Source organism: Megalops cyprinoides, chromosome 18 (genome assembly GCF_013368585.1).
Source record: "Megalops cyprinoides isolate fMegCyp1 chromosome 18, fMegCyp1.pri, whole genome shotgun sequence".
Classification (NCBI taxonomy): domain Eukaryota; kingdom Metazoa; phylum Chordata; class Actinopteri; order Elopiformes; family Megalopidae; genus Megalops; species Megalops cyprinoides.
Window position 1 is genome coordinate 10,970,893 of NC_050600.1, and position 288,358 is coordinate 11,259,250.

The following is a 288,358-nucleotide window of genomic DNA, read 5'->3' on the forward strand; positions in this document are numbered from 1 at the left end:
TCACTGAAGAAGTGCCTATCCTCCACTTGGCATCTACTACAATGTGGTGCACCGTGACTTGTAGTGTGAAAAATAGCCATTGGCTGTGTGAAGGCACATTGGAGGATTGCAGCCCTTTCTGGAATTACCAACTACAGTAATTGGTGATTCTAAAAAGGATTCAATAAATGACAAAAAAAAAAAATCAACAAATCTGTTTCTTGCTCAGTGGCATGTGCCGTGACATTAAACGCAGCATTATCTAATGATTGGGAAATTTTCTCAAGAGAAAATACATTTCACAGATTTTTTTATTGGTATGCAATTTGGCTTTTTGGTTAAACCTTTTTAAAGTTTGAAAAGGGCGGATTACCATGGCAGAACATGCACATATGCTACTGTGGGTTTATAGGAAAGACTTTATCATTTTGAACTTTTTTAAAACACTGAGTGTTTTCATAATCATAAGTGTGTTATTTTTTGTCAAATAATTTAGGTGGCCTACTAGCCAAGTTCCCTTAAAATAAAGAGGAGAAAGCAAAACTCAGCAAGGAAGTGCACACATTGGATTTATGTCATTATTGTTAAATAACATTCCTGATCTTTTGCATTACAGCCTCATTCAGACAGCCATGCTGGCTTCTGTCAACACTTGGAAGGTAGATGCATCTCCTCTGACTTCAACAGAGCAACTTGTAGGTGCCTGATGAGCTGCAGGGTGCCTCAGAGTGATGAAACAAGGAGGCCCTGCTAACGTACCTTCCTCTACCCTGGTGGAGTGAAATTGTCCCACCCCTGTGAGCTCCCAGACGTCATCGGCTAATGACATAGCAGACATTGAAGCTGTAAATCAATCCTGTACTCTGAAACATTACATTAAATTACGTTACATGCATTTAGCATGCACCCTTATCCAGAGCTACTTTCAGCACAACAGCATACAAGTTTATCCATTCAAGTTCAATGAGCAGCAGTGTTGGACCAGGCTAACAGCACTCAATGGAAACTAAAATTAAATGTGAACGTAGCATAACATTTGATACCAGTAACATAGCATATTGAGTACTCTAGACTTTTATATATTGGCCTTTATGTAGGGAAATAGAATTATGAACATGTAATTGCTATACAGCATATTTAGTATTAATGAACTAGAGAACGAACTGTGTGTTCACATTCTATATTTTCATTTCAAATTTTACACTCTCTCTTCACAGCGTGTTCATACATTTTAGAAGTAATGCTGCTCAGCAGTTCATATGTAGCAAAGATTTATTCATTTAATTAAATTGGTTAGCACTAGTGTGCTCAACATGCAATGGCTGGCATTTGTCCTCAGACATAAACAAACAGAATGACCCAATCAATTAAACACATTGCTTTCAATCTATCAGCAATCAAATTAAACCAATTAAAAGTGTGTGCAGTTCACTGCCCTCCAGATTGATCCTGACCCACACATAACAAGCTGGACCAGGAGATGTTTAGTCAAGGCAGCAGAGGTACAAGAAAATTAATGAAAATTTTCACATTCAGTGAAAATGAAAAGATTCACTGAAATGCAATATCTTTTTAATTTTTATTTGTCATGTTTACTTATTGTTTTATATATTATGAATATGCAATACTGCTCTCAAAAAAATACTTCAAATGTGCAAGAATAGCATAATTAACACAATAAATAGACAAAGGGGAGATACATCAACCAGTGGAATACAGTCTGTCAGTGAATGCTATTTACAATATCAAAAAGAAAAGGCAATTAAACTTAAGGTATCAAAATAAAGGCAAGTTACACTAAACAATTTCATCCACATTACCCAACACAAACTGAACAAAAAAAACCACTATTTCAAAACAATGCCACTCAATGTGTGTCTTTACATTGCTGCAGTTGAAAAACCCATTCTTTCTTCAGCGTTGTATTTTTCCTGTCAGAAAAAGGTATGTAAGGATGTTTTACATTTGGTAGTGCTGTTGCAATGAATGGACCACTCGCATCCATAGTTGCTTTTAGGTGTGGCAAAGCATGCCATTCACTGGTTTGTTGAAAAGACTATCAGCTTGAATTCATTTTAAGATGTGTCTCATTGTGGTAAGTTATTCTAGGATACGCTGTGAAATATTGACAGGAAATTCAAATAAGTGAGTGCTAATTTATGCAGCTGTTTTACAATTCCACACATTCCTCATTAGAGTGTCTAGAATTTGAAATCCTTGCATCCAAAGAATATGTAGTCAACTGTTTGAGGGAAAGTCTGAATCGTTAGCAACCCACTCACCTGCATAGTGTTAAATACCTGTTGTCTGAAGTGAATCCGCATTTAGTACTTTACCGGTTATCAAAGAAGTGCGGCCTTGAAAGACTCAGCTCAGAAGACTTGGTACAAGTCAGGTAAGACCATTGTGGTACTTTAATTTGAATTTCCTGATTTTTGGTCTGAAACACCTCTTGCTTCCACAATCAAATGTACATTGATTTTAGTCTATTTACATTGTTTATGAATGTGTAATAACATGCTCCATCACTAAATTATCTAAATTAAATCATTTTGGTATTTGGAACAGATTGGGCAAAATTAAATGGGAAAATGATTCATTCTCATTCAAAGTTGTTATTTGCTGTGCACATTCATTCTCATCTTTTAATTACTTTTTCAATGGGATGACAAAATATAATTTTTTCCCAGGATGATAAGTGTAAAGTGTAAAACTCTACAATAAAATGACCATGAAACATGGAGGTTTTGTCAGCAAGGCTAAGTATATGTTAAGTCTGAGGTTTTACATTATTTCTCAGTTTCTTGCTATGTCATGAACTTTTTGGCATAATCTGTTGATTAACTGAAGTTCCCAACAAACCAAAGAATTTTCAAACAATCCCTACACAAGTAACAAACCTGTCCCATCCACAAGTATAAAAATCCACCGCCCACCACTTCTTTTTCATGTCATCTGTTCACAGCAACAACCATAGTCCATAGCAAGGAGCGATCCCTTCATCAGACACCAAGCTAAAGACCAGTGCCCCTATACCCACATCGACAACAATGCTTGTGCTACTCATTGTGCTAAAAATCATATCTACTGAATGAATGATAGAGCCTCAATATGAAAATCACAAATTTTCAAATGTTTAATTTTAACTGTGTAATCTGGTATCTGTCTAAGGAGTGCCTACTCACACTACGTACGTTAATACCTGCCTCTTACATTTTTACAAATTCACTTTGCATTCAGCTATCAGCTTTGAGACTTATTAAACTTATTAATTAAAGATAATTAAAGTAACTCTATGGATAATTTAAAAAGCCCCAGTCAAATATGTCTATTAACAAACATACACACACACACGACATATCTCAGTTCTAGAACCGTTTTAATTTCTATGAAGTGTCTACTCATATTAGTCTTACAGCTGGAATGGACAGAAAGCAGGGTGTTTTTTTTTTTTTTCCGAGGGAGAAATACATTTATTCTTACCACACACAACTTGGCCCCTTCCACGGCCTCTTCCCCTCTAGCTTAAATACTCTTTAACATCTTGCAGAAATAAAGCTCTTTGCCCTCCTGCACTTCTCAGCCAATGTCCCCAGCAAGGCTGCTAAAAGGCACCATCAGAGAAATCCCCACCTGTCTGTGCGTGAGGTATCATGAGCCCGGCCTTATTCTGCCACATCCTTCTCCTGCTTATTGGAAACTTCTTAATTGATGGATGAGGACTTTATCAGGCATGGCAGAAGTCGTTATGTCCGTGATTTTCCTTGAAATGTATCTGTCATGCAGCTCAAAATTGAATAGCCATTTTCAGATCTGGGCAAAAAAACACAACACCGACTTTAGGCACTCAGAAGGGGGAATGAATGATTAATGTAGTTTATAGACAGGATGGCGCTCCCCCATCTCGTTTTCCTGTTGTTTGCAATCTCCAGTGGTTGGACTTGGGATGGATCTAATGAAAAAGGACTGCACGTTTTCCGTTCTTTTTTTCAGGGTTCTCTCCGGACAATTTCTCTATTGACAAAATGTGCTAATGAAATGTCACCTTGGACAGCTTGCTTAAAGGATTGATGTGTTGGAACTTTTGCACTGGTGTTTTTTTTTTTTTTTTCGTTCCTCTGATTTTTACTTTTGAATGAACTCCTCAGAATGTGAAATATGAAAGAAAATGTTGACCATTGTAAGGCACCTCAATACTGTGGCTCCCCAATACCCTACATTATCTCCAAGAAAGGATCCTTAAGCAAAGGGCAGACCCTCACACAATACCAATGAATCAAACAACTTCTCCATTTCACACATCACCTGTGTCCCCCAAGAAGGAAATTAAATTATGTTACACCACTAGTGTTGATTTGCCTGTGAAAATGTTCCAAGCAGCCAACAGTCAACATCAGTCTAAAAATTCCTGTATTATAAAGGAAAGACAAAATATGTGTAACATCACTGTATGAAAAGACATCTAAAGATTGAATTTTTATCTTGCTCTGTATATATACTTTCTTGAGAATTGTTACCATGGATCTATTGCTTCAAAGTTAAATTCTCATTCACAACATTTCACAACCTTTTTATTTAGATTGTCTGATCTCAGTATCATAAACACTTGCTCTGTAACAAATTAAAATGGAAATAGGATTTATTAATTATTCATCATCCATTATGCATTTTTATGATCATTTCAACGTAGAATGATTTTAGTATTCTTCCACAATCTTTTTGATTATGCATCTAAAAATAACTGAACAAAAAGTGGACAAAACCTGTGCAATATTCATTCCTGACCAAAAAAATACAAAACATTATTATATATACTTTCATTTTTGACATTACACATTATATATATATATATATATATATATATATATATATATATATATATATATATATATATATATATATATATATATACACACACACACACACACACACACACACACACACATATATAACTATATATATACATTATATATATATCTATATCTTGAGGTTCATGAAAATCAGTAGAGCTTTCATTTCATGAGTCCACAGCAACATGAATCCACTACAATCTGCTACAATTCCAACAATGGTAGAATGCAGACATGCTGAAATTGCAGGAAGGCTTAATGCATAGCTAGAGAAATGCAAACCAGTTTTATTTTCCTTACAGAGATACATTAAGTGGCGCAAACACTGTTGTGCATTTATGGGAGACCATTTTATTAGTTTAGTAACTGCTCCCTTGCTTTAATTTCAGTCATTTACATTCATCTGAAAAAGTCGCTGTATAATAATTTGACGTTTTTATTATTGGCAAGTTTGACTGCCTTCTCAAAGTAGAGTTCACACGCATATCCTCAGGACATTGATATAATTCACAGGAGCAACATAATTCAGGCACTGACACATTCAAAAGGGAAAAAAAGATTTGTTTTAAGACAACACATACAAAATCACTTTGAAGGACTGACACTAGCTGACAATCTCTCCTCTTATCTACATTTCTATCTGACGCAGTGCTGCAACCAGCTAACAACAAGTTATTCCACCACTCACTTAGTTGTCCTGAGATAAATGCTCTATGGCAAACTTCAGGATGAAGTTCCCTCCTGTTGATCTTTTTGCACTCAATAGAAAAAATAAAAGCATATGTTCTAACCAAATTCAAGATTTTACACTTAGCTGAGTTGCAGCTATATTGCAGAATGCTGTAGGTTTTTTTTTTTTTGAAACCACTCCTGGTGCCAGCTCACAAGTCCCGGAGGCTCACAATGCATACATTGTTCCTGGGTTTTTGCAGGATAACTGTCATCGTGGCACAGTTACTTCAAGACCTGTACTGGAATGCAGTTCTAGAAGCATGCTTTGTACAGAGGAAACACTTCCTGCTTTGCTGCAATGTTCCAGCTGTGTTTTTTCCCCATTTCCATTTATGTCTTTGGTAATCCCAGTGATGTCAAAAATGTCTTCAGTTGCATACTTCTCTTTCGTTAAGAATTGAGCCATCAGCTTCAGGACGACTGTGCTATTTGACCAGCTGAACAAATCTCATCCTTACTCAAGCAGAGAAAACCATTCAGCATGTATTGCAAGAATGTGTCACATACCAGTGAAAATGTAATCTCAATATTCCAGCGCTCAAAGATCAACAAACAAAAGATGGGAAATGACAGTCAAAGCACTGTCTTCGAGAATGTATGAATGTTCATTCCTTAGGGTTTGTGTTTTCAATTGAACGTTTTCAGGTAAAAATGAAAGCGAATGATCCTTCAATATGTTCAAAAGGTTGCCACTCTTTTGAAAGGTGAGTGGACTTTGAAATATTGCCGACACTTTCAGTAATCAGTTCCCCTCCATCTGCAGTGTCCTTTGGGAAGAAGAGGCATAAATGGGTCAGGGCTCAGTTTCGTTTTCATGATCATGTGTCATACAGTCACATATTACTGGAAGTCAATACAAAAGAGACTGCATATATAAGAAATGTACATATTATGTTACAGGCTCATTTTCATTGGAGTGTGTATTCAGATGATTCTTTCTCTTTCATTAAGTTATCTGTTCTGTCCATCTCTAAGAAAAGACATTGACTATTTAGGTTGTTGAGAATTTCATATGTTGATGTCTTAATAACTGGTCTCTGTGGACTTTATCTTTTCAAATGCTGAGTATTGAATTTCCTCTTTATGCTTGAATTTCAGCACATTTTTCTCCACTTGTTCACCTGTTTTCCTATACATGAATAAACCAGCTCTGATCTATGGTTCACATTCACTGCGTTTTATCTACAGCCATTCCTGGGTAAGACCAGAGAGGTTCAAAAGATGTGAATGTACATACAGTACAGAAGAAATAACTCTCTCTCTCTCTGTCTCTCTCTCTGTGTCTCTCTCTCACACTACACACACACACACACACACACACATAATTAGCAATGTAGAGAATTGACTGCCAGCATTGAATAACATTATGGTTATGGCTCACACATGTATCAGAAAAAGATTTCATTTTCTGCCATGGATACCCTTTACATACCCTCTTCCTACCCTAGCAGTAAATTCAATTTCAATTTGAGCCAGCATTTTATTATTTCCATTTTTACACATTACTATGTGTTCATCAGTCACAGAAAGTGACAAAAATAATGCGTCACTATCAGCTTTAGAACAAGAATGGACACCATTCATAAACTTTGATTGCCTTATTGTATCCTGTTACCAGTGTCCTTTCAGGTATTATGGGACCACTGGCTTAAAGCACATTTCAGTTGAGGAACACACAACACAAAATGATTCAACAATGTCTGAGAGGACATGCACACTTTACAACTTTAAAATAGACAGTCGCTTTTTTCATCAGCTACAAGTCATTGTTGTGCATATCAAGTTGTGCATTTGTTCTGCAAATATACATGTGTAATAAATGCCTTTATTATAAAAATAAATTCAATGTATCTGATGAACAGTGTATGATCAGATCACTCTGTAAATGTCTTTACAGACAGAAGCCAGTGTGTCCTTCAGGAACCTTCTGTGCAGACTCAGGAACACTAACTGTATAAAATGTGAAACATCTGATTAATAATTAATGGGTCATTTGTGAATCGATAGCAAAGCGTCAGGCCTTTGAATAGGATCTAGGATTTATTCTGATTAAAGAATGGCAATAAAAGGCTATTTACAACTGAAATGGGACTGGAAGTAATTAAGCGCTCTGCTTAAAACACATAGAGAGGAAGTTCAGTCAGAAAGTGACATTAAAAGAGGGGAAGACTGGATATACGTTAGTCTTTTGCCTTATTTTGAGAACTTGCATCAGAGAAGCAGGGAAAGAAAGGGTTCAGCGTAAGGTTTAGTATGTACTTCCATTCACATCCGAGGAAGAACAACATTACTATTTTTATTAAATTCTTGGGTGCCATACAGATACCAAATTTACATATCAGCCACATAACTGATAAACACCAAAAGTTTGTGATTACCAGGGAAAAGTTGCAAACACATCGGTGTCAGAGTCCTTGTTCTTAACGAACATTAATCTCATTAATTTCAATATAGACTACTCATTTGTATTTGCCTTAATGAGAACCAAATTACAGACAGATGTTGTGCAAAAGGTCCATTAATCAAGATTTGTTTTTGAGAGTTTACTATAGAAAAAATGAGGACAACAAATGCAACCAGGCAGACATCCTACATAATTGCTCATCTAAACACTTGTTACTGCTAATATATTTAGACAGCAGTTGAAATATTAAAATTAAGAACATTAAAACGGGTTACGCTATTAATGGTACTAATGTAGTTTTGTTTGTTTGTGTGTTTGCCTGTTTTTCGGGTGAAGGATAATGCTGTGAGAGGTGTTGAGATCCAAGTGGCACTGCTACTTCTGCTTACCGGAATCATCATTTACTAACATATATTCTCTAATCACGTTCCATTTTATTGTACAAGATTGCAAATGCATCAACACATCGACTAAATTAGTGTCACTCCAATTTTACACCAGTGACAACATGATGGATTAAGTGCTAGTGGCCTTAGTCAGGCACCCCTTTAATTGGTTTGTCTAAATGTTTTATGAAATCAAGATAAAATTCAATCAGTATTCCAAACTGCTGATTCATTCTAAAAAGCTGGGGACATTTTGATTTATAAGGGACGGCAGTGGAGCTGGGATGAGATGTGTCCACCCTGCTCTAGCTCAAGGTTAAGCTGCAAGAGCAGTGAACACTATTTTCCAGAGGCCAACACCCAAAAATGGTATAGCTTTATCCCTGGTTTCCACTGTTGGACTATACCATTGAACTTGCTTTGTGTATTGCATATGAATACAGCAGATTACTTGCACACATTTAAAGAAATTTTATTGCTAACTACAGAATGAGAAATTGTCAGTCAAAATTGTCAAAAAGGAAAGTTGGATTTCCAAAAAAAAATGCAAGAAGCACCAGCACACCTCCAACCAACAGGCACATTTTCAAGATAAGATAATAAAAATTAATGAGACCTAATAAATATAGCTAAAAATGTTTTAAGGGCATTATTTTATCTGAATTTGCAAGACAGAGAGAAACTGTAGATACTCTAAAGCTTCTCATGGCTGCACCTCTATGTAAAATACTAATTTGAAAAAAATACCAGGTTAAATATTGTCTGTGCACTCAAAATAAAGTAGGTTTGCACTTATTGTGCAATAACTATATTAATATCACGGGTTCAAAAGAAAAGGTTGAATTTCGTGACAGAAAGAATAAACAAGTTGGCCTAACTTTCAGATGCATTAAGATGCTCTCATTACATGTTACTGACACATGCTTAAACTGTGCACTTTCTTTACAAATGGATTTTGCAATAAGAAGTTCTCTAATTATGTTTAAATGGGTTTTTTAATTGCATATAAATTGCTTGTATTGAATATGCATTGATGTTTTTATTCTAATTATATTGAACTCTAATTAAAAGCTAATTGCACATAAATTAAGGCGGTACTGATATTGGAGACAAAAAAATATCTACCTAATTATATCTGAAAACAAACAATTTGCTTCTTACTGTTTGCTTGTATATGTTCTGTAAGATTCCTATAATAGTAAAAAGAACAAGCACTGCAATTTTTAAATATAATTATTGAATATTGTACCCAAAAACAGAATTATCTATAGCTTCAGATAGACATGATGACCATATAACCATATAAATTTATGAGGTTATGTTGTTAAACACATCCTTCAGTTCATTTGTAGTGGATAGTATATGTGACTGATGTTAAAATGTTTCATTCCACATTACTTGTCAGGCTTGCCATCTCTCCCATTATTTTAAACTATTTGCTGTGCCCAGCTATCGTGCTGTTTTTGCGGAGAAGCATGATCAATCTAGTCTTTTGACACCTTGTGAACAGTATCTAGTGATCTGTGATGGGGCTAATGTTTCCTGTCATGAATTGGTTTGCAGAAAACCATCCACTGAGGAGGTCAGCCTTTGAAAATATCACTCATCCAACCTTCAAGTTTTATTGAAAGTCAAAATGCCGGGCCAGAGTTTAGCATATTTTCTGATGTTTTTTTTTTCTTTTTTCTCCACGTATCAGTTACAAATGAGCAGTCAGACCTGCCACTCAAAGTGAGACCCACTTCTGTCTGACACACATACACAATACCAAATCAACATTTGACAAGCTATTAGCTCCAAAAGGTTTAATCATACTGATCCACTGAAATGTATAAAAAAGCAAAAAAAAAAAAAAAGTCAATTTGAATTCTAATGCAAACATTCATTCTGTGAAAGGGTTTAGTGTCCAACTGTGCAAAGATTTCATGAAAAGCAATAGCATCAAGTATAACTCTGTTCACAGCATTCCTGTCATTCTAACCTCCCTGCATTAAAATAATATCTCTGTGATATTTAATATGGGTATCCTTTATCATATTTGGCATAATATATACACACACACATACATGCATATGCCTACATATATCATTTGCAAAATCCATCTACAAACCCAGACCCCTTACCAGGTTGACAATCCTCTCAGAGTAAATGACAAGGTCCCTTGAAGGTCAAACTGCAGACAAGTCTGATAGTGCAGTGATTCTAGCTTGATTCAAGCCAATACTGAGGTCAGGGTGAGTGCAGGAGACACAGGTCAAATCATTGGGCAGAGAGGGTGAGGGAACCTGAGTGAGTCCTGGCGTGGGCACTGACCGTGGCTTACTTTTGGAAATGTGTTACCCTCTAAACTAGCAATGTATAGTAACATGACAACTGACACAAATATGAGGGCTGGATGTTCACTGGGTGTAAAATATGAGAGCAACCAGTTGGGTGTGCAAAAAGTCATACTTTTTAAAATATGTACCAATGATTGAGATTATATTTTAAGATCGATATTTCTCCAGTTTGTGAAACTCTGATGTGGTGACCTCTACCTCTTTCACAACCAGCTCCACATACCCTGTCTACCTCAGTTGACCACTACAACTTTATGATCATGAAACCAAAAAAATCCTGTAAAGTATTTATACAATACATAACAATAAATGAAGAGTGTAACTGTAAGGAGATAAGTAGGTGCTAAATCTATATGTTGCTGTCTTTACACCACGTTTAGCATGCTGGTTGTAACGGAGTAAGTCCTCCATTCCTTAACACGATAAATTGCAACAGCGCATACTTGGATTACTGTAGAAAATACGCGACAATCTGTGGTTGAAGAAAACGGTTTTGTTTATGACTTCGCTGTCATGGAAATGATGAACTTTTATTGGATTTCTCCTGTAATTCTGCCATGAGGGGAGCCAGACCACCAAAAGGCAGAGGCAGCACTGAAGTTTGCATGCACGTTCATAGCCGGAACGCCACGGTCTATGTCCCCAAGATTGCTAACTACGTACATTATTACAAATAACATGATTTGTGGAACTAAAACAGGTGACTGAAATATTGGCTAATTGTACATGAACATATTTTTGGGGCAACTGTGCACAGTTAAATGAATGTGTAAACATTATTTAAAGCATTGTTTGGAAGGTTTGGGGTAGCGTTGGCAGCGTCAGGTGACCGAGAAGATGGGACAGTCTCTTACGCAAAACTTTATTGATCTGTGGGAGCCTGACAAAAGTCGACCTAATGGAGGGGGAGGATAACGATGATATTATATTGACCTGTAAAATGTTACAGGGCAGAAATTGATTATATTCTTAGAACAATGTGAGTAATCCTGCTGTTAATGATAAAAATTTGTGTAAAGTAGTGTAAATGATGAAGACAGTTGATTTTCCCTTATTTGATATGTTCTGAGGGAGGAGCTTAAAAGTGCAACATACATAAAACTGAGCTGAAGAGATACAGTAGTGTTATGCTAATTGACAAGGAAAGTAGTTGTTTGTTTATGTGTTCCAAAGTGTTTTTGTCATTTGTGAATAGTCCGCCGGAATTATTTTTGCATTTCTTGGGGAAAATAAATCTCTCACTAGTGGTTTGCACTACAACTCTTGTATTGTGCTCATTACTGCTCGGTCATCCCGTCACACAGGTATTAACAGTAAAAATGTAGAAACCTATGAGAAAGTACAGAGGAGGAAACATATTTGGCCCCAAGTAAGAAACCTAAGAAACTATATATATTTATATATATTCATATATATAATCAATCAGCATTTGCCATTAACTTTTACTTCTCTTTATTGTTTTTCCATACATCAACGCATGCGATATGATAGCTTGCCAGAATTTGTAATGGAGTCAGAGACTATTGATTTCTACATGACCAAACCATTCCATTCCAACCATTCCAACCATTCCAACCTTCCATTAAGATTTTGGGCGGGAAACCATTTGCTGGGCACTTATTTGTGCCTCCTCTTCTAAATCTACAAACTAAAACAAAAGTTGAACTGACAAAGGTGCTGTTGTGGTAGACAGACATGGATTAATACAGTGCATTTCAGTATCACAGTGTTCATTGTGTGATGCTGGCTTGAGATTATTTTCAAGAGGCACCATTTTGCATTTTGCATTTTGCAGTCTACTGATTGTTCGTAAATTGCTGGCAAATAAAGATTATTTGTTCTGTTAGTTTTCACATATCTGGGCTGCACTGAAAGAGCCTGGAACAAGAATCGGGGAATATATTGGACTGTATGTCAATAAACATTGTGTTGGCTTTGCACTGAAGTACATTCTAATATGCGCAAGGTCTTAAGTGCTCAAAGATGAGGAAACCGCAGTAATGTATTCCAGATCATGTCTCTGCAATAGGATTTCACAGGATTTGCAAATATCAGGTTGATACATTAAAATGAAATGCTATCTCAAACATTAGAGGAAGACACACGGATACATGTTACAATGTGAATAACAAGGAAAGGAAATGATAGCCACAGTGAAGCAGCTTTTCCCATAACTGACTGGGGCGGAGGCGGAATGTGTTGTATTATTCAAAGCTCCTTATTCCAGGGGTCTGTGGGTGTTAGAATACTGTCACTACAGTGTCAAACCTTCTCTCAAGAAAACCCAGTTATGGGGGGTAATCAGAAGTGACATTTATTAAGTGTAGCTTTAAATGTATTTCGTGGATAGATATATGGCAATTAGTAATATTATTTAAAAAAAAAAAAACTGAAATCAAATTGGAAGTCCAAAGTAACTTGTTCTCAAATGCTTGAAATCAGCGTGTCGAAATTTGCCCCAAAGAATTCCTGCTGACTTGATGCAATAGTTGAATGCCTAGGTGACATTCATAAATTGTGCCTTTTGCAATCCTATTATGAGAGGTGAATCTGTATATCTAAGTACTAGGACTATGTTGCATACATTTAGCAGTTAGGTCCACCCCTTAGTCACATAGTTGGAAGCCAAATCCTGCCATCTAGGACCATATGGTTCAAGTGTGCCAACTGGCACTTCATGCAGCACAAGTCTCCTTCAGCCAGTTCCAGACAAAACATGGGCAGAAATCAAAATGAGAAACAGACTGCACTAGGCAGTCTATGGCTCGTCTTAGCCAGACTAGACAGACATGTTCAGTGTGATGGGTTCGGTACCTGTCTCCATTATAAACTGGGGTCCATCTGAAATGGGTGGGGTTGTCATTGCATTGCACCGAGAAGGTGGTTCTTCACTTCCATTTTCTGTTCATTTTTCATGTTTTCTAAGTTCCATTCTAACATAACCACATATACTGGTTGCTTTATTCTGCTTATACCACAGCACTCTACATATTTGCCACAGAAATAATTAAGGACTGTTGTAACTTTAAATAGTATTTTCAGCTGAAATTAATGAATGAGCTTGTGTATTAATATGGACGGCTCTTTAACCACTTGCCTCCTCTAACTGGGATAAATAGTTTAAGTAAGTGTGATGTAATCCATAATATATCACAATAACTTCAACTTGCATGACATTCAATGACCTGTACCCACTTTTAGTATGTCTTTAGTAACATGTAAAAGCTGTCCAGGTCAGTGATGTTACAGACAGGTTTCGACAGGTTTGAGTGATGGAGATGCTCACAATTTTTTAAGCTCTAATCTACAGTCATTCTATAACCTGTCCAGTGGAGAAGAAGCACGGGAACTGCCCAGGCATTGGATTAGGAAAGTCTCTATTAACATGTTATTGCCCTATATTTAAAAAAAATTAACATTGGAATGTAAAAATGCTAAAGATTGTACAATGGTGGATGGAAAATCACAAACAAAATCAACCATTAAGGATCTACTGAACTGTTTTTGCTTAAGTGAGCAATATACAAATTGAAAGCCAAAATGCCATACTCATTCAAGATATAAATCCCCCCTATAGTTGTTTTGCACTGTGTGTAGGAAAAATGAAGGCATATGCAGCCTTTTTAGGTATGTATGTATGGCTTTACTCAGCAGAAAAATACAAGAAGGTTGCAAAAGCAAATCTCCGCCACGTTCTTTTGCAAATGTTGACAGAATCTCTTGCCTTTGGAAAATGTGTCTGAATGGTGGACTAAATATGCAGCTGATAGGAAAAAATGATTTGACTGGAGATGTATTTATCTCAAAGCTGTCAGTCTACTGTCAGCATATATTCCATTAGCATTTCCTTTCAGTGTTGATACATTGGTCATTTTTATCAAGAAGGCAGGTTAGGACATTCACAAAAATGCAATATAAAGGCATTGTTGGAAATACATATTCTGCAATGCACTTCATATCTATTTTCCTTAAAAATATGCAGGCTTTAGTTATTGCCATGATAAAGTTGGTTAATAGTTGGAATGGAATTAGAATTATTCTATATGTAATGAAACCAATCACTGTGAAATTTTAATCACAAACAGCATGTAAAAAATGCTTCATTAAAAAAATCATCTGTTTTTGTAACTTCAACATATAACATTAAATGTATGAATTTGAATGCTCTGACTGTCTGTACAAAGTTAATCCTCTAGTTCAGCATGTGTAGCTACACTCATCAAGAAGAGTGTGTATGTTGGATGCATGCATGAATGCCATCATAGTTAGCACAGATGCAATGCCAATCATAGGGAAAGCAAGACAGATGGGTTTTTTTTACTGTAATAAGCAGCAAGATATAGCAATAACCATCTAAAAATGGCTATTTTACAGTTCTGACAGGTGATGAGGATGTGTGTGAGCTGGCAAATCTAAGGATGCATGAAAGTTAAATACTTCTTACCGTAATTAATCTCAGATCATTTACCTCTTTGTTTTTTTTTTTTGGTGTGTAACGGATGGTTGCTCCCCGTCTCTTTAAATAAATCTGACCCCTCTCAATACACAATAAGGGATAAAAACCTGATGCAGTGGTTCACCTCCACTAAGAACAAAAAAAAGAACAGTAAAGCGTCATGTAGTGGCTATTTCCAGCAGTGGTCTGCATAGCATTAGATTTACAATGCAATAGGAATACAATGCTTAGATTTTCTGTGGGTAGGATGAGAAGGGCTTTAATCAATACGGAACGAAATCATACTGCAGTACTTTCTTCAACTTCTTTCTCCTTCAGGACTTTCAATCTTCTTAACAGATGGAACAATGCCTTTGAGACAAGGAGAATGACTTGAATGTGTTGCCGACAAGTAAAACACGCAAAAATGCATTCCAGTCTGAAGGTAGTTATCAGTTTCTGCCAGTTAATGGAGGAGGCCTGGCCATCACACTTTCATCTTCAGCAAATCAGACCACTATCAACCTTAAAAAAGAAAACAGCAAATGTGTAACAGGCTGGGCAACATGAAACAAATGACTGAATATTGTTATCTTCCACTTTGCCCAACACTTGGGCTTTAGGTTATTATCTTATAATTTATTTAGTTGTCATTACATGACGAACAATGAGTCTCTATAAAGGCAAAAATTCTTGTTTTCTCTCTTTATTGGGTTTTTCAAAAAACATCATCTTAAGCAATTCATCAATTTACCTGTCTGCCATGGGGTCATATTTAGCACAGTTAATTGAGTAATTAAATGATTTTACAATGCTTCTAGAATGAGAGAAGACAGCCATATAAATACAGCAATAACAGGATAATGTTTCTCCCTTGAAGGTCAAGCATGTCTTGTGGGCATCAGGCTTCCTAAATATTTTATAAAATCAAAATGAAAAATAATACATCTAATTCAAACATCCCTGTGGGTGATTTATATAAGCTGCTGGATGCTTCAAAATAGTATTTTAATAAAGGATATTTTCTCTGTTATGAGAAAAGCACACAACTTTTTGTCTCAAGTGTGGCCTTTTAAAAATATCTCAGCCATGAGGAGAGTGTTTTAAACAAAGGTCTAACTTGTAAAATTTGCCTAAATTGCTGATCCTGTTAATATAGATTAGCTAATAGGAAATGCATTTAAGAAAAGGGAACAAGTTAAGGACTGTAATTTCTACTGTACTGTGCATCTGTGTGTGGCTCCGGTGGTTCACAAATGAACAAATGAGGATGTTATGTCCCTGTGTGGAAGGAATGGAGGGCACCTAATTTAATACTGTGTGACTTCAACATGATTATTACTTCAACAGCAAATTCTAAATACAGACAAACAGAATAGTATACAACAAATGCTATGTTATAAGTACCAAATATGCCAGAATAGATAACATTTTCAGATAACATTGTTTGTAAATGTATCCTTAATACTACACAATAAGCATATGTATATATTATGGATACCATGTTATATAACACAGAATTAAGAGCAAGGTATTATAACTAATGTTCCCTAGTTAACCAGCTAACTTGACACACATATGGATACCATAACAATCAGAGCTTTGCTTGCTAGCAATTGATGTTAGTTGCTGGCTAATGATGGCCCATTATTGATTGCTTAAGAAAGACAACAAAACACGACACAGAAACTTTTTTGAGCAGTGGTTTTCCTCTCAAATAATTCACAACAATGTCACAAGACACAAGACAGTAGGTGCTTCAGAATGAATGTCTGAAATACGTAAAGTGTTGGTGTAGATTTGTTTTGTCAGAATTTCAAGATTAAAGATGTGAATAAATGTTACGCTTATGTTTTATGATTTAAAAATTCACTGTTAGTGAACAATACAATTTTACTTTGTGCAATGTTAATTTTTTGTCTGTTCAGGGTTTGGATAATGTGTTTTGGATTGTCAAACCTAAGCATACAGCTTGCTATGCAAAAAATATTTTTATCATTTGTGGTGTGAATGAAAATAAAAGTGTTAATTTAGAGCTTATTTGCAAATAATAGTAATGGGATTTATAATGGTCATAATTGTTTCAAGTGGAAAACAAATACATTCAATATGATTAAAGTTGCTTTGAGAAAAGTTTTAAAAGAAAATGCGGCTTCCATTTTTGATTAAGTGCAATGATTCTACTGCAGTGTTCAATGAATAAATAAATAAAGGCAGGATAATGTCCACTATTAGCAAATAATGCCACCACAGCCTCTGCCCGCACGAAGACAGTGGGGTTAACCTATGCTAACATTGCCATTGATTTCTCTCTGGGTCCTGGAGCCACCCTTCCTTATATCTAAACTGCTTGTGAGACTCACCTCTGTGCAATTTCCTGAAACCTTCTTTTCCCAGAGGAAGGGCCCCCATGTTAAACATTAATTATTGGGAGCTGAAGCATTTGACTAATCAGCAGTACAAGACTTCAGGGCTCAACATCTGAATGGCAAATGCCAATATCCACTCCAGAGAGTATGGATCAACACGCCAATATGGAAGAACTGATCCATCATCTTGTCAGGCCTTTCTCTGGCTCTCTATAAACTTTGCCAATGAAGGAGATTGTGGACTAAGAGCCAGCGTGCATGCCATTGTGATTGCACACCCATGATAACAGCCACCCTCCGAGATCGTTAATTACAGTGGAACAAACAACAGTTTAAACAGGGCTAGACTAGGGCTGCATGAGCCCAACAGTACAACCTTGAGAATGACCTAGATGCTGTGTGCAGAACAGAGATTGAGCAAAGAAATCATAATTTCCACAACTGCAGCTCAACATTTGCAACAATGTTTTGCTCATTGGGCCGCACAGGAATCAGAGGTGTGGAGTTGTCTTTTTTATCGCACCGTATAATGGTTCTGTGATATTCTCTTACTACAGTTAAATTATAAGGAAAATGTGTTATGCACAGTAGTTTTCTTTGTTGGATGTTCAATCAGTGCAAACTCTTTATACAGCTTTGCATCACATTGCTTTTAGGTGTGCATTTCACTAGGACAATTTGAGATTCACAGACCAGTACTTTCCCAAAGACAATAAAGGAAGTAGTATGTAGATTTTTAATTTAGGCCCGCTACAAAATAGCATTCTGTTTGACCTTTTTGAAGTCTTGTCTTTATGTAAAAGCATCTTTTATCTTCTTTTCATGTGGTATCAAATGATTTTCATAATATCATGGTCAAGGCTTCATCATACCGGGAACAAATGATTCACTCATTCCCAAGTACAACTGATCTATCCAAGGTGATGTCACTTCATTAGACAGATTGCATTTGTACAGCATAAATGTAGGTGAAATGGACTACTTTGACTATCAAATGTTTTTTTCTTGCCAATTCTGTAAAATAGAGTATATCTGTGATAAAACGATGTGGTTGGGGGCACATCAAACAGACATCAGAAAGAGTTCTTTGGGCTTCATTCAAGTAAGCCTTTATGCTCCAGTACTAGCAGACACCTGGATATCCAGGTGACAAGCTGAGGGGTGGAGTGCCAGAGACAAGAGCAGAATAAATAGAAGGAAAAAGGAAGAGTATAACAATGTTTTCATTGTGATTTACTTTAGTTTGATTTTTTTCCCTTTCACAAATTTTCACTAAACTCCTGTCTGCAGGCATATGTTGTCTGATACACAGTCCCTTGTGATACATAGTTTGACAGTTAGTTAGAGTTAATAATTAGCTAGTTACTGAAGCTAGGTAGCTACCTGATTTAAGCCTGATTTAATGTCTGCATCTTGATTTCTGTTGTACCACCCTGTTTTATAGGGGACGAGTCAATCAGCAGAATATATGGCTATTCTATGTATTGATGATTCATTTTGATATCAGCCATACCTTATTTTATTAAAATAAAAAAGAAAAAAAATGGCTGAAAATCTTGACATTTAGAGGCAACAATAACAATATACTGAAGCATATAAACATTACCTTGAATAGCTCTATAAGATCTCATAAACAGCTATAGGAATTATTTCTTTTACATTATGTTCAGTTAATTGAGTGATATTACACCAGAATAGCTCTATAATATTAGTCCTTTGATGTCATGCATTTTAATGCTAATTTTAAATAAATCATTTCTAAAGTACATTTTAATCCAACCATGCAAGTGAAATGTTCCCTGAAACATTTTAAACACATCTAACTTTCTGATATCCAGCTCATAAGTTTTGAACGATATTCAAAAAGCACAATGCAGCATCCCATCTCTTTTAATGGAAGATAAGTTATAACCTCTTTCCTCGTAAATGCACTTCAGCTACCCACACTCTGGTATCAGAGCATTTATTGAGAGCTGTTAATGGATTGCATTTTTTTTTAAAGCCACCCCATTTCAAAAAAGCAATTTACAAGATAGAAGAATAATAACATAAAATGCATCTTTGTGTATCTGTGTGTCATGAGCTCAATTTTTGTGTCTGTTATTTCAATTGTCAGTGCTTGATTTGCTCCCCTCTTTCTTGACATAGCACAGATGTGCACTATAAATGGGATATCTGGTGATTCCTCTGTGTGCAATTAGTCTTGGTTGCAGACACCAAAAAAAAAAAATACTTGTAGCTGTTGTCTTGAAACATTCTGGGAGCACTGTAATTTTATCTCAGCTAGATCCATTCTCTCCTGTGCATCACAATGTCATAGAAAGTCAATGACAGGCTAGCGTGTGCTCTGTGTGTGTGTGTGTGTTTGAGGGAGGAGGGGGGGTATGGAAGAGATTGTTCCACAGACAGGGAACCTTCCCAGGGCAGCAAAATGTTGAAAACGAAGCTAATTAAAATGCAGAGCCAGTACAACCTTCAGAGTTCTTGTGTTTAAACATCACTACTTCTTCCAGAAGAAGTGGCAAATTAAATCAGGGATAAGCAATGACATGCTGCAAGAGACAAGTTCAATATAGATGATTTATCTACTTAGACAAATGAAATCAGTGTCAGCTTATTCTAGTGAAATGGCTCTCTTGTCTCTGGCAAAACAAAAAAAAACTTTGGAGGAAATTTAATTTGTATTGAACTGGATTTTTTCAAAACTTTTTTTTTCTTGACCTGGGGCATTTAGAAGGCACCAACAGGTAACAGGCATCAAAGGGCGCAACACAATTTTAGATTACACACAGTCCTCAGCCAGAAAATGCACTGAAAGGCCAGTTTACCTTCAGCGGGTTTTAAAATCCATTCATGGTTCAGGAACTGAAATTTTCCTGCTTTCATGAAAGCAACCCTGAACATCTGATTGTTCATACATACGTACATATTGTAAAATGAAGAAAGTGGCAGAAATGTAAATGCATGAATATTAATAAACTATTAATAAACTATTAATAAACTGAAAAAATATTAATAAACTGCAAAATCCCTTTATAAACTTTCATGGTGTGAGAGTATTTTGTGACATTTAAACTGATTTACTACTGTGGTCATGCAAAGGGTCTGACATGCCCACCACTTAGGGGCTTGAACCTGGATCCCATCTGTGTGAATGAAAGTTTTCATGCTGTCCTTGCTTCCTCTTTGATTTCCTATCTCAGTTAATTGGTGTCTGCAAATCTTTTTGTGTGCCTGAGTGTGAGTGCATACATGTATGCGCCCATGTCCATATGTGTGTGTTTGTGTGTGCATGTGCAAGTGTGTGGATGTGTGTGTGCCTCTGACTGCTTGTATGTGTGTGTGTGTACTCTCCAATATTTTGACATCATATCTGGGGGTGTAGTTAATTCTTGTTTCTCATGCCTGCCATGTTTGACCCTTTATAAGGACAATGCAGTTCCTGATAAGGGATAGATGTGCTGTCTGATGGAAACAAAACTCATTGTCAAGTCACTCTCTCCTTTTTTAAACAGTCAAGAAAGTAACGGCTCCAAATGTTTTTTCATTCACGCTTGCAGCCCTTTATGTGACAAAGAGCCTTAAGCGCCTCATAAACAAAGAAAGGTAATGAGCAGTACAGAAAGCACATGCTGCAATAATACACTCTTCAAGGGGGAAATCTTCCCATTGGACTGCTTCACTTGCTCCAATACTTATTTAGTTCACCCATCTATTCCAATTGCTTGCCTTAGATACCTTATTCCTTTAGAATGAGATGATCTACTGGCATACTAGCTCAACTTAGCTCTACGCATGGTTATAAATGCATAACCTTTGAAGTCTGTGCCATAAAGTAATGTCTCTGGACCAGAAAAGTGATCCAAGCAGATTTTCCCAAAGGGTTAATGTGCGTTCAGATTTTTTTCATAATGGTTGAGTGGAAAATAGCATGCAAACTTGCTTTGTGTAATTACATGCATAAATACATTGTTCCAAATGCAAGGGTCAAAATAAATTTCAAGGAGTCACATTACTGCAGCTCCTACTCTATAATTTGGATCTGACTCAATAATTTAATAATATTGTTATAATCAAATATGTAACTTCATACATACAGTGCTAAGTATTATAAAAATTAAAAATTACTCATAGTTTAAAGCATTCTACGGTGTGCAAAGGCCTTATCCCCCCCCCCCCCCCCCAAAAAAAAAAATAAATAAATAAATAAATAAATAAGATAAAATAAATAAATAAATGAACATAAATAATTACTGGGGAAGGAGTTGCCTTGTGTTCAAAGTGCACATCAGTGGCTAATTGGTAACTAGCTATGTCCCATGTTCCTTTAGTTCTTTGAGGACTGAAATTGCCCATTCCTCATTGACATTTGGCATTTGTACAAAGTATTGTTGAACCAACCTGAATACGGTTAGTGATATATTAACAGCAGTAAATTTGAATTTCAATCTGCAGAAACTTGAAATCACACCCTTTCATAACCAGGTATTCCAAAGTAAATACATATGACATATCTGCTTTTTTGATGTAGGAAAATATTACTGCAGGTGGTTTCAGAAATTTTTTTGGAAATTTGCACATGCACATGCACATGCAAATGGATGCAATATGGTCTTAAACTGTAAAATGGGAATTGCTCTGTCCTTTATGGGGCTATATAATACTTTTTTTCACATCATCACTTCACCTTCATTTCTTTTTTACACTTGGTTTATTCACTGACGATTGGTACGTTTTGGTTTTGGATTATGGAATACAGCAGTCATGCTGCTATGATGGCTGACAGCAGAGTTCATCCTGTTCCACTTTCTTATGAGTGATGTTCCCCTTTTTCCATCTAACCACAGTTCAAAACATCCCCCTTTCATTGCTGAGGGTTTCTGGCACTCTAATGTAGATGAAATAAAAGGATGTAATGTTCTGCCAAGCAGCAGTCTTATCACACTAGTGCTTTGACTGTCAAACCGGACCTTAAACCTTTGGAAACTATTTTATCCATTTCATAATCAGAGGAATCCCTTTCTTCTGTTTGTTTTGGTACTAGAACATTGTATTTTATGGTGGCAATTTTTTTGTAAAGGTAATTAAATGAAAGAAATACACTCCCCATGCATGGCATCATCTTTCTGTTGTTACATTATTAATATTAGTATATATTAGTATATATAATAGTTCACTGTACTTGTGCAAGCAGTTTTAGAACATGATGCATCCATCACAGAAATATGTAAGTAGATTTGATAAATGCCACTTTGCATACAAAAAAAAAAAATCAAAAACCTTAACACATCTTAACACATCATGTCCTAAATTCTACACACAACTGATAAATGTGTCTCCATTGATTATAGTCTTTCAGTATGTAAAAACAAATAATCAGTTATGAAGTTCTTTTCAAGGAAATAAACTGTCCACATGACCTCTCCAGTCTGACACCCATTTTATTTTATATAGAAGAAGACACTCTTAAGCATATGTGTCAATCCATATTAAGCCCTTTCCAGAAAAAGGAAGAGCTCCACCAGTTCAATTCAGCTCAGCCACCCCCCCCCTTAACACAAACACACAGATACAAATATACCTAAATCTTAAGTGATTTATGAACTAATCTTTCAAAGTTTCAAAGAGGATCCTCAGAGTGTATGATCGGGAAACCAAACTCATGCTTTCCTGAAACAAAAAATCGGAAAAATAAAACTAGCTTCACATCTGCAGTTGTGAAAGAAGGTCCACTGATCTCCCTCAGAATTCAGGTTTAGAGGTAAATGAACTGTATTGAAACAGACCTTTGTTTGCCAATTACTGTGTATAATGTGGCATAAAAACATGAGAAAACAAGTCAATAAAAAGTTTATATATGACATAAAACAGATGTAATTACACAGTAAACATTGATAAACGATAGCAGAAAAATTCCTCATGGATAATACATCATTTTTATGGTATTTCTCTGTTTGTTCCAAGGGTTTTTCTAACATTTGTTTTACTGACCAGAGATGAATCTACAGTGCTGGTGTTTTAATCAAGACTACAGTTAGTCAGTGTGTATGATACATCCAACAGGCACTTTTCAACAGGCATCGCAACACACAGTAAAATCAAAGAGAGTAGGACAAGGAGTGTCCTCCTCCTTCTCCTTCTCCTAAGCTTCATCAGTAATCTGTGAGAGGGAACACAAGATGATTGATACGACCTGGTAACCAAAACAGGCTCCCAAATGGCCCTATTCTTCTTTAAAAAAAGGTTTGTCATTAATTTCTAATCAAGAGCCTAAGCCATCTTTCCTCTAATTAGAATGGACCATTAGGTTAGTTACCCATAGGCAGTACACAGTCACACCACAGCATGCTCTGTCAGTCATTCAAATCCTCCCAGCTCTTAACGACAGCGTTGCAGCCTGATTGGACGATCAATAGTCACACCCTTCATCCAACCTTCCTCCCAGTTGTATCCCTTTACTCCATGCTCTTTTTATCACATTTTGGGTTAAATATTGTGCTCGTATTGTTTAGAATTGCATTTGTATATCATTCCGGCCTATACACACTCACTATACTACGTTACATTATTGCCATTTAGCAGACACTCTTATCCAGAGCAACTTACATAGGTTTCAATTTTTTTACATGTTACCGATTCATACAGCTGGATATTTACTGAGGCAATTCTGGGTTAAGTAACTTGCCCAAGGGTAGAACAGCAGTGCCCCAGCGGGGAATCAAACTGGCAAACATTTCGAAGTCCTCCTCCTTAACACTATGCTACACCGCTGCACTGGCTAGTTCAGGCATGATGTCCGCTTGTACACAGACACGAATATGTTTGACTAAATGAGATGGTGCCTGGCTTCTGTGTTTGGATCACGAAAATCAGGCCCCATGTGTCTGAAAACCTTTGTCTTAAGGAGTAAGAGATGAAAAGAGTCAGAGGGAGGAAGCCCTTTCTTTGCATGTATCTAGTGTGGATAATTCATAATTTCAGCAGAAGGATCTTCTGATAAGTGAGTAAGATTAGCTTTCTTTAAAACATTGTGAGGAAAAACAAACATCGGAGAAGTGAATGTTTTTGCTTTTTAGTTTTGCAGCAGTTCTACAAGTACAGTGGAGAAAACACATATTTATGATCATGTATGTGATACAGTCTAGCCAAATTCTTGGTGTGGCTGATGTTGTTTTATCGTTTTCACATTGATCATAATGAACTTTTTTTTCATAGTGAACTACAAAATTAACTTGTTCTTCTTCAACTTGTCATTAGCTGAATCTTTACCTTTGCTACACTCATATTCACATGTCAAAGAACGGCTGTGACATTCTATACTGGCTATTTTTATAATGAACTCTTTTGACATCATTGAGACTGATAATGACAATCCCAACATCCTCTTAGATAGTCCATCTTTGTCAATACCCTTACATTTCTTGGATAATTCATAATATTTCTATAATTATAATAACATAATTAAATTTATTCATTTTTAACTACTTTACTCAAGTTCCAGATGCAGAGATCTCAGCCTCTTATGAGGACATATTGTATGTTTCATCCTGTTCTTTAGCTGTTAATAACTGTTAAGGCTATCAATTGTATGCATTTGTTGCAGTTACCTTTCTTCTTAAGGTAGCTCAACTCTATCATCCACCAAAACAGGAAATGGAGGTTTGCTCTTAAAGTTTATCTTTGGTTGCCACAAGGCACCGAGGAAAAATTGTCCACTTTTTTCCCCTAGCTAACATTTGAAGAAATGACCTGAAGCATGTGGGCCAACACAATTTCTCCTCTTCTGGGTTCTTTTATTTCAAATATGTTCATGGACAATTTCAGGAATGATGGCAGGGCTAATAATAATGTTTTCAGAGACAAACAGGCACCTATGACTAATCTGTGGATTGTCTCCATGGGCAATTCATTTTGTAACTGAAACTTAATTTTACAAAGGAGAGAACAAAACTTGCCCCATGGGATGTCTATGAAGGGAAATGTAAGACTAATATTTAATTTTCATTATAGACTTGGCAGAAATATTATTCTTTGATAACTTAATTTAATTAGCTCTATTTAAAAAGGTACTTTAGATGTTCTGCTTGGATACAGTACAAACATTCTGGGATATTTCATTTATGTGACACATTTTTGTTCAGAGGACCACTGTTAGGATAAATCCACACCCCTAGTGGATATTTATTTTCTTCAGTAGACAACATATAAATTACCTGATATTCTATAATATCTATGCAACGAGAAAAACTGCTGATATTCTATATTTATGCAAACTCGGTTCTTGTTGACTTAATCAAAAAGAATGCTTTAAATTGACATACAGTGGATCTAGAAATTGTACACACCCTTTCAAAATACCTTATTTTAATGCCCTTGAGGCCTGAAAGGAAACCCATGATTTTTTTTTCCATTTTCATATAGACATTGTAACCCACAACAGCAAAATAAAAAGATATTTTGTGGATTATATGCATTATAGATAATCAAGATATTATATTATGAAATATCATTTATATCAATAGTTCACAAATTTATAAACATGGAAAAAAAATTGGCATGGAAATTATTTAATGATTCCTTGCTACTATTTCCTATATTATTTCCTTTAATCTTTATCTTCAGCTAAGCATCTGTGCTCAGTTACAAAATTTGGGCCCTGCCGTTCTATATTTAGTTTCATGTTTTTGATATAGATTTTTTTTAATCAAAAGTAAAATATTGATCATTCTAGCTTCACTCAAATGGCATCTTTTTGCACCATTTGGTCTACACAGTACGTTTTAAAAATAAATAAATAAATAAATAAAATAAAAAAATTGAGCCCCATGATCTTTCTAGATAAGAAAAAAAAAATGAGTGATGGAGGGACAAAGTAAAGTGACATCCCTGCTCTAAGAAGAGCCTGGTCCAGATCACATCTCCAAGGAGCAGCTGGGAGAGACGGAGCTCTGGGTGACAGATAAGAGAACGTCAGCCTAATCCTTCAAATGAAGCTCTGCTGGCCACAGTGCAGGAAGACGGGCCAGGCCTGGCCGCAGCTCCCTGTGATACGCTTTCTAAGAGATTGTCAATAAACGCCTGGAGAATAGCGCCTGTCAGAAAGGGCCAGCCCGAGGAAAGGGTTGTAATAGAAAATTTCCAAAATTGCAAAAAAAAAAAAACTTTAAACTGTATTAAAGCAAAGACTGGTAATGCTTCTCACGATGTGTCCGAGGTGCACAAAAGGTTGCAGCAATGCAATTTGAATGGCATTAATTAATATTTTGCAAGATAGCTTATTTTCATCTAATCAAAATCACTTGACTGTGATTAGATCCTATTAAACATCTAATAAGCAGATAATAGATCATTTCACCATAATGGCTTTGAGAATGCACTATTCAATACTCATTCAGTATTAATTGGTATTTACTTGAGATTTATAATTGCAATAACCTTCCTGTAATTGTGAATGCCAAATGTACTTTGAAATGCTGAGGGCATACTTCATTACAAGTTCATTACCAGTTGTTTGGAGTTTAGTCTACCAATAATTTTTAATAATTTAAATCACCTTAGTTTGTCTGACTGGCATAATCATTGCATCATACCTCTTTTACCTTTTTTATGAGATTTAAGTTTTAAAAAGCACTGGTGTTAGATCAGAGATCTAGGGGGAGATCATTTAAAATTAGACGGATGTCGTTGTCTTAAGGAATTTTGTTCACACAATAAAATATTCTCAAAGAAACTAAAGTAGAGCAGGGTCTTAGAATAAATTATGTCATATAAGAGCCTTAAAAGAGTACCTTGAGTGCTTTATGATATATATATACATTGTAAAGAGCATGACGATGTGTCTTGCATGTGGCCTAATGACAAGTATACTCTAGGTAATGCATGTTACATATGTGGAAGAGAGTAAAACGGTGGACAGCTTGTACTGTGTGGTGTTTAGCTATCTAGCTCCCATTAAACACCATCATCAAGCTGCCCCAAACTTTGTGTCATCTTTTTTTATGTGTATATGACTGGACCCACAGCTGGCACTTCCTCCCCACGCCACACTGATGATCGCCCTCAGTGGGGCAGAGCGGGGCGGGAGTGAGCCCCTCCTGTTCAAAAAGTTAGAGCGACACAACCCAATGCGGGATGTGACAATATAGTGCTGATTGCTCTGATGTTTCAGAGCCACTGACTCCACAAGATTCAAACAAAAAATTGTGAATTAATTTGTGATGTGTTGCCCCCTTCAAAAGGGGAAAATAAATGTTAGAACATTTTGATGCTATTTTAAAACATTTAATAAAGCTGTATGAGCTTGACCGTACATTGGATTTTATGATGGACAATCAGCAGATTTTCCCAGTATCATGTTAAGGTTGTGAAAACACAAACTTCTTGCAGGGAGACTGCAATCAAGTATCTATTCACTTCAAATTCAATGGCGTTCTAGACATTAACGCTTGAGGTACAACAGTTGAAGTATGACAAAAGGAGGGACCAAATACAAATGATGGCCGAGGGAGAGACTAGTCAGGAGGCAGAGTGAGGTAGCAAAAGAAAACTTCAGAGGAGCACCATATGGGATTACTCCACTTTGAAAAGACTAAGAGGAAGTGCTGTGTGCACAGCATGTAAACTTTATGTAAAACTGAGAGTGTCAGACAGGGAGCACAGCAAATTGCAGAAACCATTTGAAATCAGTTTCAATAATTGTCAATAACTCTCAAAATCTAAACTATTATGTAAAATTGGATCTAGTGGTTATGCGATAGTCACTCGGCACTTGTTGTTTTCATACACACACAAGCAAGCTGTGAGTATTGAGTAGACCAATCAGCATCTACCATGTAGTCAGAAATGTATACCAGATAAGTGGTGCAACCAATCAAGACCTCATGTCATTTATGTTATTTATACAGTTTTATGCATTTTTCTGTAGATTGGGAAAGAATTGTTGCAGTGATTCCAATGTCAATATTCTGGATTAAAATCCAATATTGAGAATCTCAAAATCAATATGTCTGCCGCATAAGAAGACATTAAAAATTGTTTGAAAGGAAGTGAAGTCATAAACCTTCCATTTCAGTTTCAGGTTTTTTTACCCTTCAGACACCAGATGATATTTTAATACCATTTGCTGCATTCATATGTCTAACATGAAGTTGCCCTTAATATAATATCCTTACAGTTCCCCATATTGAAGCATATTGGATACATTTATTGATGCTGTTGTGTTCTTTACTCATGTGTGAGTCATACTCAAACCAATCTATTTAATTTCATCTAAGGCTTTACAACTAGGCCTTACAACTATGCCCCATTGGTCCCCTTTGTCATGGAATTGGTTCTGCAAAAGAATTTTACATTACCTTGCTCTGATTAATGAAAAATAGGGGCATGAATTCCTACTATGGCAAAGGTGAGGAACAATATATATATTTATACAAATGCAGTTTAGTTACAGTTTAAAATACATCTTATTGTGGTTCAGTGTTTCAGGATAGATTACTAACCTCTTCACCTGTTGACATATGATGCTAGAGTTGTGGAATTTGCCAACTTGTCACCATGGATTTTTTCACTCGGGAACAGTCCTGGGCTCTCATGCAGCACAATCTCCCATATTACATCCACACCATACTATGTAAACAGCAGAATGCGTGCACTTGAGACAGATGTCTTAATACACGCTGACGGTGAAGTTGTAGGGGCGGACTGAGCAGCTGGCTGCGTATCGCCCAGCATGGGCCGGCTCTGTGGGGAGGGAACCCCTGTCTGCAATGGGCCGCACGAACCCCGCCCCTCTCTACAGCAGCACAATGAGCCGTTTCTGCTGTGAGCGAAAGCACTGCAGGACCATGTTCAAAACAAGCTAAATGCTTTTCACTCCAAATAAATAGGATGCCAGTTTCATTGTGCAGAGGCGCACTGTGTTGTTCTCCCTTTGGCTCACAGTGATGAAGTCGGGATGCTTCGGTCCATGGAATCGGGTCTCTTGAAAGTCGACATTTGCACTGACACAAGTGGCTCCTCTCTTGCACAGCACCGCTGTGCTGTACTGGCAGAGTGTCCATACAGAGCATGTCTCATCCTTGAAAAATTCTGCCATTGCTCCTTCTTGTTACAAACATTCCTCACTTTAAAACCGTCACTTTTAGGGGAAAAAAAAAGCTTAAAACTGAGCTTCTGAGTGGCTAAATTAGAAAAATCATTGGCTAGGATTGCAAACTGAGCTCTATGGCTGCCAGACATCAAAATTCAAATGTGGGCTTTCTCATCAGCCGAATACGACCAATAGTAGTGGGGTATAGCAGCAGTAGTGGGGTATAGCTGGCTTTGACCCAATGGGGTAAATTGGGCTTCCATTGGCCAGACATCCTGGGCTGCTGTTGTCATAATCAAATCTGCACAGGCTTTTGACCTTGCACACACCTACAAATTGCAAAATTATCACCAGTGACAGATGCACCAATCTTACAATTGCCACCAACCCCCTTAAAGTATACCATGTGGCTTGGTATGGTGTGTATAAGAGGACTGTGCAATCCTTGCCTCAGTGCTACCTGTTTTTGCAGAAAAATATGAGTGATTTGAGCAAGGCAAAAATGTAATATGTCAATATTGGTTTTGGCTGATTTGGTTGAATTGAATTGTAGAATTGTTTTGACTAAGAACATTTGAACTATTAATGATTCCCCTATTTATATCATTTTTCTAATGTTAATTTGATGAGTTTTAATGATGTTTATCATTATTATTATTATTATTATTATTATTATTATTATTTTAATCTGAAGAGGAAGTCAGACTACTAATGATAGGACCATGGCATGATGCTGAAACATGCAAAAGATGAGGCAAGTCTTCTATTAAATGTCAAGTGGTATTCCTGACTTACTGTCTGGGTGGGCCCTCTGCAACATTATTTGTTAACACATAATGCTGAAACAAAATCCCAGTGACTGGGTTCATTTAACTTTACAGATGTATAATGAATGGGAAATGAGTTAATAGTGGAGGGGATTGCACCGAGGCACCATTAGAGCATGCGGATGCATGTGGTGGTTTTAACAAGCACAACCAGGATTTATCTCTCCGGCTTAATGGAAAATTGACATCAGATTACAGAGCAAAATGCAAAATACAAACATAAAAAGGTCTGTGACTGGGTGACAATATAATTACCATTTAACTAGCTATGCAACCAAATGAGAGTAGGCTGTGGCACAACTATCAATGTTTCAGTGCAGTATGTATATCAATTTCACATTCCCTTTCAGGAGTAGAATATGGGTCTGCAGATAGAAATATGTTTCTCCCTTGTATTATACTGTAATTTACCAAAGTACATAGTTATTCATTTGTTACGCCATTGTTTTTCTGCACCACCAATTGAGTGCATGCATGAATATGTGGTATTCATTACTTTTCAGGTACTGAGATTGGTTACCTACCTAGCCAGCAAGTTTATAATGTTTACTACCTAACATTGAATAGCTGAATGTTAGTAGTTGTTAGTCAGTTAGTCTGTAATACAAGGTATGAAAAAGCTACAAGATGAGTGCTACATGTTGCACTCAAATACAATAAACCAGACTATAGCAGTCACAGCATAATTATTACTGTTTCCTTCTCTAGGTTCCCCTAAATGTATCTATGTATGATTCAGGTAGTTTTCCATTGGGACTCAGCTGTACTTATAATTACATGTGTGATAGGGCAATTAAAATAAGTTTCTGTTTAAGCGTTTTCTAAAATGGTCAGCATGATTTTACATTGACTTTACACTGGTCATGCAGTTGCTTTCATTACCAAGAATGTGCATGTGCACGCTAAAGTAATGCATACCTTGCAAGCATTGCAAGGAATGACTGTATACAGATGGGTCCCAGGCATTTTTAATGTTGTGTAGAAAGGATTCATAGCCTCCTCCCACCATGGTATTTCAAATTCTTTCTGTGCATTGTACTGCCTGCACCACTGCTTTGACGCTGCTGTCTGGTCAGTCAAGACACTGCAGGGCAGGAAGGTCCACTATTCTTGGACTAACACTGCCCTCTGATGGGAAGAATCAATCCACATATTTCAGAGAGAGGAATGAAATAGTTTCCCACCCCCATGCTCTGCAACACAGCACATGGAAGGTGGTGTTCATCTTTCATTGAACAGTCATTCGACACCCAGGAAAACGATCAACACTGTCATACTCAAACTAATGCACAGTTAAGTAGTAATGCATGAGTAATCATTAACTATATTTATGCAGAATTAAATGTCACTGTTATCCCCTCCAGTCCTCCTTGTACAGTTTGTCTCCCATAATCAGATATTTGCCACGTGGCTGGGTGATTCTGTTGTGAAGAGTCCAGGATTCAAGTTGACAATATTCTAAGCCCTGATTTCAATCACAAAACTATGGTGAAATATGGCAATTTTTTCCTTACAAAAGTTATAATACTTACATAAATTTACAATACTTTAATGGAAAAGACATATAAATGCTAAATACAGAGAGTAGGCTCTGAGAATGAAAATTGCTCTCAGGAACGGATGACTACATTACTAGTGAGAGGATCCAGCATTGGTAATTATGATATTCTTCAATGTGAAAAATTGTACCTGAATAAGCACAGCTCTACTTTTTCCAAAGCAAGGCAATGTGAATGTGGAATTGGTGAATATGTAGTAGTTACTCTGGGACCTTATGATTGTTTTATTTGTATACAGCTAGAAGAGGAGAAAGCATGACTACATATAATTCAATGAAGTTACTTTACTGCATATTATATTTTCAGATAAATATGTCAGTAATTTCAGGAGTAAATATCAGATGGAAAGCATTAGCATAGGTTTCCTGTTTGTAGCTGCAATGCAACTGTTCTCAGTGTAAAGTCTCCTTTTTGTCCTCATAAAAAGCAAGTGTGCCTATAATTTGTAGCTGAATTTGTAGTTAAATAAATAAATTACATTTTTCAAATGCAGAGTTTTTCCATGAATTAAACGTGAATGTTCACTTTACAGCATAACATGCTGCTTTAAAGTAGCATGGTGTATCAAAGCAACAACACAACTGGTTCTCCTGCAGGTCTCATATTTGCAGGTGAGCATATGTGTTTTGCTGTGGCTGCACGCTATTTATCAGTACTATTGACTTGTGGCAAGAGGTACGGTCTAGTATGTGGTAGGTACCTTGTGGTCAAGAGCATAAATTTGTTGCATAGTTAGAGCAAGTTTTATAAACAATTCATGCGAGGTATATTCACTGTGACTGGCTTATAATGTAGTTAAGTAGTTACTTATTTTTTGTATTTTAGGTTTTTCTGGAGTAAAAGAGGTTTGAAATTATCTGTGCACATGCATGCACAGCAAATAAATAAATAAAACCATCCTTTCACTTAACTTCAATGCAGAGTTGCCATGACAATACAGGAACCTACAGAAGTCAGTAGAGGGTGGAACAAGATAATTTGTTTGATTGTGGCATTGACTTCACCAGATCTGATGTGCATCAGGGTGCAATGTTAAATAGAATGTTTTGGCATTGTCAACCTGGTAGGCTGTGTTTTAGTTAGCTTGTTGCACATAACAGTAGCTTAGCTACCTAGCTACTTAACTCATATGCTGTCCTACTTATGTAGTCAAGTCTGGTCAACTAGTACTTTATGTTAGTTGACGTTAATGATGTTCTGGCTTGAAAGCTAGACATGGAGATGCATGGTGAAAGACAATACAATACAGAAAGATTCACAAAAGATAAGTAATAATAATGACCTTTTGCAATAGTACAGCGTAACACACTAACATTTGCCAGTTTATTGTTCAAAATGATTTCTGTCTGTTGAGGCTGAGAGCTAGAACATTGCTTTCCAACTTCACTGGCTGTTGCAAGGTGGGTTGGGCTCCTGGTAACTGTTAGCTAGTGACACGGTTGGGCTTGAGCCTGGGCTGTAGTATTCAGTCTACACTCAGAATGGGTGCTTTTACCAACTGAGCCACTTGACTATACACTTTTATAATAGACAGCGCATAGTGGAAGCACACAGGCATGTACTCACACTAAAGCATCATGTTAAAGAGGCTCGCTGCCATGATGCTTAGATAAAACATTTGCTGCATTTTTTCTGTTGCAATTGGTTTTACACTCTACACCTGGTTTAACACTCTATACCAGCATTTCCCAAACCTCTCCTGGAGGACCCCTTGTCCTACATATTTTAGATCTCTCCCTGCTTCAACACAGCTGATTCAAATGATCAACTCGTTATGAACTCCTGAAACTGCTTAATAACAAACTGATCATTTAAAGGTTTAGGAGGTTTGGGAAATGCTGCTCTGCACCTCTGACACAAAGTTAAAATGCTTGTGTGATCTCAGGTGTTACAAATGACCTACTCTGTCCCTAATCAGCCTAATTATCCAAATAGCCACTCCTTTGAACATAAAGGGTAGACTCATTACTTTATTTGATCGGAAGAAATACCTTTATTGAATTCAGGTGGGGTATAATGTTCAAAGCAGGTGTTCCCTTATGATGGGGCAGAGTACTTCAGCAAAGCCTCTAGTAAAACTGCAAACATTTCATGAAGTTTAGCTGAAGGGCTGGTGCATGCAAGATGGATTACCAATGCCTGGTGCTGTGTTTTCTGGTGTTCATGTTTGAATCAGGTAAGTTGAACTTTTGCTTTTGAAATGAGTAAAGTGGTAAGACCCTACTACTTGTGATATAAATTATGGCCATTATGAATGCAATAAAATTAATCTGCATAATGTGCATAACAAACTTCCGGTGCAGCTAAATTGTTTTGAGTTTAACCCTGTGGCTTTTTTGCAGTCTACCTCCATGCGGTTTCCATACAGAAGCTGGAGATGGGGCCGGGGACGAAGGTGAAGGAACAGGCGCATCCAGTCGATGCGGATGTAGAGAGAACCATGGCAGGGGTTATGGCGAAGCCAGAGGAGCCTACAGCAGTGGCCAAGGTGAAGCCAGAGAAGACACAGCCAGAGATGGCTAAGGAAACCCTGAAGGTGAAGCCCGAAGAGGTGGCCTCGGCCATGATGGCAGCTAAGGCGAAGCCGGCGGAGGGGGCCTTGGCCATGGCGGCGGTCAAGGCGAAGCCGGCGGAGGGGGCCTCGGCCATGGCGGCGGTCAAGGCGAAGCCGGCGGAGGGGGCCTCGGCCATGGCGGCGGTCAAGGCGAAGCCGGCGGAGGGGGCCTCGGCCATGGCGGCGGTCAAGGCGAAGCCCGAGGAGGGGGCCTCGGCCATGGCGGCGGTCAAGGCGAAGCCCGAGGAGGGGGCCTCGGCCATGGCGGCGGTCAAGGTGAAGCCCGAGGAGGGGGCCTCGGCCATGGCGGCGGTCAAGGCGAAGCCGGTGGAGGGGGCCTTGGCCATAGCGGCGGTCAAGGCGAAGCCCGAGGAGGGGGCCTCGGCCATGGCGGCGGCCAAGGCGAAGCCATAGATGGCAGCCAGGGCAGAAGTGGGACCTGAGGGTTAAGGTGGAAGGGGAGATGGGAGCTGATGCGGGGGGCGAAGCCAGAGCGCTGGCCAACAAATGTATCATGATGCAACTACAAGCAGTAAGGTCATTGCACTGTTGCTATCTGTTATAGCTGATGCTATGGTGACTGCTTTATTAGAGAATGGTCCAAGCAGTACTAGTTGTACAGCTGAGTAGTTGCACCACTCTGGGGAACCTGTGCAAATGCAAATCTCCTGATCAAACCTGTTACTAGTGCTTCTGAAATGTTTCTATACGTCTTTTATATTGATTACGATCCCATTCAATCCTCATGGCCTTAATGCTCTAAAATAAAATTTTAAAATGGAATCTGTGCTTCTCATCACTTTTGTAAAGGGAGGTCAAAAGCGTTTTACTTTGGCCAGTGTAGGCTGCAAGTAGTGCAAGTTTCATTTGAGTTGGCATTCTCCTGGCTATTGTAACTGAGTTGACATTTTGTCACATAGTGCTGTGAAGGGGTTGGATGAAGTGACTTTAATCCCAAATGTCCAGTGAGCAGAAAGTTGACTCGTGACCATATATCCCCTTGCTCTGGCACAAATTGCTGCCAAAACCCTAGCCAGTAATTTGCCAAAATGTATTTGCTCAAGTGTACTGGCCATTTGGTTGATGGGGTGAAAAGAAATTGGAATATATGAATATGAATGAATATAAATATATATAAAATTATATGAGGTATTCCAAGGTTTACATAATGACTTCAGAATCTTTGCTAAACTGCAATTTTGATTTAAATAATTTAGAACAGTTTGACAGTTGCAGTAGTTCCTGTTACAGTACATTGCTTCACCCACTGAGTATTTATCAATCTGATCATTAATCATATGCCCTTAAACTGTAACTTAGTGTATTGATGTCTTACATTCAGAGCAAAACCATATGATTAAACATACCCATAAATATAATTTAGATCCAGCATAATTTGCCTTGAATTCATCTATCCACAGATAAATTAATAAAATGCTGTGCTTCAGACAAATCCCACAAGATAAAAGCCATCAAAATGGATCTATAAGCACAGCTATTAACGAGAGCTTGTTGGCTAAATTTACACGGTAAATATCTTACTTTCCTGGATCCTTGGTAGGCAACTTTTAATTATTTTAGGACATTGTTAGTGGTAGGTAATGCTACAGCTATAGCTTGTTAGCTAGTAAGTATAGAGAACATGCCTAGCCTCAGACAGGCATCAGTTATGCATAGAATACAGCTATCCTCTTGAGAGGCATCAGTTATTTAGACAAACATATAAAAAATGTGTTGGATGAATTCATGAAGAATTAAGTGATAAAGGACACAAAACAACATAAAAAGGGGAAGATGAAATTAAGGAAAAACGTAAGGAGTTTTGACGTCATCTGACAAATATTACTTGGACACAGGTCTATCCATTCTGTTCTTTTAATATGAGCAAACTAAACTCAATATTTAAGTTACATCTTAAAAAAATGTAACTTCAGTACACAAGAGTAAGACATTATCAATATACTATACCTCATATGTTTAAACATATGTAATAATGATTATAAGGCTAGCTCTTGATGCCAGGGTGAAATAACATTGGTATACTTCACGAGTGACTGAGGAGGTCCAGTCCATTGTATTTGTAGTTTGCAGTTCATCAGCTGTGCTGGGCCACAGAACAGACTCACCAGAGGTGTCTGCTGGTTGCAGAAAGTGCGAGAGAGAGATGTGTGAGGGAGGTCAGTTGCTAGGGTCAGGGCGACAGCAAGATCTAGCAGGACTTGGAACACACAAGGTGAGGCAGACAGGAGGCAGGGTTTTCTCGGAAATATGCAAGACAGGTTCACCAGAGGTCAGGCCACAACGAGGCACATTAGAACCTTCTTCGAATATGTGAGATGAGTTTGCTGGGAGGCAGGGCAGCCAATGGTGGTGTCTCGGTGTCCAGACATGGAAGCTGGGGGGGTTTGGTGGAGGAACAGTGGTTCACAAAGCCATGGCTGAGAAGTCATTAGCTTCCGTTATCAGCTTTATCATGAGCTTCGCCTCTCAGAGCCAGCGGTGAGTTCAGAAGGCGGGGTGCATCTGTTATCGGAGAGGGTCCCCCCAATGTTCTATTGCTCCTGCTAAACCTACACAGCATAACATAAAAGGTGATCATCTTTATGTGTGTTTACGGTTACTGATCAAAAACTCAAGCCTCCCATTGCCACACATTCTGACTGGACAGTGGAAGCCTAGGTCAATGTGTGATGCAGGATGTGAGACTTCTGCAGCAACCTCTGGGTGGCCACTGCTGGAGCTTGAATTAGCGAGTGCAGCAGAGACGTGAAGTGTCACACACAGATGTCTGAGCATCAAGATGTACGTGCTTTTTTAAAGTTAAGTGAATTGTAGATAAAGGTCTGTTTCAGATGGAACAGTGTTATTTTATGGTCAGATAAGGGCAAGGGGTCATGCAGAGCACAATCCTTTCCCCTTAGCAGATGGCCTGGGTCCATATGTCCTACACTAGTTACCTAACGTTAGTCAAGCTATGGCTTTTTCCATGGCTACTACAAATATCTGATGTATTAAAACAAAGGGCATTCTCTACATAAAATATAAAATAGCTTGTGTTGTACTCTACTACTCACTTGTAAGTCAGTTTGGATAAAAGCATCCACCAAATGAACAAATGTAAATGTAAATTAGCTAATAATTAATTCCAAAACCATTGAGTAGACATTTGAGAACATATCAGTCTGCAGCTAAAAAGGGTTTATTTTGAAAGCATAACAGTGTGCAGCTTCACTTCCTAGTAACCACCATATCCACAGCAACCATATATCCTCTTCAGATTAAAAAACGTGAGGTTAAAAAGATCCCCTGTGGTGTTCAGTTTATGCAGCCATATACTGTGGGCAAAATGCAAGTATCAATGCCTGCTTTCTACAGATTTTCAGTCAAATATGAGGCTTTCCTATAATACTGCCTCAATTAAATTTAACAGAAGATTTAATGGACTCAATGGCCTCCCATTTTGGTGCATTCCAGTAAAACATGTGCATATTAAAAATTATACATATATCACTGGGCACAAATAAGAACCACTATAAATTTGAAAAGTATACCAATATCACTTCAATACCAAAGAAGGAGAAAAAACATTCATTTAAAGGCCTGTAAATAAATAATTGCAAGATACTTCCATGTACGCACTGGCTTCGAGATTGACAAATCTCCTGCTGAAATGTGTCTGCTTGGAAAGGCAAATGGAGCAATTGCATCTCAGTGCTGTGGATTCCGTCAGAATGAAATGAGTTTTATTTTGAAAACCATCTGCCAGAAGAATCACGTTAGACAACCAAGGAAAGCAAACAGACTGAGGTGTCTACTGCAATGTGTCATGCAATGAAATCTGCCTCATAGGGGCATATATTAGATAAAATATTTCAAGCATATTGCAGATATCACACACTTTTAAAAACCAATCTTTAGCAGTATTATATTGGATAAAAAATATTCTAGTAGTTATCCTTGTCTATTTAACACATCTAGACATACACAGGCACTTTAAACTTGCATACAGCAGAGCATCTTCATTTGTTTAAATGAAATGAAATGTATCAATATTTTAAATGAAATAATCTGTTTAACTGAAAACTGCATTATTTTCCAGTGTTTGAATAGTAGATACCTGGATGGTGTACTTTTTCTTGGCTTGTTTGTGTGCATGTGTTTTAAAAGGTTTGCAGCTGGCTTTTTTAATTAACCCGCTGACACACAGAGAATGATTGGTCCTTTGTTTAAAAACAACCTAGAGTATATGGAATTGGCTGTGTTTTAAATCCTCTTTATATGAAAAGAAGTGATTTTGCTCAGTTTTGCCAATGTGCTTGTGTGTCCAATGGGGTAATGTGGTAAGCAGTGCTTCTTCTTAAGAAATGTGTTTCATTCCCAGTTTTCACAACCCTTAAATGCACATTACAGACACATGGGATAATAAGCTTACAGAAGAAAAGTCAGCAATTGCAAAACAAAGTAATACTGAATAGCCGTTGTTTTAGAAAGCCTTTGAAAATGGGAAGGATTAAAACTAATCACACAAATACCTTAAAATGTTTTATCAAATTTGCCTGAAGACCAGTTCTTGGTGTCATTAAATAACATAAAAATGCTAGGAAAAACATGAAGCAACCATCCATTCTTGTTTTATTATACTGTTCAACCATGGTTTAATGGGATTAAAATAACACCAAGAATTAGCCTGAACGGCAAAAGGTTTAAAATGTATATTCTAATGCTTGGTTTAGGCAGGAATTCAAATTGATAAACAATATAGCCTCATGGCAATGAAATGAATGTGATTGTGCTCCTGCATGCCATATGCTCTCTCAATGCTTAAAGCTACTTAATTTGTGAGGTTGGAACCATTCAAATATTGTACAAAGCATATATCCTGTTCATTAACCCACATGCAAAACACATGTGGTGAAATAAACTGACATCAATGGCTTGCAGTGCTCACAGAAATAGATGGCTGTTTCTTTGACAGCAAAATGCTAATGGAAACCACACAGAAAAGAGTAATTCTCAATTTCTTCACACAGCACTGCAGACAGTGTAACCATGTAGTGGAACAGTGATGCAAACACTCTTCCTTCATCATCCTCATTTAATTCATTGTCCTCCTATTCTCAAGTCTAGACTGTTGTTGGTACATGGCATTGATTACTTCATGTTCACTTTGTTAGTAACAAGTCATCACTATGACTCAGTATTTTGGTAATGCCTGGCCACTGTATATGAGCAATAAAAAACACTTTTACATGACATAGGCATTTAGCAGAAACTCTTATGCAGAGCAACTTACATCGGTTACAGGTTTTTTTTGTTATCCATTTATTTAGCTGGATATTTACTAAGGCAATTGTGGGTTAAGTACCTTGCCCAAGGGTACAGCTCCAGTGTCTTAGTGGGGAATCAAACCGGCAACCTTTCAGTTACAAGTACTGCTCCTTAACCCCTATGCTACACTGCCGTACCTTTAAATGCATCATAATAAACACAGAGGAAAAGAGGTCAGATATATGAATGATGGGCAAAGATGCTTTGTTGCATTGCTGAATTAAGTACATATTTGCTTAGCACTTTTACTTAACAGGGATATTATCCCATTTTTTATTTAGATATGCCAAAATACTGGTGCAGTAAACCTGCAGTTTTGTCCTGCATTCTGGCTGCCAGCAATGGTGTCATTTTAGGAACAAAATTTATTTGAGAATGCATCTGTTACAGGATAAAAAAAATATTGCTCTGCAAGCAGTCAGTCTTTTAATCAGTGAATGCTCATTTGTGTACCTCAAGCCTACACAGATTTCCCAAAGGAAATAATGTCAACCCATTGCACTCTTTGAAGCCTTTTTGGTTATTCAGCCTAGGTCTAGTAGTGTATGATAAAAAGTCAAAAAGGCACAAACAAATACTGCAATTATCATAAACGTTTTACAAGTTGCCACATTTACAAGTGTACTGTAACATGATCCGGGGAGAAAATAAAAATAAATAAATAACTTGGGGTGAGTGACGTTCTTTTTAATGAACACAGCTGAGACGACTGCGTGTTCAGATATTAAACTCTATTTGTAAAAGAATCATGCCCTTCTGAGCAGGGGGCTCACTTATCAGTTGTGTGTGCACAAAACAGTGTACAGATTTATTCATTTGTTCATTCTCATGGAAAAATGTGATTGATAGGAAATATGGCATTGAGTGTTCACATTGATTGTCATGTGCATCTCTGACTATGTATGCACAGTATCTTGTGGTGGGCCCATAGGTACTGCATAAAAAGGATAATCTCTCACAAAGTTAATGATTCATCTTCATATGTGTCTTTGACTTTGCTAATGAAAATGATTTAAATACACACAAAACAACAAGTAGGACATTTCATGGATACAAATCATTATCAATAGTTTTACCAGTTCGGTACGTACATATTTTCCTTTAATTTTAATTTTGCTGTGGTGTTAAAAAGAAAACAAAAAAAAAACAATGTATCAGCAGTGGTGTCATTTCAGGAGCAAAATTTATTTGACAAAGCATCTGTTACAGGATAAAAAAATATTGCTGGATTTGCAAGCAAATTCTGCAGCAAGCACAGACTGGAGCCAGATGTTGTCTGCATTTCACGCAGTAGTGGGTGAGGTCATATTCGCAGCTCCAGAATAGACCCATGTAAGATGCAAAGGGGTGCGGAATGTACTGTATGAGTTGATTTCTTCTCTTCAAAGTGATTGACAAACACACGTGAGGTTCCACTGCTCCTCACTCAATCTGTTCATTTCCCAAAAACCAATGTGCTACTGTTCTTGAATCCATAAAACATTAGAGTAATAGGAAAAAATTGGTAGAAGAAATGGAAATTGCTAATTGTACGACGCAAACGTTGAGCAGAAAATGGACGGCTTTTAACCAACGCAAAACCAAACAATGGTCTCACGCTTCGTTCCATACTAAGGTGACACATAAGGTCAGTCAGGCGCTCACGGTGGCATTCCAAATTTGAAAGTTCCCCCACATCTCGTAAAGCCACATTCATAATTATGTCTTCAGGAGTGTATAATTAGGCATCACTGATGTCTCTTGTCTGCTACTGATTACTATTCCTTAGGAGTTACCCGTCAGAGTAAATTATCAATAACATGCATTTAGAAGAATAGTGCAGAAAATCCTAACATTTTGAGTTTGCATCTCCTCCTTTACTGTACCTTACAGTACAGGATCTTTCTGATTGTGCTGCATCATGTGTCTCAAATGGTATTATGCCGTTGCCATCAAAATGACAGGCGGATGGTGGCCTATCAACCTCAGAAGGCCAGGAAGTGTGTGTCTATGTGGCAGGAGTATGTGGGGGCTCATTGCCAGGCAAAGAAAACTTCCATCCACCACAGAGAAAGGATGACAGTTGCAAAGGATCCAACTCTTGATTTAAACACAAAATATTGTATTCTCTTTAACCATTGCATTCTGAGAATTTACTAAGCGTTCACAATGCTTAATACTTGATGAGAGTACATCTTACTGGGATTCCCTATCAGCATATCATCAGCTCTGGAACTGAATCAACTGTCTGTCTTATACAAATTCTTGACATAATGTTCTTATCTTTCAAAGGGAAGCCCAGCTTTCATGGGCCAACTGAATTGTCAGGAGGGAATTTTAAGATGTCTACTAGTTGGTGCTATTTCTCCAAGTAATTCAAATACTCAAACTGACAGTTATACCTGCAGAAAATGTTGCTTTATATTTATGCATTTTTAATCATGTGACAATAAAGAAGTTGGAATATTAAAACAAAATTTTTGACTTATTTTTAGTGGAGGCTTGGCTTCCTTTGTCTCCTCTGAGCAGCAACCACTAATAAAAATGTTCACTAGTTCATGATAAAATAGTTATTAGATCAGAAATACGAGCGGGAGATACTTTTGGTGAGGAATAACGTGATCAAACTTGTGACAGTCTTAATGCATAATTGGTGAGCTGATGCTGAATCATTTACGTTGTGTGGATTAGAAAGAGTCGTACAATCTGTTCTTCTAGTCATCTTTGTCAACGCATTTCATTTGCTGTTTCATCCCTCTTTAGAAAGGGTATTATCTCTGTGAATACAAAAATGCCTGCAAAGATCAAGACGCAGAGACAACGCACCCAAAACTCACGAGACAATGTGCCTAAATACCGAATATGACAGGAATGCTTAAAAAGCAAAGTGCTCAGCCAGCACCAGGATGAGCTCTCTGTAATGGGGTCATGTGTAATACTTGTCTGGTAATTCCTCTGTTCCATTTTCAGCAGAGTTGGAAAAGCCTTTAATGCTACAAGATACAGTAGCATTTTAAGGAGGTATAGTGAAGTATACAGCACACATCTTAATTGCCCGGAGAGGTCAAAGGAGAAGTTTTACATGTCAGAACATGTAAACAAGGCATGCAGCAAAAAGTGAAAACACTTTAATATATTTAATAATGTAATTGTAATGTTTTACAGTTAGATGGTTCAGGATTTTGTCCTTTAATCACAGGGGACACTCTACAATATTCAGGGAAAAATACCACCCGAAAAACAACACCTTCTGTCTCGGCAGTTTTATGCTATCCTGGAGACCTGTGAAGACTGACACTCAAAAATAAAACCAGAGGAGATGTCGCTGAAACATCCCTCAAACACTACTGTAGTCAGTCCTCCATATACAGCACAAAAGAGATGGCACTTCTAGAGCAATGACCCAGCTAGGCAATAGGTTTACATGTCTGGGAATTCACAAGCCTTAGGGACTGGTTACTTCATAAGCTTTAGGCACAGCGCTGAAACCAGTGCCAGTCAGTGACCCTCCTTTCTCAGCAAGAGATTCGGTGACTGAATTTCCTTTGTGTGCCACTTTTTTTTTCTCCTGAGAGCTCCTGTTCATCAACAATTAATGAAGAGCCAGTGCATTATATCAGAGCACGGCAGGGGTGTTCCTCTCTCGGCTCATTAAAACCCTTTTAACAGGTTCAGAGGAGAATTCCCTTCTATGACAGACTACACATTTGTAGTCAAGGAGAATGATTTTTTAAAAGGGACAAACAATAATCCTAAAATATTAATTTGTGCAATTGCCATTTTCTGCAAATGTGCATTTTACATGTCCAGCAACTGGGATTTGCAGCTGAATTCACAGGGAGTGTACATTGCAGTGTAATTTGTTTCATACACTGAATTATCACCTAGCTCCATTTAAATATTAAGGCAGTAGCGTTTTCTCTGTACGCCACATCTGGTTTGCGCATTTCAAAATGTGGATTCCATTTTAACATTTTTGAAGCCACTTCACTCCAACAGAAATGAGATGTCTGTACTGTACGTCAAAGTCACCTCATACAGCAGACAGTGCCTGATCTTAATCACTTTTTTCAACCTTTGAGCTCATGCACATGTACATTAACTAGACTGATGTGAATTCCATATTCTGCTGGCAATAGAGGTAAAAGCTTCCATTTTTGATTAACATGATTCAACAAAAAGCATATAGGGCCAATTCAGACTTAAGTGCAGTGAGCATTCTCTTTGTGCACTTTACTTAAGCCTTTTTGAGTTTTCTAAGTTATTCAGACATAACTTAGAGATACACACCCACATATGACCTGGTATTGAATAAAACCTATAGTATTCATGCTGAGAGGATGTTAGACAAAGATGAACATATAGAAAGAGCATGTGATTAACTATAAATATAAGAAAATGAACTTGCAGCGAGAAAATGTTATTAGCCTCCACCACTGATGATCATAACAGCACCATTGTTTAAATACAGCAGCAATTAGACAAAAAAAACACACCAGTGCCATGACAGAGTCGACTGTCTTAGCAAGCAAGCTAGCTAGCGGTCTGAACAACTAACTAACTAGATCAGACCACGGGCAACCTCCTATCCATCGGTGTCCACGTGTTTCAACCATTCTCTGTGCAGGATGCTGTGGCACACAGATGCTTTCATAAAATTCTTCCAAACTTGATTTTAAATCAACCATTTCATATAAATAATTCAACATTCCGTTTGTATGTTAAAATTATCATGGCTGGTTCATGTTTGCAGTATTATTGATTTAATGATACCTGATGATTAAAGTGAAAAAAAACAACTTTGAAATAAGCACACTGTGGTGTTTTCCCTTTTTAAAGTGAAAATATTTTATAATGACATTTTTAGCTTGTATCATTTCCCTTTAGGGCTAGAAAAGTAACAACAATTACTGGTACAAATCTTATTCATCATTTATTATTTTTTAATGTTAGAAAATCTGTTTTGCTGTTGTATGACAAGACAAGCAAGATTCCTTCAACTTAAAATACACTATATAGCCAAAAGTATGTAGACACCTGACCATCACACCTATATGAGGTTATTGGACATCCCATTCCAAAACCATGGGCATTAATATGGAGTTGCACCCCCCCATAGTCATGTTGGGCTTGTGTGCAGCTGCTAGACCATGGAAGCTCCGACGCATAGTTCTTGTGCTGATTTTGCAGCCAGAGACAGTTTGGAGCTCTGTAGTGAGTGATTCAGCAGAGTGGTTTTTACGTGCTATGCGCTTCAGCACTCGGCAGCCCCGCTCTGTAAGTTTGCATGGTCTACTGCTTCATGGCTGAGCTGTTGTTGCTCCTAAATGCTTCCACTTGACAATAATAGCACTTACAGTTGACCGGGGTAGATCTAGCAGGGCAGAAATTTTGCAAACTGACTTGTGGCAAAGATGACATCTTATGACAGTGCCACGTTTAAAGTCACTGAGCTCTCCAGTACGACCCATTCTACTTCCAAGGTTTGTCTATGGAGATTGCATGGCTATGTGCTTGATTTTATGCACCTGTTAACAATCGGAGTGGCTGAAACAACTGGACTCAATAATTAGGAGGGGTGTCCACATACTTTTGGCCATATAGTGTACATGTACTGACAGCAAAAATAGCACATCTTTACCGAAATGCGATACAAATATACATTGTGAATACGCACTCAATACTTTTTTAAATGAGTTCAAAACATAATCAGCAATCATATGTAACAGAATACTTATTTTAGCAGATTGTTCTGACCATACAATTGAGAAAGAAAAAAATCATTACAGTTCTTCCAGTTCTAAGTGATATGAAACCTACAAAAAAAAAGGACCCAATGGACACTAACATGCTGAAACAGTCTTTCAAGGATGTAGTTTACCATAAGAAAATGGGGGAAAGGGGCAGTGAAAAGAACAAAATATCCTTATGAGGATCTATTATTCAGGATTTGGAGCTGGATCCCTCTGGGAAAAGCACATTACAGCCTCCAACTGGTCATTGCTGGCCAGGGTTTTCTGACGCAGTTCTAGAGCCTCAGGGCAAGTGAGGGCTCATGTGGTGTGGCCGGTCTACCGCCTGTAATATGATAAAAATTTCATAACAGGTTCGGCTGAATTATTAACTCCACTGTCAGCGCCATAGACTTTGATTAACTCAGTGGCCGTGCTTAGAAGGTACCGACAAATGAATTAATACCAGTTTTTTAAACTCATGTGGAGCCCCCCCTGTGCTATGTGTCCCAGAGGGTCTGGAAACATTATAAATATGTTTTATGCCGACAGCAATTTAGCCTATACCATCTGGCTATATACAGCGGGCTGACCCTCAGCGGATTTCATTGTAAATTTCATTGCTACAACACCTAGGAGGATCGGACTCACGACGCATGTTCTGTCAGTGTTGCGGAAGACGGAGGACACTCCGTTAAGGTGAAAGGAACATGTGTGCAGCACCGCGTTTGCATTTTTCATAACCTGAAAAAAATGCATCAAAAGAAAAATAAAAAAGACATCCGCAGGGAGGAGTCTGGGACTTTATGCTGTTCTGATGATTAACACATGACAACAAACAAATAAAACTCAGTTTGCACTTTTAATGAAGCACTCTCCCCCCAGGGATGCTGTCACACTTGACAGTCGTGTTCGGAACAAACTGACAACCTTCGTCATTAATTTCTCCCATGCGTGTTTTTTTTTTTGCTACATTTGAAATAAGAAGGTCAAGTGCAGCAAAACAGCCATAATGACAGATTACATATTACTGGTGGTGATGAAAGTTTACCAATATGACATGTGTCAATGCAGGAAAAAATCAGCTAAAGGTGAATGCTACATGTCATTCCTGGGCCTCTGAGACCTCTTCAAAGATTATAACCATTTGCGAGACGCTGAAAAGAATGTTAGAATATGTTTTATTTCATACATGACTGTGAAACTCTTCCTTTTACTGCCACTTATGAATGAATTTCATCAGTTGTTTCATGGCATCCTCAAAGTGTGCTGAGGCTGACTATGGTCAGCCGGAATCTGATGAGGTTGCAGTTTTGTGCAGAATCCAGATCAATATGTCTTCACTTTCTCCACCTGAGGTCTAAATAATGGATTATTTTGTCATATATTTATTCATAATATTCATTAAAGTTTGTGGAAATAATGACATACCATAAATAGTGATTGGCTGCCCCTCACACTTGGCAGCCTTGCAAAGGACAAGAAATAGCAATGTAATCCTTCTGCCACTCATGATATCTTTCCTGTTCGTTTTGGCTCTGTGGCAATTTTGGAGAAATACAGTTTCAACAGTTTCATCATATCACCAAAGCTTTAGATGGGAACACACAATGCCAATGTGAATGTAATATTTATGAAATAACCATGAACAGTAAAATGAATGCAATGCCCTAAAGGCATGAATTATTGGTATGATGGGAGGAGAGCATAAGGTATGTATCTCTATTTTGAAATTATCAGTTGACACCAATTATTGAGTAACTAGAGATAAACACTAATTGTCACTAGTTAGCACACAGGTAAACAGTATCTTTTCAGTAACAATAACCAAAATGATGCTAAACATTAAACTATATTGCACGTTTCCTCAATGCACCTACAGGGCAAATATGCAATGTTTTCAGCCTTTTTTTTTCCATTTCCTTTCCCTATTTGCATGTTCTACATCTACACTCAATGTTGGCCTCACATTTATGCAAAAGAAAAAAGTATGCAGTATTACAAAATTAATACAGCCATGTCATTACATGGAGTTCTTATGTAAATTAAACAGGACATTATTTAAATGCAGAACATTTTACAGGAAGTAATAATTACAACATTAAGACCATTAAATCATATATGTTTTCCCAGTAAAGGGCAAATGACTTATTAAATATAAAATGCAGCCTGTTTGGTTGGTAGATTACACGTCAGTGTCAGTCAGAAAGAAAGATTGCTGTTGCGAGAATCAAAAGACGCAGGCAAATGAATCATTAATTAGGACGACAGTCATTATGTATTTCTACGGCTAATGAGTGCAGATGCTTAAAAAGAAGATAATGGTCCATTTTTTCTCCAAGGTATTAAAAAGCACACTTTGTGTCATTTAGCCATTGCAGCATCAAACTTCAATGTATGCTGTACCAGCTTTTTGTGGTGCTTTACTGAACTTTTCAAAGCGCTATTACAACTTACGGCAGTTACATGTTTAAAGATTCTCCTACCCCAGAGTAGGGTCTACTGTTTGACACCCATCACCTCAAAACCATGCCCTTACTCAATTCCATTAGTGTTAAAGTAACCTACAAATCATGCTAAACAAACTAATTTAAAACCAAATTATGTTTTAAGGATTTAGTGTAGAACAGAACCAGAGCAGGCACAAAGCAGGAGTAAGTATATACTAGCAGCAGACACTCAGTGTAGCAAGAGCAGATACAGTATATACTGTAGCAGAGTGGGAACATGTACAAAACAGGACCAGATATATACAGTACCAAGAAACTGAAAAGGTCTACAGCAGGAGCAGGAATGAATAGCAGGAACAGACAGCAGTAGCAGACATATACCAATAACAGATGCAGAGCAGCCACACAATGACAAACACAATCACATATACAGCAAAGCGAAATAATATTTCACAGCTACAGATATCGAATGCACTAAAACGTAATTATTAAAGTGAAAAAAAAATATATACATTATTCACCATCGCCAATATGGAAAAAGTGTAGGTATTCAATTCTTGTGCCTCCAAGCAAGTTTGGAAACCACCAAAAGCAATCATCAACATTTCTGGTCTGGAGAAACAAAGCAATTTCCATAGATGCTCTGAGTAAATTGTAGCCTGCATCAGAGGCAGTTTGAGACAAACGAATAGAGAGCATGAGGTGATGCCCCTGAGATAGTAGAAGCAGGAATGCCTTGAAGTGCAATTTATTTCGACATCCCCACTTCGAAGCATGGACCTTAAGATGGCTACTCTGCAGTGTCAAATGTTGAGGGGTTAGACTGCCACTTTGAGCGCTCTCCTTCTGCAAAACTGAGGCTTGTTGTAATAACATGATAGCAGATCAATATTCCACACAATAACTGATCTTGTCATGCAAAATTGCTAAAAGAAGAAGGAAAAAAAAACAAAACAGTGTTTTTAATTTCCATGGGAAATAAATAAATTAATAAAACATAAGCCCTTCCTGGGGTTTTTATACTGCATACTGCTGTTCTGAACTCAATTTCACCCTCCACTGGCTCCCAGACAATTTGGACAGGCTGACGCCGACAGCAGAAAGTGAGAAGACGCTACATTTTTTATTTGCTTTTTTTTTTTTTGGAGGGGGTGGGGAGGTGTTGGAAAATATTATGAGATTCTTGATAGAGAAACAGTAGCATCCCTAGGATCCTCCGAGGATTCATTCCAAACACCAAATGGTTTGGCTATCAAGTCAAACATAAATTAATTCATTTTCATATCTCACTAATGTCACGCAAAACATCTGCCTTATATTTTTATGTATTCGTCAAATGCTTGCTTAACATCACATAATGTGAAAACATGGATTAGTTTATGGATTGCTCTGTTATAATTTACAAGCTAGTGAGATAGCTAATTGGTACTTGCTGTCACTTGGCTTCCATACTAGGACTGTGTGTGCTTCACATCCACCCTCTTGCTTTCTCATCATCTGGACTGGGATTGTCCCAGAGAGTTATTGATCAGATTTGAATGTGTGAGATAAGTTACCGGTCACAGAAGAGCAATGCAGTCCATCTCTTCATAACTCCAGCACTGAACTGACCAATATGCTACGAAACTAAAGAGCAAGAACTGTTATTTATCTGTACAAAAATAGTGTGTACAAAATACACATACACATAATACTTTGAGATGAATTGAGAGTTGAGGTGATTTTGTGGAAAACCAAAAGACAGTGAATAGCTAAAAAGTTATTTGGACATGTGGGTGATTTTTCACATCAGACCATTGTATTACAAAATTAAATTACAAAACTCATTTTTTATCTCGGTATTGTCCCTGTTGTTGGCATGGATTGATATGGATTTGTATGTCTGTATGTAGTCATGTCTGTATACATAGACAAATTTATTATGTAATGTAACATTTAGTTTATAAGCTGATCAAACAGTTTTTGTCATTAGTTTAATTTGTACATTATAAAAATGCACTTGCTTAAGTAACATATCTAAAATATGACCCTTAGTTCAAGTAACTACAGATTAACCTTTAACTGGGGAGTAATGTATTTCCAACTTTTAAACTGAAGTGTCATGGATGATTACATCTGTTTGTGTGACACACACTTACTTTGCATATATTGTAAAATGTTGCCTGAAGAGGTTATGTTGAAATGTGAGACCAGTTACCATGATTAGATTAAATGAACTTTGAGGGTGTTCTGTGTCTTCTTTCAGGAGAAAAACAATGATTACTGGATAATAGAAAAAATGCACAGTACTTCTAATACATGAAGCTGACAAATTTGTTCAAGACCTATGTACTGATTTGGAGTCATATTTTTTCTTATCTATGTCTGTCTATCTATCTGTAGGTACAGACAAACGTGACCAGAATGCCAATGGAAAGTTTCTTTTATTCTTCCTTATCAGTGAGGCTGACTTTTCAAAGGCACAGCAAGGAGAAAACCTTTGTGTGAGGAGAAAATGAGTTTCTTATGTATACGGTTTCTGCATAGAGCCAAGTTAATTATTCAAAGCGTAGGCCTGAGAATTTTCTACAATTTAGACATTCCATTCAGACACAGTTCAGGCCCACTGAGCAGTTTCTTATCACCGAGACTTTGATAATTGGCTTAGACATATCAAATAAACTTTCTGGAGAATTCAGAAGTAAGCAGGTATGACATTCTAATAGGGGATTCATTAGGCCTTTCTCCACGCGGTAATGTATTTGAAATTACTGTGACATTTTCTACTCCAAAGGGTTTTGGCCTTACTGTTTTTTTTTTTTTTTTTACACTTGCTGTGAACAAAATTTATTCACAGTAGTGATCTAATCCGATACAGGGCTCTGTTTGCCCCGGTCGGCAGGCTGCTGAGATTTAATGGAAAGTGACACCATACATCATGGTGAAGAAAACACATCATTTTCGGCAACGTGCAAAAAAGAGCAGTGAGTCTTCCCTGGATATCTTGCACGCAGAAGTAGACGATTGTCATTAGCCTGAGGCTGGACTAACCTCAGGGCAAAACACCTGTCCAAAGACCAGAGGAAGGAGCCCTGGTAGCACACTGTTCACTTAACCTACCATCTTCAGAGTGTGTCAGGATGATGCAAGAGGATATTTGTATGCGTTACTGTATTCAGCTACCCATTATCTTTAATAATGTAATGATGTGCACTGCATCCATGTTGTTTCATAGCCTGTTTGACTGTATATGTGACAAAAATGAATATCATTTTACTTAAATCAGCAGTAGAAACAAAATCATTAAGTATATGTACATTGTTGTGTAACACTGAGTAGAGAAAACAGTTTAAAAGCGATGTTGTGCAACACTAAAATGACTTTTTGATGTTTATGAAAGAAAACATAGCATATCCTTGTGCCTACATTTAGTGTTACTAGCTGATCCTCTGGACATGATTCATAGAGAGGCATTTTTTACACTCTTTGTTGTACTCATTTCATTTTAATAAAACAAGGCTCTTTCAGACTGGACTGTCACACTCATGGGTGATGGGTAAGGACTCTACACAAAACAATTAGGCTAGGATATATTCTGAGAACAAAATGTCCATAGCACGTTGGATGTGTGTCTTCCCAGACAACTGAAATAAAAGGATTTCATTTGGTTTTCAAGAAAATGTTTAAAAAGGATGAACTACAATACATTCCCAATATGCGCCTTCTGTCTGATCTTATCCAACATACTTCGCCATCATCACAATTTCCTCTAAACAGTAACCACACGGATATTCCCTTTGCCCCTAGAGTGCAACTTTGAGCTATACTTGCGCTTTTGCCATGTTGCCATGGAAACCTTCCCATGGCACACACCGTTAAAGAAATAGACACTTGCACATCACTCAAGGAAGCTTTCAGGGGATCTTTAAGTCAGAAGGTGTGTGAAAGATGAAATCCTTTTTTCATCATTTTCCTCATCATAGCAGTTTAATGTACAGAGCAAAAGGGAAATCTGCTCAAATTATCTCACTTGAATTTATTCCATATTCTGTAAGTAGAATTCTTTTCACCACCTTATACTTCTTTCATTTATCTCACACCCACATTGCAAAAAAAAAAAAAAAAAACTGTAAGTATTGTCATAGTTGAGCTACTCAGACGGGGAACAGATTGGCAATATCTTTGCATTCTTGAATGAACACCTTGTGTGACTGAAGCTACAGCATCAGATTATTCCACACTGTTATGTACTATCATACATTTTATTACATTCTATTGTACTTTATTGAAACCAAGAGGATCAGCTTTTACTATATGACAGCATTATGTGAAGAAAATTGCCTGTCACTCCTTTTGAAACTCACAACCCAGCTGTTGGCCAGATTAAATTGCAGCGCTTTAATGGGAAAACAGCTAAAACACAGCTAGTGCTTCATTAATTCAAATAAAAATTGAGAGAGAGAGAGAAAAAAATAACTCATGTTTGCCTGTTTTCTCAGTGAGATGGTTAACAATCCCTCTTGCGTTTTGCTGGACCTTTAAAATATGTATCCAGGGAAAGTCATTATTCGGTAGCTCCTATGTGTTGATTAATTCCCGCTTTATTGCACTGATGTTCATCATGTGCTTTCATACAACAGCTCTGGTGCAGCTAAGATGAGGCGATGATAAAAGACCCATGGAAGCCATTATGAATGGTGCATCTGTGAAAGAATAACAAACACCTTACTGAATCAGGGGGCTAGCTACTAAGTGGCATTGTTCAACTGACAGAAACTGTTTTCTCCATCAGAATCATTCAATCCTTTATCAACAACAAGCCAGTCCTCACAGATCCAAAACGTGCTTCCCAAAAGCTGCATGCAAATATCTATACTGCATTGATTATAATGAAGAGTAAAGCAACTGATCCAAACATTATTATGGTCTTTTATTTCATTTATCTCACACCCACATTGCAAAAAAAAAAAAAAAAACTATAAGTATTGTCATAGTTGAGCTACTCAGACGGGGAACAGATTGGCAATATCTTTGCATTCTTGAATGAACACCTTGTGTGATTGAAGCTACAGCATCAGATTATTCCACACTGTTCTATCATACATTTTATTACATTCTATTGTACTTTATTGAAACCAAGAGGATCAGCTTTTACTATATGTGTTGTAAGACAAGAATCACAGGGTTTTACATTTTATATTTATTATCAAAACAACTGGGATGAAAATATTACTTTAACAGCTATCTTTAATTATGAAAAAATAAACTATAATACAAGTAGTATAATAAAGCCGGTACTTTCCCCATTATAGTGAAAGGGATATTGTCTAGTTATTGTACACTTGTGACCACATTCATTGTAGCATAGAAACAAGCTTTTGGTTCCATTCCAGTTCTCTTCAGTTTAGTGAATGTACACACGTGTATTCATGCACATGTACACAAGTGTATTCATAATACTCTTAAGATTCAAAAAATTTCACCGCAAACAAAATAAAACTTGGTTTCACTGATTCTCATCATTCTCATCTAATTTAATGCCATCTTACGTCCACAAGAAACTCCCACCTCAACGTGGACCCAGATACAACTGCAATCAGACATAATCATTAGCCAAAATCTTCAGATCATGGGATTTAACCGAAAACTGGGTTCTTATGGTATGCTACTTGCTGCATCCTTCACGCATCTACTGTGAAGTCACAAAGCATGATAGAAATTCTCTCACTGATCATCAGCCATATCAGGCACAACTGTATCAAGCACAATCACATTTAACATGGGTTAAAAAAGGCATGTTAAAAAGGTGTTCAGCATTTAGTTTGACCTAACCCAGGTCTCCTGCAGTGATGGGTGTAGGCAAAGCTGTCTTAAGGAGCACATGTTAATGCATTGTGTTTTAAGTTAATACAAAGCTGATGGAGCCTTTGTGAAACTGCCCTCCTGGAAATACCTTAGGGATCCAAGATTAGCCAAGATTAGCTTTTACACTTTCATATTAAATGTTTCTATCACACTACAGCTATCTAACAGTTCATTAACCTTTCATTATCAAACTGACCTAACTGATATCAGTTATCCTTACTAGTCAAGCCCAGTTGCCAAACATCTTAAAGCACTGTGCATGCATTCTGTTATCCTGAAAATTATGTTCTTGTATGAACTGTTGCTTTTAGTCACGTTCCTGAAAGCAAGAAACCAGTGTCCATGTTGTCTGGGCTGTTCTTAACCCAGTGTGGAGCTCCCTTCAATATAAATTATATTGTTAAGTTTTATATTATGAAGTTATTCTGCAACTGCGTAGCTTATTAATACATTTTGTTATGAAAGATAAGAAATCACAAAACTATTTTCTTTGCATGCTGTCCATTGGCTTCAATCTGCTGTGTGTATTTTCACAACATGAGATTACCTCAAGAAGACGCGGTAATGCTGCTAGATCAGGTCAGTGTATGCTGTCAGCTCTGTGGGTGGTAATTGCAATAGGATGTGAGTTTAATATTAGAGATTTCAGTCGGCTGCCAAGAAGATGAATGCCCAATGACATTTGTATGATTATACACAGATAACTTAGTTATACAGAGTATCTCTTTGCTATAATATTGCAAGCATTAAAAAAATCAAGTGTGCACATAAAGTATGAATTTTCTGTGACTGTATGTATTTTCTGTTCACCTGTTAAGATCAGTGTTCAGATAACTGCCTAGGGAACATTGCATGAAATGACACATTCAAAATGCCTTTAAAATGCAAATTCCAACATGTTGACTTATTGAGCATGGCAGTACTTTAAGTTATGTTGTGCACACGTGTCCAGACCTTGCAAATACATTGTCCATTATTTATTTCAAGTTGCATTTCCCTGTTACTTTATGATAATGCTTTCAGTTATGAGATCCACCACATAAAATGTGAAATTTACTCCATAAACACCTGAAATATACAGAAAATGCTTTAAGCATGCTTTAACATGATGTGAAATATCCTGGATTCAATTTATTGTCTTAGACAATTAGACAATTATTCCTGCCCCCCCCCCCCCTCCACCCCACACACACACATACACACACATACACACACACACCTTTGATTTTGCATTTGGGAATATACTGTGCTACATGGGGCGGAAAAAGGTAAAGTTCATTTATGATAACGACCTCTTGCTTCAAGAAGCCAGTTTCAGTGATTAATTTCAAACACAATGCATAACTTTAAAGTGTTAGATTATTGCGCTTTAATTACAAGTCTAGTTTGCATAGTTGCATAGTTGATAGGAATTTTAATCACTGTAGAAGCCTTTCACCACTGTGTTTGAAAAACAGAGAAAGTCAAATACCAAAAAATAAATAAAAATTTTAGCTAGCAAAATGATGAATGTTTATATAATTACACAATTACAAACAAATGAGTTTTGTCCTCATTTAAAATGTAATCTTAAACACAATTCAGACATGTTTACTCATGGTCTCTAATTTTACATTGAAAATGGAGGAAGTAAATTAATCAGATGCTCCACTAAAATTATGAAAAGTAAGATATTTCTTGATCAAAGATTCAAATCCATAATGGTGTGTTACCAAGGACATCAGAATTGTATTAATAGGTTCCTGGCTTTGTCATTTCTTTCCTGACTTCATCTAAAAAGTTAGCTCTTGATTCCATAGCGGATGAATCAAGGATTATCATTATCTCTACTTGTGGCTTTGAAAACAAGAGTCCTTCAGTTTGATTGTTTTCCTTTGTAATGACTTTGGAAGTCCCCAAGCCTGTAGAAAATCATAGGTGGGGGTGGCTTTTAATAAACATGAGGGGCTTAATGGAACAATCACTTAAGATGATATTGACTACTGACTACAGAAACCTTTTGTTCTGTTCAGTTGGACATTCTAAAAATCCTTTCATCACCATAAAAGAAGATGAAAGGACTTTATTCCTATTGAAATATGTAGTTTCAAGTATATAATAGCAGATAGTCCTGCAAACAAAAAAAAGCACTCATGCTGTAACTACCATGCAACAAGCTTTTGCCAAGATGTGCCTTGCAATGTTATAGCAAAACACAGTTTTTTAAATAAACCTATCAACATCAATGAAGCTTAATTGAACTTTTAATTTTGCCACTGAATTACAATTTATTTTCTAGAATTTCTTTCCATTCATGACAGACCTTGTGTTCTCTTTCAAATGACAGTGGAACTAACATAACTTTACCCTCCATACTCCACTATTGCCAACCGTTAAGTACAAAGAGTTGCCCGATTGTCCTCCTCCAAATGTTACTTTTTCTCAAGAGAAGTTACTAGGGGTTGGGAAGAAGTTATCCACAGGGAAAATTAACATGTTTTCTGCTAGTTTCCTTCATTGTGGACACGTATATTAAGCCAATAATTGTTGGATTACTGGGTAAAGAAAAACTAGCAACAGGCTAGGACACAAATCTGTTAACAAATTCTGCAACAGTGGCTCTTTCTACAATTTGTTATATTAGTTGTATTAAATGGCACAGGTAGGTCCAAACCGTGCTGTCAGTTATTTATTTCATAGCTCTAGTATTCAAAATTAAATTCAATTTTCTATCTGGGCATTGCCTTGTCAAGCAAACTCTTGGCACAGGGCCTGGCAAATATTCTATACAACAGTGTTTTTCACAGTAATGATGCTTTCTCTCAAATTGCAATGATTTTACAGATGGTCGTACTGTGTATGTGACAATTTTAAAAATTCAACTGGCCTGACACACAACTCTATGAGGTAAGGCACTGCCTGCTTAAGTTGTCACATGGTGAAAGTATACCTGCAAACAGGAAGGGGTATGCAATCTTGGCAGGGCATATTACTTTGGTAGATTTTCAGGTAATCTGTTGTCATTATGCCCTACTCAAAAAAAAAAAAAATCTTATTCATGCACAGATTAGAGTTGGTCTGTAGACGAATGAAAGCTCTTCGTAGCAGTATTGTGCTGTGATAGTGACTCACTCTCACAGATAACTTTTTTCAATCTTCATTGTATGAGAATAATCAGACAGAAGAATACTCCAACTGTCTGGCTTGTCTGTTAAGCAATCAAACTGTCAATAGGCTTTAAAAATACTTCACACTTGAGTGAAATCAGTTTGCCTAAACAGCCCCTCACTCTGAATGTCTGGATGAAGAGTGGGGTGCTTACATACATGCAAAATGTGGGTATGAGGAGAGGTAAAAGCTCTGCAAGCTGCAAGGCTGAAGTGAATATTTGGTTCACTACTGGATGCATGCTTTTATGGAATTTATACTGGAATACTGGAATTTATCAACACACCACAATGCTTTCATATCTGAATAACTATATCCTCACGAACATTGTCAAATGCCCATCAACACACTTGTATATTGATTAACTGTGTGCATTATTGCATAATTACCAAAGGTGTCATTCTTAATTTTAAAATATCAAAGTCCACACGTGGACCAAAATGGAGGAGCAAGGCATGGTATTTTTATATTAAAACACTTGACTTTTGTTTTTCTCGGAATGTCTCACATTGATTCTTCACTCAGCCTTCAGCAACACATATTGATGTCTGGGCCATGAGACCAGATTGTAGATTTCAGAGAGGATGTTCTTTTATGGATAAGATAATGGAAATCAGTAATGCACTTTTGGTGCCCTCCGATATCATACAAACACAATCAACATGCCTTTTTCAGAATGTTTATTTTTCAATGGAGAGGGGTAATTCAGCACTAGCACCAGGCATAAAGCAGTTCTTTTGATTTTTTAAAGAAATTGTCTTCAAAATGTTGGATAAGGATGTTAACAATGTTTAAAAAGAATCTGGTCAGTGGGTTACACTTGAGCTTGTTTAAAGAGTATGGCCATTTTTCAGAGAGATACATGCATAAAAATTCTCACAGAAAGAAAGGATTTGGGGATTTTTCAAAAAGTGAGAGGTAACTGGGAGGGAGAAGATGTCTGCTGTTTTTTGCTCTTTTAAAACCATTATAAGATCTCCAAGGTTATGACACAGTTTGCGTTGTATTTCTCAAATTGTGTGTTTACCAAAAACTAAACCTTTCTTGGGACTTGGTCAATTCCCAGGCCAACTCTGGTGGTATACTTATGGGTTTCAATTCTAAGGGATGAATAAAAACAGGCCATAATTCATGTTTGCTTTTTCATGTACAAATAATTTGATTTCCAACATGGGTAACCCTTAAGAGCATGCTCACTTAGAACCCATGTACTCACTGTCAAGAACAAATTCAAAAAGACAATAGAAGTAAAATTAATCATTTACAGAATGAAATGCCCAAGTTTCCTCTTTTTCTCTCTCTTTTTTGACAGTCACTTATATAATGTAATTTTCCTGCCAGCTGTCTGGTAGCCCGGTGACAGTTTTATCACAAGTTTGACAAAAGTAATTTACTCTCCTGGTCCTTTGTGGCTCATAGTAGCATATCTTGCAAAATCAAAGCCTATAGGTTGTTGACAGCACAATGTTTGCCAACCGTGATACATGGTGCATTTTGCTCACTGTCATTAAAGCAAAACAGTTCCCGAAGATTTTCTGCTATATATCATCCTTGCAAAGACCTTCTGTAATTCATTTTCTTCCAGAGGACAGCTGGAGGCTTGATTAAACAGATGTTTGAATTTAACATGCCAAACTGTTTAGCACATAAAAAGTAACTGGAAATAGAGTTTGTTTTACATGCTCTACTTTAGCTTTTTCAGATAATTAATTTTCTTCTTCAGTATTTTAAGCTATGCCCTTTTGTCTTTGCCCAGACAATACCAACATGCTCACCTTTTCATATGTATGGTTATAATATAATTGACCTTGCAATGTGTGTCTTCGCCTAATTAAGTTTTCTATTGTATCGGTTGTCATTGCTGGCTTTGTTCAAGAATGCATATTGCAGGTCTAATGCATATATTCATCTTATTATCACTCCAAATCTCCCTCAAGCTAAATTCATATCTACCTGATCTAGTCAAACAAACTTTTATTTTCCCATCACAAGTGCCACTTCATTTCAAGTTATAGACAACAGTCAGTTCAACAACAGTGCCTCCATCTCAAATTGAGGCGGGGGGGGGGGGGGGGGGGGGGGGGGGGGTAGGGGGGTTGGGGGGGTAGATGAAGCTTTACCATGTATACATAAGTATATCCTTACAGTTTTTCAAGCTGCTTTGGCATTTTCCATCAAGAATGGTAAGTACAGTGTTTTATCATTATTATCTAGGTATCAGTCCTGGTGTTACATCATTTTTTTTTGACAGTGTCATTTATGTGCTCTGTTCTCTTGGATACATTAATGGCCCATTAATGAAGTGATGGCAAATAATGCTTTTAATGGCAGATATCAGGCAATTTTAAGCATTCAGCTGAAAAATGTCCTCAAAAGGCACAAATCCACCCTTTAACCTGCCAATTTTGTCATCCTGCATGTGCACCAAACACACTTCTACACCACTGCATCCTCTACTGCCTGTTCATTTAATTGGTTGCATTCATGTGGAAGCAGAATTAACATCTATTCAGTGAAGGGGACTGCCTTTTTGCACATCACATGACTAACCTGCTTGATTACATATTGTAATGATGACTATTCTCAGAGGCATGAACGTATAATGCTTCACTGAAGGAAAAACATTTTTATAAACAAACATAACCTTTTATATGAGATATCAGCATACAGTCTTACTGAATACATGGGCAAAGAACTACTCCTAAGACACAAGCCCATAAATCCAACTATTTTCACAAATATTATATTAAATAGACATAAATCTTGTCACTTCAAGCAGGACTGGATTTCAAAATTATGTCTCAGAACATATATTATAGACTCATGTAAAAGCTACAGCATGTATTTAAACACCAGCCACTGCTCAGAAACATGAGTAATAATTTAGTAAAGGTTGGAAAGGGTGACCAAATCTTTGATGAAGGGATTCAAACAATGTGTTTACAGTTGTTTCAGGATGTGTAAATTGTCATAGAAAAGTGCCCATCATTTACAGAGCTCAGTGTTTTGATATTTCATCTGATTACACTGATTTGATATGTGCAAAGTCTTTAATCATGTATGGCTATCTCTTCACATACATTAAAGCATTCCGTTTTACTGCAGCAACAGAGAACGCACTGACCTGCTTGAATAGCGAATACAAATTTTTAACTGTTGCATGTGAAGGCTTTGCCACAAACTGTAAAAATCAAGAGAAATACATTGGAAAACTGCAAGGGGAGATAAATGGAAATAGAAAAGAGCGGACAGAGTAAATTCTCAAACCACAGGGCATATTGCTGAAAGTAATTTCTGTCAGTTTGATTATTTTAGTATTCACTTCACCAATACCCTTGCTGTGGAATATCGAAATGTACATTTTGTACATTCACAAAACATGGATATTTTCTGAAGCATTTCTGATTAAATACTTTGCTTCAGGGCACTAGAGCAGTGTCCCACCATGGGTTTTGAACCAATAACCATTTAATAACACTGCAGCCAATCAATCAATCTTTTCAACTGAATTCCAATACAATGAACATCATGTTTACCAATGCAACACTAAATGCACTGTATGCCATGCAATGATTTGGAAAGCAGAATTCAAGGAGTCAAAATCAGCAGTACTTCTTTTAGTTTAGCTGAAATTTATATCTCATATGGACCGAATTGTTGGCAAAATATGGGGGAAACAACATATGTTGTACTAGGGATTTCTGTTGTGCTCTGCAACAGTGCTATAGTACATTCTAGGTGAAGGTTACTGAATCAGTACGGACATTTCCTATATAACCATGAAATTCCGGCTTTCGCGTTTGTAATGGGAAAAGAGCACGTCCTTTTGCATCGCATTGGTTCGTGCAATCCGTTGTTAGTAATGTAAATCTGGACTTCACAATGACTTTTACTCTGCACATTTTGTGGGTGCAGATAAAATATGTTTAAATATTAACAGTGGAAGCAGGCAACTTACCTTCCAGTGAACAACAGTAGCATATATAGGGTGAGACAACCAATGCACCATACAGGGAGTTATTAACGCACTGATGATCACATCTCAGTCCATGTGTCTTCTGTGCACATTTAAATGAGATTGTTCTTTATGTGTTCGTACGGTATTGCCGTGATGTGGCGAGTTACATGGTTTTAAATGTGTGATGCACAGGAAGGAATTTACCTGTCTGCAAGTTGGTATGCTCCAGTCTGGGGTGAGGTGTGAGGCACAGCGTATTTAAGTTATATTCTTTGCAAGGCCTGGAGGAGTGAGTTGGAGCCTGAGACTGAAGTAAGTCTTGTCTGTGTTAGTGCATTGTGTATCATTTTGAATATATTTCCGTTTTTATATATAATTCTTTCGCATCCACTATGTATATGTGATTCACCTCTGCACCTGTACCCTAATATACCCCAACTATGCACTATATTTTGGAACTCCTATGTTTCTCTGCCACCTTCCTTGGCCGTGTATGTCCCACTGCCTTATCACAGCTACATATATTATCTTGAGACATGCTGGAATAGTTAACCTTCTACTGAACATGGACATGAAAAATGCTTTGAAAGACAATTACTTTGGACAGCATTTATAATGTTCATACTAATGTTCTGAAAAATGAAATTGGCACTGAAGGTATTCTTCAAGGACCATGGTTTACTGCTGAAATCCATCATACAATTATTGTACATACAACAGGCCCATCAAACAACTTCCATTATGCACTGCATATATTTCTAGTCATGGGCAACCACACAGGGTAAGACCACTGGAGACATTTGTACACTGTTTAATTTAGCATCCAAAATAACGTAACCCAGTTACGTTATTCTGCAGTCAGGTGCTAATCCACCCCTGCAGATCATCAGATCAGTTGAATCCTCTCATGTAGTCTGTTGTTTTTTCTTATACTTCTTTGCATAAATTTTCCCCACTGAACTTTGCCCAAAGGAACAGTCAAACTGTTGAAGCACATGACAATGGTAAATGATATGATTTGTTGTCCAACAGCGACTAAAATCTAATTCAATTAATGCTGTGTATATTTGAGAGGGGCGTTTTGCCTGTTATTAAGTACAGTATTTCTGCTTTGGTCTGATAAAAGATACGCTGTCTTAACCTGATGAAAATGAAATGTGCAGGATGAATCATTGCCGAGGCAAACCAATTTATTTAGTCACTCCAAGGTGCTAAGTTATTTATTACTTGTCAGTATGTGCTGTTAGTTCAATTTAATTTCAAGCACAAAAAAAGCATGGCTTGGCAGAGGTGTGCACAGGAAGAAAAATGACACCATGAGAATAGCACACAGGGAGCATTTAGATAACAGATTCTTATGCTGTAAATATGCAGTGTTTTCTGTAAGTGTATCTGAGAAGTATATGTAAAGTTCTGATAATATGTGCAAGACACTGATATTACCAAAGAAAGCACTTTCAACACAGAACCCCCAGAGCACTGATCTCAGAATACCTGTTATTATTATCATTAGTAGTAGTATATTTAAGAATATAAGACATTAATAGTTTATTGGTTTCATTTTTAATTCCCTGAAGGGAAAAACTATTCAAGAATGGTGAAAGGATGAGTTTGGTAATGTCATATTAAATCAGTGATGATAGTCACTAGTATTCTTAATAGTGATGTTTTTCTTTTGGGTTCTTAGTAATGATACCACTCCTTTTGGGATTCACATCTGATAGTGACATTCTTCTTTGGCAGACAAGAAGAGAAAAAAGACAATACTGAAGTGTAAAGACTACTTACAGACATACTTTTAGGGTCTTTGATCAAATGTGGTCTTGTACACACCTGTCATGATGAAGGAACCCATTTGTGCATGTCATTCTTGGTAGTCCTACAGGGCTTCCACATCATTTTTGTACATTTGAATGTGCATTTCACTGTAGTCAGTGACTTTTTCCTCATACGGCTGTATGACTTTCTATCTGCCTTGCGATGATCCAACTTGGTTTGATTTCTGTTTCATTGCTTGGTCATTTTTACTTATTAGGGAAATAAACCATGAATGATCATGAACTGTTTGTTCTCCAAAATATCCCCACATGGGATTATCCCTAAAATTGTACATACATTGCAAGTAAGGAGGTACTTTGTGGTACTAGATGATGCTGTTAGCATTCAGACTATGAAAGTGTCATACACTGAGGAGGAGGGTAAAGCCACAGCAGAATGGAAGGGAGCTGGGTCAGACTTATCTTTGATAACCAGGCACACCTGCCCTCTATTTGTGAGCGTAGCTGTGTCCTCTGCAGTGATTAGCAGGGCAGGGGCACAACTTAAATAGAGGAGTCCAAACGTTAGCATGAAAGAGATTAGTGAGTTTTCGGCTTGTGTCCAACAGCTAAGCAGTGAATTTTTTTTTTCTTTTTTTACCTTGAGGTTGGTGACTGGGTTCTATGTTTTGTCTGATGACAATGTTTGTTTTCTGGTTAGACTGTGTTGGCCAGTTGGGGCTGTGTTGGACAGCTGTTTGGTGGGTTTGGGAATTGCAGTGCGAGGAGAAGTCCTAACTGCATGCAATGGGCTTGCAGCACAGGGAAACCTCTATGTGAGTGTGGTACCTGGAACTGTTTTCTGAGTGTACTGCATGGTGAGCAGATTGTATGTTTATCATAAAGGAGCCATATTCTGGCTGGAAAGAAGGCAGAGCAGCCAGGTGAGGACTGTGGAAAGAAACAAAATTATTGCATAAAACCTATTTAAAGCGTATCTGGTCTGTTGGTGATTTGAGCCAAGGGAGAAGAGTTACTGGCAATACAAGGTGGTGAACTTTGACATGAGTGTATAAATTTTTGATAGAGAAAGTGACATCACCCCAGGACCAGAACAAAAGTGCCATTAGTCCCCTGTCCTAAGGACCTTTCAGAGTTGATCATATCTCATGGTGTATGATGGCAAGGATCATTGTAGTTAAAACCAACAGTGATACATTGCACCACGGATGCAGTGGCTCTGATAATGAGACTGATGGCTATCAGTTGGCTGAGGTTGTCACAGGGGGTCCACATACATTCATACTACAGCAGACATAACCCTCTAAGAATAAATGTCTGTAGTCTACTCTTAAAAAAAGTTTCTGAAGTACTGTTACGTATGGGATATACCATTTTACTTACAAATAAACGTGTGAAATTAAATTTGCAAACATAGAATTTGGGTTTTCAGAACACTTCTTGTTGCTTAAAAATGGGATTCAAATCATTAATAATACTGATACCCCCACGAAACTGATACCTATTGGTTATATTATTACCTTTTTAGTAAAGTACAGATTAGGTGAAAAAGCTATTCAGTTATATAAATAATTCGGGAAAATATGTTTGATTCAATTTCATTTTGAAAGGGATGAGCTGTCTTCCTATAAACAATGAAAATGTATGACTCATTTTGATTTTGGGCTGTGAATGCTACAGTGTCAAATATTGGTTGAAATTGTGTTTGTGCTAGAATAATTGAGTATAAAAAATTACTACTAAAAACTGCAGCTGCAGTACTGCACTGGTTTTTAAGTATTGTATGTAAGCAATATCAGGTTTAAATACTGTGTTCAGAGGGTAACAATGTTCTATTTATAAAAAGGATTTCAAATGGGAATTCATCCATCTGCCCTCTTAAATGTAAATAACTGTTTCGTATGCAAAAGTGGAATGTTTTTTAACAAAAGGAGGCATTTTTCAGGAGTTTAGTTTGGTCCCTGTAAAATAAATATGATGGCCATATATTGTTTTTTTGTACAATAATCCTGAGCGAACACTACGAGTTTGTACTATAAACTCCCCCCCCCCCAAAAAAAAAATAAATAAATAAATAAATAAATACTTTGCCTCATGAGTCCTTCAGCAGAGCTTTCTGGAGAGGAAAAAGGTATAGAGGTAATGTCACCTGCTTCGAAGCATGGCAGGAATCAATGCACGTCAACTCTAGCTTGCAAACTGCATTTGCTTTGACCAAAAACCTCTACCATTTATACTGTTTGACTGTTATTGCTGGCAGTTCACCGTACCAACTTCAAATGCTTCTCTCCCTACAGAAAAGATATTTAAAAATCCCAGATACCGCTTTCAGAGAAAGTGGGTCACAAACAACCAGAGAGGAACTCTTAAGCAACACTGAATAACTACACTGTGAGCCACCCACTTTCGGTTAGAATGTCTTTTTATGTGCCAAACGAATTGGCTCTAAAAATGGAAAGTATCTGATGTTTCATGATGAAGTTTCTGTAAGCACATGTAGAGAAAAATGAATGAGAATGCTAAGGAAGGCTGATTCCTTCACTCTGACAACAAAGACACAAGTGAAAAAAAGAGACCCTGGAAGACACACTGTAGCTAAAGCAGCAGTATCTAAACGTACTACACTGGGCCCATATTCAGTTATGCACAAGGTATTTTACAGATCTCTCTGTCTTACATACTCTTTCCTCCATTTCTCTTCTGATTAAACAACCATGCAGATAATTACCATTATCAAATTCATTATAGCTTTTGGATAAATGAAGTTGAATATCAAAGATTTTAACTTGGTATAATGTGTCAACTGGTTGGTTCTAATTAAATTAATTAGCAGCCTGCAAGTACCCCATTTCCGAGTTTGAGACTACAACAGATTTATTGCCAGTGATTTTAGTGTCTGTGCATCTTGTTGATTGGGCATTATGTACCAGCTTCACAGTGATAAAGAACACTCTGGTTATTTGGTCTGCCTTCCAATCTATTAACAACTCTTTAGCGTGGGCTCTTTCCAAAACTACTTTATGGGAAGTAGTATTTTTACCCCATTTAAAACAGCAATAAATTCAGAAAGACCCCTGCTGTTAAATGCTGGTGAGGAGAATAGTATAATTATTTCTGCATTTACTAAAAAATGCTTCTTTTAAATGCAAATACCCTGGAGGCACTTCTGTGCTTATTCTGCATTTCATTTACGCACAAGGGGGGCTGTTCCACTTTGAATCTGCATGTAATTGCATCCGTCTCATCTATACACTTTACAAGAACAAAGCCAGAAAAAAAAAAACAACAAATTGCACCCAAATACAAAATGCAAGGTGAGAGCATGCTATTCATTCTACTCTCTTGTGAAAAGAGAAAGTACATGAAATTAATGTAAAAGCAATATTAATGGAACAAATCGGTAGGCACTTAACTTGATTTATTGGTGTGGAGTCTTCAACACCTCCATTCCATTTCAGCTGTCTGTCACGTGGAATTCCATAGCTGCAAAGAGCTAACACCTTTATACTGAGAGCAAATTTCAGGAAATTGCAAGAAAAAAAAAAAATCAAACCAAGTAAAACCAAGTAAAATTTTTACGTCATGTATGGTGCCATAGTAACATAAAAAATAATTACTGAAGTTTCCACTGTCATGCCAGAGCAAAGAATGCACATACACAGAATTTTGGATGTCTATTTCATTTTAGATCTCAACCTGTCCATATATAACTACCCATAATAAGCAGAGCTGGAGGCTGCAATATTTTTTTAGTTACAAAACAAACACTGCCGCACAAAAACATGCTAAGAGCTCTAAAACTGACATCAAAGACACGACCCTTATGAAAAAGTAATACGTCACAAAGTAAGGGGGTGTTGAAATATTCATATTATTATTACAATGCACATTTGGCACAAGGTCACTGTTCACATTGTGGTGTATGTAGAATTATTTACACCACAAAAATCCACCTTAAAGAATTGTACGTGAACCTCTGCCGGAAGCTTGTCTGGCACAGGGACTGAGCTGCTCCAAAGCACAATGGCTGAAGGCCTCATATAAGCAGTCCCGCGCTGGGACCGTGGGCTGACGTTTCCTCCCGTTTTTCAGTTTGTCCTTCAGAGCCGGGCAGCTGCACCAGCCTCGCTCCTCCATCAACACATTTACTGCTACATTGACTCTCAGTCCACTCAAGTACCTGCTGTCTGAGCGGCCGCAGTTGGCTGATTGCACCATTAGAGGAACAGCCCATCTGGCTGCCAGGCCTTCATCTCAGCTGTGCCCGCAAACTGCAGGCCCCGCAGAGGGCTGGGAGTTGACAACATGGCAGTATCACTGAGAATAACGTTGAATAACATACCGTTGCTCTGAACACAAGACTTTTCACAGAGCACTGTACCACGTCAATCTGATGCTGAAGTGATATTAAACCTAACCTTTTAATTTGGGCTTTGGGGTGACTGGAATTCATACATCAGGAGTGGAACCGCTGTCTCTTAACATGACTAGACTATGAAGAAGAACAGAAAACCAGCCTGTCTTTATCATATATATTTTCAGAGCAAGGTTAAGCCATTATTTTGTACCCATTTCAAAGCCTGATGTCTGTGTCATGTCCTTTGCCAGTTGACATTAGCCACTACTAAGTACTGATGGAGAAATTAGTATTTCAAATCAGTGATTACATGATTGTAAAATACACAGGTTACATGTTCGGCAATGTCACATGTATATCGCATTGGCTTTTCACAGAGACCTTTTTGGAAAAAAACTACAGCTCTGAAAAAGTCATCCTTAAATTGAGCTGACATCTTTGACTTCTCCGTCAGTTAAAAAAAAATGAAGTTCTACTTCACAATCTCTGAAGATGAGGGGCATCAGACCACACACGTACAGCGTAACGCACTGAATACATGAATTTAATACATAAATTACTATATTGCGTACTGTACCTGTTTTAAAGTGTCAGACAAAATCCCCATCCTCTCTGTGAAACCACAAATCGGCTCTGGTCTGCATGGATTTCTGTGTAAAATTAGACCATGGTAATAAGATACACCCACCTAGGCTCGCTGCGCTGTAAAATGCAAACATGCTGCACCTAGCTGAACTCAATTTCAGCAAACATCTTCTGTTTGCAGAGCCGATGACTAAATGTTTACATGAGGAAAACACCACAGCTTCACCACCTGAGCACACCGAGGCATTGCACATCCTCTGGAGCCACCGGGTTTCCTCAGAGCTGATCACATTGACGGCTGCCTCACTGATAACCATCAATGGTAAGCTAGCTAAATGATAGAATGAAATGCCAGTTATTTGTTGATTCATATTGAATATTATACACTATGCCATGTGCTGCATGCTTCTATGACTGAAACCTGATGTCTGTGGTAAACATTGTGCAAAACATCAGCACCTGACCCTAATGTGTAAACCCTGGCCAATATTAAAACCGAAGGAATATACAGATGTCTCCATTTCTGTCACTCAATTTCTTCAACCAGGGAAGGAAAGTATAAACACCTCAAACACATCTCAGGGCTCAGGTTGCTACCTTGCTGCCGCCTGATCCCTGCATTGCTGATGAATTGCCATGTCAAAGGCCTGAGATATACAGTACTAGGCTGCCACCTGGAGTCCTGCATAGGAAAGACATGTCTGGCTACAGTGTATAGGACAGCATGCGTTTCAGTGGATGTTGTGGTAAACGGTTCTATGTTGATATTTTCAATTCTTTTTGTATCTGCCCTCACATCAGGATGTGTAGTAATTATGCCACTACAGGAAGCAAGAAAACCTAAATCACAGCATGTAGCATGTTGCCAAACCTGAAGCCAACTGCAAAATAATTGCGTTTGGCACTAAAGCACCGAGTTGAACTTAATTTCAGTTAGGGTTTCGCACATTCCCTTAGCCAAAAGCTGATAGTGGGATTGGGAGGTATGAGATCCCTCCTAAATTTTAGGCTAGCACAACATGTGCAAATTTGCAATTTGGAAAGTGCAGCATTTCAACCTTTTCTAAGATCTGCACAGACAAAAAGAGAGCAGTCAAACGTTAATACAGACATCATTCCCAACATTCTCTGCAAGGCAAAAAAAGGTTACATCACAAAAACAACTCATAATTTTTAAACACAACAAATCTTTATATACGCATCATCTGATTGTAACTTTTTTCTCTCCTAATATTTTATTTGTATTTACATGAACTCATGTGGCAACATCCATTCTCACTCAAGTGTTCACTTTAAGCTAAAACAACTTGTTTCATCATCTCAAACCTGAATATGTGTATGACTTTGACCATGGATAAAACAATGATTGCAATGACTGCACATTATAATTTTATACTACATTAATCTCACTATCATCAAATGATCTGTCTCTCTGTCTTTACTGCTCTATGCTAATGTGGCTGTTCCAACTGGCCGAAAGGCATATTCTTATGCCATTAATAGCTTGTTTTGACAGAAATGCATAACTCTAGCAAATTGCCTTTCATTTATATGCATATTATGACAACAGGTGAGAAATTTGTGAAAGGAAAGGGTAGCTGCTCACTCGTACCACACACAGAGAAAGAGAGAGAGAAAGAAATTCAATGACAACATTGAATATGACCACCATATTATCACTGCATCCTCTTACACAACAGAATGAACTAGTTCAGCTACTGAAATAAAGAAGATGATGGCAGTTTCATAGAGCTGTAAGGGCTTCTCCAATCAGCCCACAAGTAATCTGTTCAAGAGGTTAAACTTCAAGTTACGAAGCCACGTTGCTAGCTGCCAGGAGCTGACCTCGTTCATCCCTTAAACTGGACACTTGGTGTAGCCCCTGTATTATTGTTGAACCTGATTTATTGGTCAGGTTATTATTGGTCATCTGATTTTAGGTCTCATCATGCACAACCTGTGGCAACATCCTGGGCCAGCCTTAGGGGTGGTCTGCTGTCTGACATACAGTACCAGTCAAATGATTGGACACACCTGATTGAATGCATGTTTCTCATTATCTTATAGACATTTTGATATAAAGACTTATGTATAACTGCCTGAAATTTAAATGCTTGAATTTATGCTTGAAAAAATATTTTGGCTACTTTGACAAATCTAAAATATAAGATAGTTTTGATTTGTTTAACACTGTTTTGATAACACAAATGGAATTATGCAGTTATTTCATAGTTTTGATGTCTTTACTATTATTCTAAAATGTGGAAAAATAGTAAAAATAAAGAAAAACCCTTCTATGAGTAGGTGTCTAAACCTTTGACTGGTAATGTATGTGCCACTACCTGCCAGGTTTCCCCAGAGTCCTTCACGTTTTATACACCTCAGCCACTGCCGATGCAATGCCTCAAGATGGCTTGACTTCCTTGATGTCATCTGGAGGCTCTGGTGCTTCAAAGTAATCTCCTGAGCCTGCTTGTCCTTTGCACTGACCTCTGACATTGCTGTGCATAGGGAACCAAATTTGATAATATGGGATGATTATAGCAGCCCTTCAAGCAATAAAGAATGGAAATGATGGGGTCCTTTACCCCATTTATAACAGAACCATGGTTACATCCATGATTGTTACAATGAGGGGCTTGAGGAGTAAAAATACTATTGGTGAATACCATGATTTTAGTAGTAGAATGATGAACCAAATAAACTAAATCAGAAATAAAAAGTAAGGAATTCTATTCTACAACAGACCCAGCAAAATCATTTCAGCAGTGACACATCATTTTTAAAAAATCGTCTTTTTACCTGTACATCCAACCAAACTATCATTCTGAACTGTAACATTTAACATATTTTAATCACGTAAGACATTTCTTTGAAAACTTTTAGGTTCTATATGTCCGAAATTCATGGTCAAAGGGGAGGAAGAAAAAAAATGTCATTGTGGATAAGCCATGTTTGTCAAATTCACTGAATCTTTCTACAGTATGAATCTAAAGATGCATGTTAATGCAACGTTTGAGAGAGAGAGAAATATAAAGATAAAGTCTCAGGCAACAAAAATCAAACAAATAAAGCTTAAGTTTGTACCTCTTATTATTATACTGAATATCACTTATGATACGGTGCCAAATTCTGAGATAGTATGGGTGTACTACAGACTCCTCCGACATGCATGCCTTTGCTTGGAAACATGCTGCTGTCTTAGGATTTGCACTGAGAATAAAAACTGCATTTTTAATTGCATTATGTCAATATTTGCCAAAGATGCACTGAATCCCATATTAGTGAATCCTACCCTTAACTCATATTTGCAGAACTGCCCTCCTGGACTTTGTAAATATGTTATCAGTCATTTTACACAAAATATCAGAATCTATGAGAGGACATTACACACGAGATTCAGCTCAATGTTTGAGATCCTGTTTTAAATAATGCACACTGTTGTCTTCACTGAGAGGAGTGAAAAGCGATATATTATATGAAATATGCCAAGAAAACAAATGAGACCACGTTAGTGAATTATTAATGCACATGTGCGATTAAACTGGAGGATTGCATTTGTGTTGCCTCAATACTCCTATGTGAATGCTGTTGTCGAGCCTACTACTCTATAAAATTGGTGATTCCATAATATGGTTACATAAAAGGGAGAAAACGTTAAAGAAACACAAGGAAATAAAACCATATATAATTATATTTTAACAACTCTTGTAATAGTACAATACATACATTTCATCAATGTAAAGACTGCTAACCTGCAATGCCTCTTTTTCATCCTGTCAGTTCAAGCACTCTTAAAAAGAGGACTACAAATTCATACCCACTCAAAAGGATGAACTGAAGGCTGTGTTCATTTAAACGTAAGCAGTCATTTCCAATGCCAAGATAAATTAAAGAATATACAAATTGCATTTACAAGATAGAACACACTCCTCACATTTTCAAAAACTTTTACTGCCCTTCCTGAGTAATGCACACAAATGTCAATTCAATTTCACTGAAAACAACTCTATGAAAATCCAAGGATCAATGCGCATTCAGTCTGAATGCAGTTCCACAGGTGACGATGATGGTGTTACCTATAGGTTTGCTTCTTTACCTCATTGGCCTTCATCAAGGCTTTAATGGCTCTGGCCCTCATCTCCAGCTCCAGAAGCTCCAGCTGCTGGGCAGAAGGCTGGGCCACCACAGGTGCTGGGACTGGCAGAGGTGCTGCGGCTGTGGCCATCCCCACCGCGAGTGCTGGGGGGTCTGGGGCTGCCAGCACCTGAGGCACCGGCAGTTCTTTGGGTTCCTCTGAGCAGGGAGACGGCACTAGGGCCAGGATCTCACAGACACTCTGCTCTATGTCCATTTGCAGCTCTCGTTTGGGGTCCGGGGGTCGTTCCGCTTCACGCTCGGGCACAGCCGAGGCCGACACCGCCACGGGCGCCGACTCCGCCCTGCCGGCGGCCGCCTCCCCCTTCTCAGTCACCTCCTCTTTAGGCCCCTCGATGTCACTGTCATATGTGTCGGCGTTGATGCTCAGCACGTCGCTTTCTTCCCCCGAGGCTCCACCTTCCACACAATCAGAGGAAAGAAAAAAAAATTGTGTTCAATATTACAGAATGCAGGCACAGTGCTTTTAATAACTGCACACAAGTCATGCTGACAGTTTGAATATTATCACTTTTACCTTGCTTGAGATCCTCCACTTCAACATTCTCTTTGAGTGATGAAGTGGAATCAACATTGTTGTCCTGCCTGTAGTGTATATAACAAATGGAAACAGTCATCTTCAGCTGAAAAGTACTTTCAATTGTATTAAATCTGCAAATGCTGGTTTTATATGCTGACACATCCCACTTCATGCTTTCCAGAAAAGTGTATTTTACCTAACATTTAGAGAGGGGGGGAAAAAAAAAAAAAAACCATAGTTCAGTTCAGATTACGACGGGTTTCTGAAACATCTTTCGTTTAAATCAGAGGACATGAGGTTAATAAATGATGGCTTGGCCTATTTCATTGGAAGTGTGAGTAAGAAAGTTCATGTTACTGGCTATCTGTCTTCAGTTTCTTTCTGCTCTCCTCCTCTTCAGCATCTGAGAGCGCTGTCACCTCCTCCCCTTTTTGAAAAAGTCGAATAAAATCATCAAAAATACAAAAACAGAGAAAAAGAGGATACCGACTAACCCAAGTCTCACAGGAAAAAAAAAATACTGATACTGATTACAAGGTTATAAACAGAAATGTGGTATTTGAATGTTTACTGTGCTGTCCTTACCTTCCAGAATCTGAATGAGGTTACTTTGAGAGAGCTGCTCCAGTTGCTCCCAGCACAGACTCTTGATTTCATCGAAGGTACAATTCTGAAAACCAGCAATGCATCTCCCCTTTATTTACTATGTCGTGTATAACTTGACAATTTTAACAAACACTGTAGCTCATACACCTACTTGAATTGTTAATAACTATCAAAAAACTGCATCAACGCTCGGACACATGCCTACTATTAAGTTGACTGGAACATAAAACTCATTATATAGCTATCAGCCAAGCATTCTGTGTCTGCTACTTTATGACCTCACATACAAGTAAAGACGAAATAATTTTACAGAGTGCATACCTTCAGCTCATCGGGCAGCATTTTTTTTAGTTTGTTCTCTCCCAGCACCCGGAAGCATTGCTCCAGCATCTCACGCCTATCTGTGACATAAGCACTGATGGGCTTGAACTGCACAGTTAGGTCTAAACCCCCCTCCTCAATGTCACTTGGTTCATCGAGACCCTGATGGTCAACGTTTTCCTTTGAATCCTGCTGGATGAAGAAAAAAAAGCAAGTTAAGTGACATGAAATGCCGCTTGTTTCAGCTGTGCGTGTATTTCTGTTCGTCCTCAGAGAACAAGGGTTGATATAAGGCACAAGCAAGGTGGCTAATAACTGTATTCAGAGAGAATTCTGAAGAAAAAAAAGGACGGCAGCAAGCTCACGTTGGAATTCTGGAATTGGGAAGAGGCTATAACCTCTGAACACGCAAGCTCTATCTAGCTAGTTAACTACTCGCCCAGGTCATTGCAATCTACCTAGCCAGCGGTTAGGCAGTTTAGGATAGGCAACGGTCAGGCAGCTAAACGGCCCAGCGACCTAACTATTGTCACCTTGTTCATATTTCATGTATAACCATGTTGGTAGCCACAAATTTAATCACCAAGTTCATAGACCTGCTCTCTCGGCTAACTTGGGTTGTTAATAGCTAGCTAGCAAGCAACAATCGCTATAAATTATCTTCAAATAGCTGGCTACTACACAACCAGTCTCCACAACTGACTCCAAATCAATAACTAGCTTGCCACCAACACTGCTGCAACAATTCTAAGATCTAAATTCCTATCCAAGCGTATTTACCTCCACGCTGGACTCTGTGCTTCTCCGTTTTCTTTCCACATGACTTCCGTCCGAATGTTTCCTTTTCTTCTCCTTTGCCGATTTTTTCCCCGGCATGTTGTTGCTGCTATTTACCGAGCTAGCAAGATAGCTAGCTAACTATGTTGTTGTCTAACAATGCTGGCTAACCTACCTGACTCACTGCCGGGACTGTCGCATTTGGATAACGTCATCACATAGGCTGATGGGAAATGGCCCCTTTTATTCGTTCATTTTTTTTTTTTTGATACCACTGATGTAATCTGTTCGGTCAGTGGTTCACAGGCATCGGTTCAGACGAGTGAAACCCCACGGCATGTAGTTGGACTGACATCACCAATCGCGAAAAAATGGGTAAAAAATTGTGTCTGAGATGTGGTTTGTTGTAGAATTGGTTATCACAATGGCAGTAAAACAATTCATCTCATAATATGAGATGAATTGCAATCCCTGCCTATAATGAGCAATACTTTTCACATTTGAACTAAACAACGGATTTCAGCCTTCAGTGAGATTACTGCAGCCAGAACATTTTTGAGGTTAATTGAATATGCAACTTGTCAGCTACGCTACAGCGCTGCAGCGCAAATGTGTAATTCGGTAAGAGTTTCTGTAAACTAGATATCACAGTCACCTGACTTGAATTCCACTGAGACCCTATATGACCAAATTAAGTAGCAATTCCATCTTGTGAGAGCTCTGGATTGCATCAAGTATCTAAAGGGATACAGAATGAAAATCTTGTATGACCGCAAACCAAGGACATGTTTAACCAAGGACTTCACTATGGCTTAAGAGGATATACAGTACAAGACATTCTCCTTAAATGTCTGTATGCATTGTTCAAGTTAGATATATGTAGAGGAATTTACTAAATCAAAAGCAGACAAGATTATGAAGACACCTGAAGAAAAGCTTCATGAACAGGGCAAAGTACCTGTTAAAGATAAAGAAGCTTTTTCTGAGAGAAAGAGTCCTTACTGTGTAGGACAGAGTAGGCACTGCTGAGAAAGAAAGGGTTAGTGATGGACAGCACCTTCATGGATCTTGGACAGAGTGAGGAGAGCATGGTAGTATTTGAAGTATTATGCAAGCAGTTTTAAAATTAAAACGAGGTGTTAGAAATAAGATCATACTGCATATTGTCAGAGGGTAAATAGTTACTCTTTCTATGATTATTGTTTTTCCCCTGTACATTGTAAACAGTAAATTCTTTCTTCAGTGTCAGCAACTCCTAAAAAGATCAACATACCTTTGTCTCCAGTGGCAACTCATCAAGTGCCTTTGAGCAAGTCGCTCAAAAAAAGCTCCTTAACTAACTGAGCCACACAGGAGTCCCATTTTCCTGGTTACAGGTATGGTCATCAATTAACTCTTGGCAAACAAATTGATATTAGATTGCTTACAAACATGATAAACAGCAGTCATGCAATTTAACAACAGAATTTTACAAATACTGAGATGCCATATAAACACAAACATATAAAATCCGCTTTTAGCAATTTGTGAATTCCTTCCACTGCCACAAACTACCACATTTTCCAAAACTTGTCTGTGGATTGTATTGTGCAAGTCATGGCAACTCATTGACACCTGTTTAAGAATAACTTTTGCTCTGGGATACTGTAGTTGGCTTAAAAAAGAAAACTGATGCAAAGACCTTAAAGGCTCACAAAGCAATTTTATTTGAGCGTCTTGTTACGGACGAATTCAGAAGAGGATATTCAAGGGTGCATGCCTCTCCTATGTACCAACTTTGGTATTCACTATTTTTGAACTTCAATTACACACACACACCTTGAAAGCATGCAAGATGAGCAGAAACATTGCACTAAACTTTTTTTTTCCTGAACAAATCTCTTTACTGAAATCCTGGCTTTTACCCCATCCCAAATACATGACCGCAGTTATAGTGGCAAACTGCAGCAGCAAAATGATATGCCCAACCTGGGCAAAATACAGTGTTTAGAAGGAACATAGTGCAATAATTGTTAAATATGGCAAATGAATTCACCATTTCATGTATCAATTGGTTCATAACCATTTGTGGGTGTAATTAGTCAACAAGAGTAGAGCCCAACATACATAAAATACACCTGATAATGTAGCTAATGGTCCACTCTGGACTCAAGTGATGTTTACTGTAGTGCTCACGGCTGTGTATTCAAGGTTAATGGCTGAATTTTAATCTCCATTCTTTGACACAGCTAACACCACACTTGACTGTTGTTTTACTGTTTGAAATAATTCAGGATGTTCTGACCATGATGCCATTTATTAGTTCATTGCTATTGTTAAACAGTGCTGCTTCTTATTCCTTTGATTATTTTAAATACATAGGTACAACAAATATTAATAAAACCTGCAGTTTTAACAGAGAGAAACCTGAAACATGTTTAGTCAGGCACAGAACAAATATAAGTGAGCCGCGCCTTGGAGCGAATTGGATCTGCATGTTGAGGACTGCTGAACAGAAGTGGGAGAATGGTGCCAAGGGGGGGGGGGGGGGGGGGGGGTCAGAGTTCATGAGTGATTCTGGATTTGCTTTCGGAGTTCCAGTGACTTATCCTTCAGCTCTGGTCGGCTGTCTGACTCCATGGTGGTGAGGGAGTGGACGAGCTGGTCTCTGCTCTTCTCCGACAGGCTGTCCCATTTTCCATTCTCTGAAACGCAGGGACAGTGTTTCACAATCTGTCGTTGCAGTCTCTCAGTCATCTCACACTGGGTTTTCCAATGACTGGAATTCCTACCTAACCCATCCACCTAGCACACGTTTTGTAGCAATTTATTGCACATGTCCTTTTAGACACTATCATGGGAAACTGCTTTAGGTCACTGGCTGACACAACTTGAAGATATAGAGGATATGATACCCACCTTCTGCCTTTTTTAGAAGTAGTTCCACAATGGACAAAGCTTCTGTCCTCACAGAGGAATAACTCTTGTTTTCTGCAGAAGAAAAACCCAGGCAAATGCAGAATGATTTTTAGGAAAACTAATATAGAGACATATAAATATATCAGATGAATCCCCATTTTCCAATCAGTCATACCTAATGGATATGTGATTGCAGTGCAAGTTTCTGTCAAGATTTCCAGCAGTGCAGTGGAATCTTGATGGTCCTTCTCAAAAAGTAACAACCTACAAGACAGAAGTTCAGTTCAGTGTTGTGAAAGTCAAAGTGAATGAACATAGCAAATGGGTGTTATGAAAGTCCAATAAGCTGTATATACCCTAAAGAAGACATTATACACAGTGCACACATACACATTTTTGTAGCTAAGTCAACGAGATCACTCATAAACACTGGATGAAGCAACATAGCATGATGCCTTTAGTGGAAGCCCCTGCAGTGATTACCTTTGGTAATACGCCTTCATGGTCTTCAGGACCACCAGCTGTACCCTCCATGTGCTGAGTTTCAGCCTCTCACACATCAGCTGACACAGCTCCATCTGGTACCGTGCTGTGACAAAGAAAGCCAGAAAATGACAGCTACATCTGCAGAAAATGCAAAACTCGTGATAGAAAAGGTCTGTCTCCAGACATGAAATTTACTTTAGTATTCTTTAAAAAAGAAGACACTTATTAAATACTAGTGGTGCAGTATATGCTACTTTGATCATATTTTTCCACGATTGAGAAGGCACAGTCTAAACACTGTAAATGCTATATATCACAGGGTATGGGGTCTTACCCTGGGTTGAGGGGTTTTTGGGCCAGGCCTTCCCAAGGGTTTCAAAGGCACAGAGCAGGGCCTCTGTCTGCAGCTCTCTCTCCTTCTCTTCTGGGTCGTCCTCATCCTCATCCTGCTTGCTTTTTGGGGACAGGGCACTGGTGGGGGAATACTACAAACACACACAACAGCCAACATCTTACCCATGCAGGGAAGGTTTTGCACACATATCAGTAGCAAACAGTTACACACCAGATCTGTATTTTAACTGGTGGGAGATAGTATTTTTAAATTATATTATAAAATTATCATTATCATTTTATAATACAGAATAAGCATTATGAATACTTTTCCAGGGTGAGTTACATGGCTTGCATTCTTACATATTGTCCATTTATATGCCTGGATATTTACTAAGCAGTTCAGGTTACCTTCACTTAAAGGTGAAACACCAGTGCCCCACTGAAACAGCACTCTACCAACTTCAGATCCAGGGTGTCAAACATTATGCCACAATGCCATCCCCACAGTTCTAGAGGTTTAGTGATCATAATAGAAACACCTCCCCCATTACCTTTTTTATCAATGGAAACAGGATGTCAGCCATCTCCTGGAAGCGGTCCTCTTGGGTGGATTCCAGGACATCTGCTGCACATCGTAGGGCGGCCATTTTGTATCCCAGGTTCTCCTTGCGGCACTCCTTCAACACCAACTCAATTACCTCCTGGATGCTGGGCTGTCCTGGTGCAGACTTCTGTAATTCCCCACTGAATGCAAAGACACACTTTCAGCTGAAGCATATGCACATTAGTGACTACTGATGTCAATAAACAATCTTTCCTAACATTAAGTAAAGGGAGCCTCTCAAGCAGTTTATCTCAAGACTTTCATCTGGGTACACTTACCTGCACTTTGAGACAACTGACCCAATAGCCTTCAGCAATTCTTCCTGAATAAAAACAAAGGAGGACCATGGTCAACAGCTCTGGTTATCTGTTCTTACTAGACCGCACTCAGAACTGGATCCATGATATTCACTACAAAGACAACCGTACAGTACACCTAAAAGGAACTAGGCAAGTACATACAGACTTAACTAAACTAAATGCGAGAAATGCACCTGCTAAATTCTCCTTATTCAGGAGAACATCACAGACGTTTCTTTGTAAGTAACCTTCTCTCACACACCTTCCCTGCCCACGTCCTGCCAGCCAGCCCCTGCAGCAGAGCACTCAGCACCATGCCCAGATGTGGAGCCACCAGCGACCCGGTCTGCTCCTTCGCTATGGAGGCCATGGCTGCTGCCCCCTGCGCCTTCATCTTCCATGACTGGGACTGCAGGGCCTTCTGGGTAATGGCTATCAGCTCTGTCATGTACAACCTGATGCCACCAAAGCTTCCTAAGAGACATAACATTTCATCAATGGGTTTTATAAACAGGTCAGTGAACCAGTGAACGCTCAGTAACAGTGCCACTCCCGGTCTCTGCCGTGTCCGTTTCCTTGCCCGCCAGTGAAGAGAAAAGCACTGTCCGCCTCCTACCTGGTACATGCTCCTGCCAGACCTCCGTCCACAGGCTAGAGTCAGAGTTGTCGCCCTTCTCCTCGTCAGGGACCTCATGCATGCCCAGGAACGCCAGCGGCAGTGCCAGCCCTGCGTGGTTTTTCAGTACGTCTGGACTGTAGTGGCCGATGGCATGCACCGTCAGAGCACACGATGACTTGTAGACGGCCTCTGAACGAGAAAAACGAACAACATTACCATGGGCATGGCATGCAATGAGACTTTTGTTTAGGATTCGCACAGTAACCCATAAAGCTATGTCAACAACTTGTAACTCATATTGACAATTTTCACATTAAAATTCACATTCGCACATTCAGGGGGAGGGGGTAGAGAAAAAAAAAAAATCTCACCTTCTTTTTCCAGGTACCACATATTGAGCTTCTGCAGAAGTTTCTCCACACTGCTGTCCTTTGCAGTCTATCAGAGGAAAGTCCTTGTTTAATGATTTGTCCAAGAATCATGTACAGGTTCATGGACAGTCGACATTTTTACGTTCATCATGCCATGTTACTCTGATCCTACCCGAACGAGATGTCCGAGAGCGAAGGCGAACGACTTCTGCACCACGGCGCTGCGATCGTGTATTCCGTTCAGCAGAGCGCTCATCAGTTTACCTGTAACAAAACACACACTGCCCCATGCATTAACACATTAAACCAGGTCACGCACTAGACCACGTTCACTGCCTACAAATGTACATATGCATTCACATTCGCATCCAGTCTGACATATAATCAAACTGACGTCGTGGAGGGAAAGATGGTGACTAACCTGAATAAGGTGCCAAGTCCTGAGGACACTGAACGGTCAGTGACACGATCACACTGGCACAGCCTCCCTGGAACAGCAGCGATTTTCACAGTTGAAAAATCAGTTGGTATATGTAAAACGGTCGAGAACACAGATCATTCTGCGTTCTAGTGACGACTGCATAATCTAAATGTGCTTGACACACCTTGCTGTCTGTCACATTCAACAGCAGGCAAAGAATCTGGTATTTCTGGGACGCACCTTTGTTCCCAGACCCAGGCCACTCTTCAAAAGGTCACACAGTTTGGGGACAAGCTCTTCCAAGACAGATGTATCCATGTGCTGCAGGCACTACAATAAGAGAAAAAGAGTCAATGAAAATTAAACAAGAAGGGGCTTCCTTTCTAGTCTGTTATACAGCATTCAGGAGGTTTCATTGGTAACCCTTGCACCAACTGAAAATCATGTAAAAACTATGAAATGGCAAAGAGTGGTAAGTTGTCTTACCATGTTGATAGTTTCCATCATTGGAGAAGATTTGGCTGCACTGAGTCTTGCTGTATCCATTGCCGTCTGAAGCAAAGGATCAAAATGAAGACATCGTGAGGATCAAAGACATCTCACTCTCTCCCCTGCGACAGCCATTTACTGCACCGCTAACCCCCCGACGATAACAGCAAAGCTATCATAACACAATGCCCCAGGGCGCACTGACCTTCTCTTGCTCGGTAGCTCTCAGACTCAGGTAGTTGAGGACCTGCGGCTCCAGCACGCTGAGGGACTCCAGGAGGGCAGGGATGAGGCGGGGTGTGTGGGGCTTCAGCCTGCTACCTGCAGTCTTACTGATCTTCACCAGAGTCTGAATGCTGAGAGACATTACATTTATTACATTATTGGCATTTACCAAAAAGCAGTGTGTCACATACAGTACCAGTCAAATATTTGGACACACCTACTCATAGAAGGGTTCTTCTTTATTTTTTACTTTTAATTGTTTTCCACATTTTGGAAAAATAGTAAAGACATCAAAACTATGAAATCACACAAACGGAATTGTGCAGTGATAAAAACAGCATTAAACAAATCAAAGCTATCTTATATTTTAGATTCTTCAAAGCAGCCAAAAAATATTTTTTTAAAAGCAATATTTTTTTTGGAAAGAAATTCATACATGGGTGTCAACTTCACTATTTATTTCTGTCTAAGAAACACATTTCAAGCATTTAAACATACGTCTTTACATCAAAAAGTCTTTGAATGCTTATTTCCCCATTATCTTAATCAGGTGTGTCCACACTTTTGACTGGTACTGTAGGTGGCACTGCCCGTATCACACTGTAGCAATGTAACCAGCAGATACAGTATGACAAGGCAGTAACAGTAACCTGACAAGGCAAGCTGAAATGCTGTTGTTTTTTGTGCTCAAGGCGAGCTGGTGGTCCTTTCCTGTACGTGTGGAACAGAGCAGTCTTACCTGAGGGTGCGCACCTCCACCACGGTGCTCATGATGCCCTTATCCAACAGGGTGGGCAGCAGCACCCCCACGGTTTTCTGTGCAGCCGCGCCAGAGGACTCGCACATCCGAACGCACACCTGCCGTACGGTCACAACGGCAGAGCGTCACTTGACCAGCACTGGCCCGTCTACGCCAACACACCTTACACCTTACACATTCATTTGGCAGACGTTTTTATCCAAAGCGACTTACAAGTGAGGCAGAGTACAATACAAGCAAAAAGCCACATAAGGAGTCAACAATATTAGAATCACAGCATGACCCAAGTTTATGATACAAGAAATTGCTTTAGGTGGTAGTGTTTCAGGTGTTCAATTTGGCGCAAAAGAGCTGTGTCTTTAGATTTTCACAGGGGTGTGTCTGAATAGGCAACTCTCATCTCACCGAGTTGCTTTTATTGATGGTAGACACAGAAATGGCTGCTTCTAAATGCATTTGCTTCAAACTGACTGAAGGTCATTTTCAAAACCGAAAGCCCAGGGAGGCATGTGGCAAATACTGCAGAACCGGTTTTCCTTGCTGTGACCAGATAATATTCTAGAAAGTGCATGACTGCTAACTGAAACTGAGGAATACAGGGATTGCAGGCTAACATTGAAGACTGTTGTGGTAAAGAGAGGACTTGCCTTGCTAAGGGTCTTGAGGGCCATATCAGCTGCCTTCCGCACCGACTCCTGTGAAACAGGCAAAAACGATTTGGAGTTCAGTTGGAGTGCAGTCTTACCATTTCTGTACACGTTTCAATCTCAAGAAAAAAAACATTATTAATGTGGAAAGCAAACGAACTTCAAAGAATCATTTAACGTCTTCATAAAGCAATGGAAACAAACTGTAAGCACAGAAGACTAACAGATATTCCACCAGAACCATTATCTGGCTGACTTCTCATGCGTGATGTGCTTTTTGTAATTCACAATAAAATGGAGCATTACCTTTATGTCATCCCGTACTCTGAACAATGTCTCCCACATCTCTGAAATACGGTCGATGATGTCATCCAGTTGCCTTCCACGAATCAAATCATTGAGGGCCAAACAACTACAATACAGAAACAGTACAGTCATTGTGTGAAATATGTTGTGCAGGAGTTCTAACAAGTTGTTAGGTGGTCTACTACTTTTGAAAATTCTGTCTAAATGAAACAGATACCTATTACGCTGATTTATTAATTAGAAATCTTATGAAAATCCAATAAATGCAAATAGACATTTTAAAGAAAGCAGTTTAAACATAACCAGGCATACCTTGATTCCCGAACTCGCCACATACTGCTGGTGAGGTTGGAAATAACATCCTGAAGAATCTCCTTTAGATATTTGTCAACCTGGAAAGAGAAGAATAATCTTGTGAAAGCAACTCATCTAAGAATGATTTTCAGCAATGTGTACAGAATGATGTTCAGCTGAGACATTCACCATCATAACTCTATAAAGCATTAGCTCACCTAAGGAATCAATGAAGAACAGAAAGTCTCATGATTGTGGTAAAATCTTAGGTGTTATACACAGACCTCAAAAGCCTGAATACAAAAATCGTGCATGTGGTGCATCCTCATTAGAGAGGAAAAGAACTCATACCAAAGTTTTGTCTGTGACAAGGGCATCCCAGATGCTGGTCATGGCTTGCCGGATGCCAAGGTTGGGGTCAAACTGGTATCTGTAGAGACGGGGAACCAGCTGGGGTAGGAAGGGGGTCAGCTGTTCCCCGGCCTTTGCTGCTATCATATTAAATCCAAAGGCAGCTCCCTGTCAGAGGACAAAATGAGAGCTTTAAACAGCACTAAAGCTGTGCCACGTATTCAGATGCAGATAGAGGAAGATAACAGGCAAGAATTACAAATTAGTATTTCCTCTTTACAGTGTAAGTTACATGTAACATTTATAGTTTTGTCCCTTACATTGTAAATAATTACATAAGCACACAATATGTACATTACATCTGTAAGGATGCATGTTTCCTTTCTTTAATTTTGTGAGAAGTACCTTTCTGGAGTTCCACATGGCGTGGTGATTGGCAAGATTCATGAACTTGTAGACAAGGTCTGGCTGGTTCAAGTCACTGGCCAATGAACACAGCTCTTTGTAGGTGGACAGACCATGACTAATAAACATTAAAGAACAAGAGGTTAACATGTAGTTTCAGTGATCGGAGAACTTAAGAAAAAAAATGTAGGAGTACAACAATCATTATGAAAAGTGCAATATTCAAAGAATTGTTTTTTTGAAAGGATGAATAAAAATGAACAAATGAAGTAAATGTTGTGACTATTACAGAATGAATCCTCATGAATCACCACAGAAAAGAAAGTTAATGAAATTAATCTAACCCTGGAATCAATACCATTTCTCAATATAATATTCACATATTTGCTTATCTATGTATTCATTTATACCCTCCAACTTACTGCTGCCAACACATGGGGCAGGAAAGCCTTTTTTAAATGCTTATTACCGTAGCTGACAGAACACATACCCACAGGTTTCTGTTAGATTTACCATTTTCTAATGTACAATTGGTGATATTAGTACGGTTCTGTATACTTGCCCATCTGGGGCTTTTCCCAATGCTCCCCCCTGGAAGACCTCCGTCTCTTCTGAGACAGCATGCTTTGCCCTAAGACACGAAAAGAACATACATTTTAGACAAAGTTAAAATCATTCTCACATCAAACATTACGATCCAAAAGTCAGACCTCTTGTGCTCATGATCTGAAGCCACACCTCTTCCCTGTCATCAGCGTCTCCACCAGCGTAGACACCAGCTCCTGCTGATCCTCCTCGCTGCCCAGCTCATACACCAGGCCCAGTCCTTTAGAGGCCACGTCCTGACTCAGCTCTGACCACATGGGGATTAACACAGTCAAGCCACAACGCAGTCACCAGACACAGCAACTCAGTAAGAGCTTTATCATCAACTCCTAGACATACAAAATGGAGCACTGTACAGATGAGGGAGCAGAAAGTCGTAGCTGCTGTACACGGTGTCCTTCCCCCGCTGGCATAAAGGAGCAATGTAGAGGCAGGTTCTACAACACATCTGTAATGAATTTCAGCACATTCAAAAACCACAGCCCTTTTTTTGTAAGAATGCCGTTTTGAAATTCTGAATGCATTTGCTGAAATTATTTTAACAATATGCGCCTTTTTCAAGTTTTCAGCCTACAGGATCAAGTAAAAGACCAGTCCATTTCTGCTGAAACTGTAGGTGTATTAAACTGAAATACTCACCATCAGGATCAGAGAGGATGGAGATGAATGCAGTCTGGACCTCTTTCAGATGAGACTGAGGAGCAAAAACAGGTCAATCAATTCCACAATACCATCCAGACTGGCTTTTTATTATTGAGGAACTGAAGTAATCAAGTCCTTAGGCGCAATCATGTCCTTGACTATTGTGTCCACAAAGCTGCTTCAGTCTGCCATATTCAGCAGGTTTGTAATTACACTGAATCAATTAACAGAACTCAGCATCTCAGAAATGAAGCCCCCCCCTCCCCCTCAGCTTACTTTGATCTCCTTGTGCTGGCTGAACTTCTTCACCAGGGAGAGCAACCAGATGCAGGCTGCCTGGCGCACATGAGGATTCTGGCTGCTGATGTGCTTGGTCAGAATGGTGTTCAGGACCCAGGGCACCACGTCATTGTTGCTCACGTCTGAGGGCCAGAGAGAAGCACTTCAGATATATGTAGGAGAGTCCCAATGAGCTTTTCTGGACCACAGCATGCTAAGTAGGTGAGGGTGTATCATAAGGAGCAGGACTCGTAACCAAAAGGTTGCTGGTTTGATTCCCTGCTGAGGCACTGCTGCTGTCTCCTTGGGCAAGGTTCTTAACCTAGAATTGCCCCAGTAAATATCCAGCTCTGTAAATGGGTAACATGTAATAAACTATAACCTATGTAAGTTGCTCTGGATAAGAGCGTCTGCTAAACGGCAGTAATATAATGTAATGTAATGTCAGTGTTGAGGACAGCGTTGAGTGTTGAGACCCCACTGGTGTCTGAGGGGTACACTCACTGGCCGGGGGGGCGTATTCCTCTTCGGTGCAGGTCCACACATCCCGGGCCGCCCCCGAGCTAGTTCCTATGGCAGCACTGGTGATGGCCTCACCTACTGTAAACTGAAGCTCCACCTGCTTCGCCTAAGGGGAAAAGAGCACACACATGATCGACACAGACATCCCAGTCACCACCATTCTATGTCTTAACCACTCTCCGGCAAACCCAGATCTTTGGAATCACCCCATCTGGTACAGATTCAACAGTTTACACAGTCCTGTTTCTCCATCTGATTGACCATCCTGATATGCACAGATCTCTCTTACACTGAGGTGCAAAATCCAATATAAGATTGAATTTCAAACATAATTTTGACCTCACAGATAGTGATAATTACATTGTGACTGTTCATGCACTCATTGCTTGCAAAGTTCTGTTCTTTGCATAACTGGTTACATGTAAAGTAACATGGTTAACAGTGGCTCCTCCTGTTTGTACCCAGAGGGCTAGCAGCACCCTACCTCCACTGAGTCCATGAGCCCCTCCAGCAGCTTCTGCTGGTGTGGAAACTCAGCATCCCCCACAGGGAAGTAGCCCAGCGTCTGTATGGCACGCTCCTTCATCTGCACACACACACATCATTCCTGTCATGCTGGGGGGTCCTCATCACAGCCTTCTAGCACAACTGACCTTCGCTTCTGATCTCGCAGACCCATAATCCAGCATGTTTTACACGGGCCTTAAATAGAATACCTCTAATTGCTTCAGAAATATTCAGCGCCAAAGACCCCGGGAGAGGTGAAATCCACTTTTAAGTGTCTGCCCGGCGGCACCGGGGGGGTTGAGGAAGAATGGATGGAGATTACTGGTACCTTAGAGCTCTCCTTCCCGGAGGGAATTCGGGCCAGCAGGTTCTCGACCACGTGCAGCTTAGTGAAGCCCTCCCCCTCGCTGGGCACCAGCAGGGCCCCGTTCCGCGCAATCTCGCCCAGGGCCGTGCAGGCAGCCAGGGCCAGCAGGGGGGAGCTGCTATCCAGGAAGGAACCTGCGGGGCATCGAGATTATGATTCATGTGCTAAATTACACACTGACATTAAATATCTGCATCTTTAGCTGGATTTATGTTATCCAAAAAACAAACTTGACTGTGAAAATTATACACTGACCGACAAAATATGTAAAACTGATCAAAAGCGACTTAATGCCAAGCAAAAGTCAACAAAAAGTCAAACACAAACCCAGCTACGTGAACAGACACAATGCATATTTTACCACAGAAGTGTACACTGAGAGGGGTGCATATGGTTACTTTAGGTATCTGAGCATCCTATCGATATATATCTTAAGCTTCTGCCTGGAAAACCTACATGCAAGTGTAATCTGACATTTAGCATCACAAACCAATGGTGTTGGTGGCCAGACGGATGAGCTCTTCATCCTCTGTGGGAGTGGCGCTCATGTGCTGATCCTGGTTGTGCGAGTCACTCCAGGCTAAGGACTTCCTTTTGCTCAAGTACCTCCCGACCATGTAACCTAGAGCCAAAATGGCACCGTGCTGGGTTTCAGGGCTCTGGAGTGAAGGAAATAGAAAAACAAAAAGATGGCATGGTTTCACCAAAGATATTTTCATTATACCCTTGCAAATCTGCCCTTAAAGCAAAAAAAAAAAAAAAAACACTTAATGATTTTTATGTACATAAAGACAGACAGAGAGAGACTGAAGACTTACATGATTATCTTTTGTGATTTTAACAAGGTTCTGCACGGCAGCCCTTAGTTCATTGCCAGACATGGTGGACACTACCACAGCATAGAGCTGGGCTGCAAGCTCACGCATGTCCTCTTTATTGGTATTCATCAGACTCTGTAGGGAGAGGGAACAATGAAGAAAAAGAACTGATAAATACACATCCCACATTTACCTACAATATACAATAAGCCTTAAAAAATCCAAAGAACATATTTTAGGAAACCATTGGGACGACAAACAAAAAAAATCAGGAGAAATTTACCTTAATCCAGTCAATCTTGTCAATGAATTTAGGAGCAAGTTTTTGAGGATAGACTGACACCACTTCTACTAGGCAGTACATCACTGGGATTCCTGTAAAACATGAACAGTCAGTTAAAAAAATACAAACATTAGTTACATGACTAATCATATAACTACACATATAAAATATGCAATTTATTCATTTGCAGATCTGATGCAAAATCTTTAGACTAATAACCCTATTGTTACAATTGGAATAACTCTGGCTGGATACTACACTAGTCGAATGATGACTCAGTGTGGAAACAGACATGGTTTCAGTGGACAGGTCTAGTATGTATTAACGTAGAGTGTAAAGACCCTCAGTTCTACTCAGTAGGAAAATTTAGAGAAGATGCAATGAGTGCCTGTGCATACACATGCTCTTATGCACACAGACACAGCCAATATCAGTAACTTACAATGGATAGAGACCTCATTACAAGAGATGGTTTCAATGCATGAAGCACCGGTATTGTAACTCTAATATATGGTGCAAGGGTTTACTGGCCCATCTTAATCTTGCTCTCATCTGGCCAGGCTATTTTACTCCACAGCATCTCAACCTAGTCAAGACTGTCCCGTCTGTCAGAAGCGTGGTCCCGCTCGCACTCACCCCCGATGGCAGACAGCAGCTGCTGCAGCAGGTCCATGTACACTTGCACCGGGTTGGACTCGCCGCCCTTGGGGGCGGAGGAGGACGGGGGCGGCTCGGACGACAGCAGGCTCTGCACGTAGCGGCCGATGGCCGGGGCGTTGTCCTGCATGTCCGCCAGGCTCTGAGAGGTGGGCGTGGCCCCCGCACTGTGGGCAAGGCACATCCGCAGGTAGAGTATAATCTGGGGCAGGGAAACATCACAGCAGAATTGATGAGTTCCATCACCGTCCACTGCGCTAAGGCTTCTTCATTACTTTCTCTGAGATTTATCGCTGGGGATAATTCAGGATAAGTCGACCAGGGCCTTAATCTACCTGATTTATAGCTATAATTACGGTCTTAATTAACTTCACCTTGCAGCTCTTCTTTAAAGGTAGATAAGTGTTGTACGACCAACACATACATACCAAGTTTATGTGCTTAAACTCTCCTTTCTAATCCGTGGAAGATAAGCGACATTAATAATGAGAACTGGGTGACTGATCATGCATGCATTATCTTTATTAGCACAGCAAGAAGCAGCCCTTTTAAAATCACCTCTCCAAAAGCAGAGGGGTTGAAAGGGAGAGTGGCGGTTCCAACGATGTACTTCGCTGGAGTTTTCATTCTCTGGGCCGCCTGCGAGACACAGAAATAAAAGTCAGCGTGCTCCAAAGTGCAGCTCTCCAGCTGTCCATCTGAGCCTCGAAAACACAGCGGCTCCTCTAAATCTGGGATTTAACTCCAAGCGGGTGTGCCGTACCTTCTCCTGGATATAGCTGACCATCTCCGGGAAGGAGGGCATGGGCTTTGAGCCCTCCTTCTCAGTGCTCTGGGTTGGGAGGGCCCTGAGGACACGCTGGGCCTCACCGTGGACCTCCTCTCGCCTGCATCAACACAGCACAACGCGACGCCACGCGGTACCGTTACAGCACGCGTCACAGTGAAAGCAAAACCAAACGCCAATGCTGAAAGTGAATACGAACTCACGCAGATAACCACAACAGGTTCCAGTTGTCATCAGAGCTGCAACTGAGAGGTGGACACAGCTGGATAAAGTTCACACTTACGGGTCTCCGGCAGCCAGCAGCAGAAGGTATCTGGAAGGGACGTGATCGGGGGCAAACACTGTGCTGGCAAACTTCATGGCCACCTGACGAACTTGCACCTCCGGCTGTTCATGTGAGTAAGGCAAAAAAATAAATTAATTTAAAAAATACCACCGCACTCGACCTCTTTTCCTTCAAACACTGGTACACAAGCATGCCGTCTTGACTTCTCTATGCGAATTAACTGTAAGAACAACTTCAAGCCGAGAGGGCAAACCTGAGTCCGCATGTGCAGAGTGGTATCTGGCCTACCTTTCCTATGTAGGCAGCGACCAGTGCCTCCATGAGGTTAAGCAGTGCTCCCTGCAGCTGGGCGTAGGCACCCACCATCATAGACAGGGCCTCCTGGATGGCAAGCCTGACCTCTGGGTCCTCCTGAGATTGGAGCACAGAATCAATCACTACCCATAACCAACACTATAGATCACATAGATGCCTCAGCATACTGCAACAGTTATTCTAAATTCACATTCTAAAAAAAAAAAAAGACACAAGAGTAGCAGTAATCCTCTGTTTGATTCATATTTGGACAATACATTTGGGACAATTCGTTGTGAGTGACACACAACTAAATGTGTTAATATTGTCCAAATGATTTTTGTACACATCCACTGAAATGGCCGCAGGGTTTCAATCTAATGACCTAAAGAAAAAGTGTAACTGGGTGAAATTTGAGTAGTATTTTGGCTTAAGTGCTACCCAGTAAGCTGATAAGAACCTTGCTGTTGTCCGTAAGTGCTCAAGACCACAGTTTGTGGGACAATAGAAAGGCCTCTACTGTCATTTCCCTATTCAACTTACCTTACACATGGCTTCAAAAAACTGCTGAACGAGGGCTATATCTTTTGTGAAGAGCTGCGGCATGCGGCTAATAACAGACAAAAGAAAATCAGCATAAAATGTACAATGGAACTAAAGAGCATTCATCCTTAAATTATCTTAATAGGGCAAAAAGCAATTAGTCTAATTTGTCAAGTAGGAACTCAATATAAAAACAGTTAAAAGATAATTACAAATTAATCTAGACCAAAAAGGCTGCGTTATTACCTCGACAGCTTTCCCACAGCAGAGTAGGCAACACAGAGCAATTTTGGATCCTGAAAGAGAAGCCTGTATTCAGCACTCATACTGAACTACTTCTGCCATTACCCTACAGATCCACTAGCCATTACATGAATGAACATGACACTTTATAATTACAGTTGAGACACTTCTTTAATACATATAAAACAAGATGACAAAATTAAGTACGTGAGACATCTACACAGAGAAATCTTACCTCTTTATATTCATTGATAAGTTTTGTTAGACCATTGAGAAGCATCAGACCCAGGGGTTTGTTAGTCTCAGGACACCTGCCAAGAGACAATCAAATAAAAGAAACGGAATCTCAAACCTGTCAATTACTGGTCATCATTTATTGATAGCTCTCGCACTATAGTTTTAAAGGACTGGCAACCACTGTAAGCCATAAAAGTGAAACAACTGTACCTGCAAGCAAAATTATCATTTACATTACTTACAATTACATTTATATTATTATCATGCATATTATTATGCATTTTAGCTGCTTAAACTTTGAAATATGCTCCTCTGCTAGTTAGAACAGCCAGGCAGACAGATACACAGACAGACAGGTAGCCAGTGTCCGTCTCTTCAATAAGGTCATACTAAATGACACATCTGACTGGAAATAGCTTTACACATGTTACCAGGCACTCTGAAGGTGTGTTGAACACTCATTTGCCCAGTTGTGCGAGGAGACATTATTCTGTGTGAGATACAGCAACATGATGCTGTTCAGGTTTAAAAGACCTCTTGATATGAGTAATCTGTTTTTCTGTGTTTGATTTCTACACCTCTAAGCAGAGGAGAGGCAGAGCAGTACTCACACCACACAGATGTGATGAACGAACTGCAGGGACATGGACCGCAGCTTGTTGTTGGTGTTTGCGCCAAACAGCCCATCGTAAACAACCTGGAAGGGACAGAGACAGAGATGGCATCAACACCTCCATTGCATTTTTAACTCACTCCCTCAGGCAAAAGAGGTATGAACAGCACTGGTATGATGTTAGGGCCTGTGTGCAAACAAGCAATATACAACACATACACACAGATATGAAATACATACACACAACATGTCATGTGCACACGTACATACACACACACACACACACACACGTATAATATGCAGATTTTATACACATAAACTATCATACTTGTGTACATTTCCATTGCACATAAACTGGATATACTCTGAAAGAAAATATTGAGTTTCAGACAGGAACGTGTGGAAGACATTTTTCTACATGTTATGCATCTCAGCTGTTCGATTGCTAGACCTGAATCATTTTTAACAGCTACACCACACAAAACTTTTATCAAAACAACGAAAGAGGGAACGTGAAGGTCTGCCAAGAACAGTTAGCATGGTTTTATGAGCATGCTGATTAAAGCCTCAAACCCATTTTTGTTGATAAATACTCTTCCCTGCCTGTGCTCACGCCTGGCAGACAGCTGAGGATATGTCTCTTACTGCCAATCTGAAAAATGGTCAAAAGGTCACCTTGACCCAACAATGCATCGATTATGAGAGTTTTTAATTCACTCCTGTATACTTGTACACTGGTGCAGTGTGCAAGCCTGATGGGATGTGTGAAAGCAGTGAGTCAGAACTGGGAATGACGGGCACCTTTTCAAAACATGACCCTGATTCATGTAAGCCAATCAAGGGAATAGGACAGGAACGTGCATGCCATGAATTGAAACCCATGGCACTTGAAGCAGAAGCTTAGACAGAGGCACTGTATTGGGTCATGTTACAAACATTACCTCATAATAAACTGGGCTCGGTGTAAGGAATTATTGTGTGCCAACTTGTTAATGTTCAGCATTATCACATTTTCAGCAGAAGAACGTTAAGCTACGAACAAACAAAAATGAAAGTTTTTTTTCCCCCCTAAGCTTGCTATCCCATTCATCTAGGTTGCAAATTTAGTTTAAACATTCAAAGCAAGTTCAAATCCAAAATTTCATTACGTTTCTTGAACTCCTTATCAAAATGCAGGAAAATATATTTACAGACATTGATGACCAAGCAATTGGGTAGATGGTAGAATCACTGGCTTTTTCAAAAAAATGCAGAGAAGAGGTAAAGTAGGTAAAGTTTGATCAAGCAAAATGAATAGCTTCCCACATTCATTCCCCACGCCTGGCTTTTTCAAGCACGTCGTGCTGCACAGTAGCCATGATTCATCCAGATGAATTTTGCTCTGTTCAACACTGGGAGTCTCAAAAGAATCACATCTGATCAAAAGCAACAGTGGCAGCAGGTGTGCTCACCTGGATGTTGGCAGGGAATGTCTCGGCGGCTAGCCTGGACCTCAAGAGGTGGGGGAGGATCTTCAGCTTGACCCTTGTACTGACCGGCTCCCGCTTCAGTTCCGGCTTCAAAGCTGCCCCCTGGGAAATAAGGATGTGGTACGCTCCCAGTCAGTGGGGACACTGTAGAGACCAGCCTACTCTACAGGTCACATATCAATAGGCAAACTGAACTCTAAAACCTCCATACTGCTCTCAGAGCTTTGGTAAGAAATAAGAAACCATATCTGAGAAATCATTCACAATACTGTCCTTTACAGTAAAATAATTATCAAACTGAATTTGTATAGAATTAATGACTGGGGAGCACTGCCCTACAACAAAGATGGAAATCGTATTACAGTACAATAAGGTCTTTGCCAGTATTGGAACTACAGATCATCTCAGGACATTATCAATAATGCTTACCTCTTTCGTTTTGAGAGGGATGTCGCCCAGGTAAACCTTGTACATCTTGTTAATTATTAAGGGATTATTCCAATCAATGATGCTGGGGGGAAAAAAAAAAACATCGGTGCATAACGCTATGAAGAAAGTCAAACAAAGGGAAATTCATTATGCAAATAGCTCAACGATTTTTCCCAATTAAAAACAAATATGGCAAACACACCAAATGAATAATTCATCAAAATGAGCCGTGGTTAATTACCACAACACAGAAATTTGTTACATTTTTCAACCTCTGGCTGTCACTGGTGTTAAACTGTATTGTTTATTCCTGGATTTGCCATCAGATGAACAGCTGGCATAACTTGAAGCCGTCAGCAGGGTGTGCTCCCATTATACCTCTGTTTGCTCTTCAGCTCCAGGTCTGCTGCCGTGGCAACACTGTGGCGGGTGTCACTGGAAGCGATGACCAGGTGGACCACAGCCTCCACCTCCGGGACCTGCTCCGCCTCGATAAACTTCACTATCCCAAGCTTGCACTGGCGAAACATTGAAAGCAGCAAGGTCATTGCCAGTCGTCACTTCCTGTAACGTGTTCTCTATCACACTCTGTCTGAGGCACACAGCTGGTGGAGAAGAGTGTACCTGCTCTAGCTGCTCTGGGCTCCAGGGTGTTTCTCCAATGATGCGCTTGGCTGCGTAGAAGCTCATGCCGGGGGGTGGCTGGGGGAGGCCCTGTCCAGCACTGGCCCCTGCAGCGGACCCAGCTGGGCTCTGGGGCTCATTCAGAACAAACCTGATGTGGGGAATGGAAGATGGGTGTCACCATCACAAAGAGGGTTAACACAAGCAACCTAAAGTCAAACGTCTCTTCAAGCATGCAAGGGAACTGAAAATTGTGGGTGTGGTTCATTATGAAAAAGTATCTTCCACTTAATTTGAGGAAAATGATTTGATGGCAGCATTGCCACCGATAACTCTAAGCCACGTAGCCTACGTGATTTTTATGCGGCAGATGAGAGGACACACTCGTCTTCATCAAGCGATACTAAAGTCATACATTTATAAAAATGGGTAAACCAACTACTTTTTTTTTGACAAGAAAGACATACCCATAAGGCATTAGAAGAACATCTAACATGAAATCTAGTAGTAAGTGGACTGTCTTTGGCTTCTCAACAAGGATAAATGGTGAGGCAACTTTTGATGGCTCAGAAGGGTACTTCATGTGGAACAAGGTGGGAATCAGGAGATGCATTAGCCTGAAACAGAGGAAACATGTATATAACAGGTATATTCTACTAGTGGCCAAAATGTGACCAGCTGTGGACTAATTAGCCCTTTTATTATCATGGAACACTTTTTAATATGCACAAAACATTCTGAACATGACAAATAACAGACATACATATCATACATATTACCTATTTGGAAATTCAAAATGTTCAGCCTGTCTTCACCATTAAAAAAGCAGTTAAATTGCCTGATCTTGCATTAAAAAAATCCTGATATATTCTACAGTACATTTTAAGATAAATTGTATCCTGATTTATAATTTCATGAAGGTTTCTGTGGTACAAACACGTTCTGTGGTAAACTAAAAACTCACCATTTCAGACTTCCTTTTCATGACATAAAGATGGAAATATTGCAAACATTGACCTGGGACTAAACATTTGATACTGTTATTTGTGGCCCAAACTCTGGATGAAGGCATGCACTGAAATGACTGTGCTGCACACATCCACTCACCCATCTTGCTGCGGCTGAGGTTTTCCCTCCATCGCTGTCAGCAGAGTTGGGGCCAGCTCACACTGTTTCTGCACCTCCAGCCGAGGGTAACCCATTTTGATGTAAATTATAGTGAAATTCTGCACAAAAGCATACAGCAAAAGACTGCACTTATAATTCAATGGACACACTTTTTCCAAGAATGGAAAAATAATAACAGTAATCCATCCTGTTAGAACAGCCACTTGCACATTTTTCTGCCTCACGGTAATCACACTAAATTGGACGATCTAGTCTTGGAAAGCAAAAAACATTAATGGAGCTAAAGCTTGCACATACACAGACATTACACCATTTGTAACATCTGTAGCATTTACGCCATTTGGTGAACTCCAAACATTTAAAAAAATGTTTCCAGTACAAGTGACATGGACTAAAAAGGTGAACTCAACAGCAAATACAGTATGGAGAGCCACTACATGCTGAGAGCTCCATATTTAACAAGCTGTTAAGCAGTGGCCCACCTAACCAGTCAGGCTGGGTGGTACTTATGGGCAATGTGTTCCCTCTATCACTCTGCAGTCTAAAGTTATCACCCCACATCCGCCACTCTGACTGGACTGGTGGTGTTGAAAACCTGGGGGATGGCTTCAGTCTGATTTCAAAAAGAAACAAGACACCACCTGAGATTTCCCTGGGGCAGTCCTCTCCTTGAAACGTGTACTAAACAACTGCAAAAGCCACTACAGAAGACCCAGACAATTTATTATTAGATTTCTTTCTTTCTGAGTGCATGAGGCAGCTCCAGCTGTCACACTTGTTGGACAGACGAGCATTTTTTTCAACAATGGCATGCTCTTCCTTCAATGTTCCCCTGTTGAAAGCAGCTGTACTTAGCAGCAGGGGAGACTCTACAATGGATTTATTCTGAGGTTAATCTGTGCTATCCCATAAATAAAGCAGGGAACTGTCAGTCACCTGAAGAGAACATCATCCACATTCATAATTAACATTTATTGTACACATGGCGCTACGGCTTTAAGTAAATATCACGCAGACACAGACATGGTCATTCTGTTCAATGTCTTTGTAAAGGACTTTTACATTTATGAACAATTAGATTCATTCATTCAATTATCAGCTATGTCTGTCTTGTTGCGAGTTGAGAGGAAGTCTGTGCATACAGAACAAGCTTTGACTTTCAGGGAAATCATAAATGAGAAATACGAGAAGAAAAGACATCACACTTCTGATTTTGGAAGGAGCATCTAGCACTGCCCAAAAAAGGCACTTTCAGAAACAGCAAACAACCCGATGTCATAGTAAATGAGTAGACATGCTTATTTTAAATGAACTAGCACACCTGCAAATCCACCAACAGAGAGATAACTAGCTAGAAATCTTACAGTCACGAAGGATGCCGCTGCAGGATCCTGGTACTGCACTAACAGGGTTTCCACAGGCAGCTGTATTTTGGGTCGACTCTTGATACGTTTGTTCAAGTGAACTAGCAATTCCATCACCTGAGAGAAAGAGACATATTACTGTAAATGTGCTCCACTTTCACATTCACAAGACAATGCTTACAAATGGCTTAAGGTACACTATTGCATGTGGGCATACTTTTTTCCTCACTCCTTCTTGAGTGCTGGACAGCTTGAGCAGGACAGGGGGGAGAAATTTGGATATGATATCTTGCAATTGCTCATCTGTTTCCGCGTGGCCCAAGCGTAGAAAGACACGCTCCAGCTGATCTAGTAAAAGGAAATGAATGAAGGAAAAGATGTCTCCGTTGCATACAACCTTTTTGACAAGTACAACCTCCCATGTTTTTTCCTCCCCATCATATAAACACAACACTTCACTGTGACATACATTAAAACTTTTAGAATAATAAAAGATTCACAACAGAGACAACTTAATATTTATAAACAGAACATTGTAAAACAAGTATATGCACAGGTGTTTAAATGCTTAGTTAACTTTCCATTATAGAATGAGAAGTACTACATTTTAATTTGTACAATGTACATCAAATCGTAATCACAACATACAGCAGATCTTCAATTAAGTCTGGTGGGGTAGTGAAAGTAACAGTGACCACTTGTAGGGTATGCCTTTAATCGAAAGGGCCTAGTTAAGAAGGGATGGTGTCAAAATGTGCATTAGCTAATGAGTCACAAACCAGCTAAGCAGCTGGCTGGTGACAACACATATAGAGATGCAAAAATGATAATGACATTAAAAACTATGTTTATATGTACATAGAAATAATTAACATCAATGTCAAATTTTATAGCATCGCATTAAGGAATCACCAGGAAACTGTATTCCGCAGGATATAGCTCAATAGCTTGCTAGCTAGCTAGCTACCCTTCTGTCAAGCCAGCTACCTAACATGGATAGCTAGTTAGGTGCCTTGAATTTGCCTACTATTTAGCTACCGTAATTTATTATGCTTGGATGTCAATTTCTGAGCAACTGTGATAAATGACGACGTAAACTTTAGCTTTGCTATAGATAGTCTAGCTATATTTTATTCAGCTAAATATGCACACCAGAGCATTCAACATTGCTGGTTACATTCATAATCTTTTCTAACTATAAAAGATCGATAGGTAGCTAAGGTATAGAATAATTGGTCTAACAATCGAGGCACAAATTATTATGCTTAAAAGATAACGTCTGCGACCCAAACGTAATCATACCACCGCCCTACTAAGCTAGCTAGCTAAATGTCTGGCAAACATGGCTCTCCAGCTAGCTGGGGAGTATGTAGGCAAATAGCTCGGTAGTACATAATAAGTGTCATAATCGAACATGATAGCTACGCTGGAACAATTTATAGCCTAGTCGGCAAACTACAAATCATAGGCGCCTCTTTAAAACATTTTAACGAAAATACTTTCGCTTCTCATCATGACAGTGCAATATAAGTTAGGCCCATTTTTAGACGTAGCCAGGCAGCTTGCTAGCGTAATGTCTATTAGCTCAAGCTAGCTAAGTGTCCATGTACCATATGCGATGATATTTTCTTTTAAAAAACTGAATCAATAGTGATTATTTTGTCTGCCATCGCCTAACGATTTAACTCATTAGCACGAACTGTTGATCACTTTGCCATGACTGGTTTTCCTTTGCACTAGCTAGTTGCAACTTACTCAGCTCATCCTGAGCAGCCATGTTTGCAGCGAGTCAGAAGCACACGCACAGCCACTCCTGCAGCTGCTCGTTGAAGCTCCGTCTCACAACTGAATCTCTGAACTCTTCCTTTTTGTATATTTAGAATTAGCTGAGGCTACAGAAAGTACTCCACACAATGACACAACAGCACCACTCACAGTTGAAATGATGCTATGGCTAATCTATGCACAATTTACTATATGCAGTGTTTGTACAGACTAAAATGAAAGCGCAATACACATCAGGTAGTAAAGTGTCCAGTTGCAGTTACCTGATTAAGTTTAACATATGGATGATTTCTTCACTGTTTCAAAACACGTTAACAAACCCCATTTCTATCATGACACAAATATATTTTCTGTATCTCAGGTAAAGATTTATAAACCCACTAACAGGTATTAGGTAGATAGATAATCTGCATGACACTACCGCTCTCTAACTGCTTGAGATACGGAGATTTAAAAAATACGTCATATTTAAAACGGCCTGATTATTTCTGTGCATAAGCTGTAACATCTAAGGGTTAGGTAACATATTCTGTCAGTTGCATTACTAATGTGTACATACCAACAAACCTTCACGTATCACTCTCTGTCCCACTCATTTTCAGCTCAATGGCAAGGATGTGCTCGCCCTTCCTCTAAATCGCTCTCTGCAGACTTTTAAAGAGTCTGCTTAAAACTTGAATCTCTTATCAAATATGATTAATGTCAGACTACAACTGGAAACATAACTTGTGACCCACACATATGAACGCAGTATTACAAGAGATTAGTAAATTGTCAGGATAAGTAAGTGTCAATCTGTGACCAGGGGTATATCCTTGGATTTCTGCTTTTATACAAAAGACAATAATACCTTAAGACTTCTAGATAAAACTGAATAACTTGTTGCAAGGAATTTCTGAGTATTCTTTAGCAAGGTTATCCACTTGTAAAAAAGGCATGATATGTACAATACAAAATGGAAGCTATGGAGGATACTGCCATAAAGCTGTATGCTAAATAAATAATTTAGTATAAACAAATGCTAAAGGTTTTCTTTTTGTTGTTGTACTTCAAAATTAAGAAAATATGCACATTCATTCTCATACAAGGTGATCTTCTCATTGGTTTTCACTGCAGGGCTTTAGAACATTGTATCACATTATGCATGGCCATTATGGAGTAATGCTCTCCCCATTCTAGATTCTTGATCTAGTGCCTTGTCTGCTGACTTGGTAATTGACTATGCAGAGTGCACAGATTAGACCCACTTGCTATTCAAGCTTGTTGTTGACAGTAACCAGTGTGAACTTCAGTTAGTTGACCCTATGACTAGATCCATTGTGGTAGAATTAAATATTAAGATATTCCAAATATAAGAGAAGAAATAGCTTCTCATGGTCGACGAAATAGGGCAAGGCAAGAAAACTACAAATTTTCCTAGGCAATATGAGAATCCTTTTAAAATGACATTTTAATGAATGGACTTGTTTATAAAGCACGATGTTCCAAGAAACTGTCATGTAACAACAACACAAACATAATGTTAGCTCGAACACTTATGACACTTATGATACACAATACTTATGATAGCAAGACTGGTATTAGTATTTCTAAACTGAAGTCTCCTGTTCTTACAGCACAAACGAATCTTCATTAAAAAAAACAAAAAACAAAAGCGATGTGAAAACAGCTTGCCACACTAGACAAACTTTTCAAAATCAAGGTGTACTGGCTACCCAGGTGCCTCTAGGGGGAGTGTTAACGATACCGAAACCAGCGCGGACCCTCTGTTCTCGGTCGCAGTTGTTCATTGCGTAGTGGGCGGAGAGCAAAAGAACCAAGCAAGCTGTCAGAAACTGGAGGACTTTTAACAACCCCATAGAAAATAACAACAACTTCAAACAACGAGGGTATAAACAGGTAAGAGTAAATGTAGCTTGTCTTTTGCAGAGGTGTCTTCAATCGAGAATGACAACAGGTGATAGTAATCGTTTAACCCCGAGAGCTGAATATAACTTGCTAACAGAATAGCTAACGTTAGCTAGCTAGCGTCAGTGTCTTGTTTTATTGTTGTGATATGTTAAATATGGTAGTTACAAGCGACCTGACCAGCTAACTGTATAACGTGTTTTAGCCCAAATGGCTAAAGAATTTCAGGTTACTCGCACCTGATAATGTAGCTAACATTGTTTCTACGTGGTATTGGAGCATGCTACCAGCATTAGGTAGCTAGATAACGTTAGCCAGTCTGGCTAGCGAGCAGGACAGTGTTAAGCTTTGTGCCTGTGCTAAGGCTTTATTGTAGTGTGTATCATGTGTGTGTCAGCATTGCGTGGAGGTTTTGTCGTCCCAAGGGAGAGAGAAGTTTATATATTCTACCGACGATGGTGGAGGGACCCTGACCATCATCAGTCAAGATATTTAGCCAGGTTAACTAAAATTGGGCAGTCCATCTATTGTGTTTGGGCACAGCCAGTATGTGAACATTAGCATAGACATCTAGCCACTATATACGGGTTTTAGGGTGTTTCAAATTCATTAGCAGATTAATTTAGCTGTTGAGACTTTGTGCCCCAAGGCCATGAGACATTTTAATGACACTCGCTTTGTGCTTCTCTCGGAGCAGTGACTAGCACATTAGCTTAAATAGCAGAGGCTGCGAAATTGAGTAGCTAAGGTAGGCTAAGATTGAAATGAGTTTATGCATATGAACATTCGTAGCGATTCAATAGTTTTATATGGCCGTTGTTTTCTGATCGAAATATGTAGATTATTAAGGGACTGTATTGCTTGGCAAACATAAGCCATCCGCAGCACACCTTATTTGCAAACCTCACTCTGGACATTTTAATGACTTGAAACAAAGAAGTGAACAAAGACATGAACTTTAATATGTTGGGTCTGGGTGCAGACACAAGGTATGCGTTTAATATAGAGTGCTGGACATTATATTATAAATTTGGCAGCTTCTAGTAGATTTAATTCATGTCAATATTTACCTTACTGCTCTGGTATATAAATGTAGATGTAATTTCTTTACAGTAACTTTTCACAGTTACAAATAAATAAATAAATGTATAGTCTATATATTCTAACTCAATGCGATCGATACTGTAAATAGTTCGTGTGATAATATTTATTCTGCCGAACTTTATGTAGTCCTGTAATAAAAGGTGAAGGTTGAGAGAAAGATCCGTGCCCGACCTGCTGAAGTTCAGTGGGGTGAAAAACGTGGTGTTGACTGCGCGCTTTGCATTAAAATAACGCAGCTTCGGACACGGGCGTAGAAATGCACAACCACATAGGCATTGCAATTAGGGGTCGGGGCTTTGTTTCCTCTTGATGTGTGTGTGTGTGTGTGTGTGAGTTTTTTTTTTGCCTGTGTTAGTTTCGCGTGTGTGTTTTAACTGCTAGTCTAGTGGCCGCTTATTCCGTTCGGAAACTGAGCTGGGCATTTACTGGGTGTGTCTGCGCTGAAGCAGTAGCGAAAGCGTCCAGCCTTGTCTGAAGACTCGGTTTTACAAAGACAAGGGAGTCTGTCTACGGGAGCCCATCGACGGAGGCCGCTGGGGGATGCCCTGACACATCACTGTCCCATATTGTGATTGCTAACTATGTGCATATAATCTCAGCTACAATATGTGGAAGTTTTATTTCAGAGTATGTGTTGGTATTGTTTTGGAACAGTACAGTACTAAATGTTCTCACATCTTCTGGTGTTTTCACTGTTTATTGGCTAAATTAGAACAGAGTGTTGGCATGGTATATGAGGATGGGTAAAATGGGAGTTTATGTTATAAACAACATTTTCTTTCATCTAATTGAGGAATGTCCTTGGCTTACTTCAAACATGCAAATATTAGGCTCTGTTGAAGGTATTATGCTGTACTTCAGTTCTTGAATTTAAATAAAAACATAAAATAATGATTTGGCTCATGTTAAATTATTTTTAGTGTCTCCATGATAACTTCCGCTGTAGTGTCTCATCTGTTTGTCTTCATTTTCATGATGTGACACCTCCTGATTCCTCCATACAGGATGGATATATGAGTTCCTTATATGAATGTATACTTGTTGTGCATACAGGATGACCTTTTCATCTACGGTGGATTTTTGTCAGAACCTGGCAACATCCCTCAATTTCAGTTCTGTCTTTCTCTTAGAGAAAGAAGTTCAGAAGTAAATAATAATGTGGTCATTCCTGTTTTCACTTTTTGTGGAAGGAATCCCATTACAACCACTTTACATATACTCTGTAAACATCTTCTTTGTGGAGAAACAGAGGAGAAATGCTTCCTGTGTTGCCCCAGTGACTTTCTGCTAATGAGTTTCAGTTCAAAACGGAATCTGCAAGTACACATATCTGTGTGAATGACAAATGGCACAATATTAACAAAACTGATCAGCTAGTTCTTTAACAAGAGGTAATTTCACATATAACAATATGTTTTTATCCCAATTCAACCAGCTGTAGCTTTTTGGTTGATTTCAAAATATGTCAGCATATTTCTGAGAAGAAACCAAGATAAATGTAAATGTTCACTGATCAACCTTACAATTTTATGTTCTTGATTTGATGCAAATTAACATTAGGATTGCAATATTGTTTGGCATGCAGACATAAATATAATAACCTGAAAAAGGATGAACAGTCACAACAAACAAATCCCCTGAACAAAACAATGTATTCTGTTTCTTGGATTGGCTATTGAATCTGGAGTCATGAGATTCATATTAAAGAGCAACATTAGGACACTAGAATATGTATTAAATCTGCCAGCAAGATGGATTGCTGCTGTGGCTGATATTGGATCCAGCTGGAGCAGAAATAAGATGTGCACAGAATGAACAGCGCTGGAGGGGCCTTGGGGCACTGCTCCCACTGCCTCATGTGATCTCACTGTCACTGGTCCCGGTACTCCCTGTGCCATGATGCCCTGCTCTGCTCATAATCTCCCCTCCCTGGTGGGAAACAACAAGGGAAACCACACCTTTGCCAGGTCTTATAGTGTGTGTTTCTCGGGGTGTTGTTTCAGGGATGACATAAAAGAGGGTCCCCTTAACAGTGCTATTGATTAAGGATGCTTGGCTATTTTCATGATATCACATTTCGCTCTTATCAAACTGTATCAGTACTTCATCAACATGAAGTAATGTCCGTCTGTATTCTAGCTTGCTGTATTGGAGCTGACGGCCAGTTTTGGCTGTTCAGACTCCTGGCAAATCTGCATGTGATCTCAAGTAGCTAATTAATTGATGAATCGGTGTTGTAGCCTTGCAAGCTACTGTTAGGGAGCACACAATGTGAGTCATAGATCGAAAATGTATTTTAGAGGTGCATTTTAACCATGCTGAGATTGTGTTGCAACAGTTAAATATTTTGGTTAGGGTTTTCTTTATAGTTAGCTAGCTTTAATGGCTTTGATGTAGCATCTGTACACATGTAGCAGTGAATGACCTTGATATGTCTTCTCACTTATAGCCTTGTAATATACTCGAATCGAGGATTAATTTATTCACTTGGTGACTTAGGAAGAACTTATTGTCACTCAAGAAAAGGAAGTGTTCATTTTGATGAACTGTGAAGATGATTTTTTTTTCTCATTTTTATTTGTTTAGTTGTACAGACTTTGTTCACTGTATAGTGCACCATTTTCCCAACCAGGGTGGACTGTATTGGGTTAATTTGTGAGGCTGCTGAACATTTTAACCTGTGATTTATTATTGTTTTTATATGGACCTTAATTCATTGACTGCATTGTTCACTGAAAAGGAGAGGATTTGGTATGATGATGATGATGATGATCACCAAGACAAATCAGCTGTTTTACAATACAATATTTGATTGCATGAACCTTGAGTCTTATGACATCTTCAGTTAGTTTCAGATATTAAGTTTTAAGTGCGGAACAAGCTATTAGCTCCATTCACATGGACAACAAAAAGGCAAAATTTTCCAATTGTTCCCGTAGGTCTCGTGGTACTGTAGTATCAAAGTACTTTGCAAAACAGGCTGTGTGACCTTTGAAGGATTACAAGAGCTCACAGCCGAGAGCACATCTAGAGACCAGTCCTGAAACATCTGCCAAATGTGAGATGAACTATTGAATGCGGTCAAATGTTATTCAAGATCCAAGTTAAGCAGCCATCATATTGGGTGTGGCCTTGGATACAGAGGGAAGAAATGGCACTCATGTAGAGGCAAAGCCTGAACCAGCCTGCTTTCCTTTGCCTTTTCCCTTTGGCTTTGGATTCACCTCTTTTAGGCTAAACATTTTAAACTATTATCAGTATACCTGGAAAGCTTCATCTGCAGTATATTATCCAATGCATTCTTCATGTGTGAGTATAGGTCTACCTATTATTTTTTATAACTGAACTCCTCTAATTACTTTTGTTTAGATGAGTTGGTTAGTCTGAATCCTAAACTTTTGAAAAGGGTTAACTTTGAATTGCTACGTATTCACATCCCTTGACCAGTCAGATTCATCAGAGCAGCATTGCGTCAAATGAATTACAAGTGAACTCAGTATTATCATGATTGACCTGATTCTCCAAAGGCAAATAGGCAGATACCCAACCAGATTCAGGCAGATACCCCAGGCAGATACCCAAGGCTCTTGTTTCTTTGAATATGCATCTCTTTTGCTGTGTATTACACTGATTGGAAAAAAATGTATTTGAAAGTTCCATCAGTGTCTGTGCTGAACATTTTAGTGTATTTTGTAAATGTGGAATAGTCTTATTTAAAATGCTCTGAATTCAAAATCTATGTTCATGCCACCCTTTAGCAACTTTTTGGTGCTTGGATGACACCTAGTGGCCAGTTTACATGTACAGTAATATGTTAAACATATCTTTACATTTCAGTGTGTTTTCTTACTGTATAGATATGCATATATCAAGTGACAAGGAAAGCCTTGTGTTGTGTTACTGATTTGCTTTACTGATTTTCATTATTATTGATGTTGCCGTAACTAGTATGTGTATTACCATTATGTGTACACTGAAAGAAGAAAGAGAAATAAATTGTATTTATTTGAGGATACTTACTGTCAGGATGGAGACCTTGTAATTTTACTTACATTTTGTATAATAAGATTTCTGATATCACTTCAATTCTATTCCTTGAAGTTTATTTTCTATAAATTCTCATGAACATATCACCTATTTGATAGCATGTCTTTTTGAAAAAAAGATAAGGAGGTATTTATAGTAAGTCAGAATTAATCAGTATAGACTAACACTATTTAGTAAAAACATACAAATAAATAAAAGGAACATCTGCTGAGAAGGTTTTGTTTCCTGAGGATATCGAAATATATCTACACTACGTGCCTAATGTGCTCACTGTTGAGTACGAAAGCTGCATAAAGACTTATTTACAGTGTAAAACACATTTAAGAGAGCACTCAGACACACTGGTTCACCAGGGTCCATGCACTGCTTGGTATTCTACGCACAGAGCATTCACCTGCAGTGCTTGTTGGCATTTTAGGAGGAGAGTGTGGTGCCATAATGGCGGGAGCAGAGGTGGATCCCCCTGCTAACCCGGCCTGCAAAATCATGACCTTCCGGCCCACCATGGAGGAGTTCAAAGACTTCAACCAGTACCTGGCATACATGGAGTCCCAGGGAGCTCACCGTGCAGGCCTGGCTAAGGTAAGAGGCCTGCTTCTTCACTTCCCTTACAGTGTCCGGAACAAGACTACAGGCACAGGAAAGTCAGAGGAGCTGTGATGCATATTATTTATCAAGGGGCGAAAAAAAGGTGTAATGAAGCGGTGAACTATGAAAAACACTTTGAGTCTTTGACTCTGATATGACATGTTGCTTGATGAGGGTATATGGTGAGGTGGAAATCCATTTCAGTGATGCTGCAGGAATGGGTATTGACAGGGAGTCATTGCTGGTGAAAGCTGAGGTGCAATACTAGATCAGAAATGAAGTGTGAAGAGAGTTTCTGGCAGCAAAGGACACCATAGACTCCTTTCTCTTTGTACTTTTAGGACGATCTATTTTTAGGACTTGAGCATGTAACATTTTTACTTTATAACATAGTTTAGGTCATTTAAATCTGAAATAAATGAGAGATATGTTGTATTTGAATTGAATAAAGGAACGACTCCTCGAATGTGTTGGTCGAAGTTTACTCCAAAAGACTAAGTGTGACGATGGAGTTGGGCTAATATGCTGCTTGTAAGGAGCTGTATCTTAGCCGTCCTGGAAGGTAGTGAGTGGTTCTGGGACTCCGAACCCAACGGCTGGGTTCTTCCACTTGTCCTCAGGTTATTCCTCCTAAGGGCTGGCGGCCGAGGCGCAGCTACGATGACATCGATGACCTGGTCATCCAGGCTCCCATACAGCAGATGGTGGCGGGGCAGTCAGGCCTCTTCACCCAGTACAACATCCAGAGGAAGCCTCTTAGTGTTCAGGAGTTCCGCCGGCTGGCCAATAGCGACACGTGAGTCTGTCTCGTACGCGCACACGGTTCACCCACATGAGAATGAAATATGCTGTAATATTTTGAGAAGTATGTTGTTCAGCCCAAGAACATATTGCAAAAACATTTAAAAGATATTAATAGAAAGTAGAAATACATTGCAATATACCAAGACGGCAATAATTTACTTATATATATAGTTAAAGTACATTCTCTACAATGTATTCTCAGCATGTATTTTTTGAATAGGCTCTATAGCTGTCAGTCTCATACTTTACTATAACCAGGTACTGTACCCCCCGTTATCTCAATTATGAAGACCTGGAGAGGAAGTACTGGAAGAACCTGACCTTCGTATCCCCCATCTATGGAGCAGATGTAAATGGCAGCTTGTATGATGAGGTGAGATGCTCATTTGTGACAACTTTTGCTGGTATGAGCCATCAGGGCCACAACCACTTATGCAGGCCTTCCTGTTGGTCTCTACCGCATATGGACAGTGTGATAAATAAACATTTGAAGGTGGGGGAAAAAAAACTGCCACTTTAGTAGGATAAAGAGCATCCAGTTACAGTGGTGTGCAGGGTTTTAGCTATTCAATCTTTCCTACAGAGGAAACTGTGAACAAAAGCAAAAATTATATTTGATGGGATTCAAGGCCCACTTTGGCTCCTGGCCACTTAGATAAATCTGACACCTCTGGCATGACGTTTGGAATGTTTCTACCTCGTTTTACATTCTCTACATCTCCATCCGGTCGAACGTACACATAGAGCAACCTTATTTCGGTCTTTAATTACTTAATTGCAAATAGTAACAGATCGTCTTTCAGTCAAGTTCTAACTGCTCTGAATGTATATCCTCCCTCCCAGGACATAGAGGAATGGAACATTGGCCATTTGAACTCCATCTTGGACATCATTGAAGAGGACTGCGGCGTCTCAATTCAGGGAGTCAACACCCCGTACCTTTATTTTGGAATGTGGAAGACAAGCTTCTCCTGGCACACGGAAGACATGGATCTGTACAGCATCAATTACTTGCACTTTGGGGAGCCCAAGTCATGGTAGGAGTCTTGTTTTTGTGATTGTTTCTTTTAGTCGACGATGGGTCGGTGTCACTGTAGCAATTTTCAGTGAGACATGACTGTCACGTATCTGTGTTCATTTGATATGTCTTTTTTAGTATTAATGCCTGTCATTGATTATTTACTCTCTCAAGACAAGATGGCATGACAGTGACTTAATTACTGGATTTGCTTGGTGGTCAGATATGAAAAGAAAAATAAGTCTGAGGAAGATATTCGAGTCCTGTTTTTCCTGCTAATAACGACCTGTTTTGATGCTGAATGCAACCATTGTGATGTCTTACTGCGTACATCAAGTGTACCCATATTCAGCAAATATTCCAACTGTGAATATAATTGTATTAGCTATTGTATTAATGCTTCAGGTAAACCATTAACATTGAGTACAAGGGGTTAATAAATGTTGACATATCTTAACCCCAAGCGCCTCACAGGAATTTTCCCAAAGGAATAAATTGCACTGCTTATAATCGTCTGTAATCACTCGTCTTCTCCAAAGACCAAAAAGACTTCCTTTTATCTGTCAGCTCAGCTGTGCTGTGGAACTTTGAACGGTCCTACCTGAATAAAGGGTGGAGTGTGTGTGTGTGTGTGTGTGTGTGTGTGTGTGTGTGTGTGTGTGTGTGTGTGTGTGTGTGTGTGTGTGTGTGTGTGTGTGTGTGTGGTGGTAGGGGGGTGGGGGTGGAAATGATGTTAGTATTGGTCAACAGATGGTCTAATCCCACAGCTAATTAACTGACTAAACACTTGACAGAGAAAGGTCCCCCTGATGAAGTGGGAACCCGGGACACTGTGTAATTTATGGACACTGTGAATTCCCCCAACGCCCTCTCTATCAGCACACGCGCGGTCCGGAGGAGAGTTTGTGAAAATTCGCTCATTTAACAGAGCCCCTCTCTCCCAGCATGCTTTGGGCTTCTCCTCCAAATGGGGCCGCTCTAAAGGTGACAGGACATTTGTGGCAGATTGAATAAATCCATTCTTCTCAAACCGCCTCATAAGGAAGCATGCCTGAATGGTGGAGCTAACGGCTCTGGCACCTCACTGCCTGGATTCACAATTAAAAGAGGAAAACAAAGGAAGATGGGGAGAGAAAGGATATGCCACCTTGTAGAGCATTTCACCAGTAAATGTATCAACACAACGACAAATCATGTTCATTTGAGGAAATAGTGTAGATGAGATGTCTGTATTTTCATAATTCTCATTCGGATACCCAGATTTTGTAGCCTATACTATGAGTCTTTATTTTTCCTATCTGTCTTTATTAAACTGTCTCAAACTTAAGGTCTCACACTTATGGTCACTCAGCGGAAGAGTTCCATGAAAGTAACAGATCTCTGTCTTTGAAGACACTCACAAATCAAGTGGCAAGTATCAGCATATTCAAAATGATCATTTTAGAATCTGATGTGAGCTATAGCACGTTTGCTCATTAACTGTGGATCCAACAGGATTTAGTGTGGTGGTAACCGCCTGTTTCAGTTGCCAACCTTCTGCATATCCCTCCGCATATCTGGCTAAGAATACGTTCAGTGTTATAAACCACTTTGTGTGCTGGGATAATTTCTCCTTATTCTGACTACAGACATGAATGCCCCCAGAGCTGCTTATTTTATCCCAGTCCATGAAGTCGACTATAACGAGATAGCAGCTGAGAAGTTGTGATTTAGATTAGGGAGACGGGCCGATCTTGACACTCTGTCAAAGATAAGCATTAAATTCCTGCAGAAAGCCCCCCATATTAAACATCCCGGAGAAAAAGGAACACATTTAGCAGCTTTCCGCAGCCTCAGGGAGATAAACCAGTGCTAAGCTGTCGTTGCATTAATGTGTCTCTAGGTGCACTTAAGCCCATATTTAATACTGGCGCCATGGAACAAAAGCAAGAGTGAGGGCACTGTGTATTATTAGATATTGGTGGAATCAGGTCTGGTGATCAGGTGGCGGAGTCTACAATGAATCACTGTGACTTTTGCTAAGATAAGAGTAATTGGGTTAACAGAAAAGGTGTTGGCACTGTGTTGTGGAAGGCCCGAATCCCTGAACTTCTCTGTAGTTGCTCACATCTTGACACAGGGGAGAGGGATTGCATTAGCTCGACAGTGTTTCCCATGCAGATCTTTTATTCTTGGTTGCAATAGGATTACCAATGGGTTTTTTCTTATCTTTTCTTTGGATTGGCTTTCTTTTCCTGCACGTCGTCTGCCACACAGGTGCGGACAAAAGAGGCAAAAATCTGCTCTTCCCGCCTCTTGTCTCTAGAGGGCAGCAGAGACCCTCTTTTCTCCATTCTGGCTGGGAGCGCTCCAATTTCTCGCCGTTGCGGGTGTGACCATCCACCCAGAACTATCAAAGAATCCATATCCAGGTTAAATATATTAGTCACACCAAAATAAATTCTATCTACAGATAAGTGCCTCCCAACTTTGATAATACCTGCATCCAATCTGCCTGATCTTTCTTCATTATTTATTTATTTCCATTATACTACTTGCGGGCTCATTCAACCTCGGGCCATTTAACTAATCATATATAATTAGTGCACTAGAACAGCATGGTTTATATGCACAAATAGAGTATCGATCTCAGCGCGAGCTCTACACAGGCCCTCAGACATTGGCTGAAAGACAGTTGCAGTGAAAACCGCGCGTCTCAGTTCCTTCGAATCTTTTTATTTTATTTTCCAGGTGGATGGGAAAAAGTCTGAAAGAACACACGTTTGGTTGCTTCAGAGTGGCCAGCTGTGTGTGGAATTAATTCACAATCTACGAGTGTCCACTTTATGGAGCGGTGCTCTTCCTGCAAATGTGGAAAAGAACATTATGCTACGTAGTTTGGATATTGTTGCTCCATCAGGGCATCAGAATGTGCTTCATGTGTGGGTTTACAGGCTGACAAGTTGCCGCTGTAATGCCAAGAGTAATGGCTTTCATTATCACCAATGATGAAAGCACTCCTGCTGTTCACCTGGTTCATCTGAGATCATCCGGAGGCAAACAGGAAGCACACAAAAGCTTTCTGATGTGAAGCAGCAGCGTCTTGAGGTAGATGACGCAAAAAAAAAAAAAAAATTCAGCACTCGCAGATGATTCATTCTGGTGGTCTCCTATTTTTATCTCCGCCTCGTTGTGTCCGTATCTATCTGATCTGGTGGGCTGTCTTTTTGGTGTTCTCTCTCAGTGTGTTGTGTGACCCTTCCTCCCCGCCTGCCTCTACCTGTCTCCGCGAGCCGTCTCTGTCCGTATTCCTCCCGCCGTCAGCCTGTCTCTCCGGCTGTCAGGGCAGCTCCTCCCCCACAGCTGGCTCTGCTCATTAGAGCCCCTCAGCCTTGCTGGGCATACTGTCAGAGGCAGGCCTCCTCTCCGTCTCTATACCCCCCCCCCCCCTCCACTAATCTTCAGTTTCGTTCCTGTCTCTCTGTCTCTCTGCTCTCTCGTCCTCTCCGCTCTCTCTTCCTCCTCTCCGCTTTCTCTGTCTCTGTCTTTCTTTTTTTCTTAATTTCTCTCCTTGTCTGTTCCTCGCTTTCTCCACTTCTTTCTGACTGTTCCTCTCTCACTCTCTCCCTCCCCCTCTCTCTTTCACCATCTCTCTCTCTCTCTCTCTGATTATCTCCCGCTCCCTCTGTCTGTCGCGGTCCAGCTCTCTCTCTCCTCCCTCTCTGTGTTCCTGTCTCTTGCTCACCTTCGTCTGATGGCCCGGCGCTGCAGAGGAACACTCAGATACCTGGAGACCGGGACAGCTCTTGCTCTGTTGTCTCTGCTCACCCCCCCGACACGTGCTGTAATAGGAAGAGAATTATGAGAGGGAGGCTCAAAACTTCAGACAGCAAGTGTGAAATCTGATTGCTTGGAAGATTTAAGAGACACTGGTATTGATTATAAGTTTGACACACGAGCGGGATGGGGAAAGCAATGTGGCAGGATGCAGTCTGTTATGGGGGGGCAATCGCAACATTTGACGGTTGAGTTTAATGGAGCGTAGACAGGCAGAGATATGGGTTTCAGGTTTCTGGTCCTGTTGTTGAGATGAACTATTCTGTAACTGAAGGTTTCAGCATGTTGCCTTTTGTTTTAATGGCTGTATGTGGTGACTGGAGATAAGACTATCAGAGTAGTGGTGATCCACTGATCAGCCATTGTTTGTCAATACATACATGCATGCATAACTGTGTTTTCAGCATTGCTGTATGGCTGTTTAATGTGTCCTATTGCAATCATCTGTGTAGAGCACTCCAAAGAAAGTAGTTAGATTTTTTGCCTTACAGCTGAAGTCTGTTTCAGTCTTTATTATGTGGGCCTTTAGGTGCATGGTTGTACCCTCCTACCACCAGAGGGCAGCTATGTGTTACAGCTTATACCCAGATTTTCCCCATTTTTGTCTAAGCATTGTGGCACATTTGCATCACTGATACATGTATACATCTCCTGTAAAGCATTATGATTTCATTTATAGGGTGTACATCAAATGCATGTTACATTAGATGAACAGCAGTAGTCTGTTAAAAAAAGTAATACAAAAGCAGTATTTCCTTGTGTGAGCCAATATTGGGCTTTACTCAAATTAGTGTCAGTGTGCACGAATCACCACTCATAGAAAATCTACATCAAATGATTCCTGTCGGCGAAGCCAAACCTTTGGAAACAGGAATTTTGGTCAGGTGGCCTCATCTCCATTGGCAGGTTAATGACATTTCAGAAAGCTCCGTTGCTGGTGGGCCTAATAAAACAGAAGGATTAGAGAGAGAGAGGGATAAAAACACTGCAGAGAATCAGCAGCCTCATGAATACCAGCTGAGGCGTTAACTTTATTTCTCTGAGACTTGAAGAAATGTTTAATTTGCCATTTGAAGTATTTAATCCCCCAGAAGCTGAAAACACATCATTTTCCATGCATAATCTCTCTGCATTTTAAAGGTCAGACAGTGGCAACATCTCAGCACTTTGACCTTGGCTGATGGTTTGAAAATGGCTGGTAAATTTGATGAGTGGAGCTCATTATTCGGGAGTCAGCTGTTGAACCTGTTAATTGTGCAGCTGAGGAGCATTGTGTCAGGACAAGCTTGTTTCCCAAAGAGGAGCAGAGCGCCTGAGAGGGGATTTCTGGGATCTAGGTGTCAGATTAGAGGGATATTGCCTGCAGTTTATTCCTCCAGCAAACTGAAATCCATCCTAGAGCTTATACTGTGGCATCCAGTTTTAAGTGCCAGATTGGAGTTTCTGTTTGTACATAAGGCTTAAAGGGGATATTTCTACAAGCGCCGGGCTGCCCATATGTGAAGAGTCTTGTAAACTTCACAGAGTTCAACGTTGTGAGAGACCTGGGCTACTTTCAGTGAAATAGTTGTTCCCAATATCTTTTGTTTCATGCTCTCACAGTAATAATATGCATCCTATACTGCAACGTCCATCATTTAGGACTTGAAATGTAATATTAATGGGATTAGCACTGAATTTCTATTTTGCCGTACCCAAATAAGTGTTCAGAGAGTTTTGTTTAAATGGGACAAATGTCAGCAATAGTGTCTGAGGATGTATTCTCCTCGCCAGTACATTTTGAACCACACGCACACACACACATAAAAATTAGTCAAGTGTTCTCTTGTATTAGGAAGGAAAATCACCGTGCAAAAGTGTGTGTGACTGCTGCAGAAACTGGACATCATGATCCTTGTAACACACGGTGTAGAGATGAGCTTGTCGCTACTGACAGGCAGTTATCAAGGCCATACCTTTGGCTGTGACAATAAGGAGCGGCAGGTTGCAGATTAACACCAGCACAGAAAAGCAAAACAGCATCTGAGCATCTGAGCTGTGAAGGTTCCACACAGCTCTGAGTGGACATGCTAAGAGATGGGCAAAGATGCGGCAATCAGTAACGCTGCTTTCATATCTCTCTCTGGAAGAGGTTGCTCGACTCCCACTAGCCAGCCATGCTTGTTCCAGGCAAAGAGTTGGGGGTGGGGGGTTGGAGTGAGCTTCAGGCTTGACGTTTCTTGGCTGGTAATCGGGATTAACACAGCTGACTCAGAACTACGTAACTTGTGTGCTTAGGGCGAAATACTGGGAATATGCGCCTCTTCCCTATGTTGCAGACGTTTTTTGAGTCTTCATTTACATATAACGCAGCAACAAAAATCAATTATCTTACTCAGCAAGCACAATCACTACTCCAGTAATCTTGTTCCTCTGTCGCCGCTGAGTGTGCCCGACTCCACTGCCTTTTCGAGGGCTCTGAGTGCAGCATGTGTGATGAATGCAACCCGTTTTATCTCTGCCGCTCTGTAAACAGACATGGCGGTATCAGTGTGCGCGTATTAATAATGAAATCATTCTTCGTGCTTTGCTTCGGTTGTTGTTATGCTGTTAAAATATCCCTCACGATGACAGATTTACAATGAAAGGCCAGGGTTTTTTTTTTCCCCATTGCTTGGGAGTGATGATTGGTGAGTGTGCTTGTTTCTCCCACTGCCTGACTTCCTCTCTCTTCTCCTTCCCAGGTATGCAATTCCCCCAGAACACGGGAAGAGACTGGAGCGTCTGGCCATTGGTAATGACTCTCTCGTGCTGAAAGAGATTGACAGCACCTCTCAGCTTTTATGTGGTGATGCATTAACCTCACCATTGATAACCTATAGGGCAGAGTTTATCACAGGTTCTCCGCAGTGACACCCCCTTATCTTGCCTGGAGCTTTGTTATTACCCCCTTATTCAAAGTGCCTGATTTGTCAACCATTAATAATCTCACTCCCACACCACGAAGCTGTATTCTTCTACTTGAACTGTATAGTAGTTATCTCATAAACACGCATTCTGGATCAGCCTCACACATTCCAATGCCTATCTCACATATACAGGCAATACAGATTACTGGGTAATTATATGTGTTTGGTAATAAATTTGAATTATTGTTTCAAACTTGATTGGTTTAGCTATGAAATATTTATATAATATAACACTTTTATAAGTGCTGTTGAAGTTGGAGTATGGAGCGTGACATAGGCCCTTATGCATCACACTCAGTGTGTTTCTGCTTCTGGTAGTTATTAACCGAAATGTGTTTAACTTGTTTTGTGTTTAGGTTATGTGGGGTTTCATTTCATTTTATTTTGCTTATTTTTTTTAAAATATGGCCTTATTTCTCCCCTGTAACCAAACAAGTCTTACAAACAGCATAGTTCAGCATAGTTCAGCAAAAAACATATTTGAGAATGACAAGTGTAAAATAACTCCATTCACAATGGCATTGCAAAAAAAAAAAAAATAAAAATTGAGCACCAGGGTATGTAACAGTATTACAGTTTGTATTCCAGCAGGAAGTTATAACTTCATCCTTAAGTTTATTGTAGCAGGTAGACAGCAGTGTCACTTGACAGTATCTCACAGGCGAGTAGACTTCATGCGGCGGACTGTGCTGAGTGTCTTTATTCTTGTAGCTTGTCGAGCACAGAAAAGCAGACCTTGGCTGATGGCAGATCTAACTGTGAGTGTGCAGTTGGATGAACGCTGCACTGGTGTTTCCGTTGGGATGGTTTTGTGTCTGACTGTGTCTTGGGAAGATGACAGGCAGTAGCAAAGTTTTTGCTCAGTTCCAGACTTGTTCAACTTCCTTTTCTCCCTCTTTGCATTCTCTTCAATCATTGCTTTTGGTGGCAAACATCATTTATCTGGAGTTTTCTTTTTCATGTTTGGACGTTCTCCATCTGTTCCCTTGGTTGGATATCTGGCAACCGGATAGACACAGTGTTAAACAGTACAGAGTCTGTTCAAAGCACAGAAACAACTCTGGTAATGACTGAAGGCATCAAAAGTAATGGAACGGCTTTAACTTCACAAGCAGTTAAAGCAGATGAACGTAATGTGTCAAAAAAGGCTAATTAGAACAACAACAAAAAAATCACAATTTATTTTGTTTCTATTAGTTTGCTATTATTTTAAAAGCCACGCATTCTCATTCCACCGAATAAATTCAATTGAACTTCAGAAATGTGACCCGTGATTGCGGGTTGTCCAGGTCAGTCAGCGCTTGATACATGACATGATTTAGAAAGCCAGGCTATCTCCCATTATCTTGTCCCTGCATTGTAATTATCATGCCAGCTTTTCATGCTCCAGCGCCTTTCATCTTCCCCTGCCGCCGCAATCCTGATTGACTGCGGCGCGGACGAATATTGCATGTGAAAGACCTCATGGGCGCGGCGCTCAGATCTGCTCTCCGCTGCCTGCCTGACCCCTCTCTCTCTCGCCCGCTCTCTCTCTCTCTCTCTCTCTCTCTCTCCTTCTCCCCCACTCGCTTGCTCGGCTTCTGCGAGAGGTGTGGCCGTAATGCACATCTGAAGCTTCAGGGCCCCAGCGGGTGTCTTTCAATGCGCGGCGTGTCCTTTCTGAGACGGACCTGAGAGATACACCCCTGTCAGCATTGGAGTTCATCAGCGGTGACAGCGAGAGGCATCGATCGGGCAGGACGTATTGAATCCGTAGCCTCCCCCCCACCCCCCGCTCTCTCTCTCTCTCTCTCTCTCTCTCTCCCTCGATAAGGCGGCCGTCCGGCTGCCAGCTGCAGAGGGCTCTCGTCCCACACGCTCTCACTCTGACAGTCTGGAAAGTTCCACCACGCTCCGGGAGCCAGGGGGAGACTTTGAATCAGCCGTGGGTGATGGATCTCTGCTGAATCGATCGGCGCATCAGTGGAAAGAGTGAAAGGAAATGACTTCTGATAGAAGTCTTGACATTTGTCATGTTTTTTGCCAGCTCTTAGTTTCGTCGCAAAAAGCTGACCATGGCTGATCACAGATCAAGAAATGTAAGCAGTGTTAAAAAACTAGAGAGAACAAAATAATCTGCTCACACTCAGGGAATTATTTCTAAAATACCTCATAGGATTCTAAATATGAGTGACTTAAATAAATGTGATCACTTGGATCTGAGTCTGCCCTCTACTCAGTCTAACCAAGATACCTTGAATCCTTATTACTTTTAATTTATTTCACAATATTACGAATTTTTCTACCACCAAAACTTACATATATATGTAAAAAGTTGCCTAACTTCATAATTTAAAGTTATGGACAAAACAAATTATAGTTAGACTTTTGTAAATACTCCTAGGGAAGAATAGCTGAAGTCTGTCTGATTTTTAATAGTAACCCATCAATAATGTGCAGTGTATTCCCGATGAGACTTGAACAACCTTTAGTAGGCTGTTTTGGCAAGATCGGAGTAAACATTTGGAAATGTGCTAAGCACCAAAAACAAATTAGATGATTCAGATTCAAGATTAGTCCTTAAGAGGCAATATATCAAATATAATGTAAAACCAAAAAATGGGGGAGCTAAAAAAGAAAACTAATTGGAATGCTCTAATCTTGTAGCCACAAGCTGTACCTGTAATGGTTATAATCTACGATATTTAATATGTTCAAGAAAGCACTTAGCTGTAATTTGTCTTCCTGGATGTCCTGAGGCGAGTGATAAAAACAATAACACAAAATTCCCCGCTCGTTGTTTGTGACTCACTGAAGACAGTGAGTGTGCCATGATGTTCCAGAAATGAAAGAGCTTTAGAAGCTTTTGTCTTGACCACAGTGTTAAAGACCTGAGCCAGTCCAAAATGTGTTTTAATTTTTCGTGTTGTTGAAGTAGTGTGGAGAAGTCTCAGTACAGCCGTTCCTTCCTTGTTTTCCTTCCTTCTTTGTTCACAGAAAGTAGTGTAGGAGGAAAAAAAAACTTTCATGCCTACAACAGGTGAGCCAGAATTTCAAGGCAGCATGGTGTAGATAAATATCCTACACTGCAGTCCTGAAGTGGATGGAGTTCACCCCTCTATAAGAAAGAAGTGATGCTGTTTGGGTTGCGCTCAAAATCAGTGTAAGAGGTAGACTACAGTAGCTAGGCAGGTAGCTGCAAAGCAAGCATTGAAGACCACTGGTGAGGAAATTACAAAATGGGAAAGGCTGTGTAGTTAATTATATCCTCTCTGCTTTTATTTTACTTTCAAGACTCTCCAGAGAGCGTTTCATCTCCTGAGATCCTTGCCCAAGCACAAAGATGCACTGTGAAATGAAGGCCAGTTGTGAAAAGTTGCAGAATGTACTGTACTAGCTTTACCTCTAAGTGCCTGACATGCCTTTGATGTGTGACTTCTGTATTATTTAATGGTTCACTCTTCTTTGAGGTGTTTTTAAGGGGAAAAATGGAAACATAGCTACCTTCTTTACAGGTTATTTAAATTCCCCATAGAGCTACATGTCTGATGCAAGAGGAATGGGGTTATGCCTTATTTCTGTCCTGTCATAACTTTACTTACCATCGAAGTCTTGCACTGTCTTAAGTGTTGGTGCCATTTTACAAAGGCGAGAAGAAAAAAAATGTCAGATTAATTAATTAATTAATGTCAGACATATGTCATTGCAGCTGTGCTATTTTTAAAAAAACACAGATGTTATGGTCACAGTCCATAATTCATAGTTCAGGACCTAGAGGCCCAGAATTAATAGGGTAGGTGAGAGAAACAGCTGTTTAGTCCTCTGAAATTCCACACCACGCCTTGATGTCAAGGACTGTGTGGCTGATAGTGGGAGACACGGCTCATTGGATGAGGTGGATGCCACGATTAGATCCTGCGTGATGCTGTTGATCTAGCCTTCATGTTTCAAAAACCCTGTTGTCACAGTGGTTATTCTTCTGCAGTATCAAAACTATTATTTATTTATTTATTTTTCCACAGTGAGTGTGCAAGAATATATAAGTATGTTTTCTACAACCTCTAAGACAGGAGCCGTCCTTATTCTGCACACATTCTGAGCAATATGGACAGTCTCATGGCATGACTGTTGAGTGTGATCTGGGTGTCACTTCTGTATTATCACAGGAAGGAACTAATAATGCAGGGCATACTTAAACAGCACCTTCTGTTTTGTCCCTAATGGAGATGTATTTCAGTGTGTTTACCTGGTAGTATAGTGACGGTGTCTCTCTGGGAATGAAAATGCATCTTATGCCATGAAAGTGAATTGGAGAATTTTCCTGCTCAGCTCCTCCCTTCCTAGTCTGTCAGTCACTCCCACTATCTTTAAACTCTCTCTGTCCATTGAAAGCCCTTGGCAGGTTTTGACCCAGTTGCCTTCTTGAGACTGAATTTGAGGCGATTAATAAGCTTTCCACTTGATTATTAAGCAGATATCACGTTCGTGCGTCACTGGCGTTCACTTTTATTAAAACGCAGTAAAATGAAAAGGGAGCCTTTTCATATTGTATCCCAGCAGCATTGTCTGCAGATTACGAGCCTTGTATTGTGACCTTAAACAGTCCACCTCCGTCTTAAATATTTAACAATATTATTAAAATTCTGCCGTAACGTCTGCCGTTGTTGGGCACACACAGCCTTTCTTCACTGCTTTTCAATTACTGGCCCTTCCCCCCCCGCCACGGCTGATCACCGTCACCACTCACACTCTGGCCACAAAGCCGTATCAGGCTAACAAAATTGAATGGAGTCTTCTCTCTCCTTTGATTTCGATTGGAACATTAATTAACGGAATATAGAGGGAAAAAGACAAGTGTTATTTCAGTCTGATTATCTGGTTGAACTTTACAGGCATGCTCAGGAAAGCGTTAAGAAAATGGATGGTGCGAGAAGCACTGCTGTACACGAGAGCATAGGGAGGAGACTCTGGCCAGCCCTTACTGTACAATCCATCGTACATGGCAGCTCAGTGCTTTGAGATGCAGTGAGAACAGTGCGAGCTGATAGCCAACTGTTGGCAAATGAACATATACAGTGTATCTTTTCATATTCTTTTTATAAGGCAATAAATTATGATTTGCTTTAGTCATGTAATAGAATTTGGCATATGAGCTTGTTCAGTGAGAAAGTGTCAGTTTAGCATTTCGGAAAATCCCGAACCACCTCTTGGCTGCTTAACTGTCGGCTTTACATGTGTACGCTCCACTGTGGTGGGGATTCACGTTATCAAAGGGGTTGTGCTCTCACCTCCTTTATAATGGTCTTATTTGACATTTAAGGGAATCTATGATTGTATGCAGAAAAGTGTTCTCGAGTTAAACTGATGCTGGCCATTTAACATGTGCATATAACTGCTGCTTGAAATTAATTAAAAGGTTTCCAAGAAGAATGTCAAAAGATTATTTTGAATAAACCCCAGGGAATGTGTTAAGATGGATCTAGTGTACCAATCACACTCCATGCCCAAAGCTGAAGCAAATGGCCCTTACAGAGAAAAATGTTTTAAAAGCGGGTGCACTTATTCATGAGTAATGCCTTTTGATTCTTTTTCTCTAATGATTTTATTATATCCCTTCAATTAGTCCTGTAAAAACATGAAAAGTGAAACTTAAAAAAAGAAGAAAACTGATTGAGTTCTTAATGTTAAACTGTCCACATAGCCTATTTGCTGGCAATTATGAACGCTTTCTCGTCGTATCAATAATTAATACCACGGTGTTGAAGAAAATTCCTAATTAGGCTGGTTGAAAGGGAAGACACAAGGAAGAGACAAGCGTAGTTTGGTCTGCAGAGGCCATGGGCAGAATCTTAATGGAGAGATAGAGGCTGAGTAGATTTCGGGGGCCTTGCCCAAGAGAGTCATGAACTTTCAGGGAGGACGCAGAGGCTCCAGTGAAAGATAAAGAAGCACCCAAGCCTTTCCCCAAGGTAATGGATGCGTCTGCTCCGGGGGAGGGGGGATTGCCGCATCTGCTGTCGTTCCGCCAACCTCAGCCTCTAGAGGGCGCTTGATGATAGCCAGTCATTAACATATGGCATTTGGACTCATCATCTGTGGGGAAAAATAGGGACACAACTGACTGTATTCGACTGTACCTGCACCCGTGTTGTGATGAAGGCATAGGCCAGGAATGTGTGATGGATCAGGCGGTGAAGAGATTGCAAAGGGTGGCCCCATAACCTGTAGATTCATCCAGCCTGCTGAGGAATGAAAATATGCACAAACCCAAGCTCGTTCAAATTAAAAGCCTCATCAAAGATGTTTAAAAATAGGTTACATCTTTTATATTTAGAAAAAAAGAGTTCAGCAGCTGTGTTGGTGAGCCGCTGCTGTGATGTTAGCTCTGAAATATGTAGGACATCTTCATTTTCACACAACTCTTAGCACTGTGCCAATTGTTACTTTGTTGTCCTCAGGTTTCTTCCCAAACAGCTTCAAGAGCTGCGAAGCCTTCCTCCGGCACAAGATGACCATCATCTCTCCCTCCATACTGAAGAAGTACAGCATCCCCTTCGATAAGGTACAGCGCGGTCCCGTCTGATCACGATGCGGAATTACGTTCCCTCCGCGCAGCATCGCTGCTGGACCAAATAACCGCTGTCGTGGAACTAATTGTACAGCACATTCGGAACACATGGGAACACGCTGCCCGCGTTTTGCAGGCAGCCGATGCGGAGAGACTCCCATCAGCTGAGCGTCAGGAAGAGCAGGCTCTGATCACGGCGCTGCCGGGCCTAGCCTGTAGAAATGACAAACGAGCGCGGTGTGACAGGGTGTTAGAGGGGAGAGGCCTGTGCCCCCCCCCCCCACTTCTCCTCAGACCGCTTTATTGGAATGCTGCAGCCACCTCAGTGGGACTGCAAGTGTTCTCTGCTTTCTGATCTTACACACGATCTCACACACTCACACACTCACACATTCACACACGCACACTCGCGTGGCCGTCCTGTGCTGGTGGTGCCAGGCGCACCTGCCACATGCAGCTGTCAATTACTCGACTGAGTTACAGACTGGCATGCAATTAGACGTAGCCTCGCGCACCTCCCAGTGCTGGTAATGAATTTCATCAGCCATTGATCAAAGTCAGAATTGCACCGCAGCCCAAAATTACCCAATTAACTCTTTTACCAAAGTGCATCTATTTTCAGCCGCTTTCTTTCTTTTTTTTTTTTACTCCAGTGAGTAAATCTGTGAACTGCAGGTACCGTTGGAGGGAAATACATAAATACACTATGCACAATTCTGCCTGTGTGCTTACATGTGGAGATTTTTAGGTTTTTGATTTTTCATTAGTGGTTTGTTTGCAAGCTGGTTATCTATATTTTGCAGAACAGAATGGAGGAGATAAAATAGATTTTTTCAATTTATGCCAAAGAAAACGCATACGTCTTTTGATGGCTTTTCTTCTGCGTAAAGGAATCAATGCGTCAATGAATGGTGTTAGAGCACAATGAATGAATAGTTTGAAAATTGAAAATATGAAATCCCAGCAGTATTGAAGCCCTGGCTGTTCAGTGTCTTACAGTGCCAGGACTGGTACTGCAAAGCCAGTCCTGATTAGGGGGGCTTTCACATCAGGGACCCGGGCCCAGATCCGAGTACACTTGACCCCAAAGTCCAGTTTGTTTGATTAGTGTGAACACTGTGTACCACGTCCACTTGGGGCATTTTCATATTAGGTACGGTTGCTTCGTACCACGCCTGAGTATGATTGCCCCCCCCCTCTACTCCCCGACTACAGAAGCACAGAGTGCTGCTTTGAGCGGACATCTCGAACTTGCTACTGTGTGCCCATGTCTCAGGGGTGTCAATTCAAGTGTCTGTATGCCACTGGTGTCTGCTAGTTATGTCAGCAGTGAGACTTCCCTTTGGACCGCTCATATGTTACAGTGGGACCAGGTCCTACATCAGCCTGTTAAATATAGGCCTTTCATGTAAATAAATCTGTCAAAGGAATTCTGAAATGCAGGTTGTTTTTTTTTTTTTTTTTCGAACTAGCACAGAGTTACATGATAAATTAGTAGTTTCTTGTTGACATTGCTAGCGGAATGTCCTTGATTTGATTTTTTTAAAAGATTATTTTCAGTGTAAGATCAAATGCACTGTTCACTTCTCCCACAAAGTCTGTGCTGCATTTCTGCCTACAAGAGTAAATGAGTTGTCTCTGCGACAAGCTTATCTTTTTTCTTTCCCTTTTTTTTTTCTTTGCACACCCCGGAGTGTTGGGCTGCTGCTCTGAAGATAATTAAGTAGTGCTTGTATCTGATGGGACGGCAATGTATGCTGGAGAACCTCATCCTCTTCTGATTACTTAAATGTCAGTCTAGGTTAGTAAATTTTGAGTTCATTCTCGCTTAATTGCGATATGATATTATGGGTTACTCCAGGATCTGAAACTAATGGAGTAAGTGCAGCCCAGTGAGGAACATGGGGGTGTTAAAACAGGAGCAGTGTTAGGGTAAGAGTGAAAACACAGTGGTGCTGGCCTGTAGGGTACAGTTTTCAGAGCCAGGGTCATGTGAGTGGTGCTAGCTCCAGATGTGTTATCTGTCTTTGGTCTGCATGCACATGATTGAACAGTAGAGAACGCACAAAGGAAGCTCCCAGAAGATTGCTCTTTACAGGTTTCTCAAACGAAGCACCAATATTTGCATAATGAGTATGTAGTGTAGTGTATCTGCATCATAATGAGCGAGTGGGATAGGGAAAACGGCAGTACAGATGGGCCCGGAGGAAGCCGCTATGGCATGACTGTTGAGTGGCCATCTCCCATGCTCCTGGTTCTTCCCTGAGGCTGTGGTCTGCATTGCAGCTGGTCACAGGGCTGTGGGCTGGGTCTCGGCCATCTGTTTAGCACAGTGTAGGGCCTGAGCGAAGGACGCCTTCCACGCTGGCAGTTCCAGCTAGCGTGGGTGAGTAGCCTCCTTCAGAGAGTCTGGCGTTGTAAAGGGAGACAGGGGAGAGCTGGCCGGGAGGGCATGCACAGAGCTGATAAGCTGCAGGTTATACATCAGTCGGGAGCTGTCAGCACTGGGGACAGCGGCTGAGGGGGGTGATTTAGATTCACAATAATGTGTACACAGTGGAAAAGCAGAGCCTTTTGGTCACACGCTCATTATCTTTACACACTGAACATTTCGCAGTTCCCTGGAACTTGGCCCAGTGATTCTTGATGTTTGTTGGAAGAGATGGAACTTAATATACTTTCTCCTCACACAATTTACATAAAAAAGTAAAGTATTGACTCAACGGGACCTAATTGGGTACAAAAGTTAGCAATGGGCATAATGCCATACCAGTCCTCACAGTTATGTCTTTTGCCCCCCCCTTTCTTCAGAATGTTAGCTATTGTGTAAGTTTGAAACACAATAAGTGACATGATTACAGGTTGTCAAGTCCTGTATCGGCATCAAATTCAAGCCATTCATTAGGTGTGCAGCTCGGGTTAGGGCCATTTTGTGTACGTAGGCCCCAAGAAAAGCAACCGCTGCTAAGCATTTGTTGTGGCGCAGTATGTTGTGTGCTGCTCTCACGGTGGTGCTAGTGCTTAATAGGGCTTTTTTGTTGCTGAAATAGAATGTGGCCTTTCTCTGTCTAATCCTGGAGAGTGCACTTTTCAATAAGAAATGGAAAGAGGGGTGCGTGGTTTAGATAAATAAAGGGAAATGGCTGCTTCGCCTGCTGTTTCTTTGATCCTTTTTTCCCTTTCAGAACATTGTAAAATAGACTTCTGTTCAACTGCCCATATATATATGTACGTATGTGTGTGTGTGTGTATATATATATATATATATATATATATATATATATATATATATATTTGTGTCACAAATATATTTGTGCCACATATGTATGTGTAACATATGCGTATACATATATTAGTACATTAGTACAGAATTAAATTAATGAATTTGGTCAAATGAAAGGTTTTCATAAAGCTGATTTCCAATCGCTATTTCTTTTCTTACTGAAATTCTTCTTTTTTTTTTCTTTTTTGTGCAATGTAAGAAAGTGTTTAAGAACATTGCCTGTCTGAGAAGAAACAAAATAAGATAAAGATGACAGTGCGTATCTGAAATTGTTTGGACTATTTTAAAGCTCTGAATCCGACTCCTGAAAGCACATGCAACATTGTAATTGGCTGGACAACAGAAACATCTGTGTTAAAAGTGGGGTGTTGAAAATATATATGTCAAACTGCAACTTCCTGCTACAGATATACTGTAACATTAATAATCAGTAATAATCAGGTTTTAAGATGGCTGCAGCTCACTGCTAGGACTACTGCTGTGCAGACTGCCATGCTGTGAGTTTGCTGAGCTTGTTACCCTGTCGTCACATTTTCCAGTGTGCCTGTACTGAGCTCCTGAAAGTGCCCCGTGAAGCGTTCAGCTGATGTGATTGCTCCCGTGTTCAGGGCCAAATTGCACCACTTTGCACCTATTTAATTATTTATTTTTTTTACTCGTCACCTTGCGCCTTGTTGATTGAAGCCTGTTATATTGAAGCATGTTTGTACTATACAGTACAGTACTATACATACAGTAACTTGTATGGATAGAAAAAAAGGCAAATATGACCCCCTTTTTTGTGGAAAGAAAGAAGGCTCAGCTGGCTGTATTAGGGGTTGTTTACTTTCCAAATTACAGTGAAGTGGGCCCTCAGGACAGGCAGTCTAAGCCATGTAAATGTACAGTATAAAGCAAGCACTATCAAAAATATAGTAATGAAATGAACCTGTCAGTGTAATCTGTCCTGTCTTTATGTAAGTTGCAGTGGTTGTGCACCGTGCAGAGAAAAAAATTGCAGAATATACGATACATTTCAATTTTCAGCTTGGAAAAGAGATTTTTTTTTATCTTAATAGGACTGTTTAAATAAAGGGTAAAAAAAATGCAGTATTATATAATGCAAATGCAGCGTCATGCTTCTACTAGAGTGGGTGCCTGCTGTTTTTTGTCCTTCAGTATGTTTGTCCAGAACTCACAGAAAAGTTTAAAACCCCTGTGTATATCGAAGGCCCCTTATGAACTGTAGAAACAAATTCTTAAAGTGTTAGCTTTTTGCTGCAAAGCCAGATAAACTAATGCATGGAGAGATGAATATCATATCCAGTAATTAGCTAGAGCTGCTCAGAGCCAGAATTCAAGTGTGATGGAACGTTTTTAGAGTCACAGAGATTGATGCTTATGCTTCAGAATAACACTGACTTAATTCATTTCAGGTTTGGAATAGTAATCTGTCTGATGAGTAAAAAAAAAAAAAAAAACATGATACAAAATGCTCCGTAGCATAGAACTGTAATATAAATTAAATACTGAAATATGATAGAAATTGCTGATGAATTTCTTACTCCCAAAAATAATGGGAAAAAAACGTACCTTTTTCCTTTTTTCATTGATTGTTCACTACTTATTTTCCATTTGACCTTTGACCTTTGGCCTGAACAAGCTGCCTTTCTCTGTGTTTCACAGATCACCCAGGAGGCGGGCGAGTTCATGATCACCTTTCCCTATGGCTACCACGCTGGATTCAACCATGGCTTCAACTGTGCAGAATCCACGAACTTTGCTAGCGTGAGGTGGATTGATTACGGGAAAGTGGCCACACAAGTGAGTGAGAGCGCCTCATGGAAAGAAGTCATTTCTGGTGCCAGCGAGGGGGCTCATTTCACCTTGTGGGTTTGTAACAGCAACATTGCTTGATTTTTCTTTGATGAGCCTCACAGAACTCAGCAAGGGGGAGGTTAGCTTAGAGTCAGGGTGGGGAGGGGGGGGGGGGTGTTAGTTGTTGTTAGAGGTAGGTGTTCTGTATGTACTTAAATGAAAGAGCTTTTCTTGTCTTTCTTTTTCCTAAGTCAGCACTGTGAAATAAGCAAGTCCAATTAGACATGGTCTGTAGTCCACTAGGTCCTCTGTTTGGCTTTTGAAGAAGGGATGGAGTTGATGTGTGGCTGTGCAAACTGTGCTGATTAATGCAGTGCTGGCTGCTGTCAGAACGCTCCCAGGAAATGGAGAACTCACAAGGCATTACCCGTGGCTGTCGTAAGCTGCGTTTGTCTGTCAGACCTCTTCTCACGCTGAGAAAGTCCTTGCCACTACGTATGTGGCATCCTCAGTCTTTACATACTCAATAAGCCTTGAACCTGAGCTACAAACTCATTTTCGATTCTGGCTCCCCCAGCACAGTTTTGATTAAAGTCAAGGTAAATTATCAAGCATATGACAGATGGTTTCTGTATTTTATTATTATTTCTGAGCCTGCTGAATCCCCGATCCTGTTTGGAGTAGTTTTGAATTATTGTGCTGTTGGCACCTGAGTGTGTGTGTGTGTGTGTGTGTGTGTGTGTGTGTGTGTGTGCATGCGTGTGTGCATGTGTGTGCGTGCTTGTGTGTATGCTCTTGAATGTTCATTGTATGATTTCAACAGAGTGCTGAACTATAATAAAGGAGGAAGAAAAAGAAAAGGAAAAGAAATGGAGGGCAGCATAAATGACATGAAGTGATAAAGAGAGGGAGCAGGAGACATTGAACAACAAGTTTATATGTTGTTTAAGACAATATGGTGTTCTCTGTTTCACGCTGCCCTTATGGATGAAAGGGACCATGGGAACTGGGACGGGATTGCGTGTGATATGAGGTTCAGGGGTAGGCTTCAGTTTTCCCCCACATAGGCAAGCAGTTGGAGCCACAAGGCATCTGACGGCGCTCAGGCAAATCTGTGGACCTCCTAAGTGGTTGTTTTACTTCTCTTCTGCTGAACAGCTTAATTTCCTGTGTCTTTGTTTTGTCATCTCATTGTAATAATGGCAGTAGCCTTGGGAGAAGCCACAGGGGGCATCTTCCCAGCTCGGCCATGTTTTATTGTTTAGTTTAGCCTTTTTTTCCCCCTCTCAGAAGCAGCTGTTAGCTTTCTCTGGCATTTTTTGATTTGCTAGCTTGTTTTGTGAATAATTCGCTAAACCAACCTTGCTTGCAGGGACGAGATGGCTTTGTTTGAATTATTGCAAACTAATGTGGCCCATAGGGCTTACTTTGCATATCCACACCCATGTTTAATCATGCAGTGCCAACCGCAAGCAGTCGGTTTGCTGCTCTTTCACTGGGACTCCATACCCGTTTGGAGATGATCCAGCTGCAAGCACAATCTGACCATTTGAGTTTCCTTTCCTTTCAGCTTTATTTGTCACAACAAGGGTTGGGTGCCGTTAGATGCTATAGAGAGAATGGTATCAGCAGTTTTGGCAAGAACAAGTTTGATTGAAGACATGAGGCAGAACACTTGTCACACTTTGGCCTAGGCTGTGAACTGAGGTACATCCAGCTTCTAGGCTATTTGTGGGCCTGTGTGAATGAGTATTTTGAGAAGCAGTTTTTTTTTAGGTGTTTTTGTTTGATCATTTCTGATGTTCAGTGTTGGCGAACAGTTATGCATTTGCATCAGAACACCACTCCGGTCAGTCTTGGAGGATTTAGTTGGCTGCTCATTAAAAGCGAGGATTTCTGACATCATTTATTTGACTTTAAAGTACGATAAATCACTCAGGGGCCTCTGCAATGTGTTAGCATGACACAATAAATCATGGCTTATTAAATTAACCGCTTTAATGGTGTTCGCCATATTAAATGACCTCATTCAGGGCCCACACTGTTTCTGTGTTTATAGCAGGGCTGACATGAGGTGCATTTACTAACGTACACAAAGAGCGGAAGCTGTCCCTAATGGAAAAGCTCATCTAAGAATAATTGTGAAAGTAGCTGTTCACACCAGATCGGTGCGCCGGTCTGTCTGGATGCTCAGCACTGTACCCCAGTGAGATTTGTTTTTTTTTTTTTTTTTTCCCCTTTATCACACTGTGAGACCAGACCATGGTTTTAATTTATCTTAAGCCATCAGAATGTCCATGGAATAAATATTCAACTAGGCCTGCATTCCAAATTTTTCAAGTTTTTCAGGCCTAGTTATACATCCCCCCCCTCCTGACGCCTCATAAAAATGGTGGCAGAAACACAATAACTTTGACTGTGCGCCTGTTTGTATATGTGTGTTTGGGGGGTTCCTGAAGACAGAACAGGTGTCAAGGAAAGGGAACAGTGGGACTGGCTGCAGTTGGTGTGCAGACCTAAAACTGTCAGATGTCAGTGGTCTTGCACACTGCATGCTAAACTAATCACAACCAGCACCAGCAACAAGTGTATCCTGTGGGGTGAAAACCCACCACAGGTTCAATGGTGCTTCATACAACATTAACATCCACAGCTAGTTTTACTGTGCATGATATTCAGTCTACTTAATTAAATCTACCAAACACAGACTGGCCTAATATCTGCCAGCTGGTTGTTTCTTACCTTTACTGCATGCAAGGCAGGAGACAGGATGCCATCGGTGACACAGAAAGTTATATTTGCACTATTCCTTCACCTCAGAGCATCTGATTTGCTGTGCTCAATCAGGATTTTTAAAACAGATTATTTAACTGGGCTCACGTCCTGTGACCACGTGGTCCTCTCTGTTAATAGCGACAAACTGAGTCCTCCTTTCCTGAGTGCTGTTCATCTCGCATGGGTTTTAATGTTTCTTCTAGACCATGGTGTGTGCAGAAGGTTCTTCTCCTCCTGCTCTCCTACACTGTAAATGCCACAGCCGCAAAGGGGCTCTCCCTGGCTGTTTTCCCTTGGTCTCCGGCGCTGGTATCAGCGAGTGGCGTTGCAGTGTTCCTTGGATTTCCATGATTAATCTGCGATGACGGAATCTGTGCAGCCAGTTCTGCTTCAGGGAGTAGTTGGTGTCAAGAGACATTTTGGCTGTGTTGCCAGAAGGAACATATGAGGAAATGTGGGTGCAATTTGGATAATTGTAATGATTAATAATACCAGACGATCCCTGTTCAATAGTGCCTCTGTTTGGATTTGTGGGTTTGTGGATGTGTGCGGACACAGGGTTGCAAAATACTGAACTGCAGACCCTGAGGGAGAACGCTGTCTGAGAAAAATAATAAAATTCCCGCCATGGCTCCTATTCCGTGTAGCAGTTCCGCTATACCACTGTAAAACTCTGCTAATCAATAAGCCAAACCCTGGAAAACGGTGTGATTTCCAGGAATGTGTTGTCCATTGTTTCATATGTAGTTCTTCTGGTAAAGATATAGAAGAAACACACTGAAGAACAAGTTGACGTAGGAATTGTTCACTCATACTCCTTTGATGTGATTGTTGCTTCGTGTTGGTTAAACAGCACGTTCCGTTAAAAAAAAAATGACAGGATGCTTGTATCCAAAATTTAAAATCAACATTCACCTGCAATGCATTCCATCTAAAATGATACACTGAGAGCAAATATAGGTTACAGACATCAAATTCAGACAACTCCTGGTACTGCATTTGCTGAAGACTGTTGAGACATTATGCACAGAGTATGCATATTAACAGGGGCAGGTAAAGTCACTGAGATTTAAGTAGGCTTAAACCAGACTATGCAAGTACCCTGTATGGAACTATAGGTGATGGACCGTGCTCACATGCAGTGACAGTTTCCTAAAAACAAATGCTTCAACACATTGTTTGACAAAGAAGTACTAGTAACTGTAAAATCTTGTTACTAATGAGTGGCTGCATCACACAATAAAGATGTTCACACTGCAGCGTGCTGGATACCTGTACTTGAACGTATAGATTCTGTCGTCCATTTTCCATAGTTCTTCACTGTTTGGGAATGTACAGCTTCTTTTGAGCAGTAACAGAACAACCGCGGCCCTCAGATGCCTTGGCCCATAAAAAGAGTAATATTGCCATGTCTGACCTAACAGGATAATTGAAAGCGCGGTCACAGACAGAACCCTCTACCTTGCTGTTTCTGTACTGTTTATGATGGCTGGAATTTGAAAATCTGACGTTTTATGCTGTAAAGACAAAATTAAAATCATGTTTCTAAGCCTGAAATTCAGTGGTGGTGAATGTACCCTGCATGAAGACAATGCCGCAGCTAATGTGCGCTAATGGTAGAAAAGCCGTTCTTACGCAGTTTCATCAGCCACTTTCCATTCCCTCCATTCTGCTTTTTGCCTCTCTGTTTTCATCTTGCTTGAAATCTCTCATATGTTTCCACTTGTTCCAGTGACACCTTCCAGCACATACCTTTATCTTGTTTGCTATGTTAGCTCCGATGCCCTGACTACTGAACTTTAATTACAGAACTCCATTACATGTTGTAGCTTGAATGACTGTATATTTGTTTGGAGACCGTTGCTTAAGAATATCATAAACACTCACATTGAATGACGCAGGCTGCAAGGTCACCCAGGGTAAGCTTACAGTGAAACCCCTTTGGTGCGGTCCTTCGATTGTCTAGGCCTTGAATCACTTTTATGACATGGTGATGTGGACTCCAGCGAGTTTGGACAAAAGTAAGTTGAAAAGACACTGATTAACCTGTCATGTTACAGGCAGGTATCCATTAGGTCTTTAATGCAAAATCTGAGTAGCTTGAAATTGACATTTTCATTTTCATCTTTTTTTTCCTGCTTCTGCCATTAACATTTCATTGAACTGAATTGCTATGTATATGTCGCCACTTATAGATGTTCCAGCCTTGCGTCTGGTTGAAAGTATTTATGCTGGGGTGATTTCTGCTGACCTTATTCAAAACCGCCCGTTGAGCTTGCACTTGTTCTCAGACTCAGTGGAGGGACTCCTGAAGGGAAGAGACGAGAGCCGGTGCCTTTTGTGCTTTTTCAGATGTTCTTGCGCAGTGACATTGGCGAGGATGCGTCGCGCTGTGGCTGATCATTAGTCATCAGCACTGAGGTGGAAAATAAACAGTAAGAAAAGAGGCTTCCCTAGGATGCGTCCTCCTTCGGCTGTCTGGGGTGGCTGGTGTTGCGTGTTAATTGCTGAACATTGAACACCGCCGCCTTGTCTTGTAGCCGACACCACCCCCCCACCACACACACACACACACACACACACACACACACACACACACACAGAGTCCCTAATCATTTGAACTCACAGGGACTATCAGCACATCAATCACCGCATTTTCTACTTGACTATTTTCTCTTCTGATTTCCATCCTTCATATCCCTATAGTTAAATTACTTTACGTGTTCCTCTCCGGAGGTGAACCGTGGGGATTGTCTGTCATTAATTTGCCTCCTCTGGTCAAATTAGATCTACAATTACCCCGGTCTCCAGTAAAAGTGCTCTCACTCCAGGGGCTTTTCGCAGCCAGCAGGGTGGATCAAAGGTGTAGACTGCTGGTGCGACACCCCCCCCCCCCCTTTCTCTCCCCCTTCCCTCCCCCTCTTTGCTCTGTCTGTACTCTATCCCCCAGTCGCAGGGATAGAGCAGGGTTGTTTTGATGTAGGATTTGATAGATTTGTTTGCTACTGCATTCATTTGCTCCATATCAGAAAACCGACAGGCCGGAAAATGAAAATTTGCTTTAGATTTTCAGCCTGACTGTTTGGGGTCATATCGGAAGACGCTTTCTCTGTGTTAGTATTTCATATTTTTGTGTTTTAAAGGTTTTTTTTTGTTCATGCACAGCTTTGAATCAACATGCATACAGTAAATGTACAGATGTATATGTATACCATGTCCATGAATGATGGATTAGCTGTAATGATGATGCACAAATAATGTGTATGACTGTGTGTGCAGTGTAATCTATCCCCTTTCCTGTGCAGAACAAATACGTAGCATAAAGTGAGGTGTGATTTTAACAGGATTTCAATATTATCTAGTGGCATTGCCACTATATGGCAAATGGCAGATATTTTTGTGACAGCTATGAAAAGCTTGCTAGCCATACTGTTGTTATCTGAACTCATGAGAGTTTGTTTCAATGTTATATGGTTCACTAAACTTTCCCATAAACCGCTTTTCTTTTATTTAACTTTAATGTCTCACAAAGGCATTTTAGCAGCAATTCATCATAATAAGATGCATTTAATTCCTAGCCAAAAACTGTGCTCAACTTTACTGAGTAAATTGATCCAACCTGAAGAGGCATCAGAATTAGAATGCAAATACTAATGAGGAAATCCTAATATTTTTTAATGTATGTTGGTCTCCTGTTAATTTTGTAGGTGAAAAGGTTAAGCTTGAAGCTTTGGTCTGTGTGAAATTGCATTCATATTTGATAAATAACTTTCTTAATGTAGACTTTCTTAAAAACTTTGACTCAGAGTTGGGATTATAAAATCACAACCAGATTTACATTTTTCCTGGTATTCCTGCATTAAAGGATTTGTCATATAAACAATGTGATAGGACTTGTTTGGGGTGTTATTGTATAAGCCAAATAAATTCTTATGTTTTGTTTTCACAATTTGTTTTTCAATAAGTACCTTACTGAGTGTTTGAAAAGAACTCACATAAAAAATAAGAAAATGAAATTTAAAAAATACTTCATACATTTTCCACTCTCATGTGTTCAAAACTGCTGGTAATTTAGATTTTAATTTAATTAGAATTTAATTTTAATTAAGGCCAATAGTTTTGGCTCATGTCCTTTTAAAGATTCTTCTGAACCCTTTTTGCTGAATTAATGTCTGAATTAGAATGTGAGGATTTGATTTTACATTCTTTACTGGAGTAATATTTAAAGTGTGATTTTGTCCAACCTGTGACTTTTTTTCTGGCTGTCACTCATTATTATTCATATTTTTTTTAAAATAATTTGAAACAACCATAATGCAATTTAATAGAATGAAATGTCTGGTAAGTGCTGTTCTTTTCCCTTGGTCTTGAACTGAATTTTGCAATTTTGTGAAATGACCCTATGATTAGAGAGTGACAGTAATGGATAGAGTCCTCCTTTAGAGGTAATTAGATTAAATTAAAATGCATGTCTTCTAGAAGTGATGTTCACAAACTGTAATTAAAATGAATTTGCTGAGAATGATGAAGAAACCTGCTCTTCCAGGAAACAACTTGAAGAAGACCATAAAACCCTACAGGGACCACACTTTTGCGTAAAACATTATTTATTTTTGTTATTAATCATTGCTCTAACAAGACAACTCGGTGTCAGACCTCACTCTACACCCACTTCCTTTTAAACAATAAGGTTCAATATTACATTGTTGCATACAATGCAGTTATTTCAGTTTGCTTGAGATTTTCATTTTACTTTTTCAGTTTACTTCAAAATGTGAGTTTTTTAAACTGGTTCATGTAGTCACAGCCAGTGCAAGTTCAAGGAGGTTTGGAGATTTGAAGTGTGCAGGGAGATCAGTTTTTGCAGCAGAATAAAAATTGCAGTATCCATACCTATGACTAGTCTATGGCTAGTCATCATAAAGATGCTATGGGAAAAATTTGCTTCATAGTCATTGCCCTACAAAGGGCTGTACAGTATTAATGACCATAGCATAGACCTTGGCTTCTTGCAGCAGTTGGAGATAGCTTTTTGTCTGAGTGCTTTCATAATTTAACCCACCCATATTAAAGGGACAGGCACAGCTACAGTGCTATTCTAAAACACAGTGGACAGGGTGAGACATCAAACATATTTCACATATTTATATATTTATGATATTCTGAAGTACACGTACACAAGTATGTGTGATTACAATAACCACTCACAACGAGGAATATCTTAATGCAAATTTGTGGAAAATTGTGAAGAATCTTGTACTGATTAAACATCATTGAGTAACTGGAGTTAATACCAGCTCATGCAAAACAACAGCCCAGGTACCTTAGAGATGTTTTTTGGTTGCTTGTTATTTTGCACTGTTTGCCACATAAACCAGCTGCTCTGCTGTGTATCCTGCACACCAGTGGTCTTTTACACCACTCACCAGCTGGAGTAATAAAATGATTGAGCATGCTCATTCTCGGCAGAAGAGTGCCGAAGTTATGCCTTTATATGAACCCCAGTTCCTTAAATCCACCTGGCCTCTGCCGACTTTTTCGGCGAGATAAATGATCATTTGAAGCCCGCTCAAATTGGAGGTAGCTTTCTTTTGGCCAGGTCCTGATGAATACTCCTGTTGTTTCATTTTTCTCCACCTGGTTTTCAGCAATCTTGCATTGTATTGCCACCTCCAAGTCTCTGGGTGGGGGGGGGGGGGTGACATGGGGACCAAAGCCAGTAAGCTATTGTCTTTCACAAGATTTGGCCTCCTTCCCTTCAAATCCTCAATGTCCAATGGGCAGTGGAATGTGTGTGTGTGTGTGTGTGTGTGTGTGTGTGTGCGTGCGCGTGCGTGCGTGCGTACGTGCGTGTGTGTGTGTGTGTGCACACGTACGCACGCGTGTATGTATATACATACACTGCATGGAAAAAGAGTTCTCTGAAGTCTACCAGCGTTTTTCATCAACTGAAACAATTATATGAATCAGTGCTGCTAGGTGATAATAACAATAACAGTTGATAAACCAGATTATATGATGCTGTTTAATGGGCTCAAACAGTATCTTCTTGAACCTGAAATGTGTAGCTAGCACAGGGAGATTTTAGTCTTCACATGCCGGAAATTGAATCTATAAAGAACAAAAATATTCTTCTGAATCCCATTTAGTGCTTTACTGACCATATAGACTATATCCTCTGTCTCTTTTGCAGATTTAATATCCTGTAGATTTGGCTTCCATTCACATTTTAGAGCTCAATTTGTTAGAAAAAACTTTCCCAATTCTTCTGTCTAATAAAGTTCAATAGACTTTATGATAATAGCTATTGTTCTTTGCTGTGGTATTCAGGAGTACCCGAAAGAACATGTTTTAAAAGGTATTCTCTTTATTGCCTGTGGATATTACTTTGTATTAATGTAGTGACTCATAGTTGACAAACCCCCTCCCCTTCTTTGCCCTGTAGGCACAGTGCTATTTTTTGCCAGAAACAATCTGAATCGTTGGAGGAGCTATGTGAAGAACTTAATAGGCCCATTTGAAAATATAATTCAGAAATTAATCTTCTTTGTAGTATTTTATCACCCTTATAATCTCAAGAGATGCATTATTTTGCCACTATGATGAATAATGACTTTGATGACTCTGCTGAAGTGTGTCAGGATTAGATGCACCCATGATTCCTCTGTCTTTTTTATTTTTTTTTTTTACCACTGTGATACATGTCATGTATTGTACAGTACGTAGCATATGTAGTGATCATAAACATGATCCTACAGTCAAAAAGTGTAAAAGCAAAAAACATGGTGTCAAGTCAGTTGGAAACCCCCAAAGGATTCCAAGTTCTCAAATGTGCTTTATGTATTACTTACCTTATGGTCATGTACAATGTTTAAGTTAATATACTTTGATACATTCAGACACATTCATATTCCTTCACTGATTTTAGCTTTAAGCATTACACATATAGATAGAACATAACACATCTGAAAGCTTGGTGTTTGTCCTACCTTCATCCAATATTGGTCAGATTGACTAAACAAGCTCTGGCATTACATGACTATCAAGTAAATGGACGTGTCACACCATAGAACTGACAAAGCTATTTTGCTAACTTTAAGCAGTTTATGTTTGATATATCTTTAACCATATAAATAATTCAGTATCTGTATTTAGTTGGGTTTCACTATGGGTAATTTTACCACAATACTATTGGTAAAATTGGTGGTAACTACTAGTTTATTTGTATTTGTATTTTTTTTTTATTATTATTATTTTAATTTTCTTAGTCTCTACCCTTCTCTGCCAATCTCTAACTCTCAGGTAACCCCTGATCCTGATTGCAATATCTTGCAATCTAATGCATTGTCTTTAAGAACATCATTTAAGAATCATAAATTATCTCATTTTTATTCAGTGAATGTGTATAATTATATTTGTAGGCGTATTCAATTTTCGCATACATGCATGTAGCTGATTGCATTGGAAACCGATTACACAATATTCTTTTTTTCCAGACAATTAAATACAAATGAAGCCATAAACATACTTATACACAGACAGGTTATGTAATTAGACAATAAGTCATGATATAGATGGTTACCTGTATGAAGTAAAAGGCTTGTGGCCAAAAGATACAGTTCTTGAGTTAGGCTGCGGTAGCTTGATAGAACTGCAGGGACCTAAATTGTTTTTGTGTAAGTATATCTTGGTGAAGATGTAAATGCCATCTTTCTACAAAGATCAAACTGGCAATTTATCTGCGGGATCAAAATTAGCACTGAATCCATAACTTATTTTGCCGTGGTGATACATTTCTGCAATTGAGGTTTCGCAGCAAGCGCCAGGAATGTTAAAGTCCATTTGTCTTAACTACCTCTGATAGGCTAGTGGACAGCAATTTGTATGCATTTTGCAGACAGCACTGTTTTGATGTTTTAAAGTCATCCAAATGTGTTGCTATTTATATTTTTCTTTTTATTTTTGATCTTCTAAAGCATGCTTTGTTTTCAGAATAGTAAATAAATATGTGAAAAACTTATCATTCCATGCCAAATTTAAATTAGGATTTTTTTCATAGTTCTTCTGCTTATCTGTTATGGTTTTGTAGCTATAATGATATTTTGTGACAGCTGATAACAAATTTATTTCCATTTCAAATTCACTTCTCTTGCTGAATCTATTAGACCACGTTAAGGAAATAGTATTTGGTGCATGTTCTCAGAGTCTATAGTCAGACGTCATTTTTTCATTTTTTTTTTTTACTTTGCTGTCTTAATGGAAGTAATCTGAGCCATGCTGGGTTCCTTGACGTTTTCTGAATCAAATCATATCTCTTACTGAGTGAGCAGGTACTTGGGAGAAAATGGGCAGCCTTTACCCCATTATGATAATCGAAATAAAAAAGGCACAAAAATAAGAATCCTAGATTGGAATGTATATCAGTTGGAAAGCCCATCGCCGAGTGAAATTAAGAAGATATACAGTCTCTGATGTTCCCAGTGGCTGTGGATGGTGCTGTATTGTATGCGGTGGACGGGCCGCCGCCAGATAGGCTGAGCTCGGTGAGAGAGGAGGCGGAGGCGCGGGCACGCTCCTTCTGGCTTTGGGGGATCCGTTAGAACCAGAGCTCATCTCCAGCCGCATGGGCGCACTCTCCTACCAAGGGCACAGCTCCTGCCTCCGGCCTACGGGATTCTGCATATCATCACTTTTTCACTAACCGCCCCCAACAACCCGCCCCCAAGCCTTGAATTCAATGCCTCGTGAACCTTTTGAAATTCAGCATCCCTCTTGACAATGAAGGCTGTCGATACAATTAAAACAGCTACTGAAGGCTTCTGAGTGTTACATACTGATGTGGCTTTGTGTGAAAGAATGCGTTGACCACCGTGCAAAATCACCTCTCTTTGCCTTTTGTAGATCTAGTGTGGAGGAATGTGTTTTTTTTTTTTTTTTTATGAATAAATAATGTCCATTTATATACCATTGTGAACTTAATGCCTTAGTGGTCTGACTCATATTCTGGAGGCTATGAAAGTGTTTGGCAGTGAATGTATTGGATGTGATAATGCGCCTCTGAAGTCACGGCGGGTGTTTTCATGCATTTTCCTGGCGGGTGTGTTGCCGGGGTCTGAGGCAGACAGCTCCTGTCCTGGGCAAGGGCTGTCTTCTCTCTCTTTCCCTAGGGAGTCAGCACAGGTTGATGGCATGTCTAAGCCTGTCTGGTGCTCTGCTACGGTTGTGATGAATTCTTCTAAGCTCCAGATTACAAATCCACGCACCAGGGAGTGATGGACAGACAGTAGGTCTGAGAAGCAGAAGCTTCTGCTATACAGAAGAAGGCATGGACCATGTTTTTCTTCCATCTTCCATCTTGTCTTTCATCAGTCAGACCAGGCTCAAATTATTACAGTCCAACTGTGGCTGGTCAGAGCATTTGGAGAAGGGATAACTCACTCCATAGCCCAGAAAAGATAGTGTTTTATTCCACTTTCTGTAAGTGCACTTCTCACTTTTATGTCTGAGGTTCAGGATTTTTCATGAGCAGATTCAAATGACTATTTAAAATAAGGAGTGTAGTGCTTAAGTTGAGTTGGGTTGCAGTAGCTTGCAGTAGCTATATCCGTGGATCTTTGGTGACTGTTATTTTACATATGTTTTTCAAAATAACTTACATCTTATGCAGTTGAGTTACATTTTCACCAAATGGTACATTTATCACATTTGGATATTTTCCCCCCATCAAAATCAAAGAATTTGGAATGCACATGATATGCACATGATATTGTGGAAGTCATGCCTTTTGGGGACATTAACTTTGAAGGTGAAAATAATAGTTTGTTTGTGGTTACTCTTCAATTTAGTGTAAGTGAATTGAGTCACAGCAAAATGTACAGATATTAAATTGATTTGTAAAGAATCTGTCATCGACTCAGCTGCTATTTGTAAACTGACACATTTACCACCACTTGCACAAGTCTTCCATGCAGCACAGTTGAACCACATGTCTCTGTTATATATACACCTGTATACCACAGTACGCCATATTTACCAGTGCTTCATTCTGTTTACAATAGAGGGTAATTTAGGAAGTAATCATAGACATATCTCCTTATGAAATATGAAACAAGCTAATTCAGCCCTGAAAGCTCAAATCCAAACTGAAGAATGGGAGCGCATTCTTCACATTTATGCATTTATTCGATTGTCTGGGATTGCTCTTTTTTGTTATTGTCAGTCTTATTATTTCAACATTCTTATTACCTTTCAGCAGTTTGTCATTAGTCATTTTTTATGCTGTAATATTCTTTCTGAACTGTTATCATAGTGGGCTTAATCTCCTCTTGCAGTTTACATATGATTGATTTGTAGAATGTTAGTCTTTTCTCTCCGGAGTGATGGGTAGAGGGGATATTTATTCATTGACGATAGACATCTTTATTAGGAGAATTGAATTGTTTAAACCCTTAAGTATGTGCATTTATCTGTGATGTGGCGTCTGAGCCGTGTACCCCATAGGCCTGACCATTCATCACCGAGCAACTCCGAGTTCAAGCGTTTGCCCTCCCTGTCAGTCTGAAGGACGGGCGGAGATAGAACAGGGGAATGTTGATTCTCTTGGCACGCGTTGTAAGGTCAGCAGTCCCCGGCACACGGCGAGTGTTTACCAATAGCACATCATTTCCTATCAATCACCCTGCTGTCTGTGACACGGGAGTCAGGGTTAGTCATAGCGGAGCTCTGCGCAGCAGTGTATGCGTCTCAGGCTACCCCGCCTCCAGGTACACCAGCTCTCCCCTCCCCCACCCATTCTCTCCTTTCAGGGGTACCAGCAAGACCCTTTCATTCATTACAGATCTTATTTGAAGAGAGAACCTCACCCTCTCTCACTCAGGAAATGGTGAGAGAGCTCGCCCTCTTTCCTGAATGTAATGGAGTTGTGTTTGCTTTGCACTGCCCAGTAGGGACAGAAAAATGCCATTAAGGCACGTGATGATGATTCAGTGCACTTGCACTAAGCCACTGGCATGGCACATTTGGCTGCGGTAGGGGACTTCTGAGGGTTATTATTCATTTTCTTTGTGGCATGGAGATAGTAACATTACATATGAGCAAAAGATTTTGATTGATTTCTGTTTTTTTTTTTTTTTTTTTTTTTCAGCTAGTCCTTCCTTCAGCGTATTCTTCAGCAAGTCCTTTTCAAAACACTCCGGTCTGATCTGGATTCTCTTTACCTAACCTGAACAACGTTGGTAGGGTCGACTCCCCTCACACAAGTATAGCAAAGATTTCCCTCCCAATTCCCATCAGGCTACATGGGCAGTATGTCAGACCCAGTTTACTACCGGTATGTTGTCATGGAGGTCACACATACCTTAAAGTTAAGAGATGCCTTTGCAATCTCTAAAATGAGGATTACAAGCTTGCAATGAGAGCAGGGACAAATGCAAGAGACACTGCTTCTTTCATTTCAAATGGGAAGTGTAAAGTGCAAAATGTGGCTGACACAAAACAGTATTTCATATTTGCCTAGAAGCCTCAGTCTGACAATCTCTGAAGTTCAGATATAACCTTAGAATTTGATCTACACTGAGGTCAAGGTATTGCTTATTAGTCATGCTCTCAGGAATAAAGATGACGTCTTCGATCGCCTCGCAAGGCCTCGCAGATCTTGTCATCAGTGGGTGTGTTCATTGTCAATGGCAGTGAAAAACAAGCTGTCAGACATGGCTTTTGCATTAGAGCGGCTCAGGTCTCATGGCTGTCTGAAAGCTTAGTGAGTTCCTAGGACACACGGGGAGTGTCTTCTCTCCTGTAAACCTGTGTGTGTGTGTGTGTGTGTGTGTGTGTGTGTGTGTGAGAGAACAGAAATATGGTGTGTGTTAATGAATGCTGTGTCATGTAACTGTTGGACAGCAAACAAATGCCTTTTTATCAGTATGAAATCAAAAGTATTTGTAACACATTGTTTCACCTTAGATGTGTATACAGTAACTTTACTTGTGTCTTCTCTGCATCCTGTCCATGAAATGTACCTAAAATTTCCATGCTCAAATTATAGCTTGGCTTATTATCAGTTGAGTGCCAAATGAAATAATGCAGTTTAATTTTATTCTGAAGTTATAAAAAGTCACCATTTAAAGAGGACTATTAGAAGCAGCCATTGTCAGCACTTAACCTTGATACACTGTACATTCTGTATTCACTGGACTGGTAAATGCAGTATTGGCATATCAGCTTCATTTTTTAATGAATTATACATAAATTTGGATAGATGAATATGACATTTTTAAATGGAACCACAAGACCTGAATACTGTCAGTGAAAAGATGTGCAAGTGAAGGGACCATTACTTCTGCTCTTTTACTGATTGTTTGGCAGTTGGAGAACTAGGCTGTGCAGCTTCCTGCACTTTCTAATAGCGTTCATTTTTGTGATATTCCTGACTCTGCTCTTTTCAAAAGGTAGATGAGTTCAGGTTTGCTCATTATGATGAAAACGGTGTTTCAAAGACATCGAGTACTCTGCTCTTCGATACATGGGCATTTACGTAAGCTGAGCATTGTAAAGGACAGGTGAAACAGCAAATGATGTTTCTTGGTTGTTTCTGAATACTGGCAGCAGTGTTGCAAACCATGTAATTACTGTCCAGTGTCAAGTCAAGAAAAAAGTTTTGTGAATGTAGTTCTTAGTGGTACCAACTGTCCCAGAGGTTTCCATGAAACCCATCAACACTGCAGGGAGTCCCACCTTCCTGCAGTTTATATACATGCAAATTATTTCAAAACCATTATTATGGATAAATTTAAATTAAATTACATATTCAGGATTAACAATCAATATTTTTGTCTGTTTTTTAATGAAATTCTAAATGTTCAAACAGCAGAGAGTAAAGAATAATATCAAAGCTTAATATTTCACTTACAACTCTGCCGCAGGCAATGTATGTGAATTATACACCACTGAGGTTTTAAGATACTCTGGGGCTGTTTTTTTTTTTACTGAATATGGCTTTGAGCAAACATTGACGATTGTAAAATTCTCATTCTATCTCTTTCTGTGTGGAGTCTGTAGCTTTCTGTGCGACTGGCAGAAGAACAGGCACTGTGTTCTGGGAAATAAGATGCGAGAGTAAGTGTTCCTCCGGAACCCTGCTTTCGCACAGCGCGTCGAGCAAATCGATTATTCATGCTTGGGTGCTGGTCTCCATTCCAGCTCTGGATATCCTTAAGATGATTGCTTACATGCTCTTAACCGATCTATATTTAAAGTTTAATTGCCATTAACATTGCGTTTCACACTTACATCAGTGTGGAGCTGAGGTGCAGCCCGGGGCCAGTGCAGAGCTGCCAACCTTAATAGCCGTCTGCTGATGAGCGGCCCCTTGTCCTGAATGTGTTTCCTCGTGTTAGGCCTGTGACCAGCAGCGTCTGTGTGGTCAAGGAGACTCCCCTCTTTCTCCTGACGCCTACCACGCCCTTGTGTTTCCCGTGTCCAAACGCAAAGTAAACAGCGTGTGGAAGAAATGGCCTCGCTGCTTAAACGGTTGTCTTGGAAAATTCAAATGAGATTTTTTTTTTCCTTGTTTGAAAGCACCCCCAGTATTTTCTGGAAAATAATAATAGTGTTGCGATTTTCGTCCATCTCCTGACAAAATGCTTTAATTACAGTGCTGTCGCCTCACCTCAGTCAGTCACAGTAGGTATTCATTATCTCCCTTGAGGACGTGTGTCAAGCTCAGTGTTTTTCTCCTCTTTTCTTATCCTTTTTATTTATTTTTTGTCCTCCTTTTTTTCTCTGGGCTGACCATTTTGGATTATATTTTTAATTATCCTCAACATTTGAAGTCAACACAGACATTTTATGTTCCTTTCCACACACTGCCCATTTTTTAATAACTGGATTAGTACATCACCTTGGTAACACACGCACCTGTTTTTTTTTTTTTCCTGGTAAATGTTGGCGCATGCTGACATTTTCTAGATGAAGTCATGAGAAGGTTAGTTGACTTCCACTCATTCCCATCCCTCAGCACTATCTCAATTGTTTCCTTCAGATCCCTTTTTTTTCTTTGTTTGGATAGATGCCTTCTTCTGTTAGGCACTCCTCTGGGGCTTCTTGTTGGCAATCAAGCCTGAATTATTAATTTGATAATTAGCAATTCAACACTTTCTGTGGTGGAAAGGGGGTAATGCTTTAAGGACGAAATGAGAACTTTGACTTTCCAGAATAAGATTTTTTGAGGTAGGAATTGAGACAGTACAAAGAAGCTCGTGGCCACATACTGTGTAAGCAACCCTATGCTAGAGAAGAAGGAAAGGGTCTTAATCTTACAAATTTCATGGAATTGTATAACCTTTCTAGATTATTTTCAAGGTAAAAGGTCAAGAGAGTCAAACGTGTTGTAATGACCCCAAACACATGAATAATACGTAAATACTGTATGTATAAATATGTGGTTTTGTCCTCCTCACTATACACTATTTATGAGTAATGAATAATTTAATCATTCAAAATAGTGTTTTATTTGTTAAAACTTTTATTGACTGAATGTAAAAATTCTGTCAAAGTGAATGTGTTCATATTCTGCAGTGTCTTATAAAATTGACATGACCCGGGAGACTGAGTTAATGTATTTTGAACAAAATGAATGTTACTTATTTGTCAGGTCAGAAGGGTATCCCTGGCTTTCAGATAATGGAACTGTCATCCTGCGAACCTTATAGATAAAAATATGCCTATTCTCCCCTGTCTGAACTTTGTTCTTCCTCTTGCAATGTTAAAGTGTTATAAATCCGGAGGTGGCGACACCATTATTGAAATACTTTTTAAAATTGTTTTCTTTATTGCTCCTGGAGACCGAAGCTGCGAATCCTCCGAATGGGGAAAGGAGAGAAATGTATCAGTATGATGGAGCCAAATGACTATTTCCCATATAGACTCATTGGTTCTCCCTGGCTGCCTCATCGCTTGGGTTCTCAAGAAATATCCACAGTCACTGGTGTTGCTAATGTCCAGTCAGGTTGATCAAGTTTATCCAGGAAGGTTCAGTGAGAGCCATTCAATGTGAGGCTTTGAATGGCTGTGGTAATTAGTGTGCATTTCGCAGAGCATCCCTTTGGAGGTTTTAATGCAGTGTGCCTATTGAATAGTATGAAATAGAGAGAGGGGATGGTGATGTGCTGTTTGAATGTACGGCAGAAGTAGAAAGGATCTGAGATTTAGAGGATATTTATATTGCCTATAAATGCTTGTGTCTTTCCTCACCATCGCTGTAGGCTGGATTTCAGAACAGTCAGACAGAGGCACGAGGGCTAAACCAACAAACCAAGTCAACAAAGTCAAGCCACATGTCTCAGGTGTTCAACTGCACATACAGTAAATAAACTCATGGGACATTAGGGTTGCAATAGGGAACAAGTCAAAACGTTAACCGCAAATCCACCATGGCTACTGCTTATCTGTGTTCTTGAGACAGTCATATAACATCTGAACTATCGGCTCAATAGCAATGGTGTAAAGCATCCCATCTCTAAATAAAGAAACATAACACTAATTCAGATATTTCAGGTTTATCATTTGATTTGTATTCAGGTGACAGTGAGAGATGCAGTGCAGTTGATATCATGCTTTTGTGTACTGTGAAGTGAAGGGGATAACTTTGATGGAAGAGGAATGTGTACGAATGATGGCCAGTGAGCATCTTTTGCTCTGTTATTGCGCTGCCCTCAGTCATAGACAGGGCCCGGACAGTCCAAGCAGAAATAAAAGGATCGACAGTGCCAGGTCACATGACCCACTTCCGCTCCTCTCAGTTCTAATTCAGGAGCTGCTGCTAGGCTTCCGGAGTCGTGTGTGTGTGTGTGTATGTGTGTGTGTGCGCGCGAGTGACAGGAGAGTACCAAGTCTACTTGTGTGGCTACAGTCATTGGGACTCCCTCCAGAAATGCTTTGCCCTAGCCTGAAAATGTCTACAGGCCAGGGGGAGGAAATCCATATGGACTGGCCTACCTCACAGCGCCAGTCCAGTTTTACTCAGCGGGAAGGCAGTGAGGCCAGTGGCCGCTTTGCTGCACTGGCTTCAGGAACCGGTGACTGCGTGACAAGCAAATTGAACATTTCCCACTGACTGCATTGGAAAAAAATTCTTTCTGGGGCCTGGCAGTATTTCTTTGTGCTCTCATTTTCTCCTCTTTAGTTGCAAACATACAATAAAAAAAATAAATAAATGTTTGCTGAAGTTTAGAGGTGGTGTATTTACCGAATAAAGTCCATGAATTGATCCAGCATTAAAATCTAGGTGCATAAACTGTAAATATGAACATTGATAATAACACATCAATCACTGTGAGGTTTTAGATCTGGAGAAAATGGAGTTATTTGTTACAAATAGACAGACGTGGTGTTACATATTGTGGCGAGTTGTTACATGACCAGGTATGACATTATACTGGTTGGCACATATTCGCCACAGGCTTAAGTGATAGACCATGTGGCTGTACAAATGTTACTCAATTTATGCGACTGGGTAGCTAGCTGTGGACTTGTAAAGTTCAGTTTGTTAAGGTTGCTCCATCTTTAAAACTAGCTAGTTAGCTGGCCACATAGCTTGTTGTCTGCTTGGGTCCGAGTTGACATACCAAGATACAAATGTATGCATAAAGGACATTATGGAAAATAAAAAGTTGCTAGACCACTTCTGGTCATTATAGACCAGATCCAGATAATGCTCTGTCTTCCCTATGGCTAGAGATCGGGCACAGGGCAGAGCCAGGGTGCAGAGGGAGTATGCACTGCCATGCTAGTGAAAGTGAAAGAGTAAGGAAACCTTGTCACCTTGATGAGGTTACCCCAAAGTCGGTTACCTCAGAGTAATTAAATGCACTGAGTGTTTTTGCAATGAAATCGCCTGGATGATGTAAACTTGCATACTGTAACATCATTTCTATAGAATCTTCATATGAACTGGGGTGCAGCCTGAAATAGGCAAAAAATTTATCTGCAGTTCCTATGGTGAAAAAAGTAGCTGGAATTTAAAAATGTTAATACCCTAAGTGTCGCCACATCTCTCCTGATGCAACACATTGCTCTGTCCACTTTTCAATGCTGATACTCTGTGTATTAATTGTCCAGGTCAGTCAAAAGTTTAGAGGCATTAATCTTTTTTTCTATTATGACCGAGAGTTAATAAAAGCCAGAAGAAATCCGAGGTTAGTTTTCTTTTTTTTTAATTTTTCAAATACATTCTCATTACCTACTATCTTTGCAGGGTTATTATTTCTTTATATTTTTAAAATAAACTGGAGATAAATGAAATCCCCATCTCCCTGTGCATAGGCACAAACCTGCAGCCTCTGATAATGAATGCAATTAAGGCTCTGCTGCATTAAACCAACAAGTAAACAGGAGGCTTAGTGCAGAATAATATTTGTGTTTTATTGAGAAAGGCTCAGATAGGAGGACATTACCTTGAAGACAGTTTCTTGACAGAAATTTTAAACTGGAATATGCAGTGCTGTTAATGGAGAGTTTGGAAAGTTTATGGAGAACTACTCTAAGACAAAATTAGCCTAAGCCAAATCTAATCCTCTGTATTTGTATGCTGATATTATCTCCATAGTTGTTACTTGCTTTTCTTGCTTCTGACATCAACAGAGTGAGCTCCTTAAAACTGTTCAAATGGCAGGACTCGGAAATGCATTTTGTTTCCTGTTACAATTAAGTATGTGTTTTGTCATGTGATTTGATGACCAAGTGACTCATTCATCCGTTACCTTTACTAACCACTGATGTCCTTCAGATTTTGAGATATATGTTGGCAGACAGTTGGTTGGGTTGTTGAAGGAGCTGATGACTGGGTGAGACTGGACTGGCAGGTGGTGTCATGGGACATAGTGTTTGCACAGTGGCTTCACGGATCTGAAGGGATTTATCTGTGGCCTTCTAGGCAATGCAAGGAAATGTGTACTCTTTCCTGCAAGCCGTAGGAGAGGGAAGTACAGGCGACAGCGGAACTGGCCTCTGAGCGAGTCTGAGAGGTGAGGAAAAGCAGAAACACATGGAGTAACACCGTGGCAAGCAGAGACCAAGACATGAGGACATTTAAGAAAAACTGAATGAGAAGGAAATTGGGAGGGTGGGGGTTACAAACATAAAGAACGTTTTGATAATGTAGTGGGCTGTAGGGATGGTGTTCCTCTGAAACACCTGTCATGGCCGCTGGAGCAGTATAGATGTTTCCCATCTGTCGCATCCTTAAAGGCGACCAGTTCCTTGGACTTTGTCTCACCACGTTATCATCATTGAATCCCCTCATTTCCTGGGTGCGGCAGTGAGGCCGCACAGGCTGGGCAAGGTGAGGCAGCGCGAGCCGGTCCGGAGGGCGAAGGCCCGTGGGAAGGGATCGGGTGTTACAGTAACACACGATGGACTCCATGTGGCAGCCCGCTTTTCCTGAGCCTTATCTCCTCTGTGGCACACTGATCCATTTGGCTGCGCACGACACCTACAGCAGTGGACCATCTCTGGGAGTTGGGCCGCGGTGGTTAAAAGCTTGGGCGTTGGATGTCTTAAGCAAATCCCCGCCCCTCGCTGGCTATTAATGGTAATGTGACGTGCTTCGTGATCCTTGCTCTGAGCCCAGCTGTCTTTCCAGTGCCCTTAATTAGCCCTACCACATGATTTAACAAAAAATGTTTAGGGGGGGGGGGCAGAAAAAAAAGCGACAACCACTTTCCAGACATCTCACAGGAACGCCGGGCGGGCGTGTGTGTAAATTGCTCGCCCAGAGACACAGAGAATAATTAGAAGATCAAGTCCCTTTGGTGTGAGCCTGGAGCTTAATGAGCGCGGAGGTCTGGCCACACTGGCATATCAGCTCCGCCGTTCGGAGGTATTACTCCTCATTTAAGGGAGCGGGGCTACAGTGACAGAGGAGCCGGGAGGCACACAACCTGCCCTGTGACATCAGGAAGTGATAATTGGTGCCGATGAGTTATGACTGCGCTGCTAAGCTCCCCCCCCCCCCCCCCCCCCCCCCCCCCCTCCTCAGAATCGCTGTGAAATCCAGCTACAGTCAGGTCTTATTAAAATAAGAGGCGCCCGATGAATTGTGTGAGTCGGAGGGGTGTCGACAGCCATAACTGTTAAGCCGTCCTAAATCACGGCGCACTCCTACCTGCGAGCGCAGACAGGAAGGGAAAGGCGAGAGAGGGCTCTTTAGAGGAGCAGCACGGGACGATTCATGAAGCCGTTGACGTGGGGGTCGCGAGGATCAGCGCGCCTCTGCTGGTAGGGCTCTAATCAGGATCGCAGTGAGGAGTAAACAGACACGGCGGCACACGATGGGCTATAGAACTGGAGAGTGCGTGAGCGCTGTGACTGTCACGAAAAATGCATTGTGACGCCAAGTAGCACAGACACAGGCTTATTTTGGATTCTAAAAAACTCCCCACGTGGTAGAGAAAAAGACCTGAAATGCTCCCTACACAATAAAAGCAGTAAACAGTAAATATGTGTCCGTTACATGTATATTTATTTAAATTACCATACGCAGTACCACATAAAAAAAAAACCTTCCATTTTAAGATGGATGAGCCCAGCCTAGTAAGCCCTACGTGGGTGTTATGTCTTATGGTATACGGTATGAAAAAAGGGTTTTTAAAAAAGGGGTCTTAACTGAGCACCGCTGTTTAGTATTTGTTTTGTGAAGTCAATCTGACCGGCTTCACTTTACAGAAAAGGACATGTTGAAGTATGCATTGCATTACATTACCCTAAAAAGTGTTAATGAAAATCAAATGGCTCATGCCTCACAAAATCAATAATGCGAAACAGGCTGAGAAAGTTGCCTCTTTGAGACGGCGGAGTTATAGCAAAGATCATTTCAGCTGTCGTAATTCCATCCCCCCCGCTAATGCAAGGCACCGGCACAGCTCTCAGGCATCCTCCCATTGAATAGTAATGAGGGTGGGCTAAATAAAAGCCATATTAATGGGCATGGAAAACAATCAAATTAAGGTAAATGACACCTTTTGGGAGCGCTGGTGTGGAGGCTGTCAGTCAGACTGAATGCTCATTTCCTTGCTTCATTTGGCAGCGAGCTTTGCTCTCCACTCCTGTTCAGCCTTAATGGCTACACTGACAGTGACATGATATTCTAAATAAAATAAGCAGGAGAGAGACACGCTCCCTAAAACACGAGAAACTTTCATCATCAGACTAAAATGCACAGGCTGTGGAGTCGAGCGCAGTGTTGGGTATGCTTTAAGAATGATAATTTGAGCGTTGAAAGAGTTGTAACGATGGCTGTCTTGCAATGTGAACCCGTGATTTGAGAAAGTGAACATTGAATGGTTCCAGTGCAGCAGGATGATAGATGTCCATGTGTTTGTGTGTGCCTGTGTGTACCTGTGTGTGTGTGTGTCTGTGCGAGTGTGTTCATGTGTGTCCGCGAGCGTGTGTCTTTTTGTGACTGTTTACGTGCATGTGAGTGCGCTCTGCTCCAGGCAGAACAGAATGTGCTCTTAACTGAATGTTTGTTTTCCTTCAGGATAATCCTGTTGGTGAGACTTGGGCATGTTAATTGCAGCCGTCAATCACGCCGTCTCTCCACAGCTTACACCTAACAGCTCCTGTCCACATCCAGACACCCACACTGCAGAGAGATTGCCTTCAGAGCACAGTCTTATACTTAACTGACAAGCCAAGACAACACTGTAGACATTAGGCAATTCCAGCTTCACAAGAATAGAATATGTTCCTGTGATCCCTCCTCCTCCTGCACCAAATGGAGTCTCCTGCGGGGTTTTTTTTTTGCCACGAGGGCAGAGCTGTTGACATTTTAGCACAAGCTCCCTTTCTGCTCATTGGCACTGATGCCAATATTAGTGCTTCGAGCATTAATTTTATTACATGCCAATCAAGTCCCCATTCTGTCATGCTCTGTGAGACAGCCTTTACTTGGCGGTTTAGTCATACTCATCTACGCTGTCTTTGTCTTTTAATTCATCACATATTCATGATGCTACAATAGTTGATCTGATCTTGACCTAGAAGCTGGATTTATTTTTTGCCTGTAATGTTTTCAATAAGCCTTTTGTTGGTTGGTTGATTTTTTTTTTCCAGTGAAGGTATTTTGCTTTCTTGTGGTACTGAATGTTGTTAATCAGTGTACTGTAGCACTATCACACAACATTATGTGTCCCCTTTTGTCTGTTTACGTGACTACAAACTGTGTACATCCCTCCCAACAAAAGATTTTATTGTCACAGCAAGAGGGCAGTGTTGTCCTTCTTTTTTTAATCCTATTGCAGCATTAGACGCCATTTGACTTGATTATTTCCGGGTATATTTGCAATAACTCACGGGTTGATTTATATGTATACATATTGAGTGAGAAGGAGCCTTGACGTAAGCAAATTAATGCCTCACTTTGGAAAGAGCACCTGTGTGGTTGAGAGCTGTATTGAACGCGGGGCGGGGAGGGAGGGGGGGGGGAAGCACAGCTCTGTGTCTGTGTTGTTGCCTGGAGCCGGGCAGCCACACGCTCCCACGCCGAGCCCTGGAGGACCTTCCTGGAACAACCTCTCTGGAAGGGGAAGTCCTGGGAAGGCTGTGGTGGCGGTGAAGGCGGGTCAAGGATAGGCCGGGAACGCTCGGCGGCCTTGGTTTTTCCCCGGGACGAGCCAGGGTGTGGCTGAGCGCTCTCCACTCTGGGGTAGGATCAGGGAGGGCCGGAGCTCCTGGGTGATCAATTACACCACCTCCAGACGGGCTGCTGCAGTGCTCCTCTGTGAATGCTACTGGCAGATAAACTCCTGCTGCCATTAGTCTTCTTGTCTGGGCTTTAGTACCACACTAATGTCTGCAGTAAGGAGACTTAAACTGCAGGAACAAACAGTGAGATTCTCCATTTTGTGCACAGATATCCAGCTGTTTCCCTGGGTGCTCTCTTTTACTTTGATGTGCAGTTTCTCATATGATGAAACATGGCCGAACACGCACACATATGTTGAGATAATGCAGAGCGTATGACATGAGATATTAAAGTGTTACATATCATGCAGAAATATGTTACAAATAATGTACTTTCTAGCTCAAAGTGAGAAACAAATATATGTATATGAAGTATATGTTATCTTACGTTGTTATATGTACCTCTATGAATCATGGAACCCCTTGAGGATGATATACAGAACCTTTGCACACCACTATATCAAACACGCAAGGATACCCACACACCAGACTAATGCTAGACCATTTAATCGATACCAGAAAAGCTGGACAGGGCAGTGCATGAGCACCAGCGAATATGAACATTGCTCACTTTGGACATTTGGAGGCTTGTTTCTGAGAGCAGTGTTGAAGCTGGGAAATGGTTCAGTTGATATATATTATGCATGTATAAACTACCCTGATTCCTGGCAGTTGTGTTTTCCTTATACTATTATTTTTCATGTCACTTTTTGATTGTTGCTTGATTTAAAATACAACATTTATTTATTACCTTTTTTTGCAATATTTCCTTAAGAAGTCTGATGTGAACCTGTGATGCTGACACCACAGTAGGACGGCGCTGAGGGTGTTTTATGTTAGTGTTAACTCTTTATTCCAAGGTGAAGCCTTTGTTGTGTTTTTTGCACTGTCAGCTCTGTTGATCTGCGAGTAGCATTCAGCACAGAGTCTGCCCTTGAAAGGCACTCACATCTCAGCAGCACCAGAAACCAGTCCAACGAAGGGTTAAACTTCGGGGATAGCTTCAGCTGTCGTCCTGTGGAAAATTAGCACCTGGATATAATATGCAGTTTGCAAGATAGACAGCAGCGAATCTTGCAAATCCTCTTAATTGTAGAACTCAAGACCAAAGCCTCCCTCTAGCATCTGAACACCGTTGTTCTCGGGGAGCTTATAGTAGCGCCGCTTTGATATTAAGAAGAGCGAAATCTTGTATTGTGCGTATTGCTGAATCAAAGCGGTGCGGGTCCCACTGAGAAAAGCTGGCATGTGCGAATATTAAACTGGCCACCACATCTTTTATTGCCTCCACTTTCTGAGTTCTTCACAGACTGCAGAGGGGGGCTTAAAAAGAACAAGGTGCTCTGATAATACCTGCAGTCTTCCAACGCTTGACTAGAGTGCTACATTAATGTTACAAAAGGTTAAGTGCTGTCATTTCATTCCTTTGTGAGTTTCAGACTATCTGTGTACCTGATAAGGAAATAATTATTTGTATCCCCAGCAATGCATTTCATATTTTTTCACAGTGGAGAAGCTTTAAATGCCACTGTGACTTCTCAGCACTGCCGAGCTTTCCTCCATCTGTTCTTTGGGTATCCTACAGTAAACTGAGCTGCAGTGAACTAGCAGGACCTTGGAGATTCAGTGGTTGTTTTTTTTTCTTTTTTTTTTTTTTTTTTTGCTCTGGCATTAAATCCATGTGAAATGAAATGATACCTGCATATGAAACATCATTTGTAAGAGCACCCATTACTCTCTGACAATCAATATCTGTATCTTTCACAGATAACAGATTTTCTTAGAGGAGGATGGAAGGAAGGCTATTTGTCTTGCAGGTTCGCAGGCCTCAGTTCTGAGTGATGCATTCCAGGATCCTCTACACACTCTCTCTCACGCTCTCTCTCACACACACACGCACACACACACACACGCTCACACACGCTCACAAACACTCACACACTAGAAATGGCACACCTTGACCTTTAAAATGCCATTGTGTCGAGTTGACTACACTCTCCACACATTTGACATCAGTGTATGTAGCTTTTATTTTTCTTACTCATTAACATAATATCATAATGGTATTACCATTAATAGTTTTTTGAAATTCATGGTAGATCTTGTGAGCCAACATTCATGACAGAGTTGAACTGATATAGACCTCTAATCAAGCTGGATATAAGCATGAACTTTAAGAAAAATTATCTTAGGTTCAGTTTTTGTTAAGGTCAGAGACAGGCAGATTGTTCTGGAACATGATTTGGTAAAGCGAAGAAGCTGCATTTAGGGGTAGTATTGATCACAAGACAGCAGAGCAATCTGGTTATCATGTGTGAAGAAAAGTGCATCCTCTTGGTAAGCCTAATGGGTCCCTGACAGCAGGGCTAAAACACGCCCCCACTCCCCCACCCCCCCCCTCCCTGTGGATGAGTGTTCACTTGTGATACAGGTGATACTTGGAGCCTCTCGCTAACAGACTGCAGCCTGCAATTCTTCACCTAAACAGCCTCATTGTTATTGATCGCGGAAGCCGATGCCCAGAGAGGACGCTGCTGTGCGTGTCGGGGCCCTGCTAGCTGCAGCTCGGTTTGATGTATACGGGTAATGATGTTTCCAGCGCTTGCCTTTAGGACACCGCGTTACCAGGACTCATAAAGGACCCCGTGTCGGTCACTTGATCCGAGGGCGGGGAGGGGTAGACCGACCTGTTTGGTGCGAAACCCTCTCTCTGCGCCGTTTGGCTAATGTGTGAGCATGACTTTTCGAGCCTCCGTCGGGGGAGTTGGCAGTATAAATAATCAGAAGCTAACGCTATGCCAGCCTGTTTTGCGTGCCATTTGTTAATAGAATACGCATGGCTGAGTTTCCTCGGGGTCTGAAAGACGCGCACTGAATGAAAATGTTACAGATCCATCACATATTCCCAGCAGATGGGCTCTATTTCACTCTGCGTGTCATTCTAGTGAGCACACCACTTCCCCACTTCCCAGGATGGGTTGATTGCGAGGCGGAAATGGTGTGCTGAGCGTCTTGTGGGAGCATTTGTGTGTTCTTTGTTGGGAGGAGGACCTGAGGACCTCTGGCTGTGTATCTGTCTCCCATTTTGAAAGGCACGGATGACCTAGCCTATAAAGTTGACTCAACCTCTGTCCTGTGTCCTTGTGTGTACCACATTGAGTATGGAGAAAAGAAAGAAGACCAAAGAACTGTCTGAGGACTTGAGAAGCAAAATTGTGAGGAAGCATGGGCAATCTCAAGGCTACAAGTCCATCTCCAAAGACCTGAATGTTCCTGTGTCTACCGTGCGCAGTGTCATCAATAGGTTTAAAGCCCATGGCACTGTGGCTAACCTCCCTAGATGTGGACGGAAAAGAAAAATTGACGAGAGATTTCAACGAAAGATTGTGCGGATGGTGGATAAAGAACCTCGACTAACATCCAGACAAGTTCAAGCTGTCCTGCAGTCCGAGGGTACAACAGTGTCAACCCGTACTATCCGTCGGTGTCTGAATGAAAAGGGACTCTATGGTAGGATACCCAGGAAGACTCCACTTCTGACCCAGAGACATAAAAAAGCCAGGCTGGAGTTTGCTAAACTTACCTGAGAAAGCCAAAAACATTTTGGAAGAGTGTGCGCTACTGCTCAACTTGACAGTCGTGTTCCTGGATCATCAGCAGCTCAAGGCTACAGTCACAAAGTGTGTGTGTGCGTGTGCGTGTGCGTGAGTGCTTGCGTGCGTGCGCACGTGTGCACGTGTGCGTGTGTCTGCGTTTCTGTGCATGAGTGTATGCATGCGTGCAGGCACATTTGCGTGTACTGCTGCTATTAACAGCCTCGAGTTGTTGAAGATGAAGTTGGCATATGTCTTGCTATGTTGTTACACAGCACTTTGTGTTTATAACAGGAGGTTGGGACTTTGTTACAGTCAAGACGAAGGAAGAAATTTACATATAAAACAGAGTGATGATATCTGATTCTATAGTACATGGGCGACTGCATAGCATTGTTTGGTCTCCATCTGTACACACTTATTTATGAGTCATGAGAGAATATGAATCTGTTTGCTTTGCATCAGAAGCCTCTAACACTGAAAACAACAGAAGTTTCTCTTTGACATTCTCTGATTTGCTTTCCTTTTTCACTTCTCTACTCCAACCCTTTCCTGAAGTTTAATTTAAAGGGTGTCAGAAAGGAGGTATTGTATGACTTTTTTCCCCTCCTTCAATCGACAGCTGCTGCAGTTCGTATTCATGCTGGAGCACTTGGATAAAATATTTCGGCAAATATCTTTCTTGACAGCCAATAGATCAGAACGCGTGGCAGTTTATAACGGAGTGAGGCAGACTTTTATGGGGGACTTTGCGGCCCTCTCCCCTCTCTAACCTCTATTTGTGTTTTTCTCTCGTTGCTGTTTTCGTCCATGGGATGAATGCTTCAGCCTGGCATATTAGTCATAGCTGTCCAAAAGTGGACAGTTTTTTTTTTTCCCCCCAGCCTCCTAATTCTTATCGCCACGAGTGTTCACTGTAGTAAAGCTTTTTTAAGAGGCTGCAAATGAGATACGATGCGTAAGAATTCCTAATGCGGCTCCATTGATTTATTGTGGTGAAAGTGCCATAGACCGATGTGTGACTAAATGTTTAAGAACGCTTTGTGGAAGCGTGTGGCTGTCTGTCATTTTTTATGGGCTGTGCCATGTGTCTGACTCGCTCTGTTGCACAAGAGCCATTTTGTGAGTCGCATAAGAGGTGCTCCCAGTGCAGGTATGAGGTTGTAGACAGTGACAAATACCAGCTGTAGTGCAGTATCCACTCCAAGCCTGCCGCAATGGGGCTTTCCATCCACAAACGGACTGCTGTGAAGCAAGGCCTGTCTTCGGGCTAACCGCTTGTTTGAATAATGCAAGCACTACAGTTCTCACACGGTATTATTTGTACAGTGGTGTGTAAATATAAGCATAAAAGAAAAACACAATACTAACATTAATTTCACACGCGAAATGAATAATAGCATTCCTGGTTGTATCTGGCTTTAAGACTGTGCTTGATTTTACTGTGTGCATAAATTTTGTAACACCCGTGGTGATGGTGGATGAGTACAAGTGGAAATAGTCTAGAAATAGGAGGGAGAGGGAGAGAGAGGGAGAGAGAATAGCCTGCACAGCCTGCAAAACACCTCGTTCAAATGTTTCATCTGTCAGGGGACCACAAGTGTAGAAGAAGTGGTATCTGTAGCGGTATCTGCAAACATAAGGATGCTACAGGATAAGTGTACAAGATAGCTCCCCTCATAACCACAGTGACTTTCACTATCAGTCCAGTCCTTAACATTTCAGTGGAGAAAGGGGTCAACAGAGAAAGTTGCAAATGTATGGGGATCAGATGGCACCCACTAACCTGGGACTATAAAAATTTGTGTTGAACATTTTGGTTTTGATCTGCGGGTCCCGTCTGGGATCGGCCACATTAGACGGCCGCCCTGTCCCGCCACCATTTGGGGCCACAGAAAATTGAGGGGGCTGACATGCATCAGCAGAGGCGCTGTGGAAGGGCGGCGAGGGGGGGGGGGGGGGTGTTCCTGTCACTGCCAGTTCCTCTGCTCATGGTGGCTTCTGGTGTTTTTGACACAGTGATGAGGACAGGCCTGTCAGAGCTTCCTCTTTGTTCCTTCACTGCAGGCCCTCCCTCTTGTTCTCTCTCTCTCTCTCTCTCTCTCTCTCTCTCTCTCTCCGTCTCTCCCTCTCTCCCTCTCTCTCTCTCTCTCACTCTCTCTCTCCCTCTCTCCCTCTCTCTCTCTCTTTCTCTCTCTCTCTCTCCGTCTCTCCCTCTCTCTCTCTCTCTCTCACTCTCTCTCTTTCTCTCTCTTTCTGTAATTCAATTTTCCAAGTATGTAAGATGTGAATGTATAAGACATTATACAGTATTAGTATAATACTTGGTGTAAACACTTAGTTATTATAGGACTAATTCTTTATTGTTATTATTTTAATAATGATTAATCAAGTTTTGTATTTTATGGATATAGGCTATTTTGCATATTTGTCCATACATAGGTAAGTATATTTCACTTTCAGATGGATTTAGTTGTTTGTAACTTGCAAGGTATAATCTAATGGTGAATGGAAAGGAACATGTGCAAGTATCCATCTATGTATCCAAGGGCTCTGGGACGACATTAGGCATCTTCCATAAAGGTTTAGAGTTCTTTTGAAGCTAATGGCAAAGTGAGCATTACATTACATTACATTAGTGCATCTTATTTTTTTTTTACCGCATCCCTTCATGTAATGCTTTCATTTGCATGAAGGAGGAGCCGAGCTGCGCTTTGATGGAGGGTCTGGCAGTAATACTGCATACGTAGGTGATGCGGCAGTCATGCCAAAGGGATTCCCATGTCATTTGCTCTCTTATTCATAGGCCTTATGTTTAATTTATACCATAGAAAAAAAGAAATGAAAGGGTATGTCCTTAATTTAAGTTAGTCTTTATAGATAAAAGGATCTGCTTTTATCCACGGTCTCCACCAGAAAGAACCCTAATATTTCTAATGTGAATGAAATTGCAGAGATATTAAATGAAGCGGAGCGCTTGGTATTGACACAGACAGAGTTGAGCAACCTTTTATCATGCATGAAATGGTCAGCACTTTGTGAACTGAGGGGCAGGGAGAAAATGGGTGTCAGTTTAAAGCCTCTGGAAAGTTGAACGGCTTAAATTCTTTAAGACAGTCCGTTTGGGCGCACTAACTCCACGGACTGCGGCTCATCACTTCAAACCTCCTAATAAAATGTTATGTGGCCAGAAATATCTTTGCTTTTCTGAATCACTTCACATCCAGCGATCCAGTATAAACTCGCTTGCATAGCCTGAAAGCTTTCATTTGTCAGGAGCACTTTGTTACAACAGGAAGGGAAAAGCTGGCGTCAGACATAAATCACACAATGGAGGCATTGAGGGTTTGCCGCTAGCAGTATGTTTTGTGGCAGACTGCTGAAGGGCTTCTTGGTATGGAAGGGCATTGCATCATCTTGATGTGGGCATGGGGTACGGAACCTCTACAGGGGGGTGGAAAATGCTGTACCTGTGTCTGAATGGGGTGCATGCAGGCTCTCCTCCAGCTCAACACACCGACAGGCTGAAGGTCAAGTTCAGCCTGCGCCCTGGACTCCAGCTGGCTCCGTGCTCCTTTTCTGTTCTAGGGCACACAACGCATTGCGTCTCGTCCCAGAACACGTGTAGAATGGTAAAGGGCATGTCTCACCCCTCAGCTTGTCGTACTTGTTCAGGAGGGCACAGCATCGATGATGCTGTATACTGAGGTGGTTAGAAGTAGTGCTAAAATCAGGGAGCCCTTTTTAGCTGAACAGGACTTTCCTATATGTGTTCTCTATGTTTTCTTTAACTGCATGGGTGTTACTGCTGAAGGGATGCAACGATATTGGACGGAACTAACATATTATTTTATTGTTTTAGTGAAGTTGAAGTGCAGTAGTCCTTTCTTCTGTCTGCAGGCGAGCTCCTGAGTTTATTTAAATGGGCGCATTGTGCCGTAATTATGCCCGTTGAATTGTAACAAGTCTATAAGTGAGGGGGAAATAGATTATATTTTAATCAAGTCATGCGAGGAATTGGAAATGGTCATTTTGTTTTTATTTCTTGAACTCAGGTTAATTGTACACAGGGGGAAGTTTCACTTATTTGTTCTCTAGATTTTGTTCCCTCCCTTAGTCGGATGACTCAACGACGTGTCTCTTAATTTTAGCATATGACGTTTCCCTTCTGCCTCTAGACAGCTCCTTTTAGTTTTAATCATGCATAAGTATGTAGTAGGCAAGTATGTAGGCTAAGTGGTAGCTGTTTGCGCATTTCAGGCAATTCAGAAGTTTCTGCCTACACTTCTACATATTGAAAAGTGAGTCGCAGGATCAGACTACTTGTGTAAGCCTCTTTCTCTCCTTACCATTTTTCTGAGCTTCCTGTACCCACAGTGCATAATTCTTTAGCAGCAGTATTCTAGACTGTGGGAAGTATAACAGCAGGTAGGATTGACCTGCCCATTGCACTTCCACCTTGCTTGCCCTAAACCACTACAGCTAGACGACTGCACACTAACGACCGGGACAACTTATTATTTAATGCACTGATAAATGTATTTGCATCTGAAAATTTTCAGTTAGTTATTATTTGCATGTTACTGTTCTTTTTGTTTTCATCATAGGTAAGTGCCACATTTTCATTACCTACTCTATCAAAGTGATCTAAAATATATATATATATATATATATAATAAGCATGACCGTAATGAATGCAAAGATTTACATTACATTGGTATGTTTGATCTCTCAGCATGTTACCCCCTAGTGGTGGAGTCAGTAAAGCGACATCATCAAAGGATCATTCCAGTCAGTGAAAGGAAGAGTAATGATAGTGGCTGCTCACTCCTTTTCTGTAACAAGCCATCGGGTTACATTATCATCCAAAACCTTAGTGCTTACCTAAGTTTACTGTAGTGTACAGTATGTCCTGAAGAAGAAGAGAGATTGAATACCATGACATTTATCTGATCTGTTGTAACAATAATCAATACATTGCTTGAATGGAGTAGTGTGATAAAAAAAGATTAGAGTTCGGTGTTCCCTTATTTTCAGGAGTGCTGGATGTGCTCCCTGTGGAGGAAAAAAAGCTCTGTGTTATTTATGCCGTAGAGCAGGGCATCTCTCTGTAATAATGTCAAACATCGGTAATAAAAACTACATTAATGTCTGTGCCGATAGCAGCACAATGCCTTTGGAAATCACATCAAAGATGCACTCATCTATATAACTACTAGAAAACAAAATGTAATTGGAAAGGCTTTGCATGAAAGACACAGGGATGACCTTAAGGCAGTCAGGGCTTTTGCATGGGATTTACAAATCACCACTTCCTCCCCTTTCTTCACGTTTCTTGGTTAGATATTTTCTTGATGTACTTCCTCCTCCGATAAATCAACAGTGGGCTAATGTTCTGGCCCCGCTCCAAACTGCTCTCACTCTCCAGATCCGACCAGAGAGACAGTAATTCTCTTAAGAAGCTCTTTAAGGGACCATTTGTCATCTTGCAGTCGTGGCCGTGTCTTGGGTCCCTGGCCGCGGGAGTGCAGGAGGAGGAGAGGTTATAGCTGGTTATAGCTCCCTGTGTTACCGGCAGCTCGTCTCAATGGTGACAGGGTCTCCATTGCAGAGTCCCCCCCCGTGACTGCGAACAATGATCTCGCGCTGATCACCTCGACGGCGCGCCATTCAGCATCTTCGCTTCATTGATCTGTGCGGTGTCTAAGCAAGGCTGGCGGCAAGAACCGTCGTTGTGATAATGAAACGGACGGACACTCTGCCCCGAGTATCAGGACCCATGTGAAAAGAATCAACTGAACTCTGCCAACAGAGATGGGCTTTGTGTTGTGAGGTTGTGTTGTCTGCTGTTGCAGAGCTTTTGTCTGTGCAGTGAGGAAACTGAGTGTCCTTACCTTGTGAAAAAAAGAAAAAACAACTATACACTCAATGGCCATTTTGATATATCCGTTGATATATTTGTTGGCCCTTTGTAAGTCTTAGGCTTTGTGATTCACATTCACATTCACTGTGTTGGCAACAATCAAATATCCTCAAGTGTCATTGGCCACACCAGAACACTTGAAAAGGCCAGTGAGTGTGAGATTCAGTGACAGCGTGGGGCTGTGTGAACATTGGTATCAATTTAAAGCTGCCTTAGTCATACAGAGCGCTGCTGTTTTATTCTATTGAACGGACAATGGCATGGCACAGACGTCTCATCCCTTCGCCAAATTTTGATGCTGTTGACAGTGCTGCTGCTCTGTAACAAAGGAAACCTACTTGTTTGCTGATAAGATGCTGTAATCATAATACTACAGAGGAAGGAATCATGATTTAACTCAATTTATATGTAAATGTAATATTTGCAGTATAATGAGCTTTTAGTGTTGTATCTGCATTGGCTGGATTTGTTTGCTTCGCCGTACAAAATGGTACTGCAATCAATGTCATTACCTGATTCTCTAGACTGGTGGAGATTTGCATAAGCTCACACCCCCATCTCTTCCTCTCAGCATTGTCAGATAGCATGTAGATATTATAGCAATAGATGTTACATTTGTTATATTAACTCTGCTCAAGATGTATTTGTCTATTCATCCGGCACGGGGGGATGTGCACTTGCATTATTAAAAATCTTCTGAAAGAACAAAACCAATATTCAAATATGTATTTTGGCACTGAGAATGAATGTTGTTTGACGGCTCTTCTTTTTTTTTCTGAGAAAAAATCTGATTTGCAAACTGGCTGAGCGGTGCCTTGATTTTAATTGGAGTTTTGTGGGCCCTGTATTATACACATATGCATCATTGTGCAATAAGCCAATGGTCTGTGACTTGTTTACAGAGGCCGCAAGTCAGCACTTTACAAGGCGTTAGGCAGACGGATGTGTGGGGAAGGAGTGGAAGTGGAAAAGGCAAGCCGCAGAATGTCACATGCAGGCACGCGGAAAGGTCAAAGAAAGTCTAACTTGTGAAGTTACGTACCGGATCAGGTGCATTTGCGGTGGCGTAGGGAATCGGTTAGCTGTTTTGGCATTGCGGTCGTAATAGCCCCGCTTCCCTTTGTATACAGAAATGAAGTGGGACCTATTGATCCAGCCGAACAATATGCTCGGCCATTTGGTTTGAGGCACGCCTTACACTGTACAAGCTGCGGCTAAAGTATTTCAAGCAATCATTCGGACCGGAACAGAGGTGTGCCTATGGGGAAACATCAGGAATCAAGTTCTATGACATAAAAAGCCGGTAAAATTGAGGCCACCTGAAGAGAGAGAATAATAGCACTCAGCATGTTGTTACGCCATGGTGCTTCATGTTGCCACTCTTCTACAGCAGTGGGGGGTACCCTCGCTGGGTTTAGCTCTCAGTCTAAATGAAGACACCTCTGTCCTCTGTAAAAGTGCTTCCCATGGTAGGAGATGGAGTGCTTTCCATAAACGTCTCTGTAGTTGCGAGCAGCACACCGTCAGAACTCTCGATGAAGCTCACGTTAAATGTTTCACTTTCTTTTTTGTGATGTTCCCAGCCTCTCATGAAGTCATGTACTCATTTTTTCCCCATGGAAATGCATGTCAGTCTATCAGCATAGTCAAAGCCCAGCCTGCCTCAGGTCTTTGTGTCTGTGTCCTTCCCCAGTGCAACTGCAGCAAAGACATGGTGAAGATCTCCATGGACCCCTTCGTAAAGACGTTCCAGCCGGACCGGTACCAGGTGTGGAAGCAGGGCAAGGACGCGTGCACCATTGACCACACCCGGCCCACCCCGAGCTCCACCCCCGAGCTGCAGAGCTGGCTTCAGCGCCGCAAAAGGGCCCGGCCCTCCAGCCAGAGGTGAGTCCCCTGGTCAGCTTCCCTGACCACTCCACCGCCCCCAGCTGATGTTCTTGGAGACCCATAAAATATACCATGTCATGAAGGAAAGGAAAACAAGTACTTGTGTGGAACAAATGAGGATAAGAGCACAGATTCAAAGAGGTTGTTGGGTTTTCAGTATAAACAAATCACAAATGAACTTCAGAATTAGAAAAGTAATATTTAATGTAAAATTGCTGATATTTCAGTGCTTATATAAGTATGTGAGTAGTTGTAGATGGGTATTGAAAGGGAAAACCATTGTGTAAGGCTACAGTTGTACTGCATTATTGCCAAGGTCAGTGTAGCTGGCGTCACAGAGAGCTGGGCGTCACTAGGGTTTGGAAGGGAAGAAGACTGGACATGGAGGGGTGTGGCGCATGAGAACAAGGATTCCATTTGGATGCAAATGAGGAACGTATCCAGCTTTCCCTGCAGTGATTGAACGGAGGTCACAGTTAGCACAGACAATATCTCTCTGACTTTGGCAGGACTCGAGCTGTAAAATCATTTCCATCCGGAGAAGGAGTGGGGCACCAGTGCCCCCTGAGCACATTGCCGCATAGGTACAGACATGAATGACATGCTACACTCGCACAGAGCACATTTCACATGTGACTCCTGATGCTGCTACACCAGCCTCCACGAACCTCCCCAGGCTAATGTCAGAGACACTAAGCTTAGCCATACCAATTTATTTTCTACATCATTTCTGTTGTTCTGCCCTCTCCTGTGTAATTACGTCTCCTTTAAAAGACAAAGACCCCTAAATTACTCATCCGGTAAATGCTATGAATCCAGGATGTTATTTGTGCTCTGGAAATCCCTGCTCAGAGTCAGTGCTTTGCCATCACTCCCAGGCGGTCCCACCTCTCTGATTGTTCATTTGTGAGCTGGGACCGAGTGCAGGTTTTTGAGCGTGATTGTATTGCCGTTATTTAACGGGGGCTGATTTGAGGGGAATTTCCTTGGCCAGAAAGGCTAACCCAAAAGCCTTGGAGGGTTTGAAGCCGCGTTCTCTAGCCAGCTCCCATAACACTTACAGCTATTCACTTGTCCCACATTTTTTATTAAGTGACAGCTGTCATCATTGTGTTTGCCTCAAGAGCCTGAAGGGTCAGTTCTTAACCGAACTAGTGGGATCATTAGAACCACCCTAGCATGGATGTTTTAACAGACTCTTACACACTTACCTCTGTGCTTTCATAGGTTCCCCCCTAAGATAAGACAGATTTTAAGTTATTCATGGACACAGAGCAGACTTAGAAGGAACTCATACTGTAACTCATTCTTTCAAAGCATTTGCTTTGCTTCACAGCTTGTAGTGTGGAATTAATGTAGTGTTGTTGTGTATTCCTGTTTTTTGCAGTTTGTTTTAACTGACACTGCAGTTCTGTTTTCTGTCCTTGCCACTGCAGCTTGTGTTCTCGTCCCAGATTTGGATTTGCTCATAGCAACACACTACATCTGACATTGATTTAAAGTCGTTCATTTACTATCTCAGCAGGTTCTGGCGGATATTTGAGTTGCGATAGTTTTATCTTAATCAGACATTGTAGCTTATTTGTACAAACTGATTGCCGCTACTGTTATTTTAGCTACTGTTTCAACAATCCAGCATATAACACAACACAGTGACAACGGTAAAGTGGTATTCGTACAAATTGGTTAACATAATCTTCATGTAGAAGATACGTGCTGTCTTTGTCTGCAGAATACAAAGGTCCAAAGTACGATGCTTATGCTCAGTCTCCAGAGGAAAAAATTAACCTTTCAGTGTTGTCCCAGTAAACCATTGTGTGTCACGGTGGTGCTTCTGAAGAGTGGTTGCTGTTCCCAGTACACTTGGTTACTCCTCAAGAAGATGTTCCAGAGGCTTCCGTGCCTCCTTTGAGGGGAGCCACTGTCTACCTCCTGAGCTTCACCACAAACAAATATGAGTAAATCTCAGGAAGAGAATGAGGGGAAAGAGGGAAACAATGAGCTGCCCGCCATCCTCAGTTTAATCCTCCTGTCTTTATGGCCTGCAAAATGCTGCAAAGCTTCAGGTTACCATAAAAACGAGGCAATTAAGCTTGTTAAAAAATCTACAGTGCGCCTGCCAACGCGCCGCGCTAAAACGTTCCAGAAATGATCACGCTTTTCGCGCTGAACTTAGAAACATCTTCTGAGAGAGCGTGCGGATCTCAGCAGAGCTCAGCCCGACATGGCTGTGTAATTACGCTGGTGAAGTGAAGGCCCTCTGGAAAGACAGCAGTGTGCCCCTGCGTTAGTCCCTCACACTGCCCTCTCCCCCCGATTGGCTCTCGCAGTGTAAGCAGGGGCTTTGTTACGTTTCTGAAAAAAAAAAAAAGAGAACATTGCGGCATTTAAAGTCTGTATTATAAACATGCTTGACAAATTCTTCCTGGAGGCAGAGTGCTGTCAGTCTCTGTCCCCATGGTCCTCCCTTGTCTCTCTCAAGAAATTAAAAAAAAATAAACGGCTGCATTAAATAAGTAAATATGCGAAAAGTCACTGGGCTCAGAAGAGAGTCCATTGGCATTTATGCGCGGTTGAGAACAAACTCACCGAGGAACATGTACGTTGCGTGAAGCTCACGCTTTTCTTTGATGTAAGTCTCTGGCAGTTTTTATATGCACAGACTTTCATTGTTTCCCTCCCCACAGAGTTTGTTATCCCTAGAACAGAGTGGTGTTTCTGTAACAGTGTGCTGTTATCCATGGCTTCCTGTGGGCAATTCCCCTCTTACAGCCGGATGAGAGGGGAGGGTCAATGTTATTAACGCCGTGCGCACTGTGAAGGTTGGAAAAAAAAAAGGAATAGTCATCTTCGACCCTTCTCTGTTGTTGCTAATTGGACGTTCGAATGGGGGAAGAAGTGGCAAATTTAAGGAGTTTAATTTCATTAGTAATTGCCTTTGTCCGTTCTGCCCCTGTAAACAGCATGATTCGGATTCATTAAGCCCAGTCGAGCGTTACGTCTTGCAGTCTTCATAAGTATAATGATCTGTTTCGAGATAAACTGCGGAAGATCCCCATAGTCTCTAGCACTCCTGGGTTGCAAAGGTAGCTGCAGAGGAACATTTTCATGAGAAAAGAGTCTAATACATGAAAGAAAAGTCCTGGTGTCTCACAGTATCATTTGATTATTGAAATTATCTTGTGCCTGTGGGCTTTATCAAAGCTCAGCTAACATTTAACTTTTAGCATACAGTATTGTAGGTAGGTAGGTAAAAGTAGACTTTTATACATTTATTTTATAAAGAATTGTTAAAAATGACACGGAATTTTAAATATATATTTTAATATAAATTTCAAATATTTAAAAGAAAGCTTTCAAAAGTGTTTTAGGTAATGTAGACTTCTGTCATTGATTATGCCTTTGTGGTTGTTTTGCTTGTCAAAATTTGAGCTGTGGAAATAGGCTTCACAGAATTTCCTGTGTAATGTGTATCTCTTTTGTGTTTACTTTAATCTTGTGGAAATATTATGCATACAGATATATATGCATATTTGGTCAAGAATGCTGTGTATAATATATTTTACCATAATTTCAGAGTGCAGTTTTGTGGTCAGAATTGCGTCTCTATAGAGCAGGCAATAAACGCAGTCACACGAAAATAAAAGTTCGAATGCCTTTGTCTTTGGTAAAGTTTAACACATGCAGCAGACGGTTGCCAGCCTGGACTGTGAGACGCCCTTTGAAGTGAGTAACAGGGAAACATCTCTGGATCCTCAGAAGCCCTGTGGTGTGTAATTGAGAAATTTTCTCTTCCTGCGTATTTGCAAAGACCACGGTACAAATTAGTGACCCGCATCATTCCTGGGCTCTGATTCATCCCTCTGCCGCCTCCTCCGTGAGCAGGCCCAGTCACGACACAGTGAACCTGCCAAGCGCAGCCCAGCCAAGGCTCAGCTTACCCATTTACAAACGGACCTTCAGCTGGCTTAATCACTGGAGCTTTCTTTCATACTTCTATCCGTTCTTCTTCTTGGTATCCTTTTGTAAGTGAGAGTTTTAGAGATGAGAAATTCACCTTGAAAAACATGAATAGATGCTTTTTGCAACATTGCCCATGATTTTATTTTAAGGAGGGAGGGTGAGAAGAGGGAGGACATTACTCACTGACGGGCTTTAAAGTGGGTGCAATAAAGACACAATATTATTTCTGGCTCCAGTGGTTGCTCCTAGGCAATGCAAATATTTCTGCATTTCATGGTGGGATTGTCTCTCTCTAAAAATTGGTGGACCAGTAGTGCATTGATTTGTTGCTCCTACATGTACTGAAGACGTTCAGTGCTGTTCTAATCATTAAACCAACCCGGCTTTATACCGTATATTCGCTATACCCCCGAAGCTCCAGAACTTGATCTCCTAATTATATAGCTATGTTTCAAAACCCTAGTCTGGACGTCTGAATTTTATTACCGCTGCGTCTGCCAATACCATGATAGGGCACAGTTTCTCTGAATTTACAGGAGAGGATTTTCCCTGGAGCTCTTTCCAGATGAATAAAAGAAACTCTTTTATTTTGATTTAGAAAATGTGAGATATTAATAAGTTAGTTACATACAAACACACACACACACACACATTTATACATAAACATGGCTGTAACACTTTAAATGTCACTGTCTTTCAAATATATAGCAGTTATTACAATATCTTATTGTTTCTTTTTCTTGGATCCATTTTCCTCGTAATTTCAGTTTCCTCATGGTTTTGAATATGAAAAGAACATGCAAACCTATTGCATGCAAACACTGAGAATTTCACTGCACTTTCCCCTCATGTTAGTGGTGCATGCACTTCCACAGCCAAGTGCACAATCTGTGAAGGCTTTGTTTCTCTCACTTTGAACTTTCCCTCAACAATAGGAAGTCATATTGCATCTGTTATCTCGCCCAGTAATACGGATGTCACCATCACCCAAGCCGTAAAAAGGCCAAAACGAAAAAACAACAATGGTATAAAGAGAGGTTTATGTCAAGCATTACATGAAGTGCAAAACAGTGCTCTGCTAGTAGGAACAACAGCCATCAGGTAGCATATGTTTTAACCAGGCTGACGGGAGTGGGTGGTGAGAGCTGAGAGCAGAGGATCTGCTTGGTCATTCACAAGGTGGAGAACAAGGGGCCACAAATGCCAGCCCAGTAAAAAAAAATGTCCTTCCTTCTTTCTAACACCATAACTTATCTCCCAGGGGAGTGCGTACACAGCCACAGACAAGCAGCAAGTCAACCAAAACTCACCGTAATTACAGACACATTAGATTTGACCTCTGGGCCGGTTTGTACAAAAACTTGCACAAAAGATTCAGGAAAATGGGTATAAAATTTGCACCAGCTGGAATATGTTCTGTATACACCCCGGTATATAATTTAAAGAGTTTACAGCTGCAATTTCTGCAATAATTCATATTCTGTCTTTGAGGTTTTTCACTTCTTCCCAGTAAATGAAATTAGATGATGAACACTGAGACTTGATTTTCTCAGTGTGAAACCTCGATGTGCAGGGAAAAAAAAAAATATGGCTGTAATAAGCAATATTTTGATAAAAAACAAACAAACAAAAAAACTTTGCCTTAATCTCACTTTGTCACTGACCACTACAACTTGAGTATTTCACAACTTCCCAAAGCTGGTTGTACACTATGGCAGACCACAAATAACCAGACTGTTAAAAAAAAAAAAAACACAGAAAGATCGCTCTCCTCTTCTTTCCCCCCCCTCACACTGGGGTAAAATATGGGCCTGTCCTGGCGAGGGAGATAGTGCCACGTTGGTGTGGCGAAAGGCCCCGGCGATGGATGCGGTCTGGCCTTATCCCGGGCAGCCAGTCCTCAACCGCTCTCTGCTATCTCCCGCAGCAGCCTCCATCACCCGCGATCGCGATCTAAGAAGCTGAAAACAGGGGAGCAGCAGCAGGAGGAGGAGGAGGAGGAGGAGGAGAGGGCGGCGGGCGAGCCCGCGGCCACCGAGACAGCAGCTGCCGCCGCCGCCGCCGCCGCCGCCGCCGCGCTGGGCCCCAAGGTCAAGAAAGAGCCGGGGAGGACAGGCAGGAGAGGCGAGCTGTCGGCGAGAGCTCGCGAAGGCGCGGGCCAAATCCGCCAGTCTCGCCAGCCATTGGACGCACTCCAGTTCTCAGGTGAGATAAGGGCTGATTATGTGTCACCCATCAATTCTGCGCATCCCAGCTGTCTCCAGAGCCATAAATCCACTCATGACAAACTCCGCTCTTCCTCAATCACCCCCCCACCCCCCACCCCATGGCACTGCTATTCCTCGCTACATTTCTCAAACTATCCCCAGGAGCTTGGAGACAGGAGAAGGACGAGGGGATTACTGCTATATGGAGGCACTGGGGAAATGGAAATGGTGTCATATTGTTTTAACCAGTTGATCTCCCCCATTGTTAATCTATTGATGGATATGTTCATTAGCATGTTTATTAATTTCTAGCTATATGATTCATAGTTTCTGTTTTTAATTCTGTACAAGCATTAGGTTGTACTGAATTCAAAGCGGTGCCAGATTTGAGATCATTTCCATATGCTTTAAAATAAGCCTTTATGTATTATATTACATTATATTCAAACATTTACAGTGTTTTCAAGCATGCACCTTTTATAGTCTCCTCAAAATTGCATCAGCAAATTATCGCCTGTTAAATGCTTTTAGCACTTATTAATTATATTAGGAAACCAAATTGGGCAGCCAGGGTTTGATTTATTGCTCATCTAACTTGTTTTGTCACTCAGGGAATAGCCAGATAGAGGCAAGCAGGAAGATGTGCGCCGTGAGTACGATGGAGACAGGCAGCGCGGCGGGGTCGGCTGACCCTGGTGAGCGGCTCCCTGCGCAAGATCGCAACCTCCTCCTTCCTGAAGCGGCGAAGCAGGAGGAGGGGGACGAGCTGCCGGCTCCTCTCGCAGGTGCAGATCACCAGCGCAGGTCCCCGGACCGTGCTGGAGGTCCGGTGACCGCAGCTCCAGGAGAACCGGAGTCCATGTCCACTGATGAAGCCCTTCTGGATGGAGAGCTTAACGTTTACACCATTTCCCAAAACGCCAAGCCACCCTGCTCAGCAGGGGACGGTCAAAGCACAAAGTCACACAGTGACGTAGCTGTCGTTGCGTCCCTCCTGCCGTTGGCAGAGGGCATTGCTCAGGTGCCTGAATTTGGTGATAGCAGTCACATGCATGGGTCTGTCGGGTGTAGCCCAAACCGAACGGACAGTGTAGGAGAACAGCTTTACTCTTTGGGAGTCAGAGTTAGCTCTTCACAGGTGGCTCTTAACGGTGAGCGGTGTTGCAGTCCTCTGCTGGACGGATGTGATGGCATTCCTCAGGACCTCTCGCTTTCCGCCGGATCACCGGAACACTCCTGCCCTCCCCTTCTGCACAGGTATGGGCCTGGTCTGTGCCCCGCAGCCCCGAATCTAGACCCGCAGGTGACCAGACAGGTGGGGGGGCGCGAGATGCCCTCTCTGACTCCGGAGCTCATAGACGAGGACCGGTCTCTCCCTCCCGTGCTCTCCCAGGAGATGCCCTCTCTCACGCTGGCGGTTGGCGTGGAGGGCGTGCCCTGCTGTCCCGGGGTCAGCCCTGAGGAGGACCCCTCGGCGCCCATCCTCCACAGGGAGGCGTCCTTCTCCCCAGCGGAGACAGAGTCCGAAGCTGCTGTACCTCATGGTGCTACCCACGATCTGCCTTCCGAAGAAAGTGGTGCTGTGCCTTCCCTGTTCCCTGACGATGTTCAAACCACACTACCTGTCTTGTGTCCCCAAGCAAACCTTCAGCCGACACCTCCTACTACTCTGATTCCTACTGCAACTCAGCGTCAGCCTCTTAATGCTTTAAATCCTGCACCTTTGCCACACAGTTTTGACCCACAGCATCCATGCAAAGAAAGCACCTTAAATGCAGCAACATGCACAGCTGCAGGCACACTGAGTCCAGCACTACAGGAAAGCACACAATTCCTCACTGCCCCTCTCAGTGTCTTGTCCAGCACTCCAAATGATAATGATAAGGTCAAGCCTTTGGAAGAGGGGGTAAATACTAAAAATGTCTCTCAGCCTGCAACAGAAGGGGATTCTCATTCCCAGCCAGTCACTGCTGTAGCTGTAGAAGGTGGACACATGGCGATGTGTGGTGAAAATGAGAGAGTCCTCGGTTCAGAGAGCCTCGGTGTGGACATCAAGCCCCTCACCTCAGGGATCTGGGACCACCTGAATTCGCAAAGCCCTGCTGTTGTAATTGAGAATGTAAATCCAGAAATGCCTGTAGTACTAACCGAAGACAAGTCTGTAAGTTACTACAGCCTTAACTCACCCACCAACACAATGTGGACGGGCGTGGAGACCCTGAACGATGTGAAGTCACGTGACCCAGGTGCATCAGAGGAAGCGCATACGTGGGCTGAGCTGGGGCCCAGTGTGACTGGGGACGTGTGCGGTGATCCGGACCGGCACAGGATCGAGATGGAGGCTGCAGAGGCCCTGACTCTCTGCAGGGAGCTGACTTCCCGTGGCCTCGGGGCCCGGGAGTCAGAGGTGCCCCAGGGCCGAAAGAGGACCTGCTCTCCTCAGGACGGGGAGTCGCACGCTGAGCTTAGCATGGCCAGGCTGGAGGAGACCAGCAGCTTGTCCACAGAGCCGAAAGACCTTAGTGACCTGGAGTGTGGAGAAGCTGACCTGGAGCCAGGGGAGATATGCACTGTAAGGGGCCACTCTCATTCTCTCACGTTTCAATAACCTCATTACCCAATGGTTCACTCAAACTGTATTTTGTATCTGTGAAATACACTGAAACTGTGTGCTCTCTACTTGCAGTAGAGCCCATAGAAGCAAGCTGAGATAAAGGAATCTGGGATGTGACTGTGAATTGTTTGGAAGGAGACCTGGGTTAAATTCATATGTTACCTTGACTCCTCTCTCCCCCCTGCAGCGTCCCAATCAGATGGAAAACCATGTGGGCAAGAAGAAGACCACCAAGAGCTGGCGTCACCCGCTGAGGAAGCCCACCGCCAGGGCCGTGCCCAGCGCGGTCAAACAGCAGGCTGCCAGCGATGAGGGTGAGTCTCTATGACGCCAGCGCTCGCGCGTCTTCGGCAGGGGGGCATTTCGGCTTCACAGATCACCGTGCCTTCATTCATTTGCGTAATCAAGATAGATGTGGAACACAGGCAAGGTGAACGAGTCAGTTCCATCTCACTTTTTCCAGACACATTTCAACCATTACCATTACCAAGTACGCACTGACCAGCCACTATCAGAAATGACAATCCCTGGGCTGAAAATTACATTTGATTTAAATGTATGACGCTGTCGACTAAAATACTTCCTCTGCCGTGCGTCTCTGGCTGGTCTCTGCAGAAGTTAAATATGCATTGTGTCGCCCTCGGATGGTGATGCATGTCAGACAGAGTCATTCATGCGTTGTGAGCATATATTTGCTCATGCAGAGGGCTGCACCCAGTTTTAAGGATGCTTTGAAGCACTCAGGCACATAGCCTTTGGCTCAGTTCCTGCACTGAGCTTGAGAAAGAGTTTGGCAGTTAGCTGTTCCAGGGTTATTACTGCTAGTCAGCTGAACTTGCTGGGTCTTAAATCAATTTTAAAACATGTCCCTACGTTTTAACAGCTTAATCTCTGTTCTTCCTGGTATACTTTCCACATATGACCTTACATTTCCCTACAGTTTTGCCAATCTCATACTCAGATCTGTAATGAGATGGTGGTATAACCGCATATTTTTCCTCATTTGTACAGTATCAGTGTCGCACTATGTGCGGAAATATGCTTTGAGATCCTATAGACAGTTCATTAGGAAAACACTGAATTGCTTGAACTGCCACAAGTCACAAAAGACAGTCCTAGGCAAAGTGTACAAAGGCTGTTTAATCTTGTTTCTGTTTTACAGTCTCTTAGTTTCAGCCTTACTAGACCCCAGAGCAGTAGAAAGTAGTATAATTACCATGGATTTGAATTTTATGTACATGCGGGGCATTAAAAGTACTACTTTCTGCAAGATTGTGAAATACAGAAAGGGGTGAAATTTTAAAGTTATGTTCTTTAGAGACTAACTATGCAAAGGCGGTTTTGAGTCTTCAAAGAGTGGATCATTAATGTGGCTTGTTTTATGCCCATCGAATGTACTATATGCACATATGCCTCAGGATAGCTTCTGTCTCCCTATTGATCAGGGTAGGAGTGGGTTTCTCTGCTCTCACTTGGGAAGTTGAAGGGGTTCAGTAGGTTAAGGAGTGTGAGCACTACTACTTGGTGGAATACCAGTATTTATGTGGTCATTTGTTTTCAAATCTGTCCTTGGCTCATTTTGGTGCTGTCATTTCTCCATGGTGACAGACTGAAATATATAATATTTAATCGTGAGCAGAGGAAAGGAGCACAAAAAATATTACCTATAAAAGGGCAAGAAAAACAAGGCAGCATAACTGAATTTGTGCAAATGGGCTTGTTTTGAAGAGTGCTGTTACCTATAATATAATGGTTATTAATGTGTGTGCGCTGTACACTTGAGGAGAAAAAATCAGAAGTGAAAGGCACAGCCTATGTGTGTGAGAGGAGACCCCTTTAATACACATACACACAGAGGCATGCGCACAACATTTTTCCTTTTAAAGGCAATGTCTTTGATATTTATAAATAAATATTTGTCTGTATTCCTGATGACATTTTGAGGGTGACTACGTGATGTAGGTAGACGTGTCGGTCTTGTTGGTGAAGTGATCCCATTCAAAGGAACACCTCACTGTGTGCATACTCACAAACAACGTTGGTGGTGGGGGATGCAGAGGAATGCTGTAGATGTGTTAAAGTCTAAGTGGAACATAATATAGCTGGCCTTGGGGGTCCATTTATTTATTTATTTACTTGCCTTGAAAAATGATGGCCTGTTGGGTCAGCCTGCACTTTTCATCTTTAAGTAACGCCCCTCAGTGCAGCCCTACGGTCGCTGTCTGCCCCGTCCAATAACTCTTCTCATGTTTAAGCAACACTCATGCCTAAAAGACAGGTCTGAGATCACACACAGGGGGGTTGTAAAGTGAACTGTGTGTCGCACTAAATTTGTCGGAATCTCCCCCCGCTCCAGGACCATTCTTTAACCTCACAAAGGTCAAAGCCTCCCAGAAATAGAGCACGTTAAAAAAAAGAAAAGAGAAAAAGGTCGTCCATTAATATATCTGTTCCCAGGCTTGGCAGCATAAAGAATGCTAGGGCCCTGCCTTCGCCCTTCTAATGTTTTTTCATCTGAGTGTCAGGTCAAGTGGCGGCCCAGCGTGTGTCTTGCTGCCTGTGACACGGTGACCTGTTGGGGGACGAGGACAGAAAAGGGTCAGCGCTTGGCAAGCTGTGAAGGAGTAATGAGCCTAGCAAAGAGTTATTTCGTTGTTTTGTGACTCGGTGCAGATCCAAGTCATGTGTCCCGGAGCCTGCTTGGGCCACTGGCCACAAGGATACCTGACTTTACTCACTTATTCAGATTGCAGGGGATGGCAACCTCAAACGGAACATGCAGCTCCAAGTTTGCTGTGGAGACTGTCTAAACCGTAACATAGTTGGTTGCCAATGTTGTTGCCTAGCGATCTTGTTCTTGGAGGTTGTTTGTGAACATCTGGAAGCAGTGAAAATGTTCCAGAAGAGAAACCTGTATGCATGATATCCTTTGACCACAGTGAGACTTGGGACTTTCATCAATAATGGAAGCATTAGTTTAAAGCAGGTACTGTGTAGATTGATACATCCATATAATATCAGTTAATCTCCTGATCAGGGTCTACTACCAGTACGTCCTTAGAACAGAAAAATAAGTGCATCTCTTCAGAGCTTAGAACTGATCCCTGTGAATAAGCAGAAGAGGTGCGTGCTTCTCACTTGGGGAGAAGCTAAACTTACCAGTGCCTGCTCTTACCATACTGTTTACGATACAATAGTTTCACTTGTACAGCAGCATGACTAGGGTCATGCTCAGTATATGGGCTTATAAAACCACAGTTATTAATAATACGAGTATGAGTCATAATATCATGCAGTCATACAGTCATTGTACAGTTCAGCTTGCCATGAAAATTAGACTCTGTTAGAATTTTGCTCCGTGAGGGAAACCGTTGCATGCCATCTCCTGTCATTCATGGGTTGTGTTTCTACTCTGTTTACAGTAACTGGGGTGACGCTAAATTTTTGCACACTGTTTTTCTGTCATTCATCCCTGGCGTATTTTGAGCTTTGGGCTGGAGGCCATACAGTGGGATAATTGCCAGGTGTTGACATACCGTAGGATATTCTGGGTAGGCAAACTTAGATTAAGAGCTGCAGCCAGCTTGTTGTTCTCTGCAGAGCGAAACAGAGGGAGATAAGATGGAGCACCATATGCTCTGGCCACTGCCACCGTGGAAGGATACTTCTCCTGGCGAGCCCATGGCTGTGTTCTTCATTCTTAAGTGCAGTCGTTTGTAATGAGACAATAGGAAACACCGATTGTGAGATTGAAAGTAGGTGTTTCCCGGGGATCAGTGCTACATGTCTCCCGCGCGGTGCACTGAACCGTCGAGCCGTGCTGGATATATGTTCTGTGGGCAGGAGCTGGTTGTTGGCCCACGTGCCCTGCCCACTCCCCCGCCACAAAGAGACATTAACTGTGTTTTATTTGGGCCTTTGGAGGACACCGATGACAGAGATTTATAGGTTACTGTGTCCAGCTAACTCAGGATGAGAGCTGCCTGGATACATAACTGACCTCTTTGGTTTCCAACGAGGAGGATGGATTATGACTGTCGACGTAGTAATGCAGTTAGTATGGATCATGTGCTATGCAAGCTGATATAGGGCTTTCATGGGGGGGAGTCAATAAATAATTGTGTGACAGATCAAAGCAGAGCATTCTAACATCTCGATATTTTTTCATTGGCATTCGCACATTTTTGCAGTAAAAGCCAGTGCAGTAGTTTTGTTATAATATCTTCAGTACAAGATACACGTTGCAAGTATGTAAGAAGACGTGTGGACGTGTTTGCCAAGACAGAGATGATGCTTTGCTATGTACTTGAAATCTCTGGGGTGGGGGAGAGGGGGGGTTCAGCAAGCCATTGGCACAGTTCATTGGGAGACTGTGGATGTGACAAGCAGAAAAGACTTCAAAGACTTCTGTTGCGATGCAGTAGTGTGAGTAAGCTTGGGTGAAAGCCGCGTAGATAATGAGCCCACTGTTCTCTGATCAGTGAGAGAATCAGACACATGGTAAATGTCCCCCAAGCAATGCAATTTACCCTGTTCATTCTTCTGAGTACACTTTCTGCAACCAAATGTGATTGAGCTCCTTTTTGCCTGTCATATTACAGCTTTAAATTGTTAACCTTCATGTTGCAGTTATAAATATATGTCTCCTATGGGCTGGTTACTTTCTTATTGTCCCCTGTTTGATTTTCATTACATACGACTAATAAAAATGCTAAAAATAATACAATAAACTTGGAATGTGACGTTTACATGAGCTCTACCAGGCCCAACTGCTTGACATAGCAAAACAGTGACAGCATGCAGTATCTGTGGTTACATCACATTATTGTCATTTAGCAGATGCTCTTATCCAGAGCGACTTACATAGGTTACATTTTTTACATGTCCGTTTATACCGCTGGATATTTACTGAGGCAATTCTGGGTTAAGTATCTTGCCCAAAGGTACAACAGCTTGGTACAACTTTTGGTCATAAGCCCTGCTCCTGGCCATAACACCACCCTACTGTCCTGTTGTATGCATAGTATCATGACATTAATTTGAATGGCTGATATTTGAACACTGATTGGAAAGTGCTTGAAAACTCAATTCATAGCTCTTTCTTACATGTGGTGAAAAAGCATGAAGCATATTTTTTTCCTTCTAATTTTGCTTTAGGGAAGACATACCAGTGAATACTATGCTCATTAAGACAGCAAATACTGAAAGAGGTATAATTACTGAAATTAATCAAAGAACGGAAATAAAATGGTCACGTCGTACAAGCTTATACATGACATTTGTCTTGCTGTGATTTAATCAAGGAGAAAATGGAGCTAAAAAACAGTGTCATCATTTCCCAATCACCTTCTGTTCATTTTTTTTTTCCTTCTGATTTCTAAAGAATGTTCAAACACGTGAACTTTACTATAATTTTATCTGCAGGAAAAATATTTCTTGAACCGATGTCATTCACTGAAACAGCACCCAAGCTGACTGTAGTCCCAGCGCACAGAAGCCCGCTTGCCATTGGCTCTGTGGAGCACTCTTGTGTAAGGGTACTGGGCGTTCTCAGCAGTGCGTGCCACAGTGACCGTGCAGCCCGCCGGGGCCAGCTGGAAGGCACAGACAAACACCATTCACACTGTCCTGCATCATCCCCTAGAGCCAGTGCTGTGTGACCAACACACTGCCAGACGCTAGGACACTCTCCAGCAATCCCCAACCTATCCTGCTCTTTACCCCAGTCCTTCTGCCTGACCCATCATTACATTATCCACCCCTGCTGCTCGGCGGGAAGTGAGGCCGCTCCGTGTAATTTCTCAGACTCTGTCCCAGCTTGTTTCTCGCTCTCTTTTCACACAGAACCTCTACATCAGCAGCGTTTGTATGGCTTCATGATGTTAGGCTACCTGATCAGGTTTCATTGCTGGAATAATAGCATGTGCCTCCAGCGCTAGAACTTGATATTTTTCAAGATTTTCCCACAGTTAATTCTCTTTATGCATTTCTTAATTAGATGAATTACTTTTAGAAGAATGTTACATTTGGCTATTGTTGGACAGGAATGTAACTGAAAACGCAGAATAACACATTTTAATGCGTGTATAAAATGCCATCTTCTCCGAAATAACCACCAAACAAAATAAGACCCAAACCATTATGCCTGAAAAGGCCATAATGAATGAAACCCTGGCTTCTGTAAAGAGATGACTGGGCAAGGAGTGGGCAATGAATAAACCATGGACTTACACACAGGTGAAGATATTATATTCATGATATCTTGATTCACTGATGACTAAGATATTATGATTCATTACACATGAACATTCAAAATGTGGCTTTGATTAGTGCCCAAGCCCCTTCCAACTATACTGAAGCTAAAGCTTTAGTTACAGAGAAGACTTTTCCCCACCCACTTTTCCTTCTGTGTTTTGCCATAAAACGAAGTATAGCAGGTAATTTCATCCATTTTGTGGTAAGAAGAAAAACATCCATGAATGACTCAATGGCTGGATTATTCAAAATAATTTCCCCTGTAGCTAACAGCAGGTATTTCTGCCCTGTTTTCTGAATCAGGGATCTGTTCTTGCAGCCTGGAATGGCTAATCTTTTATGCTTTGCTATGATGTTATAGTGCATAATGTCTCCCAATACTGAGATAATGCGCAAGCACCTGAAAGACATAACAGATGCTGCTGTGTGTTGCCTGCTTTCTGGGGGAAAGGAGGGAGAGGGGGGAGCCGTACACAAACTATTGAAAAGCACCAGCTCAATATGACCCAGAGCTTCAGAGGAAACATTGTTGAGATTGGCACAAATAAATTTGTGCTCCGAACGTGTCTCCGGCTTCACATCTGCTCTGCATGGAAGCAGGAGCTGGCATCTTTCCACGCAGCAAATGGCCCTATTATTTTTGTGCTGGAGACTTCCCGTTGTACTGAATAAGCAGAATTTATCTGTGTCAAACAGTGTTGTCTTTCTTGTTCCTCATGCCATGTGTTGTCGTTCTTGCCGGATGTCTGCTCTGCCTCCAGATTGTCAGTGTTCTTTGTAACCCGGGGACTGCTGGCTCCCTGTAACCCGGGGATTAAAGATCATCTTTGTAGCATAAAATGTTGCCCGTTGAAAGTAATGGCAGTTGAGATCAAGTGTGTCATGCACCAAAATATTCGGTTACCGGGGAGGTCTTCTAATATCAGTGCTGACAGCTGAAATAACACCAGGCGCATGCAGGGAAAACCGTCTAATTATTTATGTGTGTGTGATGTATTTTACATTCCTGTGAAGAACAAAGGGCTTCTACACATATTACAGAATCTGTATTGAGACAACAGCTGGGTTATAGACGAACCATGGATGCATAACATGCATTATGTCCTTTGTATTTTTGGGTTGTAGACCGACCGTGGATTAATTCGTAACATGCATGTCCTTTGTGTTTTTGTAAAATGACAACATGGAGCTGGGGAAAATTGTATTTTAATGGGACAGCCACGGTTGCCCCCCTTTTAGCAGGATGGTACAGCCACAGTTTGTTTCCTCCCTGGTGGATGAGAAAGCCGTTGTGTTCAGTGGCAGTGCCATTCCAGCGACTTCTAATCCTTTGTACTTCTCCCAAGACCGGGGTTTAATACTCAGGCTTCTTCTCCAGAACTCCCAGATGTTTCCTTGACAGAGGAGGAGGTGCAGGAGGCGGAACCGTGGGCCAAACCTCTCGTTCACCTCTGGCACAACAAGAAGTCCAACTTCCTAGCAGAGAGGGAGTACAACGCTGCCGCTGCCAGGAGCAGGCCCCTCTGTGCGGTCTGCACCCTCTTCATGCCTTACTATCAGGTAGACAGAACGGTGCAAACCCTGTATTTTCAATACACTGGGGTGGAAAGACTTTTTCGAAAGACACAAAGCCATCATTTATATTTGCCTAAAGAATTTGTGTAGATATTTTTGTACCATCTACTTCTAGCATTTTGCCAGGAAAAAAAAATCTGGGCAGCCCAGTCCTTTGGCAGAGAAGCACACGGCCACAAAAAGTTAAACATGAGTGTTTTAGAAACAGTAGGATGTCAGCAGCTAATTACGTGTGTGTTTCAGCACAGGGAAAACAGCTTTTCTCTCGTGTCGTAGTTGGTCTCACGGTGGTTCCAAACAGTCTGTGCAGAAGGTCACCGAATGCAGTGCCAGCAGAGCCGGCTGAGATTGTGCTTAATGGCCTGAGATCCATAAATGCTCTCCCTTTTGCCCTCGCAGCCTGAGGACAAGGCTGAGGAGAGCAGAGTGCTGCTGGAGCCGGCCCCGGGGTCAGCGGAGGCGCTGAGCAAACTCAAGTCCAAGCCCCTGATCCCAGAGATCTGCTTCACCTACAGGGAGGGGAGCACTGAGTCCTGCCCCCCCAACGCGCTGCTGGAGGAGGACGGCTCCAGCCCCCTCATCTCCTGCAAGGGCTGCTGTGTGCAGGTGCATGCAAGTAAGTACATTACATTACATCACAAGAGTGGCATTTAGCAGATGCTCTTATCCACAGTGACTTACATTTACATTTTTTAACATGTTAGCCATTTATACAGCTGAGGCAATTGTGGGTTAAGTGCCTTGCCCAAGGATACAACAGCAGTGCCCCAATGGGAAATCGAACCAGCAACCTTATGGTTACAAGTCCTGCTCCTTACCATTATGCGACACAAACAAACAGGGACCATTCACTTCAACCGACCTTCTTTTTACTTCACCCTCTTCAGTACAGCCAGAAACCAAAAACAACAGAACACACAGCAACAGGAATAACCTAGACCTATTACTAGAGTGTTACTTGGGTTTCCTGTTTCTGTGTTTTTTCTGAAAAAGTTTATGGCAGGGAAATATGGTTACAATTATGTCAACACGTTTATACCAAAAAGAAAGACCGCTTTTGAATTTTAATGAGCTTGTGTTTTCTTCTGCGCTCTTCATTTGATTTTATCAGCGCAAACAAGGGCGCTTTATTCAAGTGTAGTGTGTGGAGGCTCTGGATGGAGATCCTGGTGCTTTCGTAGCAGAAACCACACGACTCAGCCGTTGGCTGGGGAGGCTGCATTGTGTATGAGTGCCGAAATCATTTAGCGGTTTCGTGTTTTTGCCTAAACCGCCTCTCCCTTGGGTGAATCTTCTACACAAACTGCACACTTCTTCTACGAAATTGATCGCCAATACCACACTGGAACCACTTTCCCAGCATTCCTCTGGATCAGTTCATCTCGGGGCTCTGTTTAGCGGGTGAACGGGTTCAATAGGATTTAAAATGACTTCACGGAAACCAGCAATTTGCGACATTGCTTATAGAACATAAATTTTGTCTGATTTTCCAGCTCCCAGCTCTAAGTCTGTTATTTGAACTTTATGAAATAGTATACAGTGGCCCCATATGGTTGGTGTTCTAATTAACAACAGGGCTTGTTTACAAAAGGGAAGCATTTTGGTTTGACAAGCTTGTGGGGAGCTCTTCCATTTCGTCCTATAGGCTGGGGGCTTGATCTGGTTGCCAACCTTGAAATTAAACCCATTTGTCTTGGGAACTTATGAGAAAAAATGCATTTTTCAGAATGGTTTATGGAGATGAATCACCGTTACACATTACCTCAGTTAAGTGAAAGAAAAATCTGAGGCCTTTTGCTGGTGACTGGTATACAGGCAGTGTCCCCGCGGTCAGCGCAGTCTAATGGTCAGCAGTGAGTTACAATCCATGCATCACTGTGGTTAACCTATGGGTGGGGCAGACAGGCCCAGTATACCAGTGCTGTTAAATTACAAACAGCTGAAAGATTCAGTTGCCAAAAAAGACACAAATGGTCAGTACTCTGACAGAAGTGGGCTGTAACAGTCTTCTCCCTCTTGAGATATCTTTAATTTTTGACCAGACACAGAATGAAGTATAGCACCGCTCTGATTATTCTGAATAGGAGGATTTCATTGTTATTTTCTCATAGACTTTTAACACTATGTAGATGGAATTATTTAACATTATTATCTACCCTCTATGTCATTGTTTACTGTCGACATGATTAGTAGGTTTGTGACCTGTCTTTGGAATGTGGCAGTAACAAAATGCTGCATCTGTTCAGCTTCTGCTTATTGTGTTAATAACAGTCGTAACTGTGGCCCACCTGACCTACCTCCCTGCCTTGATGATTAAGGGGTCAAATTATTCACTCTCATTATACATTTACAGTATTGTCACGATTCGTTTCATTTCACTGCTCCTTTTAAAACGCATTTTATTTTGTTCTTTTTTTTTTTTTTTTAAGCATGCAAATGCTTTAGTTACTGATGGGCTATTTTTAGATGAGGAAAGGCAGTCAAGGACACAATGATTGCAAGTATTTGAAGTAATGTGTTTTGAAATAATTTCATTTATATTGTTTATTCATGTATGAGCATTTAATGGTTAAAGTAAGCTGTTGGCTACGGTATTTAAAAATCATGCTAACCTGACATGTACTGGCAATATTAGACGTGCATAGCATGTGACATAAACTTAATGTATCATGCATAAGTCACATCTGACTCCAGTGCCACTGAAGTAAAGTGGTCACTGAAATATTTATTTTCTTATGAAACACCATGACGTACCCCTTTCAGGTTCACTAAAGTGTAATACCCCAGCATTACTAGCTAGAAAAATATTCTTTCCTCCGTTAGCAACAGATTTCCCAAAATATACACAGTTCCATCTTTTCAACCACTTGAATGCTTGCCAGTTCTGAACCATATTGCTCAGATTAATTTTTCATCCCACTTTGTCAGTTACTGTTACAGATAATGGTTTCTAGAAGGCATAAGCATATCCTTTAATTACCGTTTCTATGGTGAAAGTGTTTTGCATTTTGTTGATATCTGACATTAGTTCATACATACTTCATGGGAATTAAGTGCTGTTGTGGTCCAATGTTTGTTTGTTTTTTCCACAATATTCTGTTAGATGTCATGCATAGTAAATTTTGTATGAGTCATTAAGTTCATATAACTGGATGCAGAATGGTTTATTAACTGCGGAATACATTATTGTGGTGTGTAGACGTTTCATTTGGCAGTAACCAGATATACAGACAATTGCTAGAGTTTATTAAATGACTACTGATAAACAGAGCTTTCCTGCAATTTTCACACAGTATTGATAATGTGCTTAGTGCAGATTGACAAAGTATTGGTCTAGAAACTTGGAATGATACTTCAGGTTAAGATTTAATTATGTTTCTATGTAAATTAATTTACATATACTGAAATTAGGAAAGGATCCTGAAATGCTGGAAAAATCTATTACAAATGCGTGCCGTTTGAAGGCCTTACAATTTATTTATAATTTAATTGTGACACACTACTATTCCTATATTCCTTCACAGTTATAGCGATCATTGAGTACAGTGTTATTTATTTGATCTTGGTGGAAATATTCAGAAAGAGCTTTTGGAATAATGTAACTGTTCTTAGGGGAAATATAAAGGAGAAACAGGTTGATTCCAGAGATGTGGTCCTATCATTATTTGTTGATTTTGTGGGGGACCAGAATTTTAAAGACATATATCAGAGTATATGTACAATGGCTGTGGACTCATTCATTATTCTGCCAAACCAATTCTACCATTCAGCAAAACAACTTTATGACCTTAATTTAGAATGCACCTGGTAAGTAAACATCAAGGAAAGTAAGTGAATTCTGTATGTCCTGATTGTTTCTTTTGTTTGACATCTGTAGGTTGTTACGGTGTCTCTGTACAGGATGTCCATGGCAACTGGTCATGCGACCGCTGTGTGAGCGGTGACCTGACATCTGTAAGTCCAGTTTTCCTTTGTTTGATGGTATGGAAAGGAGGTCTGAAAACCTGACCTATAATCATCCTGTCTGAGAATTGCTCAATGCAGTCCTTCTAAACGTACTTTTAAGAATAAAAAAAGTCTTAACTCAGAGTAGGCTGAGGTGAAATGAGACTTCCCACTCCTGCACTCAGCTCACTAGATATATATGTGGAAAACGTGAAACACCCTTTTCCAACTGCCCAATTACTGTCTCCAAAGCACCATGCCCTATAGATAACATCATTCATGTGTGAAATATTTTGTTTATGGGTTTCGTACTCTGCCATGTATTGCTGTAAATTATGAAATGCAACGTAAATGTTTGATTAGTAGCTAGGTGTTGTACTTGAGCTGTGTGCCTGCAAGTGTTCACTTTTAAGCTTAAAGAGTTTTGATAAATAGCATTTACTTTTACTTTTAGCAGTGAGAGTTGGATCAAATTGGCATCACACTGAGAATTTCTGAGCAGTTGAGGACCTATTTCTTGTTCTGAGAGGCTTGATGAGTATGGGCCCTGATTTTGACAAGCCCCAATCCAGCCAGTCTAATGCGTTATCTATACCTTACTCAGTAACAAAGACTTTAGACTAAGAAGCCATATAAAGCAAGCACCTAAATAATTCAAAGACCTTAGGGGACATTGCCAAATGGCACAAATGACTTGCTTGATTAAAGACTGAATGACATGGGTTTGGAGATGGATAGTTGAGAATGTCAAACTGCAATAAACGTTGGATCAGATGCTCTCAAACTCTATTGTAGAGGATCCGGTAGGGCATGCCCCAGAGAGCTGACGTCAAGGGACAAAGCAAATCAGATGCCCGGAAACATGTACTATTCATAAGACTGAATTGTCAGTTTCAGATCGACCTTTGAGTGCCTCCATAAGGAATCACTCTACAAATGCCATTAGAAATGACATGTGGATGACACAATGACACTTAGACCGTATACCTGTGTCTGGATTGTAGAGTGTTTCTTTTTTTCTGAAAACTCCAAGCACTTTCAAGCCAAACTCTATAGTAGTTTCATTATTGGAATAAACAGATTTTAAATGTGATATCAAACACTTCCATTTATATTGAAAAATCCTGTCTAGAATAAAATGTTCATTATGGTCATCATTACGGTCGTCATATAAACTACTTATGTGTATGCTCTGTCCTTTTCGAACCACAAGTAGTTAATTTCCTGTTGAATTCATCATTGAAAAAACAAGGTTGCTGATGGAATGAAACCGGTTACACCTGACTTCCCAGGGAAAAAAAAAATGTAATTTTATTCATGTACGTAAATTAGAGATACAACAAGCAAAGTGCCTTCAGGCGGTATTAACAATTAGAAAAAAACCTGAATAAAATCATGAATTACTTTTTTTTTATTCAAATGAAGTGAGCTGTTATTCAGAAGATGTAGAGATCATGTCTTAGATATTTCATGGAGGCAGGGGGCACATATTAATATGCATCAGACTTTTTTTTTTTTACTAGCAAAATATTTCAAATTAAAATGCTGTGTTATTATTTTATTGCTTTGTTTCGATTGTACTTTTTAATTAGCTTTGACTAGTGCCTGAGGCAGGGTCTTGTCTTGTTTGAAATCCCTTGTAGTCTGTCAGGACTGAGACATAGACACAGTGGAGGGACCCTTCTAAGAACCACTCAGAAGAAGAAGAAAGAAAAGAAAAAAAGAAACATAGCATGCTGAATCTTTTTGTCCATTGGGTGGTGATGTGTCATACAGTGTTAAAATGTTACAATTAAAACATTCCCTGCCTCCACAAACTCATCTAGCTGTGTTTGAAGCACAGCGCTTCACTGGTGGACTAACATAGGCTGACCAAGGGCTGGTTATAATCAATGAGAGAAATATTAATGATGTTCAGCTTACCAATTTAAAGATCGATACTTGCAGTCTGCTTCCATTAAAAATACAGTGCATCCGTCCAACAACAGAAAAGCACAATAATTATGTTAAAGTCGGGGAGCAATATGAAATAGCCGGACTTTTTAGATCCTTCTTTATGAGTGGGTTCTCTGGGCATGGCTTTTCTTCATTGTGCTTTTAATTCTGTCCCATTATGATTCTCAAAGAGTAATAAAGATATCTGAAAAGCCTTGGGGTGGTTACATGGCAACATGTACAATGGAAGAAATTACAGTGCTGTAAAACGTGATACCAAAAGCAATAACTACCTCTGTTCTTGGACAATGAATGAATAGCCTTTAGAAAATTTCAAAATGAATTGTTCACCAAAAAAGAAAGCATCATTTTTTTATGTACTTTATATAATGTGCACGTTATTAGTTGCACCGAAAATGCAGTAGAGGCATTCTACACATCTTGATATTTCAGATCGGACATCTTTTATAGCCATGTGTAATTCAAAAACATGTTACCGTAAGCACATCATATGTCACATTCAAATCAGTAACCCTTAAATGGCTGCTTTTAGCCAAGGTAGTTTATGTAAATGTATATTTGCAAATTTCCTTACCAAGAGAATTTGTCTCATTGGTCTCCTAAGCACAGTTCTCAAGCTTGGCCTTGAATAAACTGCCAGTGCTGACTTAAGCAGTCTGTTTGTGTGTTGTTTTATCTTCACACACTCTCCAGGACTCCACTGCCACACATTAAAACTGTACCATAGGACAGGGAAATTGTCTCTAGGAATAGGCCAATTTTCAGAGGGATTAGTTCAATATGGCATGGGATTTCCACTAGTCCTGCACATTATGCTGGAAGGGTTTGTCCAGAATAAAGTCCTTCTTTCACGTGTGAAATGGTATGAAGCCATCTCTAGTATCCCTGCCTGACACCACTGAGACTGAATCCAAACAAATGACCAGGAGGAGGCTTTAAGACAGGTTTATATTGGCATCTGTTTAATGGCCGTTGGGTGCCTGCATTAACACCAGGCGGTCTGCTGAGAGTAATCCGCGAGCGCTCCCCGCGACAGCGCAGTGATTTGTTGCGAAACAAACGCACAGCCGGTGACACTCCAATAATGGGCAAGTGTTTTACTCAAATAAATTGCAGTATGAGTAGCTTGATGTGACCTGTTCGTTTCATTTTTATTCAGGAGTGCTGTCTGTGCAACCTGAGGGGCGGAGCGCTGAAGCGAACCACTGACAACAAGTAAGGATCCATCCGGATGATGAATTAATGGAGAAAAATGGAACACCCTAGAAGCGTTCCTAGTGCCTGAACGGTGCTGAATGGCTGCCACTCCTTGCTTGCTTACCAAATAAGTGGACAAATTTAAACTTCTGAAAATGAATTATCGCCCTAATCTTTCAGAGGGTGGATTTTAATCTATGGCTCATCTGCTATAATTTTGTTGTCTTCCCTTTTTTTATGAACCATAACAAAGCTTGGAATGTAATCTTCAGAGATCTGCCTAAAATACTCTGTAGACTGTTTTTGCTGCTCTCCTCCATATGTTGCTATTGCTGTCTATTCAGTTTTTGAGGTACCCACAGGAAACTGAATGGCCCATTCTGAGGTCCAGGCATCTGCTGTTTCTGATACACTGGCAGGGAAGATGCGGTATTCACAGGGTGGCATCTGAACATACAGAGATACACTTCTGTTGTAAAGCACCATCTCGCCATTGTTTCATCATCACTTTGTTCTCCTGGAACTAGGAATGAGAGCACGAGTCAACTACTGTCTGTATAATCATGAGGGCAACCACAGGATTTTACTGCTGTCTCTTTTTACATTACAACCCTGTGTCTCTAGTGGGTGTGCATATACAATGCATAATTATTATTAATATTATTATTAGTTTATGATAATAATTAGTAATGCTACCTTGGATAATACTCTTATCCAAGGTTTTACACGTTACCAATCAATGGATATTTTCTACTGAATGTGCAACAGTAGTTGCTCACATGGGATTCAAACCTGAAACTATTCCATGTAAAGTATGTTTTCATGCTTTAAAGCAACAGAGTCATCCTCTGCCTGGTAAGCTTCCTTCGGAAATGTGGGTTAAATCTCTTTCATATGTTATAATCAACATGCTTGTCTTTGCGTTGACACCTCAGACACAGAGACTAGGGCAGCTCTTAGGCTGTTCATTTATCTGTCATCCGTTATCTGTAGGAAGAACATTTCTTGCGGTGGCCTCAGAATGGTATACATCAATAATCACACTAATTGTTCTGCAGATGGGCCCACGTTATGTGTGCCGTGGCTCTCCCAGAGGTGAGGTTCAGCAACGTAACAGAGCGGAACCCCATTGACATCAGCAGAGTGCCTCTGCAGAGGCACAAACTGGTGAGTTAAATGCATGTTCCCCTCACCCCTTTACAGATGTCGCACAAAAATTACCATCATCTCTGCAGGAAAAAAAAAGCCAAGCTATTTAATTAAATAATTACAATGATAATTAACAGTCTGTGAAATGAACAAGTTAGAGGGTATGTGGAACAGTGCTATAATTAAGCTGCTGTCTGGGCTAAGACCAATGTAGATGATGAGTGAGCAGTTTTAAAGATATCGAATTGAAGCCCCATCATTATCCACAACAAACACACAAGTAATGTGTCAGAATTTAGTAGCAGAAAGGACAGCATTTAGTAAGGCAGGACGCTGGGAAATGTGGCTGTGCATAGCGCTGCCAGTGATGTCCCTATTTCATGTCCTTATAAGGCAAAGAAGGAGCTTTGAATTAAATAAAGCGACAAGAAAGAGTACGGATATGATTAGTTGACGATTTATGAAGTTTTTCATAAAATTTTAATGCGAGCATTTTCTTTTCAATTTTCACCAAGCCTATATTTTCTGAGTCCAAAGACATATTTATTTGACATATGTGTCCATATTGAAGATGCATTTAGGAAAATAGTGGTTGTTATTTCTATTATGGTGTGGATATCTTCCAAAACAGTGCAATACTGTTGGGGCTTTGTGCCTCTTGAGCGCATATAGCTTTCCTCATTGACACAAAGCCGTTCCTGGAGCTGGAATAAATTTGAAGCGATAAGTGTGTGTGGTTTCAAAAGCTGGATTGTGAATGTGAAGTATTATGTGCATTAGCATACATGGTAATGTAATGATCTAGAAATTCACATTCATGCACAAAGTCAAATTGACAGGGAAATATGTTAACGATACCTCAGAGGTCAAACAAAGTTTACCTTATAAAATTACAGCGCTGGCACTGTTTTCTCATGCTGGTTTTTTTTCTACTTCTGGAAATCTTTCATCCGTTTTACTTTAAAATAAATAAGCATAATAATAAAAACAGTTTTATCAGCTTAGGTACAGTAGCTATGCTGGCAAGCCTGTTGTTGAGGTATGCATACTGCATTATTCCGCGCTATCACTGCTATATTTAATGTAAATGAGTGAGGCTGTTGTTAACTAACGGCAATGACTGTTGCTAAGCTGATTTTAAACTGCAGTTTTAGCTCAAGAACGCAGTTAATTTGTGTCAGATACATAAGTAAATAATAAACTTTGGTTTCATACTTTTTTTTGTCTGTGTGTTTTGCAAAGGTAGTTTACACTAGTCCATTTTTCCACTGAAAGGGTTACTGCAGTGCAAGTTACACACATCCCGCAGCAGTGCATCCTGTCTGAATCACATCAGCTCACTGGTTATGTTTGATTCTTTCCAGCGTGGTATTTTCAGTGTCTAATCGAACAGCTTGCCATTGAAGCCATTGAACAATGCAGGCCTCTGTGGTCAGCAGCATGGGCAGAGTGCTTCACAGCATTAGGGGTGAAACGTCCCCCAAGCAGCCCGCGGCCCTCTGTTTCTCCTTTATGTGCCCCTATTCAGCGGGACGAGCGAGTCCGTGCATAGCTGCTGGGGCTCACTCTGTGTGTTCCTTTTAAGGCACGCCTCAGTGCTACGTCAAGAATGTGCGAAGCTGCCCTTCGCGTTCCCTGCGCTTAGTGTGGGCTATTGCTGTAGTGTTTGGAACATGTTTTCACGGCGCCTGTGACCCCGACCAAGCTGAACACAGCTGTTCACAGCTCGCCTTCCTATTGATAATGCCTTTGTCACATACTGTCCTCATGGGGAATCCTGGCCCTATCCTGTCAGTCTGCACTGTGCTGGTTCAGGCAGACGTGTGCTCACTGTTGTGTGGGAATATGAGGCAGTAGCAGCAGTCGGTGAATAACAATGCTCTTCAGTGGTCATTGATATACTGATGTCGCTCTAGGAAGGGACTGTATTGCGGAAAAGACGGTGACCACGGGAAGTTGAATTGTCCTCTCTACCCAGGTGATCGTGAGCTTAATCCGTATCTCAACACCCCTAATTCAGCTGCATAGACTTCATTTTGCCTTTTCTTGGGCCCTCTCAGTGGCATCTAAAGGGGAGGGGAGGCCTGTTCCTTTGCTGCTAACCTGATTACGGCACCACGCTGCGATGGAGAGTGGAGGAGAGTGATGTGCTGCGGGCCTTGTGGGAACTTATTATGACTGCAGAAAACGCCTGTGCATATTTATTGCTATCAAGACGCCATGTAATGTTGCAATTAACAGCATAGAGAGGAGCTGGAGTGCATATTTATCAAAGTGCCATGTGCTTTATTGACGGGTGGGCCTTAATGAAACACAAATAAATTCAAGGCAGAATGTGGACTATTAGTCTGGAAAAGCTCCAGGCTGCACTTGCACAAATCGAGTGTGCCACAGGATCCGTGGTGCAAAAGGAATTTGTAACACTGAAAGGGTCTGGTGTTTTTTGAGCAACAAACAGTAGGATGATGGCTAGTTTTAGTTTTAGATAGTAGTTTTTTCTCCATTTTATTATGTAAAAAGGGAGCAGAATGCTGTATACAGTACAGTGCCCTGTGTGTTTGAGGGAGTGAGTGTATGTGTTTACTCATGGGAGATAATGTTCACGTTTATTGACACTTCACTTTTTTTAATTTTTTGCATTACATTATTATCATTATTTTTTTCTTCTTTTTCTACTTCTTTTTATTATTATCATTATTATTTAAGAGAGTCTATATCAGCTTCTGCTCAGCATCTGACTATCAATGATTTTTTTTTTTTTTGCATTATGGTAATATTTAAACACATTTTCAAGGAGCAAACCAGAAGCCCTTTGTATCTGAGTTGTCTCTGACGGGACGTGTGTGGAGGTTTAGATCTGTCTTGCTCAGCCTGGAGGCCTGATGTGTATAGAATGTGCTTGCCAAGCCTGATCAGTAGGGCAGCAATATTGCATTCAGAACCCCTACCAGTCACATCCCTCAGGGGGACCAGAGAAACAAATACAACCAGCTTCACTGAAGCCACAAACTACTCTTGTGTTAAAGGTCTCAATTTCTGTAATGTTATAAACAAGCCTACAGTGAGAGGCAATGATTCATGTTAGAAAACTGATTGCTTATCCGGTTTGCAGTCATGTCAAGTTGTCTTTGTGTTCTGTGTGATTGAACGAGTGAATGAATATGACTATACATTAAATGCAGTCATTTGGCCTGAAATAAGTGGAAATTTAGCTCAGTGTGAGCTTGCATCAATCTAAAATGTAGTTTCATGGAGAGACGATTTAGGTTTTACACATAACCAATATTGTGTGTGCTTCACTACATAAATATATATATATATATATATATAATAAAATGCGAACAAAATGCTACACTTGTACGTAGTTTATAAATTCTGATGTTCCCAAGCCCTAAAAAGATATAGGAAAGAGAGTAAGTAATCATTTTCAATTTCCAGTAGGTTTAGTTTTAGTATATAGAGTAGCAAATGTTCTGCCAGAAAAGGACTTGAATTCCTTTCACTCATTTTGGACAGAGGAATGATATGCAATTTAAGGGACCATTTGCTCTTCTTTGTGGCATGGATATTGGTCATGGGTATTGGTTACATCTCCTCCCTGTTTTTCTGCATTGTCAGCTCAAAACTGAAAAGGTCTTCCATTCTCTTTTTTTCTTTCCCTCAAACCAAATGAAGTCCGGAAATGAGGTTTCAGAACAGCAGTGAAGCCAATAGGCTCCCGCTGGCCAGTAATTTGTATTTGACAACTGAGGCAAGTAGGCACAAGTGCGCTTTATGTATGCGGGGCGCTGTTGTTTAAAAGGGGTCCCCTAACTGGATGAGGGCACAAACGCCGGCCATTCGAAGGGGCTGACTGTGGCTAGAACGTTCCGCTTACATGCCTTCCGTGGCGAGAAAAAGCGGGGAAGAAAAACAAAAGGAGAACAGAAGAAAGACGAGGCGAGGGACCGGGAGAAGACGGTGTAGAGGAGAGCAAGAGAGAGAGAGAGAGAGGAATCACCTAAGGGGAAATATTAGCAAGCTTCAGAGGCCCAATTTGTTGGTCTGAAAGGTACATCAATTTTTGAAAGCGAATGCCTTTCCAGCCGGGCGTTTCAGCCGAGCCCGGGACGGCGATGAAGCCGATCGGAGCATTGTACCGGGGGGAGAAAATCGGAATGACAGCTGTTCTGATTCCATCTGGGGGTTTTAACAGATAAACCTCTGCAGTGGAATGGGAGTAATCGATTAGATCTCACTTGCTCTGGGTTCAGCTGAATATTTCAATCAAACGGTGGTGAGGAAAAAGAGTTTAGTATTGGATGGCAGAGGATTTCATGGTGAAGTCATTTTAAGGTTCATCCCCCCACACATGCATATATACTCACACACTCACACCCTCTCTTTGTCTCACTCTTTCTCTCTCTCTCTCTCTCTCTCTCTCTCTCTCTCTCACAGACACACACACACACACACACACACACACATACACACACAGGCATGTGCACTGTCTGAGCCTTTGATATTCCCGTGGATACCAGCTCCACCAATCGCATTACAACCTTAATTTCTTTTCTCTTTTCATTGTCCTTGTACTTTTTGTGCTTCACAAAGCCTCTAAATTTGGAAAATGTACTTCAGCTGAAATGAAGAATAGTTTTTTTCCTTTGTTTTTGCTTTTATGAAGTGAATATTTGTAAGTCTCAGGGATGTTAGAGCTCTCGTCAGATCACATATCATAGCAGTAGTATTAAAAGTATTATTTTGTCAGCATTATTTGATGCTGGGAATTTTGCTGAATTATTAATGAATTCTTCTGATGTGGTCAGAACTGGATGGCTATGTTATTGGTAAGGGATTGAAGAATTCTCACATTGGCAGTATATCAAAAAAAAACATGCACATGGAGTGTGGTTAGAGGCCTTAGCTTGAGAAGAAGGGAGGATTGCACATTTTTCTTTCAGGCAGAGATATAGAGCCAACAGTCTCTCGTTTACTTCATTTTTTTTTAATTAATTCGTTTATTTTTGCACAGTTTACCAGCTTGGGTGACATCCTTAATCAGGGAGATTTGCATATATTACATCTCATATACATGTTAATCATTTATACAGCTAGATATTTTACTGAAGCAATGCAGGTAATGTGCAAGCATCTTACACAAGGATGCAATAGCAGTATGTCACCTGGGAATTTAACCTGCTATCTTCTGGTTGCAATCCCAGTTCCTTTAAACCTGTCACTGCTGTCCTGTATCACCACCATCACTTTCCCAAGATGTCCGCATGTTTTTTTATAGTTGTTTTGAGTGGGAAAAAAACGAGACAGCGATGATAAAACGTTGGATTAATGGCTTAGAGCAAATCCACTCCCTGGCCGCTGATTGTGGCGGAGCAGTATCTGGCCACAGCCCTTCCCTTTGCTTGGACGAGGCAAAGTGGCAAAAGTTACAAGCAACAGCACAATGGGAGCAATATTGCAATCCTGTGGGGGATTATGTCAGAAATTTTTCATTTCTGTTTAGTTAAGCCGTGGCTCGCCATGCATGCAGGATTTGAAAATGAAGCGAGACCGCGTCCCTGGGGATGGAGACAGCACGGGCCAGGGTGAGGAGCCGGGAGAGAGCCACGTGCCACTGCACCACATTGTCCTCACAGGAGCTCAACACATTCATAATTTAGAGGAGAGTGTTCTTAACGCATGACTTCGGGGTGAAAATAAAGCCCATGAATGCTCGCAGCCCTCTTTGCAAAGCTGTGAGGGGAAGGCAGATAACTGTCAGATATCTGTTGCGAGGCAGCCGCAGCCAGTGTTTAACCCTTTCACTTCCGGTCCAGTGAACTTACGCCCATTAGTTGCTACAGGAATTGGCATTTGAAATGAAAAACTCTGCCATGATTTTCCATTCAAGTAAGGTGATTTAGAGAAACTTTTACAGATTTGTCTATAAATAATGTGTGGTATACTCAAGTGTTATTTGAGATTATATAGTATTTTACATTGGCCATATTGAAAAGAGTTAAATATTTTTATGAATAAATCATTTACCAAATCCATATACATATTTCCATTCGGGCTTCATGTGTGTGCCTTTCTGAGATATAGATGTATAGCAAGTAAATCTGGAGGTGCTGACTTTTTGTCAGATGACTTATATGAAGTTTTCTCGTTAGATTTTCACACTTTTTATCTCTTCGTATGCAATCAGTGGAAAGCAGACTGCCTCTGCTTCTTGTAATATGCCATTGTGATAAATGCCTGCCATGGAATGCACAGAGTTACAGGTTAGTGAGACATCTATTTATTTTCCAAAAGCACTAATTTAAATTGCAGGGATGCACACTGAAGCATTGGTTATGAAACGGGGTTTAGACATAAATCTCATATATAAATAAATGACAATGTAAAATAATTGTCTGTTTCTTCACACCAGCCTAAAGACACAGATATTAATTTCACATTTCACAGAACGCTGACTTTTTCTAAAAGTATTCAATCCAGCGCCGACAGGCCCAGAGACATCTTCCCTCACCTCAGGTGGTCAGGGGAATATTTGTAGGGGAACAAACACTGCAGTTCATTAGAGGGAACAGTCAATAAACAGCCCTCCAGCGCTATCGCTTTTTAGCGTCAGGATCGTACATCTCATATATCACTGCAGCTCTGTCTCGGGCCTTTTTTTTTTGCTGGTTCTAGTGTAGGTTTGTTGTTTTCCATCGATCCGGCTGTGTCTGCTTTTAGACGGCTGACGGTGAGGTGTGCTGTTGATTACGCAACAGCATTGTGTCCATTGAAGACGGTGTGACAGACGTGTTCATCCACTGGATGCACTGTGCTGCACGAAAGAGAGACCAGCAGAGAGGAGGCTGCGCTCGTTTCTGTAGTTAAATATCCTTCGGGATCAAATGGCACGAACGTCAATTTTCCTGTCTTGCAAAACACTGTTAGCCTTATTTGGACAGTGTTAGTGCAATGTTCAAACGCAGCAGCTAGCACTGTTGTCAGGGCATGTCCGAATCAGTTTTGGTATTTTTCCCCACTGATAGGCAAGCAGTCAGTTGGCTGGGAATGACTCTTAAATGAGTGGAAAGTGTGATAGTGAGATGTCAATCATGACGCCTGCCACATTACCTTTAAATGAGCGCAATGAGAAATGATGCAGATTTAAAACTAGAATGCGGGGATACCCCGGCATATGAAATTATTAATTACGCAACAGCCCAAAACAAATGGTCACACCCCTGTCCCATCCACACTCCAAAATACTGCTATGCGTTGACCATTGCATCATCTTTCCACACCCTCTAAATAGGGCCATGTGTAAAAAAAAAAATGCACTGTTCCATCATAGGATATTGTTTTTCCCACCCATGCAGATTGTAATAAGATACTATAAATACATTAATAGGAAATTGTATGGACTGGAACCACAATTGGAACGATTCTTAATGGTTCTTTTTTGGTGTAAAAATACAGTATGCGTTCTGAGCCCGTCTACAGAGGCATGGCTTGCTTTGTCAGCGGTGACAGAGGGACATCACTGCTATTCACATTGTGGCTGTCTGAAATATGTGACTCATTTTATAACAAATCTATGGATCTTTTTTTATTGATCAAATAAATTCTGTGGCCAACAAAAAAAAAAAGACAAGTTCGTAAGCAAAATTGGGAAAGTGCTCTGCTTTGACTCAAAGGCAGTAACTGAACCTGCGTGGAGAGGCTGTTCGCTCACTTGACTGCAGCCCAGGTGAGCTCTCTCTCTCCCACTTGCTTGCCCTGTCCTGGGAGGTCTGTGCGAGGGCTGATAATGAGCGTTCTGCTGCTGAGCGTTTGTGTGACAGCTGGCTGGGAAGAACAGAGCTTATTTCTTCAGCTCACATTGAAAGGTACACGGTGCAAGTGGCTTGCTAATAAATAGAAGACAAATCAGACCCTTCCTCTGTCTTCTTTTCCCCCCAATGCTACTGTACTTTTTGTGTTCTTTCTTTTGAATCCCCCAGCAAACGAAAGCTGAACAATGCACTCGTTTTCTACCATTCTACGCAAACACTGGTGGTTTGTATTGTTTAAGAACAATTGGAAAGCCCCTGGTTATTATTGGGTTTTATTACGTTCAGGATGTACCTATAGGCATTTTAAATTGGTTTCATTGGTGGTGAATGGTCAGACAAGTCTTGCAGTTTTTGCAGTTTTGCTCACCTTGAGCGTGCTGTAGCATGGGAAACAGTAGATTATCCAACAAGGCCACAAACAGGACAAAAAAGCATATCCATAATCCATAAATATGAATGCTGTTGTTTATTCAGGTCCTTTGTAAAAGCAACATGGTTTAACATTTTATCCTTAAGATGGACTGTTTCGGTCAAGGTTATTTTGGGGCAGTCAGTGTACTTACATTCCACTGTTACCATTAAGACTTCCCTTTTTCCCTTGTTTTTTGAAATTGGACATATAGATTAGATTAGATATTACAAAAGTTGGAAGTTTATTCTTTTTTAGTCTACCAGAATGGAATGTTGCCTACTTTCTTTCTATTTTTCCTGAATTAATTCTTCATGCTAGTACTCTGGGAACAATATATAAATAAATCTGTAAATTGATTTATACAAGATGCCAATTAATGTTGCTATGATGAATGTTGCATGCTGTTATACTATGGTCATGCATAACATCATAACATCACTGTTGCATGACCGCCAAATCAAAGGAGAAATAGGAAAACCTATTAAACTACAGTTAAACTACAAAAAAGTGTTGCCTTGTAGACATAAATCATGGAGTTAAAATGCATAAAATCATCTTGTCCTTTAAAATGTAGTTATTCTTTAGGACCCCTTTTTTATTTCTGATGTGCCGTGGAATTCTGTCTCACCTTTTAGAAATGGCAGTTTTTAAGATAATTTGAATCTATTTCTGTTTTACATCTCCTGCGACACTTTGGCCGCTTATCAGTTTTCAGTCATTAAGTGGCCTGGCACGACAATGGGCCTTTTTTGGCTGAGGCAGACAGTACTTATCAGGATAATATATGGCCAATGTATTAGGGTTCCAGGTCTGGCAGAACATGTAATAAGTCCTCATTTCTGCACCAGGCTTCTCAATCTGACTGGTGGCACACAACTCACGATGACCATAATGTGCTTCTCAGCAGAGGAAAGCCAGAGACAGGGATACCTTCTAAAATCCCTGTCAATAGGTGGCTTTTTACTTTGTTTGCATTAACAGTACACAGATAAATACACGTAGACACTGTGAGTTTATGAGTTTTTGTACAAGGTCTACAGAAACTCATCTTACATTTTTTCATATCAATGTCTGATATTATTCTGAATTACACTCTTCAGAATAATATTGACTTGAGGGGGAATATGGCAATTCATTTTGGCCTGTGATACAGGAATGTGCCTTTCCTTTAGCAGTGCACTGCAAACATACATATTCCCCACTGGCAACGTTTTCTGACTCAGTGAAAAGAACAGCTTTTGAAATCAGAAAGTAAACAACATGCACTTTCCCCATATTAATAATTAACGACATCAAGGTGAGCTTGATGACTTCATGTGATGTGCAAGAAACTGGTTTAATAAAAGATAAAAGCACTTTTTTTGTGTTTGTGTGTGTGTGTGTGTGTGTGTGCATGCATGCACGTGCATGGAGACAGTCCATGGAATCCAATATTTCTGAAACTTTGTGGACGATTTTACCTGTTAGATACAGTGATCATGGCTTCTCTTTGTTCTATAAAAATATTGCCAGTCGTCTTTTTGTATATAAACATACATTGATACCCCTGTATTGCATTGCTATGAAAGGCTTTTGTGGACAGCTCCCCGTGATTGGGATGAGCAGCAACAGTGCCGGAGACACACGCACTTTTACCATCCTCAGCACAGATGCTTCATCATTGGGAGCAGAGCGCGTGACACCCTTTGAACCTTCCCATAATCCCCCTTGGTGGGCATTAGGCTAGATGACGTATGGTATATGCGGCAAACGAAATGAGCATGAGATTTAGATGGTGTCAGTGTGTGGATTGAGCGCCTTGGATATTAACACAGTGATGTGTCAGGGCCAGTGGCAGGTATTACTGGGGGAGTGGTGAAGGCAATGTGTGTGCTCCATAATGAGGGACAGAGATCTTCCTGAAGGCAGAGGATTTCCACAGAGATAAAGCAAAGTTAATCCAAACTATCTGGTGTGTGTGTTTTTAATTGCCTTTTCTTCCCACGTACATCTGTCCTTCTCACACTCATCCTGCTTAAATATAGATCGCAATGACACGTTTAACCTATGGAAGGTTTTGTGTCTCGGCACACCATTGCGTTCCACACAGCGTATCTGCGGATTTCCTGCCAGGGGTTCTTCACATGTTCATCTCCTGAAGCTTTACTGATGATTGCTGCTAAGGTCCTCATTTCACGAGAACAACGCTCTGCTGTGCTGAAATCAGGAATTCCTGTTTAGATCCATCATTCGCAAATTTGCGGGGAAATTGCACTGCCATGTTGTGTTGAGCTGCATTTTGAGATGGTACTCATGACACCGCAACACATTCACTGCCTCGCCATGCAAGGTGTTTCCACCAGACCGCGAATAATGCGAACGGATGGGGCCCAAAACTGTGCTCCAGCTCATTTTGTGAACCGTTTCACCACATCACTCATCATTGTTCCTCACATTCGCTGAGAGTCGCTTCATATCACGAGTCAGTCTCAGACACCGCAGCCCCGGCATAAATACAGACGTTAACGCGAGATACATAACAGCAAACTGTGCCCTCTTCTCTCTTTTCCTCTCCCTTTCTCTCCATTGTTCGCCTTTGCTTTCTGTCTTTCTTTTCCTTACACAGGCGCAAGTTAGCGGTGGCAGCTCGTAGCCTGATTTCCATAATGACGAACAGTGTTCTGTCAGGTCTCGTGAGTTGGCCTAGTGACATATTTCCACTGTGAAAGTTTTAACTTTCCATTTCAATAAATGGAAATGCGGGTGATGGCGGAGGCTTGTCACCATCCCCCCCTGATGGAGGATAATGAGCATCACCCCTGGATGCGTGCTCTGATCTCCATCTAATGCGGCTCTCCTTATTGAGCCGCCCAACAAGGCCACCGCTTTGTCACGTCGCTTGTGATCTCATCTTGTCTGCTAATGATTTAAGAGCTTCCCGTCCGCGTGCCTGCAGTTTATTTCTCCTGTTTGCTTCCCCGAGCCGGGGGTACCATGCAAATGCGGAGCGGTTAATAGACTCCAGCTTCTTGCTCGCGAAATGCATTTCGAGTAATCATATTTCGATTCAGAAAAGAACACATAAATCTTGTAAAATCCCTAGTACACTGGTGATTGCAGAAAAAACATTGCAAATGGAAACCATGAACGTTACTTTCACCGATGCAGATTTGAGGACCAGGGTAGTGAACATCTGTGATAAAAAATGAGCTGCACTGTATGAGGATAGAGACCTATGGCCAGGACTGGGGACAGTATGATGCTCTTGATCATTCACTGTCAGCACTGTCATATTTAATCAAGCATTTCATTTAGCCAAATTTACATTTCTGTGTGTTACGGACAAATTCTGCAGAACTTTTAACTCCACGCCTTCTGCTTCAAAAAACATATGGACGTTTGGTTGAAGACATCACTTTGAAGATTATTTCAAATATAGTTTAATCATCAGGCTTTAGAGAATATTGTAACCTATGAGGTAAGATGTCTGTCTGAAGATGATGGCCAAGGGAACAAAATCAAAAAAGTCTACATAACAGTGACTTGAAACATTGGTACTAGTAGTTTTTATCATTCCCATCAAATTCTGAACATGTCAGCTTTGATCCTTTAACACTTCAGAACATTTTATTGTCTTTGATATTTTAGAATGTCAGAACACCCCATCAAGACTTGAGATTGAGCTGTGCTGGTATGAATACTAGCATCTTGGTCAGCAAACAAAAAGGCTTTTATTTATTGTAAGGCAATAATTTACCACAAAGGTGGCATTACCTGGTAATTTGGGAAATGCTCTTCTCCTGGTCCTATCTTATGCTTATGCTTGTAGCTCTATCTCTTACCTTGTATTTGTAGCACGTACTTTACTGTCCCAGTGATCGTATTCGATATATAACCTAAGATCAGATTAGCTCTGGCTCGCTACACCGACCTTGTGCTCAGCTTCAGCACTATCTGCATTGTATGACCTGTACACATCTTGCCCTTGTGCCTGTTTGCCCACTATTGTACGTCGCTTTGGATAAAAGTGTCTACTAAATGAATAAATGTAAATGTAAATGTATTTCAAGCTTTAACAATTGGCATCTTTGTGGTAAGTTACCACATGCATGTGAGGTAATGAGTCTACAGATAGAAAAAAAAAAATTGTTGTCAGGTCAGCAGTGTTAGAGCGTGTAAGAAAAAAATAAACTAGTGTTGCTGGGGAGAAGAAATCATATATATGACGCTTGAAGTCTCAGCTGAAGTCACGGCAGGACTTGTGTTTTAAGACACTGTCCCCTAAGCCAAAGTGCACTGGCACGGAAAACAGGAGTTGGCATTTTTTCGGGGACGCAGCTGAGTCAGGCCCTCTTTGTTTTCACTGCTGTTAATTTTATGGCTTTCTCTGAGCTAATTCCATGAACCTGAAGCCATGATGAGTATAAAACATTAATGATATGTGTAAAGACTGTAGCGTTGAGTCCTTACAGAGTAATCCTCCTTGTTTTAGATCAAGGGAGAGGCAGAAGGTGAGGAGCCGGAGCATTAAGGCACAAGATTTAGGCCAGCAACATAAATGACATAAAACCAGGATATCAGCCCAAAGAGCACACTCTAACTCAAGTGATGGTGCAAGAATGGCATGAAAAAGATCTAGAGGCCTCTCCAATCCACATTTGTCCTTCAGATTGTGCAGTCTGTGCTCTTATATACTGTATCAGCAGACCCATTCAAAACTGAAAGCCCTCCATCATGTTAACCCTCCATCTCCTTGATAGATGTGATACCCTGACTCGTGTTGTCCAGGCACTACAGAGATGGCACCCAGGCATTAAACAGAGCCAGTTTGTAGCCCTTAGCTTTATATCAGTAAGCTATATCAATAAGCATGCAGAATGTTACAGACTTTGTCTCAGTCCGATCTCCATTTGAGTCCAGCACTCTGCATTTTGAGATGCGCAGGCACTGAAGAGAATGTCATTTATAAACATGGCTCCCCAGTCCCCCTCAGAGTGAAGTTTCAGCATCTGGCCTGAAAGTACCATTGTTCCTCCAACAGTCTGTTCATAGCCGAAATCAGCAGCAGCCAGGGAGGACAAAAGTGCCCAGAGGGAAAACCTAATGTAGTGTTGGCCAAGTCACTGTATCCACCTGAACAAGGCACCGACTGCAAAATACAAAACATAGAACTCAGTGTGAAAGGAAAGGGTTATCCCTCTCCTTTTGAGCGTGGCAATAGATTTATAGTTTCATTTTCTCTGGCCTTCGGTGATGATTCATCCTCAAAAATGTGGAGATTGTTTAGGGGAAAAAAAACAATAAAAATTATACGTTTTTATATGCTGATGTCTAAATAGTAATAGGCACAGGTAAGGCGGGTTACTATAGTTTCCATCTGTGTCATGATCTGACTCATACACTATCCATAAAAATTGAGCAAAATGAACACCGTGTTTGTGTAGTGCAGTGTTGTGTGTAGTTGCAGGGAGCTGAGTGATTTAGAGTTGGGTGTTTTATCAGAAAGTTTTCTTCGCCTCAGGTAACTGGACCGTCTGTGTGTTGTGTCATTGCACATCTCGATGATTAATTATAGCAGCACACAACACAGGCTCCTGAAGTGCACGTTTATGAGGAAAGCAGAAAGCCCTCAGCCAAGGCACAAGTAAAAGACAGAGAACTATGGGACTAACGTTACCCTGATTTACAGGGCTCCTTTTATGGGAATACTTCTTTACTTTGGCACACTAATGCTTTACTGTAAATACCCCATTGCCACTTCAAGTGTGTCATTATTAATCAGGTGCATTTTTAAACCAGATATTAGCTGTTTCATTTTAATTGGTATTTTCTGATCAAAAACTGCTTTCCAAGGCTTTGTTTGTGATGTTGGTGATGGAATAAAGTTAAAGACCCCCAACTCCCATGCTGTGTCTAGATGCAAGATTGGGAAAATGGTATGACCCTTGCCATTTGACACAACATTTGCAATATCAATGTTTATTTTGACTCACAAACAATTCATTTTTGTGCATGAAGAAGATGAGTAGAGTATGTGTATTTCAGCATGTCATGTCAGGAGTGCTGTCAAATGGAGAACACCTCAGTCTGCAACCATCAATCAATGAAACAGTAGGGAGTACTCAGTTAGGGAGTATTCATCGTTTACTGACATAAAGACCAGCAAGGAGCTCAAGGCGACTGTTCCTGTTGGCTGCAGCTATGTGTTGTATTGACACTCAAGCAGGGATATGAACAAATGTGGCATTTCAGTAACATCATTTTAATGAAGTAATTGTAACTTCATGGTTCACGTCATTATAAAAAGACAGTTTAGTTTTTTATTCCTTGTCATTCTGACCATACGTGCAATTTCTGTTATATAAATGTGACGTGGCTGTAGTGGCCATGCAGCTGACAGTGGTTGACCTTCTTAGACGAATGACCGAGCTATGAATGCTGCCTCCTTTTTTACAATGTCATAAACATGCTTTATTTTTTAGAAAAAAATTGTAATGATTCATAATATGATAAATTGTGGCAATGAAAAGGCACCGTGGTCATTTTGCAGAGATGTCCATCAGCAGTACTCAACACCCTGCTGCATTTTTGAGGTCTGCTCTGCAGTGGACCTACAGGCCAGTGACACGACTGCTCCCGAGTCTGACACAGTCAATATGTAATAAATAGCAACTGCTTAACGATCATAGCAGACTTCAGCTTGTGCCTGTAAAGCTGTTTCCATAATAGACACCAATGGTATGATTTTCATAAAAATTGGGATAAAATTACTGGAATAGGTCTCCGCATCTGTGAAAACAAGATAAAAACAATCAAAATGAATACAGTAGTTGTAAGAATCCAAACAGATTTGTTAATTAACTGTACAATGAATATTTTATTATTACTATCTTTTTTTAACTCTTGGTTGTCTTTCATCCCATGTTTCTTTTTGTGAACACTTTTATGTGAATTACTTTTATCGAAAAAAAACATGGGTTTCTTTTCAGTTAAAAGATTATGGTGAATAAAATTCATGTGTAATGACACTTATTGTGTGTCTTTTGTCATAACTGATATATTGGGTTTTCTGCCACGTTTTATGTTTTTTTTTTTTTTCTTAAGAACAGTGCAATGGTCCTTCCTTCTTCAGCACACATAGCTACAGTTTTAGCTCATAAAACTGTACCATAAATACATATTCACATCTTTGTGAAAAGACGGCATGTTCTCCCACATTTCTCAGACCTGCGTTTTTGAGCAACCTAAGGGCCTCCTCCGGGATTATCCGTAGTATGGTTTTATTGGTGGAAAATGGGAAACTCTTGAGATGATATCATAGTCCGTGCGCTGGGATATAAAGTGCAGTGCCGCTCTGGGAAGAGCCTGAGATCAGTTTCACTCTGCACACATTCAGCAACCATATAATGGGATCTGATAGAAGTGTGCTCTGTATCCTCCCTCAGCTGAATATCCCCCGATGAAAGGGCTTTAGCCACTGTATACAGTATATTAAAGTCACAATAAATGAGGGATTCCTTTTTACCCATGAAACCTTTATATGCTGTCATTTTTGATGACAGCATGAGTTACGAGTTGTACATTCCCTGTTTAATGTAGAGATCTTATCGATATCACTTCATCATGGTAAATGAATTTCATGTTGCCCATCTTCCTAATGTTTCTAGCTCCATCGTTTCCAGAGTATATGAACACAGTGAAGAGAGGGCAACAGGGTAATTTTCCTTCCAGGCTATGACATTTGTAATTATTTATAAAGGAGGCACTGTTTGTGATATTTTTACAATAATTACTCAGTATTTTATTGTGATGTCAAGGTTATTTAACAATCAACTATGCATTTCTGATGCCAAAATATCTGCTGTTATTATTGTCTCTGCTGTTTTATAATGCTGGGTGATCCTTGATACTACACACAGAGTTAAATTTGTATTCAAGAAATATTCATTTGTTGTTTCTGCTGCTGATGTTGTTTTTTTTCTTTTTGGGTAGCATCTAACATGAACATATACTGTACCTGAATAGAGTAGAAAATTATAAATAGCAATAGCAATAACTGATATAATTTAACCTTGCTTTGAACTTCAGAACAGAGAATTTCCAGTGAAATTGGAGTCGTTTAGGGAATTTAAAATACCACATTTGTCAAACACGTTGACTTGATGTGCAATTACCTGTATCTGTAGAGAATAGCTGGAAAAAATGTTGTAAAGTAACACAGAGGAGAATCGTTTATTTTACTGCTAAAGTTGGAATGATGTAAATAATTTGGTTCCCCAGAGAAAAAAAAAACAGCAGTACTCAGAAACTTGCCAGCATCGATTAGTCATAATCAGCTGTTTCCACACAAAGGATAATGAACGGCAGAATCTCCTTATGTTATTTCTTCCTTCTGCGTTATTTTTTTCTCCCGCAACTAGCAATCTAATCCAATTAGTGAGAGATGTTACTGAATACATCCTCTAACAGAGCCAGGATTTGATTTGGAGTTTTTTTTTCTCCCTTTCTCAGAAATGTTTCTACTGTCACAAAAGAATGAAGAAGGTTTCGGGGGCGTGTATCCAGTGCTCGTGCGGCCGCTGCACAACCTCCTTCCATGTGACATGTGCACACGCCGCTGGTGTGTCCATGGAGCCAGATGACTGGCCGTATGTTGTGTTCATCACGTGTCACCGGCACCAGCAGCGGAGCTCGAATGCTGTAAGTCTGTACTCTGACAGTGTGTCAATGTTGATTGAACGCTTATCTTAAAGCTGCTATCGGCCGACTAGGAGAGTTCCGAAAAAGACCAGTTCATACGCCCGAGTTGGCTTTTTGTTTTGTTTTTCATTTGTAATCAATGGTATCCCTTCAACAGCATGTCTTTATCTCAGCTAACTTAATTCCTGGTGGGAAAAATAACTTTCCTTTCATATTGATGCAATCACGCCCAGCAACGGGAATCAAATTTAAGGTTATAATTTATTAGATTATGAACTACTTTGTTACTTTACTGTTTTCAACAGCACCACAAAAAGTAAAGAGACTTACATATATCTACAATTAAAATGGGCATTTCTCTCCAGCCAAAATCAAAAATACTTCTAGAAATGTTTGAACTTGGAAGGTAAATGGACAAATCTGTAACAAGCTGCCTGTCTCTGTAAAAATTACATTGTCTGCTTAAATGAAATGGAATAAGCTCCTCTTAAAAGCATAGCTTTCCTTTAGATGAGTGAAGGGCTTAACTTGCTGGAAGCAAAATGGCCCTCGTATACACTCACCATGATACCAGCTTCCCATCTTTTGAAAGTCTAGTTTCTTCCATCGGACTCCCATGTAGCCCTCTTTAATATTCATTTGTATGCTCATTTTTTCCTGCTCCTGGTCGTTCTGGGGAAAAAAAAAAGTCTTCAGCCTTTACAAAAACTGTCTGCAGTCCCGTGCAAGACTGTGAATCTGTGATTTTTTTGCTAGGTGCGTCGTGGGTTTCTGTCATTTCTATGCAGACTGAAAGAGAGTTTCTTCCTTTCCAGGCTCAGAGTTTACATTTGGTATTAGGATCAATACTTCTTGTGATTTCATCCATGAATAATTTTCTTACCACGGAAAATTGCAGATTTTGAGGCTGACTTCCCAAATTATTTGTGTAAACAATCCAATTATTTCAGTACACATTAGATACATGATTTTTGGATAGATATCATGTGATCATGTTCAAACACTGTGTACATTGCATAAATTAGCTGTTCAACAAGGCAGTGCAGATAGTTCCAAAAGCAAAACATGTACCAGCATCTTTACAGAAGCATCTGTTTTGTATACCTCATACCATTTGGAATTATGGCACATTTGACTTGAGGCAAGACTGTGAATAATAAAAGTTCTCCTGTTCTACAAACAGCAGTATGAGACTGCACAGCAGCAATAGCATGTCATAAAGTATCCATCTCTCCTCTACAGAAGAGCCTAACTTGCAAGAAGGACATTGAGGTGGGGCAGACCGTCATCGCAAAGCACAAGAACCTAAGATACTACAGTTCTCGGGTCACAGAGGTCACGGCCCAGACCTTCTACGAGGTTATGTTCGATGACGGCTCCTTCAGCAATGACACTTTTCCAGAGGACATAGTGGTAGGTTGAACTCAGTAATGCTGCTCAGAAAAGTTTAAACTTTTACTGGATGCTTTTATGTGTCTCCACTATTGCAAAATAAATTCTGCAGGACTGTGATACCACAAGGTCAGCATTGTTATTGAATTCCAAAAGCCTGAAGAAAGCCCTTAGACAGTGGTGATTTTGGGGGATTTTCTCACTCTTATAGGCTATGGAGATGAACAAAAATTCAGAATGATTCCATGCATGAAAGGGAACATTACATCAAAGATGTAATCACTTTGAAATAACTATCAGGACAAAGGCGATGACAAAGTCAGAATGGAATTAAAGTGGCTCTCCCATGAATGATCATGGTCAAGGCATTCGCAGATATGTTTATTTCTTGCGCAATGTTTGAAGAACCAAGACAGCAGATTGTAAGCCATGTTTCCACTGACCCACCTAAACTGTGGTTTTTCTGTAGCTTTTTGACACTGTGTAGTCCAGTCCTAGATATGATAGTTTCCCCCCAAACCCAGATGAGTCAAGCAGAAGTGGTCTTGTTTATCCTGTGTGAAATGTCATAGCCAGAAATTGTTCAAGCTAAAAAATAAACATTTCCCTCCAGTGTTATATGCCCGGTGCCTGATCTGTCTAGAATAATAACAACAATAAAACAGGAAAAGAATAACTTTATCTACCAGTATTTTATTTTCATTTACAGAAGGAAGGGAAAAAAATCCTCTCCAATAAAAAGTGAATGGCAGAAAATTGTCATTCAATCATTGTTTTATTTGATGTGCAGTTAAATTACAGGATGAAAATATCCCGCAGGCATATTATAAAGCCAGCCCTCAATGGGTTCCTTAAAAGGATACTGAGTAATATGACACATTGCGGAAGCACAAAGTGATTTTCATCATGTCTTAATCTGTTAGTTGTACTGCAAAGTTACTTTTCTCACCAAAGATTTCTAGCATTGTGACATTTTACAGCCAACAGCTTTCAAATCTTCTTCATTAGACACTCTGAAGAAACAGGAAGAACAGCTAATTGTATGTAAAATAAAAATGAACAACCCACACATCAAAAAATACTGACTACAGAATTACAGAACTACAGAACTACTAATGACTACGGAAAGCAGTTGAGATATACCATTTACACAAATATAATCATTAACTCTTGCTCTTCTAGCTAACCTGAATCCTGAAAAGGATAATTGGGAGGGCTTGGATGTTAGGTATCATTTCTGTCATTTTTGGCTGATCAAAGTGAAAATGCACATCTCATTAAAGGTTTTTCATTTAGTGTTATCCATTTTCAGATTTTTAAAATTGTTCCTTTAGGCTTTGTTATATAATACTTTCTTGAAGATAATATTGATAGATGCCTGAAAATAGATGCAGTGTTCAAGCTAAAGAAAAATATAAAAATTTGGTGTAATCACAACTTGGTGAGGAACAACAGGTTTAGTCTGCAACATTTACTGAGAAACAAACACATTGTAGGTGTATGTAGGTGGCACAAAAAAGTTTTATTCTGAAGATGTTCCAGAGTTAAAAGCATTTATGCAGCAACTCAAACAGATAAAATTCTGACTGTCATGTTAGGTTGCATTAGACTCACAGGTTAGTGTAAATGCCAGTTGAGTCATATGAAGTCATACATTTTTTTTCAGAATGTTAGAATTGTGTCATACATTTTAGCCAAGAAATGTCAGTATTTTCAAGATCTTCACGATGGGAAGTTATTGGTCAACAGTGTGAGTAAGGGCTGTGCATCTGTTCCTCTAGAAGATTTTTTTTGTAAAAGAGAGACTTTTCTAAAGCAGAAAACCCAGCTTGAAACCCCAGAAGGCTCTGAATAGCAAACTGGCTTCTATTTACAGCAAAACCCAAAGAAGTAACTTTAATCCCATATGTAATAATTAAGCAGCAAAACAGAGAGCAGGCAAGAGAGAGAGAAGCTACAGCTGTGTTGCATGCCAATAGGAATCATTCACTATTGATGTTGAATCCTGAGCTGAAAATACTATGTGTCAGTCTTGTACAATGGTCAGTTGAGATGGCTGGTTTGTGAGGTCAGTGATCCCCCAGCCTCCTCCCCCCCCCCCCCCCCCCACCTCCCCTCGCCATGTCGCCTTGCACAGCCCTGCTTCAGGGTTATCATGCCACTGCACCAGATCCGGGATTAAGGATAAGCTAAGTTATGCGATTCAATTTCGTCCTGGCTCCCGCTCTGACAGCACAGCCAGTTGGATCACGTTGTTTTGCCCTGTGGTAAAATAGTTCCTCTGTAACTTTCCCATTTGACAAAGGCTGCTTTTAAATTGCTCTGAAAGTACAGCAGCTCCTCCATTGACCCCGGTGATTTTGTCAGCTCTCTTCTGTCAAAAGAGATAGACATAGGAAATGTCCTAAGTGGAAGACTAAGACAGTTCTGTGATTGGTGTTAGAGGAATGGAAAAAAAATAGTAAGAACTGAGGCCCTGCCTTCCATAAATAAATTCTTATGTACAGAGTGCTGAGTTCAGACTAGTGGTGTGTAGTAATTGACACAGACACTTTGCTGGATTTCTATATATACATCTTGCTTCTTTTGATTCTGTGTAGAAAAAGGAAAGTGACAAGCTGATTTTGGGGGAAGCACTTTATTCCGTCGTTGTTTCATTGCAGCAGTCACACCAGCATCCTCAATTTCTTTTTTTTTTTTTTATTTTGCACCCACAGCAGAAAACACTGACATTTTCTGCCTCTGCAATGAAGATGGGGAAAATAAACTGGAAGTTCAGACAGCTGCTTCTAATGTCACAGGCATTTCAATGAGAATGAGAATGAGAATGCTCTCATAAATTAATTTCAACTGTATGAGAATTCTCTTTATGGGTTTGACTTGCTATCTAATCCTTCATTTGTCTGAGATGTAAAGTCTGCTGCCTGATTCTTTTTTTTCATTGGCATGCTGTAAGGAAGTCCTCAGAGGCCTAGGGACCAACATACTTTGTATTTGGAGGTACTGTACAACAGAGTGCAACCCATCCATTGCCCCTCAAAGTGGAAAAGCCCTGTACTTTGATTTTTTTCAGGTGTTGGTATTCAATGCACTGCAAAGTACATATGTTGTCAGCCATGTGTAATCATGAAGTTGATATTAGAAAATATGCTTATTTCTTGCTATCAGTTTGTTTTTCAGAAACAAGCATATGCAAGTTTATCCAGAAATATTTAAAAACATACACCTTTGTGATTCTCATTCCACCAGACAGTCACTGTATCATGAAGCAGGGTGGCTGTTAAGGGCATGGATCTTAATGAATGAGTGAATTTTTGAAGCATTAGACAGTAATTTTCTAAACTGTTTAAATTTCAACATTCTTTGAAATTTGGGAACATCATATTTCTGAACAGAGTTAGTCTTTTTTTTTTTTTACTAACGGTAGTAAACTTCAAGTTTTTCTCCTGTTTTGTAAACGTGATCTTGATCTTCACGTATAAAACCATTAAATGGATATATGGTGAGATTTAAGTATTTCCATCACAGACATGATCTGTTAAGTACCAGATCTGTGGATCATAACTCATGGAGGATGTTAAGTAAGATATTCAAGTGTTAATCCTGACCATCTCTGCAAGGATCAGCTTAGAATCTGGCTTTATGTCAGTGTTGCAACACTATTCAGTGTCCTGACTGGAACTTTGTTACCCCATGGATCTTTTCCCATCAGAAAGACTGCCCCTCAGATAAACCCAGAAAAGGTCATCTGGACAGGAATTTTAATTAAGTCTGACACTGTTCACAAGGGAGTGGAAATGGGGTTGTCATTAAGTAAAGCGTGGCTTCTGAATGGTAAAGTGTACAAGGAATCACACCTGTGTACTGTGGTTAAAATCCAAATTTTGTCTTGGTGTGAATATTCTCTGCTCAGTTTCATGACAGTCTCGGTAAAGGATAAAATACTGAGGCTAATTTTTTTTCCCCCCTATCAACCCTTTTTTCTGATGCATATGGTCAGACCAAACATACTCTCTCATTTTTATGAATATTTATCCCAGCTTTATTCCTTGCCAACCCTTGTGAAAAATGCAGTGTCTGCAAAACGCAGGGGATCTGCATTAATTTAACTTTAACTCCCCCCCACCCCTTCTTATCGCCCTTCACCCTTGGTCAGCCAAAAACTCCATCACTCACCGAGGCAGATTCCTTGTCAATTTATAACCCCCTCAACGATATGAAAGACAGGACCTCTACTTATAGCTTAATTACTTTCATCTTTGTGGGAACACCTCAGTTCACCCCTTCATGCTGCAATTCAAGCAAATAACTTCCCCTGGCACCGATCCTTTTTGACACCACTGAAGGCACAGGATTTATCTGAGCCTCTACAATCATCTCCCATTTAAGGCCTCTCCTCTTACCAGAAAGCCCAGACTTTTCTTCAAAAGGAGCTGCTTTTTGATTTCTGTAATTCACCAGCAGCACTAACAGACCTTTTCAATGGGGGGGCCTAGGGCAAATGTGTCTTCAGACAGATGCCACACCTATACAGCTGTTTGTAGTGTGTGGTTCAGGACTGAAGCTAAATCTTCTTAGTGACAACAAAATATGGTGTTTTTTCAGTTCCCAATTTTACTGCTATTTTTAATGTACATCTTGACATTCTGCAAGAGGACAGATGACATGATCAAAGGCAAATCACAATTAATGCACCTTCAGTTCATTTTTCCCAGTGATTATTTAATCTAAAATACATATATATATATATATATATATATATATATATATATATATATATATATATATAATGTGTGTGTGTGTATGTATATATATGTATGTATTTGCTATAAAAGATGTTTTAATATCAACACTGTGATATATGTTTCTAAAGCAACATAACACAATTTACAATGACATGCCCCAAACAAGGATGACCTGTTCACTGGCAGGGAAATGTGGACATTTAGGATAGTTGCTAAAACCCACAACGCCCTCAGAACAATGCCCTTAAAAATTACCAATGAACTGAATCTATACCTGCATGACTAGGTCTCAACAACTGTACACATAAGCCTCATGAAGCTCATATGAATGGTAGGACTGCCAATTGGAAACCGCTTGTGTCCAAGGCAAATGCACAGCAACACGTGATCTGGTGTAATGAGCACAAAACCTGGACTTCTGAACACTGGTGGAAAGTAAAAGACGATATGAAATTGTGTTACTTTTTCCCCACATCTGGATACGTTTATGATTGTAGAAAGCCAAAGGAAGCCTTCAGTTATTATTATTTAGTTTTAAATAAAATATAGCATCATAAGGTACTTTATGACAGAAGAGTCACAAAGGGAATGTGGTCACAAAAAAAAATTGTTTCCAGTGGAAGCCTGGAAGGGTTAACAGCTGTTAACATCTGACATAAGCTGGAAGATTGTCCCACATGGGATCAGAATGCGATATCTCTCTGAGTTTCCCACCTTGTATGTGGGGGAACAGGGAATAAGTCCAGGATCCAGGGAACACTGACAGCAGGAAGGTGCATAAGGAGATAAGAGCTCAGTGATGTAGTTTGGAGGTAATCCATTCCGGGTCTTTAAAGTAAGCAACGGAATTTAGAATTTTTCCCAGGGAGCACTCTGCAGGGAGCCGGTGAATGGAGCTAAAAGAGGGGTAATATGCTCAGACAATCCAGCTTTATTTGACAGCTAGCCAGCAGAATTTAGAACACGCTGCAAGACCACGTTTAAATCCATCAGCAAGTGAGGTATTGCAGTTTTCAATTAAACTTTGAAAAGACAAATCCATGAACCGTGATGGTTTTTACCATGTATTTGACAGACTGATAAAAACAAGTGGATACCTGAACAAAGATAGAAAAAAAATAAAGCTGTCTGTGGTATGAACCTGAAACTTAAACAAAGGGATTGGATTAAGGATTTTACACACACACACACACACACACACACACACACACACACACACACACACACACTCTCTCTAATTTCAGTAAAAAATTCAGTACCTACCACCAAAACGAAATGTACCCTGTCAAAGTATGGCCTACAGGCTTTCAAAATAATGTTTCTTTGTTTTTTTGGTCTCAACTAATATTACAATGTTACAGTTCATGAGAGGGTTCTTATTCAGCATTAGCTTGATTTATTATGCATTGTGTTATCAGTTTTGTTTCAGTTGCCAGTGCTGTGTTTGAAGACAATTTTAAATGATAGCACTTGACATCACAACCTTCATTATTGTATTATTTAGCTTTAGTAGATGTTCTCACTCTGCACTCTAAAAGGTTGTCACCCCAGATTCTTGTGTCTGTGGACTTGTTTTGATAGACAGGCAGTACGACACTTAGGCCTTATGAAGGACTGAGCTGAAACACAAAGGAAAATCCAACTAACTTGATGACAGTGGTTTATCATCTAACACATTCTGCATCAAGGCTCCACATAAGAATGTCAGTACTCAGCTCTGAGTTGACTTGAATGTGCCCTATCGCACAAACTGATTGCTTACATTTTCTGACAGTCTATGACAGCATCCACTCTGTATGCTTCATGCCAGGTCTGACATTGAACAGTGCTTTAACTCAGTTAGAGAACTTATTCTGCCTTATGATGAGGTCTGAAATCTCATACAGTAGGTCTGCTTCCCAGCCTGACTGTTTTTCATGCATGGTAATGTAAAGTGCCTGTGAAAGGAAAAAAAAAAACACCCAAAAGAAAAATCACTAATCTAACCTTGGAACCACGTAAACCCCTATTTTGTGATACATGCTCGCTTCCTGTTTGTCAAAGATTTGCTTTGAAGTAGCAAGGTGCAAATAGGGATTGCCTTATTTACTTATCTCAAAGCTGAAGTCTGCACGTGTGTAGGGGAAAAAATGTATTTCCAGACGCGCACATACATTTCATGTATGTATTTGAATATATTTGATAGATGTTTTTCGAGCCGCAGCTGGTGAGCCTATCTTTCCTCTTTTTTAAAATAAAATTTCATCTGCTCAAAGCTGAATGTTAACTAATTATTTTTTGTTATCTTTCACCATGGCTTGGAGCCCTATCAGCCTAACGCTCAAGCAGCACAGATAAGGGCTTATGCAGGGAGGCGGCTGATTTTTAATCATAAATATGGGCAGCTCTGCTCATCAAAGCACCACTGAAGGTGGTTTGTTTAATCTGGTCTTCTCCCCCAAATCACTCACAATGTATTAGAAATGGGAAAAAGATTTCTTTTTCAATCATTTTTTTGTGTTGATATTACAAATGCTAAACTCAGAGATGGTTGTTCATAATGATAATAATAATAATAATATACTGCCTCCATCTTTAGGTACATGTACATTTTATTTCTTGAGATAGCTGCACACAACTATAAATAGTCTGTTCAAAATGCTCTTATTTTCACCAAAATATCCAATAGCCAAATGATTCCATACATTGCGGGTAAAAAATATTATGTCATAATCTGTGTAGAATTTAAGCAAAACCTGCAGAATTGATTTTCTTCTGATTCATAGTAGGGTGAAATCGGTTCAAGCTGATTATTGTGGATTCTGTATTATCTCAGCATTTCATTTACAGCAATGCCATCAATGTTAATGATGCAGGTGATTAAAGGTTAGCTGGGGCCATACACACCATCAGTGACGGCACTCCAATGATCCACATGGCAGCAGCAGTATTTCATCAGTTCTCTGTTCTATGGCTGATAATACAATAAACAGAACTTGAACTTATCCTACATTTCCATTCTGTGTTAGTTTTCCTTTGTAGTTGAACAGTGAGAGCCTTCATCGGCATTAAATATTAGTCCTTCCTGTCACTGTGTGCTGTCTGTCCATGTTAATTCTAAGTTGTGCCAATGATTAAGCCAATGATTGTCCACAATGTGTGTGTGTGTGTGCGTGTGCGTGTGCGTGTGCGTGTGCGTGTGCGTGTGCGTGTGCGTATGCATGTGCATATGCGTGCATGCAGGCATGCCTGTGTATGTAAGTAAGAAATGAACATATTATAAATGGAGGTGGAAGCAGGGATACTTTGTATTTTCAACACCAGGCTTGGCACAGTGCTAAATACATACAGTATAGGCTAAATGACGAGCATAGATAGGGTGAATGGCCTGCTCTTTTCATTAACCTTCACACTGATGCAAATGCTCTTTGATCGATATTTCTCTCTGGAAAATCTGACTCATCACCACTCTTGTACATAATCACACAATGAAAATGGTGATTAAGATACAAAGCTTCTTGACTGGCACAATTTAGACCCTGCTAAACCCAGAGCATGATGTATGTCATGTTAAGGAAGAACTACACATCTCCATGCCACAAAATGGTACATAATTGCAGAGAGTCAATGTTGTCTAATGACGATTGAATCGGCTTAATTGTGAACACTCTGAACCAACAAAAACATAATCGCAATTAAGCAGCAATTATAATCAATGGATTCACGCAAACATTTTAGAGAGCTGTCAGAATTTTACTGTAGATGTGAAAGCCAGTGTCATGTGATTTGAACAAAATGTATTTGGCATTCAAAACTTTGGCTACTTCATTGCAACCAAGCATAAATGAACTTATTTCTTGTCTGGTGTGTTGTCTAACATACCTGCACAGGTGTGTGTTTTTTAATAATAATATTTTTTTTAGTTGTTGACACACTGTATGTTCAGCAGAGATTGAAAATTATCATTTAAGATGATCAAAAATGTATGTTGCAATAATTTTCTGTTGCCATAGCTGTACTGTAAAAAATGTTGAATCAGTGAAATGTATGCCAAAATTGTGTTTGAGTGAATAAGACCTACTTAAGACAGCCCTGCTGTTTTATTCACATGAGATGTTTTTTGTGACACTGTCAAGTGTCTTGAAACACTCTTATAATGCAGACCGTGAAGACATTGACTGACAGTTCATAACAGCAAGCCACACTAAAAAAAACGCTCACTGAAACAGGCATGCGAATCTAGGGAGAGAGCCTTGGGCGCACTGCAGACCAGCATGCTTACTGTAAAGAGCAGAGTGAGTCATGGCTGCCCCTCCACCTGTGGAGTCACACAAAGTTGGCAGTTTATTCTCTGCATGGCTGCCTGGCAACTTATCACTCAGTAGGAAAGCCATTTCCAAATATTGCAGAAGGACAAGTGAGGATAGAGGTCTCTCCCAGTTGCTCCAGGCACTGATGAAATTGTAACACACTTCCAACACTTCCAACTTTAACAACTTTTATGCACCTTCTGTGTCTGCTTCATTGTAAATCAAGGTGTGACAGGAGGAGCTGAACAGAAGTGAATAGTAAAGAGTGATGGGTTGTCTGTCCTGCTGCAGCAGACCAGGCTCGCTGCTTAACGGATGAATTGATCACCTCTCGTGCTTTTTGTTTTTCAGAGTCGAGACTGTGTCCAGCTGGGCCCTCCAGAGGTGGGGGAAGCCGTGCAGGTCAAGTGGCCGGATGGCCTCTTTTACGGAGCCAAGTACCTGGGATCCAACACCTCTTACATGTATCAGGTGAGTCCCCTGTGTGTGCGTGTGTCCACAGCATCCATAAAGAAGAGTGCGGTATGAAACTCCACCAACAGCTGAAATATGAAAGCCAAGCCACAGTCCACCTGTTCCACCGGTAGATATTCCAGTCACCCACAGTGTGTCATATCTGGAGCATCTGGACCGTCAGGACTTTGTGAGCTCTACCGGAAGAGACAAGAAAAATGTAGGAAACAACACCGCTTTTCTGAGGGATGGAAGATGGTTTGAAATATTAAACACCTGTGTTCAATTATTAACGTAGCCATGATGTGGGAGCAGGGAAGCACCGTATCTGCTCTCTCTAGCTTCTGTTTCACAGAGTTGGAATAGGGATTTTTTTTCTCTTCCATATAATTTTGTGGCAGGCCTTTTTGTGGGTGGTATAAGCATAATGATGGAATGAGATTATGGCAGTATACTGGATTTCAGAAACAGGATGTGGTCATCAGAGAATTCAGGAATCAGCAAGGTTTTTTTTGTCTGTGCATTTTAACATTAGGCAAAAAAGATTTTAATTGTTCAGTCTATTCCAAAAGTCTTGCTGGTTGAAAGATTTAAAAATCTTGAAAAGCTTTAATTTTCTGTCAGGAATAACATGTGCAGTAGAGATTGTGAAGTAGAGATACCAAAAAAGCAAAACCGATTTCCAGTATTTAATACGTGCATTGAAGTACAGAATTTGTATTTAATATGTAAAATGTAGAGCATTTACAATAAGCCTTCAATTTAATTCCTCCCCATACTTGCGGCACCCACTCGAACCAACACTCCAAATGTTCCGTTATCCAGCTGGCATTTTTACAAATCCTATACTGCACTTTCAGGTTAAGCAAAAGGTTAAGCAAGATAAGAAAACAGCAAAACCAATCTCAGATGAACACAACCACAGACCCAGCAGATGTAGCCTTTTAATATATCAGCCACATGTTCAGGGTTTGGAGGCAGCCAAGACAGTGATATTATTGTACCTGCATTATACATGCGTGGAGTTATTCCAGTCTGAATGGGATTCGAGAGTTGGGGGAAGTTCTCTAAATGCCTTAACATTTAAAGTCACAACCAAACAAAGTTTCTAAAAGTGAGCACTTGATGTAAGAGACCTGCTGTGGGGATTAAACAGCTTTTAGTTTCCTTCTGAAGCCATTCAAATATGAAGATAGAATCAATTTAATGTACTGGATGTCATCAAAGACACATTCTGTTAACACCAGTAACTTGGTTAGTTTGAGATCCCAAATTATTTGGCAGCTTGCATGTAGTGTGAGCGAAACCTGCAATAGAAAGTCTTCCATGAAAACTGAAGTGGAGAAAAAGAATGGCAGGAGTTTCGTTTTTATTATTTAATTCAGGATTTTCTATTTTTTTAAAAGTCTGTGTTTAAAACCACATCGGGTGAATTGAAAAAGTTCATATTTGCCCAGTTGGAAGGCAGTTCATAGGACTATAAATGTGTGTCTGTTTATTGCTGTAGAGTTGTCCACTTCTTCCACGAGTGACTGGGGTTAGAGCAAAGTTAAAATTCCAAACACAATAATCTGAGGTAACTATAAGCAGATGCCAAAGTATTACAATGAAGAAGGAATCAAAAGTTCAGAAACGGACATTTTGCCTGACCACAGAGGGGGAAAATGGATCTGTGTTACATTTTGGCTTTAGATTTGTTGTAGCTGTCGTGATTTGTCTGCTGGATGGAGTCTCTGAACTGTGCATGACCCGTTTCCAAGCAGAACCAGACAAAAGTTTCTCGAGAAAAATACAACTAAAACAAACTAATGGATCCTGTGGCTTTCTGTGTGGAACATAGTGCACCTCATAGTAAATACAAAGGCCTTTTTGCTCGAGGTTCAATCAGAGAAAAGTAGAAAAACACTCGAAATTGCATTCAGAATCGCCCAAACCCAACAAGTGTCTTTCATCGAGAGCTTTTCAGAGTGTGCGCTGTTTTGCTGTGCCCACGTTTGAAAATGTCTGCCATGACTTGCTGTAAACCCATGGTGAAACGTCAGTCTGGGCTGTGATCATTTTTGTACAATTGTCAGTTTCGTCTACTGCTTAAGAAGTTTGCATGTTATGGAGGGAAATGGGCATATCGCCCAGGAATTTTAATTTGGTGACAGCTGAAGAAGTCAGTTGGAATGGCTTCATCTCATTACTTGGTCATTTCGGTGCAAATGAACTCAAAAAGTAAGAGCACCACTATATTATTAAACGGCCAGTTCTTAAGGATGCACATTTTTAGGTTCTGTTGTATTCTGTATTGATGCATTACTGTCTGTGGTTACAAGAGGCCCTGAAAGGCTTGATGTTACTGTTCTACTACTTTCTCATATATGACCTTACACAAAAATATACATTTCACAAATGTACAATTCCCCCAGTATATGTAGTTTTAGTATGTTTCTTTCAACAAATCGTGTCATAATGTTTGTATGCAGTGAGATATGACAGACTGAACACACTGAACAACCTCCTTATCACCGTTGATGTGTGATGCAGCAAGGTAAAAGATCCAGTGGAAAAGCACAACTTCTGAACAACCTGAACAAGCTGTTACATTGTGCTCTGTATAATATGAAGAAGAGCTATATTAAGATTAGTTGGTACATGACTTAAGTAGCCATTCATACGGATAATCTGCCAGGTTAATGAACTGTCATTACATGGCCTCCACGTACTGGCCTCCAGTGTAGGCAGAGATTTCACAAGATCTTTTCAAGCTCCTTGAAGTGTGCCTGTAAGTATTTTAAGTATGTCTATTTAAATGCAGCATTACTCATAATGGGTTGGTGAAATTCTTGTCCTTTCATGACCCGGTCCTTTTTGAAACCACACAAAGTCTGTTTTTCATATTGAAGACAGCGGCAGTTATTTCAGCTGTGTGGTAGTGTCATGGTCAAAGCATTTGTTGTGTCCCCTGCTTCAGCACTGCATTTAAGAGTCAGTATAATAGAGGCTGATCCATCAGTATCCCTGTCCTTTGCTCAGACAGCATGATACTGTAAGGAAGATTCATATAATTCTTATATCATATCTTTTTTCTGGAGGGGAGGTAAACTGTAATAGATTCCATTGCAAAATCATGATAAATGACAAAAAAAATTTGATCAATCTGACCAATTGGAACCACAAAGCAGTTTTACTCTGAGAAAAATATTTGTTGAAGTGTGTTGCTGTTCCAGTCAGTTAAAATGATCGTCAATGAGACATGGTGTGTCATGTAAAAGGTCATAAGAATCAGGCTGTTATTGTTCTTCTGCCTTCGAGTGCAAAACTACATTTTTGCAGTGCAGTGAGCAAGAACCATTCTAACAGGAGATATCGTGTGGTGGTGGCCACCTATGTGCTATCTGAGGGTAGCCAGGCAGAAGGGGGCCTTTGCATGTCTCCTGACTGAAGTGGTGGGGAATGCTTCCAGTCCGAAGGCGCGCAGAATGAATTCAGCGGCAGGGCAGAGCTGACAGGGTGAAGCACACCCACCCGATAAGTGGCAGAGGCCGAGGGAGACGTGCCCTCTCCGCTCTCCCGTCCCGGTGCCAGCGCGACAGATAGCTGACAGGCTTGGGGGAAAGAGAGGCACAAGCAGGAAGCTTGGTCTTTCAGCATGTGTTGATATACAGGTGAAACCGTAATGTGGGCAACTGAGTGGCTGCATGAATCGTAGAGGACTGCACATGTTCTCCATGCTGTTGTCCTGCTTTTTTTTTTGTCAGGCTTGAAGACATGCATAGTGTCCTTTCCATCAAGCCAAAAAAAGAACAAAATGCAGAAGAGTCTTAGGAGGTCAGGTTTGATCTTCATGTAATCCAGCGTAATACCAATGCTTTGTTTTATGACAGTGCGTCGTTCGTTTGACTTGTGTGGGCTCCCTCGTGACTCTCCTCTCACCTCCAGTGTCAGAATGAAGGGAACAGATATTTTTTTGATACGTATTTTCCACTCGCTAATTTTTCTGTTCCCTGTTGTCAGCTTAGTCTTCTTTGAAAAGCAGTGTTTGAAAAACTGAGCACATCACGTTGATTGTATGCTCCTTCTGTGGCGTTGCCCCTTTTTTAAATGAAAATGGCGGTCAAGTTTATGTGTGAAATATACATTCAGGCTCGGCAGATATTACAACTTCCTTTTTATACCAGTAAAATGCAAGGTGGAACCATGTTCTGTATTTAGATAAGTCGTATTTAGATTCATTCATGAGTGTTTTTGTCTTTGCTCACAGTAAACTATGAGTGATAGTAACCTTGTTCACCATTTCTTAACTGTAGTGTTAACGGTGTCAATCCCACCTCTCTGAAGATATAGGCAGTAACACCTGTCTCTTTCTGATCGGATCAACAGCAAAATCACTAAACACCTCTTTGGTACTAGGAGTCAATGGGAAAATTCTAATTTTACCCCATACAACAGTCTATTATAGAGGCAAATGCTAAACTGAGAAAAAAAAAAAAAACATTTTACTGACCAGTGCATTAAAATGCACTTTCATGAAGTTCTTTTTTGGGGGGGTTCCAGCTAACCTGATTTGGTGCAAAAGTGCTATTTTCACAGCCCCATCTGGTGTTTTTCCACCTTTATATTCCTTTTTTGAAGATAGAGATGTATTGGAAACAGGAGATTTCTTTTCCATTATATTGGCATTTCAGCTGTTGGAGGTGGCATGCAATTTTAAAAATGGATGTGCATACTGTGAAGAAATAAATATCGAGAAAAGCCAACAAGCTTTCAAGACACTTTCTTGACACCATTGCGCTTGAGCACTTCCCTTCAATGGCTTAAAAATGGACAAATGAAAGTGTTTCTGAGCGTTCCAGTTTGTGAAGGCATATTGATTTTGCCTGATAGTATTTTTGCAGAGTGCATGTATCCATTTCCTGAATTGTGCACTGATTACTGAAAATGTATGCACCTGCAGAAAGATTCTCAGAAAAACACAGATGGCTTGAGTGCAAAAGTTTGTTTTTCCTTCCTCTTTTGTCTCTCAGAGGAACAAGAAAATGCTTCATATTTACTTTTGCAATCACCTTGATGGAGTCTGTGACACTCTGACAGTAGACTAATTTTATGCACAGCACCTTTTCCAAAAACAGAATTAAATCAATGCTAAAATTAGTGGGAAACCAAAGTAAATCACTTCAGGTTGATGAAAGAAATTGAATAGGCCTACACTCAAATTGAAATGAATCCTACCTGCAGATGGTCACTTTGTCAGGATGGTTTATTGGCTGCTGTTTTGCTAAAGGTGGAATTTGAAGATGGTTCCCAGCTCTTGGCAAAGCGAGAAGACGTGTACACTCTCGAAGAAGACCTTCCCAAAAAAGTGAAAGGACGTCTTGTAAGTATCTCATAAATGCAGTAAGTAATATTTTTTATTCTCTTTTATGAAAGACATTCTGCCATAGTGACTTGTACATGCTCCTTTAGCTTTTGTCTTGCTAGTGCTATTACCAGTTACTGTTCAGTCTCTCAATGACTACAGCTACAGCTGGCTGATTAGGTATTGTGCATAATTTGGCACAGGAAGGAAGCCATTTCTGTAGAGCTTGTTGTATGTAAAGGCAAATTTATTTTAAGACTGATCACATCAGGATTGAAAATGTTAGGGTCTGCTAATGGTTTATGAGTATGAATAGTTGAATTACGTGTTCTTTTTTTTGTTTTTTTTTATTTCTGACTGATTCATCTATTCTCAAAAATGATTCTACATATTTCAATTTGTTACGATACACTTCTGCGAAATACTTCTCTTACACAATGGTTTGGAATGGTTTAGTGGGCTTCTGTTATTGCACAATCTGCTGCTGTTACCATGGAGGTCCATGTCTATGTGTGATATAGATCAACTCTCCTTTACACTTTGTAAGATTATTTTGTAGTACAGGTCATTTCCATTCAGTCTGTGGTACTTGACATATTGCTTGTGTTCATAAAACTGTCCACTCTCTATCTGTCAGACTCATTACTTCCCATCACCTCATAAATGAGCAATTTATGAAAATATATCTTTGGCGGCCCTGAAAGGCATATCACAAAAAACTAAACACACAGAAAAGGAAATAAGGAAACGCAGACATACAGAGAAAACGCAAAACCAAAATAAAAAAAGACAAGGCAGATGATGCACATTCAACCACGTGAAGCATTGACACACAAAAATACCACATCACAAAGAACTAATGGGAGAACCCTTTTATGCTTCGCTAAGCAACAGCATCAGAGTTTTCATCAGGTTTACGGTCGTGGTGGACTTTTATGTGCGTAGTCGTTTGTGGGTTATTTTTGATGACGGAGAGCTGTTTGTCCAAGCTACGTGCCGGAGGTCTGAGGTGGATGGTTTGCCTGTGGATAATGTGTGAACTCCCGCTCACCCTGCGTCCTTTCATCACTGGCCCATTTGTTTTCATCGGGACCGGTTATGACATGCGCTATTAGGTTGCTCATATTTCATCACACAGTCTCCAGCCCTTTCCAACGTCTGCATGTGTCTGCTGGGATCGGTAATGGTGAGATCCATCTCTCACACGTTTAATGCTGTTTTAGGAAGTAAGGTGGAAATGCTATCCAACAGTTCTCTCCTATTGATTTTTCAATGTTCTCCTTAATGCGAATCGTAACATATTAACATGGTAGTCCGTCTAGTTTCTTGTTCCCATGTTGTTTATATATTCATTCATTTTTTTTTTATTTTTGAATATGATGCCCAGTTATTTTTTTATTGTAATGTGTAAAATATGTTTCTCAGTGTTTCGTGTGAGCAGAAGATGTGGTGATACTAGTTACGATCAAGGCAATGTGCCACTCCAGGATGGTTAATTCCATCATGTTAACCCTTGGGAAATTCCACTTTAGGCATCTACTGTAATAGCAAGGGACACGCCAAACAATTTATGCATCAAAGTCATGTCATTAAATTGTTTCATGTAATTAGTTTGTACAGCTGTGTGGTTTTAAGCCAGGAAATGCCCAGTCAAGTTTCTGATGTGTTCTTGGCCTCCATACGGAATAATGAGATGGAGTACTTCTATCCAAAGCCTCTTATTTCTCCATTTTCATGATCACTCAGCAGAAGTGATAATACTGCCAAAAAAAAAAAAAAAACACTAGGGGACAGTACACAGGATAAAATGTGTATACATGTGCAGATGGTTAAGTACAAATTTGATTTTGCACATTGCAAAGTTTGATGTGTTTTTTAAGAACCCAGCAGTTTAAACTGTGAATGAATTTGTCAGACTAAAGAGGGCTGGGTTGAGTGAATGGAACTGCTGAATAAATAATGAAAAAGACTGAAGACTTTCAGATTTGTGTTAAACTGTGGCTTTTAAAAGGCTTGCAATTTATATGTTTACATTATGCTATTGTTACATTCTTGGCATTTAGCAGATGCTCTTACCCAGATCCAGAAATTCATCCAAGATCTGATCAAATTATCTTTCTGCGCTCAAATAAACAAGATAGCATTATGATTTCAGTAAACTCTTCCTATACAAATTCTTATATACGCAAACTGAATGACAGGGTATAAACTGCATTGATTGTAATTTGATCACTTCATCCCCAGGTTAGATTTGAAAAGTTTGATGACCTGAGCTCATGCTTCACGACAGCAGAAAAGGTTTTAGTCAAAAGCACAGAGTAACTTTGTGCATCTCCTCTCAAAGTGCAAACCTTGTTCGTCTCCCATCCTGGCTCTTGGTTCCCACAGTCCACCGCCTCCAGCATGAGGTTCCAGGACGCCTTCCGCACGCCTATGATGGAGGGGGAGAAGAAGAGGCAGAGGACTCCCAACTCTCGCTTCCAGCACGACTACGTGGCCGACCTGAACTGCCGCGCCACCTCAAAGAGCACATACGAACAAAGGAGCATGAAAGGGAAGTAGAGACACTCCAAAAAAAAAAAGGAGAAGAGAGAATGCACTACATGTTGGAAATGGAAAGCAGAGGCATTTCAGGCAGACACTATACTATACTGTGACTTTCTGAGGTTTGGTGATGTGTTGCATACTCGATTGATGGATGCTCACTGCTTTCATGTTTGTCAGGGAAGAAAAAAGCATCTATATTTGTTTCATTATCTTTTTTAAGTAATTGATTGGCACAAAAATATGTTTTGTACAATTGAAATATTCTAGGATTTTTTTTTTTTTTGTCAGAGATGTCTAGATTTTGACCTGTTCTTAGTGCTCGTTTTGAATGTTCATTTACTTCTGGTAAGGTCACAGGTTCCCTTTCATCACATGATAAAACGGTTCATTTTATTCACCCCTGCATGTTCAGCATTATCCACAAGTGTTTTTGTCTGCTCTCTCAGTGAGGTAATGAATCGATTAATATGTGAAATTGAAAGCAGTTGCAACTTTTACTGTACTGGATGAATTGGATCAGATTTATATATTGAATTTAAATCTTTTCTAATAATTTATTTGGGCTTCCTTTTTAAATATAATGTTGACTAACCCCACATATGTAAAATTAAAATTCTCTCTGTTGCCTTTTACTTAATCATTTATTTTGTGGACTCATTGGAGTTTTATTGATTTTTTTTTTTTGCTTATCAAAGGTCTTTCTGTTTGAATGTTGAAAAGTGATGTGAACCTCTGTTCACTTTAGCCAGAATATGGTTTGTCCTTAATGTTGAGCAATGAATTTAAACAAACCTTACCTTTTGACACTCAAACATAAGTCAGCAAACACCAAGATTAATGAAAAATGAATGTGTGATATTATGTGGGAAAAAAAACACCTGCTCAAATTTCAGGGCAAAATGCATTGTAGTTAAATTACAGTATACATCTGTACATTAATATCCTTATCTGCAATCTTTTTTAAAATTTGCATAACGGGTATAAAACCCTATTTACAGAGATAATTACCATCTATCATGCATTTTCATTTGCATAGAAAAGAACTGGTTATATCCCATCTAAACATATGAACTGGCAGAATGATCCCATTGAACCCATTCACCTTGATAGAAACTGAATATCTGAATGGGGAGGAGGAATGAAGTATATTTTTTATTGTTATTGTTGCCTGTTTCAATAGAGAGGTTTGGCTGGGTGAGTGTCTTGTCAGAGCGCCCCTGCAGTTTGCACTGCCGGCAGTGACGGCCGCCCCTCAGCAGCCCGTCTGACTTTTTGCAGAGGCTGGAAATGAATGATGGAAGAACAGAAGGACTCCCTAGAGGACCCAAACTCTTTGAAACAGGTTGTAAAGTTTCCAGGTAACTTTACTACAAGCACACGCCAAGATGAAGGAGTCTACAAGCGCAGGTTTCCTCCTTCTTAGCGCATCCGCTAGGCCTTGCAGATACCAAGGTGCTGCATTGTGACCAGCCTTATGTGGAGCCACTGTATGTAGGGATGTGTGCACTAGATTCAGCAAGCCTGAGTGGGGTTTTTGTCACATTTACATACAGTACTTTTTACCTTGGCACAGGCTGGGAGCAGTCCATTGGCCTGCTTTTGGATGTGATAATGAATGTGTTCAAAGGAGTAGAGTGGAAATGGATGTGTTGGCTACAGCACTGAAGAGTGGGGAATCAGTGGGCTTTCTTTTTCACAAATGCATTCACCAAGCAGTGCCACAAAAATGTTATTTTTTGAAGGTTTTTTGTATGTGTTACTACACACAAAATAAGTAAAAGGAAAAATGGCCAATCAAAGTTCTCCATTTCCTCAGCAGAAAGAGGAGGTGATTGTCATCATTAAGAGGTGATTGCCATCATTAATATAGAAGAGAAAAGCACTGGTTTAAGCAATATTGCAAAAATAGAAAGAAAGAATTGGTAAATACTTTTGATTAGTAATTCCATTTTATTCATCGGGTCATCGTTTTTGTAATGATGTAACATTTCCCTGTCTGCATGCTTCTTTAGGATCTGCAGCAGGAACTGAGCTCAGAATGGTGTGATTAAATGCTGTGCATTCTCTTGCAGATGGGGACACATCATTCATTATAGTGTGAGAGTCACCTAAAATTAGTAATCTAAAATTAAAAACTTTTTTAAGGAGCTTTTTTAAGAGCTTTCCAACTGAACTTAGTGTCTAGCTACAGTCAAAGGATAATTACTGTATGTGTGGTTTAATTGCTAACTAAGATTAAGTAGAAGTTGTTTGTAACTACCTCACACTATTTACCAGCAGTAAAACAAAACAAAAAATACCTGTCAGAGCTGTAAATACAGCCATATGCATTGCAGATTTGCAAGTTCTAAAATGTTATCCTGTCACACTTTATGAATAGCTGGTGCTTAGATGTGGAGAAGGGGGTGATGACTTGATTTTACTTGAACAAGTCAGGTCAGGTATATATGCGTAACAAAAATGCAGACAACAATCTTGAGTGGCCCTGACCTGAAAGGTTACGCTTCATCTACAACTACACATGAATTTAGCTGGTGAAAACCATCCATTTATGTGGGAAAACCACAAAAATAATGACAAAACAGTCCACCTGAACTGTGAAAACAAAATAACACATCATCCATGCACAGTATACAAGAATGCAAATAACAGGTCAAAGCCAATTACTGCTGAGTGTCACTGGAACCACATAAATTGACCTGCTGGGGACTGCTACATAATTCTTGCACAATAAACAGCACAACTAGAGAAGGACTGGTGTACTGAACATAATGGTAAGTCATTTATATAACAAAAAAAGCAAAACAGCTGACTGCTTGGCAACAGTGTTTACTTGAAGAGACACATTCGGAAGAACATACTGTACAATTTGGTAAGTAATGCGTATCACAGAAACCAAATAGGCATTGTAAGTGGATTCTCTATTATTACTTTGAGGATTTGTTTTGAAAAAGTCATGGGAAAACTAGAAATTCAAGATAGCACTTTATTTAAAAAGAGGGTTCTAATGGATTATATGGAAAATAAAGCATAGTATAGTGATGCTTAAAAGCAATCAGTTTATCAATATAAAAACAACTGTAACGTATTAATCACCAATAATACAGAACAGAAATGAAAATATAGTCAGGCTGCTCTTTGTGTGTTAAATGTGTATCACATTGAATTGACATATTCATGAATTACACTGACTCAACACTGACACCAGAGGTAATATTAAAACCGATTTTTTAATATTTTTTTCCAAAGAGTTCAAGATGTGCAATAACATTTTTGGATTTGCAGAACGAGGCAAAGCCAACATCTGTGATTCCATGTTCCGATGCCTGAAAAAATTAATGCATTTTAAACAATTTTCACTGAGACATGCTGTCAGAAAGGTAACAGGAGGTTACCTTTCTGAGGCTGAGTTTCCATAAACAGCTTTTGTACTTAAGTATAGCAGTGATGTGCCAAAATGTACTTTGGGTGGACATGGTTTCTCTTGATGCCAGCACATGCATCAGCTGTATTTCTATCTGAAATCCTAGAAAGAGGACCAACAGAACAGGCAATCTCCACCACTGGCAACAAGTCATAAGAAGAAAATAGTGGATGTTACTGATTTCAGTAAGAATTCCTCTAAATATATACTGTTAAAGTGTCTGGCATACAATTTAGCTGCCACCATGTGTTGTTCTATACGTAAATAAGTTTTCAAGCGTGTGGTGAAATAACCAATAAAACCGCACAAAGATGGCAGTGCATTCTGGGTCAGCGGCAGTTCAGGGGGAGGTCTCGCGCTCATCCAAGTGTAAGTGTGGGTGTGGAGTGTAAACAGCCATGAAATCAGAAATGTTTTCTGAAATCAACGGCAGCCCACTGGTGCATGTCAATAGTCAGATTCTTCGCCTCTTTGTAAATTAAATATGGAGTGGTCTTTTACATGTAAGATATGTATCTTATATAAGATGATATTAAGGAATATTGTGAAACCTGTAACAAAGAACCTTTGCATTCATGGTCTTAATTCTGGCACACTGCATGTGTTTATTGAAAATATAATAGTATTCTTACAACACTCAGTGAACTCATCTGACATTACCAAATGTAAAATATTCACATCAATGGTCATCCAAATGACAGTAATTCATCCATGGCACATTTTTTGTTTTGCCCTGAAGATATCACAAAGCTTGTCATGTTTGGACCACTGAAGCATTGCACCTTCCTTGGAGATGTCTCTTGTAGAGGATTTTTTTTTTGAATACAGTAAAAGTAAAGGACATTAGTGGCTCATGATTAGGATCTTTGAAAGTGAAGAACTAGCAGACTTGTCCTTAAAAGAACATTTTGTTTCGTGAAAGGGGGGAATTATAGATCGCTCAGTGGTTTGGAATATGAACAAGAGGAGAGAGTCATTAGTAAAATAAGCCCTTCTCTCTGTGTGAAGGCCTTGTTCAGAGCACTAAGCTGAACTTTTCACTTGAATCCTCCACACCCCCTAAGCCACTGCCGTCACGTCCATTCTTGGCTCTCTGTATGTTTGGTCCCGTAACCTGGTGACAGCTGTTCACAATGTGGTTGACATGTATGAAATATATACTGCACAACATCGGACCACTTTTTTGCTAGTAAAAAAAATCTGTATTATTAAATTTCAAATAAAGAATAAAATTTAACAAAAAAATACAAACAAGCACTGCACAAAATTGGTTGAGATTGAAGAGTCATTAATTAACTACAAACATAAAGCCTGTTTACCGTACGGCATTCAAGTACATAAAATTAAAGCACAGATTAAAATAATCTGTCATCTTCTGCGCTTAGCCTGACTTACATATAAAAAGATAAAGACAAATTCAAATTGAGGATGGCTCTCTAGGCAGATTCATCCGGGATAACAGCTGAAAACCCCCGAACCCATTAGGGCTGAAAAGATGAAAATATTCTCTCATGAACTCCACTCGGCAGCTATAGGTCTGAAAAGGACATTACAGGTTCAACTGCTAATGCCATATGGCGTCATTTCTTTCTGGTTCACAGCAAATAAAGCTGTGCTGTGAGGTTACTCTTCCAGTCGCGGGTCACAGAGTCACGGTTTCAGTCTTATCTTTCAACCACATTTCCCCCTTTGCAGTCTGTCTCTCCCTCTCTTTATCTCTCACTTCCTCTCGTTCTCTCCTTTTCCCCCAGTGAAAGAGCTGCTCCACTGATTACATTCCCTCCCCTCTTACAATGGGCTCTTTCCTTTCCTATCGAGAATATTTATTAAAAAGATTCGCACAGCAAGCTTAACAAACACGCAGTTGGGATGAGGAGAAGGGTCATTTAGCCTTCCTTTATCCTCGAAAGGACATAAACATGTTTCGTAATTTCTGCATCGGAGCTTTCAATGCAAAGCAGGCGAGGACTGTGGAGGACAGTTCTTTTCTGGATGCGGTCATTGAAGTAGGCAAGGAATCAAGAAGAGCAGATGTTTGCACATTTTTAAAATGTCACTGTTGTGTGTAATTTACAATAACCCCTGTGCTGGGATACAAAAAATGTGAATCAGAGCATTTCCAGTTGCAAAGTATTTAAAGGCAATATCAAGCACTAATTCCAGCTTTTGTCCTCTGAGACCACAGGTAATTATTTGCAAATTGGTAAGCTACAGGCTTTGATAAACTCAGAAAGGGCATTCTGCCAGAGTGTATCGGCCATAGCACAGCCACTCATTTGGCCGCGCTAGATAACGGAAACACCTCCAGCCTCGTTCATAAAATGGGCTGGCAACAGGCAGCGTGGACCAACCAATCACAGGACATCACTATTGTTGTCCAGCAACTCAGCAGGGCTGCCCTTTTTCTCCTCTGATGTGTACCCCTGAGCAGCTTGGCCATCATTTCAGCTGCCAGATGATATTGTTCTTATCATAATTAGTACTCAACATCAAAGCTCACTTGACTGTGTACATGTATATGTGCATTAGATGTGTTACTTTCTTTCCTTGTATTTCACTTTTGAAGACTTCAGTGTAATATCATAGTACTGGGGGAAATATGCTCTATTATGCTCTGTTGCTCCTGAATCAAGTAATGAAAAACATACCTGACACCTAGAATAGAACTGGTGCAATGTCAACCAGTGGTATTGTGCATACATTAAGAATATAGATATATTCCTCCCTGTACCTCTTACTGTAAACTCAAATTTCAATGAAACAGTGAAGTTGAGTCAGATCCAGATATACAGTCCCATCTGCCTATCCCAGGCACATATTTCAGTAATTCAAATGAATATGCTTCCACACAAAGCCTCTGTCAGTTCTCACACAAAAAACCTACTCTGCCACAAGCATAATGTGCTATTGGTTTATCCCTACCTAAATTTCTGTTAATAATAATTTGGACGTTGTGCCCTTTTTAACATGATTTTACCCTGACAACTCAGTTTTTCAGTGTTCCTTTGAGGAAAATATTGTATGAGGTTTATCCTATTGTTGTGTTCTCAAACATCACTCTGGGACAATCCGATTAATAATTTGGACCAATAGTTAATAGTTCTTTATTCAACACATTGCTTGAGTTGTTGTACATAATACCCATCCTGGTAACTTTTTTTTTACTTCCTTTTTGGATTAACCAGGGAAAATACCAACCTAGATATGCATGCAAAACAGGTTATAGAGCCAACCAGATTATAAATGCTGTAAACAGCCACATTTATTTCATGGCAAGTTCCCTGCCATCTATAATCTATCTAATAAATTGCCCCTGTACAAATAAATGTTTGTTCTGACATGTTGTTTGCCCATCTGCTGCTAAGGTGTGATAGCTGGCTGGCTAAATTTTCACGTATAGAGTTTACCACTCATTAAAGGGCGTGCAAATATGTTTAAATTCCCCTGGCAAGGCCACATTTTCAGCATAATTCTACCTTCCTGTTAAGACAAATTGGTTGAACACACCCTGTGGTCATTTTTAAATATCAGGACTCTCAAACAGCCCTTAGTGTGTGTTAGCTGTATCCAGTTTCTCTCACCGTCTTCCTGAAAAAGGACACATCACATGTGGGTTTTATCCCAGCCCAGCTTCTATTCAAAGAAAGTTAAACGCAGGCCAGGATTTCCCTACTCATGTCCAGGATAGTAAACAATTGATATTAGCATGCTTGACAGGGAGCATGCTGACATTAAGAACCGAGCAGACACTGGATTAGATCAGGGGTGTAAACGGCCCCCTCAGGGCTTTATTGAACATTGAGTTTGTGCGAAGTTAAGTAAAACCCTTTATTTAAATCAATACACGGTACATTAACCTTTACAACTTCACCACAGCGGAATCAATACATTCGCTGAGAAAGGTGATTGTTTTTTAAGCACAGAGAGGTATTTGAAGAGCAAAGATTATATACAGTTTGAACCATATATTTTGAAGGAAGTATGAAGATGATGTGATACTGTGACCTGTGACCTGTGACCTGTACGCTTGGTAAGAAATCCAAAGCTGAGTAAACCATGCAGCAAAATGCAGTTGATACATGATCACACTGCGTACATTCACTGCCACTAACATGGCAAACATAAAGAAAAGTAAAAATAATTTGACCTGATTTAATTTGACCTGATATAATTTAATCAGACCTTCATTACAACTCATGGAGAAAGAGATGAAACCAAAATGGCAATTTATTGTATCATCATAATATATAGATTATACACCAACCAAAATGAACATGTTTGAATCTGAATATGCTTGTAGTTTATGTCATTTGTTATGTATAGTTGGCATTTTTTATGTCACATTACAACTCATTAAATCTGCCTGAATAAGACTGTCAAACACATGCAAGTGGTCCACTGCCTATGAGAATCAGCCTTACAGTTTCCACAGCTAATGGTAGTCAAAATACAAACACAGCTTCAGGAAAAATATCTCTTCTCTGATAAACCACAGGAAGTCAACTGGATGTAGAATTCTAAACTTCAGTGCCAGGTGCACATGGCAAATCCAAGAAAACATGCATTATGCAGTTCTACCAAGAAAAGCCTTCCTGCTTTACCAAATGCTATAAATGCAGGGAACAACACAACAAATTATTGTTTCTGGTGTATTCTTCCATCCATGATATTATTACTTTAAAGCATATTTAAGTCTATAAAATGATTTGTATGGATACACACCTATATGTATTTTCGTAACTGTCAGACTAATGTTATTTCAATTACATTACAACAGGAAAAAAAGTTTTTTTAAACAACCATAAGAGCTTTTTTCAGCTGAGCAAAATATCATTTTAATGTGTATTTTCTACAGTATATAAAAGTATGATTTTTTATGATAGAAAAGTTTTAGTTTTTTATGCAGCAAAAACATGGTCTCGGTTGGGTCAGTGATGTGTCCATTTATATAAAAAATAGCCTTAAGAAATAAAGCTTGACTACTGAAACCAACAAAGCAACTACATGGATTTGAAATAAAAACAAGGTTCTGTAGCAGTGTTCTACAAGGCTCATAGGCCTTTGATACAGTGAGAGTAGCCTGTCTATCAGGGACTGGTCTTCACTGACTGTGCTTGATTGACTGGATCAGATTGGATTTTGTCTTCTACTTGCATCATTGGTTTTGTGAACATGAGCTCTCTACTTTCTGGCAGCACTATGACTTGCATTGATTACACCTTTATAAAGAGGGTAGAAAAGAGGGGAGACAAGAGCAATGTATTTCAACACCATATCTTCAGTGTCTGAAGGTAAACTGTCAAGAATCCCCATGTACTATATATCTTATTTTTTAGGGCTGGCGGTTTTCAATGTTCATTTTTGATCATGTGCCAGGCAAAGCTCTTAGTTTTATTTCTTTGATCACATTCTGCTCCCTTGACTTCAAGCTGTTCTGAATAATTGCTTGATAGCTGATGCATAATTAATGAATGATTATTATCAGTCAGTCAGTACTCTTTTATCATAATAGAATCTATACATGAAACATGCTGAACTTACTGTAAATCATGAAATACTTTAATGTCCATGGTTTTCTTGGCTGCTTGATTTCCACAAAGGTCAATTTACCATGAATGCTTTATGGTACATATTGCATTGCAATGAAAATGTTGCTTTTGGGTGGGTGTGCAGTGGACCCAACTTCATGGTAACAACAATATGTCACTTCTTAGGTTTTTTATAATTATTACTCTTCTTCTTCTCCATTACCTAAGTAGGATCAATTGAGAACCAAATCTATTTTACAGTGATAATCTCAGGGAGGGAAATATTTAGTCAATTTACCTAGGAGAATCATTACATGGCCAGAAATAAATGAGTATCTTTGGGAGTTTAACCAGGATGCTAAAACCCCTTGCTTTTGTCCGATGCACCGCAGGGTCTTTAATGACTACAGCGATACAGGACCTCAGTTTATTACCTCAGCTGAAGGACTCTTACAGCAGTCCTCTACAGCTCAGCGTCTCTGTAACTGCACTGGGTTGTTGGCTTCCTATAAGGTCTGGAGGGAAGACTGCCCCGTACTGGCCCATTTGAAACTACAGGGGCCAGCAACTTGGAACAGTTCAACTGCAGGTTCTAAGGTATGAGACCCTCCGACAATGGAAATTAATTAATGTGTGAAATCGCATCTCAATGGCATGTGCTGTTGATGACCAAAAACACTGACAGTCTTCAGCGCATCTTGTTTGTAAAGTGCATAATAACAAAAAAATAATCCACTACTCTCATAATCAGTTTGCAATTGTGTTATCAGTGAATGTTTGCCATCAGACGAAAAAGCAGTCTGATGAACAGTAACAGTAATTCAATTTGTGAAGCCATGTAAAGGTGGCATTTAAAAATTATATTACTAGTATGTTATTAGATAAATCCTCCTCCTACAGGTACCAAGCTTAGGATCGGTCACACTTTACAGTAACTTCATCTTCATAGGACCATTATTTACATGCATAACGTCCTCACGATAGAGATAGTACTGCCTTATAATTCATTTAGAATAAATTGTAGTGCTTTTCCAGGGCTGGAAAGGGGTCATTCAGCACATGTACAAATGTCCCCACTGTAATTGGCGAAAAAGATGAAATCCCAGAAAGGAACATGGTGCCTATTGGACACTGAATCTATGGGAGGACCAAATGCAAATTCATTACCACAATAATGTGTCAGATGTGTTGCATACTCTGTAATACCTCTATCATATTAAAGAAATGAATGGTTTCAATATCTGTGCAATGGTGTGTTAAAGTGAAAACAGTATCATTAGCAACAAATAAACTATTAAAACATTTTAGTACTCCAAAATATATATTGCGAATATGACTTCTGAACAGAATTAGCTTTGTTCACAGCCTTCATTTTACAGGCTATCCCCACAAGCACAATTCATCTCTTGTTTAATTTCATCCTAAATAGAACAAATTCAATATAAGCATGCAAGCTAATTACACTGTAAACAGTAAAATAAAATAATTTAAAAAACTGTGACGTGACCTTTGCAGATAGAAGTAGAAGGAGCTCCAGAACTATAAGGACAGAACCATGGCTAAAGGAAATAACAATAATAAGCTTCTGGCCAAATTGTCAAAAGCAATGAAATCTCCTGTCACTTTATTGTAAAACCTAGGCAACATAGAATGTGGTCCCACTAAGTGTTGTGTCATATCTACTTTATTCATCACAGGTATATCTACAGTATGTTAAACAGTTCCTCATACAACCCTTATTCCATGGCTATGCATACTTTATGTATGTTTTATGTAGTTGCATTTGAGGTGCAATATGACAGTAGTATTGATAGTTTTTGTCAGTTTGTTAGACTACAGAAAAACATATTGGATTGGCCCACTATAGAATTGCTTTGTCAAGGTTTTTATGTTATTTATTTATTTTTTTGTTGTTCTCTGTGCCTCTGCATTGACCTACGTGTGAACCAAACTGGTCTACATTGATTTCACGTGGGTTTAAATCCAAAATCTGGAAATCAAGGGATTAATTTCAAAAGGATAAACATTGTTCGTTTTTACTTTATACTGCCCTCAGGAGCTCCTTGAGTTCTGTAGCCTGGGCTACAGAATGTCGTTTTAACTAGAGTTCCACCACAGGAAATTTCATTTCAGGAGAGAGAAAAACAGCATTTTATGACTGCTTATTCTACATTTTACTATAATTAACATTGACCCTTACAATGCCTCTGCTTATTTTTATATGATTGGGAGCTTCCAAAAACAGCAGCTGTACATATTCGCATGTCCAGAAAAACAAACCACACAATTCTGTTTGTGTTTCAGCGGCTTCCTGTATCCAATAGGTTGAAAACTTTGGCATCTACGCTAGATTGACATAACCTTATCATGCTCTTGTTTAAATTTGTCATTCAGCCTACTTCATTAACTTGAAGGCATTTGGTGGCGTTCCTGAAAATAACTTCATGCCCCTCAAAATTGTTTGGAAAGTCAGAACAGCAGAGAAATCAAACCATCTGTTCAGTTTATGCCAATCCAGTGGATTTGACCACCAGTCACTCTGGGTTCATTTCTTTCAGAGTTCACCATAACAATAAAGTTTAACACAATATTGACAGCCATGTTAAAAGTAAGTCTATTGCTTTGCAATGGAATGTATTCACTATTTCCTCACCTATACATTGATCACAGTTCTATGAAGGCACCCATTCTGAATTTTAGCCATATGCTGCCCTTTTAGATACAGCAGGGGACAAAAATCAATATCCATCAGGATGTGACAGGAAATTTCATCAGAGATCATTTCATAAATCTTTTCAACTGAAGTATATCAATACTGGCAGAGGCCAAAAACCTCTCAGTATGAGTACTGTAGTATCATTCAAGATCTGGTTAAACTACATTACAGTAGCCTTGTGCTTGCTTATTTCATTTGTAATAACTATGTAAATACTGCAAAATGCACAGTATAGTACAGTGTTTACTGTGTGTGAAAGCCACTTAATTTAATAAAACATGTATACCTACATAGCAACTTCAGTTATTACAAAGGCAACTGTAGTGTGAAGTGTGTCTATACTGTGTGGCTGTCATGCAATGGAGATGAAGTACCGCAGAACTTTTTTTTTTTTGCAGCACTCGGAATAGAAGGTGTTAACATTTTGAAAAAAGTGAGAGACATCCCCCTGCCACACACACACACACACACACACACACACAGACACATACACGCACGCACAGTTTTATACAAATAACACCTGTTGTTGAAACCAGTGAAGCCTACAATTTAATTTTATCTGCCTGCAAACAATCTCTCATTAGGGGGTGGAATGATGATAGAACTCACTGAGCCATGCAGCTTTGCATTCAGTAGGGCAATACATCACAAGAGGCCTTTTACTCTTGGGAAGAATCAATTCGCCAAAATATTCTTTGGCTAGAGCAAACTTTTCCTGCAGAAAGGGAAGCCATGTTATAGAAATGCCCTTTTCCTTGTCCTTTAAGTTCCACAGGAATCTTACTGTCGCAGCGTTAATTGGCCTTTATGTTCATGTATGTTCACAGATTTATCTCGCTGTATGTTTAACCACTGTGTTAGCATTCAGTTTGTTAAGACTTGTGGCATCATAATTCCAAAAGTTTAAACATCTTTTAAAATGAATGATTGAATGTTGTTTTTTTTTTCTTCCTGTGTCCTGCTTTGCTGGATAAGTGTTTGCAATCTTTGGCACACAAGCAGTAAGCCTGCGTAGCAGGGGTATTGCAGAGCATAACAAAGATCAGTATGGTCAAAATAAAAGCTATTTATAGGCTCATATACCTTTTGTATTCTTGATGTGCCTGTTTTAGGTAGATAAGCATGAGGGTGGCAATATTAACAAATAGTATAACAATGTTCTTTGAATCTTCTATATTCCAATCAAGAAATATGGCAACAGCAATCAAACAGATTGCCTCAGTCTCTTTTCATCCTTCAAAGCCCTTCTATTTTCAATTGTCTTTGCTGATCATCATAAAAGTAGAGACCTGTAATGGTCTAATGGAGCCTCAGTAAATTGAAGTGTAATTTCTGACAATATGTGGCCTTGCACTCAAGACTTGATTGCTTCTAACATTTGTCAGAGCAATTGTAGAATAGAATGAACTGTCCCATCCTAAATGAAAGACAACGAATTAGAGTGACAAATGAATTTTGTTCAAGGTTAAAGAAGCTAGTGGTGTGCACTACATTTGAAAAGTGTATGACAGTCACGCCATTGTTTAAGATGTAAGGGTTCAATTGTATGAATGGAGGGATTTTTTAAAACGATATTGCAAACATTGCATTTACAAATTGAAAATCAGTGTGTTTCAGTGTGTTTCAATCTGGCTTCTTTGAAACATTGAAGTGTGTAATTTGATCATTAAAACAATAAAGCCACAACACATTATACAATCCTAAGAAAGGGTAATCATAGAGCCCATTTATTCAATAAATTGGCACAATTATTCTTTCTATCATTTCAAATAATACTGGATGTACAATATGTGAGCATATGTGTATGTCTTTATATAATTTTCAAATCAATACCTTTTTTTTGCACCAACTATTATGGCCATTGTTCATTTGTTTGTTTTCTCACAGAAACATAATTTCCTTGTTTAAGGTCATGTTGATGACTAATAGCACAGCTTGCAAACCACTGACTTTATATCAGGGGTTAATTGCCTATTCAGTTAAACCATTATGTGCAACCAAATTACACCCTACATCAAGTTCCGAATGTTTAAAATAATGAATAGCTTTAATTGGACCCAGTTTGTGATGTTCTCTATAGTCATTCTAGATCTACTTATAAGTCGCATAATGGTTCATGTAGTCGTATTGAATCTTTTGGTACAGGGGCTGTGGTTCGGTCCATGAACTGAATGAATAAGCTATTTTGTCTCATCTGTGCAATGAAATAGTATGTGAAACAATTCATGCATTTACTGCAATTCTGCTATTTTGCAGACTAATTCAACAAATGGGCACATGGTTTGGTGAAGAAAGGCAAAACATTTGATATTTCATTTGTTAAACCAACTACTGTGTTGTTTGCCCATATTTGTCTAAATATTCAAGCCGCAACAGCTCACTTTGTCAAAATGTCAAAAAAGAGTCAGCAGCAACCAAAACTCACAGGTAGCTCCAATTTTTTTTTTTACGTTTTTACATTTTACGTTGCTTGTTATAATGCATTGCTGTTTTTCAGTTGAGACTGTTATCATATTCCTGTCATTAAATAATTCTGTTTTGCGTTCTATTGTAATATGCAAAATAAAGTAAATTTTCAGTGCCCATTTCTTTTTGCAGCCATATCAAAATATATATCAAACCATGGAACCAAACCTGGGGTATGTACCAATCCATGAGATTTCTGAACCATTACACCCAACTACTTATGGTCCTGACAACACCGAGATCATGTAGAGATCATAATAATAAAATCATGGATGTCTAATGATGTGACCAGGCATGGATGTCTAATGATAACATGTGACCAGGCCCCTCAACAACCATCTGTGTCTGTCTCTCATAATGAACTCTGTCATTCATTATGATAATATTTACACATATATCTCCAGATGAATATGGTCCAAAATAACTCATATATAGATATATTAACATTTTTTCCACATATATTCACAAGTAATAACATGCAGCATTTGTCTCTAATGAAAAGTCAGAGTTCCCTCAGACTCAAATGAGGGAACCCAGTGACCTCTGCTATCTGTGGTTAAAAAAGAAATTGGGTTCTTTTTGCCTGTTTTTCATCGGTGTATGGGAACTAGATATACAACTATTGTTGTGGTACTCCATTCACATCTGCAGGCAGCTGTAAAAATGAATTCTTTTTTTTAACATTCTTTTGAAGAATGAATGAGAGTTCTAACAAGGAGAAGCTATTTGTTTTTACTGAAAATGCATGAGCTGCAGTTCTCCCAAAGTATTGCTTTTATGAAGTTTCCAGTTTCACTGTTGCTTTTAAACATATTAATTCCCCCCAGAAAACTTGTGGTCTTTGCTGTTTCCCCACAAATTGTTGCTGTCACTATTAAGTTATAACATACAGAACAAAACTTTCCATATTTTTTTTGTAAAAGACTATCAACAAACCAATAAAAAGCAACAGAAATTGGATGGTTATATATTTTTTTCTGAACAAAAACATACAGTTCATTGAAGGCACTGATAGCACACATTCACCCTTTGGTTAGAGTCTGCTAAATATTATATAACTATTATATTATTTATTTGCAGGGAAGACAACAATATCCAGGGCAAACTATATACACAGCCACCCCATATATAAAATATAGACATACTGTATCTACAATTGAGGTAAAGAACATTGCTTAAGTTTAAAAAAGTAATGTCTCATCTGAGATCCAAACCTGACTGTTAGCATAGACGCTACAGACAATCTTTACATTCCTTCTTATTCATTAACAAAATATTAACATATTCCTATAATGATGGTTTGGAGATTTAAAAAAAAAAAACAAAAGGTTTATGAGAAAAGCTGAAACAGCTTCATTAAATTCCTTACTGGCACCGGTAATGGTGGTGAAAGACAGAGTGAAACAGAATAACCTTCAGCCTTCATCCTTGCTCATTGCTAGGATCAAATTTCCTGTAATTTTCATTTATCAGGTGATTTCTACAGAAGCTCCCCCCCCCCCCAGCCCCCCCTCCCAGTTCAGGGCAAATAAAGCGGCGCTGTGTGGTTGCTATCTCCGTCCAGGGTTACAGAATCAGGGCTTCATTCTTATCTCTCAACCTCATTTCCCCTCTGCAGTCTTCCTCCTCTTTCTCTGTCTGCGAGTATCATGTTCATCAAGCTTAAAGTTACAAATTGACAGATTTTTACTTGGACTGGCAGTTTGATTTTATACTTAAATGTTATTCCTCTGAACAAACACACAGATGCTGGGTTTTTCTCCCACAAAGTAAACAACGAAATGCTGTGAAAACATGTAGAAAATGCCATGTATGGAATGTGTTTTGATAGGCCCCTGGCAAAGTAACTCGACGCTTTTGGTCTTTGCAGATTGTTGAAAGATTTGTCATGATTTCAGATCCAATACAACCTGGTTTGAGAGGGAGATGTTTTTATTCTGACGGGACATGGGTTTGGCATTGGACCTTTTATGCGGACATAAAACTGGTTTGGCAGTGGAAATATCCAAACAACTTATGTGTGAGATCACAGGCAATTCTCCTACTGTGTTTTTTTTATTATTTTCCTCCTGAATTTCAGTCACCAGAGCTGTATGAGCTCAGCTCATTTATGGGTGGTTCTAATGTTTCATATCTATGACTACCCAATAGTGGGAAAAGGAACAGGTTTACAATGAAAATGGGTAGAGGAAGCTGGGTTAGGCTATGTGGTGCAGTCTAAAAAGGGCAAGATGATTAACTTGGTGTTTAAGAGTGTAATGAAACTGCATAAACATGAGGACTCTTAATTTAACCCATAGACCCACTTTATGAGAGGTTTTACAGAAGGGGGTTATCACCAAAGTAAATGGTCTCTCCATCAATTTCCATGCACAGAAACTGCCAAAGAATGGTGTTTTTCATAAACACCTTATAAATCATCACATTTTTGTCAGCATTGACATAAAAGGCTTTCTGTTTTTTAATCACTCAAGTAACCTCTCAGGGTTTAAAGTGTTCTGGAATAGGGGTTTATTTAATTGCTTTCCTCTTTGTATCCAGTTCACAGAGGACTAGTTTGTCTAATGTCCCCTGGGTATTGTAACTGATATCCCAACTTAGATAACCATCCCTGAAATAACTTTTCCCAGTAGTGTTCCTTTTGGGGGGAGGGGGAGATCATCATGCTTATTTCATTTCATAATATGCCAGTGATTGACAGGCATATACTTTGTGTGTGTTTTTTTGTAATCATCACCAGTACTTTGAAAGACATTTGCCGAACACCAGAAACCCAACAGCTAATGTCTGAACTGGGCTGAATTGTGACATAAGTGTGCACAGCCAAGCAACTTTTAGCCAGAGAAGACCTCTGGTTTTCAAGTGCCCAGCTGTGCAATTTTGTGTTCCACAGAGGTAACTTGTAAGAAATAATGATCTATGATTGACTCCCCACTCTCTAGTGGAAATTCTGTGAAATATTAAAGTAGTCTAAAGTACAGTAAAATAAAAATGGCCAACCCATGAGGATAGAACTCTTTTAGTTGTTGCTGGGGTAATCAGTGGAGAGGGAGACATGCTAAAAAGTCACTCAGACAAGTTAGTCAATGTTTGAAATAAGGTTTAGGCCTCACAGGAGCAGGGCTCTGAGAAACTCTTGAACTGCCAGGGTTGTAGTCCTACATTCACCAAAGATCAGCGAGCAGTTACATTTAAACCTTGTAAATACTGATTTGATACATAATCAGACATGGGATGCACAATATTTTAATAGAACACAATTCTAGAAATGAATAACCAGATTTTAACATTGAGTATAACATTTAAAAAAAAAAAAGTAAAAAATGCTTAATGTTCATTGTGCAGTTTGAGTTTGTGTATATGTTACACTGTTAAAAATACATTTAGGTCATGGAAAAAGAACTATATATAAGTAGCTTTAGGAATGAAAATGAACGTTAAACAAATGACTGATGTTTTTAAAATGCAAAGTCCCCTAGACACAATGATTTATGCCAGTGATAAGCCTGTATTTTTTTTCCATTAGTTTACTACACACATGTTCTGAACATTCAGTGCACACATCTGCTGGTCTTTTCTCTGGTCTTTTTTCTGTTAGCAATTTTAAAGTTTTTTTTCCCATTTTTAAATAAATAAAGTTTTATAAGAAGAGTGACATTTAGGTAAAAGGTTAGACCGAGGAGGTATTGTGTGATACTACCCTTGAGCTGTGGTTGCATTTGATGCTATGCATTTGCTTGATTCTGTATCAATCTGTTTGATAATCCCATTACTACATTTTGCAAAATGTTAATTTGTGGATGTAAAATTGCATTGGCAGAATTAAACCCGAAACCACAATTATCTCCTTTTTTCAGTCTTGCAACATTCTCTGAAACAGCTCACATGGTGATTCAGGCAGAACAACATGATTTAGCACTTGAGCCAGGAGCGGGTAAGGGAAGTATGAGATGAAAAGGAAAAATACATGATAGCAGCACTGTACAATACATTCTGGAGGGACCCGTGTCTGTGTCAGTTAGGTCCAGATTTAATCACGGCTGGGGGAGGAAAAAAAAACACAAAAAACAAAAACAAAACAAAAAAAGAAAACAGAACAATATGGTTCTGGCAGGACATTTTCATATCAGTGCATTCTGACATTCCATTATGTTATTTCATCAATCAAAGCAATTATCTTAGGATATGCCCCCCCCCCCAACATGTAGATTGCAAGTTCCATCAATTTGAGAGGAAGGAATTCAAGCTGAATGTCATAGTTTAACCATGAAAAGCATATTGGACATGCTAATAACCTTAGTTATTGAATGCCTCAATGACAGAGCATGGTTTTTATAATGTTATTTCCAGACAATCATCATGGCAATCCATTCCACTCAATACAATTTTTGCCGTCAAAATATTTCTTTGCAATCAAAACACCTCATTGATGAAATGTATTTAGTAAATCAAACTCCTGGAGCTTATGAGGATTGCAGTTTTGTATTTAAAATAACAATAGATCTGTATGAAATAGATTGTCACACATATAAAATGCGTTTCAGTGGTTATGAGATTATTTCTTTTCTTTTTCGCTGCTGTAGCATGCCATAGCCTCTTGCTGTGATCAAATTGGCTTCATTACAAAGGGACAGGTATGGGTACGTCAGCCACAGTTCTTTCACTCCATTTCTGTCAGTACACCATGGCTTGTTCAGGCAACATTGAGTTGCTCATGTCAGGGTTACATGCTTTTCCTCCATTTGGCACCTGCTTCCTGGTCCGCTGTGGGACCTGTAGTATGAAAACAGTTGTGGTCGGCAGGCGTTCTTGTCAGACGTTTGCATTTGCTGCGTCTTACAATTACAGTGGTTGCCATGGTGAGATAAGTGTAATGTACAATTACAAAATGAGGTAAAAAAGGGTGGAAAAACAATTATTCAGTAACAATTTTCAGGTCATTTGAGATGGGCTCATTTGGATAGGATTTGCTATACTTTTGTCATTTCCCTTGCAACCTTATTTTTGTCTCACAATTGCATTATTGATGATAAATTTCTCAGAGCAGTTTACCAATTTCGTTTCTTGTCCTGAACTAGAGCTGAGATATGGATCCCAATGATGCTCCTGTCCTGTGGTCTATATTTTGAACTAGATGTGGTTTTCTACCCTGAGCCTTATGACAGGATGGAAGGACCCAGTCATCAGTGGCACTTTCATCCATCGGGCCCTCTGTCTAAAAGACTATGAGCTTCATAACTGTGGATTAAGTCTCTCTGCGCCTAAGGTGCTTCAGCATTTTTTTTCCTGTTCAGAGCATATTGTATTTCCAAAGCCGAGCACATATTCAGAAAAGATTCATTGTTATGATATGGGGGAGAGGGGGGTCATTTCAATCAGCCAACAGAACTAGAGGTGAACTTCGGTGCAAGACACACACTGAAGTGAACAGCCCTCTGGGTAGGTTTTAAAGGAACTATTAATGTCATTACGCAATATTTACCTAATTTAGATAAAAAAGAAAAATTACAGGATTCATTTTGGGTCACATAGTGGAGCATTATTATAAAATTTGGATCCGTTTTGTCTGTTTGAGAAAAAATACAGCTTTTCAGTGAATTCAGTGAAGTCTTCTGGGAGTGATTAATACAAAGACTGCAGGAATGTTCAGGCAGATTTTAGCAATACATCTAAATCAGAGATTCTTAATGCATTGTATCTGAGAGTTCACTTGTGGCCACCAGTCCCTTAACTATTAAAAAAGAAAACAAATTTCAAATAAATTAATAAATAAAATTGAGATTGAATTAAGTTAGAAGAAATGATTATGAATGAAATCCCTAGTCATGCATCAACTCAACATCACCCAGCTCTCCCATACTTTGGGCCAAATCTCTGTGTGTACCGACATCTAAATTTTATGCACAATTTTGACTACCAAGTCTTGACTCTACTGTTTATTTTGCGGGTTATGATGTGTCATAAAGCCAACAGTCTGTCAGCAAACTGCCAATTTACATGGCATGATTTAACTCCGCAGAGGACTTAATTGTCTGACAGACAAATAAGGTGTGATGCATTTTGAAGTTGACTTTTTGATGAGCAGTATTTGAGATACACTTCAAATACAAGTGTGCTGTAATTATGTATTTTTCACACCAACATCCAAGTTTTAAAGAAGTAAACAACGATTACTCTATAATATTCAAGTATTCATTACCAGGAAATGAAAGAAAACCCTAAGATTTTTTGAGGTAACATTACTGCTGACTCGTTCTTATAAATTGTCTGTGTCTGAAAGTGCACATAAAATTAATTTTAGTAATTTATTCTGTTGTTATGGTCGTGTATTATTATATATTGCTGGCACATGATCCAAGAGTTTCCTTGAAACAGCTTTCTTTAATTTACAAATGTGCTGACACCCTAGTGTGTTCAATCAGGTCATTGATACTTTAAATGATCTTGACCTCTCTCCAACACGTGTAGAAAACATCCTGAAATTAATTAGGTTACACAGAAAAAAAGATAATATAATTCTTATTATAAAAACATTAAGTTGCATGGGTTCAGTAAAAAATAATGAGTTTTTTCTTGACCTGTGGCACCTGATTTCCATCTGTAATGTTTACCTGTGACTGCCCTCAAAACTTTAATACAGAATGAAGCTAAAGCTGTCCTCAGGCAAGGTGGATTAAAGAGAAAGTCAACTACAGCAGTGTCTCCAGGACACACTCACCTCTTGCGGGGGATAGCGGGGAAGAGCTAAGGCATTGATGAGAGGCGAATGTTAGGGCCAATACTCCTCCACTCTCCCTCCTCAGCAACACACTTTAGTAACGGAGGTACTCGGTTATAATGTCAGCACATTGTTAAATCTGCCTGGTGGCAGGAATCCTATCTAAAAAAATTACAGCCACAGTAAGGGCCAAGCCCAGACTGATCGGATCTTGATTTTTTTATGGAGCAACATGGTCATCTCCATGGGTGTACTTCATTTAATACACTTTCACATTTTCCATGAGATCCATTTTGTATAACATAAGTCAAAATAGTCAATGATGAGCCAAGTTGTTTTAAGTTGCACAAAAGATAATGCAACTGCAGTATCAAGTATACTGGGCACAGGTTATGTGGAGACTGAAGAGATGAAGTTTTATGCGATTTAAGGATGTGGATTTTTTTTAGATGAAAATCAAAATCTCAGTCCAATGCTCATCTCTCAGCCAATCTGTTTCCCTGCAGCTGTTGTGCATATGGATACCTCTGGGAGACTAATGGATAGGTCATCACTGGATCAGGGCCCCTCCTCATGAGCCAGACTTCGCTTGTGGGAGACAAGAAGCCTTGCATCTCACAGCAAAAACTACATCTCAGTACATCCCTGGCGCATACTTAAAATCAGCTCCAAGTCTGATATCATTGTAAAGGGAACACCAACTAATGTGGAGGAGAAAAGTGAATAAAAAGGCACTGCATTCATAAAAATTGGCGAGGTGGTTTTATTATTTATTTGGCAGAGGTAGTTTTTTGTTTTATTTTTAGCAAATATACAAAACAATCAATTGCAATTGCATTGGATAAAGTATGGAATTTCACACACAGAAGCCAAAATATAGACATCTACAACGAGAAGAGGTATCATACATAAATAAAGACAACAGAGACAGCTCTATGTCTGTTATGAGAAAGCAGCCCGTACAGAGAATCTTGAGCGAACATTTCCTCAACCTCAGAAATCATATTTTTAGTTAATTTTCTGAGAGTGCTGCCACACTGATGCATCCCATTCAGTTATGATTTGACAGTATTATGAGGAATACAAGAAGGAAGTTGCAAGAGAAGGACAAGGAAGACACCCTTACTTACTAGAGTGCAGTAAACAACACCTTCCACGGCATGCCCACAGGGGTCATAAATGCTGCAGGCCTCTCTATAAGCAAACATGAAATGTCTTTTTTTTTCCCCTCTCAAAGTAGTTCTCAAAAGAGCCCGGGGGCAGCTTGAAGGGAGAAGATTGATTATTTAATTCACAAGATGAACCCTGTCAAGTTTGGGGTCGATGAACTCTATGTCAAAATTAGGAGAATAGCTGCAAGTGTCCTTCGTGATGTGCATGATGAAAGGTGAGTCCTAATTTCAGTGCTTAGAAAAGTAATAAATGATAAATAAATAAAGCAATATGAATAAACCTCACCAAATACAGATGTCAGGAGAAACAAAATGGCTAACATTACCTGAATGAAATGTCACTGCTAGCTAACTGCTAGTTAACAGGGAAAACAGTTTATCATGGATTAACAATGATGCAATGCTGCAGATTTAAAATAGCCAGGACATAAAAATAAACAAAGTGCAGGGAAATGAGGTACAGTGTAATCCACCGCAAACATTATTATCATTAGATTTGAATTTGAATTTTAAAATGTAATAATATGCTAGTTGATTGGTATGTAATCTAGAAAATGAAACATCACATTGAAAAAAGGATATTCAAGTCATTTTTGTTACCTGTAGAAGGAGTTATGCACCTGAAGAAGTGTGTGAAGACTAATAAATATCACAATATGGATACCGTAGGATCCAGAATCCTCTGTTGATGTCCAAGCTACCAAATATTCTTCAATCATTTCAGGCTTTGTGTCTCCTTGCGGTTCACTAAAATGATACAGGAAAAAGACTAATTGATCCCAACAGATCAGAGAGACAAAGCCAATAGATCAACAGCAAAGCCATTGCAGTTTCTCACAACCTGCTATTGCCTCCTAATGTGGTTCCCCTTACCATTACCGCCACCACTGAAAAGCCAGGAAAATATATGAAACCATACATCATAGCAAAAGGTTGGTATCATCCCTGTAAGTGCAGTCTCTCACAGTGTGATTCTCAGTGTAAAATGAAAGTTGTGTGCCAGAGGGCATTCTCTCTTGGAGGAGTACTTTCAAAGAAATGCAAGGCACAAATATATACACCATTTTCAACAAAACAAAAAGACACAGACAATTTCCATTTTTTTTCCTGTTATTTCAATCCCAAAGAAAAGTGTTTCTGTCAACACCTGGTGTCACTGGCAGTCATGATTCTGTACTCTATGAACTTGTATGACTAAAACAATGGTCGCACATGGCAGATTAGTGTTCTTTGCTGTTGAATACGTTACATGATTTTGATTACATATGTGATAATTTGAATCAGATCTTTCAGCTGATAAGAACTTTATGAAAGCCAATTAAAAGTCATCAAACAGCAGAGTAATTTATGCAGTGGGCCAAATATAAAATGTGTCTCAAATTCATGTAAGCACTGCAAAACAAAGTTTAATCTGAGTTTGTATTTTGTATGTCATTCCTGCAACATATGTTAGTAGGAAAAATAGCAAAAACTATGAAAAGAGTAGTGTAAATACATTTGGGTCAAATTAAAAATGCAGAAATACACTGAGGCCGAAACATTTTGCTAAATTCCAAGGGAAAGTTGTGATTTCATCTTATTTCGTTGTGTTAGTGGCAATTAAAGCCCAATGATTTAAATAACACAGCATCCACTGTGGCATCTGCTGTTCAAGAAATATTTACAGGATCATATTGTCAGACAATTTTCTGATGGATCAGACAAAAGCGCTGGCACAATCACTTGAGAAAAAAAATCCTCAAAGGAGCAAGTGAAAATGCTCTGGCATTAACAGCTTTGCAGATGCATTCTTGGGAAATAGTTGTGACAGTGTCAATACCCAGGCACTAGTATGGATGTGGAAACTGAATCTAGATCAGTGAAATCAAAGTTCAGCTGGCTCCAGCCCCGGTCCCTTAGGCTCCGCAGCAGGTAACTCTGATTCAGCCTCAGCTGACTGGCCCTATCACCATTGCACAAGCTCTGTAACTATGGCTCTGTGTGGATCACACATGTATACAAACACTGTACCACACAGACACTGTTGCAAAGACCTACACCTGCTGCATACAGCAAATAATTCAGCTGCCCCACTTGTACTGAACCGGGCAGCAGTGTGGCATAGTGATTAAGGAGCAGGCCTTGTAACTGAAAGCTTGCTGGTTTGATCACCCCCGGGGATACTGCTGCTGTACCCTTGGGCAAGGTACTCAACCCACAATTGCCTCAGTAAATATCTAGCTGCATAAATGGATAACATTGTAAAAAAAATTGTAGTTGATGGAAGTTGCTCTGGCTAAGAGCGTCTGCTAAATGCCAATAATGTGATGAACTGTTTTTCTCTTAGGTCTGCTGATAAAGAGCCCTCATCTGCTCCTCATGCTCAGCAGATGTGCAGATATGCCTCATCAGTGGTGAGTATTTGAGAAATGATAAAAATTTCAATTTTTCAAAGAAAAATTAAAATTTCAAAAATCGTTGAACCCCCATTTTGAACAATTCTTCACAATGACAAATGCGTACACATATCAAGTTGTTACGCTGTTATGTATTTTGCTGAATAAATTGACTTTTTTCAGACCTGAATACAAATACACAGCATGAACATAACTGAAATAATATTGTAAAAAATAATACTGCCGCAATGTTGACATTATGGCTTGCATCGAAATGAAATTGAAAGGAAAAGGATGTCGTTGTAATCTATTGTCTCAAAATTCGAAAAACGTAAAAATAAGAAAGCCCCCAAAAAATAAGCTTTATTCCATGATGAATAGATACATTTTCTAAATTCATTGCTTTTTCGTGAGCGATACAATCACGTCTGCATTGACAGTCAGCTGTGCAGTTATCTCCCATTCTTGTGAGAACTCGGTTTCTTTTTTTTTGTGTGCAACAGATAAGGGTGCTAATTTCAGAGATTACTTTTATGACGTTGGAGGAGGAAATGCATGTGATGATTTTCTTTGCAGCGATAATTTCTCTACATTTGAAATCAAACAGTTGGTGGTGTTACACAGTGGGAACGATTGCCCGGGATGCTGAGCATGTTGATTGCCAGTCATCTCCATGTCAGTTATAAAGGGTATCAGCCACCTACATGCTATTGGCTGCTATATGAAGAAACTGCAGAGAGAATTCAGACGTGCTTGTAATTCCTATTTATCCCCTATTGTCTGTTTCACATCAGGATTTTGCATGGTGGCATTATTATATTTGTATTCATGCCTTTATTTACTTATTTTGCAAAGATGTTTACGCAAGAGTTTCTTCTTTCATGGATCCAGCATTTAGAAAGTGCACTAAAGAACACAGTATATGTTAGTGTGTGATGTTATTGGCCATTTAAAGATTCAAAATTTTTCAAGAAAGTAAATAACAGTGGTTGGTGTATGTGATACTGTATTGTATTGTTGTTTGGACAGTGCTTTTCTATATGTTCCTCACAAAAAATAGTAACATTACCTTAATTTTAATAACAGCAAGGTAAAGGCCAATCACTTTGATGCCCTTGGCAGTACAGCGGAGAAAATTTACTAATTCAACTTTTGAATAACAATTTAATCCCTCTCACTGTGAGAATTAACATTTTAAGGTGGCAGTTCAGTGTGGGTAGTAGTCTGGTTTGATCCCAAGTGGAGAACTGTGCTGCTGTGCAAAATACTTCACCTACACAACATTGGTACATACTCGGTTATGTAAATGGACATGGACATCACATGTAAGACACCCTTATTAAGGGCAATTGCTCAGCAAATAAATTGTAATGTGACTCTTGCCACAATTAAAAGACCCTTATCTGGGTGCTCAAAAAAGGCAGATATGTTTTGCAACTATGGATCAAATACACCTGAATGTCATGTATTCTAGAAAAGTTATGTACCGGTTTGAATCGAAAGCATATTGAATATTTAGATTTTATTGTATGTTCTTTGTAGAATTACACATTTGTTTATGGTCATTTCCTGACCACTGACCTGTGGAAAAAGTACTAGATCTCTTAAGGTCTATGATGCCGAAGAACCTTGGACAGAAAATATGTTAGACTCTCTTTACATGTAGCAAGTTATAGGTCCCTGGTGATATTAAAAGGAAACTGTGAAGGAAAAATGGTACCCTAATTCAACATGTATTGCCATGGCAACCAAACATTTTTCACCTCGGCATTATATCAGAAAATGATTCATACGACCATAATTTGATACATATTGTAATGCTGGTATCAAAAGGTACACCGTTCTCTTAAAATGGATTGGAGCTATGTCTGTGGACAGAGGCACGGCTGCTTTGTGAAGTGAAAGAAAGTATAAAATACATATGGTGTCAGACCATACAGTTTCCTACCGCAGTCATTCTATATTTTTACTGCAACAGTGGCAGGTAGTGAAGCACAGATACAGTGGTACAGAACTTCCCTGTAAACTGATAATGGTATGGAAACTGTTTTTTTCATGATTAACAAGTTTGAAGCCTGCAAGTTTTCTTACAGATCCTCAGCAGCAGATTCCTTTATATTAAGTCCAATGAGGTAGCATTACTTTTCTGCACTTCACAATAAACAAAAAATAGCTTTATATATATGCACACATCCACAGTGCTTCCCACTAACAAAATTATATATCTAATTTGGTTAGTGAGAAGCACTGCGGATGTGTGCGGTGCAGGCTTTAAGTGTTGTTCCTGTCGCAGCTCACTTCCTTGCTGAAGAGGCTCCAGATGAGTGGGCAGGTTGTGATGGACCATTATGAGAAGTGGATTTACATAAGCCTGCGCAAAATTACCCCCAGCTCTCAGCAGTTTCCACCAAATCAACATCGTGTTCCAACAAGACAGACCATGTCATATTGATTTCCCTTATCATATTACTGCAAGTGTGGACATGACTATGGCCTGATATTGGGGGATTTGTACTCTGGGGCTCATCCAGAAACTGCCCTGAACCTGGAACTTTGAAATGATAAATGCCAGCAGGGGGGGAATTATCAGACTCTCAGCATATGAGCTGAAATTATTTGTTCGGGTTAAACATACGCGGGCGTGAATTTAAAAAATATCATTAGGAAAATGTGTCTGCATAAGTAGTGTATCCATCAACACGTTCAGCCAATACTGAGGATGTCAGCTATGCACTTGAAGCACTTTAATGAATAACCAATGTGCGGCCTCCCACTGAGTTTTGCAAATGACCTAACCGTTTGCGAGCAGATGCTAATGGCCTGCAGACAATAGATGTTAGGGAAACCTGAAATATATGCACTATGTATACATTAGTAAACTGCTTCTATCACTAACCTCGCAACCCCTAACAGTGAAGACAAACAACATGTAGCCACTGGCAAGATATTATGACATTATAGTTTTATTCAAGTAACCAAAACAAATCAGACAAAGAAGAAATCCACAGTCCCTGCTGGACCTGTAAAATAATTTTCATTTGGACAACACTGAGGGCATTCAGGTAACCAGGCGGTTACAGCCTTTAGGTCCTTGGCCCAACTAGGCTTCTCTCAGGTACAACTGGTAACATGTTAACTAGCTATATCTCAAGTGTAATGTCAAAACAGTAAACACACAAATTGCAGTTAAAGTCTTCTAGAGAGTTAAAGAAAGCCCAGGCTTTCAATGAGTGGGAAATATGGTTATGGAAAAGCACTGCAATTAGCTAGACAATGACAATAATCAGTGTAGCCTGCTACCTAAATCAACCCCACCTACTATAACAGGCTGTTTGACTTGAACCAAGCTACCTCTGTGAAGGGAAGGGAGATGGACAAATGTTACTATTGATTTTACCTTAAAGTAGTTAATATTCAGTGTTTTTTAGTAAGAGTCTATTCCTGTTAGGGTGTTTTTCCTACCCTAGTCACGCCAGATACACAGCCTATTGATATTAGTATTTACTGACTTTAGTTAGCTATCTAGCTGGAATGAAAATTGAAAATTTGCAATAATGCAACACTATGAAAATTGTTAGCTAAGCAGCCTACATCTTGTGGTTCAGGGAGTAGTTAGCTACTCTATAAATTCCTGTGTTTATTCTAACAGATACACACTACACAATAACAGCCTGTGAGGGAGTTGTGGAGACAACATAAATCTGGTCCAAATTTTGTACTTATTTTGGCCTCCAGTTTACTACATCAAACTAACACAAGACATTTGAGATTAAGATCATTCCAGTGCAAAACCATTCTTCTGTAATTTTTGTCTTGTACACTAGTCTGATTTACACACATCTGACACTCTAAGTAAAAACGGCTTGGGACAACACCAACAATATTACTTAGTATAACAATACCAATTTACAAATTAAATCAACGGTACTTTAACTGCACACAAAAAGAGAGGAGTGTCTAGTCTAAAGAGAAAACTTGCCAGCAGTATTTCTTTAACACTGCATTGCATTTACATGTTTACCATACATTTCAAAGGAGAAAACATCCAAGTCAGTTCAAAAAAGTGCTGTCACTAACATATTTCCAAAGGTCATCTCAAATGCTATCAATGGCATGTGGTCATTGTAGAATATTCTTTTTTTCTATGTGTCTGGGTTTCTGTTCCTTCTGACAGGGATGATCAAGGAAAGAGGACAGTATATTACATAATCACAATTTCCCTGCTCTCATTTGTGGCAAACACCTGCAGGACACTAAAATGATCAGTGTGCAGTAATGGTTCATTCATTATGTTTATCATATCGGTGTGCATATGACAGCACTCTTTTGGCACTGATTGGGAGGGATTACTCACGTCAAGATGACAAACATCAAATGGACTGTAACAAAGGTTTTATTGTGAGTGTAACTCCCCGCTGAGGCGCTGTGCTTAAATTTCTTTTTGAAGTGGGAGGCGCATGGTTCAATTTGTCAGAAGTAGGTATGCAAGCAGGAGGTGTCAAACACTTTTGTGCCACCTCTGACAGTGATTCTTCATGGTGTGATTTGTTCACGTATACTTAAAGGCAAACACCATTTGACAGCCTTAAGAAGGTTATTTTTAACTTTAAAACTCACCAATGCAGGTACTGTGTCGCCTGAATTTTCATGGAGAAGAATGAATAAACTGGAGTTATTTCAAAGCCCTTAATCTCATTTTACCAGTGCGGGTAGGATTGTGCTGTGTAATCTAGATACAGCAAAATGTTAGGCTCCAAAAATTTATTGTAGTTCACAGTGTACCACAGGCAAGTCTCAGGGAAAAAAAAGTCCTCCCTGACAGATGTTCCTCATAGAGAACACATCTGTACAGCTTCACATGATGTCATAACTGCTGTAGAGAACATTCACCAAAATAAAACTTTCACTACCAGGGGCAAATTTGTTTCCTCTTTGAAACTCTCGGCAGAGAACGCCACTGCATACTGCTGACAGCGTACAGAGACGTGTGCAATTACGACTTGAAATGGGAGTGTTCAAGTGAAATAAATAAGGGCATCGCATCTGCTGTGAAACGCTGCTAATTGCTGATTGATTTTAAGTAGAAGCCATTCTGAGCAATAATCGCACCGTGGTGGAGCATTAGTCCTCTCCCCGTTTTGATGAAGTATTGTTCTGGTTGTTTACTGAGTAGACATTTTAGGGAACATATGGGGTCAGGTGAGCTTAAATCCAGACACAAAATTGCATCCCTTGTGTGAGGAATACAGAATAGCATTTTTTTTGGAAACCTAACAGATACAGGAACATTTCCAAAAATGAAATAACGGCACCAGGAATACACAAAGAGAAGACGATTTCTGGGATTGGGATTTGGGATAAATAAACAGCATGAATTAATATAATATACTACTCCAATAATGCTGTGATAAGCTTTACATTGTGCACACCATAATACCATATTGCACTTTCAGAAGGAACAGTATGGAGTTATATCTATGTCATCAGAGAAATGAAACTGAATTGAGTATGTATAAATGATTGACTCTGAAATTCAACTTCTTAAATAGGACAGTTTCATGTTTGCAACTGAACATCATGATTGAATGTCACAACTGTACTTTGGATTTTATGTTTGAAATTTATTTAAAATGTATGCTATGTTCAGCTTCAGCCCTGAGGAAAAGTAGCCGAGCACAGATACTCAGAATCCCTTCTAAGTAACAATGCAATGTAGGATATAGCAATAAGACACAGACCTAGGTAAGCTGTATTGTCACAGAGAAGGCATGTTAGGCACAACAAATTTTAAGAAGTTAATTCATTAAGTACATTTATTAGTAGTCATCATTCTGTTAAGAGATATAGTCCCTGAAGACAACAAAAAATGGTTACTTAGCAATAGAAAATGCTACACAGTAGGATTGACTAGCTTGCTAACATTGGCCATGGCCTGACTGATCTACAACAATGTTACTCAAACACTGTAACGTTAACTAATATCTATGATATTCATTTATATTTACTTGCAAGTTTCCATTAATTGTGCAAGAATTTATTGTTGCTTCGTAAACATTAACAGAAGGAGTTTTCTTGTGCATCCCAGTAGAGAAGGTACTGCAGTCCAGACACTGCAGAAGTTTCTAGCTAGGAGAGATCACAAGGCCAATCCCTGCAAGCCTCGCAGAAAAATCTTGCACTCTGACACTGGATGATCGATTTAGTCCGCTTCTATTCTCACACATAGCTAGATGGAAACTGCGGATTTTGCAAACTGAAAAGTTGAATTTGCCCTGAATTGTAACTCGACTGTCACTGTACTTGCCTGACACATATTTTTACTTGCCCTGCTCAATCAGGCAGATGTTATTGTGGAACCCCATATACACTCACAAACCCAGAGCACAATATGACACCACAATGTTTCTAATGATGACAAAATTTTTAAATTTGTTTGTACAATGGAGGCTAAACACATTCAACTGCAACTCAGTTAAAGGCATTTTTCACGAATATCAGTAAATTCGATGCAAGGTGATTGTCTGCATTTTTACAGAAAAACAAACACCATGACTCTATGCACCGATGTAATGGAAACCCTAACCAAGTAAGGAAGCATCATTTCACATATCCAATCTATACAGAAGGAAAGAATAAAAGAGCATAAAAATTGTACCCGTCACTGCATGCAGTAGCCGAGAAATGGCACTGAGCACAAAAGTTTTATTCTTTTTTTTTTCCCTCAAAAATGAAATAAGCTGCCATATTCCCTACAGCAAGTTATGTCATGCATGACTGCAGTCTTTTTGGAATTCCTATGGTAGCGTCTCCGCCACGGAACAATGCACAGCCTTTCGCCTCTAACAGCTGATAAACAGATAGACAGCAGAGGTCGTAATCCCCTCCAATGAAATCGCCTCTGACACACCAGACAGCCCTGCCAGCCTACTTTCCGTCCTCTCTTTCCCCTGCCCTGAGTCTAGATTTTCTAATATGTAAAGTGTCAGAGGTAGCAAAGCATGTTTTCTTCTGTGAGAGCCATGAGTGGCCTGTCTACTGCAGGTTTGAAGAAAATCTACTTTAACCCTTGGTGGCAACGTGGTGAAATAATGTATTTCGTCATACTGCTGTCTCCTCTCACGAAAGGAAAAAAAAAATCTCAATTTAAATGGTTAGGAGTGTAACGATTTCAGAATTCACATTGCTTACATATAATTAATACAAGATCCACTATGAGAATATTCCATATTTTATAATACAAATAAAAAAAAACTAGAATATTAATGGAGCAATTTTCCAGTTCTAAGGTATCATATATGGTCAGAAGAGGTCATATGACATACATGCAAGTACAGTACAATGCTACATACAACATACAATTGCAATCATAATATCATTTTAAATTGATCTCACTTTACAATTTATCTCAAATAATCCTTTTAGTTTAGGCCTAAAGAGAACATAAATTGTACTACAGGTTAAATTCTGTACATTTTGCAAGTTTGTTATTTTATTGAATGGGTAGTTTGACTAATCCAAATGAAAGACAGTGTCAGCACCTCTGGCTGTCTTAATATCCTGTATGTATGCTGCTGCATAAACGCGGGTATGCAAAACTACAGAAAGATAATCTGAAATAGTGCATCAACAAATCCTGAAAAATAAATAAGTAAGTAAGTAAGTAAGAGAGTAAGTAAATAAATAAATAAAAGATAACAAATCATTACCATTTGTAATGTGGAACCCTTCTATCACACAACCAAGCTTTATTAAGTGAACTCATTTTCTGAATGCATTGTGAGACAAGGTTCCTGCTGGGAAGATTGTCTTTTCACAGCAAGGGGTTGTCCATCTGCACAAACTGTATAAATTGAAACCATTACACCTCTATCTTTTGTTTTGTGTGATTTTATAAGGAGGTGGAGGACCATTTCAATCTTTATTCTGTTGATTTTTTTTTTCTAAATGGTGTTTATGCCTTTGGTCATTTTCATGATTTGTGTATCTTCTTGTAACAAAAAAAAAAAAAAACAATATGTAGTTATGTACATATGGAGATTAGTCTGCAAACATCAACATTTCCAAAGATGATAAACCACTTTTAGAAAAGTCAAACTTTGAAAGCAGTGTGTGCTTTATTTTCAAAATGTGGACCATCTAATCTGTAAATCTGTACACATGAGATTCATGTGTCTATACATGTGTCCTGTTCAGTCATATATAGAAGATGTTACAGTCATTTAATGAGGAATCCCAGGAATACTTACATGTTCGGTTATTATGTAATCTCATGCCACTTCCACCTTCTTCTGCATGCAATTCGTGTGATACCCTATTCCTCACAGTATACCCCACCCACTACCCATGACTGCAGTGGCGAATATGTTAGCATTACATTTCAGATTCCTGTGCAACTGGTAAAATGAAAGGAATTAAAAGATTGTGATTGGCCTTGTGATTGTACCAAAACTCACACCTACCTCAAATCAGATGTCTGTGTCACTTCACTAACTGGGAGTCATGGTGGTCCCAAAGCCTCCTTTCTCTGACATAAATTTGACTGGCTTCGACATAACTGCACAGATGAATGAAGAAATTACATGTGAATGCAACAACTGACAACAAGTGAAACAAATAATTGTCAACTGAAACAACTGAAAACAAGTAATTGTCAGGCAGATTAATTTAAAAGAAATTAATTTAAAATCTGCCTGACAATTACTTGTTTTTTTGACTGATTGGTCTTATAAAAATAGAAAATAGCTATAGTCCATTGTCATATTGGCTAGAGTCACAAATTCGCAAGATCACTGCTTTTGTTGTCCTCTTTCACTTCCCTTGGGCTAAGCAGGTTCTCTTTTATTCTTCTACTTTATCCTTCCATTCTCCTTTAAAGCAACAGAGTTTTCCTCACCTTTGCAGTTATTCCTTTAGTCCTACAATATTTGGATGTTTGATCCCTTCAAACTAAACTACCCTTTAGGTGTTCAGTCTAATGACAATTTCACAGCCAACTTCCAATCTCATTTTCAATAAAAAAAAAATCAAACTATTAGAACTTTTAAGGATCCATCACATTTTAACCATTATGGTACCAGAGTGAGGATTTCTTTTTTAAAACATCAATTTCAACAGACTCCAGAAAGCATTAGATAATGAGGGGAAATCCACTAAAATGTAATAATATCTGTCTCTATTGTATTGTAGATTCTCTCTCTAAAGCAGTTTTCAAAACATGTCCTCCATGTGTCTGCACCACACAAACAAAGCTGAATAGATTCACAGATCTTGAAGAATTGGAATAGTTAGTTTTTTTTCTTTGTGCCTTCCCAGCCCATTCAAGTAACACAAAGATCAGCGGATATGTGTAATTGTTAGAAAATAATGGTGAGATTAGTAAACTAGTGGCACTTCACTGCAGCATTGTATATTTATGTGATTAAGGTGGCTGAAATATTGAATTTACATTAACATGGAAATGCATTTGCTTGAAGAAAATTATGCTTCTGGCTCTCTGAAACTAATCATAAGTATAAGCAGAAGGAAATATTCTTGAAGTAAGTAAAAATATGGTCCAATTTAAACCACTTCAGAACTAAACCATAAATCAGAACAAATTGACAGTATTTTCCAATTGTAGTGAAATATTTATTTGAAAATTCAAAAGAAATAGTAAAGTACAAGGAACAATGTGACCAACAAATGCATCTTTTATGCTTTTTTCTGCTTTATTTTTCATTCTTTATCCATTCCTTTCATCGGTTCAGCTTCTGCTTCTGCTTTGGCTTATTAAATCCTATTTTGTTTTAGTTTCTTGTACGTGATACTCTTTTGCTGACACTTTGGCTTACATCATATCCCAGAAAATGAAAAGTGTCTTTTTTATGAGAGTCTACACAGGTAAGAACCACTGGACATATTTTGTATGTACTTATGCAGCATAACTCCTTGTATCAATTATGCTATTTATGGCCAGTTTTGCTGTGTTTTTAAGTAATACTTTCATGCTCTGTTGATGTTGCTGTTTGTATCGGTGACGTCTTATTTTACATTATAAATGCGGTATAAAATTCACTAAGGATAGAAATTCTCTGTTTGGAATGGTATTACCTCATTTGGCCAGCAGATGGTTGCACCAGCTGTTGGAAGACAGAAACAACTGCCCTCAGGGCAAAGAAAGTGCACTTTATATTTAACTCATTTGATAAGGTTGTGCCTGGGGGAGGGGGAAAGCATGTTCTTTTTCCACTTTTCATGGTATTAGGTCTCTGGGGGTTAATGCGCCATACCTCACACTTTCCCCAGTGTGGGAACATGGCTGAGGGCTCAGTTTGCAAGTTTTGCTTGACTGCATTCAACAAATATTAAGCCAACCTCGTTGAACATCTGAATTGTTCTTTAATTTTCTGACTTTTTCCCTGCATCTTTATAACTACATATCCACATGTATGTGCATGTCTGTTATGTGTTGTATTTATTAAATTCAGTCCTGTGAAAGAAATTCAACCCAGCAACAAATAAACCTTGAATAATTTCAAGTAACAATTTTTTGAAGGAAGGGCCACAGTTTTGGGGACTTTAGAAGATACCACAGCAACCACATTAATTCCACACTATTAACATGTTCCAGCCTAGTGGTTGCAGGGGGAGATCAGGAGAGAGTGGGACATACAGTATTTCATATATAATTGCTCTGGCAGGAGTTATACCTATTAAAGGTCTTTTTTTAGTTTTAGAGTCAGTGTGTTTGTGTGTGGGTGCACACATTTGTGCGTGAATAGTTCCTAAAATGATTTCATGTGTAATACCACTTGCCAGGAGTCAAGCTGCAAAAAGGCGGCTTTTTATCTCTCAACCACTTCTCTTAATCTGACTGCAGTGGTTGCACGTCTTGCTTCACATGTGTTCGTGGACAGCTCTTGAAGTGAGACAGTCTTACACTCTTTCACTCACCTTTTGGCTCTAATAATGTAAAGTGTCAATTATCTACTGTAACTATTTCAGATTTCACAAGTGGGTAATGGCCTTTATTGTCTTATTCAGATTAAGTAGAACCTTATGTCTGTTTGGCAGTGGAGGCTGCATACTATTAATAATTGATATAGCCACAGATAAGCAGACTAACAAATGACAGTTACTGGTATTCTGAGACATAACACTGCTCTGTACTGCCTAAGAAAGGAGTACCATGCTTTGTGGTGACTTTACTGTGCGACCAAGCTGATATCAAATAACTGTCCTTCTCTGTATCATTCATCGTTGCACCAAGGTTGAGGTCGTGGGACTCTGTTACACACGTGTTCTCTGCTCATTACTTCCCCACGTTTAAATGGTGCAGTTAAAATTAGATCGACATAAAACCAAGCTGTAATGATGTAAGTAGAATTGCATTATTTGTATTGTAACCATGTCTGCGAGAACCATTTAATTGTGTCATAAGTTCCTTTTCTTTGGCACGGTGTGAAAAGGGGGGGGGGAAAGGCAGGACGCAATAATACAGTAAACCACAGTCATGACTTCATTTGAGTTCTGTCGCTTCATCAGCATTACACTCCTAGCAGGGGACTTTCTGTCTGCTTTCCCACTAATGACGCTCTGTCTGTCACAAATGTCCTGTTGATGCGGGATACCACATCTATTCGACGTCCCACTTCCATCTGGTAAAACAGATTTCATTTGCAATATTGCGAAAGCACACTGCCTTTTTCCAGCTCCCTCTGGCTTTGGGGGGGGGGAGGCAGACAAAATTACCCGGGCTATTTCCTTATGCATCTAGTTTTCAGAAGATACAGGTCAATAGCTCCAGTTTTCATTTAGATGAATTCTGGCATTGACATGACCTTAGACCTTAACTATCACAAACACACTACCCACCACGATTTGATCAGCAGTGCCCAACCATGTATGAGAAACACAGAAGCCACCAACAGAGCGGTGGGATTGTGACCCTTTTTTTTCCATTACTGTGGGTTATCGGTTCAATAGTCTGCTGTCATTTGCGGTGGGTTGTCCTCTTGATTTGCTTCTCTCAAATACACATCTTTAACAAATCATTTAAAAAAAAGATTAAACTAAAAGAAAATCAGGAACCTTTCTGAAGACTTGGGCAGAAGACACCATGTTTCAGTGTCAAAGTGCTTTCCCGCCTTTTCCTTCCCAATCTTTGGAATTTCCAATTGTGCGCTAGGCTCAATGTTTGCCACACCCTCTGTGCTTACACAGGAACACTGTTTGTATAATGGAAATAAAATATCGGTCAATGGGGCAGCAGTGTACCATAGTGGTTAAGGAGCAGGACTCGTAACTGAAAGGTTGCTGGTTTGACTCCCCACCGGGGTACTGCTGCTGTACCCTTGGGCAAGGTGCTTATAAATATCCAGCTGTATAAATGGATAACATTGCAAATGTTAGTAAATATCCAGTTGTATAAATGGATAGCATTTTAAAAACCTGTAATTGATGTAAGTCACTCTGGATAAGAGCATCTGCCAAATGCCAATAATGTAATGTAATGAAATTAAGTGGAACTTAAGTGGAATCCACCGATATACTTGCACACAGGCTAATGGCTGATGTTCACACTGCAAGTCCCAAAGTGCACCACAGTGGGAAACATACAGATTGGATGATGGGAAGATCCTCTCAAAGGCTCACAGATGACAGAACCTCGCTCAGATTCATCTGGCTTGGATTGGCTGGCCCAGCACTCCTTGCAAACATATTTTGATTTATTCATCTTGCTGCAATAGTGTTGTAGCTGAGGGCACTGTAGAAGTATGACAATGGAACCGAGCCGACATTCTCACCCCAAAGTGAAGCACATCTCATCTGCCACTGTGGGGTTTATATATAAACTTGGATCCCATACTTTTTGCATATATTACAGTGAAAGCAAATTTTGCCCACTGTGCTTACTACTGATAATTTGTGATTTTCTGTTGCAACCTTGAGAATATTGGATTTTGTAGCTAAAGGGAGGTACAAAGGGAGGGATGAAAGATTTCTTCATGACAAAAGCAATTTATGTTCATCATTTCATAATAATATTCCGGCACAACTGATACAGAGTCACAAGCTGTTAATGTAAATTCAATGCTTGGCCTTCACATATGGATCAAATCATATTTAAAGACAGTCTGACAAATGCACAATAAATGTACACAATCTAAATGCATATTTTCAATGCCATCATGGCGTAATCTATGATTAAGGACACTAAAGGCCCATGGACGACAGAACCGCTCTCCGATTTATCTGGCTTGGGTTGGCTGCCTACGCACTCTTTGCACACACTCTTGGATTTAGTCATCTTATTGCAATAGTGTCATGGCTGAGGCAAAGAGAGCCTTTACCTTGGAGTTACTTGGTAATAATATAATCCCGTCTACAATTAAAAAAATATAATCTCAGAAAAATGTTATCCCAAGCTCCAGAATGTGAAATCCAGTCATGTACACCTTATGGTAAGTAATATCCAAGCCATTTAATATCCTCCCCCTATCCTCTCACTCCTTACCAAAGTAATCTATCCTCCCAGCTTACCTCAATAACTGAAGGAGGGGCACTCTGCCGTAAAATGACTGGTCACCTGAGCTCTGACTTGAACTTTGTTTGACGTACGGAGAACTCTGTTTGTATAATGGAAATAAAATATCAGTCTATGGGCACGATCATATGTAGTTTATGTCTGGGTAGTTGAACTGTGCAGCAGTACCAATATTGCTGATGACCGAAACTGGCTCTCTGCTCTCCAACATTCTTGCAACAGAAGTCAATAAGGCCTAGGGGAGTTCTCTAATTTGTTGTCTGTGTACATACTGTATTTCTGTCATATAGTTCTTACAGTGGTTTTGACCAAGTAATGCTCACTGGCGCTTAATATAACATGCATAATAGACTCAAGTGTTGCTTATATTTACCTAAGTAATAAGAACCAGAATATAATAAGAAGGGTTAATTAAATGAAAAGAGAACCAATAGAGGCTCATGCAAAAGACACTGTAGGCATGTCCAAGGAAGTCTGTTGCTAATTGTGTCAATTCAGTATAAAATTAAAATTCATTTGGAATATAAGGGATTTTTCTGTTGAACACTAAAGGCACTGCTTAGTTATTTGCTGTGCCAGAGGAGGCTTTTTGTATATCTGTGCATGTGCACAAGATAAAGGGCCTTTCCTTAGCTGAACTCCAGCACAAAGTTGGCATAATTCAGAATTCTGAAAAAGTCAGACCACTGGAGGTGCTTATCATCCATCTTTAAACAAGTCCTTTGAACAGAAAAGGAACCTGAAGGAGCTCCCATACAGAACAAGGTGATGTGTCAGTTTAGCTACTAGCTCTAGGATGCAATGAGACCTGCACTATAAATTAACAATGTAATCTTACACCAGCTAACTAATACAGCATATTACTGTAGCTGCAGTATGCTATTGTGATTATAATTATTTAAAGCATGTGTCTACTAACATTTTACAACAATATTGTTGCTGCCTGTAAGTAATGATTTTTTTTTGTTTTATTTTATTGATTGTTTTAGCATACAGTTTTGATTTACGTCATACCCTTATGCTGTACAGGAGAATTTGCCAAAACAACTTCATCTGACCCAGTTTTACAAACTGGATGAAGTTTTACAATTCATTCTGCTGTACAGGCAAGCAAAATATTAACAGAAAACAAGGAAATTCAACAAGACTTATGTCCAGTTCATATTTGCATGAATGTTGGATTGTTTTACTGTAGAAACTTCTAGAAGTATATGCAGTAATGCGAAGATCAGCAGAAATAGTATGTATATGAAGTAGTTGTCTTTTCCACTGGGCAGTTCAGATTTGTTTTTAACTGCTGTCTTATGGTTATAAAAATGTCTTTTTTCTGGAAAGATATAAGTCAACACTATCATTTCTCAAGTAAGACGCAAGAAAAATATGAAGCAATTATGGTTTAAAATGACCTAATTCCCCTATAATCAGTCCAGTTTTGCATTTATTTTTATTATTGAATGCTCAGGTTATACTGTCACACTATGCATGTGTTATTTAAATAAATGATTGTGATCTTGTGTGCATTTTAGATTTGTACTTTAAGTGTTATTCCAGGGTGCTGCTGTATCTGGAGTTCATAGCTTTAATCCAAGAAGGGTTGATTCATGGAAAAGGTCACTGTGGTTCTTATATGTTGTTTGCTTTGAAGTCTTGTTTCCATGCTGGCAATCATAAGTGCTGTAACTTGATGCAGCAGCAAATGTTTATATCTTGCTAACTACATTCTGTATTTGCGTTTCCATGTTTATGCTCTGAACCAAGACATCACTGCGGTGTTATTCAATGCATGGGAAACTCTGGTACCATGTATGACTTGCATGCAGAGTACAATCATATCAATCATAAGGAAAATCACCTTCATTGTCATTCATTGCATTAGATCCATTGTAAAGGATGATAATGTAGCCTAGCTGGAAAAAAAAGGTCATTACAGAGATAACGTTTTGTCCAGTTGACATGAAAAGCGCCCTATTTTAAATGACAATTTAAAAATTTAACATAAACTCTGTAAAAGTGGGCACTGACGTATTCTAACCAATTTTTTTGGCTCCGTACATTTCTGGCTGTGAAAACAATTGCCTTGTGTCACAATGCAAATGGTAACATGCCTATGAGGAGCAGAAAATTGCAAATGGGCCTTAGGGAGTCTGTGGTTGTGTTTTGTCTGTTGCACAGCCAAAAAAAAAAAAAAACTTGCAATGAGAAGAACAGAGTCTTTTCCACAGCAGCATCTCTGAGTCTGGCACTTCCCTTTTAACAGAATAAATTGTGTCTGGCCTGGTCCAGTTGGCTAAACCCTCTGGTTTTTTTCCCTTTTTTGCAGATGTTCACACGTTTGGAGATATCCTGTCATAATAATATGGCTGGGAGAAAAAAAAAAACTGGATGTTCTGTCACAGTTGAGAAAGGGACACAGTTGCAAAAATGATCCAGTGGCCTCTTTTTGAAGCAAATTCTCTAACCTGGCACAGATGGAAATTGACCATTTTTACAGCTCAAAGAAACATAAGTAATAACTTGCTTCCTGTTTACCTATTGCTCAGAACAAGTGCCAAGTATTAGTGGGAATGAATCTGGCAAAACTCATTTATGGCATATACAGTATGTATTATATGCATACATGTAGTTATAATGCATTGTTAATATGATACATGTGATGTGAAGGGGTAATCTATAACTGCTGGTTAACAATCACTCATAGCCACACACTTAAAATGGATTGCCATAGATTATTAGATACAAGTAAGTTTCCTTGCAGCTTGCATTGACTCTCCCCACAATGACAATAAAGTTTGATCAATATCTGATATAATTTCTGTACTGGCTATTTCCCCTGTAGCCCATTCCAACTTCCTTAGAAATGTGCTCACTCCATGTGTCAGTGATTATGAATTTTAATGGGATTTTCTAAGTCAGTATATAACGGATAACCATTATTGTATTATAATAACCATTCATCATTAATGAAGGCAAGAGGTGAAAAAGCCATCAAACGCTGATGCATTTGACGACATGATAATTCCAAACATCCTGTTAAACACCTCAGTTCAGAGTAGAGTAAAAAAAAAATTCTATATCTTATTTAGTAGATATTACCTGTAAACAAGGTATGACATCCACATCTTTTCAATTAATAGATTTGTTACATGACAAAAAAAGGTAAAAAAAAGGTATGTATGGGACATTATCTAATACTAACACAATACTAACATTTGTACATTTCAATATGCTTACACAATACACTCTAAAAACATTAAATATTGTGATATGCACTCTGTGACAATTCAGGAATGACAGGAAATGGAGAATAGCAAGACACAACAACAAATTAGCCTGCTATGGTACCTATGTTTTTTATCTGTTTATTCAAAAACTTTTCAGCAGAATTGTCTTTATTTTAGATGTCTTTGGGCTGGTAGCCTTACAGGAGCATACTGAAAAAATAATCATATGGCTTTTGGAGGAATTTGTGTCCCCATACATTTTTAAGCATTTCAGTGTGTACCACACTGATAAAGAAATAATCAGTCCTGTTTCAGCAGGCAGCCACAATAAAAGAAGAACTTCAGCATAGCAGTGATAATATGTATGTAAAAACTTTGTGTGGAGCCATTTGGCCCATTTCCCTGAACATTATCCATCTGTTCAGGCCTTAGGACTATGCTGCACTTAAGACACAGCTACCTGGGTCTAAGGAAAGTTTCCACAGATTTATTTTATGCCACATGAATCTACTTTTCTTGTCACAGCCAGGAAATACAGTAATTGCTTTGTTAATTTTGGTTGGAGCTCAAAAGAAGTTCACCAATCTGTCTTGCTATCAATCTACATATCATTTCCACAATTCTTGTACATGAACCATTATTAATTTCACTGCATAATTGAGCATACTTGAAGGAAGCTCTAAGTGCTGTAATTAATGTCAGTTGTCAAGCACTTAACAGCCTCTGTGAAAAAAAAGCTAAAGTTCTCTGTAGTTTAGTGACAAAGACCTTTGAAATTCAAAGACTTTCAATCACAATTAGTCTTTTACAATAACAATGAAAATGGACATTAAATGACACTTCTTATTAAAAATGTCCCCTAACAGTGCTACCATTATGAATTCCTATGGTAAAGTTATTCCATTTTGAATTGCTTCTGATAAATGTTAGGGGATCATTTCTTGGGTAAAAAAAGTGTGGGTTGTTTTGATTTCATCTCTGTGAGTGTTATCTGTTTAACAAGTTAATAGGTGAAATACCAAGATACTGGCCTAAACCAGTCAAACAAGAAGAACTGTTAGTTAACAATGTTTTTTGATTTAGCTTCAAATGCAGTTTATTTTCACTCACAGCATAAAACCCTCGTTATGCCTTCCTATGGCAACCTGATATCGCAAAACAGTGGTTGTTCATCCCATTCTAATCAGATTTACAGTGTTGTTGTACTACATATGAGTGAGGGGACAGGGCCACTAACTATGATACTCAGTTAATGAGTATAAGAGTTGCATCTGTCCTCCGAAGAATAGCCCATCCTTTTAATTTTTGGAATTGTTCAATGTCTGCACTGTTCCTGCTTAGGCAAGATATCAAGGGAGAAAATAAGCTGTAGGTATGTATTCTACACCCGGCATACACTGGTAGACATGCAGTACCCTCTGTTTCTAACCAGACAAGCTTTGCACAGCACTTCATTACGTGAGTCCAGACAGAAAAATTCAGGAATAGTTTGTCTCAACAAATTTATTTTAAAATATCTACATCATAAAGTTGTTCTCATATGGAACACATTTTGCGCTGTGTGAAGTTTCCGTTTCAGGGACATGAAGTAATAGCTGTTTCTGTTATTTTTAGTAGTTCTCTGGGACCGCTGCTGAATTTCTTGGGCAAGTTTACTTAACTTTTTGACCTCCATCAGCTGCATGAGCATGCTGAAACCAGGATCAAACTTGTGCGGTTAACGACCATGTAATTAAATGATGGAAGCTTCTTGGGGGTTTCTGTAATTAATCAAATAATATTTTTAAATTACAGTCACCAATGCACAGGGGAGCATTAATGTGCTTTTTAACATAATATGCCTTTTGTACAACAGGGGCTTGCTGTACTCTGAACCTTTTCTGACCATATAATAAAAGCCTTGTACATCCATTTCAATTGCACAAATGTATGATTTATCTCAGCACCTGAATGAATTTGCTAAGTTGACCTGTGACTTTCCCAGAAAATGCTGTGTGTGCTTGTGGCTCTCAAAATCTTAAAAATGTAGCTATGGACAGTCTTTAGCAAGACCTTATTTCTTCTCTTTTGGGCCGAGGAGAGTCAAGTCAAGAGGAAAAGGTAAAATTACCATGGGGACAGAACAATCTCAAAAAGTAACTCCATTTACGATCATGAACAATAATAGTAACATATAAACAAAATTGTACCTCAGCATGTGGCCACAACTATTTGATAGCACAATTGTGGGTTGAACAAACTGTGCTGAGAGATACTGTATAATGCAGAGGAGGATGGTGGCTGAGATATGCAGCAAGAACAGGAAATATGGTGGACTGATTTTTAATTTTTTTTTTTTTTACTTTGAAATAGGTAGTAATGAATGTATGTTTTGCTTTACACTGACATGATAATTTGATAATCAACGCACAAACACAAAATGTAGGCTAAGTTTATGGAAAACTGAGAAATACAGTATACAGCATCTTATGTATCTTTTGCTAAAGACAATAATACTGACATAATGAAGTAAGAATCAATAACTTTAAACATATTTTGTTTCATTTTTGAAGATTATGAGTTGCGTCTTTTTATAATACTTTTTTATAGCACAATTCTTTCTTAAAGGACTTCTAGCAGATATGCACAGTAACCTAAGGTTAATTCAAAACATGGGGCTAAAACCAGCATATACAGGCAATGATGTCAGATTGGAAGAAAAAAAAATACAAAAAAAACTCACTGATCTAACAATTATCATGATGCTTGATTGCTGAAATTATTAAGTACAAGTACTAGTGCAATATTTGTGTGAACATAAACTAAATGAAGACAAAGAGGGGTGTGTCAGGACACGATGGCATTGTCTCCGTTTACAGTAAAATGTCAATACCAGCCCAGTAAACCCTGCCGCTGTATCAACTGAGATCACTGTCCCTACCCTCATGAAAAAGTGATGCTGAGCTTCATAAATAACACCATGAAGTTTTATATCAGTTCCTGTTATTCAACTTTCCTGTAGGGCCCATTTGGTCCAAGCAATTCACAGTAAGGTATTTATCTTTCCAGAGATCAATACTGTGTCTGTCACATGCTTAGGAAGGTGAGAGACACATATCTTGTCTCCCCCAATAATAATCAGGATAATGATTACCTAGGGAATCTACAGCCTCAGTCATGAACCAGTGAACAATATCCAATGATCTTCATTACTGCCACTATTCAAGTTTATGTCTTTGAGGCTTGTTCGCTGCATGATGAAAGCCAGCAAAATTACTTGTCCATGGAAAAAAGCCAAGGTGCTGTTGTGAAGACGTCATTCTAGCGATGGCAACTGAATCAATTGGCGTGTATACATTACACACATGTATTATGTAGTGATACAACGATTAATAAAATCAATTAATCAACTGAAACTTTAGCTGACAAGTAATTCATTAATCATAATTGATCAGGTTCCAGAAATAAGCTAAATATTGTACTGTTGTGTGCACTGCTGGGGCCCAGACCAATGACAGCAGCTGATTATGTTACTTGTGTCTGTTCATTGTCAGCTTCCCTTGTTATTCTATCCTGCATATTTATTGGTGAGGTATTAGGGGGAGACACATTAATTAGCTTGTGGAGTAGGAGTGTGGAGTTATGGAGGAAAGAGAATGTCCTAACTGTCCTTTTATTTCCCGCTAAAGTGCGTTACCAAAAAGCAGGCTTGGGGAGTAACGGAATACATGGAGCGGCGTTACGTAATTAGGATACAAAAAAAGGTAACTGTATTCCGTTACAGAAAAAAGACGTAATCAGATTACCGATACATTTAGTAAAAATGGGGATTATTAGCAGGATTAAAATTTAAAAATACATTTTAAAATAAAGAACGATATACTACCATGCACATGCGCACACATTGCAACACTTCAAGAATCTCACAACACCACTCTGGTCTCGAGTGAAGGCATAGCCAACCTTGGTTGCCAATTCATTATCATGACGTCTAGTGAAAAAATGCTCTCACTGGGTGGACATTTCGCCATTATTCTGTCTTTAAAGCAGAAAAGGGGAACAACATCACAGTACAGTGCAAGTTATACCTTCCAGTTGTGAAAATGCTGTCATCATCCATGGGCTCGACATCTAATTTAAAGCAACATTTACAGGTAAGACCAACTGCTAATGTTAGGTACACAGAAATCCAGTTAGCTAAAACTAACGTTAGTTAGCTAGCTAACCTGTCCATACTACCACTACTATTACCAGAGGTGGAAAACCTCAGCTTCAGAAAATAAAAGGCCACGTATTTGTTCCACCCATGCACTACACCAGCTGAATTTAATTAGCACAACTCTTCAGCCAGGTAGAGGAGCTAATTAGTGAAATCACCTTGTTTAGTGAATTGCTAGAACAAATACATGGTAGGACTTTTCTCTTTTTTCTCTTCTTTCTCAAGGCGGGGTTTTTCACCTCTGACTACTACTACTAGTAGTGAAAAATAGTTTGGGACCGTAGGTGATGATGCTGGTGACAGGATGGTGTGTGGGCAAAAACACAAGCCCCAGACCGGAATAAGCTTAACTAACGTTAAGTTGCTAGCTAGCTAGCAAACGGCACTTAAGATCAGACGTCAATATCTTGGCTTGCAGTACGAATGTTAATTAACTTTGTTCAGAAGAGACGTAATGAAGCTGTATTGGTTTGCTAGCTACTTGCACATTCAACTAAAAAGTACAAATTCCACCTTGCAAAGACAAATCTAGCTAGCTAGCTGCAACATAAAACAATAACCGTAACTACACTTCCCAGCTAACACACAACGTTGCAGCAACATCGCCAGTAAGTGCTCATTTGGTCACCACGAAATCTGGTCGCCAGGATGTCGCCAGGACGTCGAGGTTACGGACTGACAACATCACAAAATTACATTGCCGTTACGTTACATTAATCTGTTTATACAGTGACCCACATCATACTAATATGCAGCATGCAATTGCTTACTTCACAGATTTCACTTCCTGACCTCACCTCCTGCAGTTCCTGACTTGTAGAATTCATGGGAATATTACTGCTCAGACTGACCCCCCAAGGAATTCTATTTAGTAACAACAATATAGTTACAGTTCATTAAATAGCAAATAGCATGCTTCACTCCACATAACAGTGAGAGATGGCAGACTTTCTAGATCCTGTCATTTAATTACTTTAATGCCAATGAAAACATTACGTCATGGGAAAGAATGCCTGTTTTCCAAAATTAGTACAGGCCTTTTATGACATATACCTTAATAAGCGCTCCATCTGGACACCAGCAGCCTGTGTGCCTTCACATGTTTATGAGTGAAATCCACTATGTTGGACTGATATGCCTCCACACGTGTTGGCGACAGCTGTAGTTATAGAAAAGGAAGAAGTATAATTTATGTCTATACAAGTTGTATTCCATTCTGTAATTGTGTTTGAAGAGACAAGACACAAACACCTGTTATTATTCCTTCATACATTAGAGTGCAAAAAAATCTGTGGCTTTTATATGTGGCCTTCAATATTCAACATTCAACTCTCACAACTCCTCTACAATATGATATATAAAATGAAAAAAATATTAGGAAGCTTGGACTTCAAAGAACTGTGAGCTTTCCAGACACAATAAAACAGTACAGATTGTAATTTTTTATTGTTTGAATTTTTTATTAACATAACATTTTGTGCTAAGCTTCTATCAGATTATCTTCTTATAAGGTTTATTATAAAAGTATTCAAAGTGTTCTGCAACATCAAGGATAAAGTTATATTTAACATTTTGAAAAATAAGTCAATGAAGCTAAGTGAAGGTCTATTCAAATGCAAACTTAGATTGTCGCATTGGGTAATGTAGGAACCTGTAGCAAAGGGCGAGAGCAGTCACCCCACCCGACTTCAAACCTGGGTCTACGGGGTACCAAACTGCAGCTACAGAATTCTAAAGCAGATTGCAATGCCATTGTTAACAACACATGTTGCAAAGAGACTGTAACCAAGGAAAACACTAAGCAAAACAAAATTCCACAGATCTAGACTAATATCAGAAAGACTTTTAACCGTGCAATATTCCAGCAAATTAATCTCAATCACATGAAATACTGAGAGTTGCTGAAATTATACTAATCTGCACTTGGGCACAAATAATGGTGAAAGTCAAGTCTCAGGTGGACCATTATGCTTAATAATGCCTGACGGATTTGCTCTGGAGGAAAGGCTGTAGTCGGCTCTCAGGAAATTGCCAAAGTAATAAAGTCAAACAAAAGTAAGTCGAGTAATGCTTTTATGTACGTGTGGATTGCATTTGTAAAAGAAAATGCCTGGTAGTGCTGTACAATTGCATCTAATGTTGTTCAGCTTTATACTCAATCATTATGTTAACTGTTCTCTACAGTACCTGTACCTTACTCAGCCAGTGTTCTGCACTTAATGTACCATGCCAAGGTGGCCTTTGTAAATAATAGTGTGTGCTAAATAAATAATGACCTAAACCAGTGAAATGATTAACTGTTTTGTATTTCTAAAGACAAGACAGATTTATTCATTATTTCTTTCAATCAACATCACAATTACTGTCTAACCCACATATTTATGTAAACCCAGAAAAGACTCAGAAAGGCATTTTGGAGGAGGTGTATTTTGTGTAGATCAGAAGTTGACCTGTAACCTCTCTCAAGTTTGATTTCTTCTTGATTTCAGGATTTTTGACCAATGGTGCTCATAACACTTTGCATTCCTGTCTGGATGAGACTGTGGATGAACAGGCGAGCCAGGATTAGTTCAACTGTGTAAGTCTTTCCCACTAACAGTCATTTTTTACAATCATATTGCAAATGTTGTTGATGTGTCAGCTGGTGATGCTTGGGGACTTTAATATAGTTTTTCAATGAACATAAACACATGTACAGATGCATACACACACACACACACATGAGCATGCACATTCACACAGGAGTACAGACACAAACCTGACACTCAACATAGCAGTGCCCAACAAGTGCAATTGCAGAGAATAACAGTAGCTCATGAAGTAAAAAAAAAAAATGAAAAAACACATTTGTTGAATATTAGTGGTTATCATATTAAAAGCTGAACCAAGAGTCTTTAAAGATGTGCACTTTTATAGTTGGACCACAAGGATGAGACACAGTAAATCAACAGAGGGTTAAAGCCAGGCAATTTACTGAGAAAGACAAACTAACCTTGATTGCAGCCAATACCTGAACTTTTGATTGGCATTTCTAATGTGCTGCTTGGATGGAGAAGGGGTCTAATCATCTTTTTTTTTTTTTTCGACTGTGCCAATTTAAATTATGTTTTACAGGCTTTGCAAAAACAATTACTGTCTATAGTGATTTAAACAGTTAAATAATTACCCTCTAGCCAAAGTGACATCATAATCAATTGGGAAAGTTTTAGAATCAATTGTTTTATTGTGCTCATAAAACCTCATATGAACAGCATTGCACATAATGTGCTGATTTGGTAACTACCTTCTCTATTAAAAGAGTAAATTCCCCGCATGATCTGCATGTAAATTAGCTGCCAATTTTTTACATCAGCTGAAGATTTTGAAGTTATGATGTGGCTGAAAAACATTTAGATGCTTATGAAAATGGAGGACCCATACATTTTTTTACAGATTAGTTTTTTTACAAGGATGTATTGTTTTATATATAAATGTGAGGAAATTGTTACTCAGAAAATGATTTCTAAATATTTTCCTTCTGTTCTTGTTGGGGAGCAAAATGGAAGTATATGCCTTCCACATACATCATGGTTGGTATATGACCCATGTTATTAAATTTACCAAGAGTGCCTTGATTGAATTCAGGGATCATTAAATTGCTAACAACTATAAAGTCATTATTAGCCAAATACTAATGCCTTTGTGTGCTCAGAAGAGAAACCCAAATGCAATATTGTTGAAATCTTGAAAACAGAATAACATATTAATAAAAACAAAAATGACTGCTGCCGCAGTAGTATTGGGGTATTTGAGAGGTGCTGGTGTTATGTGGAGTCCTGTATGCATCAGAGGGACTCTGAGAGACAGACTGCAGCCCAGGGAGACACAGGAGGCGTAGGCAGTGTTTGAGGAGTGGCTGGAGGAGAACTGACAAGTCTGTCTGTTAGGCCTCAGGGTGCTCTGGGAAGGGTCGGATATCTGGCATCAGTCCATGAGCTTATGGCAGTGGTGCTCTCATCTCAACATTGATCCAACACCCCTGTCCTCTCCACTGGACAGACCTCTGTAAAGTTCTTATCATGGCTCTTGAACACGCTGGCTTTATGTAGTCAAAACAATCTGCAGCATCCGTCAGACAAAAGTTTAGGGTATGATGCGGATTAAACTGTATGGGGTGACAGTGGTTCTCCAGACAGTATTGTGTTTCAAATACAACTTTCACAGATGTGTTCTTAGATACTTGTGGCATAGAGAGGTCTGGAGATTTATGAAGATTCAAGAATGTCAGGGAAAAATGCAACATCTGTGTTCAAAGGCAAGTTTGCAACTTTGCAGCTTTATTTGCAACTTTATTTGCCATATTCCATCATGAAATTAAGACTGTACGCATGTGGATCTCCTGGTGCATTGCATAAGACGATAAGAGCAGTCTTGTTAACGTCAGGGGCCAATATGAGGAAGAGGGCTGCAGTATGACATGGAGGGGTGGGGAATGAGTCAGAGTTTTGGGGTAGAATGATGACTGGTTGCATGTGAGGTATATGTCTGAATGTCCAAGATGGACACTTTACAGTAATCATCCCTGATGAACATTTTGATAATCTGCTCTAAGGCGTTGCTCCCACACATCATTATTGCTTGTAAACAGAGTTTTGATGTATGACACAGCGGGTGATAGTCATCTCCAGAACTGGAGGATACTGCTGCAAATGAACTATAACCACAGAGTGAAGAGCACCAAAGCCAGTACAATAGCTGGACAACACCCACATACACACAACAAACTTTACCTTTAATGGGAAATTTAAAGCTACTTCAGTTGCAGCTAACTGCATTGCTGAATATTGTACCTGTTTGCTTCATTCTGTCTTGGCAAAACATTAATTTCTCATAGCATAGGAAAGCAGCATCATTGTGAATCATACAGATGAATAAGTATTAACAATACAGGCCTTCACATTGAAGTCAAGACTGAGTAACTGGGTGTTAGAACTTTGTCCCTCAGTGTTTGAAATTACATGAAAAAAGGAATTTCGCACCACTGAGGATTTCCGGGAGCTGTCACAGCAGCCCAAGACAGCTCAGGATTTATCTCTGGGCTGTCTGTGGAATTAATAGAGATAAGAAATAATATGACAAAAGTTTTAAAGTCTGAAGTCCAAAGGAAGCTCTCTGCCCCATGTGATATTAAAGGAGAGTAGAAAAAATGAAGTGGTTTGAATTTATAGACTTCCAGTTCAGAAACAGTGCCTACAGCAAATTGTATCTCTGCTCTGACAAAATTAATCTGTGCCGATGGCTCTTTTTGAATTTTCCATTTTAAGTCACGGACCTTAAAGGACAAGAATCACGGTTGTTGTAATACACTTTCGTATTCCCGCGTGTGCCTGCCATCATGAGAGTAATGTGGCTATGCGTGTTTCTTTTCTGTCTCTGTCATATTAACAACTTTAACCACTTCAGAGTTTAATGACCACCATAAAAAATGATTTTACTGTTGAGGCTAAAGGACTGGCTGTTGAGGCTGCAGGACATGTCAATGGTGGTTTATACTACGATGGAACAATTCCACAGGGAATTTGTAAAGATAAATGGTCCACAATCTATCATCAAAATGTGTGTCCTTTGCTCTGGGTCAAGTGAAGGATGTCATACTGACGGCATGCAGAGTGTAAAAGAAGGAAAAATGAGAAGACTGCTTGAGTTCAAACATGTTATGCTCATGGCTAAAATGAGCTTGTGCAGCTTAAATGAGGGAATCATAAGACAATATTTCTGATAAAATAAATCATTTTGATTTATTGGTATGAAACCACCTGCCGGACAGTCAAAGTGAATTCATCTGTTTTTGTGTCTATTATATGGCTCCTGTTCTGATAAATCCTTACCTTCTGCTGACAATACCAATACTGTGCCTGAACACCTTGCTTTATGACTACTGCACAGCACATACACTGAAATACCACTGGCAACAGTGTGTTTGCAAATGTAAACCTTATGAATCTCCACCCAATGTACTCCCAAGTGCTTATCCACAATCATTCAAAAAGCAATACCAAGTTACAACGTCGAAATGCTGGTTAGCAAAAGCAGGCTGCAAAACATCAGGTCAGAATGGAGTGTGGCCATAATACGGTAGTACAGAAAATGCAGGAGCACTACCTGTTTGTTAGCTTACTGATGTATAGCCCCACATAGAGAGGACAACTGCAGAAGGTAACAGCAGAAGTAAACTAGTGTTATATCAGCGTCCAAAGTATTCTGTGCTATTATTTGCATAGACTTGTGTTGACCAGATGGACTGTGGAGTATTTATCAGTCCAAACCCTGCAACTGACCTCTATCGCCAAAAGCAAAGGGGCTGGAAAACTGGCCTAAAAATGTAGCCATTGGTCATTGAGGATAACAATAAAAGTTAATAGATATTTGAAGACTATTCTTATTTCAGCAGTTTACATTGTTGTGAGGTACTTTTCCTCTCTTGGCAATCAATTGTCTTATGATATGATATACATGCTCATTTAGATTTATAAAGCAAAATAGCCCCACTGAGGTTTTTGAGTTCACCAGAAACATGATAGAATGGAACACAAAACATGATTTGTGCTGTCTCTTGACTTGTGCTTACTGTACATAACACAATCATAAATGGCAAACTTGAATTAAATGCAAGAGTTGCACGTCCATGGTTTGACTGGTACAAAGCCTAGAATTAGATTTTGAATGAACTTTCCCTCTAACATCCAGTGTACTAGCCTTTTGAATGAAACCACTGGCTGCTGTTTTACAAAACAAGGCTACAGGTTTCTAGTATTAAAACGGGTGTGCAGTGAAGCTGGCAATTGTTTTATGGGAGATTTTGTGTGCTTTGATAATTACCCTGGTAATGCTGCAAGGCTGCCTCTCAGGTTTCATATAAGGCTGCAATTATGCTCTGTAATAACTGGCAGGGTTTAACTGCAGATAAGATGCAGAGATAGGCATGCTTTTTCAACAGGATTTTTTCTTTCCTTTGCCACCATTTTCTGTCCCCCTACTGTCTAACAAACGCAATCATTTGTTTTAATAGCAATTAAAAAGAAAATATTATGCTGCTGTTTAAACCTCATTATCAGCGAAGAGAGTAATGAGAATTTGAACAGTTAGTGTCTCCATCACAAATGTTATTGTGCTCTGTTCTTGTGCAGGAAGGAAGAATGCAACTTACAGATATTACTGGTATATCATAATTTTCCTTGAGTTGAGGAGCCTTCACAGATCAAAATCCTCCATGTTAATGTTGCCAGTTTTTACCTCTTGAATACTGACTTTGAATTAATTGTAAAACAATGTCGTGCAATTTTGACAATTTTCTTACTTTATTTAGAGGACTTGCAATCTTGACTTTAAAAAGTATTCGTTTGATCTATTGAAGAGCTCAACTAATGAGTCTGACACATAAAACTACTTCAATGAATGCCTTCATAAGGCTTTCATAAAGCATACACAACTCATTCATAAGCATTGCATAGCTACTTCATAAAGAATTCATAAACACTTCCAATGCTTAATAATGGCTGATATGAGATCATACAGCACATATTATGAAATACATGTTAAGGAATACATATTTAATATTATTATGAAAGCTGTTCCCACAGCATTTCCTTATTGTTTTTTCTGAAGTAATAAGATCGCACTCACAAAGATGTTATGCATGTGTTAGGAAGGCCTTAACTTTATTTAAAGTGTGTCCAGAAAACATTTTAGAAAATGCCAACAAACAAAACCGTGCATGTGTGTGGTATGTTAGGATGGTAGCTGGCCTTCCTTCCAATGGCTGGAATTCATACAACTTACGTGATGCAGCACAGATTATTCCCACAGCATGCTGTAATGCGGGTCAGTAGTGCTCTTTACTTGTGTGTACAAATTGCCGGAATAGCATTAGCCGTTAGCCGATAACTTCACACTCACACTTCGGGCAGCTGCTCCCCCTCTTACGCTCCTCACTATTTTCAATCTCTCTAGCAGATGGGTTATGTGACTGATGATCCAATAATTGTGCTCATTAAAATTGTGCACCCTTTTAATTTTTTTTCTCACATTCAGCTAACAGCCCATGAATTAAATGGTTTTGTCACTGTCAGCGGATAGATAATTGAGTTTACTTTGATTTCCCTTGACCTCCTGCTGAATAGCAATGCTCCCATAAATATTTGGGGACAGACTGTTGTGGCAGTGGCAGAGAGATTGGTAATAGGTGCACAAGTGTGTTCTGTCCATCTATTGAAGCAATAGAATAAATCTGGTCAACTCAACCACGTAATTGCATAGTATGAGACTTCAAAGGACAAATCCGGTATTCAGAAAAAAAAAAAACCCTTAGAAGGATATCCAGAAAATACTTGTTTGCTTTGGAATATACTGTATAACAGGGTTGTGATCATTTGGAAATGCCACTTCAGACTTCCACCTCGTGTGTGTGTAAAAAAGGACTTAATCAGCTGCCATCACCTCACCAGTGACCACTATTTATATACTGTGTTTGAGAAAACCTGTCTTACATGGAAAACCTCTGCTACTGTAGTGTAGATGATTAGTGAAAATTGTAACCTTTTAAGCAGGATAAGTCATAAACTATGCTTATAAAATTATTTCAACATATGTTAGAAAAAAAAGAGGGTTTGAACAGATGATCCTGATGCTTTGGACTTTGCCCTTTTGAGTTTTTCTAACAACCATTGATAGATATGATATTTTTAGATACATTGTACTAATGTAACTAAGTTTAGGAAGTAACTCTTAATCCAAATAATTTATCGAGCAGTTCTCAGATGTGGAGTTTGGGAGGAGATTGCCAAAAAATATATATATACATGTCAAATCCTATTAAGTAGGGCTTTGAAATAAACAAGACACTAATCCATCCTACACAGAGTGATGCCAACACCTAAATGTTCCATCTTTCTGGAACAGTTTCTGTAGTCACAATTTGCATCTTTACTAGAAGCTCCCACACTTTACCATAAATATGAATTAAGTCTGAATTGTATAATTAGTACATACAATGACAGCCTTATGTCCTCAGCAACATCTGTAAAGTTTTGGCATAGTTTCGAAAGCCTTTTTGCAACCTTGTATGCTTATGTATCTTGGTTGCTGTGCTAACTCATAAATATTTATCATATATTCCTCAAAAGCCTCATGCTCTATACATTTATCCAGTGACTTTTCTTCACTAGTCACCATCCCAAAAAAAAAAAAAAAAAATTTGTGGAAAGTGGGGTTGTCATCTGCCTAATTGTACTATACTGTGTGATCAGCATTGCAATTTATAACAATTTAATAACCCCCTATGTGATCTATCTTAAAAATCAACATGTTAATAATGCAGCAGGGATGATGTCTGTAAGGCAGGGTAATATTTTGCACATACATGCTTCATTTACCACCAAAAAAGAAATGAACAAAGAGGTGTTGTTTTCTGCCAACAGCAAGGAAACACTAAGACTAGATACCGATTCTGAAGTAACTCATCAATACAAATTTCAATCGAATCACTTGTTTACAGGTTTCTTTAAGATAGCTGTAAAGTCTGTATCAGTTTAGTTTATTTTATTATGTCTTTATTTTTCAAGATTAATGCAGGTAACTTTACGTATGTAATATTAGAATAGTATGGAAAATGGAGGTGCCTAAATACCTGGACATTCCATTTTGTAAAACTGAGGTGGAAGCTAAAACTGGATTATCTTGGAAAGCAAAATGAGAACAGATATAAAACAAATTGCAAATGAAATAAGAAGCCAGGCTATGTCACCTTCTTGGAAAATTGTGAGAAAAATTGAGCCAAATGAAAATGGTAAACATCGGGCAATTTGCCATAAAGAAAACACTCACTCAATTTTCGGCTCTTGCCAAGACAATTTCACTGTTGGAACACATCTCCTTTCTTTTACTTTATCCCGAATTATGTTTGCAATGTCATCATTTCATACATCTGTTTTTTCAAAGTTATCTAGTGTGGTCTGAAGTTTCCATTCATCTTTCATTTTCAAATAATATATATGTTTGAACATATTCATCAGCCAGACATACCAGTTACGAAGTAAAAAAGGTTACATGCGCTGGAAGTGTTTATTTGGAAAGTGCTCTTGTTGAAGCCTAATTCTGATAAGTCATAAATGAAGCTGACAGCTACTCTTGGCTTCTTTGTTTTGGAGGTGGATCACATGGGATTCCACTGGGTGTAGGGCAGGCAGAGGACTGTCTGTAGTGTCAAACTTCATTTCTTAACCATCTGATGTTCTGATACGGGGGAAAGCATTCATAGGTACACACATATCAAAATGTACTATGGTTTATACAAGAATTAACTAGGTGTAAAGTTTCCAAAGGGAAATGTCTGATGGTGTAAAGGCATAGCTGTGGCCTTCTGTGATACTTAAATGCTGTAGCTGCCCAGATGTTTTAAACACAGAGCACCAGAACAGTTATTAAGCAACTCAAAGCAGACAGGACATCTGTGGATACCTGAGAAGTCCTCTGAGTCTAGAGCGTGAGTGGTTCTGTCTGTGGTCAATGTTGAGGATAGCATGAAAATGCTTTTCCATGTGCATAGGGGGAGAAGTGAACACAATGGAGGCAAACAGTACAAATGTAACATGCGGTCTGAGGTCATTGCATTGCTAGTTTGTTACCTAACTAGAAGCGGAAGGTAAATACAAATGCCCTAGCATTGCAAGCACCCAGAAATGAAGTTACTTTTTAAAGCCTACAAATGTGACTTCAACTAAGTTGAATGATTAAATGTATCTACACTTGACATTGAAGATGTTATTTCATAGTAATCCTACTAAATCCTATGACAGACAAAAAGTTCTGAGACAGAACGCATTGTGCCCAATGGTGGAACGGAATCGCATATGCACCCCTTACGCACACGCACACGCGCGCGCGCACACACACACACACACACACACACACACACACACACACACACACACACAAACTAGTTTGATAAGAACATCCAAATCAGTATGCAACAGTATATCAACCAAATCCTAGCAGAAGAACAATCCATTCCTCCAGAATAATAAACATACATGGCATGGTTTAGCAATCTGTCACGATGGCCTTGAAGGTAGAAATATTCAAGCTTTCCTTTGATGGATGTTCATTCCACAGATTATCATGTGCAAACATTGGGGTTTGGTGTTGAATATGGCTATGATTTGATATAATCCAATGTGTCCAGCAGTTCCCTTTAAAAGGACAAATGAGTCAAATACAGAGTCTAGATCTGAGTTTGTTTTATTCCATTTTGTTATTGAGAAGAGTCTTTCAACAGTGCATGATGTCATTGGGAGGGTGACTATGGCCCTTACCCGACAGTTGAATTTGGGAAAAATATATGCAAGACAGTTGTCACATACTTTGATAACAGAAGGAAAGGAAAGCTCATATGTCCCGTATCTTTTTTCCCTTTGATCTGTTGGCTGAAAACAGTGAATTCAGCATCCTCCACTGATGTCCTATACAGCTTGCATGGGCCCCTCAGCAGCGTCACTGATAGATAAACACACAGAACAAATTGCATGCAAAATGTATTCATCCAACATTAAAAAAAATCATTGGGTTTGCATGAGCAAGACAGTGATTAATCTAGACCCACCCATGGCTAAGACACTTATATATACAGATTAATTGAAAATAGTTTTACTCAACAGAAAATGACCAATGTAGACTTTTATTGCTAAATGGCTGAAGCTTAGTGGAACTGGACTTGGTTAACACTTTACATTTACATTACATTTAGCCATTTACCAGGAGCTCCTATCTAGAGAAACTTACAAAAATGTATACAGAAGTCCCAGAGAGCAGAGAAGATACTCAATCAGGATGTTTCACATTATAGTTTCATAGTATAGTAGTCATAACATGACATGTCACATCCTGCAAAGTGTCACAGTAGGTGCAAGAGGAAGTTTATTGATGTAGCAGATGGGCTTTAGAATGTAACTTGAATGTTTACACTTCAGTTTTCGTTGAATCAAAACGCAGTTTGAACAGACGAGTTCTGAGTCTGAAGATAGTAATTTGGTAGTTCCGACTGTTGTGGGGAGTTCATTCCACCGCCGGGGTGCCAGAGGACAGAATAAATGTAACTGAGAAGATGGACCCTTTGGGAGATGGATGACAAGGTTCCAGAGCTTGCAAAGTAGAATGGTTTGGCAGGGGTGTTTATTTTGACTTGGATAGGGGTCATCCTCTTGGAAAACAATTTAGTGCTGAACATAGTGTTGATGGGCTATCAGAAGACAGCTTTCCCACTAGACCAATAAGAAAAATAATGCTGTTGCATGTCGCAGTGCAGGGACAGGGACACTGTGCCATAGGAGACGTTGTCCCCTTAGACATTGTACAGGCTCCTAACTCATAGTGGCCTTTAAAGTAAAGCATCCTGAGGTCTTTGAGAAGGATGCAGTGTGCTTAGTTATTGGAATTCATGATCAAGTTCAATCCAGGGAAAGCAATTGCAATTGTCCATCGCATTTAAAATAGGAAATTGTTTTACATTTACTTTTAATCATGTATTTGATGATTAAACTGGACCTGGTTTTAGCATTTGGCTAAGTGCCACAAAATGAATCAAATGAATATTTAAAGTAAAGTGTATGTGCCAAATCTTGAGTAGAACTATACTATGTGCTGCATCTCTCTAAATAAGGTGTGAAACTGTGAATGTGATCCATTCAGCCAGTCTTCATCCATTTAATGCTGTTAAAGTGACGGTTGGCCATCAATCCTGTTGAAACTCAGTTCAAAATGGTAAACAACTCGCACACCTCTCCTACTTGAAGTGCATTATTTTTGGAAATGTTCAGGATGTATGTTCAGTTGCTGAACAAGAAAATTAGACTTTTTCATTGCATTATCTACTAGATGGGCTATTATCTTTCTCCTCCCAGATTCGAAAGTGTGATGCCAATGTCTCAATCCACTGCCACTGAGGATTTCATACAAAACACGGAGAGAGGGGGTGAATCAATTATTTGTCAAGGACGGCATGAGTCACAGGTGCAGACGCAGAATTAAATGTTGAGAATAAAAATAAACCGTTCCTTTTATTAGTGTTTTCTCACTGCGACGCAGGCATGCACCTCTGGCAGCGCCTGCCGGTGTTTATTTTGGGACGGGGTGAACTGCGGCATGACTTGCTCAGACTGCTTCTCCTTGTCAGGTGGCACTGGAGTGCCGGCGAGATAAACAGACGGTCTGTGTCACCGCGGAGACATCGAGGGTGGGGACCTCTGTAAAATGAGGTGCCAATGCTGACGTTTGGAAATGGAAAGGGTTATATAATGGAGAGGCCTAGGAGTGACAGGCAGTTTGTTGGATGAGGTGGAACTGTGCCTGTGCTTCTCCCTTTATCAAACAACTGCAGCAAGGCACCCTGACAGCAAATGGGTTTTAAAAGCGCTCCTTACTTCTTCCATTCCTCTTAAGTTGGGCGTTGCCTGCTCTGCTTGGTCCTCTCTTGTGACAGTTTGGGTGGCTGTAACTTGCTGATGCAGATAACAGTTAGCTAACTAGCTAGATAAGCTGGGAACTCTGTTTCTAATTGTATTATTTATTTGCCAGGCATCTTTTTTGCTCAGAGTAATAGGATGAAAATGAAGGGCAGGTTTCCATTACATGAAATGCCACTGTAACGTAAGCAAACAACATTCACATCCCTCCACAAGTTTAATGGCGAAAGCATTTACTACCTCAGCTGTTATTGTCCAAATGTGCATGGACCCATGCCAGTCCTGCTAACCTAAAAAAAAAACAGTACTTAGTACAACAACAGTAATAAATCTGGTTCTATATCATTATATTACACAAATATAATTTTTTGATGGGCAGCTTTCATTTTCAGATTTTTCGTTTGACAGCCCTGGTAGAGTCAGTTGTAAATATTTAATACCTAATTGTATTACCTCTGTAAATTTTTCCATAACAACCAGACACTTGACATGATGACTCTGTTAAAGTAGATTCTTGCTTGTATTTATTGTGCTGTGTTAATTTAATTTGCAATGAAATTTCAGGGCAAACCCTGAGATTACTTTTCGGGCTGCACAACCAGTGCTACACAGCACCAGAAAGTAAAGGTCCCTCTTTCAGTACAGACTGAAGTTGGCCGTCTTCTTGAAATTCAATAATTTCCATCTGAGCTGCTGCTTCATCAGTGACTAAATGGGCTGTCAGACAATCAATTTCAGCACTAAAAGGATCGATCAAAAAGAGTGATCTGGGGCCATTTCTGATGCAGTTCTGGGATTCTACCTTTGAAGCTCTCCACGAGTTCTGTTATCGCCCCTGTGGATCTTTTTGTGGTCCGTTTAGGCTGCCATCTCTTCCTTTTATTTTCCTTTGTGTCTCCTCTCCCATTTCCATTTGCCTTTAAAACAACTACATTTTGTTCACAAATGAAAACACAGTCTGCTCTAATTCTTACTGCCTCGTGAGGCCATGATATCTACTGTAGAGGCATGTTTTCAAGATATATAAAAGCTACACTTACCCATGCCAATATTCATGAAGTAGGCCTGCCATGGGTTTGAGTGTAATATTGTTTTTATAAAAATGGATCCATAATTGCCTCAACTCTACTTACTTACATAAAGTAAGAAGAGAGAGAGAGAAGTTAACTAACTGTATTTATAACATGAGTCTGCCAATGAAAGTAGCACCTTACTACAATATTTCCTAACATTATATAAATGACACTGCTGGATTCACTAGCCAGCTAGAGTTCAACCTCCTGGCTTACAACAGGAGCTACTTACTTCTTGAAAGGGATGGTAAGCTAAGTAATTCAAGAAAGCTAAGTAATTTAGCTCTTAGTGATGTGGAATGGATCAGTCACGAGGTTTATCATATTTGTCAATGCGCAATAATATTAAAAAAACAAAATTTCATTTGCTTATGGTTTTTGGTGAGTGTTGTCACACCTGAAATGCAAACTGACCAATAGGATTGGAACCAATTGCAACCATTGGAACCACTGGAACCACCACTTTTTTACCACTGACACACTAGTCTGTTTCTGGGAAAAATAATTTAAATTACATTTTAGCAATTTTCAATTTAAGCCGTGGTAATATGATTTGGCAATATGCTTTCAGGGTAAAGAGAAACTTTGTCATTTTCTGATTTCACAAATTTTGAAATGATTTGTCGTCTCATGCCTACGGTTAAAACCCAGAAGCGAATTTGACATTGAGTGTCCTCAGATCAGATGTTTCACCTTGTATTTTGAGCTTCCAGTCTGTTGTTTTCTTTCAGAGGCCATAGCTTATGTCATTATGTCACTAGAGCACATCAATTCAACTTCATAGTAGGTGGTTTTATGCAAGTTCCACATCACAAAATAGGCTGTCACAGTTAAGGCATGTGTAAAGACGTGAAGTTTCTCTGCATTTTTGTACTTCATTCATTTTAATATTGGTTCAGAATGATCTTGATCAATATGAGCATGGTGAGCAAGTGGTCAAAGGTTCACAGCTGAACAACGCATGTCTGTCAGAGTTGCCATATAGCCATTCTAGCCATACCATTTTGTTCAAGGATGAAATGTAGTTGCAGTTCTAGCATTATCTTCTATGACGCAGCTGTAATCAGAACACTGTTCTCATGAACTGCGCAAGTCCCCACGGCCACAAGTTGGCTACCCCTGGCTTGAAGATTTAATATTTTTGAATATGTAATGATGGGTTATTAGGGATGTGACATGTTACATAATTGCAGAATTACATTTTGATTATTTTTGTAAATGAATTCATTAAGGATGCCTAAACTACTGTAAATCCCTGTTGGCAGCCCCCCCCCCCCTCCTCCCAGCCTGAGCCACCATATCACTTCAACTCTTTCATAACACTGCTTTTGGCTGGTGTTCAAGCACCCTTAATATGGTCTCGCCTCACCTTATTTTCCTTCACTGGTTTCTGTTCACACTTCAGATCAATTTCAAGGCCCTGGCAGTAGCCTACTGGGCAGTCAAGGGCCCTGATCTTACCTCTCTTCAACCCACCATTAAACCTCATACCCCTGCATGAGCTCTCCACTCCCCTGCAACCATCAGATTTGCAGAATCACCCGATGGCAACTAAAAAGGCACCCGTTCAGACCTCACATGGAATCTCATAACGTACATGTGTCCTCTATTTAGCAACCAGTCCCTTGTTTTATTTAGTGATGTTTTCATTGTAAGGCACTGCATACAAATGATGCAAGCGGTAATATATTATATTAGATGTAACTTAATAAAGCCCTCATAAAGCATACATACAACCAATGTGAGTATGGTGTTACTAATGCAAAAAAGCATTTGCAAGTATCCTCCATGCTTCATGACAGTTGAAGCAGAATGATATGCTGTATAAAAATGAAACCATACATATGAATACATGTTGTATGCTACAATGTCATGTGTTAGTAAAACAACATTTGCTTATAACTGTTTTATTAAGTGATAAAAACAAGCTCAAGTAAGTGTTTTGTATAAGGTATGTCCATTATGTGTAGACTAAAACACTTACAGCTGTCTAATATGATTTCAACCACTGTATTACTTGCTGTTGAGTATGAGATATTATGTATTTAATTATGATATCCTTGTAAGGTGCTCTGGAAAACAGGCTCTATCAAATAAATAAATTAACAGAAATTTGTAGAGCATTGACCGTATATCTTTAAACCTTCAAGAATGTCTCATCTTGATCTCTTAGGCCAAGATGGTGCTAATTCTGACTTGGAAGCAATGTATTCACTTTTTTGCTGAGACAAGGCACTGGCCATGAAAAAATGCTCTCATCAGTCATATATTGCACTCTTTAACAGAGTAACTGTAATGATCTATACTCTGAGGAGGGCTAATTACACTAGTTTAAGATAAACTATTTGACTTAAGAGTACCATTGGGATTTCTTGAGATTAAATAATTAGTCACATTAATAAGATTCATACTTCATATAATTACAACTCATAAATATCACAACTTTGGAAAAAAGGAGAAAATAATCCTTTAATTAACTGTGTGGAGTACACATTAATATTTAATTGCTATTAACAGTACACATTTTTTACCTGCCAGCTCATGCACATATTTGGGCAAGAGGAAGGGGACATTCTACTTCTCCTATCAAGAGTTGCCACAAGGTCTAAATCAAGCCAGAAGAAACTTTTTTTTTTTGTTTTAGAGGTAATGAGTAGCAAATGGTACTTAGTATGCCATTAATATGAAATGAAAGAATTCTTTGAAAGCCATTTATGACCAAATATATCATTATCTTTATGCATAATTTAACAATTAAATTGTATATCATAACATCCTTGTCTCGTCACATTAATACTGCTGCCACCTAATTTATTACTTGAAGGTTTTTCTGTTCTCCGGTGAAGCAATACATCATGGAGATGCATACGCACTGAACCTAGTGAGGCAAACCACTGAATTTAAATTCTTGAGATAAATGAGTATGTATCAAAAGTAAAGAACCTAATGAAATCTTTAAACATTTACCTTATGAGCGATATTTCGGCTGTGTGTGTCTGTGTGTGTCTGTGTGTGTCTGTGTGTGTGTGTGTGTGTGTGTGTGTGTGTGTGTGTGTGTGTGTGTGTGTTCTTGCTCTAGTCCTCAGTTAGTGCTTTGGGAAAAGCAACAGTCATGAATATCATTGTTATATAGTAATAGACAGGGACAGACTTAGCAAGGCTAAGAAATGATGCGTCATACACTGAATCACACATAAGATATTTTTTTTTAAAAAACTACACTTAATTATATGACATTGTCTCTGAAATCAGAGTGTGATAAAGTGTATAATGTATCATGCACAACGTATTATGTATGGAATAAAACACTTGGAAGCATACGGAATACAAAGATGATGCATGGGTAAGGTAGTGATACGGCACAAGGCAAAGCAGAGACAGTGCCTTCACAGTAAGTTAAACCATGGTTCAGATGAATACTCAGATCTGATTTATTGCTGAGCATGCAATAACTTACTATGAAGGCAGTCTCTTGTTCAATCACAGCAAAATTGTTTCAGATCCATGCTGTCCGGGTATTACAAATGTCATGATGCTGGCCCTCCTCTGAGCACCTGGAAAGCCACATAAATCCACACTGCAATCCTCTATGATGAAACCACTGCTCTTGGCCTTAGTCTTGAAATCATTCCAGCTACTGATGGGGGATGTAATGGCATCTCACAACCATCAATCCTCCAAAAGCAGTGGCTGTATTTTGTGTAGCTAGCTAGCATATTGTTCAGTGCTTCAGTGATACTTTTCGTCTTTCCTACTATGCCAGTTGTCTTGAGACCTATGCCATAGGTCTTGTATGACCTATGCCATGTCCTGCAAGCCTTTAAACATTCGCACCATTTTTAAATTCTTCACAAGCTGTGAAGAGAGTTAGGATGTACACACCCCTCAATACAGCCAGCTAATCTGAAAACACAGTAACTAGCTAACTAGCAAATACAAAATGTCTTCACTTTATTTTCATGCATTACATTACAAACACTGATTTATTGATTCAATTGAAGTGGCATTTGCTATAATTAAAATGGAAGCTTGTTCGTTAGCTTTACTACATTAATTACATTTGTGTGGGCACAATGGTATGCAAGATCATTGTATAAATATAGTTGCAAATGAAAAAAATGCCTCCAAGACAGTGCACAGTCCCATTTAAATAATTGTATCAGAACAGATGAGAAGTATAAGACCATAATGTCGTTAGTGGTCTGAGGTAGTTCAGACCATGAGCAGCTACTTCTCCATCAGTGTGCATGTGCACAAATTCCTGTGTGGGATGCCATGACATACAGATGCCTGTATTGATAAATGGTTTTGTTGTGGTTAACATTGTAGTTGGACACGTTGCAAATTGTTCTGTTGCAGATAACAGCCTAGTCAGTCACATTAGCTAGCGAGCTAATGTCAGCTTGAACTGAATAGCCGCAACCTAACATCCTTTAATGTTAATGTTTTAACCAGCAATTTCCTGGTGGCAATTCTATTGTAAGTTTTATATATGTCATACGGATAGAATTGTTCCGGTACAGCATAAACAAGCTTCAGTTTAGAGGATTGCATAACGTTACCAAGGTGGGGCTTGACTCACTGTCGTGGAACAATATTTTCAAAGTACATTTTTTTGTCATATAACATAAATTTAGAGTGTCAGATTCACACAATTGCATAAATATGTTGGCAACCATGATGTACGTGGCACTCAGAAGCTTTGCCTTGGGCTGTAATCATCACCTCACCCGTGCATCATTATTGTACTACGCACACTAGCCAAACCATTTCATACCATACATATCGCACGCCAAGTGCACAATCGCTGTCTAGTATCACTATCTGCACCATAGTATGAGAATTATTAATGCAGCCACTAGGCTCTGCTTATATAGGCTTCATTTATGCTTTATGCAGGTGCACTTAATGTACAATGTGACTCACAGCTCTTAACTCATACATTTTAAGAGTGTGTACGACAGCAGCTTCAAATGTGAGACCTTCTCTGCATTTATACCTGGACTGTCAAGGCAATATCTGCCTGTCTCAGAGACCATGACAAATTGCCTATACCATGCTCTCACTCTATACTGAGCTATTATGGCACAACTACAGTGCTGTTGCAGGCAGCCATATACTTAGCAGTGTAATGGTATTTTAGCCAGGCAGGGTCTGCTTATGGTCATTTAGGTCATCTTTGTCAAGTATGTTTTGTGCTCATGGTTTGTGCTGCTTGACAAATTGGCAAGCAGTTATGTGGTCAGAATCAGCATCTACCTCAATGTTTGAATCGTAAGACCAGGGCAATCCAACTGGCATTTTTGGAATAGTTAGGATGTCATTTGTTTTTATTTCATTTCATCATTGCAAGAAACAGTGCAAAGGTACAAACAAAATCGTTAAATAACTGATATTTTTATTAATCCAAAATGGTTGTAGCAGTACATTTCTTTTGATCACAGGAACACGCACAGTGCTCCTGAACCAATGGTAATCGCATTGGTGGAGGTGCCAATTTAAGCAGCTGTTCTGTGCATGTGCTGTTGTGAGTTTTGCAGATGGATAGTGTGTTTCATCATCACTGAATGGATTCACTGATTCCTAAATCACCTGCATAGCTCATCCTGTTCACTGAGCCCACCATATCAGATGATAAACATATCAGCGCTGTGGAATTTGTGGCAAGAAAAAACATAACAATGACAAAAACCACAACAAGGGAGAATAGGCTGCAGTTGATGGTAATCTATATTCTCTTTTACATAATATAGTAATTTTATAAATAAGAATGATTTTAAAAGGTATACTGATAATCGCAGAATAGCAGTAGCGGTACCTCAGCACCTTCTACCTTTGTAACCCTGGTAATGAACATAATGAGCGATGGGTTTTTATTATTTCAGTCCTCTTTGGGTGGGGGGTTGGTTATACTGGCCCTACAGCATGTGCCAAGCTACCACAGCTCATAATGAGAAGGCTGAGGAGCTCTCCTGCAACCCCCTCATTAACCCAACTGCATCCACAATTTTCTCAGATTGACACTTCAATTACACTAATCCTGCCTGCACGAGGAATGCAGTTTTTTTCCCTAATATGCGA

The 288,358-nt window shown here is 39.7% G+C and overlaps 3 protein-coding genes across 6 annotated transcripts; 1 reads left to right on the forward strand and 2 right to left on the reverse strand.

Annotated features, from left to right (window-relative positions):
• Nucleotides 1–71,433: 71,433 nt before the first annotated feature.
• LOC118793458 (caspase activity and apoptosis inhibitor 1) lies at nucleotides 71,434–74,274 on the reverse strand. Of its 2 annotated transcripts, none has more exons than XM_036551647.1 (6): nucleotides 74,066–74,274; nucleotides 73,286–73,474; nucleotides 72,944–73,028; nucleotides 72,716–72,785; nucleotides 72,356–72,423; nucleotides 71,434–72,237 (listed from the first exon to the last, which is right to left on the reverse strand). In XM_036551647.1, exons 1-6 carry the CDS (start codon nucleotides 74,159–74,161, stop codon nucleotides 71,756–71,758), a joined length of 990 nt encoding a protein of 329 aa, XP_036407540.1. In that variant the 5' UTR covers nucleotides 74,162–74,274; the 3' UTR covers nucleotides 71,434–71,755. The 2 variants fall into 2 exon arrangements, with proteins under 2 accessions (XP_036407540.1, XP_036407539.1); XM_036551646.1 differs by having other exon boundaries at nucleotides 73,286–73,477.
• A 2,316-nt stretch (nucleotides 74,275–76,590) lies between these two features.
• On the reverse strand, nucleotides 76,591–98,121 carry ecpas (Ecm29 proteasome adaptor and scaffold). The gene is made up of 49 exons (XM_036551327.1): nucleotides 98,027–98,121; nucleotides 96,489–96,619; nucleotides 96,272–96,388; nucleotides 94,887–95,005; nucleotides 94,247–94,396; nucleotides 93,780–93,930; nucleotides 93,534–93,673; nucleotides 93,156–93,237; nucleotides 92,709–92,828; nucleotides 91,256–91,341; nucleotides 90,643–90,718; nucleotides 90,411–90,460; nucleotides 90,165–90,231; nucleotides 89,616–89,738; nucleotides 89,325–89,428; nucleotides 89,018–89,141; nucleotides 88,813–88,893; nucleotides 88,234–88,456; nucleotides 87,598–87,689; nucleotides 87,315–87,449; nucleotides 86,987–87,155; nucleotides 86,458–86,630; nucleotides 86,107–86,208; nucleotides 85,605–85,728; nucleotides 85,098–85,243; nucleotides 84,819–84,873; nucleotides 84,312–84,426; nucleotides 84,136–84,204; nucleotides 83,574–83,691; nucleotides 83,169–83,336; nucleotides 82,836–82,915; nucleotides 82,524–82,629; nucleotides 82,218–82,265; nucleotides 81,550–81,668; nucleotides 80,791–80,941; nucleotides 80,583–80,648; nucleotides 80,337–80,426; nucleotides 80,097–80,163; nucleotides 79,848–79,939; nucleotides 79,676–79,742; nucleotides 79,302–79,493; nucleotides 78,948–79,159; nucleotides 78,665–78,708; nucleotides 78,334–78,526; nucleotides 77,781–77,931; nucleotides 77,444–77,549; nucleotides 77,136–77,224; nucleotides 76,961–77,032; nucleotides 76,591–76,746 (listed from the first exon to the last, which is right to left on the reverse strand). The coding sequence occupies exons 1-49, from the start codon at nucleotides 98,046–98,048 to the stop codon at nucleotides 76,607–76,609; spliced, it is 5,517 nt and encodes a 1,838-aa protein (XP_036407220.1). The 5' UTR covers nucleotides 98,049–98,121; the 3' UTR covers nucleotides 76,591–76,606.
• A 1,741-nt stretch (nucleotides 98,122–99,862) lies between these two features.
• Nucleotides 99,863–222,959, forward strand: LOC118793160 (lysine-specific demethylase 4C-like). Of its 3 annotated transcripts, none has more exons than XM_036551197.1 (22): nucleotides 99,863–99,955; nucleotides 105,534–105,697; nucleotides 106,324–106,499; nucleotides 106,766–106,880; nucleotides 107,351–107,544; nucleotides 114,065–114,114; nucleotides 120,727–120,830; nucleotides 125,785–125,922; nucleotides 161,639–161,832; nucleotides 167,726–168,003; nucleotides 168,617–170,577; nucleotides 170,807–170,933; nucleotides 178,253–178,434; nucleotides 178,849–179,065; nucleotides 182,327–182,403; nucleotides 185,510–185,565; nucleotides 186,606–186,714; nucleotides 203,410–203,598; nucleotides 204,841–205,011; nucleotides 214,376–214,495; nucleotides 219,747–219,839; nucleotides 222,210–222,959. In XM_036551197.1, exons 2-22 carry the CDS (start codon nucleotides 105,554–105,556, stop codon nucleotides 222,381–222,383), a joined length of 4,869 nt encoding a protein of 1,622 aa, XP_036407090.1. In that variant the 5' UTR covers nucleotides 99,863–99,955; nucleotides 105,534–105,553; the 3' UTR covers nucleotides 222,384–222,959. The 3 variants fall into 3 exon arrangements, with proteins under 3 accessions (XP_036407090.1, XP_036407091.1, XP_036407092.1); XM_036551198.1 differs by having other exon boundaries at nucleotides 219,747–219,859; nucleotides 222,210–222,282; XM_036551199.1 differs by lacking the exons at nucleotides 99,863–99,955; nucleotides 105,534–105,697; nucleotides 106,324–106,499; ... (3 more) ...; nucleotides 120,727–120,830; nucleotides 125,785–125,922 and adding an exon at nucleotides 152,963–153,012.
• The last annotated feature ends 65,399 nt before the right edge of the window (nucleotides 222,960–288,358 follow it).

Coding starts and splice junctions, on each gene's coding strand:
- LOC118793458 (XM_036551646.1), bottom strand. CDS start 74,161: ATGCCGGGGAAAAAATCGGCAAAGGAGAAGAAAAGGAAACATTCGGAC. Junction 73,029..73,285: donor TGCTGCCCGATGAGCTGAAG/GTATGCACTCTG, acceptor GCTGGTTTTCAG/AATTGTACCTTCGATGAAAT. Junction 72,238..72,355: donor AGTGGAGGATCTCAAGCAAG/GTAAAAGTGATA, acceptor ATTGTGTGGAAG/GTGGAGCCTCGGGGGAAGAA.
- ecpas (XM_036551327.1), bottom strand. CDS start 98,048: ATGGCTGCTCAGGATGAGCTGA. Junction 84,427..84,818: donor CATCCTCTCTGATCCTGATG/GTGAGTATTTCA, acceptor CCATGTGGTCAG/AGCTGAGTCAGGACGTGGCC. Junction 79,494..79,675: donor GTGGTACCTGGAAAAAGAAG/GTGAGATTTTTT, acceptor TTTCTCGTTCAG/AGGCCGTCTACAAGTCATCG.
- LOC118793160 (XM_036551197.1), top strand. CDS start 105,554: ATGGCGGGAGCAGAGGTGGATCCCCCTGCTAACCCGGCCTGCAAAATC. Junction 107,545..114,064: donor TTTGGGGAGCCCAAGTCATG/GTAGGAGTCTTG, acceptor TCTCCTTCCCAG/GTATGCAATTCCCCCAGAAC. Junction 205,012..214,375: donor CTTTTCCAGAGGACATAGTG/GTAGGTTGAACT, acceptor TTTGTTTTTCAG/AGTCGAGACTGTGTCCAGCT.